The 287,453-nt window shown below is 41.3% G+C and overlaps 6 protein-coding genes across 18 annotated transcripts; all 6 read left to right on the top strand.

Moving 5' to 3' along the window:
• Window positions 1-4,707: 4,707 nt before the first annotated feature.
• On the top strand, window positions 4,708-55,974 carry map2k5 (mitogen-activated protein kinase kinase 5). The gene is made up of 22 exons (XM_035155631.2): window positions 4,708-5,186; window positions 5,446-5,494; window positions 6,513-6,580; window positions 9,780-9,849; window positions 10,604-10,644; window positions 12,137-12,204; window positions 12,318-12,366; window positions 14,441-14,505; window positions 22,041-22,080; window positions 22,186-22,254; window positions 23,357-23,438; window positions 24,536-24,597; window positions 26,561-26,609; window positions 26,729-26,802; window positions 27,897-27,947; window positions 28,074-28,145; window positions 29,421-29,450; window positions 34,259-34,285; window positions 34,638-34,670; window positions 39,587-39,648; window positions 40,768-40,813; window positions 52,198-55,974. Exons 1-22 carry the CDS (start codon window positions 5,055-5,057, stop codon window positions 52,306-52,308), a joined length of 1,350 nt encoding a protein of 449 aa, XP_035011522.1. The 5' UTR covers window positions 4,708-5,054; the 3' UTR covers window positions 52,309-55,974.
• Window positions 55,975-64,063: 8,089 nt separating this feature from the next.
• Window positions 64,064-73,260, top strand: LOC118110429 (SKI family transcriptional corepressor 1 homolog-B). 10 transcript variants are annotated; one of them, XM_035158362.2, is made up of 9 exons: window positions 64,064-64,571; window positions 65,693-67,481; window positions 68,073-68,148; window positions 68,240-68,311; window positions 68,485-68,547; window positions 69,455-69,529; window positions 69,639-69,746; window positions 70,375-70,440; window positions 72,024-73,260. In XM_035158362.2, exons 2-9 carry the CDS (start codon window positions 65,703-65,705, stop codon window positions 72,119-72,121), a joined length of 2,337 nt encoding a protein of 778 aa, XP_035014253.1. In that variant the 5' UTR covers window positions 64,064-64,571; window positions 65,693-65,702; the 3' UTR covers window positions 72,122-73,260. The 10 variants fall into 10 exon arrangements, with proteins under 10 accessions (XP_035014253.1, XP_035014346.1, XP_035014167.1 ...); XM_035158455.2 differs by lacking the exon at window positions 64,064-64,571 and adding an exon at window positions 65,060-65,253 and having other exon boundaries at window positions 69,672-69,746; XM_035158276.2 differs by lacking the exon at window positions 64,064-64,571 and adding an exon at window positions 65,060-65,253 and having other exon boundaries at window positions 72,027-73,260.
• A 4,666-nt stretch (window positions 73,261-77,926) lies between these two features.
• LOC118108433 (E3 SUMO-protein ligase PIAS1) lies at window positions 77,927-126,665 on the top strand. Its single transcript, XM_035155730.2, has 13 exons — window positions 77,927-77,958; window positions 99,022-99,517; window positions 113,023-113,107; window positions 113,198-113,336; window positions 113,451-113,585; window positions 114,379-114,484; window positions 115,028-115,101; window positions 115,400-115,560; window positions 116,746-116,882; window positions 117,264-117,486; window positions 118,126-118,265; window positions 118,943-118,983; window positions 121,804-126,665. Exons 1-13 carry the CDS (start codon window positions 77,935-77,937, stop codon window positions 122,167-122,169), a joined length of 2,127 nt encoding a protein of 708 aa, XP_035011621.1. The 5' UTR covers window positions 77,927-77,934; the 3' UTR covers window positions 122,170-126,665.
• A 132-nt stretch (window positions 126,666-126,797) lies between these two features.
• rxfp3.3a1 (relaxin family peptide receptor 3.3a1) lies at window positions 126,798-129,490 on the top strand. Its single transcript, XM_035155731.2, has one exon. The coding sequence runs from the start codon at window positions 127,198-127,200 to the stop codon at window positions 128,182-128,184; it is 987 nt and encodes a 328-aa protein (XP_035011622.1). The 5' UTR covers window positions 126,798-127,197; the 3' UTR covers window positions 128,185-129,490.
• A 2,670-nt stretch (window positions 129,491-132,160) lies between these two features.
• On the top strand, window positions 132,161-141,704 carry LOC118111811 (mortality factor 4-like protein 1). 4 transcript variants are annotated; one of them, XM_035160533.2, is made up of 12 exons: window positions 132,161-132,368; window positions 132,689-132,735; window positions 133,571-133,638; window positions 133,862-133,948; window positions 134,165-134,245; window positions 134,425-134,450; window positions 135,051-135,139; window positions 135,902-136,003; window positions 136,385-136,473; window positions 136,963-137,135; window positions 138,013-138,097; window positions 140,668-141,704. In XM_035160533.2, exons 1-12 carry the CDS (start codon window positions 132,329-132,331, stop codon window positions 141,194-141,196), a joined length of 1,416 nt encoding a protein of 471 aa, XP_035016424.2. In that variant the 5' UTR covers window positions 132,161-132,328; the 3' UTR covers window positions 141,197-141,704. The 4 variants fall into 4 exon arrangements, with proteins under 4 accessions (XP_035016424.2, XP_035016441.2, XP_035016417.2 ...); XM_035160550.2 differs by having other exon boundaries at window positions 132,166-132,368; window positions 140,321-140,806; XM_035160526.2 differs by lacking the exon at window positions 132,161-132,368 and having other exon boundaries at window positions 132,408-132,735.
• A 3,833-nt stretch (window positions 141,705-145,537) lies between these two features.
• On the top strand, window positions 145,538-183,817 carry uacab (uveal autoantigen with coiled-coil domains and ankyrin repeats b). The gene is given in 20 exon segments (XM_035160893.2): window positions 145,538-145,745; window positions 165,785-165,915; window positions 169,332-169,420; window positions 170,589-170,653; window positions 172,237-172,294; window positions 172,594-172,664; window positions 173,009-173,115; window positions 173,772-173,953; window positions 174,773-174,810; window positions 175,301-175,357; window positions 175,674-175,781; window positions 176,125-176,157; window positions 176,380-176,472; window positions 176,765-176,795; window positions 176,914-176,963; window positions 177,335-180,049; window positions 180,332-180,484; window positions 180,756-180,821; window positions 181,324-181,354; window positions 181,357-183,817. Coding segments are annotated over 20 exon segments (4,362 nt in total). The 5' UTR covers window positions 145,538-145,697; the 3' UTR covers window positions 181,593-183,817.
• Window positions 183,818-287,453: the final 103,636 nt, after the last annotated feature.

Raw genomic sequence — 287,453 nt, 5'->3', positions numbered from 1 at the left:
TTACATAAATCACTCACTGGGCACCGTGCGTTTGTCAGCATTTGTTTTGTCAGTGTGACGACAGCTAATCGATATTAATGCATAATTTAAAGCAGGTAAAATGTAGACAGTCGCGGATGTTCATCTGCTCAAGTACCGCACTTAAGTTCAGTTTTAAGGTTCCAAGTTTGTAATGCTACTATGTACTTCTACTCCTACAGTACTGCATTAACTGTGTCCTGGCAACTATAGGTACAACACCAGTAAAGATTATATAAATGCGCATAATATACCCAACAGTATTAATTAAACTAACTCAAGCTACAAGATTAAAATCATTAGAAATTGTTTTTTATAGAGTGACGTGTTTTCACTGTGGTATTTACAAAAATGTTCATCACTATCATCATGGACACAGTAGTTGTGAGGGCTGGCTTTACAACATATTGACTAATATGCCTAAACTTACTTAAGAACTTATTTGTGCTCATTAGAATAAAACAAGAGAAAATAAAAACGTTGCTCAATAAATGTGAAATACCACAACGAAATTTAAATATTTGATCGCAATTTTCTTTCTGCTGTATTGTGTGATAAACGGCATTATGTCGTCACATTTTGTCGTCAATAAAGTCACTTGACCACAGTGTAAAAGAAGAGCCAATAGAGCTGTGGTGAACTGGTGATGTGTTATTTATGTCGGGCTCAGTTGAAAAGCAGCCTCTACGGAGGAGACACACACCATAAATTTTTCTATGGCCTCTATAAGCAGGTCAGAAAGGCACCAATATTTCCTCTTTATTAGAAACAACAGAAACAACATGCAGCTATAAAGGGGCCCTCAGAGGTGAATCTGAAACACTGGCAAGTGCAGGGAGAGCGTGCTGCGCCGAGAGCTGAGAGGTAGTCACACAATCCATTTCTTCCCACCGGCTTGTCCGTATATTGGTGCGTTTCGACATAACTCTCACACCAGTGACTCGCAAACTCCCCGTGCTTCATCACAGGTCAACACGGAGATGAACTTTGAGGGAAGATGTAACAAATGATCGCAGCCTCCCCGGCAATTCATATCTGCTGAAGTGCCATAACCCTCTAAATATCCTGACCTCAATCTGGAGTCTGCATGTTGAAGGCCCATCTGAGGGAGGTGGTATCGATCTGAGCAGGAACTCTGGCAGCATCAATAAACAACCGGCTTCGGGCTTCAAGGCTGAGGAGACACATCTCTATTTCAGCTGCAGGGTTCACATCTGGATACCTGAGCTGGATGTGGCACTGGACAGATGGTGGGAATCTTTTTTTCCTTCTTCTGCTGAAAACACGGAAGGTTCGGCTCATTTGTGAGACCAGAGCCGGCGATATCTTTCCCCGGTGTTGGTTCTATCAAGGTAAATAAGGCCTTAAGCCACAAGCGTGCACATTATTTTTTTCTTTAAATAATCACATTAATGTTAAGGGGCATAGTAAATAGAAAGCTACCAAGTAACAGTCAATATCTGCAGGAGCGGTCGATGCTTAACCAGCAGACAAATAGTATTTCAAGATCTTCTATATCAGCATTACGGTGACAGAAGACGGCACTGACTTTGGGTCATTAATCAATAAACACAAGCCAAGCAATACATTTGACAAAGACTAATGAAATAATAATCATCATCATCATCGGTGTAGGAGGAGGAAGACAAAGCAAACACACGCTGCACTAAAAACAGCCATAAATAACAATAAAACCACAGTAAATATTGGTCAATCTTGCCGGACAATTAAGTTGCTGTCTTGTTTACTCGCCTTCCCCTCTTTGCTTAGAAAGTTAAATAAGTGTGCCTCATATATTTAGAGTCAAACTGAGCTCACTTTGTGCTAAGCAGCTTGTCAATAGCTAGAAAAGAGGCACAGGGCAAAAGAGGAGGTCTGATAAAATGGCTTTTAATTACCAGACAGTGAATGCTGGCCTTCCTTCCCCACTTTCTCCTCCCAGCTAAGTCAGGAGTTTGATTTCTGATAATGTGGATTGCTGACTGGGCTTCATCCACGTTGGCCCTAAAGCAGAAGGACCTAGCGTCAAGTCCTGGGAGAGCGTGTTTGACAAAGTGCCATATAGATCCTGTGTTTTTCATCAGAGGGCAGTGCTAGTGGAAGCATTAATCAGAGCACTTGATAGCCTGGCTTTGTTTTCCCTCTTTACTCTCCTGTTACAATTAGGCAAAGTAATAATTTCAGGCATTACATGGAAATCAATGGGTCTTTAACCCGGCTGATGGTACAGGTGTAAATGATGAGACAATTCAGCCGCAGCTCGATGCTGTGAACTCCTAACCTCTGTCAATATGTGTGTGGATGGCTGGATGGATGGACAAACAGACGGATGGATGAATAGATGGATGGACGGACGGACAGATGGACCAATGGAGGGAGGGATGGATGGATGGATAGATGGACGCACAAAAAGACGGCTGGATGGATGGATGGACAACCAGACATGATGGACAGACGGACGGACGGACGGATAGATGGATAGATGGATAGACAAACAGATGGATGGATGGATGGATGGACAAACAGACGGATGGATGGATGGATGAATAGATGGATGGACAAACAGACGGATGGATGGATAGTTGGACAAACAGACAGATGGATGGATGAATAGATGGATGGACAAACAGACGGATGGATGGATAGTTGGACAAACAGACAGATGGATGGATGAATAGATGGATGGACGGTAGGATGGAGGGATGGATGGACAGACGGATGGATGGATGAATAGATTGATGCACAAATGGATGGGTAGATGGACGGACAGATGGATGGATGTAGGAACGGATGGATGGACGGACGGATGAACAAACAGGCGGTGTGTGTACATGACAGGTAGGTAGGTAGATGGATAGATCTGTGAGCAGAGTCCTGTAAATTAACAGAAAAAGAGACTTCACTTGGCTCAGGGATCAATTTCTTGTTGTTGGAAGAGCAATCAGAGCTCGTTGGTGAGCAGCAGGCGCAGAGACTGATGTCGCTCCTTAATCATAAGGCCGTAAACGGTTTTAAGTGTTTTACAATCAATTATATCCAAATGACTCATTCCGTGTGAAAACCTTTAAGTACTAATGCTGTGTTAATGCAGAGTGAAAGAGCGAGAAAAGTCTTTGAATACTTGAAAAGCCGCAGTCATGAGGGCACACATCTGAAAAGAGTTATGCTGAGGTGAATTGTCCGCACAGAAGAGAAACCTTGTCCATTTTTCCTCTCTTCAGCTGTATGTTTCTGTGTAAGTGAGGAGCATTCACATGACGTCCAGGTATTGATTGAACATTTAGAAAAGGAATCTAAGGTCATCTGTTCTAATCTATGGTGATGTATTGAAATAAAATGTACCCTCCCATTATACCTTCAGAAAGCTATTGTCAATAATATACTCTCTTATCTGACTGGGTCTCACATCAGTCATGTACAGCCAAAGCAATCCAAGGTGATAACAACCTCTTTTTATGTAGCGTTCAATAATTCAATTTCAGCATAAAAAGGTGTGTTACTAAGTTGTACATAGTGTGTCACCAAGTGTCGCCTTCAAGCCCTTTTCTTTGCAAGGTTTTTCATCCCAACACAAAAGCATATTCATAACTGCGATATCTTGGTTTCGGTGAAAAATGACAAAGTCACAATTCATGTTTTTTAAAATATTTCTAATCACTTTATTCACAATACATTCATATTCCAACAAGTTGAATTAAAATAAAAAGCAGTTTAAACCAAATTTCGGTTATTAAATTTGATAGCGTATTTGTAGTCGAACAAAGTCAAGCAAAGCATTTTCAGGAAACCTGAGCCATTTCTCCCTTTTGTCGGGGAAGCAGATGGGCAGACTGCCATTATTGATTTTATATAGACATTTAGCACATGCAAAAATATGAGAAAAAGTTCACTCAAGAGCAGATTTGAATATGTCATAATCTCTGCAATGTCACAAACACAACATTTGCATGTCAGGCCTCTTACTGAAAAGACAGGCTGGACGACTTGGTCAGAGATGAACAATATTTAATAATTAGTCATATTAGTTATCAGGATAAATGTCACAATATTAACTTGAGTTAAAAGACGGATTTCTTCTCCTGAGTGAAGGCTGTGGTTTAAGTTATTTGCTGAGCCCGTATAAAGTGGGTGTCTGTGTATATCAATGGGTTTTGTAGGGTAAACAAATACTGTGGTTTGTCTTTCCTTTGCCTCACACAGAAGAGTAGCAGCAGCAACTGGCTGAAACCAACTATTGAACCGAGGCTGAAAGATCAATTCCTTCAAAAGTGGCAGAGTGAGCTCAGAAGCATGTCCTCATGTGATGTCTAGCTTTAATTCAGACAAGAGATCGAACTGGAAAAAAATATTTGTTGTGTGAAAACCCAAAGTACAGACAGGCTATGTGTAACTTCAGAGTGAATACCACCAGAATCCAGAAGGTCAGGGGAAGATATAAATGTAAGAATGTATTAGTCATGGTCTGAGTCACATTAAATACATAAATAAATAAATGCAGTAAAATAAACACTTGATAAACAGGAAAACATTTTACAAATCTGAGGTAGATTGATTATGTGTTATACCTCCTCACTGAGCTTGTACAGTGCTTATGATGATAATTAAATAGCGATGATTATTGATATTGTTTTATTGACCAGAGCTACTTGAAAGTAAAAGTTACGCCGGTGGCAGTGTTTTGTTTTGAAAGGCTCTGAGCGGATGTTGATTCGGGTAGCGCTGCGGCTTCCTCAATTAGCTTCATGGCTAAAAACCCCCAAGATAACACAGTGTCAAACTTAGCCTCGGACAGCTAACAAACTAACGGTTAAAGTTGAATCTCCCCCGCGGGTCTGTGGTGGTCGTGGCCCGGGTGGACACCGAGCTGAGCGGGGAACGGTCGCTTTTTAAAAATCCCCCCGCATCTCTTCAACACAAGTGTCGGGGGGAAAGGGGGGCAGGATGCTAGCAGCTGTCGCTAGCGAGCCTCTGCAGGAAATGAGCCGGTTAAGCTAGCTGAGGCTAACTGTGATCATGAGGCTCCATTCCTCCTCTTTATGCTCGTGCCGGATTTGAACAACCCCTCCGCGATGGACACCGAGGCGATAGTGATCCGGATAAAGACCCCGGCCGGAGACATGGACTCATCCGTGGACTGTCCATCTCTGCTGAACTTCAACGACCTGCTGGTGAGACATGCTAGCTGTGTCCATGTCTGTGTCAGAAGTTCACACTTTAAGAAAACAGCTGTGCAGTGACATCACACACACACACAGTTTGGATTTGACAGTTTTTCTGACTAAACATGTCTCAGCCCCACTTTTATAAAAGAAGTAACAACACTGTGACCCACTTTAAATATTGATATCCAGGAATATAAGCCAGTATGAGTGTGTTCCTGAGCCCCCACAGTGTTCAACTCTGTTCCTCTTCTGTCATAAATCCCAGGTCGCCATCAGAGATGTCATGCCTGAAGCTACTGTCACAGCCTTTGAATGTAAGTGTCTGTGTAACACTGTGTAATTCACCTTGAAGAATGTCGAGGCCCCTTCACTATACTGTGTTCAACTGCTGAAACTATTAATCAATCAGTTCGGTCAGCAATCATCAAGATAAATGTCACATTATTATTATGTATTGTACGTCTAAAGATTTACTTTTACTCCCGAGTTAAGGTTTATGGTCTTAAACTCTTCTCTGTGAGATATAGTCAACTTTTTTTTTGTGAAATGATGCCAAATATCTTCAGTTATCTTCCTCTTAATGTGACCACTTTCTGTTTTCTACCATTGAAAACTGGATACTTTGGTTTTTGGACTGAATGTTGAGGAAAACATTACATTTGAAGACATTACACTCCTTTGTAGTTGTGACAAACATATTTATATGTTTTATATTTATTTATTTTTGTCAGTTTTAGCTCTACTCCTGACATTCAGTTACCCCTCTGAGTTTTGAATTAGTTTATACCACAAAAACGTTGTCCTATATTTTATCAATTATGTTATAACTACTCTATCGCAGCCCTTGATTTATAATTTAAAAAAAGATGCTTAAAAATGATGCATTTCATTCAAAGTATAGCACATTAAAGTATTATGGACTATTAAATATAATAATAATTACTGTGCATTTTGACTGATAAAAGTAAGCAGCATTAAGTTTAACTAACTTGTAGTGATGATTATCAGGTTTAGTGATTGTCAAAAAGTTGGAGGGTAAAATCTGTGGGTTATTAGTAATTTGTACTTGGTTTTTGGATAATTCACAAAAGTAACTGGTTTGAATTTCAATCTTGGAATAAAAATCAAGTAAAACACTTCTTATTAGTGCTAAAAATGTTTTTCTCTTTCTTTGTTAATCATCTTAGTTGACTAATTTGTTTAGGAGAGATTTTTGAACTCTCACGTGAGGAATGTGTTTTGGTTGGATGTGGTATTATGGCTGTTTATGGTTCAATATTTTATTATTTTTGTAAGGTTTACAAACAATTTAAAAAACGTCTTTGTTTTCAGATGAAGACGAGGTGGGAGACAGAATCACTGTGAGAAGTGATGAAGAACTCAAGGCCATGTTGTCATATGTAAGTTTATAAATACATTTTTTCAAATCATAATTATAAATACACTTAGAAATAGCTCATATTTTTAGCCTATTGAATTATTTCAACAAATTTGTTAGACCAGACATAATAGAAATATTCTGTTGTGACTTGCAAACTTTTTTTTTTCAACTTTTTGGTCTTCCATTTTGAGAAAATGCAGCCACACCATTAACTTATTTGCATTTAGGAACACTGCAACATTCAGTAAATGACGATTTAGTTAGTAGCAGTATCTCGTCTCTAGAGTACAAAGTTTTAAAAACTGTGACAGACGAACGATAGTCGGTCCCTCCCATCACACAACGACTCTTCAGTTCACTAGTTGACCAGTTCATTTTTAACCTAAGGTAAAAATGAGCTTAGCGGTAGATTTCAGTAACTCACATTCAAACACACATACTTCTACCATCAGCTCAGCTCCCCAACCTCGTGCCATTTCATATCCCACCAATACTTACTGTTCATGCCACGGACAGTAAGAGTAATGGCTTGTAATGGGTTTCTCTACGAGGTACACTGAAAGCTAAATGAGCTGTCAATTTTTATTATTTATTATTCAGTACTTAAAGTTTTGCCTCATTAAAGCGCGGCCCCCCTGGGCTGCAGAATTGTTCAAAATCTACTTTCATCTGTGGATGTCTTTTACCCCCCATCAGCTCACAATGATGCCGTTAGAGCCATAGGCACAATTTACACTCCTTGTTTTTTTGTCCATTTTTGTCATGCATTCACTTGTGGTTGCTTTTTAATCATTAAGTAGCATAGGGTAGCAGGGTGATTAAGCTAGAAGAGACAGCTGTTTTGCCACTGAGCGTCGTGAAACGGGGATGGAGAAAGCATTGACCTCAGCCACAGTTTTATCATTCACAAATCTTGCCGAAAGGTTTTGAGCTCCTGTCGTGAATCTGCCTTGTTGTGCTTTGTCTCCTGTCTGAGTGGGAGTCGTTTTAGAGAAAATCACAACACTGATGTAATAATTAAGTTTCAGGAGTCTCGTGTCCTGGGTGTTTTGGTTGTAGCACCACTATCTTGATGGTGCCAGCCATTATCTTCAGTAATCAGTACCTATATATGTACATGTATTTGGCAGAACAGACATTAGTAACTGTTGTTTTTTTAAATACATAATGGCAGCTTATTGTTCCAATGCTTCCTCATTCTTTAAACAGATGATGTCACATGTTTTAACAAGATAATGATATATTACCTTTACCCAACTCCACCCAGCACAGGTATTTAGCATCCACAACACTGCACTGCTTCGTCCACAGATTTCAAATCCATCCTTTCAATGAATTTCCCGTAATGGTTTTCTACTTCTCACGGGACAACCTTGTGTACAAAAAAGCTGCTGATCACCTTGAAAATACTGGGCTCACTAAAATATAATTTACACGGCACATATTTTAAATGTTTTATGTAAGCATTATGCATTTCAGCAGTCATTTACTGAGGATTTCTTCCCTATTTGTGGTTGTTTGCTGCGTTTGCCATTTGGCCTCCGTAGAGACCCCGGTGGATTTTTGCCTTGGTGTTATTAATTCCAGGTGAGCAGACAGCCATTATGTGAAATTAATAGGAATTAGGGGAAACCCGCATGTTAGGTGAAAGGTGGGATATTTCATTAGAGTCGGCCATGACGGTTGATATGTGCCAACGTGTGTTTGTAAATGTTTTTGTACATGTGATAACTGGTTAAAATACTGGTTATAAGCAGACTTTTAAATATGCTGTCTCTACTCCCTTGCTTTAACATTGCCTATAGTGGAAATTCACGCTCCTCATTTCAGAGCAAAATTAATGCTCAAATTCAGCACTTAATTACCACCAGTCTGCAGAGGACATTTATTGTGGAAAGTATGCCCCCTCACTGAGAACATTGATTGCTACATGCTCCTGTGAGACCCACTGGTCTTCGAGGCATCTCTAATCATTGTTCGACACCTTGAAAGACAGACGCCACTGTTCAAAGTTAAAGACTGGCCTGTGTCAGCCGCTAAAAAAAACACGTGACCTCATCCGCTTCTCGCTCAGCTCCTCCTGGAGGTAGTGGCTCTTACTCCCATTTCCCCCTTAGTCTGCTAATGATGATGAGGCCCGCTCTCCGCTCTCGTTCTCCCACTTGTCCCTTAAGGCTGAGCGATGGTATTTGGGATCGGACGCTGTTTAGTTATTGGCCAACAATGGAGAATGTCTTTTAATAACACAACTACTACAGATTAGGTGGTAATTGCAGCCATAATCAATAAGCTAGCTGAGCGGAAAATTAAAGGTACGTGAAGGCCCCCCCCCCCCCTTCAAACACAAACAACACGTTTTTTGGTATCAGGCCCATTGTTCAGATGTGGCCTAGTGAGAACGCTGGAGGGCGAAAGCAGAGGGCTAGGAGCGAGGAGGGATCTGACAGTGATAAATAGGCCTTTTAATAACAGCTGTGCCACTTGGGTAGCCATTCTGATCCGTTCCCATCCAAGCTGGGCCCATCGTCCCCCTCCTCTCCCTCCATCCCTCCCCCACCATGAGAGAGCAAATTTACATTTCTCCGTGATGACTTAGTAGTTCATACTGGATAGTAATCGAAACACAATGAAAACATGTAAGTGTGGACTACATAAAGACTCCTTAAGTGTCCAACTGTGTCTTAGTAAGGTCTTGATGCTTCAAAAAAAGGCAACGCTAGCAAAACACACACACACACACACACACACACACACACACGCTCTCAGTTTAACAGATGGTTTGGTTAACTGAAACATCAATTATTGCATTGCCTTGGCAAGCGTCTGAGAGGCTCCAGAGTGTGTGTGCACGTGTTAGTCCTGTAGGATGTGAGTGTTTGGTGAGCTGTTGACCTGCAGGAGAAAAGGGTTAATGCTACACTCCTTCTGAACAAGCCCACAGGGCATTGGTCCTCATCGGCAACAGATTTCAGCACAGCATGCCCACGTTTTTGGGAACACTGTGGATAAATTCTGACGTCATTTAAATAAGCGTGTTTTGTGTGGGAGTGCAGAACACACTACAAAATCACAAAAGCTTTGTTTCATCTGCTTTATGTTGTCTTATTTGATTTGTGTATTTTTTTACTCAGATTTTAAGTCAATCTTTATTTGAATTCCAGTACAATCACTTCAAGCTCTCGTGTATTCACACTATATGACTTTCTTTTCCCCTTTAGTACTTCAACACAATGAATGAACAACGCATGAACGGACTGCTGCCGGACCCTCTCCAGATTTTTCCAAGAGGTACACGGTGACATGTGACAGTTTATCATGGACTGGAAAATGCTGAAAGGCTCAAAGCATGTGTGCAATTAATTTGTTTACAATTAATCACAAGTAGAATTTAAATATATAAAAAATATTCAGATTTCCCCTGTCAGAAACCGTAACACTGAAATTAGGCTAAATCACTCGTGCTGTGTTTCAAACAATAAGAAATTGGGAGCATTTGGTGGCTAGAAATAACAATGCAGCCTCTGGACAACATTAAAATTCAGTGGCTCATTCTGTTATTGTGTTGACTGTCGTTTCTTTTGCTCCAAGGACATTGAAACTGCGAGCTCTTGTTCAGAACAAGCGCACATTTCTGACATTTGTGGTTTCTTCCTGAGCTGGTTTTCACTATGAGGGATTTTGCAATACATACATATGTATATTCATATAGTTTTTCTATAATCACATAATCACTAACAGGCCCCAAGGGCAAAGCGATAAAACGTTTTATCGTCTCTCTATCTGTTCCACTCAATATCTGGCTCCCCTCTCCGTCTCTCTGTCTCTCGTCTCCCTAACTCTGAGATTCTGTTTTTACTTCCCCACCTACCAGCAGTCGTCTCAAGAGCCCAACATTTCAATCACTCTCGTCTACACCTAATTTCGGAGTAACCCTCATTTCATTTCATCTTTTTTCTTTTCTTTATAAAGAACTGATTCCTTTTCAGCACATTTGTAAATGGTCCAGTGATGTGTTCTACAATCTAGTCAATTACTGTTTCAGCCGGCAAGACTCCAGGGATCCGGAACATACATGGCCTGAAGGTACGTATCTCAATAATTGTTTCAGCTGCCTTACACGGAGAACAAGGGAAGGGGAGGGAGGGAAGTTGAGGCAAATGGATTGGTAATGCTGTGTTCCACTTATTGAAATGTCAATTGAAGTCAAGGCTCTCCTTTTCTCTCGCTCATTCTCTTGCTCCCCTCGTCTATGTTCATGTGTGGTCTCTCTCTTCGTCCGTCTCCATGTATTTGTGTTTATTTTTTTTTTTTTTAAAACACTGGGACAGTCATTTAAGAGCAAGGTGATATTCTGAAATCCCAATTCCCCTCCAGAGTATTATGATCCTCTCATTCCATATAAAAAGGAAGAACATCAGCTTTGGTTAGAGCAGAGCCTAAGTCGGGCAGTAAGAAGATGTCATCGTTCAACCATGAAATTGTCATTACAAGCCCCCTCTCCCATTTACAAATGGCCCTCCACAGACCTTCCCTTTTTATGTTGGGCATATGTTGCTATTGAAACTCATTGCTAATTACCATGGGTTAAATGACTTGACACCTCCTCTGTCTCTCCAGATGATCCATATTATATCCATCTCCATTTCAGTAATAAAATTACCCCACCCGAGCCCCAATACTGAGAGTGCTTTATTTAATGTATCCTCTGAGGAGCTTTGGTAACAACTACTCATCTGTGTCAGTGTTTTTTCTTCTTTTTTTTATAAGGTCAAAGGTCTGTTTTGAGGAGATGATATTTCCCTCAAACCTTTAGTCAGTTGGTAATCTTTCCCCTCTCCTCTCCCGTTTTAATATAAAAGTAATTGGCTAAGGAGAGTCTTGTGCACTGTTTAAATTAGGTCTTCCTGGGCACTAATTAAAGAGAGAATCCCTGTGCTTTAGCAGACCCAGCACAGCGGCCTTTTGACCTCAATTAAATGAGTTATTTTTAGTATAGGGGCCTATCTCTCCCTTTGTGTTCGATATCTGGGTTGAGCAGAAGTCTTTGGAGTAAACATAGATGCAGATGAATCGATGTAAAGACACGTCCCCAGTGATGTGTTACATTTTTAATGCACCAACTTTATTTTTCGCCTGCCTGTGCAAAATTGTTTTGCCTGTATCACTCCCCTGTAATGTCTTCTCTCGCTCCTCCTCTCCTCCCTGCTGTCTGTCATCCTTTCCCCTCCTCTACGCGGTTGCCCCTTTCTTTCTTCTTTGCATGCCTCCATTCTCTCTACACGAAAGCCAATTAAGCTCCCGGCTGAACAGAGAGCCTGTGTTTTGTTCTTGTTCATCAGGAGGTCTGGCCATATGTCTGTCTGTCTGCTTGTCTGTCTTTTGGCCTTGACCACCGTGTGTGTGTGTGTGTGTGTGTGTGTGTGTGTGTGTGTGTGTGTGTGTGTGTGTGTGTGTGTGTGTGTGTGTGTGTGTGTGTGTGTGTGTGTGTGTGTGTGTGTGTGTGTGTGTGTGTGTGTGTGTGTGTGTGTGTGTGTGTGTCCTTTTCACGTTTGTGTCTGTGTTTGATCATCCTCAGGTTAATACAAGACCCAACCCAGCCAATGACTGCACTCATGCAGTCCCAGACTCCATGACTAACAACAGGTGAGTGTTACTCGGGTATGATGAGAATGTTACTCTCTGTAATAAACTAAAATAAGTAGATAGATATCTGTGAGACGTATGTCAGTGAAACTGTGCTGTATTCCTTCCTGCAGCTTAAAAAAATCATCTGCTGAGCTGAAGAGGATTTTGACAAATGGGCAGGTGAGGCCGTGTTTTGTTTTAAGAAGAATTTGACAATCGCTATCTCTCGACACAGGCTCTTACACCTAATTTACACTCACCAGAGTACACTCTCATTGCATGTGATACAGAGTGTTTCTCTGATTATTGTGGCACACAGGAGGCACAGGGTCTGTGGGTTGTTAGGATCACATCTACTACAGTCATCTGTCTCTCTCTCTCTTACAAAAACACACTCTCTCTCACTCTCTCCTACACACACACACGCACACACACACGCACACACACAGTGGCTAGCATGTCAAGGAGACAATTAAGCCCATGGCCTCTCAGGTTTCAGCTGTAACACAGTGAACTAATAGAGCTGTTCTCTCTCTTCTCCTCCATCCCCTCATCCATCTCTTCTCATTCTCTTCACCTCTGTCCTCTCACCGTGTTATCAAATCAGTTGCGGTGAACTGGAAAGGAAATGTGTGTGTTGTGTGTTGTGTGTGTGCATTCTGACATGTATGTTGTGACGTCTCCCTCCTTCTCCCTGTCCAACATATTTAGCAGTCCCACAGTGGTATCATATGAGTACAAATAGGTATCAGTTCACACAAACTGGTTCATTGACAGGGCACCTGCAACCTTAGTAAGTGTCACACACACAAATGGTCCTCACCCATTTTAAATATAGGGCTCCAATGCATCATGAACTGGGCCAGTAATCAACTGGAGAACTACTCACTGGACATTGTAAACTCTGGCAATTTTAGATGCAATAAACCCTAAAATGTTTTCTATATTACATATATAAAATCTAAAGATTTTTTAGGACATTATTTTTATGCTAAATGAAAGGATATAAACAATATTGTAATTTCAATCGCTTTTCAATTTATATACATATAAAACAAAAAGTGGAACAGATATATTTAGACATACTTGTCAATGTTTTTTTTTAAAAATTTAATTATTTATTTTGTACTTCTTTACTACTTTCTCTGGAAGCTCAATTAGTTTGGAGTGTGTAGTAAATTGTTTTTTTACAACTCAATGGTAGAGTCTGTCCTGAACCTTGACTCTATCATCTGGTTTGTTGATCTCATATCGGGGACGAGAATAAGCCGGGTTAGGGTTGGACACATCATTCAGGTTCCATGTAAGATCATTGGCTTAAGTTACCTGACCTGTCTCTCACCTTTGGTATTAGAGCCCTCAGGCAGAAGATACACATTACCAAGGTCAAAGTCCAAATGGTTGAAAAATAATTTTGTAACTCAGGCCATCAACTATTATATTGTAATGATGACCTAGTTGATTAGACATTTCCTGTTCACTCCTGATGACTGATGAGGATCTTATTTTTGGTTTTATTAATGGTCGTTATTTGATATATTCATGTATTTAGTTATTTTAATGTTTTTCTTTCTTGTGCCCGTGTTTCCTGTGAGTTTGAGTTTTTTTTCCTGGCTGCAAAACAAATTTCCCCTCGAGGAACAATAAAGTTGAAGTTGAAAGTATCATAACTACAAGATAATTTCAGTGCTCAGGAACATTTTGACTGGTAATTTCCAAAGGGAAGAGAGGAGGAAACTTTCGCTCCAATCAGTCACGTTAGCTCAGGCGGCATTATATCTCCTTCCTCTGACACTTTTTATCAAAGAATGACGTGGAATGGCGACAGCAAACAAATCGTCATTAAACTCCACATCAGTCACTCCCCCCCACTCCCCCAAGCACGATGTCCTTTTATAAAGTGGACAGCAAATGTTGTATTGATCCCTTCTTCTGCTCCCGCTGTCCCTGTGTTTTCTCTCCATATGTTGCTGAACTTGGAGTGACCTGAATGCTTGTCTTGTTTATAGCCTCCAGTGACAGTGTAGTCCCCCCCTCTCTGTCTCTGTTTCACTCTCTCTCTTTGTGTAGTTACACATCCACTGGTTACATGTCCTCATGTTATAACATCTAAGAAACATTATTGTGTGTGTGTGTGTGTGTGCGCGTGTGTGTGTGTGTGTGTGTGTGTGTGTGTGTGTGTGTGTGTGTGTGTGTGTGTGTGTGTGTGTGTGTGTGTGTGTGTGTGTGTGTGTGTGTGTGTGTTGCTCTGCAGATAAATGCCCAAGATATCAACTATCAAGAGCAGCTCGGCCATGGGAATGGAGGCACAGTTTACAAGTAAGTGGATCTGGAACAAAAGTCTCTGTCAGTGTCCAGTTTAAAAAGATGAGTGTGACTTTTCATATTTCTTCTCCTCAGTTCTTATGAGAAAAACACATTAGAGATACCGGATCGGCATGTATGCTTGACTCATCCGCCCTCGAAGGAATTATTTTCTCCAATTTAGAGACTCACTCCCACATGAACATTCCACTCTACTGGTGATAATGTGTTAACATATTAAGAAGGCTGGTTTGAATCAAATTCACATTTATTTTACTCGTGGCGACAACTTGTAAAGAGCTTTACTGTGCACATTTGATTCATCCTTCAGAAGGATAAGAGTAATAAAACGATGTCTGGTTATCCCGCCCCTAACACACCCAGTACATCCCAATCTCTCCTGGTTTTCAGATGCTCCAGGTGCATCCTGTCACCAGAAAACCAAAAGCCCACAGACACGTGCACTGGACATTTAACTGCACTTTGCACAGTTCACCTTGGCACAGAAAAAAAAATAGGACCCTATGTTTTCATTGACCGGCAATTGCAATCTGCACAAAAAGTTAGACTGTGTCGCCTCAAATGCGCCCGGCTGTGCTGAATGACCTCTCTCGATTCTCTTTCTTTGTCTTTAACATTTTAGAGAAAGTAATTTTACACATTAATGATGTACGATGCCTATTTAACCCACCCGAACCCATTCGCTATTAATCAGAAATATTAATTTTTACCACCCTACCCACCACAGATGTATAACTGCAATCTGCACTAACACACATCACTCTGCAATAGACTTCAGTGAGGGATTCTCTCCTCTTCCCATCTCTCCCTCTGTTTCATCATCTGTCCATTTATCTCTCAGTGTTTGGTGGGACATCTATTAGCCTGGTTTGTGTCTCTACCTTCATTTATTTATTCTGGTTTGAAGGTTGCAAACGTATATGATATTGATTTTGGGCTGTAAGGTATGACAGCAGTTGACTTAATCGGTCTGTAGCGCAGCACTTTGCCTCTCTGACCAGACAAATGTATGACTGCCCTGCTAACGTGATGACAAGGTTGGCATTTTGTGCTGCTTCTTTTATCTTTCTTCTCCGCACCTTGTGTTTCCTGCTTCCCATCAATCCTCAGCTATTGAGCCCTTTTATTGAGATTGAAGTATTGATCACTGCTCAGACTAACCTTGACTTGACAGGGGTCTGCCTCACACAGTCCTGAACAAACACAGTAAATTTCCTCCTCAGCAAATCCACAAGACTTTTTATTTTCATCCCTCTCGTTCCAACCACCTTTTTATTGTTATCTGACTTTGATATAGTTTCATTAAAAGCCAATCTCTCATAGTTGTAGCAGGATGCTGATCAGTTTGGCACCAGAAATGGTTACACTGCACTGAGGGAGGCCAATATTGCAAGCCCAACATTTTCTCAGTCAATTTAGCCCAGCAAAAATAATCCATATGGTTTGGTAGGGACATTTTGATGGTTGAAAGGAGAAGAAAAAAAAAATACATTTGCAATAAATAAATCTGTGTTGAAGATTGTTTAATTTCATTCTTATTTAAATTCACAAATCTCTTATTTTCACTTAAATTAAAATAAGAAAATGTTCATCAATTTGTACCTGCTTTTTCAGGTTGGAATAATCAGGATAAGCATAAGAGCTCAAACTTATTTTCAACAACTTGAATATGAAGCCAGTGGAGCATTTCCCTGAACACTAATTCTAAGCAGGGTTTGAATATGTGGTGTTTTCACACTAAAGTGACAAAATATACTTAAAAACTGTGCTATTGATGGACCATAACACTTTATGTATAATAAGAAATTAAACAAAATGTTTTTCACTTGGCTAAGGAGGAAAAGTTGATCATGCCATATGGATAGGGCCTCTCTTACCTCTTCCCATCTACACAGTAAATACTTTAATGATGTGTTCAATACGGACAAAAGTGGCACAGTAATGTTTAGTTAAAATAGATTGTTTATTCTTCTAATCTAAATGGAAAGCTAATAGAAATGAGTGTTGTTGTTATCAAACAGAGAGTTCAGCAATGAGGGACTCATTTAGCAGAAGCTACGTTGTAGATAGTCTTGGATTCTTTAATATTGTTGCATCTTTCCAGACCTCATGTCTGAATGTTTAATCGACAGCTGCTTTGCAAAGCTGCATTCTTAAAATCTCATTTTGTTGCTTGTTTTCTTGTCTCATAGCCTAAAATCAATTGTTTGAAATCTTATTTAAAAGCAATTTAATTTAATTTTTTCTGTTGTTTTAGAAAAATACAAGTTTGTTCAGAACTGACGAAAAAAATGAAAAGGCTGAGTTTAAGTAAAGGATATTTGGTCTGACATTAAGATGAACTTTTGATCTCAGTTCCACAACTGACAACTGGGCTTTTTAAAACTAAACTGGTTGTGAGAGGTAGAAATTGTGAATTTATAACAAAATTGGTGTTAATTGTGTGGCTGCCCTTGACATCAGCTCCAAGAAATTTTCATCAGTAACTGTTAATTGCTTCCCTGTTTCTTTTATTTTAATTATTTTGTCACAGTCAGGAGAGGCTCCAAATATTGAATATGTCTCTTCCCTTAACATTGCCTTTGATATGTTATTGACAGGTTGTTAGTCAGCTAGTTAAAGAATGATGACTCACTGACCTCTGTGTTGAGTTGTATTCAGTTTGAATGGATTTTTCACTTTTAACAATTAACTTATTACAATTCACATCTCTCTTGAAACTCTTCTTTTTTCATGCCAAAAGTAAATTAACATATTTTAGGACAAAAACTGTGCCACAGCCATGAAGAGCATCAAAAGAATGAACCAGTCTTGCTTCACAAAAGCTTTATTATTGTGGGATTTATTTAAGTGTCTGCACCGAAGGACGTGGAGATTTAAAGTTTTTTTTCTATACAGAGATAAAAAGAAAAGGGCATTAAATCTATCAACATAGACTCCATATAAAGATCTGGTCCCTCCAATACACGCACTCGACCAATAGTGTGTCAGTCGCAGCTGTCAGTCATGATGTTTCATCCGTTTCCAGACAAACTAAATACTTGAACTAGCTAAAATGACAGAACTCTCTGCTAACTTGTCGGAGGTGGGGTTTATGACGCCTGCTGCAACCATCGAGATGCCTTGACTTCACCTTTGGGGAGCAGTCATGTCGTCCATCTCACATTGCGGTAGTGTTGTATCGCTGACCTTTGATTCTTTTACATTGAGATCTTTGATCAAGGCTGCATCACAAAGAAAGGTCTCATAGGGCAGGGCGGTAAGACAGGATGTGAGCTGTTCCTGACTAGCAACTTCCTCCATGTGACCACGACGGATTTTATTTCAGTTGGTGAATATTTATCACATATTCATGATAAATTGGCCAAACTGCATATTGTGTTTGTATAAGAACTGTACTCATGCAACGTTAAAAAATACTACTTGGGTTTATCTATTATGTAGACCAGCCATACCATACAAATATTTCTGTATTGAGCAGGAAATTGGCCATTGTTCCAAAAAAATACTGTATGCCTTTGCAGTACGCAGCCAGAGGTTTCTTGCTTGCTTAAAAATCAATTCTCCATCCTCTTCAGCCTCTACCCTTTGGTCCAGCTTATATTAGGCTTATCACGTTGGAAAAGCACGACCAAAGGCTCCCCACCTTTTAACCTCTTAGCCCATTTATGACCCAGAGCCATTTAGACTCAATTGGATGTTACCAACACCTCAGCTCTCCATAGCCACACGCTGACCTGGCCATCCATCACTGTCGGCCTTTGTTTTTTATTACACACTCTCTCAGAGGTCCATCTTGTCCACCAATCTAACGGACTCTATGGCTTATAAATACAATAACAAGGACACAAAGGCTATTTTTGTGACTCATGGATCCGGCAGCGCAATTAAAACAAGCACATTGGCCTGACTGTGGCTGTGGTGACATCTACTTAGTAACCCAGAGCTGTTCCTCTGGTCTCTCAGCCCATTTTCTCCATTGATTTTGTTTGTTTTACCTCATTGATTAGACTGTATATCGAAGGGCTAATCCCTCTGGTTAACTGGTGGTAACTGAGTATCAAATATCTTTTTCAGTAATTGCTGAGGTTTTATTAAGTTCACAGAGACTGGCAGTCAACGTTTACTGTTAAATTAGCAATAATAAATAATGAGGTGTCCTAAAGTCATGCTGAAGACAATGCTAAATATAAGTACTTTTACTGTAACCATTCTTCCTACATGACAACATTTCAACTGGCAACTTGAACACTAAAAAATATTAGAAGTAGCATCTTTAGTATTTATTTTCGCTAAATAAACTTGAGTGATGGAAATAACTTGTTTTGTTTCAGTCGTCACAACTGGGCTAAATTATCAAATGGTTATGAGCCTGAGGGAAACCAAATCTGAACCCTGGGTGAAGAAAGGGCTAAAAATACATTCACTTTCAAAATCTTTAAAGTCCAACATTTATTAAATAACAGCCTCAAGGTAAATGATTACGAAAATGAAATGGTAGAATATTTACTATCCACTGGAGACATGATGTTTTAATCTGTTTTATTTAAATGGAACACAATGTGATGTAAAACGCACAGCACACACATGTGCCATGTGACAAACCATGGTTGTGTTGTCAATTCTATCTGATAGAATATAAATATACTTTTATAAACTTTTAACCTTGTTATTTGAGACTTTGAACCTTGCTGCTTGTAATGTGCTCCATATTTAGCTGTATTTTTCATGCACATTCATGTCTGTCTGTGAATGTCTGGTTTTACATTTTCTGTGGCCAATCATAACTGTTGGGAGAGAGAGAGAGAAGCAGAGCAGCATCGTCCACGTGCCATTGTAAACGTACCACGTTAGCCCTGATCCAGGAGGCCAGTCTCTCTAACCCACAGCTCCAACTTCAGAGACATCGAGAGAGGCCCTATGAATACTGCATGATGGAGCTTTTATTACAGAGCGAGCTGGAGTGTAAATAAGATCCAGGCAATGGGGCACATTTACTGGGGTCAGATCAGGGGGAAGTGGCGGGGGGTAGGCTATGTAACCTTGTCCCCATGTCTCCCGCTGTCACAAGCCTGTCACTGTAACTCATACAGGGATGCTCTCCCCTGACTTGGTCAAGGACAGTCTGGGAGTAGAGCTTTAACCAAGTAGTCTTCACATTATATCTCCAGATCTGAAACATGCCTGGCCTTAAAACACATTTGTTTTAACCTAACTCATATGTGGCTTAAAATGACATTAATCCAGAGGTACGTTACAGTTTGCCATTCACCCATTCACACACCCATTCATACAGTGCATCTATGGGCAGCACGTTTTTCTATGATGGGCCATTCAGGGTTCAGCATATTGCCCAAGGACACTTTGGCATGCAGATAGAAGACTGGGTTCGAACCGCCAACGTTATTTTTGGCTTCCTTACACACCCACACAACCTGCCCTTTCAGTAGTTAACGTATCTACTCCCGTGATCGTGCCTCAATTAACATCTTCATCTTAATTAAGTGGCGGCAGTCATGCTTAACTGATATCGATTGTAGCTTAAAGGAAGACTGAGACGTCAGAATGGAAACAAGGCCATGGAAACAAGGCCATCAGCCTTAAAGTGCAAAGAGCCCTCAAAACAGATCAGAAACACTCTTTGGGCAAAAACAAAAAACATTGTCCAAAAGAAGCTTAAATTATTTTTCTAATAACTTACTAACTTTTCCATTTTTGTGTTTTATGTGTTATCTTTTTAACAAAGTTTGTAATGTGGCGTGAAACCAACTGAACTTTGACACCTTATAAAAAAGTAGAGGTCTCTTAAATTTCAACTATTGTGGAGCTAAAACATGTGAAATACAAAATATATTTTTTGAGACTTTTTACGGTTCTCTGGGCAACATGAAATGTGAATGTCCATAAGTTGTATTATTTTTTCCTTAAAAATTTTTAAAAGTCTGTAGTTAGTGTGTGTGAACCACATCTCATGTCGAGTGGCGGCCAGCGACTAGTGTTAGTTCTAACTGTGGGTAATACCTGACATGGCACTAATAGGTGTCATTAATTAAAGGCCTTGGCCAGTTTAGAGGTGTCTGGCCGAAGAGCAATGCGATACTCCTAATCTAAGATACATTAATCACATCTTGAACCATACACATTTTCTCTGCAAGACCCACTGACAGGTGAGTCGCCAGGTATCACGTTTACTAAGCCTGCCTGCAAGCTAACCCTCCTGTGTGACGTACACTGCTCCCACCTCATCCCATCACCTGACAGCTGTTGGGCAGTATTTGTCCTTGAGGATTGTATGTTGAAAGGTCTCGAGGTATTGTCACTGGTGCCGTAAACTAACCTTCACCGGCTGTAACTAAAGCCGACGTTTGGCATTAAGGAGTTTGATAATTAAATCATTACGGGGACGGTCTGCGGCTCCTGCTTGACTTGCAATTCAAAACTCTGTCTGGAACAAGTGACAGGGCTGGCTGGATCTGGTTTTGAACACTGACCTTTAGTCTTTTTCACAGACCTGTTGAGTTTCTATTCCTTTTATGTCCTTTCATTATTACCTTATCACTTGATCTTTTCAACTTATACAGAACTTGCTCTGGTTCCATTTTAGTTTTATTTTGAAAGTACGGATGCTATTCAACCCATTCTAGGTCAAACACTCTGTCTCCATTTCACTTTTATTGTGCATTTGAATTGACAATCTTCGGGCCAGATCTGACAAATTTAGATTTAAGTGAAACTTTTGTTCATCTTTGACTGAGCAGATGGGAACAGTCTGGTGAAAAATACTCTGATAAACTGTGTTTGAAAATGTACAGTTTAGTTTTGCTCTGAATTCAATTCAATAACATCATCAGGGCAGTGGTGTTACATCTTTGAGGGCAGAGTCCCGACCAGTTTAACCAGTAGGGTTGTGTTCTGATGGGGAAAATGTGCTGCACTGTGCAGAAGTTTTAGATGCTTCAACTTAAAATTTAAATGTTTTCATTAATAATACAATGAATAGTTTCTTTAATCACTTACCAATATTTGTTTTGACAAACTTGCACAGTTTTGTAAGGTACTTGATAGGCAGGTTGTTCCAAACATTTTGGAGAACTTCCCCCCTTCTTTGGATTTAATCTCAGTGTCTTCTGTGTCTTCATTTGATCTCACACTGACTCCATGATGTTGACACCAGGGCTCTGTGGTGGCCACTCAATCTGCTGCAGGACTCCTCGTTCTGCCTGTTGCTGAAGATGGTGTTTCAACCCTGTGGCTGTAATGTTATGTGTGGGGTCGTTGTCTTGCTGCAGAATGAATGTGGGGTTGATCAGTTGCCTCCCTGGTGATATTTTGTGTGATATATGAGAATCTACTCATCTGAAATGCTGAAAACATTTACAAAATATTTAGTTATAATCAGAGACTGTACTTTTACCAAACTTAACCAGACAAAGTTTGGAGATTAAAACACAAAACACAGGGTACCACTTCTATAAACTCTAACAAATGGCTTGTCTCATATTATCTCCTTGTCCTCTTTGTCTCTTCAGAGCGTACCATATTCACGGCAAACGGGTGTTAGCTGTCAAGGTGAGAACTCCCTCCACGTTGAAATTACAATTGAAACAGCAGCAGAATGTGTTAGTGTTGTGTTTATTGAAAGTTGCACATTTTCTTCCCAATGTTGCACCACAGGTCATCCCACTGGATATTACGGTGGAATTGCAGAAGCAGATCATGTCGGAATTAGAAATTCTCTACAAGGTTCCTTTTGATTCATCTCTTCCTTATTAAGAAAACAATTTCTCCTCCGTCCACTGAATGTTGCTGTGAGACCACATCTACATTGTTAATTAACCATGAGTCCAGCTAATGAAGTGCTTACAGTGTAAGCCAGGGATCAGCGATACATGGACACACAGGCAGCATACACATGGACCGGGCACGTGAGGTTACTGAAGACCCTCTGTCAATTTATTTTTAGTATAAGGTTTTTTTCTTCTGATACACCTAATTGCATCTATACTGACTGTGAGATTTTAGTCATTGATAGATTTAAGTTGCAAGCCACAATGGTATGACATGGATTTAACAAACTTGGGTTTGACATCAAGTTTGATGTTTACAGATTGTAGAATTGATGAAGTCGTCGTAAGCTATATTCAGTAAACAAGAATAAAATCAGCATTCATCATCCATCTGCGTCACAATTCAGTTAAGTTGTGACGTTTGATATTTGTTTACTGGTCCAAACTCTGACGTTTTCAAAGATGCCACAACGCTGTGTGTGCTGTGATTGTGGATCTCAGATAGTGGATTTAGACGATTAAATATGACGCAAAACAAAGTATTTCTTGGCGGGTGTATGCTAATGTTAGCTAGCTAGACTTAGCACAGAAGTAATACTGTCTGAAATTTGCGGATATATCGTGACACGTGTTATCTTTGAATAATTTTGACACTGCAATGTAAGAGCCATGATTAAAGCCAGCGCCATATTTATTTTACGCTGGTTATCTCTTATCAGGGACAGGCAAAAATAGCATTGTGTATATCTACATTAAGACAAACAGACCCAAATGCTGTGAGCACGGAGACTCACTTAAACTGCTCGGCGGCCATCTTGGCAACAGCACCAGGCAGTTGTTTTGGGACAACATCTAAATGAATGTAGAGTGAAGCTTTTGAGCACTTTAAACATTCAGTTAAAATTTAACTTAAAATTCATATTTGTAGAATTCATTGCTTCTGTTGCATCTTGCTCAAATTCACAAAGAGGATAATTTATAAACCAGTTATTTTGTATCATGGATCATATTTTCTGAAAAGGCTTTAATTATCACATTGTCTCTTCTCTTGACCGCAGTGTGATTCACCTTACATCATCACTTTCTTCAGTGCCTTTTTTGTTGAGAACAGGATATCCATATGCACCGAGTTTATGGACGGTAAGTTTCTCTTCAGCTTATGCCACTAGATCATATGCTCTTTTTTTTCTTTGCTAACCACAGCTGTGCAGAAGTGACTTTTGGGAACAGCCCTCTGTCTCTCTGCTGCGTATCCATTTACACTTCTGCAGATCAGGAGAACATCTTATCTCTCTGAGCTGCTTAGCATGGCTGTGTGCTAAAAGCTACAAGGGCGTGATAAATCTTGACTTAAGTGCATTTGTAGGTGCGTTTGTATGTGTGTGCACAGACTGGTGAGAGATGGGGGACTGTTCGTGTTTTTAGGTGTGTGTGTTTGTCCGAGTGTGTGTTAATGGAGCGATTCCCTTGTTTCACACATTTGCGCCAGCTTGTCAGCAAAGTCTGTCTAACCTCTGAGCACACTCAGACTTTATGGAACTTTTTCAGTTGTACTTGGTCATTACAAATGAGAAATTACAATTGAACGGCAAAAAGAAACATAAATAAATCAATTCATCATCTTATTTCTTCTTTTACTGATATGACAAACAAATGCAATGAATTTGTCAGCAAATAGAATTATAACTAGAAAAGCACTTAGAAGAGGACCCAAGGCCCAATAACTATTTCATGAACAACATCACTCGATCCAGAATTTAGTCAGGATCTGCACCAAATTTTACACACTTTTAGATATCAGTCATCCCAATATGTCTCTTTTTTCATCAAGATCCATGAATTATTCACTGGGAGATGAGTGAAAATGTCCAAAAAAACACACCTCGCAATGTTCAAGAAGATAAAAAAATAATAAAATCCTGCAGCCGCCTCTTGGTCCTGATCTGCCGCAAAATTGAATGGGTTCTTTCTCCCCCAATGGGTGGTTGTCTTAACCTCTAGCTATGAAATATATAAAAAAAATGAATGTCCCAAGTGCGTATACAGTTGTAGGAAATTTTTGTTGACTTACTATACAGCTGGATCCAGTCTTTTTTTGTGTGTAGTGTTACAACCTGCATGGCTAACATACATTCAGCTTTGTGCCATGACAAAAAGGCTTTTAGGCAATAAGTTAATAAAAAAAATTGCAAAGCTATGTCATGATAGCGTTTTAATGAGTAGTGTGTCTTTTACAGGTGGTTCTCTGGATGTGTACAAAAGAATTCCAGAGCATGTGCTGGGGAGGATCGCAGTGGCAGTAAGTTCTCAACAAATACTAGTACTCCAGATTAGTGGTTTGATGACTGAGTTAAAAGGTTTTTAATAAAGAGGTGTCTTCTGATATTTGTCTTCTGATATTTACAAAAACATTCATTATTATTTAAATTTTCATAGTTTGATGGTCCAGTTTTCACTATGACCTGTTCATATGTCGGATGCAAAACTATTCTGAAGGAGAAAAATACAAATTTTATTAATGACATAAAAGAAGAGAGAAGTGTGAAATTTTCAATTAGCCTCTACTGGATGAAATGATGGACAAAGTCCGTGTGTTCCCCTCATCCTCCCCACTCTTCCTCTCTCCCTCCTTTTCTACTCAGATAAAACCAGCATTTTGATTTGAACGGCCTTGAAGTTGATAGATGCACGTCTCCTTTCCACACTCATTACCCTTCTCCTGTCTTCACCTCCTCCTCTCTTTCTCCCCCCTTTAACTTTGTCCGTAATCAAGCAATGACAGCTATTTAGTCAGTGTTATTTTTAATTCACAGCTTTCCCTCCTTTCCACTGTCACAGTTGTTAATTATCACAGAAGGATAGGCACCCAAGAGGGTGAGTGAGTGAAGCTGCACACATCAGTTGTTGCACTCGCACCTTTTGAGGCAGCAAGACTTCACAGAGCTTTTGTGTTTTCTTAATTTTATCTCAGAGGTTGTTTTGCATCAGGGATGGATGACAGGAGACGAGAGGCTAGAATCAGCTTTCAAATCCCTTGGAAAAAAACATTACCAACACAAAGCAGCATAAAAATATTTGGAAATGAGTAATGTTGAAAAAAGATACAATGATTTATCCAGGCGGGTGGAGCCAGCAGGAGACTTGTTAGGGCTGCACAAAGATGAAAGTCTCCTTCCTCTCCCACCCAAAATAATAAATCCACCTGGTGTCTCCTCCCTGTTGCACACTTTACTTTTCCAGGGCGAGGCAGCAAGAAGACGTCTTCACTGGTAGAAATAATTTCAATGCAAAGGAGACTTTCTCAATACCAAGGTCCAAACTCGTAGCTCCTGTCTTGATCCTGTAGAAAGACAAATCGACACAACATTTTGTGTAGTCTTAGTACATCGACCACCCAAGCTCACTTAAATAGCAGAGATGTAAACCTATGTTCACCAGAACAGCCACTCTCTTTAGACCTTGACTTCCCCCTGATATCCCGTCCATGAAACCATGGCCAGAAGCACAAGCAGGTTCCTCTGCTGATGGAAGCCATCAGTCTAAGGGCCCGGTCACACATACGTGAATGAGGGTCAAGTTCACCAAAGCTGAACTCCAACGCGAAGCCGAGCTGCGATTTGCACAGGAAGCAAATGTTTTCTTCCTCCTGTTGCTCGCACAGATTATAAGTGAACATGAGACAAAGGAGCGCCGCTGGTACATTTGCATATTGGTGCCTGTCCTCATTCTCCAGAACAACTCTGACTCTATAGCCCATTCTTTAATAGCCCTGTCTAAAACAAGTGTAGACCAGAGCAGCCACGATACCATAACTCTCTGCAAGTCTATTTTAAACAAGTAAATTGACTCAGTTTCCTTCTAAATGTGAAGTTTCAAAACTGACGAACATTTCAATTCCAGTTTACAGAATTTCATAGGAAGATGAATCAGTTTGGAATCACGCAGTGGCCCTCATGTATGAAAAGGGCAGCATTAGTCCTGACTGCCAATCTGAGGGAAACAATACAACATTTAACACACAGGTGAAACAGTGCAAATGACGGTAGACTAAAATCAAATTTATGTTTATTCTAGATAAAGGTCAAGGCCATTTATGTTCCCAAGTAATATGTATCTGTCTTAAAGTAAAGTAGAAACATGTTGAGTGGAGGTAATCAGCCACATTAACCACGTTTGTTAATTATTCATCTAAGTGTGCTGGTTGAATGTTATTGAATGTATGAAATTACTGTAATATATTGTTTTGTCACCTGTGCCTCTAGGTAGTCAAAGGCCTGACGTATCTGTGGAGCCTGAAGATACTTCACAGGGGTGAGTAAGGTGTTGCACGTTGGCTTGTTATTTACAAAAAAGAAAGAAAGAGCAGAGTAGATAAAGACAGGCTGCAGAGTGCTGATGTCGCAGTTCTATCAAGCAGTTTGTCTCCGCAGATGTCAAGCCGTCCAATATGCTGGTGAACACCCGAGGACAAGTCAAGCTCTGTGACTTTGGTGTCAGCACACAGGTAAACTGATTTGTTTGTGTGACTTTGGTTGAGAGAAAGACGAGAGAAAGGATGGAATATGAAAGAGAGAAGAAAAACCATTGTCAATGGATGCTTCTCCACAGACGTGTGCGGTGCGTGTGGGGCTCTGTGTGCATATGGTCAATCTGTCAATCACCACATTCATTTTCAACTCTAAGCATGAGCACTATCCCAGGGGTCTTCCTATCACATTAACTCCCCACCCACCTCCATTGTTCTGCAGCCTCCAAAAAAAAACCTTGTTATAATTATGACCCGCACACACAACGGCAAAGCCTCATTGATATGTATTCAGTAGATGTGGGGACTGCGTTGGTGGCAGACAATAGCTTAGTCATTGTGTGTGTGTGTGTGTGTGTGCGTGTGTGTGCGCGCGTCGGGGGGGCAATGTGTGTTTGTAATGTAATCATCAGGGACAGACCTTCAGCGTACCCCAAAACATCCACCCTGAGGACACTCTTCCTTTTCAACACACACACACACACACACCCACTCCCCCCTTACGCAAATTGTTATTCATTTTTTACCTTCACTTGCATGGAAGCTTCAAGGTGAATTTTACACCCTGTGTGCGTGTGTATGCGTACGTGCTATTTTAACTCAGTATTGTTTATCTCTATTTCAAACCTAAACACTCTCCCTCCCTCTCTCACACTTTGTAGGGCATTTAAAAACAGCCATAAGGGAACAGACTCTCATTATCACAGTCCTGTCATTGATGGCATGTGCCATTGTGTTCACACACACACACACACACACACACACACACACACACACACACACACACACACACACACACACACACACACACTAATGTCTCCTTGTCTTACTCCTATTCCCTTGTGCGGGGGTTGCAGCCCAAAATATCAACCTGACATGTCAATACATTTAGGTAATGTAAGTTAGTTTTAGCCCCCACCTTTTTTTTTTTTTATTCCCTAACACAGAGCAGTGACATAATGAGTCTTAAACGTTATTTATCAGGGTTGTGTTTGCTTAAGGTTGCCTGAATATTTCTGAATGTCTATTAACATGCAGCTTAATTATTCACTGTTTTTCAATTCCACTTGCAGTTGGTGAATTCTATCGCCAAGACATATGTAGGAACTAACGCATACATGGCAGTGAGTTACCCATTAATCTCAGTCTTAAACCGTTTTAAAGTTGTACTAGAGAGAAAATAAGTTATTAAAGGAGTCTGAGTCTCTGACTGTCCTGTTCTGATGTTTCTTTTTCCTCTTGCTCCACAGCCGGAGAGGATATCAGGAGAACAGTATGGTATTCACGCAGATGTGTGGAGTTTGGGAATCTCGTTCATGGAGGTACGATTGGCACATTTTTGGAGAGGAGACTAAATTGTAGTTCTAGTTTATTTAATTTTTATTTTGCACAGTTTGATCTCAGGCAGTTAAAATACATCCAGTAGATCACATTGTACGTCTGGTGGCTGATGCTCATTAGGGTTAGGGCAGCATAAGTGTGTTGGTGTGTCCATGTGTGCGTCAGTATCTGTTCATCTCTCCCCATAGTGTTGATCGAATGCTTGACTGACACCCTGCGTTTTTCGAATCACATTTTAATTTCAGTATTACACTTCCCTGGTCTCTTGTCCTCCCACTGACACTATTGATTCTCCATCTGTCCCTGTCCACAGCTCTCCCTCCGCAGTATAACAGATGATGTGGGCTTCTGCCTCGCCTTTGTTTGTCAATAATGTTATATCATTACAATTATAACAATAATGGATGAGTTCACACAAAAGGAGCCACGTCAAAATTATTGACACAATCTCCGCGTGATAAAGATAGAGTTTTATAGGAGTGGGCCCCCTGGCCCCCTTCTCTTTAGTTCTAGCTGTGAATGTGTGCATTAAGCTAAATGAAACGTCTTGGAAGTCCCACTCAATGTGGATTGATCTTTAGCCTACCAGTTGGTCTATTTATGTTCAAGGAAGGACCGTGAGTGTTTTGACATTTTAATAACTTAATGTTGCCAATAAGCTGCCCTTGACCATGATGAAAAATGTCCACCCCAAGTGAATTACCAAATGTCAGGGAGAGCTGTCGCCCAGCCCCCCTCAGCCAGAGTAACAGACACACACTCATTACATACAACTATCCTACAATCCTGCCCTCCTTCTCTTCATCCCTTTATTTTGTTCCCTGCAGGTGGTGATCGTGGGGGGGTTATTAACTAATAGCTGATGTTGTTTGATGAGGTAGTGTTATCAGCGGGTGGGCACTAAGCTTACCTCAAAGACTGAAAGTCTCAAATTCTGCACGCATCAGTGGCTTTAGCAGCATTTTCCTGCTGCAGCTACAGTAAGACACCAGCGAAGGAAGACACGTCTACAATAATGCACGTGTACTTATATTGTATACACAGGGTGGTTTCTGTATCAGGAGAACCTGTGTAGTCTAATGGAGTCAAATCCGTAGCCACACATGAAATTCCACAGTGTTGCCTCAACTCTGAGGCCATTGTTTCTTGTCTTGTTATCATGTGGTGCATTATATTATCAGGGATTGATAGTACTTTCATGTTTAAAAAAATTATTTTATAGTATTTTGTAACACTTACTCTTTTCTTTCTCACAGTTGGCACTAGGCATGTTCCCCTATCCACAGGTGAGTTATTTTCATTTATAAATCTCTCTACCTAAATATCCAGACTCAAAAAGGAGCCTGTGTTGATTCTTCCTGCAGGAAATTACTTTTAGTTTTAGTAAAAATGTCCTCAGTGATTTATCCACAGTGTTTATGATTTTTTTATTTTTCAAATGTGGTATTATTAATAGTGAAAATAAGATTTAATCAAAAAAACAATTTCACTAGTAAATTATTTCTGTCATGAAATTTTCTGATGATTCCAAACTTTGGACGTTGTCAAAAATATTTGGACATTTTGCTCTCACCATTACATGTCGACCTCACAAATCATTTTCAAAGATGCATTGTACATCAAATGAATTCAGTCAGTAAATAACTCAGTGACATAAATTAAGTACAAAATCTTTAAGCATCATTATAAAACTTTAAATGTTTAAAAGGATTTGGGTTTATATTTTTTCCCTCCATTACACAAAGTTAAAATCCTGCTCAAATGTAATTGCCGACCACAGAAGTGACTTCCCAATCCCATCAACTCTTAATTAGGCCTTTAAGATGGGTTTATCTCCCCAATCCCTAGCTGAGCTTTCTGAATCTGGTTACCTCAGGTTACCTCCTGGCCACGAAACGTTAAGAGGAAGATTTGATCTCATAAAGAGTCTATTCTCAAAACTACGGAGTGATTGTGTTAAAATCTAACTTTGAAAACCTTCATTATGTCACTTAAAAGTTGGGATTTTTATTTTATACTGATATCATGGTATCGATTAATGTGACATCCCCACTAGCTGCAATTTCTGACTTTGTTTCGTTTGATTAGCAACAAAAAAACGTTTTAAATTCTATATGTTTCGTGTGTTGACACATAAGATAATTCTACTACAGGCTTAATGAGTGCAACACTTGAACTGCTCCTTCTGTCAAATAAAAGTTGATTGCGGTTGATTACAGAAGAAGAGTCTGATGTAACCACTGTACTCTTTGCTCAGGGATTGCCTCAGTGGCTGCTTATTTTCAGTGAGCCAATTATTCTTCCTGGTAAAGAGGAAACCAATCTACTCAATGTTGGAGTTTGATGCCATGTGAGGCTTTTAATATCCCAACAGTGTTTTGTTTTTTTCTTTTAGGTCATCTGTGTTTTTATGTTTATTTCAGTTTCATGTGTTTAGTGTTCTCTATCAGGTGCTGAGAGAAACCCAGTCTTTTTACAAGAGTTGATTCAGCACATGGCTGCGTCCTTCCTTGGTAAACAACCATCTGTGAGGCAGAGTACAGTCGTGATCGAGCTCTTCACTTAGTTTCTGTGTTGATTAATTGATTAGTAATTCTTAAACCGCGATGAAAAGCAAACATTTGTGCGAGGGAGCAAAGGTGTGCTTGCAGCCTGGGGCCTTCATTCACCCATTTATTTTAATTTGTTTAGTAATTGAATGGCGATCTACCCCTCATTGACTTAAATTGGGGGTGGCCGAAATATTAGAAACACTTCTCCCGTTTTAGTTTCGGCTCTCCACTGTCATACAATTTTACTCATCTCAGTGTTAATTTTCCCCTTACTCCATATGGTGCTGAAGACAGTTCACCTGCAGGCTGTAGCAGAGCGGTGTGCCGACAGTGCTCGGATCCAGCTCGTCAGGCGCAGCCAGCCAAAGTCCTCGGGCCTTAGCTGTCATTTTTGCAGACGCTGGCACAGCTGTCTGTGCAAAACCCCCTGCTACACTTCACAGAGAACATTTCCGTACGGACTGAGGGAGAAGTTGTTGAAAGGGAGAGTGTGGCACAGAATCAGTGGCATCTCCAATGTAGACTAGACCCTTTAAATTCTGGGGAAGTGTGAATGCTTGCCAATGGCTTTAATTTGTGGATTTGTTGATGCATCATCTCTCATTCATTCTTTTGTATGTGTGTGTGTGTGTGTGTGTACACAGTGGAGTCATCACCTCATGTTTGTCATGATTAGAGATGGTCTCTTTAATTCCACTTCACCACATGTCGGGATTCATTTGTATTCTTTGTCAGGAGTTAATGGAGTTTTTTCACGGCTCGCTCTGAAAGTCTTTGAAGACACCAGACCTGATGTGATGTGTATACAGCCGCCAGCGCTATTGCTCCTGATTGATTTGTTGTCCTTTTGTTTGCTCTGTGGTTGTTTTTTCTTTCTCTCCGTTTTGTCACATTTTCTCAAATTTGAATGAATTTCTGGATGAAATACCAAGTCAGTTTTTTTTTAGCACGTTTGAGGAGCTTCCATTACACAGTGTAATACACAGTGATGTGTAGTGGATGCAGAAACGTTTCGATTTGTTCCTCTCAGATGAAATGGAAGAGAACTTGAACCATAGTATGTACTGTATATGTGTTGTAAACACACAGTAGAGGATTGTCCAGGTCAGACGTGTTCACCACAACAGGAACATATCTGGTGAGGGGTTGCATCCAGGTAGAGCAGGAGGCTGATTGTTTTGTTTTAACCACATCTACAAGCTCTCAAATCTTTGTCTTTCCAAGTTGACATCTTCACCGGCGTCTTCTTCTTGAATGGCTTCTCCTTTTCATCCTGAGATATTTATATTCAGTGCTTGTTCAGTGCTTGTCTGAAAGCAGCATTATTGTCACCAAATCATATTTAAACAATGCACCGTTTCTACACAACGCACACCTTGCATCAGCTTTCCCCAGTGCAACCTGCGAGTTGTAGGATTAAATATATTTTGATCTACACTTGATAGAGCAGATGATGTCGGTCTAAATGTTCCACTTGCTGAATCTGAGTGTTATTGAAGCTTTGGATCAAGGATGAAAGGTTTTCAGTTTGGAGGAGATCAGAAAAGAGCTTCTGTCATCGCATGATTTTTAAAGGCCTTTGATTCCAGAGAAGTAAATCTCAGGTTAACAGAGTGAAATGCAGTAGTTGTTGTTGAGCTCATGATGAATAAAGGGAACAGGGAAAAGAACCTCAGCACTTTCTGTCTTCATGAAGTTCTCACTGTTGGGGCAGAGTCTCATAACCAAAACATGCTTGTTGAAACTGATGGTTTTTATATCGAGTTTTCAGATTTATTACCCATGATGTCTTTTAAATCCTTGAGCATCTCTTAGAAGTGTTTATTGAGTTCCTCCAGAAAAGGAAAAGAAATCATTTGACATCTAAAAACAGATTTTGTTGCTTCTTATTTTCATGCTGAGCTCGCTGTGATATTTTTATATCACCAAAAAAAGCTTCATGTTTCTCAGAAATTGACACAAAGCCGCTGGAGTGGCTGTTAACAGGTTAAGAGGAAGAAGGAGTTGATGTTACACACAACTACAGTAATTTGGTGATGTACAAACACTCATACACAGTCCTTTAAAGATACAAACAAACCCTATAACAGCGCATCAATGTGTTTGTTCCTCTTAAATCAGATATCAGAAGAGCATTTGAAAAAGAAATGCCTTATTAGAAATTGTTGTTGAAGTATAAATGTTGTATTAAACAATGTTTACCCTCTGGACTAACTGATAATGAGATGTCTAATCAGCCCACAGTGATGAGAGACTCTGTTAAAAGATGCAGAGGGATTATCAAACATCTCTTTTTGCTATGTGGTCAAGCCACCTAGTATAAGAAGAATAAGTGCTCAATTATGCTTGAATAAGTTAGTCTCCCACTATCCAATTTCAACCCCTGGAGCAGCATGCAATTTTGTCCTAGTAATTATTTCTGAACAAATTAGTTTTCCATAGTTGCCTTTAATGTGTCTGAATCAGGCAAAACTGGATATAGAGGCAGTTTAGGAGTCTCTTGGTATTTACAGAGAGTGAAAACCTGTATTTAATTGAGTGAATCAATAAGTGCTCTAATGCACTGTCAAAAGACCCGGAGAAATGAGCTATTTATTTACCAAACATTCTTTGTCATTTAGCTGAGCCTAGTTTTTTAGGGCCTTATTTCATTTAGACTGTATGATGAAGTTTTACATTTGGGTCTAAAATTAAATTTGTTTTGTCCTGGTGGATTCCGACCTGGAGGTTTTAAAATCCAAAGCTAAATGTTTTCTCTAGTTTCCCTGCAGCGCCTTTTGAAGATATTATCTCTGAGGCAGTGTCTTAAGTAGAAGTTCCTCATCTAACGTGTGTTCCTCAGTCTTTCCATGTTTTAGTTGTGACTGTAGAAAAAAACTGGGAATTTTTGATTTGAACATTGTTCTTTGTTTCCCCTGATTTCCAACTCAAGATATATTGAGTCGATTTATTTTTTCTATGAACATCTTCTCTTAAACCACTTTCCCGTTTCACCTTGTCCAAAAATAATAGCTTTCATCACCAGCACAGTGCTCGTTCTAAACCCGTCTGTTTTTCTGTTCTAATTGATATTGACTGAATCGTGTTTCCAAATTACACCTCATTTCTTAAGATATACATATAGACAGATAGAAAAGGATTCCTGGAATTCTACACTACATGTGTGTAGGTACCTTGTCCTACAGTGTTTAGTGAGAGTGTTTTACCTGTGAAATAGACACAGTAAGCAATCTCTTTGCAAACCTTGCTCACATTGTTCTGTAACAGTTACCCTGTGCATCTTGATCACCTGGAGGGCAGGAAAGTACCACTCGGAAAATTAGCATTAGTGGATCTTTTAGCCCATTTTCCACAAATGAGAGCAGGGCCATTAAAATGTGTGTATTTTCATTATGTAAATGATCTTAATGCACACTCACAAATTGCCAACAGAAAAACAATAATTTTCTCCTAGTGATCATAATGTGTCCAAGTGTATCATCTTGATTATGACGCACTAATTACATGTGGGCTCGTCTCTTCTTCTCTTTGTTGCCCTACAGATTCAGAAAAACCAAGGATCTTTAATGGTAAGTTTTACTGCATTAAAACGGAGTGAAAGGAAACGCAGGTCTCCCACACTGTATCGTCAGTTACTCTTGGTTGGCTCCTTCATTTGAAAAAAAAAAAAAATACAGAAATTGCATTTCTGCAATGAAATATTAGCTCCTGCTTAAACTGCTGGTATTACATTAGGTGCCATTATGGAATAATAAAAACATTCAGGAGGTGAAGGATGGCTTTGCCTGAGCTCACTGCATTCCATTAATCTAAGTAGATACTTTTTTTATCCCACTCAATTTTCCCCATTGCAAAGAAATTTCATGTTGGCTCGCTCGCTTGTTGTTTTTTTTTAATCTCCCTGTGTCTCTCCTCTTCCAGCCTCTCCAGTTACTGCAATGCATCGTTGATGAGGTGAGTCGTCGTCTTATGTGCTTTTGCATCTAAAGTCAGTCCTAATGGCCCGGAAAGCTTATATTTTGTTTCCTAATGAAGCAAACCAGTCAGGCGGCTTTGCTCCCCATTCACTCAACCCTTCACCCTATGCAACTGCCTCAGGCAACACACATATGCACACACACATTACTGCAGAGGTTGGACCTGTCATGAATGACACACACACACACGTACACACAAACAAAGCTCTGAAGTCTGTATATTTCAAAGAGACGACCAAAGCCAGGACTATTCTCATGACTGCACCAGGTGTACATGTCTCATACACGGAGCAGTGGCACGTTACTGTCTTATTTGACTACTTTGGGTTCTGGTGTTTTTATCACCCCCTATATTGATTTTACAAAGGTAACGTCTGGTTTTTAAATGCTCTTGTTTTTCCCGACACACATGCAGTCTCACTTGCTTCTCCCACTTGCCACAGGCTACTGTGCGATACACAACCCGGGCCTAGCCTTAAGAGTTTTTCCGTTTCTTTACATATGGATGTATTTTGTCTCGGGTCTGCTTACATCAATACACACCCTCCTCTTTCTTTTTTACCGAAGTTCTTTGCTGACATAAACTAATTGCAAAAATGCTGCAACACTTCCTCTCCAGCGTAAACCGGCTCCTCTGATAACCCCTTCACCAGCCATATCACACATTTAACATATAATGTCACTTGTCCTTAACTGCCTATGGATCGGCCCTAATTAATAATTAAATGCTTTTGGTTGTAATGGATTGACCTGGGCTGAACTGTTCATTAGTCAGCGAGACAGAGGCATCACTCAAAACTATTTTTCCTCTGCCCTTTGCCGTCTCCCCTTGAGGCGAGAGAACACTCTTTTGTCCCTGGCAAGCCAGCACCAGTTCACTGTCCCAGCTAATGCTGCGATTTGGAGGAAGAGACAGGAGGATGAGCACTGCTCTGAAAGATGAAGTCACTCAGAGATTGTAAAGGTTGAGGACTGCACCGGAGCAAGGATATACACTCATCAAGCACTTTATTAGGAACACGTGTACACCTCTGTGTTCATGTATTCATGTGACAGGGGTGCAAGGCATAAAGTTATGGAGGTTCGAGCCATGAACTGCAGTTAATGTTCACATCAAACATCAAGAACAGGGACGAATATGTGGTCTCGGTGACTTTGTGGTGGGATTGTTGATGCCAGATGGGATAGTTAAAGCATTTCTGAAATTTCTCCTTGAATTTGGCTGGTGCCTCGGCCACTTCTGCCATATGCAGCACGAGCGACGCCACCGAACCACGATGCAGTTCAGCAACGAATGACGTCACCCCATTCAAAGTGAATGAGCATTAAAAAAACTGAATTATTGAGCTGAACACTGATCTTATTTAGTGAATAATTCAATTCTGTATTTTTCATCAGAACTGTCTCACTTACTAAAGTTAGCATTGCCCGTTGTAGATACAGATGTTTTCTATGATTGTGATGTGTGTACATGTGACTTGTCCACTGGGGATTTGGAAGTTGCTGTAATGGCTGAATGAGTAATAGGCTCCTGTGAATGGATCATTAATATTCCTGTAGCTTGAGGTATGTGTGTGGTTTCTGTCCCACATAAACGTGGCTGAGAAAGGCTTGAATAAGTATTTGAGCCTCATGAGACTCGATGAACATTAAGTTGAACAATTAAAAGGTCAACAGATTTAACCTGAATGAATTTTAAACATAAAGGTGAAAACATAAAGGGACAGTAACCTGACAAAGACTCGAACGAGAGTGGCCTTGAAAATCATGGCATCGACAGAAAGATAACATTTTACAAAAATATATATAGTAATCTCTAATTCTAGAATTGGTGTCCTGGTTTTTCTCAATAATCCACAGAACAAACTCTCAGCAATTTTCCTTGGTGGGCATTGGTTTGAATTAATACTGGGATGAAGTCATACAAATGTACATTGTTGACTGAACAAATGGATATAATATTTATTGCCTATGTAGAAACTGCTTTCATACAAAGACACAGAATTGTGTTTAAGGAGAATAAAAACCTGGAGCCTCAAATGACGAGAATCACCTTTGTAAGTTTTTCTTGATTTGGATCAATATCCATATGTAATATCAGATAATAATAATATATGACAAGATTTACACAAAACAATTAATTTAATCATATGTATCTTAACTTAAATGCAAATGATCCAGTGCATCGTTTTAATAGAAGCTGGTATACGACTAAGATAGAGAAACATACTTGTTCAGCTCAGGTCTTGAAAGAGAAGTTCCCCTCAGTTTTTCCTCCCATCTCTCTGCTGTCCACTTTCATTAATGTCTCTCTCCTCTTATTTGTTGAATAGCAAGTGGCTGCACTAATAAAGAACTCCCACTTTATTTTCAAGCCTGTAATTACTGATCTAATTTTGCCTAATAATTGCTTCATGGCAATGACATGTATATTTACCCGTACCCTTCTACCCTTGTAGTGTGCGCACCGTCTCATAGTGGAGCATATTGACAACCAGAGGAATAATTCACACAGACCAGCCACTTTCATCAGCCTGCTTGTCTTTTGTGCCGTCGCCTGCTGCCACATCAAAGCTGCAGCGGTGTTACTCTCAGCTGGAGACATGAATACATGCATAAAATGTGTGTTTGTGTTTGTGTCTGCAAAAAGGTGCATGTGCATGCAAATATGTGTGGAAAGTGCACAGAGAGATTTTGTATCAGATTTAGCCGACACAACACATAAATTGGTTGTGTAGTCAACATTTTGCACAAACTATGTGGGTCCAATTGATCGCGTGTGCGTGTGTGTACACTATAGTACAGTGGTTGCAAATTATTTGGTACCCTCTTTCTGAACGAAGTGTATGCTCAGGCTTGGCGTGTGCAGAGCTCAAGGGCATTTGTTTGTGTGTGTGTGTGTGTGTGTGTGTGTGTGTGTGTGTGTGTATGTATACATGTGCTATGATATATTGCTCATCCAAGCGGCCACAGCACTATGAAGTGTAGTGAGATTAGAAGGAACCCATTCCTTTGTTAATTTAAATGGGTTCATGCGTCATGCTTTGCGGGAACCTGCCGATCAGAGCATTAAGGAATGGCAAACACTGCCCAGAGGTGTTTTTAATGGCACAGCAGGGGCTTCACGTGTAAAGAGGTTTAATTCCCTGAATTTGAATAAAAGGCCTGGTTGTGGGGCCCAGTCTTTAAGGTTTTTATTCATGTCTGAGTAGTTTGTGTCTTTGTTTTATATATATATATATGATTGGATGTCACTGCTGTGCGGATTTTAAGTCATGTAGCTCTCACTCCTTCTATCGTCCTACCCACTTCTGATCTTGTCAGGTAGCACCTTTTGTATCTGAGGTAAACATCAGTGTGTTGTGCACATGCTGGTGTGTAGGAATGCAATACGTTACATTTCATCAGTCAGGGTTCTATGTAGGAAGATGTGACCTGACGCGCCAGATGGTTTGTTACACTGGACCATCTGTGAAGATTTCATAGAGTGTTTGGAAAGAGGCAGGTGCTTTCAAAAACAACTTGGCAGGTGATTGGATGAGCCATCTGTCCGTCACCATCTATAATGGCTGCTAACGCCAGTCGATAAAACTGCAAAAAAATCTCATCTATCAAGAAAAACCAAGTGCCGTTCTTTGCTCTTCTTTCAATACAATCCACTACTGATGCTATGGTAGCGTCTGTGCTAACCTCCTTAGTAGCCATCATTGTTGTCTTTTGCAGTGAGTCATCACACCTCAGACACGCCCACATGGCTGCTGGTAGTTGTTCCCTCATTGTACAATGATTGGTACGAACCTCTGTGGTTCAGTAGTTCAGCCACTGACTCGCATGAAATCTTGCAAGTCAGTGGTTGTGGAAGAAATGTCTGTTCATAATCCAGAGTTGTTTTATTTTACTTAATGCTAGTTTTCTCATTTGTAAGGAATGAGCCAGTTTATTTTCACATGTTTGGATATGAATATATATAAATCTATATATAAAAACAACAGGAAAATCTTATAGAATGATACCTTTATAAAATCATACTTTCTTAGTACCACAATTTTTCAATAAATATGTAAAATGAAAACATTTCTTTATGAAAATAAATAATTGGGAACTAGAAACAGTTTTGCTGTTATTTATTGGGATAGAAACAAAGGGAGAGAATCCAGATTTTTATTTAATGTTGCTATCGCTACGCATTGGTCAGCATTTTGTCTGCAGGGATACAGTTAAATTATAAAAGCTAGAACTTTTGACACCGGCAGAGGTAAGGAGGGAAACGAGCGGAGTGAGAGGAGGGAAATGGACGGACTAATGAGGTGAGGGTCAGTCTGGCACAGCTGTTGTACATGACACGGTTCATAGACCCTCCATTGACAAGATGTAGCAAGCATGACAACACACACCTAAACACAAACAGCGCAAATTAGTTTATTTTGGCAGCAATTTTCAGACATCACCGTCCTCCTGAAATGATATGTGCATGTGAGTTTTGTCACAATTTATCCTCTATTTTCTTTTAAATTAAGTCAAACTGTGAATATTTATGCTTTGGCTGTTTGGTTTCATCTTTTATCTAAGAGCTGTCGTGTTTTTGAGATCAACAAAGATTAAATTTGTTTAATGTGCATATTAGGACCATGGCTCCTTTCCAGCTTATTACAGTCGAATCCAAACAGAAACCACTGTGAACAGGGAAAAATGACTCTTGTTGTTTGAGCAGAGCAGAAAGACCACAAACATCAAAATTAGAGTCACCAGTTCAGTTTCCGACCAATTGTAAGATATGTGAAGTTTGTTAAACACTGAAACCTCTAACTAATGATTTAAATGGCACTGTACCATGTTATCATCATTCCATGTGAAAATGAAAATTGTGTAAAGATGTTTTATTCCTCTTCACAGGATCCTCCGGTTCTTCCCGTTGACCAGTTCAGTGAAAAGTTTGTTCACTTCATCACTCAGTGGTGAGCCGTCTTTGTCACTGTTTAATACATTTTTATCCAGATAGACGGAAATGGTTTTAATTAATGCCTTCCACTTTTAAATGTAATTTTGTCTGTGTTCAGTGATTATTGACTGTGTGGTGCATTTGTTTGCGATCCTACTTTGCAGCAGCTTAATATGTTTGCCACGGTCAACGTTCTGAGCCCCACAGAGCCAGACTGAACAATTACAAAGACCACAAGCTGCATTTAACATGAGCTAAAGTATTATTGTAGATGAATCAAAGGTATAAGGGTATACAATGAGATTAAAATGCATTTGCTTGTGTGCGTCGATGCATTGTGGATTTAATGGTTTTAGCTGGGGCATTCAGTGCAGCTGATATTGAATAAAAAGCTGAAAAGAGGAGTGATTGATTTATCTAATGCAACAGGACAAAAACAATGTTTACACTGGGTTTGCCTCTGATTCATTAGCCTCTGTATTGTAACCTTTACAGTTACACAGACATCTGCAGACACACTCCAACCAAATGCAAGCTGTGTGTGTGTTTGTGTGTGCGTGCACGCTCAGTACTCTCTAACTGGTTATACCAGCTGTTGTTTAACCCCCATGCCACCCTTATTTACTTAAACAGCCCACCTCTCTCTCAGGACAGACTGAGGTACAGGTGACCTGCTCTGCATTGGTGCAGGACCAGCACCAGGTTCTCCCGGCTATTCTTCCAGGGTCATGGCCCATTCATTGTCGTACATAAACCAGTAACATGACTGCAGACAAGTCCCCAGTGTGGGTTGTTTTGACATATTGTGTATACACACCATGGAGGACACTCACAGAAACAAACACATAATAAATCAACTGCCCCAGTTGTCGTATTCTGAGTAATAGGAAATATGAATTGAACTTAGAATGAGTAATTAATTGATTTCATTTGAAATAAAGGTACTGTGTTTTTAGGCTGATGTGGTTTTTGTCTATGAAACTGTTTTCAGTTTCTGTGGAATGAATAGTTTTGTTTCATTCCTCCTCTTGAACATTCATGCTGTTAAAATGAAAGAACAAAAACATGTCTTGGTCTCTTACAAACACAGTTTGAATGGTGGCTGGATATAAACTGCTTGTATCTCTTTTTCCAGTATGCGGCGGCAACCCAAAGAGAGGCCTGCCCCCAACAACCTCATGGTAAGTTAAACCAAGCCTTCCATTAAATAGTTCCAAGGACCACAAAATATAAGTTTTGAATAACTGTGTACAGGAGGTGATCATATCCCTGTATCCCAATAAAAATTCAATTGCGCAATAATTGGGTTGTTGTGGGTCAAGGACCGACCCCCAAGTTATAATTTCTGTGTGGAAACAACAGAGATGAACTTCTTGCTACCTATGAAAGATGTCAGAGAGAGGGCAGCTAGAAACCTTGAGACAGGATTAAGATCCACTTCAGTAACAATTCCTTTAATTCACTGCATGGGAGCTGAACTGAATGAATCAGGCATAGCTGCTGCACAAGAGTCACATAATTCTATCTTAGCAAATTAAGTTTTATAGCCTAATGAAATTTTGAGCAAGGGACAAAAGGAAAGTGTGTGTGTGTGTGTGTGTGTGTGTGTGTGTGTGTGTGTGTGTGTGTGTGTGTGTGTGTTAGTGTGTGTGTGTGTTAGTGTGTGTGTGTTTTTATTTTGGCTGGTTATCTTCTTCAAATTTTGAGTTTTGACTCAGTTATCAGGTTTAGCTAGAATTGGGTTTGGGCTAGTGGCTGGATTGTCTGTGCGTTTTTGTGGGGGGGTTTGTCGAAGCTTCAGTTAACATTCATGCTGCGCATAACTTAAATTATTTTTTTTTATTTCACTGTCAAAATCTTCAAGGTTTACTGTCATTTACGTGACCTCATGTCTCATCTGTAAATTAGCATTATAGAGACCAGCACTGTTTTTTTTCTACATGTATTCAGTTTTACATTCATTATACAGAATCTTCACCTTTTGATTATACATACACTTAAAAAATTACTTCAGTTGGTTACACACAAGTTTGCTCAAATTAAAGTTATATCAACAAAATTAATCTTAAATAAATAATTGTTTACATAGTTTTTATGTATGTATCATGCTTCCTTAAAATTAAAACAGGAGATATTGAAATGTTTAAGTGAGTGGAAATAAATGATAAATCTATCCATCCATCTCCTGAAGAGCTTGTTCTGCTGCAGGTGTCACAGGATGATTCAACAACTTTAAACTCAAAAGATGCTGTAAAGGTTCATGTCCAATAAAAAAGTCACACGATAATCAAAGGTTCTGAATACTGTATTTACGCAGATGAATCAATTTTAATTTTAAATTGTGAAAATAAATGCAATCAAAGAGGACCAATTTAACGAAACAAAAGATAATACAATACAGACAGTAGGTGAAATACATTCAGGGACATTTCTTTGAGTCTGGTTTCTAACATGTAAAGATTACGGTAAGCACAAAAATAATTATTCAGGTCATATAATCAGGCATAAGGTCAAGAGTTTTAAATTGTTTTCCTCCATACAATTGGTACAGTAGGCCTTTGAAAAGATATTTAAACTTTGATGTGAACAAACCGTAAACTTGTGGTTTTTATTATGCCATACAATTATACCATTTGTCCTACACTGTTTTAAACTGGTGTATTTATACTGTAAAATATTCAGGTGTCTTCCATATTGCACTGTCATTGCCTCCAAACTGTGGTGCTGCTGCGTAAACAGCAAAACGAAACAAAAGGGAAACCTGATCCATTCGGCAGATGAATGTGAAAATGGTCTTCAAGTGGCAAATTGCACACATTGCAGTATTTTGGACAGTGAAACTCAAAAAGAAAAGAAAATCAAAAAATACAAATCACATTTGAGGGAAAAAGGACGACTGCTGAGAGAGAATGAAGCAGTTGTGATTGTTGGTGCTGTTCTCCTCTGAATGTTAGTGTGAAGGCCATCGGTTCTGTGACTCTGATTGAGTTGAGCTAGTTGAGCTAGTTGAGCTTGGTCAATGCACTCCTCTAAGTTCCAGCTCTCCCTGTCAGGAGAAGCCAAACCTTCCAATGTGGACTCTGATTTTTTTCCCAGTTTTTACCGTTGTAGCATTAACACATTCGACCACAGCAGTTTGCACCAACGGCCTTTTAAGAGTTGCGACATGCTCGGTTTTCTGTGTCAGCACCAAGGACAGCGACTGTCGGGTCCACAGAGAGCGGACGGGTGAAGGGGTGTGTTGCGGGGCTGGGGGGTGTAAATGCAGAGCTGCTAACAGATTGTATGTTCTCAGTTTCACACCAGAAAGGAGGAGTGAGGGGAAACGTTGTCGAGACACTCATTGGGAATTCTTGCCTTTGGACAAAAGTGGTTCTCTTCAGGGCGAGACCACGCGGGACTGTTTTTGAGGAAGTTGCTGCTCAATTTTATGTAACTTGTTCACCTTTATTTTACCACAACTTCCATTGTTACCGGTTTGTTTGTCTGTCTGTTATATATCAGTTGATTGCTAACTAAACCTGGTGGAAGGATGTGGTATGAGTTATGAAAGAACCTGTACAATTTTGTTGCAGTTCCAGATCAGGGGGCGTTTCCAGGAATTTTCCGTCACTTTCTTTAACATTGTGATATTTTCAACATTTTTTATTTATTTCTCAGAGAATAACTCATGGATCTTGATTTAAAAAAGTAGAGGCATGTTTAAGGTACTGGTATTTATGTGTGTGGGCATTTTGGTGCAGATCCAAATAAAAAATATGGATCAAGTGATTTTAATTGTGGTTTCGTAAGGTGACTGCTATGAGTACCTTTCTAGTTTGTGACACTTTTTACTTAAATAATCATAAATACTGAATCTGGCACTTGATTGTCGTGCAGAGGATCTTGATAGTTTGACTCTTTCTTATTCTCTTTACATACTGGGGCTTTTATTTTTGCAATTAATTCATAAAGGCATCAACCAATCACTGTACACTAGTGTAGTTTTGGCTACACAACAACTTAGCAGAGACGCTGCTGTGGATCAACAGGATCCTGGTTTGTTCCTGTGTCTCCTCAGATGTGGCCCTGACATCTCCAGCAGGACCTCAAACTCACATCCTCAAATTCAAATTAGCCGGCATTATTAAGTTTGAGGCAAAGTGTCTTTACTGCTCTTATCCTCATACCTTGAACAAGAATACAATCATATTTGATGAGCCTGAACTAGAAGCTCTTTTCCACAGTGTGTTCTTGTGATTTCTTTCGTCCTTCAATACTTGGTTTCACAAGCAGTTCTTAATTCAAACCCACAATAATGCAAGGACAAGGGTTACATCAAACTCCTATTACCAATACTTATCAGACAATATCAGACCTCCACCAATGAATAGCCAATTTATCATCTGTTTATATGAGCACATTTTATCATCCAGGACCCCCCTGTAAACCCAGTTATCCAGTTCTACTTCACTGCAGCATTGTTACTCTGTAAATACATATTCTATGCAAAAAAAAGGAGAAGGTTCAATTTTGATGTGTCTTGGATAACAGAAATTTGCTCTTTGTAGTTTATCAAACTGGACCACGGATATCTGGAAATCTGTTTGTCATAGTTTCTTTTTCTTTTCTCAAGAAGAGGGAGAACCTCAATGCTTGTCTTCATTTTATCTCCCACTGCAAATCTTTGGAGTAGATAGAATAATAAAATGCATAGGACTCCGTGTGCAAGGTTTCTGTGCATGACAATTTTTTTATTGGATTTATATCCATCGTCTAGACACTTGACAGAACATACCAGTTGAAAGATCTGGTAAATTGAATGATTCTGTCTCCACGGATGTACGAGTACACAACATCTACACACAACCCGCAAAGAATATTTGTTGCTTAGATGAACAAGGAGTTTTTCTTCTTTTCTTCTCCCAAAGTATCGACTCTGGGTATTTTGGACGTTTCTTCTTCAATTTTGTTGGAAAGCATCAGTGTTCTTACAACGTATCTCTTTTCATCACTATATACAAAGTATTTTTCAACCATACACGCTGTATTTCAATCTTTCTAGTTTTTAAATGCTTCAGGTGATCGTAACTCACACGGTGACATTTTCAGCTCTGTCGTCCACATTCCTCCTCTGCCCCAATTTATTCGTATTCATTGCGATCTCTGTGCTCTTTTTCAAATTCTCACTGTTCTCTCTTGTCTTTTTTTGACTCCCTCCTTTCCTCGACCCCTCTCGTCTTTCCTTTACCTATATTTTTGTCCTCCTGTAGGCCTTTCATTTCTTCCTTTGCCCGTGATGAACTGAAATATAAGGTCATGGATGCCTGCCTCGGTGGCACCAGCCTGCTGATTGTCTTTCTCTCTCCTCCTCCTCCTTATTCCCTCTTTCCTCCCCATTCCCCCAGCCTCCCAAGTACATTAAAACTCTTTACCTATTCTATCTGTATGTTAATGCACCTTGCCACAGCTCCCCTTTCCCCCTCTTCGTCGGCTGTACAGAAAGTGCGACCATTTGCTCTCAGTTTTTATCTGTGCAACTCATTTCTCCCGGTAGGTAATGCGGGAAATCACACACAAGTGTACACACTGAGCAAATAATGTGATTTTATGACCATACAAATTCGACCGGTAGCTCTAGTTTGCTCATCAGGTTTCAGCATGTGGTTTCTCTAATCACTGGTATAGCTTTTATTGATGTTGTTATTGTCACTGGGATTTGAGCCTATTAGACGTTCTTTAAAGGGCTGCTGTTTGATTGCGTGCCTGCTCTTGATGGGTTCTGTCCCTGAAGCTTGACGCAGTCTGTTACAACTAGTGTTGAATTTTTTAACAAAGACAGCGACTAAATATGTTCGTCAACGACCTTTTCTTTTTTTTCCACGACTGAGACGAGACAATGACTAGACAGCACTGACGTCGTTGAATAACTGTTACTGTATCAGCAGACGGGCACTCAGAGAGCGAATACCCCCACCAACGCACAACACTCCCCTTATTATGCCACATTTATATTTACTAGATGCAGATATTTATTCGGATCTGCACCACATTGTACACACACGTAAATAACAGTCCTGTAAACATGCCTGATATCTTTCATCAAGATCTATGAATTGTTTTAGGCCAAATCAAAGAAAACGTTGAAAAATACCCTATACCCCAAGTGGGGGGGGAAATCCCGCATTCGATCCAGATCCACACCAAAATTTAACAGGTTCTCTCTTGACCCATACCGCATACGTCCACCAGGTTTTGTGGTAATCCGTCAAGTAGTTTTGGCGTTATTATGCTAACAGACAAAAACAACCTCCATGGCAGAGTTAAAAAATGAGGACAAATTATAAATTATTTCTTACATTTTTAGTTGTTAGTGTCTCTTAAGCTCTAAAAAATATATCAGCCACTTTGAATGGACTTAATAATGTCACAATGTTTGGTCATTTAATTTTCATTGTGATCCGTCAAGCAAATCAGCTGTTTGTTATTTGATACCTCAGCAAAAAAAACACAACACCAGTGGAAGAGTTGATCTGAGGCCGGTTGGTTTACACCATGACTCATAATCCGTTTGTCAGTTTGTTGGACTCTAATTAATCAAGAAGAAATCTCTAAGCGAGCCCCGTCTGGAGCGTATCAATCTCAGTGCTTCTCCCGTATCAGCAGAGGATCTTTTCTCCCATTTCTTCTAAGTCCCCTCTTCTCTAAAGAATCGCATGATGAGCCATCAGAGAGGAAAGTGAGTGTGTTTTTCTCTCCTTTTACTAATGCATCTTTCATTGTGGGACACCCTATCCTGTCATCATAAGCTAATGACGTGGGTGAGCCGAGGAGACTTTCCATTGGCCCGCTCCCAGGACGTTAGCTGCAGGTATTTGGTGATGACCCATCCTGTCTGAGGTTTCTTGCTTTTGGTTCTAAACAGGCTGTCTCTCTCCTCCCCCTTTTCCATCAATACACAGCCGACCGTGTGCAGCTTCGTCGGCTTATTTATTAAGCTTTAAGACAAGAAGGAGAGAAAATAGTTTTTTTTACATTTAGCCTCATATTTGTTAATTTGTTGAAGCAAACATTTTATACATGTTTTCATGTTCTGTTGATTTATGTACGAGAGAAGAAGAACAACAACAGTGATGGCCCCCCCGCCCTGATATTCTTTGATTGGGATTTGATGGACATTTCATTTCTCTCTCCCCCCCCTCGTCATCCCTCGCGCCCCAGCCAGCAGCCTTCAAACAGCCTTTTAGCACCCTTGTCAATGCAGCGCTCCTATTCTGCTTTTCTATTCATACGCACACACGCAGACACGCGCACAAATTCCCTCGCCCCCTTTTCAACCCTGGAGACACCAGATGAGTCCCTCGGTTTTTCACAAAGGAAGCCCTCCTGTCTCTGACACACACACACACACACACACACACACACACACACACACACACACACACACACACACACACACACACACACACACAATTTGACCACTGATAGAGCCAGTATCATAAACTGTGGATGTGTGTTACTAACAAATTCTCACTAGTTAATATCTGTCATTAACCAAATCAACATAGTAACCACTCACCCTAATAATACACTCTTTTTATTAGTTTGCTCTTACTTTTAATTATCTCCTTGTTTTTCATTCAGTCATCATGACATGTCCACTTAACACTATATTTGAATATCATATCTCAAGGCGTTTTATAGAGTAAGGTCGAGACTTTACAACATTATAGAGAAACTCAACAGTTCCCACAACAAGGAAGCTCTTTGGTGAAAACAAAATTTTAACAGAAAGAAACCTCGACCAGAACTGGGCTCCATGTGGGCGGCCATCTGCCTCGACCAGTTTGGGGTGAGTGGAGAAAAATGGGGAGGAGAGGAGAGGTGGAGAGACCTGGACCAGTTGCGTAACCGTAACATTTAAACTCTGTTAATAACAGTGATATTCATCAATGTCTCAGTGTTATTAATAATGGCATCACCAGTTAATGATGATGTTGATAATAATAATAGTAGTTAACTAATTTAGATTGAGCCACTCATTCCAACTTCTTTGCAGTTTTTGAGCTGATTTCTTCAACAGTGCTGAGCTTTACTTTGTGTTTCATGCCTTTCATATCATGTTCATATTTTTATGATGCTTCAGTATTTGGCTTTAACAACTCCTGGGCAGAAACTATTATCTAATCACCTATACGTGTGTTTTTTTTGTGAGTTGCTGTGTGTGATGCCGTTATCATGTGGCTCAAACTTTGGAAGCAGTGTTAGTGTCTGAGGAATTGGTTTGTTAATGTTAACATCGCTACATGTGCAAAAAGGATTTTCACAGTCATGCTCGTGTATCCTTGCAGCTTTTGGGGGTTCGTGCTGCCTCCTCCCCCCCCTAAACTTTTCTGTCAACACTTTTGTTGCCAAATGTTTTCACATTTCACCCTTGGGTCTTCATTGACATGAACCCCCATTCACACATCCTGGGCCTGCTGCTGCTGGGCACCTGTTCAGTCACGACATTTTGAATGATAGCAGGAGTCGAAAATACATCCCTCAATGTTTGAATCCTGGACAAATTCAATTTTTTGCATAAAATATTCATTTTCTATTGATTCAGTATCCTTGAATTTATCAAAACAAGGTTTCTGTTTTTAAGGTGTAAGAGAAATTTAGACAATGATGAATATTGTAACTCAAACTCCTTATCTCTTAAAAGTATAATGGTGAGTTTATTACACAGTTAAAATACCCGTAAGAGAAGTTTCCCTGTGCACTAATTTCTACCAAAGTATTAACTAATACCCCCACCCCCACACACACACACACACACACACACACACACCATCCAGTCCAACCAGTTTCCAGAGGGAGCCAGTGATTAGCATGTAAATCAGTAAAGCCCTAGTTATTCTATCTACCTCCTCTCCCTCTTCTCTGTCACACACACACACACACACACACACACCACATTTCTTCTAACATTATTCTAATGAGGTGATGACCAGTCTCTTGTTATAATTGCCTCAAACTGCTTTTAATTTCTTCTGAGGGTATTAATCATACGTAGTGTTATTTAAAATTGCATAAATTAATCTTCGATTAAACAGACCCTTCAAAGGCTTCAAACAATTAAAGAGTTAGGTAGAATTTCCCCTGGGTTTTCTGGCCGCTTCTATTTGAGCAGAGCGGTTTCAGGTGATTATCCCATTTTCATGTGGCCAGACGGTGATTAATGGAACTTTTGAATGAGTCTCACCTCTGTCCACACACGGCTTCAGCAGAATGTCAGAACACCGTCAGTGACCCAACAAGGAGCAGTTATTTACTCTGCTTATTACTTTTCACTTACATTTCAAACTTTAAGTAGCAGGACATTTTATTATTAGTCCATTATGCATGATTCGATTTTTAATACATTTTCAGTTTGAGCAGCTTTCAGAGTTCTAAAAGTTGACTCGTCGTGTAGACATGTGACCTACGACAAAGGAAGACACAGTAAATATTGCTTGGTTATAAAGGAGTTCAATAGTCCGAGATGTACGATATCTGGACTTTTCATTCCAGATGTTTAGTCAGAATATACCTTTGAACCTCTTGTTGCTTCTTGTTATTAGTGACTTTATGTCTGATTCAGTAAGAACAATTAAGTTTCATTTAGACAAAATCATGTCAATGCAAAGTCAATTTTTAATCACATCAAATTAAAGCAGATGGTGGTAAAAGTAGCTTAAATTTAGATTTTTCTGAGGACTTCAAGGAGTTTTTATCACTTATGGAAGTTGGACATGAAAACAGAAACTGCAAACAAACGTATCTTTAATGGTGCCCACTGTTCTGGCATGTAGTTGTAAATTGTATTTAGCAGATGGGACACGGCTTCCAACAAAAACAGGTTGTCTTGGCATGAATGTGTATATGCATGTATGCCTGGTGTGGTGTGATGAGACACGCACCTTCATCCAGGTCAAATTCCAGCAGATTTCTCCGGCCTGTCAGGGTTAAATTCTGGAGCAAAGGTGGAGCGCTGAATTAAAAAAAAAAATATATATATATCAGTCCGGTCTTCCTTCTTTATTTCTGTATCACTCCCGCTCTACTGAGGCAAAGAAGAATGATGGATGAGATGGGTATTCAGCACATTGGGGCGCCCAGGAGCGTCCACTCCACACTTGCATACTGACACACACACTGATATGAGAGTAATTAACCTCAGACTGTGTTAACCCCAGCTGCCCATTAGAAGGACAACAGGATTGATGGGGCTCCCCCCCAGTCCTTCGCAATCTCTACAGTTTGTGCAGGATTAGAAAACGCTGGAACGTGATGTCGTTTTTCCTCTGAAACTTACAAATACACCACAACACACGTGTGGTGAACAATCAGAAGTAACAGCAGTGAGCAAAGAACTCAAACGGTGGTCCAGCTAATTCAATGGGTTTTAGGAAGGAATCGTGATAATACAAAAACTTGTGAATCCCTCATGTGATTTCATTTTATACACTCGATCTTCAGTTTATCATATTTTTCTGTGCAACCGCAAATAGACGAGGAGGATCTCAGGAGGGACGGAGTGAAGCGTCAGTCCTGGGTCTGTCCTACTTTGTTGCTAATCTTACATTGTCTGCACCAGTTTGCATGGTGCTTGGGGGTATTTAACATTGTCTGACCCCAGAAGAAACAGCTGACAACAACACTGCTCACCTTGGAGTCACTTTCTATGTCAAGTAGAAACTATGGTAATGCCACTATTGTTAGTGAGATATGGTTTTCGTGTTCACAAGGTTTGCTCATTTGCAGTTGACTGAAAGCCTTTCAAAAGCTGAATTAATTTGAAAGTTGACATAAAAATACATAATTTAAGTGGACCGCTGTGACGTGAATTAAACTAACTTCATATATTTGACATTTCTGTATTTGAGGCTTTTGTTGCTGATTGGCTGACACAATATAACAATATCCGTACATCTGGTGCGAGCGGAGATCGGCCTATAAACTGCGTCAGCCCGGACGATTTATGGCTCTTGTTTCAATTGTGACCCTCAACAGCCCAGGAAAAGTCTTTGTCCATGAAGTCCTCTGTGGTGCCTGATGTGTCACTTAGGGCGGAGCTCCTGTTAACCGTGTACAACAGTGACAGTCTCTTGTTGTTAGGCACCGATATCGTTGAAATCAGTGTTGACATGTTCATTTGAAGCGGCCAGCTGCCGGCTTGTTTATCTAATTGGACATCGAGACACCACAAATAAAATTCACGGTCAGCCTCGGTCGACTTGTTTCATTTGTAGGCTCCGCCCCTCTCACCTCTGGCTGACCTCTGTGACCTCTGTGACCCCCGGCTCTGTTCTGGAAAGCCCCCCCCCCCCCTCAGATGAGGCTGGTGATTGGAAGCGCTGTCATTGAGATATCACATGTGACATCTCTGTTTAAGTGGTGCAGCGGTAACAAGTGAACGCTGCGAGCGGGTAACAAACTTGATGAGCTACCAATCAGCAGACGGGCTGTGGGGTTTCAGGAGCTCCTTTCGTTGGCACTATCGATCAAAATCAATCAAAAACTAAGATTGTATTTGTTTGTGAGTCCTTGGAAAATTATTAGAAAATTGCTATTTGGATTTGGACAAAGTTAGTTAGTGCCACTGCTACGTTTTATCACTAGGCTCCTTTTTACGACCTGTTATGACTCATGTCGATCGTTAAACTCCGAAGATATTTCTTCAAAACGCCCTGATAAGCCATTACTTAAACGTTCTGCATTTAAAACAAAATCTGTTGGTCGTTAATATTTAAGGCGGTTTAATGATGTTCCTGTTGAGGTTATGTGTATTTTATTATTATTTCTTGAATCAAGATTTAGAATAATTATACAAAGAAACTAAACAACGCGCGTCATGCGGCAGCGTAATAATGTTTGTGGCTCCAATCTGTTTGATAATAAAAATAATATTGCACGATAGGTATAAACATTTTGTGATGGCCGTTAAAATATACATTTCTCTGTTTTTAAGAGAAAGCTCATTACTTGTGTTTTACTGCTACTTCCGTTCATTTTTGCCACAGATGACATTTATTTTGAAGGTCATTTATGGAGTGCCAATAGAGATTACGTTCATATTACATGAATCATATTCTTTACTTTGAAAATGGTAAAATGATTTAACTCAAAAAGACAAATCTCATTAAATGAATTGACAAAAAGGTGATTTTATTTTTTTTCCAGCACAAATTTAATCGAAGTACTTGGAAGTTGAGGTTGATTCTCACGGAACTAAACCTCACTGAGTTTGTTTTTTATTTGGTAAATTAAGTAAATGAACCAGACCTTTTGTATTTCAATATAATTCTGTAATTTTGATCTTAATAAATTATTAAAACGCCAAAGTTAGTCCAGTTAGTCTAATCCTTAAAGGACGCATATATGCTTCTTCAAAGTTTCTTTCATCGAGTGTTATATAGATTTTTTTTATTTAAAGACAAGAGCTACAACCAAATGTTACAGACAGAGGATGAAGAGAGGAGCTGCAGCAATGACACAGTGTCAGTGTCAGTTGTTTCTTAATAAAACAGATTTAACACGCGTCTTTCTCTTCACTGTTTAGGAGCATTCCTTCATCGTGCAGTATAACGACGGTAATGCAGAGGTGGTGTCCATGTGGGTCTGTCGCTGCTTGGAGGACAGACGGGTTCAGCAGGCTCAGGGACGTGTCTGACGTCCTCCTGCTGTCTGTCCGCCCCGAGATGGACCTGGACGTTTGATCCCTGACCTTGGAGTCTTCAGGATCCAGTACGTCCACGTGCACTGTGCAGGCGACTTCATGTACATGGATGAAAATCACCAGAAGTTAAATACTTAATGTGAGTAAGTCTTGATTTAGCAGCACTCATTCGCCCTGACACTGAAGAGCCCTCCTCCTCTGAAGCGAATAGGAATCTCTGCGTCCAATGAGCTCAGAGAGATCTCTCTCTGACGTGGGATTCCAGCCGCGGCCTCGTCCCCATGCTTTTTGAGAGTATACAGACATTCAGTGAGCATCTCGATCTGATGAATGGAGATAAATGGTCCTCGGTTGAAGGGGCTGTGACAATAAACAACTTAATAAGTACTGCAATACGCTGGCAGAGTTTGATCTGCGTTGTATGGATCTTATTTTTAAGGCATCTGTAATAACCATCTTGTGCTTTGCTGTTGACAGCCTTCTAGTGAATGTTGTGGTTTTTGCCTGTGAGTAAATGCCCATGTGTGTGCCTGGTTTTCCACTGGTGTAGTTTATTACCTCAGAAAACTTTTGTTATCCCTGTACAAGGAAGACCCCCCCCCCCCCTAAAAAGACGTCCCTGTTTTCAGCTCCTGGACGAAGCAGGTTTATTCGTAGGCCACCATTCATACTCAAGGCAATTCAATGTGCTTTGTAGAGGCATGGAAATACATTAAAAATAAGACATTAAAAAGACATTAAAATTGCATTTAAAAGACAATATAAACAAGGCAATTCCAAGTGCTTCACAGAGACAAAGCATCATTTAAAAAATATTGAAATTAAAAGAGTAAAGAGCACATTAAAACAGAATTTAAAAATCAAAAAGAAGAAAATAATTAGTTAAAGATTAAAAAAAGGTTCCGTGTGTTTGCCAAAACAAACATGAGTGTTTTAAAGGAGCAAGAGTTTTATCTGACTTCAGGTTCTTAACGAAGCGTGTTCTACATGAGGAGCATAGAATCTAAACTTGTGATGTTGTTGAATCAAATCCCGTCTTATCTTTGATTCTCAAACTAACGGACCGAACTATTTATCATTCTTCAAGAGGAACCAGGGTTTTTGTCCCTTTTTTAAACCAATAAATATTTTATTTCCACCTCCACAGTCAAGCCTGACATTGAAAGCGGCTGAATGAACTGTTGGAGAAACAATTCTCTACTTTCATTCAGCAGGAATTTGTATTTTTTGTTTTCAAACTATCAAGATGTAGAGAAACTGCCGACAGAAGCATAACAGGGGAACCACAACTCTTCTTCCTCGTATATAAACCAACATTTAACTTATTTTATCCACATCATCGCCAAAAAAACTCGTTACTGTCTCTGAGTGTCTGTCATTTTATTGCATCGGCCAATGAGATCACTTGACTCTCTCGTCGTGGTAAAATATAAATGTGGCGCACGTGACACCAAAGATCACTGACGGGCCAGAAGGTGACTTATATGACTGAGGTGGACATAATGGGTTAAGTGACTAAAATGAATTGATCTGACCAGGTGTTTGTGTGCAGCCGGTGAAATGTGTCGTGCTTAAGTGCAATTAAATCCCATCGCTTCCACAAAGGCACAGTAAACAAACCTACTGTGGCACGTAGAGCGTGAGCAGAGCTGAAAGCTTCACGTAACTGCAGTGCATTAGCAGAAAAGGCCCATGGCACCATTTTACTATACATGAGATGTGTAGCGTCTTTAGTGTCCTGTTACTTGTGGTTTTATCCTCTGACACATGGACGGTAGATTTTACTCTCTGGCCTTTAACTGAAAATCACCTGAAACTGAGATCACGCTTGTTCCTCACGTGTGTGTCCTCCGCCACCTTGTTCATAGTTTGGGATCTTTTAGCTATTTTTTTAAATGACCCAGTCCACAGAGGGTCAGGATTTAAAATCCATTTTCTCATTTACAGAAATAGTTAGCATTAGCATTTTGCTACTCAAATTAACATTTACTTTCCTCCTGACATGATTGTATTTAAAACAAGCTTAGAACTGCAGACTACACAGTGCATTCATGTATGCATCATAAGCTGCAAATAAAGATGGCCGACGTGTCTCTGGCTCCTTCTATTGTACAAAAATGAAGCCAAAATATTCAGGATGCGGACGCTGCCATCTTGCCATCAACTGACAGGAAAACACTTGAGCAAACATCAATGTGATAAAACCAAAATTAACTAAGAGCCTAAAGTTATCCTTTGGGGGAAATTTATTTCAGTGTACTTTTACTTTTTAGTTTGTTCTGCATATCATCTTCTAACATTAAGGAGGTGGGGTTTATGACCTATATTATAGCCAGCCACCAGGGGGCGATCCAGATGATTTTGTCTTATTCAGTCCATGGTATGCATCCAAAATGTTGCACATTGTAAACTGAAAGTCTGGATAAAAGATTAGTCCTTTTGAGGTGTTTTCTTACAACGTAACTTGATGGGGAAATAATTTAAGAAAGTTCTAGAAACTTATTCAATTCAAAAGACTAATTCGCCAAAAGAAATCATCGCAGTTTAGCCGGCATCCGTCTACGCACATTTTGTTGTACGTGGGATTCACCGACTTGGTGGAAATCCACCTAATTCACTAATTGGTCAGAGTAGTTTAACGGTTTACAACGTAGGAGGGAAATGCCTTGTAGCGCCCTCTACTGGTTGAGCTGAGAACTCATCAAAACACAATTTCTTTTTCAATTTGATACGTAATCCCAGACTACGGTAAATGTATTTTTTTATTTGAATTCTTCTTCACATCCAGCAGTTCATTATTTTTATAATAAATGTTATAAATACACTGAGGATTCAGTTTGGGTTTCCACTTACACTGTTTGTTTGTTTGTTTGTTTGTTTGTTTGTTTACAGCACAATCTCCCTCATTAACATGTTTCATTAGAGCCGTCATTTGCCTCAGGAAACTAAAACTGAGGCGCAAAGTTTTTAAGTTTTTGTACATAAATATACTATAGGAATATTGATATTACTCTGATAATTTATGATCTTAAGATTTAAAGATCCTCCCGCGACTAAAATACATCATTGTAGATTTTCCAATAGATCCACAATGAATAGAACATGTACTCTGCATATTACTACGTATATTGTTATATCCATATAACTGTCACTTTGGGAAAGTCATATTCTATCATACTGTTAATCTGTCAGAAAGCCACATGACATTAAATTGGCCGAAATGTACCTGAAGCTAAATACATTACAATCAGAGTAAACTAATGAATGAGTGTAAAATGTAAAGTGTGTGTCGCGGCCACTGGCTCCTGCAAAATGTTCATGTCGTCTTGCAACCAAAACCAAAAACAGATTTTACGCTCCAAATCTCATCTTTATTTTCGTTTGGCATTGTACTCACTGACTGTGATATTGAAATATGAATCTGCCTCAGTGAGAATATTTATTATTTTTTTACTTTGAGTCTGCTTTCAGCAGAGATCACCTCCTGTGACTCGCTCCCTGTTATTTCCTGTTTTTGCCTAAACCACAAAGTATAAGTCAGTGACGGGGCTCAGCAGAAATATACGTGCTGTGATGTTACTGCCTGATTTTGGCCTTTTCTGTACTTATATGTGTTGGCACATATTCCAACCTGCACAAATAAAATATGTTTAAACATAATGTGGCTAAGTTTGAGAATTTGTTGAGTGAATTTGTGTCTTTAATTGGTCGAACCTTAAACCAAACAATTGAATCAACACGTCTATTTTTTCATTTCATCATAACCTTTGCTAGTTTGTTGTTCCTAAAGCCGTTTTCAGACATGAACTCTGGAGAATGTCGGCACAATTTGGTCCAGACCTTCTCCGGAGTTCACCTCTAACACGTGAAGAACGCAGCAGCAGATTCTTTGCTTGGCCACATTTCCACAAACCTCTGGAGTGAGAGGGTGCGAGGGGGCACAGGACGTTCAACACCAGCGTCTGGATCTTCTCCGTGTGTGGCAGCGCTTTTTCACCCTGAGATGTTTGTATCCTTTTAGTTTTTCATTCGGACATTATCAGGAGTTTTTACTGCGAGGCTGGAAGGAGAAAGTCAGTCGGACGTTTGCGTTCTCGGGAACTCCCCTCCGGAGAATGTCCGGAGATTATCCAGAGTTCAGTGCGAGTCTGAAAGCAGCTTAATAAAGTGGCAGCTGAACGTAAAGTCCTTCCATCCATCTTGATACTTTCATTAAAAGAATAATAACAAGACTCTGGACACAAGTATATAGAAAAACTATGGCCACTTAATTAACAGTTTGACATTTGTATGTGTCGCTGTAAAATGACCCAAACCTGCAACACCTTGCTGTCACGAGTTCATTGACTTATTTGCATTTCATAATTAATCTCAGTCAACCTTTAATTAACGGCAGCCCTGTTTTTGATTATTAATTTGTGCGTCAGTCCAATAAGAAGACGTGTTGTTTTATTCTCTTAACGCATCAAGGACGCATCATGTTTACTTTTCCCACAGGTTAATACAGTCAAGAGAGAGAGAGAGATATTATAACTCTGCACATATCGGGACTCACTCAAACCTTCAGCTCCTGATGTTGAGTTTCATTTCCTCCAAATCAAGAAGTGCCTACATTTGCCAGTTGGTTAGATTTTATTAGAGGTGCTGCAGTAAAACATTGACATCCTGAAAACACGATTTAACCTCAAACCATCGGCGGCCTGCAGTCGTTTAACAAACACTTTTCATCTTCTAGACTTCATAAACTAATCCTGGTGATTTCCAGACGAGCCTTGGATCGAAATGCAAAGATGCTGTAGCACTAAATTATTCATGTTTATAATTCAATAGATTTTCATAAACTCCACAACTGCCAACATGAGCCAGGCAATAGTTAGAGGGTCAATGGATTCATTGAAGTCTTTTAATGTAAAGAATGTCCAGAAATAAATACTGACGAAAGGGGCCAATCTTAATTTGTCCACAAAAAACTGGAGAAAATATAAATGTCCCCCCAGCCCCTCGCATTGCACAAAAGATTTTTACACAAATTACGAAGACACAACTGTACATGTCCAGTGATCTAACAGTTCATAGAAGGTGTCTCCTCAATGAAGGTAAGATCACCAAAAAGACGAGCAACATATTTGTAACTTCAGGAGCATCTTCTGCGACCTGCAGAGGCAGATTAACAAAATTGGAAAGTGTGAAAAGCCTGAATAGAAACCTGTAATATCCAGAACATCCATCAACTGGTGGCCTTCATCAGCATTTTCATAATAAAACACATTGAATAACATTTAATTAAGACAAGAATGAAGCCGAAACAAGTTAAAAGTTCTTTACATTCATATACAGGCCTTCACATATACGGCCTCCTCTGCACATGCTTTGATTTCTGCCCCTTAAAACCTTTCTGAATGGATGTGTTCACAAAAAGCTGAAACGTGAATGATAAGGAAGTTAAATTCAATTATATTTGGTCTCAGAACGTTTGTAATATGTCCACCTCTGTGTGGAAGTGAAGTTATTTGAAAGGACGTGTTTTGACACCTGATCGGCGCAAATGACCGTTGAACTTTGTCGTAAACGTCCGTGTGAATGAGAAACGAACGTGAATTCGGTGCAGAGAGGAAAGCTGCATTCACTCGAGCCGATGCATTTAAATGACGTTATACAAATATTCAAACAAATCTTATACATGCTCGTGTCGTCTCGGGGCTTCTACACAGATGTTCAGCCTTCACCGCCTCCTTAATGCTGGCCGCACTTTGTTCTGCAGTCAAAGACCCTGTATGATATTGTTTATAACGCGAGCTATTGACAGACTGCCTGGGTATTTCATAATTATGTGGCTGTGTGCAACATGAAGGCATCTCCGGACCCTGACACGCACCTCATCAGCCCGTGGTCCTTCTGCGTTGTGCTGAGTGTATTATCAACTTTCTCAAAGGCATCTCAGAGGCCAGGAGGAGGAGAACCGCTTTGATTTCAAAGCTCGTCCACACTTTGATTTTGTATAATTATGCAGAAAATTCATTCCCCACTTTATTTGATCATTAAATGAAAGCGTGCTCGAGTGAGATGATCTTGTGATTGAGGCTACCGTCGCTGATCCTCCTGCTGTGACAGATATCTCTCTTGCTATGTGACCCCCTTTTTTTTACATAAAAGTCAGTGTCACTGTCTAACATATTACAACAAATACTCTCCCGAGTCAGAACGCTGCTTGTCCTTGTGTTTTGGTTTCTATGATAAGAATCTGCAGAGGAAAGAGAAGCGGCTGTAAACTGTGTGAACTCGGTGCCTCAGAAAAGTGTTTCCTGTTTGAAGAAGTTAGAAGATTAGAGGTTGATCATGTGCAGGGTTGTGCAGCATCTGTCAAAAACCCTTCACTGGCTTCAACCAGGATGTTCATCATTTCGCTAATGTCACATTTACTGTAGTATATTACATTAATTCATTAATTTTAAAAAACCTTGGACACCTGCATGGTGGACAAGTAACGGAGTTGTCACGCGGACATTTGCTTTCTGACGTCCAGCCCCTTCAGATAATGTCAGGGAGTTCAGTGAGTGTCGAGCCGTTTTCAGTCCTGACCTGCAGGCGGAACTTCAGAGAATCAGGTGCTGGACTTCTCTACACTTCACACATGCACAACACAACAGGTTCTCTGCTCAGACACGTTCACAACAACAGATTCTCTGCAGTGGTGCATCAGGCAGGATGGAACATCTCACATCCGCTGCAGCACATCAACACCGGCCTCGGCTCTTATCACCAAAACTGTCTTTACGTTTCACCCTGAGATATTTGTTTTTCAGCAGCGGATCTCCTGCTGTTTTCTCCACCGGAGTTTCTGCAGACTTTATACCAGGCAGAGGAAGCCCGCAGAAACTCCGGAGGCTCTTACGTACACACGTGCACGTCCTCCAGAGAACCTGCACGTCTTAGTGACTTAGTGCATGTCTGAAAGCAGCTTTAGAAATCTGCTGCTGTGTTCTCATATGGCCTCACTCTGGACATTAACCAAGTTTTTACTGTCAGGAGTTTATGCAGAGTTTGATGCACGTCTGACAGCAGCTGCGACACCTATTTCTCTTATTTCACTTCTTATCTTGTACTTTATAACTTTCATCATATTCAAACCTTGTACAACTATTTGCTTCGGGGGGTCAAGTGGCAGCTCAGGTGTTTTCTGCTGCATGTAAATTGCAGCAGCATCAGATGATCCATGATGTGACCTTTAGAGATAATGTGTGCGGAATGAGAAACGGTGACGCTCCATGATCTCGTGTGTCGGGCCCCTCTCCGGGATATTGACCCGCGCGTTGTCCGGAGATGCGTCTTCATTTCGGGGACGTGCACGTTGCCAAAGGTTCCCACCTATATACAGTGTGTGGTTCCCATCAAGCTGCATCTGGTGATGACCGCCCCTGTAACACAACCTTCACCCACACCCCTTCATCAGTGTCCTGTAATTAATATGTCACTGTTTAATTTTCGAGTCGTCTGCGGAATCGTCCCCCGATAAAATAAATGGTGCGATCGAAATGCTCTTTTCACTGGAAAGAAAAACAAAGTAGGGTGGAAAGCGTTAAAGTGAGCCGAGCAGCGAGGGATCAATAGACCCTTTAGTCCGAGAGGAGGATTGATTGGTCTCTAAAATGGGATTTATAGGGGTCATGGTTTTATATGGTGCTGATACAAGTGTTAATTATAAAACATTTGGCCTCAATTGCTGCTGTTATTAAGTCTGTGCTGATTGATGCAGGTTTGATTGATCTTTATACATCTGTATGATAAAGTGCATGTGTTTGAGGAATCAGCCTCTTAACATGAAACAGAGGAAACGCACACAATCATGATTCAGCTTCAGTCCCAACACACACACACACTCTTTCTCTCACACACACACACACACACACACACACACACACACGTGTAATTATGAAGTTTTTTTTAACACACCTACCTTTTGTTATTTCCTGCAGTGAACATTTATGTGTCAACAAAAGCTAATGCACATTTTTTAAACATTTATTGGTTTTAATTAGACGATAATACAACAACTGATGATGTACTGATTAAATAAGAGACTTGGACTTTTGGGCAATAAAACAATAAATAAAACAAAATATAAAACAGGCTTTAATTCTTCCTGAAAGCATCACATCTCTCATGTTAACAACATTGCCGTCATGTTTTATGATGTCAGGCGAGAGCTCAGTTATTTGTAGAATAAGTGAAAGGATTTTTGTATTACACCTTTCAAACAAAGTGCGTAACCCAACCTACAGAAATACTTTAGAGTAAAAGTGGAATACATTTTTTTCTTTTTTTCAAAACATGAGAATAAAATCAATTAAAATAGAAACAAATGCAACTGACATTGAAAAACTCTTCACTGTGGAAAATATTATTTTACAAGTGAAAGTCATTCAGTCAAATATTTACTTAAACAAGTGAAATGTGCTCAAGTTTCCACAGGAGTGAAGCGATCTTTTTACTGTATCTCCTCTGATGTTCATGCTTTCAAATGAGTTTGAAGCTTGAAAGATGGAGAAGCAGAATAGAAATGAAAAGAATTAGATAAACAGAGGGGATGTGGGGTGGATCTTGAGGAGGAGCAGAACATGAGAACTTGTATTTGATGGTGGGAAAACAAGATAAATGTCACATTAATGTTTCCTTTTTAGTTTAAAGACTTTTTGCTCCTGAGTGAAAGTCGTGGTTCATCTCTTCTTAATGAGCAGAGAATTACAGGTGATAATAAAACATAAAACATTTGAGGTTACAGCTACTGCACAGTGCATACAGAATATATCAATATATATATATATATAAGACCTATTGGACTTTTGTCATATTTTTATTGATGATAATTATAAATGTGGTTTTATCGCCAGCGTCCACAGTGTCTCCAGTCTTCTGTGGCACAAACGTGCGTAAAATTACGCAAATGACGCGTAAATCGGACGCGTATGGAACCTTATTTCCTCCCGTCGTTGTTGAATTATCCATCAGGTCTGAGGTGACTCGTAAAGTTTCAAACCTGAGGCGCATGAATATTTCAGGTGCGAGGTTTGTTGAAACAATCGAGCGCATATGAATGAGGCCCGAGTCGTTTGTATCCAGCGGTAATAACAGAGAGGCGCCTAAAATTACCGCTGAAATGTCTAATTAAAAACTCCGCGCTGCTGATCCAGCCGCGTCAGGCTCACGTTTCCCCGGAATAAGGAGCGACAATGGCCGCATTCAAGTCGGCGGCGTAAATAATTAAAAAGAGAGGAATAATTACAGTATAAACTTGTAATTATTGGCGGGGGCTGCAGGGGGAAGCCTCTCCGCGGTGAAAGAGGAGAGGATGCGCTCAGGATCAGGTTCAGCATCAATATTGCAGGGAGGTAAAGCTGGCGCAGCTCGGACTCGAACACAGGCTGATGGTGCTTCACACACACTCATCTCACACACACACACACTCACACTCTCCTCACACTTTTATATAAACCATTGGATGGTTTCTCTCCTTTGGCGGATTCATAGAATACCTCAGTCTGGATGCAGGGCCGGTGTTAGATTATCTGGGGTCCACTGGCTCCTCTCTCAGCCTCGTCTGTGAGGATTTACAGCCTCTTATTCTAATGTGACACTAAACTGAACGACTCTTTCAAGCTGCTTTCAGACAGACACGCACTGAGTTCTGGACATTTTACTGAAGTTGTCCAGAGGATGCAAATATTGGTGTTGATGTGAATTTCACCAGCTTCATCTTCTGTTTGTTTAGTTTCTTTACCTGCAGAAGAATGAAGTCATACAGAAGAAGGTTGTGAACTTTGGTACTTTGGTCGTCAGCAGGAACATAACTCGAGGTTGGTGATTGTTTGGTGCAGCGTGAGACAGACGCCTGAAAAAGGTCTACGGCTGAAATGTTGCTCTTAGTAAATCAACTTTTAATTTTTTTTTATTTCTTTAACTTTGACAGCTAATACACTAAACTTTTTTTGTCACCAGCCATTAATACGACCGTTGAATTGAATTGGTGCCCACAGCAGGAGACGTTGCATATAGATGTGAACAATTACTGTTAAAAAATTCATTACCCACCCTTTTGTGATGTGACAGTAAGTTACAATTTGTTAAAAATCACAGTTTGGGTTAAAATAAGTATCTTGTTAAGGTTCATTGTCACCTTTCTTCCCTTGATCCCCGTCATAATTACTACTACCACCAGGGGGTGTAGTATTTGAGACATATGTCTCTTTAAAATAATAATAAAGCTTGATTCTAACTCGCCACTTATCTTCTCGACTGGTACATAAAATAACTGTTAATGTTAACTTCAGCTTTGTAGCTATTTAGATTTATGTATAATTTATTAAATGTTAGAAAAAAACAGAAATTGCTAATCGGTCTCTAAATATCAGGTGAACATATTGAAATGATTTTATTTTTTTGTTTATCGTCAGTCAAACATTCAAAGATGTTGAATTTATTGTCATAGAAAAAATCTAATATTTGAGAAGATGGAAACTTTTAGCTAATTTAATCTGAATTGTTTTTATATTTCTGTATCAGGCGACTAATTGATGAATCCTTCCAGCTTTAGAGGAGCAGGTGAGTCAGTGTCACTGTCTAATATTATGAAGCTGTCATGAAATGTGAGGCTCAATTGGGGCCCAATGACCATTTTTAGCTCCCGAGCCCTGCAGGACGTGAATCCGGCCATGAAAGGGACGAGACATTTTCTTTTAAGTGACATCTTTATTAACGGAGAATGACAAATGACTAACTTTTATATTTTCAGCATGGATGCAGCCTCCACAATAAAACCAGGTAGGATGAAAAAAGAGCAGATGGATCTGTCAACAAATTTTAGTATTTGTTTTTTTTTCATTGTTCTTTTATTCCTAAAGGTGTCAATACTTGTATTTGTTCTGTACGTTGAAGCCTGGTTACGCCACTGATCTGGTTATTAATAATGAATTAAGATCTTAAAGGCAACAAATGGGCTGAATATGTTTTCCTTTTGCATTTACAGAGTGTGTGTGTGTGTGTGTGTGTGTGTGTGTGTGTGTGTGTGTGTGTGTGTGTGTGTGTGTGTGTGTGTGTGTGTGTGTGTGTGTGTGTGTGTGTGTGTGTGTGTGTGTGTGTGTGTGTGTGTGTGTGTATAAGAGAGAGAGAGTGACGTGTGGCCTGAGGCATCAGCTCATCGCAGATTCACTTCATTTCCAAATCATTGAAAACAAACGCTCACAAATTATTTTCTAAACTGATGAATAAAAAAGCCTCCAAATACAAACCATCTTATATTTGGTTTGTTTGTTTATTTGAATTCCTCCATCTCTTCCTCCTCTTCTTCCTCTTCTTCTTCCTCTTCTTCCTCCTCTTCCTCCTCTTCCTCCCTTCTCCCTCCTTCCATCACAGAGGCCTCGGATTGATTTGCCTGGCCGGTGTGGAAGCCTAACAGATGGTGGTGTAACTTGATAAATGAGCCCGGGCCTTTTGTCATTCTTCTTCCCCTCCATCGTGCCACTCGTGCTGCCTCTGTTTGTCAGCTCGCTCCTGCTGCGGTGGAAATAATCCTCCATACACACTGTGCGTGATATAGGCCAGTTATAGCCTGGTGGTTCCCAATGTGGGGTCCGGGGGCCCCCTAGAGGGTCCATCCTTGACGGGGGTCCAGGAGGAGGAGGAGAGGGGGTGAGGATGATTTTCATTATTAGGATTGTACTCTTTGATTGCAGATTTTTTGGTTTGATTATTTGATAGTGCTTTTTCTGTTAATTATAACCTATCTGTGATAATAAATAGTTTTTAATTGGAGGTCAGCAGGGCCCTAATTTGGTGTGATGTTTTTTTTTTTCTGGTCACGTTTGTGCGTAAAAGATGCACTTGCAAATTAAAACTGGTGTGTAGTAGCTCTGCACGCGAGGTGTGTGTGTGTCTCTAGTGTGTGTGTGTGTGTGAGTGTGTGTGTTTGTGTGTGTGAGAGAGAGAGAGAGGGGAGGGGGAGAGAGAGAGCGAGAGATGCCATGTGCTCCGTTTCTACTCGCCATTTACCTCCCCGGGCTCCTGCAGGATGGAGGTCCTGTCTGCTGCTGCTGAAACAAACTGAAATTAACTGACTCCAGCTCCGAGTCTCTGCTGTCACCGCCTCGTCTTCACCTCCTGGACTCACTGGGCTTGAATTTACATTTTCTCTATTTTCACACTATTTATCACCATTTTTCCTTCCTGAACCCCACTGGAGCGTGTCGCCTTTTACGCAGAGAAAGGTATGTTTTTTTTGTATTTTGTTCATAATTAATAACCAGGAGCTGTGTTCGTTGTGTTGTGTTTATTTAGCCTCACATCTAGAGGCATGTCGAACACTGGCTATCAATTGATCTCAAATAGTTCCTATTCACGTCAGTCATTTAAGGAGAATCGATACAGCGGCCGCGGGCTGTTCACGCGCATTTCCGCGGCCTGCGTAAAGTGTCTGGAGGCAAAAAGTAAGTATGCGCAGGAGAATGTGAGATAGGCCCGCTTCAACCTAATTCCGAGCAACTGGCTCCGGCTAATCTGCGCAGAAGCTTTAATTATATATAGGGCTGGTCTTTTATTAACAATGCGAAGACGCACGCCTGGATCTGTGTAATTATCGGGAAAGCAGCTTACGCTTGTTCTTTTCCTCTCCGCTAAGCGCATTGCTGCAGCTCAGGATGCATCTTCCTTCTGCCCTGATCCGCGCGTAAGGATCTTATGTGGCTCTTAAGCAGTTGCCCCATAAGTGCTGAGCTGATTTTGAGGATAAGGAGGAGCAGAGGATCCACCGCCGCCGCTCAGGATCCTGGATAACCTGGATAACCTGAGCGAGGAGGCCGAGGGACGCACGGAGGAATGAGACGAGAAATAATTAACCACACGACTGATTGATTTCACTTCTCACTGTCACCTCATGCAACACAGCCCGATGTTAGTTATTATTCTTTTATTTAAAATGGATCAGAATATCATCATTATTCTTATTATCCTATTATTATATTATTATTATTATTATTATTATTATTATTATTATTATTATTATTATTATTCCCTATAAACATCCAAATTAAAAGACATTTTTAAATACTATAATTGTAATTATATATTATTATAACTGTAATATAATTGTATAATATTTTATAATAAAGCCTTTAATTAATTGTTACTTTATTATAAGTAATTTATTTTCCTTTTACCTGATTTATAAAAACATAATTCTTCCCTAATATGACTAAGATTTTTTATTTTTCTATTTCAGTGTTTTTTGTTTGTTGCAGTTTTAATTCACCCAAACTGATTAATTTCAACGTGTTGGAGTGAACAGGTTATTTCTCCTCCGGTTCACTGTAGTCTCCTCTCTGACTCGCAGGCTTCCAGGGATGGAGTCGATGCCCGGACAGCTTCGAGACGCGGGACGAGACGCCAGCTCTTCCCCGAGGTCCAAGCAGGACGCACCGAGCTTCTCCAGCAGCCTGAAGCCAAACCAAGTGAGCGAGACCTCCTTGTACGGGGTCCCCATCGTGTGTCTAGTCATTGACGGGAAGGAGAGGCTCTGCCTGGCGCAGATTTCCAACACGCTGCTGAAAAACTACAGCTACAACGAGATCCACAACCGCCGGGTGGCTTTGGGCATCACCTGCGTGCAGTGCACCCCGGTCCAGCTGGAGCTGCTGCGGCGCGCCGGGGCCATGCCCATCTCCTCCCGGCGCTGCGGCATGATCACCAAGCGGGAGGCCGAGCGGCTCTGCAAGTCCTTCCTGGGGGCGCACAGCCCCCCGAAGCTGCCGGAGAACTTCGCATTTGACGTGTGTCACGACTGCGCCTGGGGCTGCAGAGGCAGCTTCATCCCCGCCAGGTACAACAGCTCCAGAGCCAAGTGCATCAAGTGCAGCCTCTGCAACATGTATTTCTCCCCGAACAAGTTCATCTTCCACTCGCACCGCACCCCGGAGTCCAAGTACCTGCAGCCAGACGCGGCCAACTTCAACTCGTGGAGACGCCACTTGAAACTGACGGATAAAAAACATTCTGACGACATTAACCACGCGTGGGAGGATGTAAAGGCCATGTTCAACGGGGGGAGCAGAAAGAGGACTCTGCCCATGGGCGGCTCGTCCATGTCGTCGATGAAATCACAGGCCTCGTCCAGCTTGGCCCGAACCAGCTCCCCGGAGATCCCCCACAAAACTTTACGGTGCGACGAGGACCAGGGGAACACTAACCTGAGTCTGGCGAGCGGCGCACGGAGCTACCCGATCATCCCAGTGCCCAGCAAGAGCTTCGGCATGCTCCAGAAAATCCCCCCGCCTCTGTTCCCCCATCACCCCTATGGCTTCCCCAGCTACGGACTGTGTCAGAAAAAGAGTGATGGAGTCCCTGACCCGAACAAACCCACTGTGCCCGGGATGTTCTGGCCTGGCGCAAAGGACACCCTCTACCCTGCCTTCCCCATGTTCTGGCCCACACCCGGCGGCCTCCCCCTGCCGCCGTACCCGGGCTCCCCACCCAAACCTCTCCCTGAGCTGCCCGGCGTCCGGCAGGGTGAGCTCGACCTATCTGACCAAAGTGACCGGGGGGCGAACACACCCAAAGACACCAGCTCCCACCACCCCCACCACCAGCAGGACGGCGGGGAGCGCTGCCCCAGCTCCCAGTCCTCATCCACCAGGAACGACGAGGACAAATCCGGGGACGAGACACCCCCGAGGAAGATCAGCTACATGTCGGCCTTCAGACCCGTGGGCAAAGACGCGGAGACCATCGCCAAACTATACAGCAACCGGGACAGCTACAGCGTGCGTCCTGGCTACTTGTCCCCGGATTTTATCAGCGAGAGCTCCAGCTACAGATCGCTATCCCCGGACCGGGACAGCGTGGTGGACGAAGACGACGACGACCTGGACGTGGATGTGGAGTCCAACCGGGGACTGGACGAGGATGAGCCCATCCGGATCTCACCGGGAGGGGACCACCGTGACTCCCCTGTGCCGGAGCGCGTCTCCTCGGGTGCTGAGGAGAGCCAGGAGCAGCCGGACGCCTCCAGCCCCGGAGCATCAGCAGCATCAGCATCAGCATCAGCAGCATCACCGGAGGAGAGCGCGCACACTGGGTCATCAGACGAGGACAGGCAGATGCGTAATGGCTCTCCTCTTCATGAAGTAAGATTAGATTAAATGAAACTTTAATGATCCCCGTGGGGGAAGTTGAATTGTCGCAGTGGTGGAGAATATGATGGAGAGTTTATAGAAGAGAGGAGGGGGGTCGATCAAAATGTAATCAAGATCAAGTGAAGTGGAATTTAAAAAAAGATAAAGGTGTTTGATGGACGTGTGTCGAGGTTAATAAGGAGACCTGGTGATGGGAGAAAGTGTCTCTGTCCTGCCGAGGTGCCATTGCGCAAGGCAACAAGGCCGCTGTTTACCTTTGATCCATCAACCAGCCTCCATCTTAATTTACACTGATGTTTCTGCAGCTTTGAATCAGGATAATTAAACTATAAAACCCTAATTTATCCTGATTTATTTTTGATGCATTCATATTAACATGCTCCCCTCCTCCTCTTCAGACACATGAGCTATTTGACCACTTCAGGCTGTTCCAGTGTTTTCATGTCGGAATCACTCACATGCAGGCTCCGTGTTTTTGTTCCCGAACAACCGAGGTCTCCAATTAAGTGAAGAACCGCAGCAAATGACGTGTAATTGCTGCGCGTTGTTAAAGGGCCGCATGTGTGCGCTTGGTTTTTGCAGGTGTACGCTCATGAAAAGGAAAAGGAGCCTTCGTCCTTTGGGTCCAAACAATCGAGCAGCCCGCGCAGATCCAACGGTAATTATTTACCCCCAATTTATCTCATTGGTCACTGACGCAAATTGAGGCGTTTTGTCTGAGAGATATTTTGCGCTTGTTTTGGGTGCAGGAGCTCATCACGTGTCTGAGATACACAACCAACGCACTGCAGCAGCCTATCAGGAGCACAGGGGCAGACAAGGTTTTTAAATGATTACATTCAGACTATTACCAATTAAAATATACAAGAAATATACCAGTTTGATCTCTTTTAGCTTTCCTCATGTGTGTCCACAGACCTCTTTCACATTATGGTATTCACGGAGATGACTTAATTGCAGGTTTAATTGCGTGTTTTTGTTGTTTTTCGCGCAGCCGATGGGGCTTTACGCATCGACATCAGCGTGCATGAAAGAGATCTGGAGAACATGGCGAAAGGTAAGAGGCTGTTTTCCAAAGCAAATAAAGCGGAATTAGCAAAAAAGGAGGCAGGTGATTAATTATTCCTGTTTTCGTTTTCATTTGGACGCCAACAGGCCCGTGCACCACATTTAAATACGATGTGTTTGTTATTTTTAAACGTAAGAAATTACATTTAATCATTCCCTAATTAAATAGAAATGTTAGATTTATATAAACCCAACATTTAACTGAGTAAAATCATTAATTGTTGAAGATAAAATAAGAATATTCATACCTCACGTACATGTTCGTTTTCATCCGCTAAAAGCCCAGAGCTGACGTGCCAAAACCTAAACAGTGAATTTACATTTTCAAGGCCTAAAGTGTTTCCATAGTTGTTAACCACTTAATCACGAGATGTGGGGGTTTTGACTTATTATTGTAAGAGGAAATCGTTTAGAGGCTATTAATATTTTAAGGAACAGAGCCATAACCCCGAGGCTCGGCAGCTAATTATTTTACAACGCTTGGAAAAACCCTGGGACTCCATTATTATCGTCTCAGGCTCCAGGCAATGCATGGCAATTACTGTGGCAGCCAGCGAGAGCAAAGCAGGGAAACGGTTTGTTATCCAGGATGTAAACGCACCTGAAGTCGCTTTGCTTTGCTGACATGGATCCGTGTGCGCAAGAAATTCAAAATGTATCATAGGTCAAATCAAACCGATGAGGACAGAGAAGGTGCTTTTCATATATTTGGTGTTTAATTCTCATCCCTGATGGTTATTCATAAGCTCTCTGAGTGTGTGTGTGTGTGTGTGTGTGTGTGTGTGTGTGTGTGTGTGTGTGTGTGTGTGTGTGTGTGTGTGACAGATGGGGAGGGTTTCAGTGGGTTTTGGGGAATTATGATTCTTTAACTGACATGTTTTTAAATTTCTTTGCAGAGGAGTTGCAGAAGCAGCTCGTGGAGCAAGTGGAGCTGAGGAAAAAGTTGGAGAGAGAATTTCAGCATTTAAAAGGTAGGAGCAAAGTGAGTCTGAGTCAAAGTCACAGGATCCTAGAAGAAGAGTTGGGTCATTGTTTGTCCTTGAGAATCCACGAGTGTCTTTGCATTCATCAATGTCACAGAGTTTGCATCTGACGTGGCCTTCGGTTCTTCAGATAATTTCCAGGATCAAATGAAGCGTGAGCTGTCCTACAGAGAGGAAATGGTCCAGCAGCTGCAGATTGTTCGAGGTTGGTGTCTCTCTAAACTTTGCTCCTTCGTAGATCCTGACTGTAAAGAGGATGTAGATCAATGCTCTTTATGGGAAAATACAATTCAAAATGAGCGTTTGAATATCATAGGCCTCATCAATCAATCGGAAACCAACATGCAAAAGGAAAAGTGACACTTGCATATTGAAATATTGGCCATTTGTGTGCAGCCTTTTTCCTGTAAACTTTCCTGTATCTTTTTTCTCCTCCTGCTGTTGAATTGTGCGTTTTCTTTTTTTATTGTGAGATATCAAAAGGTGAACCTGACACCCCCTTGTTTTGTATGCAAAGGTTATTTTCTCCTAAATCATGCTCTGGAAAATTGAAAAGACAGCCCATTATGTGGCACTGTATCAGTTACATGCACGAGACAGCAACTAATGCCAGCCGTTAAAGGATTGGTTTAATGTTACAGTAGTTTAAATACAGGGTTCAAGTACACGGAGGGGTCACTCTAAATACCATAGGGGCGAACAGCATACATTACACTATCCTTCACTTCACATGCTACACAGCAGCTCACGTTTTCTTTCTTTTCTCCTTTTGTTCCTTTTTTGTCCAATTTAAAAAAATTTTTGTATCCGTTTTATTTTTATTTTTTTAATAGACACTTTGTGCAGCGAGTTGGACCAAGAGAGAAAGGCTCGTTATGCAATACAGCAGAAGCTAAAAGGTAAATTTATCTGCTCCAAAAAGAAACATGAACACATGACACTTATTTAAAAACCTACAAATATAAATAATATGCAAGTGCTACTTTTTTTTAAATTGAAAATCTCTTGTGATGGATATTTACAGTGAGACACCATTAAAGGATTGGTTCACATTTAGACTTAAAGCAATATTTACACTGCCAGATGTGTATTTAAAGTCCTGTCGGTCACTTTAGTTGCTCCTCCTCTTCATACCAGTGAAATCCACAGTTCTTATTCTACGCAGAAAACAAATAAATTTAGCTAAATAATTAAGATATAATATAATATAATAGAAGACAAGATAATTTGAAGCTTTAACAAACGAAATCCGCTCTTTTAATAGTCTTAATCTTTTCTTCTACAAATTTTCCCTTTGTCGTTACTAATATTCCAATGTTGCTCAGCATGGAAACACTTCAATTTGCACTTTAGTGGAAACATTGAAAATAAACTTAAAATATCCTAAAAAAAAGTAATAAAACACGACGTATATGAATCACATGACAACAGACAAACATAAATAGTGTAATTTACAGTTGTTTTCTTCATTGTTTTCACTGTTAAAACTCTGACTGCTGCTCTTTCTAACTACGTCATCTTCTGCAGCGGTTTAATGAACCAACACGTTTAAGAAAAAACTAAACAAAAAAAGCTTAAAATCTGTGACTCGGGCTCTTGAAGGATTTTCTCCCTCATCACTGAGATCATCAGAAGAACAATCAGGACTCGACTGCCAACTTGGCAAAAGCACACAACCGCCCGGGGGCCCCAGATCCCCGGGGGCCTCCAGGTTTACTCCATTTAATTTGAGTCTGCATCATTTGATTAACTGCAAATTTGTCAGAAATGTGTGCGCCGCTGAAGTGTGACTGCAACTAGGACTGGTTCTCCATCCTCCATCTCCTGGGCCTGGTCTCATCAGGGGTTTTCATGAATCTGCTTTAATTCTTTAATTTTGTCGAGACGTTAAATTCTTGAGGCTGTGTAATGCTGTCCCATCATAAAGGAAATGTAAGGCTGCATTCAAAATTTTGAATTTTGAATTTTAAATAGTCAATCATCAATTAAATCATCAATCTAATAATAAATGATCAATTCCTTAATTTTTTCACCTAAACATGTTGAATTTATTGTCATAGAAAAATGGGAAACTAAAGCAAATTGAGCTTTTATGCTTTAAAATGCACATAACTATTTATAAACCATCAATTATTTATGAGTAATAAATTCATTAACTGCTTCCTGGTTTCTGGGCGTTATGGATATAATGAGATCTCCATATTGGGCTCCATAGGGGCCCCAACAACAAATCTGTGCCCCAGTGCCTCATAACAGGTGAATCCAGTCATGGCATCAATCACAGAAACCAAACAAAGTACATGTGGACGTGTGAGTTTTTACTTTAAGACGCTTTAGAAAATGTGAATCAATCCTTTGACAACCTCTCAGGAGAATAAAACCCAGCTCACATCTCACAGCTGATTAGCTGGACGACAGATTGTGAAGGTGTTCTGTGTGTGTGTGTGTGCATGTCCTCACTGGTGGACCCGTTCCTCCCCAGAAGCTCACGACGCCCTTCACCATTTCTCCTGCAAGATGCTCACCCCTCGTCAGTGCACGGGAGCCTGCACCTTCAAACCCCCGCTGCTGCCTCCATAGTGCCCGGCACGACCCCTGCACCTGACCCCCCAGCACAGCCAAAAAAAAAAAAAGAAAACACACCCACACCCACACACACACAGATTCACCTCGAGAGCTCTCATGTGTTCACCTCTCACCTGTGACCCCAGGATTTACCCACCTGCTGTACAGACACACCACTCATCTCAGCACTTGAGCGAAGACGTCGAGGCCTCGCAGAAGATTCTGGCGGCGACGTCTCCTCAGAACAACTGAACTCTTGAGTAAACAAGAGATCAGGATTTACTTCAGTTCATTTTACGTTGCGAAATCAAGGGATTGTCGATCTGAGGCTGCGACGCTGACACCAAGGAGCCTCTCTGTCCGTCTGCTCTTTAGCTATTCTGAAAAGAAGAAAAAAAAAACAATATACATATACATAAATATATATCACGTGACAATGTGCAATGGCTTGTATATTTGTGATATTAAGTTGAAGATGTATCTCATTTATTTAGCTTTTGTTGCTTGTTTGAACATGTTGAGTTTTTACATCTCTGTGTTATTTATCTGTCTTTGCTTTCATGTATTGTTTAGATGATTTGTATGTTGTTAAGCACTTTAAATGGGCAACATTTCTGAATTTGACCATGCCGTCCGATACCAAATTCTTAAAGTAGAGGGATTGCTTTTGTTTGAATGGAGCACATTATTGTGAGCACTTACTTCCGCAGCCGTTCAGGTTTGATATCAAACGTTAAAACACTTTCTGTCACCGAGCTGCGTCTCACACGAACTTTGAAGTGATGATTAAAAGTCTTGAGCCATTTCTAGGTACCATGTACAGTTTACAGTATTTTATCACATAGGTTCCTCTGTTTCAGGGTTTTTTCTATCATCACACGCCTCTGTGAGTCCAAACAGACAAAACCAAAACTTTTTCCTATCATCTGATGGTGTTTTTTAAGACTCTGTATAAAATACACGTTAACTGCCATTCACACAGCTGCTTTTCTTTTCCTCTCATTTGTTGAATTTGGTTTGTTATTTAAAAAAAAAAAAAGAAAAAAATACAAAGAGTCCTTCTAAAAGAAATAAATCCTGGTTTCACAGTCTCGACATAATTTTACCATTCATGTATGTACCCATGTCAATATGAATAAAACGTGAAAGCTATACTTTCTGCCTTATATCTTTAATGTGTCTCTCTCTGGTGTGAGCCTGACACCTGCTGGCTCCCGGACAGAACAACTCCTTCTGAGACGGATCATATTTCCTCTCATTGTATTTGAGATCAACATGATCTCTTTCATTAGGCGGCTACATCGGTGCATGACATGTCCAGTCAACTTATAATGTTTGACGTGGAGTCAGGGGAGCAGGCTGATCTAATAGTGAAATCTAATTCTTCTGATGGAGGGACTAATAGATATTGATTACACGGCCCTCGGTCCCTGGATGCTTCGTACTGAGATAGATACTCACATAATGTCACTGACGCACAGTGAATGTTAATGTTTTGTGAAGGTAATTGCCCTCTGTGGCAAAACCAGTTCCCTTTGAATACTAACAAGGTCGAGGCTGAGCCGAGCTGAAGTCCTGAGGCAGCGATCGGCTGCTCTACTGCTTTTTTATTTAGATGTTTAACATCCAAACACAAAACCTGATTCAAGTTGATGTGTGGTGACCGGCAGGGATGGATTATGTGACCATGGGGATAAGTAACACCCTCCTCCTCCTCAGAAATATAGAGGAAGACCCACAACTACATGAGTGTGTTTTTCTTAAGGTTCTTTTGTGACTTTTTGTTATTTTGAATCTCTTGTGTTTCTTTGTAGGTGTTTTGCATCTGTTTTTATTGTAGTCTTCCTGACTAGCTGCTTTATCAGCTGGTGTCAGGATAGTGACAGGAGAGACAGGGGATGGAGATGGGTTGACTCCCAGCACACAGTCTGCTTACTGGTTGACAGTTGGCTCTTTACCATGTGATCTACTGGGGCTCGTCTCTCCTGACGCTCTGCACCTCTTTGAGGTCGTTTCGTGTGTATTTGTGTTTGCTTTATGTTTATCTGTGACAATTTTGCACATTTTTTAAAAGTCATTTTGCATCTGTTGCCTTTTTGTGGTGGTTTTATTCATTTTATAGCCTCATGTCTCTTTATCGTCTTTGTCTTTTGTATGTATTTTTTATCTGTTTTGAATCTTTTAGTTATTTTGTGTCTCTAGTGATGACTTTGCATCTTTCTCTGACAGCTTTGTGTGTCTTTTATAGTTTTGCATCCATTTGTGGTCATTTTTTTTGTTTCTGCATCTTTTTGTAGTTGTTCTACATCACTTTGTCGTGTGTTTTTTTTTTGCTGTTGTCACAACTCTTCGATCCCCAGGCGTTTGCCCAGCAGGCCTGTTCAGTCATATCTCTATGACGAAAAGTGGAAAGAAATATTTCCTAACCAATGTGATCTTAGGCTTTTCTACATCTATCAAGAAAACTAGAGTCCGTGGTGAGTTTAACGACATTGGGCCTGAAAGCTGCTGACTACTGACATGATAAATTATTTCATTATCGCTTCATAATGGTGCAAATTTAAAATTTAAAGTAGGATTCAAAGAGTTTATCCAAAAAGTGTTCCCACATTGCTCCAGAGTGCAGGTGCTGTACGTGACACCCTGATAATAAACTACATGCAAACATGAGAAAATATGCATGTGTCTCATTACCACACTTCACACTGTACACTGATGTTTTATATTTAATAAGTAATTGAACATTAACAAACAATATGAATTAGAGAGATGGTGCTGATGGGACTCACATTTTTAACAATAATCAAAACAAAACAATAAACTAAATATATCACATATACTTTCTTACCTTGTAAATCATTTCATATGATTAGACACAAACCCCTCTCACACACAACATGTTGTTATACACAGTGTGTGTTCTGGTCGGGTTATATGACCAAACATTTCGTGAGACGTACTTTTCTCGTTCAATGATTTACATTGTGGAAAATAACTTTTTTGTGTTAATGTATCTCTCTCATTATGGGATACTGAGTGTAGAACGATAACCAAAATTATCAAGTTAACCATTTAAAATTGAATGTAAGACACGTGAAGGGATCTGACTAATTTGTGTATTCATATATTAAATATCACAACATTGTGCTGTAACAGAAGAATACATCCATCTTGCTGACTCCTGGTATTGGTTCAGCCTCCTGAGTTGTTGAGTGCATGTAAACAAACTGACACTAACACTGGATCTACACACTGAACAGTAACAGAGATGTTTTATCTTTTAACTTGTTTCATGATTTTTGATCATTGTGCACGAAGCCAAGTGTGTTTTGGTGTAAAAGTGATTTTATGTCCTGTGTAAAGTTTGAAATCTTTACATTAAATTGTTTCATTGCTTAGGAACAAACAGGCTGAAGTTTATATAGAACAAAACACTGAGGAGAATCTGGAGCTGACGATTCATTCCATGTTATTTGAGATCCAGCTTTATTTGAAGTGATAGGGCGCCACCTACTGGCTTAACCAGTACTTAGTCTTTTACCTAAATCTCCTGAGTGTTTTTCTAATGATATTTACAGATGATTGAAAGCAGTGGTGTCAAATTAGTTTGAAGATTTAAATTCTTTAAGGAGAAACCTCTCATTTTATTCAGGGTATCTACAAAATAATTTCAGGAAAACTGTGGTCATCACATCTAAAATATAAATTGAGTTTTCTGATTTAATTATTTAATGTATATTTGATTTTCCAAGTTGTTTCCTTTCTTTGTCGTCATTTTGCATCAAACAATTTTTTTGTGGCTGTTTTGCATCTGTACTCATTCTGTATTTATTTGTAGTTGTTTGACATCTTTGTGTTTGTTTTGTGTTTCTTCTTTGGTGGTTTTCCTTCACTTTGTGGTGTTTTTTCATCTTTATGTGTTTGTTTTGTTTTTTCATCTTTTTGTCTTTGTTTGGCTTGTTGTCTTTGTGGTTGTTTTGCTTGTCTTTTTGCCTCATTGTAATATTTTAGAAGTCACCATGTTATTGTAAACTGTAAAAAAGAAACAACGTACAAAGGACATGACGTCATTATCCTCAGTCCTGCTTTTATTTTGTGTTCTGCAGCTTTACAGTCGCATCAAATAAAAGACCATAAGTACTAAAGTTTAAATCCTGACAAAAGTAAACCACACATAACCAAAGTACACATAAAGGGTTTATTATATCATCGGAAAGTTGGCTTTAATGTGGGTTGTATGAAGCAAACCTGTCAATTTTATTTCATTCAGTTTAAACTTGAAAGATTTACAGCGATGAGTTAAATTCAGCGAGCAGAGTCTGACATGTCTTGAATTTCAGTCGGTCACAGCATCCTTTTGTTTGGCCCTAAACTTGAAGCTTCTACTTTCTGACATTTCCGACAGGTCATTTGCGTTTTTGTGGCTTCCTCCACAGCCACAAACCATCATACAGTTCTCACAGGCTGAGTTTAACTCCACATCAAAAGTAAACTGACCTTGATGTATGAAACATAAGTTTCCAGAGAAGAGGGGAATAAAAACCTCTGTGGAACCAATCAAAATGTGCCCGCTGCCTCTCAGAGCTGCTGATATGATGCGTTTGTCTCATTCTTGGAGGAGAAGCTCTACTCCAGCCTGAACTCTTGTCTTCAGTGTGGACGTGCAACTTCGAGGAAACTCTTTTTACTTTATTTAACGTTATAAATGATTGATGAGGGACGTCAGAGAAATCATTTAATAGGAGGAATTTAGTGCCACACTGACGAGTGCAGACAGTTTAGATGCTGAGCAGTGACTGGTAATAAAATCAATGCTGGATTTATACTTGTTGTTTATTTGCATCCACAATCAAAGGAAACAAGTGGTGAGAAAACAAATGTGTGATAGGTTCTGGTTCCCTCTGTTTATTATCGAATAAAACAATATGAAGCACATGTGGAGAACATGTGAACTCCATTAGTTATACTTGCAGCATCATGCGAGATTTAAAACTAGCTGCACTTCAACCAACTATACAGCAGTCAAATGCTGCAGAAAATTGAATGCATGTGATTTATAATCTAAATATGTATTAATAATGTAACAGTTACTGGAAGCATTTTTGTACATTGAGTATTTTTACTTCACTGTATATTTTCCTCATAATTTTACTTGAGTTACAGGTTCAGTGCAGGACTTTTACCTGTGGTGGAGTATGTTTACATTATGGTTTGCAGGGAGTCCTGTGTCACTCTCTGGGATTTCTGTATCCACCGACTAAGATCACAGCCCTGAAGCAAAAATACATTTTAATATAAACCCTTTCCCATTAATAACATCTCTGTTTTATTTACCTGTTAGATATACTGTAACTCCAGATTATTATTATTGTTGTTATTATTATTAACTTTATTGTTGTTGGTGTTGTTATTATCATTGTTACTTGTTTGGTTTCTATAATCTATTTGGAAAAAGGGGGAAAACATATATACTCTTAACAAACTAGAGACAGAGGAATTTTAAATAAAAAGCAGTTTGAAATATAGATTTTTTTTTTATTAGGGGTAAAAGTGAGGAATTTTACTTACATTTGTTACTCTTATCTTTCGCTTGAGTCCCAATCGTTGCTTTTGACTATTTAATGAAAATGGACCTTGGTCCCAAAGAGTGGACGTCATTTAATAATTAAATTAGGATAATCACATTATTTCTACAGTCGCTTCTGTTTTTTCCTCTTCTCTCGCGTGTTCCTGAACGCACCCCGGCCGCTCTGTGCGCGTTCACGCGGCACTCTGCGCGTCCCAGTCATGTGACAGCGGCTCACCGCGCCTGCGCAGAGAAATACAAGATGGCGGAGAGTGCGGAACTGAAGGTAAGGCGCAGCCCGAAATCATCTTAAATTTCCTGGCTCTCCGGGCGGCGGACGCTCCGGTGTCACTCCGCTCCGGTGCTTTCACGCTCCGGCCGCTCAGCCGGGCTCCGTCCCGGGGTTCACCCTTCAAAACGCGGCAGAAACTTTATTGAATCCGCCTCCGGAGCGTGTTTGTGTTGATGCTGGTGCTGCTGAACGGACCGTTTTCTCCTGCACACCCGCTGCTGGCGGCGGGAGTCACTTCAAAAAATCTCCCTCTGCTGGCGCCTCGTCCGCGGAGGAGACAGCGGGCTGCTGCTGCGCGGGCGGCCGCCTCTGGTCGCTCTGCTGGCGGGTGCTTTCCGGAGGGATCACCGCTGAGTTTCGGGGGGCGACGGCTCCAGACTGTCAGTGGGTTTGGATGTGACAGCAGCGCCATGTGTGCGGGTTCATGTCAGAAAACGCGCCTCCCGAGCGGGTCCACGTTGTTATTCATGTTGTGAATCATCTGTTTTCCTGTTGATCATTAATTTAATATAAAGTTGAAGTCGGTGCTTCACGTCGGGTCCGAGCTGAGGCTCAGTCCGGCTGCAGCTGGAGGGACGGTACCTGTTGATCCCTCATGAGAGACCGCAGCTTCGTGTGGAGGTTCGATCAGACACATGTTGACATCATGTGGGTGAACATGCTCCAATAGCTAATCAACGCTTTGCACATTGAGCAGAGATGTGCTTCACTTAAAGTCAAAGCTCCATTAGTCCCAGATTAGTGAAGTTAATTCAGAGACTCTGAAGAAGAAGAAGCAGAGATGAAGAGTGAGCAGCTCTGCTTCTTCAATATTTAACAGTTATGTTAATGCAATAAATTGAATCAACATTTTGCTTTTGAATCGTGATCCAACACAGTCAGAGTCGTGCTTTGGTGTTTTGCATCTGATCACTGACGGTTCAACAACATTATAATGAGTCAGTAAAGTGTCAGAAAATGTTGAAGTTCTCGACCTTCTTATGTAAAGTGACTTGAGGTCATGTATATTGTGATTTGGTGCTATGCATTAAATAATAATAATTGAATTGAATTGAAAGACCAAAGACCAAACTTTCTGGAGGTGTTGATCACATTATAAACTAACTTTGACATTTTGACCAAGTTTAAAACTTCTCCCCCCCCCACATTTCAACTGTGATAATAATAACTTATAATGCTGTTGTTCATTCATAATGCGGATGACGTTCTGTTTAATGTTTACATTCTTTTTCTCTGTGAACTATATGAAATGAGATATGACCGGTCAAAGTCCACTCAAAGTTCAAACCTGCAATTATGGTCCGAGACGTGAAATCTCAGTGCCGTGGCTTTCACATGTGACCAAATCAGCCGGACAAATTCCATTAAGCTCTGTGACAGTGTGATCTTTTGGGATGACCCCTGCATGTTGGCACTAGCCTGTGAGATTGGATCACAGCAAGAAGGTTCTCGGTTCGGATCCCACGTCGGCCGGGGTCTCTCTCTGTGTGGAGTTTGCATGTTCTCCCCGTGTTTGCGTGGGTTTGCTCCGGGTGCTTCCTGCTTCCTCCCACAGTCCAGAGACATGCAGATTGGGGGGGGCAGGTTAATTGGAGACTGTAAATTGATGTTGTGAACGTGAGTGTGATTGGTTGTTTGTCCCTGTATGTCGACGCTGTGATTTTTCGCTGGCGACCCGTGCACAGTGTCCCCGGCCTCTTGCCCAATGTCCACTGGGATTGGCTCCAGCTCCCCACTACAGCCCTCAGAGGATGAGTGGTGGAGTTAATGGATGGATATCATTGTGCAGCATATTTCCCTAATAACACCGAATACGCGCAGGTCTGGTTGCACAGGACAGGGTTTGTAATCAGAGGCTGTCAGTCGTGGGTCAGCGATCACACGTGCACCTTGATGCCCCCGACCTTTACATCACAAGTGTCGGCATGGGAAGCGACACTGAAACCACATTGTTATTTAACTTAGTAAAGCAGAGTTGGAGCCGATCTAGCTGATATTGATCCCAGTCTTGGGCTATTTTTAGACTTTTCCCCCAGTGTGTTGCTGTGGATCCATACGTGCTCCTTTGTGCCAGCTGCTGTTCGGCTCCACACCGTAATGAACAGACCTGCTGCCTCCTCTGAAAAGCCAGATGTGCTCTATAATCTACCAGCGCCTGTATATGATAGTGTTTCTCTGATTAATCATGGTTCAATCAAAGGCAGTTCTTAATGGAGAGAGACTTCCGCTTGCTTCTATTGCTTTTGCTCTTTCTGTTCATAATATACATTCAGTGTAAGACTGCAACTGATGTTTATCATCACTGTAAATAAACCTGCAAGTAATTAGCTCCATCTACACAATGTCAGGGCAACGTGAGAAATGCTGATTATAATCAAATAGATAAAACCCAAGTTGACATGTACAGATTCCTTGTTTAGTCTTGTTTAGACCAGGATTCAGGAATTAAGGCTGTTTGGCGCCTGGACAATTTCCGTAGTTTATCTTAAACATGTGAAAAACGCAGCAGGAGATTCTCTGGTTCAGACACGTTCACAACAACAGGAGAATGTCCAGAGCACAAATGGTGAAATACGGCTACATTTGCACCAATGGTTAAGATGTTGAGTTTCTTAATCACAGAGTTGCTCAGGATGCAGGAAAACACTTGAAATGGTGAAGTAAGGGTCCATCGCGTGTTAGAAATGTGCCAACGTGCCCACTTGGTCGCTGTGAGTTTTCCGGACATTTTGCTGCTTCATTCTCACTTGGACATTTTCCTGGAGGCTGGCAGGTACAGTTCTCACATTCAGCCCTTCCAGGAAATTTCAGGAAAATCTCCAGACCTCAGTTCTTGTCTGAAAGCAGATTTAAAGAAATAGAATAAGAAGCAGCAAATCCTCGATGTTGAGGCTGGAACATTTGGTATATTATCGGTTATCCAAAATAATCGTCAGTTGATTTTCCGCCATCAGTTGATGTGAGTAAATCAAGTGATCTGGATGCATCATGTTGAGCTTTGGTAATTCATAGCAGGCGCCTTTCACTTTTTTATGACGCTCAGTAGATAAACTCATGAATCAGGAAGATTAGATCAATCAATGATGAAAAATAATCATTAATCTCAGCCCTAATTCACACTACGGGACTTGTTCGACTGTCCATCAAACCCCCGAATGTCCTGTCTTCCACTGGTTTTCTAGATTAATTGAATAATAAAGCCCTGATGATCTATGAGGACTGAGGATCGCTGAGGATGGAGGTGATTTATGTGAGATGCTGAATGGAAAATGATGGAGAAGCGTTAACCTCTCACTCTGCTGTTGACATTTTATAGAAGCATAAATGTTATCTTGGTTTAAAATATCACCACGTCCTACACTCGGTGTGAAAGGATCTGACAAACAGGCCTCAGGGTTTTGTTTACAATCCAAACAGGTGAGGTTTGGTTTAGCAGAGATTGACTGAGTTTGTCTTAGTGATGTGCTGTAAATTTGTTTTTTTTGATATCGTCATATTTTATATTGTTAATTCACGGTAACCACGCAGACTATTCCCCCTCCGTCCTCCTGTGTTATGAGAAGAAACCCATTGGGATATAAAAGTATTAGGTAATTAAACGAGCACCTGTAACTGTGGCACAATATTTTATTTTTAAACTTCTGTTTCACACCTCAGATAAATACATGTTTTGTTTTAATGAATGAATTCGTTCTGTTCATATGCGTCACATGCATCTTTTGTCAGCCACCATCGGGCTGCAGAGCTCGGAGCTGACTGAGATACGGAGCACTGGGCTGAAGACAAACATTCAACAGTGTCAGTGTGTGGCAGGAGTCATCAGTCCATCACAGAGAGAGAGCAGAAGCTGTGGATGGAGAGAATATCAATGAAAGGATAAAAAATAAAAAACATGACAGGGCTGTTGTTTGTATAAAAAAAATGTTTGCTCTGTAACCTTTGAAACTTAGGAGTAGTGAAACATGCTTTCAGACAAGATTTAGAATTGCGTGTTTTTGTCAAACCAACTACTAATTGTCAGTCAACTAATCCATTATTTGACTGATTTATTCCACCTCCAACATGCTGTATACTACATGTTGTGTTCATGGTGGCCTCAGGCTGTATATTATTATATCTGAACTGCTGCATAAATCTGTAATGCAGCTGCCCCAGACAAAAACCCGAGCCTGTGAAATCCTCTGATGTTGCCAGGCCCCCGAATGCGTCCTGTTGCCTCGCATTTTGTTTCACAGGAGTCCCGATCTGCCTCAGCTTCTTTGAACTGTCTTCTCTCTTCTCTGGAGCTGCTGCAGCAGCAACCTGGCAATACAAATGACTGTCTGTGCGCTGGCGGCTCATAGGTGGAGACAGTCTATTTGTAGAGCCTGTGGCTAGGTTAATCCCTAATGATACAGGCTCTCATCTCCGCTCCCCTACATCCTTTCAGCACCTGCCTATTTCTCTTTCTGTCATCGTCATTATCGCCAAAGTTAATATTTGGTTTCACAGAGAATTAGGCGTTTTTGCATGGAAATTACCGATGTGACTGATACCTGCTCTCACCTGCTGCTCTATTTAAAGCGTACGTGCATGTGCAGATGTTTGTCCACGTTTTTAAAGCTCGTACTAAACGAGCGAGAGAGGCTTCTCCTTGCACCAGCTCACAGAGAAAAGTAGGGAGAATGTAGAGTCTGGTTGGAGAGAGGCACATTAAAGATGTATGGCAGTGCACAGCATAATGTATAAAGCTTGCAGTGTGAGAAATGATCTCGTCGGGTACAGAGAAAATCAGAGGTGTTTAGCATCAAAGCAGCAGGAAACAAACTGTCAAGAGGGTTTATTCCCGTTCTCTGCATTTAGTGAAGTTTATCGTTTGTGCTGCCGTCAGATAAAGATAAGAAATATGTCATTTCAGGCTGTGTGATGCCCTGAATGTTCTGTACAGTCGGGCCAATCCAACCAGCGTAAGAGCTCTGCTATTGTCTGATATTTTGTCCTCTGAGAGCACACGCTGTCTGCAGCCATTGACTTTCAAGCTAAGCTTTTCTTAGCTCCTGTGGTGATTTTGTTACACGGCCCTGTTGCCGTGGAAACGTGTCACATTTGAGATGGACACGGGCAGGTCGTGGTTTGAAACTCGACAGTTTGTCGCCAACTGCCAGAGGAAGACGGGCAATTCGCTGGCCCCCCCCTCCTGGCAGATTTGGAAGTTATCCTTTTTAAATTTTGGAATATTAAGAGAGAATTTCTGTGTGAATTAAGAGATGGATGAATAAAAATGTCTTATGAAAAGGCTGCCGTCATAAAATATTTCTTTATCCTCTTGCAGGATTTAGGAGTCTGCTGTGTTTTATCAGAGCCTCCCCTTGAAGCTCATAAATCTCTCCACCCGAGGCATGTGCTACTTCCGTGCAGAGTTTAGTTAAACTTTCACTTTTGTACTTTGCGACTCATAATTCACTCTCCAGTTGCAGCTGTTTGGTTTGAGGTTTTGTGTATGACGTGCTTCCATATTGCTGTTTTCCACTAAATTCTAAGTTTTACGTCCCACTGTCTTCGATGCAGTTTGTTGGACGTCACACTGCCAGTAACACCTGATGGCACCGATACAACAGGTTACACAAAACACAGGGGAGGCAATAATTTGAGAAGAAATTTATGGCATCTTGCCGCACGAATTTACAACTTAGTGAGGGGGAAAAAATCCTGAAACATCTGCTTTATACAGACTTTGATTTTGCTGTATACGATGTGAAATTAGTGTTTAGGGTTGAAATGACATCAAGATAATAAAATGTTCATGTTAGCCGATCACGATAATCATCATGATAAATGTCTCATTATTTCTTTTAAGATTAAAGCCTGATTTTTGCTCCTGAGTGAAGGTTGTGAGAGAAACGCTCGATAAACAGAAAATCATTTTATGAAATCTGAGGTAGATCGGTTATGTTTTCCACCTCCTCACCACCTACACAATGCAAAAGTAATATATCAATATTTGTTGAACTTTTGTCTGTCTCCTTTCAGATTCTATGTGTAAAGAGTATGGGGTGTAAGTCAAGATGCAACCTAAGCAACGAGGATTAAAGAGCAAAGCTGTTCTATGTTGGGAAACATACACAAAAAACATGAATGAATCCCCTTTATGTGCCCCAGGCAAATTACCTTTAATATCAGGCTATGCCATCAAATGAAAGGAGACATCTGTACGCCCAGGTGTTTGTTTTTCTTGGCAGACAGTCTCCTCTATTGTGTCGCTTCAAAGTCATATCATGACACCTGCAGCCTTTCGTCCCAGGTGAGGGGATTTGTGAGTCTGTGGGGAGATGAAGCCAGCAGGTTAAGATGTATCTCTTCGGCCCCTGAGCTGTGAGCTTGAAGGGTTAATGGCTAATGATAGAAGTGTGCACGTGACGTAGCCTCTCCAGTGACCTGTGACCTGAGGGATGGCAGCTTAAGACACTGATTCACCAAACACTCTTCATTCTTTAGGAAGCGTCGTGCGACGAGCAGAAAATCCCCCCGGCAGGTTTAAGAAAACAGCTGTGTGTGTGTGCTTTGCCTAAAGGACGAGATTAAACGACCCTGTGGGAGAATTGGCAGAGAGGAAAGATATGGATATTGTACTTTATTAATTTTGAATAAAATCAATGCATCTAGTAGTTTATTCAGAGACGGTACAAACGAGTGCAAATCAAACCACTGAAGTAATAACCAGAATCCAAACCTCCGAAAAGGCCAAACAATCCAACATGACTCTGGCTCTTAAAAATAAGAAGAATAACTGAAGTCTAATCTGCAACATGTTACAAACATATAGATCTCAACACTGTCTTAAAGTCTGTGATTTTTGAAATGTACAAAAATGAAATATATGTTTGTTAATAAGGTCATAGTTTAAGGTGGTATTACACTGGATTGTGTTATATCATGAGTTATTTCTAACATTTCCTCCTCCCAACTCACCAGGATGAGAAGAGCAGAATATTTGGAACACCTCTGAACATAATGCAGTCCAGTTCAGTGCCATCCCTCACTGTCACCTCAGTGCTAAAACATATGATTTAATTAACACCTCCATGACGGGGCCAACAAAAATGGAACCTTACAGACGTAAGAATAGAATTTGTGGTAAAACTGTTGTATGGGATTGTACACCTGTATTATTTATACCTGTATAAAATGGACACTGAGTGCAGTTAATAATAGACAATAACAATGTGCAGGTATAATAAGCAGATGAGACATGAAAATGAAAAAGGGAACGACTTAAATGGGAACTGTACATGAATGTGCAAAGGTCACGTACAAGTGGGTGTAGCTTTGTGCTTCCTCATGTCAGATGTGCATTTCTTTGCAGTTAGTTAATGCACCATCTGTCAATCAGTATTGTATCAGAGGGAAAGTATTTCCAGAAATCTCTTTCCACAGTTTTCAGTAAAGCTGGTAAAACTGTCAGTCGCTGCAGCAGCAAGTGTCAATAAGGGACTTGTAGGCTTTCGTGACAATCAACAATCAATTATCAATATTCAGAGTAAATAATAATGTTATAATATGTGCCTGTTAAGGAGACAGTAGCAAGATGAATACACAAAACAATAAAGCTATTAATTCAAGAATGAAATACCTACAAACTTGATTGACTCTCAGTAGTGTGCTTACCGCTGCCAAGGCACAACAGAACCCTTTGAAACCACATTTATATTCACTAGATCTAGATGTTTATTTGTATCCCCCTTAAATTCCCCACAGTCAAAACCCGAAAATCTATTAAAATGTAAAGAAAACACCCTTTATCACAATGTTTTTCCGTGATTTGCAGCCTGATCTGGATCCGCCCGTGAAGTTCATGGTTTCGTACTTGGTTCATGGTGGAAAACTGTGTATATTATGTTCCTCAAGGGATGAAGAGGATTTAAATCGGTTAAATTATTTTTGCGTATTCCTGCTGACAGACAGCTATTAAAACATAAAATCCTCGGCTGGGCCAATAAATGAAAAATGTTTTTTGATGATTTTATTTTTTCCAGTGTGAAATAAACCATGAAGTGGTAAATTCTGTCTAGAACCAGACCTGACCAAGCATTAGTTGTGATGTGTTTTAGCTTCTTCATTAAACTGACAATAGCCCTCATTAGAAAAACATGACAGGGTCTTTGCCAAAGGCTTTAATTTAATCTTTAACTCCAAACAAAGTTTTGAAGTGTGATGTATCATGAGCATCATCTGAACTTTGTCTTTATTTCAACTTTTGAAATGAATAATCTACACTGAAAACCTTTCTCTTCACTGTATGTCTTGGTTTCAGCAGAAAAAAAACCAAATTGCACTACGTTTTTCCCCCCATCATTCAGCTGTAGTGAGATATGGAGGGAAAGTCGAAATTGATTTGGGAGACTTCATTCAGCACAGACCAGCCTGGTGTGCTTATCTATGAAGCTCAGGAGGAGAGCAAAGTAATGCAACTGCAGTTCCCTGGTGGTCCTGAGCCCAACATCAGAGAGGTCAGTCAAATGCTCAAAACTCATCTGTGCTTTCTACCCAACCAGCAACGTGCTTGCTGCACAGTCTGAGGTCACGGGCTTCTGTCTCTGTTATTCCACTTCATCTCGGCGTCTGCCGACCTCCACCAAGTCTCCAGGAAGTGAAGGTTGCAGAGTGCGAGTGCAGCTCACTGGTGTCTTCCTACTTTTCATTTCCTCAAACCAGTGCAGTGGGATTTTGGTGTCTTGTGTCTTATTTCTCATCCTTTTAGCCTCTGTTGCTTCCTTTCTTCAACACATGGGCGAGGTTAGGGATTAAATACCGCTCAATTGTTTGAACCATTTTGCCATCGTTCATTGAGATTTTCTTGTTTTTGAGTGTCCTCCAAAACGGCAGCAAAACCACCAGCAGTGTGTTCCTGCACTGTTTTGACACCCGATTACAAACCCCCTTGTCATCACAACTTTTTGCCGTTCAGTCTTGAAAGAGATGGGTTTCAGATACGCTATCAGCCTGTCGCAAGCTGGGAGTGGAGCTCTGTATCCCCATGTGTGGCGGCACAGCATTTAACATACTAATGATTAAAAGAGAAATCCTTCTGAACTCATTCCAGCACGAACCCATCAAGCTTGGGGGAGGGACGGCCTCATCCATATTTTGTCCCAAACTCCGTTTTTTGACTTCATCCACAATGGGCACTGGTTCTGATCCCACAGAAGCAGGAGGGAGTGAAAACAACAGAGATATTTCCGAGTTAAGCCTGAGTCAGAAAAGCTGGAAGCCTAAAAGCAGGGGGGATGGGAGGACAGAGAGGGTGGAGGATGGGGAGGGAGCTGGCACTCAGTACAGAGCCCTCTAGCTGAGAGTGGGAGCTTTATATAATGGCCAGGTAGTGTGCCTGCTCCCCCCCCTCATCCGCCTACACAACCCCTGCACACCCACACACACAAATGCACACATCCTGCAGAACCTTTAGAGAAACTGCTTGGCACAACATTATTAGCCTCACCATCTCCCAGACTCCTGGGACTCCAAAGAACTGCATTACTGTTCACCTCAAAACAAAGTAAAATGAAATGATTTTTTTTTAGCTCTTCTAGCAAACGTGTGGAGCTCAAAGGGAAAAGATGTCGGTTGCTTTAAGCCACGACTTTGGTCTTGCTAGGTGTAATGGACGGTATAACCGCTAGATAACCTTTACTTCTGTATGACACTGTCACATAGGTAAGACATTAGTTGTTTCTGTTGGGGGTGGAAATTGTATTTAATCCTATTGACGTTTTTAAATGTAAGTTTACTGAGAGGAGAGCAAGAGAGAACCTGAGTAAGCACACTTGATCGCTTCAGTGATTTCCCAATACGTGTTAATGGCCAAGTTACTTGTTTCTAACTCATGAAACAGAGGCCTGATGAAAACCTTTTATTCTGACCCGACTACAGAATATTTAAAACTGTTATATATCAGCTGGCATCAAATCAGATGATTCTTATTAGGGCTGGGCAATAAAACAATATCAATAGTTATTGCAATATAGTTTTCATTAATAGCAAAATAACAAAAATTCAATACATATAATAGCGATATCATGCTTTTTATTCACAGTGAGGAGGTATAACACAATTGCTCTGCCTCAGATTTGATAAATGTTTTGCTTTTTATTAAGTGTTTGTCATTTCCCATAAAAAATAATTTAAAACAACAAACTTCACTCAGGTGCAGAAATCAGTCTTCAAACTTAAACAGGACAATAATGTGATATAAAGTTAATCGTTGTCTGACATTCATATGAGCTTGTATCTCTAAATCCCCGGAGACTGTCTCGTGAAGTTTGAGTGTTTGCTACAGATGATAAATTTGCAGTTTGAGCCCTAAAAACCACTGGCATCCTCTGTCAGTAAATACAGGCAACACAGTGATGGAAACATGGAGCTTTCCTTGTACCTTCACCTAAATGCCTGCCAACAATTTCTGACTAATCTGTAAAGTTTTAAAGTAGAAAAAACTGTGATATTGCCAAAGGCTGCAATTGAAAGTCGGAATCAAGGTGTTTTTTTTAGAGACTCCTTTTTCACCACGTGTTTATGTCAGAAAATATTTATGGTGCACGGTGTCACCTCAGGCAATGGGGGAAAAAGTCTAGCCTAAATTTGTCTTCCTATGCAGGCTAAAATTGTCCTCGGCCATTTATAGTTGCCATCTTGCAAACCGAGGATTTTTAAGCCCAAGTAGAGTTCATCATCATTACCCCACAATCTATTCCTCGATTTCTCTCAGCCCTGTGAAAAAGGAAGCTGGCTGTGGTTTGTTCTAATGCACAGGCAGCGAGTGTCATAGTGTGCATGTCATTTGATGGTCATGGGACTGAATGGTACATTTGAGGTTTTGCACACATACCAGCCATTTGGCCAGCATATGCAATCTCTGTGAGCGTAATGATGGTGTTGTGCATGGGTCCTGATGGGCTGATCGTGTGTGTGTGTGTGTGTGAGTTCTCCCCCTTGCATGCTAACTCTTTGTGTATCAGATCTGTGGCATGCATGCACTTCGCCTTTGTGACTGCCCTTCGCATGTGTGCTCAATTGAAGTGAAGCACCTCACATGACAACCACAGTGGACTTGTGTGTGTGAACATTATACTCATGTGAATTTCCTGTTTGCACTTGTTAGTGGTCATTTCCCCTTTTACAATTTTAAAGCAGAATGTGTGGCATTAATTTCAAGATTTAAAAAAAGACATTGTACTGCTCTAGTTCTGACAGCCTGCCGTGGATGATAAAATCTTTATGGATATTTTGAAAGGCCATTGAAGTGGTATTTTTGTTCCCGCTGCTGCCGATGGCCGATCAGTCCCTCTGCCATGTTCTCAACTGCATGTATGTGTGTGTGGTGCTGATGAGCAGTCCAGGAGGAAAGAAGATCCTCCATGATGTTGATTTGTGCTCTGGGAAATTGTGAAGATCATTTTCTGACATGATTGCGTCACATAATTTCTGCAGATTTGTCAGCTGCACATTCACGCTGCCAATTCAGGCTGCCAAAGGTTCTACTGGATCCATATCTGGTGACTGTGGAGGCCTCTAAGTTCACTGAACTCATTGTTATGATCACGAACCCAGTTTGAGACGTCTGTGACATGGAGCATTATCAAGCTGGAAGTAGCTGCTAGAAGATCTTCCCAGCTCTGATACCCTTTGCTTGTGAGAAGCTTCTTGTATTTGTACTAATGTCCAGAAATATTTTGTATTATTTACATATTGTTAGATACGTTGAGATGAACATGTGTTTGAGTTTTGAGACTTTTCAGTCTCCAGCTCCACACAAAACCACAAATGCATGATGTGTTTAAGTGCTGGTGAAAAACTGGGACATCTGGGCTGTTGGCAGATCAGTCAACTTCTCGCAGATGTCCGTGTTTTCCATCAGCACTTAAACACAACATGCATGGGGTCTGTGTGGAGCTGGAGTCTGTAAGAAGGGTCTTAAAACCTCATCAATGCAAATCAGGAAATCTGTGCACACACATTTAATAATCTGTAAATAAATACAAGAAAATGTTCCAAAAACAAAAAATGATTAGTTATGGGAAATTAAAGTTAAAAATCTATAGGTAAAATATTACGATTCGATGTTTTATGTCTTCTAATGGCTTCGTGGATTTGTGTGTCAAACACTTATTTGATTCTAAAATTAAACACAAATTTGTAAATCAAAATTTTCTTTGTAGAGCTTGTATGTGACACATTTGTGGCCGTTTAGAGTCTAATTTCCCTCCATAGATGATGAGCTTTCACAGAAACTTGAGCCACTCTCCAGGTTTTGGAGGCCAGTGTATCTCCTGACAGATGAAACCTTTGAGGACGGCTCGGCCACTGGCCAGTTCCAACCTGTCTCTCCTCATCAAACAGGCCTCCGTGCTGCCTGTTTCCTTTCATTATGTCTGCGCTGCAGTCGACTGCTCTCGGCTGCAGCGCAGCGGCACTTACAGGTGTGTGCTTACGGTTGAGGTAAGGGTCAACTGGAGTGTGTGTGTGTGTGTGTGTGTGTGTGTGTGTGTGTGTGTGTGTGTGTGTGTGTGTGTGTGGGTGTGTGTGTGTGTGTGTGTGTGTGTCTGTGTGTGTGTGTGTGTGAAGAGAAAAACCCTTGCTGCACGAATTAGTTTGCGTGATTCAATAATCTGTGTGTGTGTGTGTGTGTGTGTATATACATGTACATCTAAGCCTCTGACAGATGCACTAGTGTCACTCTGAACCTGTATCTTGGTTATACGAGGAGTAAAAGGAGATACTTGCCTACAACTCCCAAGGTGCATTTAGGTAAAAGAAAAACTCAATTGCCAAACTTAAAAATAAAGTTTTAAAAGAAGCTAAAGATGACACAGGATAGATGTATTCAGTCTAAAGTCCTCTGCAGTGTCCGTAGGACCGACTCCAGCTTGTGGCTTTTTCCTCCATAAGTTCAGGTTCGTGAGTGTTTCAATTACAATAATGTCAGCAGCTATACCAGGCTTTTTTCTGCAACCATCCATTAAAACTGGTGGTCATAAGATATTGATAGAATATTGTTAAATATCCAGGAGCAAGATCCTGATTTATTTAAAGCAAAGTGAAATTGGAATTTAAAGTGCCACAAAATCTTCAAGCTTCAAGCAGTTTCTCCCACTTAACAGCTCCATATACTCAAAGATTGTCACCATCAAAAGTTTTATCAGCCTGGATGTGCTTATTTATGAAATATATTGAATGAAGTATAATCATCTGCCTTGCACCGTTTATTTTGCTACAGTCAGAAGTTTAAATGTATTTCCAGCAGCAGTGTTTGCAGCCTGACCAGTGCATGACTGTGGATCTTTTACTCCTCTGATAACGTGCGTCCATCTGAGCTGCCCCCTCCAGCCTCGACACCCTCCCTCCCCCCTCCCTCCTGTGTTTTTCGCTGGAGCTGTGGAGAATTTCATTTGGTCTGGAGGCTCAGCTGCTCTCTATCTTCCCCCATCCCCCATCATCTCACTCATCCATCCATCACTCTCACCAGCTCTGGGCATAGCAAATTATTACCCTGCACACCGCTCTCCAGTCTGACAAGAATCTACAGGGTCTCTGCAGGTCTCCAAAAGTCTTGAGAAGCATTGAATTCAGTTTTCTTTTTAAAGAAAAATCTTCCTCAGAAGGTTTAAAAAAGTCATAAATTTAAACTCGGTGAACCCCGATCAAGCAAATAAATTGGGAGAGATAACATTGTAGTTTTTATTATTTCAGACTCAAAATGAACTCGCACTGCACATGACGGATCTATTCTCCCAGTTTGCTGCTGCAGCTCTTTCTCAGTCCCAACACAAAGGAAAACTCATCTACTGGCAAAGTGACTGGAGTCAATTGCCTTTTTTTAGCAGGTGCACCCGCATTTAAAAAATATACTAATATTAGATTTTTCCAGAGGAAGGGTGAATAAGGCCTGTAATAGTACCGATGGTGGGAAAAACCTTAAATTAGCTGAAATATAAAGAGTAGAAATGATATTGATTCTTAGAAAAGTGTTGATAAACGTGTGTAAGCTTAATTATTGAAAAATTTACTATCAAATCATGCAAATGTGTCAGTTCTAAGTAAGGATATCAGAAGATAGAAGATACATTGTCCAGTGTTTTACTGGTTGATGTGGCCATACCCATTTTCGATATATCGAGCAGCCCTAGTGTCTTACTGGTTGGAGTTTCTTTCTTTCTTTCTTTCTTTTGACAGTAACACTAAAATCTGAAGTTCACAGTGGTTTTTTCTCCTTTCTCTTCTTCTTTTGGCGCAGTGGTTTACTTGCCTGAAGCAATTTCAAAACTCTGGGTTTTATCGGGTTTCAGTTTCAGCTCCGTGTGCTGTTCAAGACATCAGAGAGTATCACGCTGGTGAATCTTCAACCGTCACCTTCACATATTGGTGTTAAATGTACCCGTCTGGTAAATTTGCAAAAATCTCTGTTTTCAAAAAGCCACACTGGCCTGTATGCTGTGTGAGTTTTTGTGCAACAGCCCCTCTGTTACCACGAGCTCTTCTCTTTGTGTTGTCTCCTCTCTTTCTCCCTCCCCTCCTTTGTTTAAGCTTCCCTTTGCACCTACATGTCAAGTTGTTTCAGTAAAACATTACAATAAAGCACATTCTCACACAGGCTTTGATGAGGTCTGGCATTTTCAGTGCGCCGCAGCTTGTGTTTGAATTCAGCTCCAGTGTGAATACTTAGTTTGAGGAGATCAGTCAGTAATATCATACACTTTGGCTGTTAATGTTGTGACACTAAAATGTCAGAACTGCTCTTTGATATCACTTAAATCATTTCTTTGTTGACTAAACCAACCGATTCAGGCAAGTGCAGGAGGATTTGCTGTTGTAGGCAACCGCACAATTTACCCACATACAATAGTTTTTAAGATATAATCTGGAACATTTCTTCATTGACTAAAAATGACTACATCCATGTTATATATTTTGTTGACTTGTGCACTGACATTATCCAAAATGTTTTTAACAATGTTCAAACGCTGAGAAATCCCCAATTTTATTAATCAGTTAATCAATTATCAAAATAGTAGTCACTTCCTTTTATGGTAATCAACTAATCAATAAATTGGCTAATCTCTGCAGCTCTAAAGCAAATAAGTTAGTTTTAATTATATGAGGTAGAGCTTGTAGTTTGTAGTTTAAGGGGGGGGGGGTCCTGTGTAAAAGAGTTGCAGACGTTGTAAAGTAAGGTTGGTTTAAACATTTACGTTTGTTTCTTGTTGTTCAGCTCATTGACTTTCTTACTTATTGTAGACCGGAAACAAATTGCTCTATTTTTTTCTTTCATCTATTTTTTTTCTATCATCTGTTCATCGTCTACTTCAACAAACTCCATCAGGTTCGTTCTGTCTCAGTGTTTGAAGGACAGCCCGTCCTTTCTCTTCAGAGACTTGAGCGGGTGCAGTAGATTCTCAGAGTGTGGTGGCCGACATGTCTCGTCGAGTACATCACCCTGTAAACAAAAGCTGGGGAACAACATTTTATTCAGCGGTTGCTGAGCGGGGAAGATGGAGGAGTTCTGGGGTCACCTGTCCTGGTGATGACTGCGGGAGAGGAGGGAGGAGGAGGAGGAGGAGGAGAAAACCAGAGGTGATGGTGAGAGCAGGGAGCCGTTCGTCTGCCTCTCCTCCAACACCACCCGCTCCACTGTTTTCTCTCCTCTGTTTGTTTTCCCTCGTTTTTTTTTTTTTTTGTGAGGCCAGAGGAATGTTACACATCCGCAGTATGGTGAAAGTGTGTGTGTGTGTTTGTGTGTTTCAGGTTTATGTGAGCCAGTGTTTGTGCTTGTGTGTATTTGTCTCTCTTTTGTGAGTGTTTGCTTTGTAGAGAGTGGGTGGGGGGGGCTTGGTGTGTGTTTGTGTTAAGGTGTGTGTGCGAATGCGTGCATGCGTGTGTGTGTGTGTGTGTGTGTGTGTGTGTGAGGGAAAGAGAAATTGTGGGCAGCCCGTGTCATCATTTTTCACATCCCCCTCTTCCACATGCATATTTCATGGAACTGGTCATTTATGTCGCCAACAGGAGAGAAACTACACTGTGGGTGTGTGTGTGTGTGTGTGTGTGTGTGTGTGTGTGTGTGTGTGTGTGTGTGTGTGTGTGTGTGTGTGTGTGTGTTGTTTGTGTGTGTTGTGTGTCCAAGTCTATATATAATAAACAGAAAAATATTGAATTATCAAATGATTCTGTTAGAAAAACCCTGTAAACGTTGAGAATCCATGCACAGACAGCAGCTTCCTGCCTCCTCGTCCTCCTGTAGGAGCCGTCTGCGTTTGACTGATGTGTTTTTATAACCGCAGTGTGGCTCAGACTGAAGGCATCAGAATTGCATTCACATATGGGCGACCGCCTCCCGATTCTCTTCCTCCTCCTGAATGTGTCTTCACCGTATGTGTGTCGTGACAAAGGACAAGAACAGGTCTGTGTCCTGACTGATAAAAACATCTGGATTTTTTTTGCACATGTTATTACCCATGTGCATGTGTGAGTAATTATATCACTATTGGTGGGGAGACACAAATCTCTCAGCACAGTGACTGAGGGGTGTTTACTTCCTATTGGGGGTAAGAAGGTTTAAGGTTAGTGTTAGATTTAGATTTAGAGTATTGCCTTGTATGTTCAGACAGTGGTTATGAAAAAACACAGCTGTGGTGGAATCACAGGGAAGTCGACAAAATTTAGCTGCATTATCGGGCAATAAAGCCGAGTCTGGTTCAACTTCTTCGGCGACACAACATAGTGTCATCTGACAGGGCAGCATATCGGCCAATCACACACATGCAACAGCACGTTGCTGGTGAACTTCTTAATCTCTGCTGTCTTCCTCAACATCGTCGCCACAGTTGTGAACGTAATAACTCTCCAGGGTTGTAAAATCCTGTTCGGTTCAAACCTCTGTGCTGTGAACAAGCTTTTAAATACATCAATTTGTTCCTCCGACTGGACTTACAGGATCATATTTCGTTGTCTAACCTTGGTAGGTAAAATGAAACGACAAGTCCACACCAACACAGTCCCACGTGTTGTTTAAGTGCAAGGTAAATGTCTCAGTGTATAGGGCCCAAGTCTTCATACCTGCTTTCAGACATGCGCTGAACTCCGCAGTTCCTCCGTATTTTCTTAGGTTGTGTGAACGCAAACCGCAGAGTAAATAAAGCAGAGGATTTGTTGCTGTTGTGAACGCGTCTGTGCAGAAAACCTCCCTCTGCTTTGTGCATGTGTGAAAAGCAAACTGCGGGTAAACTCTGCAGTCAGTTGTCAGGATTTTACCTGCAGGTCATGTCTGAAAACGACTCATGAAATGTAAGCTAAGGTAACGTCCCCTGAAGGGATGGAAACACGACTGTGTGTGCACGCGGCTTTACGTATGTGGCAGCTGTACACAAGATGCAGTGTTTAGTCAGTAAACAGCAGCCGCTGCCGTGTCCCGTTGAGCAGTGTGAAGCTTGGTCCGAGCCCAGATTGTCTAAGATAGTCTGTTCCTCGCAGGAGAACAGCTTCATGAAATGTGAGGACTTTATTATTTTCCTGTGGGTGTTAAAACTGTTTAAACATTTGAGAATGTCACCGCAGTATCTGGCATCTTTTTACTGTAATGGTTATTTTTTACTTATGTGAAATTAGATCAATGTGAAAGAATAAATCTTTACTTCTGTTCTTTAATGATGTCGCAATATCCTGAATTCATTTTCGTTCCTTTTAAATCAACACAACATCCATGGTGTGTTTTGCCTTATCTTTTAGCATCAGATGTTTTTGTTGGCTTCAGATGTCTCAACTGTTTGATGCACGTGTGGGCTCTGAGAGTTAAGTTTGCAAAAACAGGTTTTACAGTAAACTGCAACACGTGGAGGTTTCACTTCCTCTCTGTTAATACGTCATTTATATTGATATAACACCATCCTGCGGTTGGACCAGAGCGAGCTGTTTCTTTCACACCTGGGCCACTCGCCCTCACAGAAAATGAAAGCTGTTTAAGTACGGTTCTTTCTTTTACATTTAGATGATACTCATAGCAAAGTAGTGCAGCTGTAGAATAAGGTTCAGAGTCTTTTGGCAGTACTCCTGCATCATGAAAACGTGCCCGGAGGAAATCAAACAAAAGCTAATGAGTGAGGTGAGGGCTCTGTCATTTCTAAATGATGTATACTAATTCTGATATGTGGATAACTATGCATGGTTTGTAGTGTGCATGTTAGTGTTTTCATTTTTCAAGTCTAAAAACCTGCTGGTTAGGTTATAAAAAAAACTGCACAGACCAGTCCTTCTAAATATCAATTGGATGCAGAACCCGAGAGTAACCGAAGAAGAATGTGCATCATAATAAGAAGAAGAATCAAGGCGTAAAGGTTTGATTCCTTTGTATGGACACTACACCAGACAGGTTCTGTGCATAGTAACAGTAATAACTACTGTGTGTGTAGCCTAATGGAGACTGACACGCTGGGCACTAATAGCCCCGTGTACTTTGTCATTTAAGGGGCGTGTGTTTGTTTGCATCTGCGATTTTTTTTATCCTTTCTCTGTCATTAAAGGAGATGAAGGCAGGAGGTTTTTACAAGACATGTCGACCCCGTGTGTGTGTGCGTGTGTGTTTGATAACTGTCGTCTTTGTTAGGACCAGTTTCACTATTAGACCTTGTTGAGTGAGTCCTCGCTTTCTGACACACCATCAATGGCTTTTTAATGTGTGGGATTTTCAGGTTGTCGGTTTATATAAACACGTACGTCCCATTTTTGTCAACACAATAGCTCAACAACGCCTTCAGGGACTTTCTTCAAATCTGGCACAAACGTTCAGTTGGACTTTAGAATGAAATGACTAGATTTTGGTGATTGAAGGACAAAGGTCACGATGGCTGTGACCTTACAAAACACATTTGTTCCCTTGTGTATGCGATATCTCAGGAGCAAATCAAGGGGACCTTTTCAACAATTGGCACAAATGTTCACTTGGACTCAAGGATGAACTGATTAGATTTCTTTGGTTTAAGGTGAAGGTCTCTGTGACCTTACAAAACACATTTTTCGTCTTGTAAATACAGTATCTTAGGTAAACCTTGAGGGAATTTCTTCAGATTTTGTAGATGGTGGCCTCACAAAACTTGTGTTTGGCCTCTTGGAGTCTGCCCTTTAAAGAAGTTCTTCAGATTTTGACCAGTTGCCACTTGGACTCAAAGATGAACTGATTAGATTTCAGTTGTCAAAGATCAGAGGGCACAGTGACCTCATGAGTCTGGAAAAAAAATCTATGTAGACTGAAACTACAACCACAGGGCGGTAATTCTAGTGAAGGGATAAGACTTGGTTTTAGGGTTTATGTTTGATTTAGGTTTAGGTAGTGGGGGCAGGCATGTTGTATAAGGTTAGGTAAGACTAGGGAATGTGTCGTATCATCACTTGTCCTCATAAAGATAGAAGCGTGTGTGTGTGTGTGGAAATAGATCTGGTTCCAATGTGCATATACAGTTACCCTATTTACACATTTACACCCTGTATCTGACCACATGAAGAACTGGTGCAAATGCGCCAAAGACACATTGAGGACGGATGTGAACGGCCTGATCACCTCCAGAGGTTGTCAGGAACGTATTGTGACCGTATTCAACATAAGGGAAATCATTTTAAATGCTTTGTCAATGCTACAACAACTACTTGGTTGGAAATGATAATCATGACTGATCGCAGTCGTCACCAAACAAACAGATGAAGCAGTCTCTTCCTCAGTCTTCATGTGATTCACCTGTGGATGTCGGCATTAATGGAAAAGCAAGCAAACATAATAAGGCAGCGTCACCATGGATGCATTGTAATACATCCATGAGTTAGACAGCTGCAAACTCCTTCTACTCTTCATTTAGTTGTTGTTGTTGTTTTGTTGGACCTGCGCGAACGAGAGGAGGTTGTAACATGAGCTGGATCGTGAGAGATCACGCGGTCACATATGTGGACATCTGAACAAATAGTGTGGTGAGGTGAAGCGCTACCAGCACTTTCTGTAGTTATGTTCAACCCTATGCTGAACCTGCAGTGCTTTTTTTCCCAGAATCCTGTTGCAGCTTCTCAATCCCACTGCCTCCTGGGATGAACCGCCTCGGCCTCACGTTGAGCCTTGTGTTGAGCCGGAGAAAATCCTTCGTTGGTTTTTCTCATTTCAACTCAGAAGAACATGTTTTGCATTAAGTGCTCCGCTTCCCAGAATCAATGGTGTCTGTGGTATTAGGACAGGTGCTGATCCAGCTGACAGAAAACGAAGCTGTAGCTGTACTGAGACATTTATTGTATGCACTGCAGTCAAATGCTTTACTGCCAGGTGGTGAACTACTCTGTGTGTGTGTGTGTGTGTGTGTGTGTGTGTGTGTGTGTGTGCGTGCGTGTTTGCGCTGCGTGCGTGTGTTTTAAACATCTGTTTGGCAAACAGCCAGCTGTGCTGACCTAAGGTATCTTTATGTATGGGAAACCTCAGCTCTGCCGTTGGCTTTGTTAGGAAGCAGCACACCTGCATCAAACCTAATAAATATTGATGCAAATATATCCGTTTAAAATTCAATCCATACAATTATTTCCATACCCGGCCAGGTTGAGGTTGGCAGAAGGACGAGCAGAGCAGCCATCTTCCTCTTAAATAACCCCCCTCCTGCTCCTCCCCGGAGAGACCCCAAGCCAAGCTGAGAGCTGCTTTCACACAAAGTAGTAGATAGTTTGTGGCCTCTCGTAAATTGGTGGCGTTGTCAGTGTGTTGTGTTCAGCACATAAGTTACACGCTCTGTGGCCACTGTTCTATGCACAGGGAAGTTTTTAATTTCCTGTTGTGCAGTTTGTCCCCAGAGAACAGGATGGCTCTGTTTTTTTTGTTTTTTTAACAAGGTGTGTTAAATTGAAACTGTTTTAAGACAATAATAATGATTCTAGAGTGGAAAAGACAGATTGTCATTACTATTCTGGTACAGATTCCTGGCACTTACATGCATCAGTCAGGAGACATTAGTTTTGTCATTGCATCTTAAGAAAGGATTTCTGATCTTGTTTCTCATTTGCCTCCTATTTCAGCAAATGGTGATGAGCCTGCGGGTGTCGGAGCTACAGGTGCTGCTGGGCTATGCTGGGCGCAACAAGCACGGACGCAAACACGAGCTGCTGACCAAGGCGCTGTATCTGCTGAAGGCCGGCTGCAGCCCCGCCGTGCACATGAAGATCAAAGAGCTCTACAGACGACGCTTTCCTGCCAAAATGGTGTCCCACTCAGAGCTGGCCCTGCCTGGACCGCACCACCCTGCCACAGCTGGAATGGTTGGTGGAGGGGGCGCCGCGCTGCCCGCCGGCCTGACACAGCTGGCTTATGAGGGTCATGCCGGTCACGGTGGAGCCCCGTCACCCGCTGCCCTGCTGCCCCTCTCACTGCTCGGCCCAGGGAAACATGAGCTGACTGGGCTGACGCATCATCTACCGGCCTCAGCCACACTGCACCCGGTCCATCCAGATGTCAAGCTCCAGAGGCTCCCCTTCTATGACATGCTGGACGAGCTCATCAAGCCCACGAGTCTAGGTGAGGAAAGATGTGAGTCTGGTTTTTGTGTGAGTTTTGGTAGAGGATGTAATGGATACTTTTAAAGGTTCTTTATACATTATATTTGGAGCATATAATCACACTGCAAATAATAAAATACATTTAAATTGGCTTTAATCAAGAGTTTTGTAATATCAATATATGAAATGACGATGGCTAAACAAATAAAATGTAAAGATGACAAAACTAAGATAAGAGTTAAGCTGTTCCGCACCACAACCAACTTTAATGTTTTAGTTTACTCTCACTGTTCTCATTGTTCCATTTTCAGCCACAAAAGGCAGCTGTGAATATTGAATTTACTTTACCAGGCAGAAAGAAACACGACAAACGTGTCTGCTGAATTTATACATAAGCAACTGTTTGCTAACAAGTTCAGAATATCATCACAAAACTCTCTCTCCCCTTCTCTCGTTTTCTCTCCCACTCTCCCACCCTCCATTTGTGTCCTTTCTACCTCTTTATTGTCAGGGGTTGTGGTTATTTATATCCGTATATTATTCCCATACTAATCATGGCAGCAGTTGCGGAAAACATTGACATTTGTGTTTTGTCTGTTGTGTAAAATTACTTCCTGCCAGTCCTGGGGCTGTGCTGACGGACAAGGCATTCATGAGACGCAGAGAAGTTACTGCAATGAAAAAATGTATTTAATTTTAAGAAATGCTCATTTCTCTTGAGGCGTAAGTGAAAATATTAATTAGGACTTATCTATCATTCAACATAAAAAAGCTGCAGAGCTCTTCTTCTCAGATTCTCCTGCATGACTTCACAGACTTTATAAACTGTATTAGTTGTTGCTGACGTGTTTATCTCCATTGATGATCCTGCAGTTATTCACAAGCTTAAAACCAATAGATAAATAATAGATTATACATAATATATTTTATGGATCTGAATTTTGAGAATGGCATTCAGTCGCTGGATAGGTTTTCAGGATACATTATAGGTGAATAATGGCACTTATTTGGATGTTAATTGTTATACATGGACTGCTATGCTGTAATTTGTTTTAAATGAGTTGTCATTATAGTTTCATATTAAATGTATATTTGTAGCCACAAGACCAATTATTCATCTGTGTGGATCCACTGAATATCAATGAATCACTGCATGTAGACCATCACCAACACATGAATTATATACATATTGAATTCATCTAAAAAGACTCGGTTATACACAACTTTAGTAAATTCTCAAGAAGAGAACAGCCTAAATATCTTTTTAACCACATTTGAACCCTTTCGTGTAACACAGCCCCTGATTTCAGAAAAAAACATTTGTACTTGTAACAATTGTAATAACTTATAGCACCAGAAGATTTGGTTTTCAAAGTTTGGAAATAAAGCCATTTTTACTGAAGACCCCATCACTGAGGATAAATCCCCTTTACTGCACATTGAAAAACCCACTAAAACCTGCAAACAGCTGGATTTTGTCTGCAATGTGAATGGATACTATGGGCATTACCTCCCGGGTCTAATAACGTGGTGAGAGAGTGCCTCAGTTGCTTCATGATGTAGAAATAGAACAGAAAGGGAAACTTCTCTACTGACAATGGGAGAGGAATCAATTGCCTTTTTTAGTGGTTTTACCTACAATGAAAAAAAACCCTGCATTTCTTATTAATTTTGGTGTGAAAAGAGATATAGGAAGCAGGTTGAGAGAATAATTCACACATCTGGTATGTTCTCTTGTCTAATTTCATGAAGACCCTGCATTGAAGTGTCACGTCTGTATCCAGTCTAGCCTTTAATTTACTTCTTAAGAGACTTTTAATCTTGGCTTTATCCTGGTCAAATTTGTCATGATATTAGCTGTTCATTCAGCACCCAGCGTTCATTTAGCATAATAACACTCTTAGGGCTCTGGGATATATTGCAAATATATGGAAATGTCTAGATTTTCCTACATTAGCATTTTAATGGAGTACGAGACCATCTCGTGATTAATTTGCCTGCAGATGCATGTACAAACACAGCGCTTGCAGCTCTGTCATCACACCATCTTTCTTCTCTTCTCTTCTCTTCTCTTCTCTTCCCTTTCCCTCTCTCACTCTATCCATTTCCTGTACATTTCACCTCCCTCTCTGCCTCCACACTCTATCTCTCTCTCTCTCCCTCCGTCTTCCATCCTCGCTCCGTCTCTGTGGCCGTCCTCGGTTAAAATTTGCATGCAAAGTGATGAAATCACACAGGCGTACACCTGTGCCCGCAAAACACACCCTCTCCTCATTTGAAACACTCCCTCGCGCACGGATACACAACCGTCTGCACATACTGTACTTTCAAAAAACACAACCGTACTTTCCAATAAATAATGCATGTTGATCATATCGGTCTCGGAGAAGCGGGGAGAGTGGAGGGGTGAGTAGGGGGGGAGGCAAAGCCCAGAGGAAGATGGTGCACATCATTAGATGAAACGAATCGGCTTTTAAAAAAAATGGAATTCAGCCGCAGCTTAGAGGTGATGACCCTCTTTAACCTAATAATAATGGAGGGCAGTAATGAAACCACTTGATTAATTGTGATTCCCCAGTCCTCACTCGTGACCACATACTTTCTCAGACTTTCTCTTTTCTGCTTGTTGACTTCCCTGTGATTTTCGGATTACTGTTCAATGCTACTACCCCCCTCGATCCCCTGCTCTACCCCATTGTTGTGGATTCTCCTGTTGCCTTGCCTCCCATTTCATTTCTCTAACTCCCTTCCCCCACCAGCTTACTCCCCCGGTTTACTAGATTTTTATTTTGTGCTGGAGAAGGCTGATTTGTTGGCCATGTTTCTGCTTAGCTGTGGTTCTAACAGGGTTTTTACAAGCGCACATGTGCACGGCAGACTAAAGAATGAAAGATTATCACTTGTTTGCTGTGTCCTTGCATCTAGAATTGGAATAAATAAATCTTGTTTTCACAGCTGAACTGGTTATTTGAAAATTCAGAGGCACGTGAAAGAGAAAGTTGAAATTTGCTTTGGTCTGCTTGTAATTACCCACAAGCAATTTGGTGTCAAAGAAAATAGACAAATAAGAAATGGAAATGAGTGTCAACAGAGCAGTGCAGCCAAAAAGGACAAGGGTTGGTCTGTGCCACTTGTCGTAAAGAGATGCAAGATACAATCAAACTGTTTAAATACGGGGCTAAAATAACATGATTGTCATTGTGTTGTACTTGTTCGTTCACATCCAAGAAAAGAATAAACAAACAAAATCCTCTAAAAGCAGCATCAGATCAAATCTTCTCTACCAGACTCATGCTGCACAATTTCAGTTCCTCACTACAACTCTTCTATAAATTCACCTCTGAAACTGAAGTACAGATTTTTATAACATCACTTCTGACCATTTCTTTCTTCTCCTTGTATTTTTCCTCTCATGCCATTTTTCTCTCATTTTAACGTTTGGTTGCTTTCATTCGTTATCGCCGTCTGGTCGCAGACGCAGGACTTTTGGCAGAAGTTTTGTCCCTTCTGCCATCGCAGCCCTAAACAAACTGCATTGTTGACGCTGTTGTGCAGATCCAGACTCGTGTGTGTGTGTGTGTGTGTGTGTGTGTGTGTGTGTGTGTGTGTGTGTGTGTGTGTGTGTGTGTGTGTGTGTGTGTGTGTGTGTGTGTGTGTGTGTGTGCTGTATAGATTGTGACATGAATTATGGCAGTAGTGTTGCTGTCTGTATGTATCTGACAACTAATCTGTTTCAGGCAGTAATTTATTTTTTACATTATACACAGCGCTGTATTACCCGCACAGTAGGAAGAGACCTGTTCTCTCTCTCCTCTCACTGTGACATCTGCCCAGATGCTAAAAACTGCTGCCGCTTGTATCACAAATAACCTTCAAATGTTTCAGCTTTGGTTCACAAACCTGTCAGGGGGATTTGTGAATAAATGTGATAACTGATCAGCTGCATGTACTTTTAAAGTAACTGAGGAATTATCTGTGGAAACGTGTCCCTTGACTTCCTGCCCGAACCTGATTTCTCACAGTATCCTGGTTTCTTGTTTGCTTGTAAATGTAGTTTATTTTCACTCTCACACCCTCCTCTCCTCTCTCTCTCTCTCTCTCTCTCTCTCTCTCTCTCTCTCTCTCTCTCTCTCTCTTCCTCCCTATCATTATCCCTCACTTCTCCTCCCCCCCTGTGCAGTCTCTCTCCCTCTCTGCTGAGTCTTATCAGTCTGTGGGAGAGAGCGATCTTAGGCCCACAGTTTCAGCCTTTGCCAGTACAAACTGGTCAACAGTCTGGCTTCTCTTTTTATTACCACAGCAACCTCACTGGTTGAATTCCAGTCTCATCTCCATCATTATCCCTCCTCCATAGAGAGCTGCACTGTGCCTCTCTGCTCATTATGTATATCATTGTGGTGCACATGCATTATACATGATTTAATCACCATATCTCCAGGAAAAAGATGCAAGCCCATTTTGCTTTTTATGAGCGTTTCGTGCATAATGGATTGTTACATGGGAAGATTTGTGTGATATTCATACAATGGAGGGAAATAACGGGACAGAAAAATGTCAGTTTAAGCGTTTCAAGCATCGCTTACATAGATGAGCCACTCCATGATTTGTTTGTGTGCTGGATGTTGAAAACTTCTTGGGAAAGTAATTGTCAGGATTACGTTATGATTTTTTTTATTACTCATTTAGACAATAGATGATGTTTTTCCTTCAAATACCCAGAAAACTAAAATATTCATCTTTAGTGATACATACTGTGAACTTTGGTGTCAGGACATCATATCATGTCAGTATGGTGCCATCTGCCTGCTGCTGTAGTTACACTGTGAACACAATTACCTTTTAACTAATGATACCTGATACAAATATTATACCTAGAAAACAGGTTTCCTCTCCAACAAGTAGTCTAAAGCAATTTACTACTGAATATCAATAACTTTTATTAAGTTGTATTTGTTGGTCAGAAAGCAGCAAACAACACCAAGCAGGATGTCAGTATCTTTTTTAAATATGGTCACGCCATCCATAAGCTTCGGGTCTAAGTCCCAAAGGTGGCAGTTAACCACCCTGCTGAAGTGTCCTTGAGCAACCTGTGCAAATCAGCTGTCTGTACGTCTTATCATGCCCTTAGATTGTCAAGCAAATACATGTTTGTCTTTCAAATATGAAGAAGGCAGTAGGAGATTCTCTGTGTCAGAAGTGTTCACAACAACAGGAAAATGTGCGAAACATTCAGGCGAGAAGTGGATCTTCTACGTGTATGGCTCCTCTTTTTCATCCTGAGATATTTGTATTCCGTTAGTTTGTTTTTCAGTTTTGTGACGGTCGCATGTTAAAAATGTCATCAACACTCCCACTCACTCGGTTTGAATTTCCCAGAAAATGTTCTACATTTTATTCTCACATGGGCTCACTCAGACATTTGCTGGACTTTTTACCAAGGGGGCTGGCAGGAAACAATCTGGATAATGTCCAGAGCAACTGACTGTGACATTTGCGTTCTCGGATACAGCCTCGCTGGAAAATTTCATGAAATTGTCTTGGACTTCTGAAAGCAGCTATACAGTATCAGCTGTAAACAACAGATTATGATGGCCGTGTTCCCTAAACATCCACAGAATAGAAAACAACAAAGCTCCTCTTCACAAGATCAGAACACAAGCTGACATTTACCAGCACATACTCTGACCCCTGCGTGATCCACAGCGAAATCTTTTTCTCGCTGTAAACAATTCGTCCCTTCTCACAACAGATGAACATCAACAAAGGAGCCCTGGCTGCTCTCAACTATAAACACGCCGCGCAAAATGGCCTTCATCGCTCAGAGCCTATTAAACCAGCATCATTTTCTTTGAAGCCTGGGTTGAGGCATCATCATCATCATCATCATCATCATCATCATCATCATCACTATCACTACACCCCCCCCAACAGCTGCCTGATTGCACAGACCTGAGCCCTGATTGTAACTGTCAACATTTGTTGCTCTTTTAGACTTCAGACATAAACATCACTGTTCTTTCCACCGTTGTCAGACGTTCAGTGTTTCTCTCTCAGCCTCAACATTAAAACCAGTTGCAGTGTTGCAACTGGTGGTTGTGTAGCGCATGAAGCCAGCTCCAAAGATTGTGATTTGGGAAAATACCCACTGCAGATATACATTGATAGAGATGACGGAGATAGCAGGGCCAGCTGCCAGACCGGTTTTTAATGCCAGCCTTAGCAGTTCTCTAAGCTCACTGGAATGCCTTAATGAGCGCTGTCAGTATATTACTGTACAGCGCCCTTATTCAGATAATAAAGGGTAATCAGTGCAGTGACGGGAAGAGGAGGTAACACTCCTGGAAAGTTCTCAATTGTCGGTGTGGGTGGAACATCCCGACCTGACCTTTTGTAGCGGATCCTTCGAGCGCTGTAGTTTTGAATTTGAGTGGCGCTCAAAGGATTTCTGTCTTTGTTTGCACTGTGTGTGTGTGCATGCGTGTGTGTGTTTGTCCATCATAACCTACAATTCTGGACGTATTTCAGACTAAAGAGCAGTTAATTGGAGACAGTTTGTCCAACTGGTGACAAAAGCTGCGTCTCTCACTGAGAGAAAGGCGATTTCTGGGTCAGTGGTTAAGGGTAGTGTCAGGTTCAGTGTTAGGCAAGTAGTGATTAGGGTGAGGTCAAGTCTGCAGGAAATGATTGCAATCTATGTAATATCCCAAAAGTGAGTCATGACAACATGGTGTGTGTGTGTGTGTGTGTGTGTGTGTGTGTGTGTGTGTGTGTGTGTGTGTGCGTGTGCGTGTGTGTGCACTCATTTTTGTGACTTCTTCAGGACCTTTTCCAACATAAACACTGACCTTGTCAGGACTAGTAGACCTCACAGGGACAAAAGCCTGGTCCTAATGAGACAAAACTGTGGCTGTCCACAATGAATGTCAATGCAAAGTCCTTAGGAGGATAACTGTGCAAACCTGTGTGTGTGTGTGTGTGTGTGTGTGTGTGTGTGTGTGTGTGTGTGTGTGTGTGTGTGTGTGTGTGTGTGTGTGTGTGTGTGTGTGTGTGTGTGTGTGTGTGGTATAACTTATTCAGAGAGCTGTTTAAGGGTTAAGACTTGTAGTTAAGGGATAGGGTTAAGCATTTAGTTGTTATGGTTAGAGTGGCTAGAGAATACATTATGCCAATGATTGTCCTCACTAAGATAGAGGTACAATTTTGTGTGTGTGTTTGTGTGTCTGTGTGTGGGTGTGTGTGTGTGGTGTGCTAAACACAGAAAAAGTAGCAACACCACTAACAAGTTAATAAACTCCAGCTGGGCTTTGTTGTCAGGCTGTGGAGCTGAGCACATTCTCTGTAGCTTAGCTCACACGTCTTCTCTTCAAACCTAAACTCACAACCAAGGCTTTTCTTGTTTTTTATTTACTGTAAGGTCAAAATCAACATGGCAAGAATATGCAAACGCTCCGTTATAGCTGGTATTGATAGCCACAATATAAAATACAGACCACAACTGAGCCTGTTGGTCGCCTCCTCCATATTTCCTCCATGACATACTGTAAAAGTGCTGGGTTATAGTGTAGCTGTAGGAGAACGTGTATAAAAATCTCAATCTTAATTTAATAAGGGTCTTGAGACCAGATGTGACAAAACAGGCTCTTAAATCTAGTTGCAGGGTGCAAATACTTGTTTTAGCTTTATTAGACTTTTAGCCTGTATCTAAAGAATCTTTGTTATACCTCCATCCCATGAGAATCATGATTATAGTCTAATGCTCTATAATAATTTCAAAATGATCAGTTTTTTTTTTTGCAAACTGGTAAAATGGATCACCAGTTTCTGTCAAATGCTCCATGTGAGACCCTTCAATCAGTGAATTTGTGTTTTTAAAACGTATTTCTGGGCTAGAAACACAATAAAGGAGCATGTCTGTTTCCCTCAAGGCGCTGTGAGAAGCCCTGAGAGCAGCTCACACTCAGCAGGCCTGCACGGCTCCTAGCAGCTTTTCAGAATGCCGAGCATCGTTAGCATAACTGTGCTGTTTGTAGCGCAGTGGTTCTCAAATGGGGCTCCGCAACGTAATGCCAGGGGGTCTGCGAAAAGTTTCCAGATTCATCCATTAAAATTATCACAATATCTGGCTATAAACACATGGAAATAATGTCTTTCTAAGACATTTTATTGTGCTATTTTTCCCCAAATTATCTAAATGTTCAATTATTTAAAGGGACATACATGAGGAGGGGTCCCTGGAATATGTTCTGTCTCGGGTCCTTGGCTGAAAAAAAAGAACTGTATAAAAATAATAAAATGCAGTGTTTCTGATTCGCAGCACCATTCTGGGCCGGTAACAGGCGTTTGCGGTTTGCGCTCTACTAACAAAGGTGGGGGGGTGGGCAGTAATGATCATGTCTTCCCAGGTTTCATGTCTCATCAGAGCTGTGGCTGATAAATATATCCCCACGACAGCAGAGTCATTTGACCCGAGAATGAATACTGAATGTACCTTTTCAAACTGAAGAGCCAGATGTTTGTGGTTTTCTTTGTCTTGTGTGAAAGTGGCTTCACATAAGTGTTAATTTAACTTTATGATCATTTTAGTTCCCATAGTTTATGGTGTCGTTAAACTGCATTGATAAGTCTTTCTAGTTTTAATTAAGGTAAAGTTAACATTAATTAGATTATAATCTGTAAATTTGAGGGACCAAATATTTGAAATATTTCTCTGTGTAGTTTTATTCATGATACATATTAAAATGGCAACTAAGTGTAGATTCTGGTTCATCCGTGTTTAGTTTTTTTTCTCTGTAGAGGTCATTTTCCCATCTGTTACCCTTCCCACCATCTGTCTCTCCAACACATACATTTTACATGACAAAACAGAGTAAATGCAGCAGTATAGTGGCTGGTAAACAGTTTGCATGATAAACAGTCACTGCACCGTGGCCTTTTCTCAATGTGCACTTTTAAGTTTGCGATAATAACACATTTAACATAATTCAAAACACTTGGGTTTATTTTAATGCTGGACATCGAGCGCACAATTCATCGCAAAGCAGCTCGTTTGAAATCTGTAACATGAATTTAACACCCTGTAGAGATGTGACCCGATCTGATTTCACCCTAAACCAGAGAGCAAGGTCACATCAGCTGTGATGTTTAGTCAGAACAAACTCTTGCTATACTCCATGATGCGTGGCTGGAGATTTGCATTGCTATAAGCTCTTATTTGTTTATTGTAATTAGGCCTGTTTCTCAAAATTAATGTCCTATTGATTTACATCCAGTGGCAAAAACAATTCTGCTCACAGCGTTGCTAATTTGGTGTCTTTTTTCAGTTAAGTAGAGACCTAATTTATTGAAATTATTCTGTATGTGATAAAAGTAAGTGAATTAAAAACAAACATTTTTTATTTTTTCTCAGTGTGAAACTTTAAAGGCCTGTTTTTCATCTTGGTTCTGTTTTGACGGAGAGATTTTTACCTTTTGATGGAGCCAGTGAAGCTGTTTGTTTCCAGTTTAGATTCATATTTAACTCACAAATATGGGTTTTACAGATCTTCTCATGAAACTCCGAAGGTGCATTTCCTAAAAGGTCAAACTATTCCTTTTAAATGTTGTCTGACACAAGCAGCCATAGATTATTTTGATCCAATAATCCAGCAACATTGTGATTGAGACCAGACCTTTGTGTGGCCATGATTAGGTAAAGGATGGTACAATTCTGAGCTGCCACCATTGTCTGCATCTAAAGATGGACATGACGGCTCCCTAAAAGTAAAGTCACAGCATCTCAATCGCCCTCTGGTGGCTTGCTGCAGTAGAGGTCATTAACCCCACCTTCTCAATGTTAGCAGATGGGACACGGACCAAACTAGACTCTGGCTCCAAATGGCGTCATCGTCGCAAGATGGCAGCGTTCCAATCTGGGATATTTTGGCGTCGTTTCTGGATAGTGACAGGAAGTGGAGACACGTCCTTTATATACAGTCCATGGCGAAGCCTCATATCTATCCTCAGTTTTGTATAATAATGTTTCAGACAAATGAAAAAAATATTATAAAGTTAGTCAAACACCGTGTATAGGGGAGTTTGCATGCAGTAGTTGTGTGTGAGTGTGTGTGTGTGTGTCTGTCTGTGAGAGGGAGAGAGTGTTAGAGAGAGGAAGACATCTATCAAAGCCCATTTCAACCCTTTTCATATCTCCTAATCACACACATTGAAACGCCAGAAACAATTCCAGTGCCAGAGAGAGAGTGACTTAAAGGGTGAGAGAGAGAGAGAGAGAGAGCGAGAGAGAGAGAGAGAGCGAGAGCGAGAGCGAGAGAGCAAGGAAGGACAGAATGAGAGAGTGAGAGAGCACTTTCTATTTATAGCCCGTGTGCCCAGAGAGGAGGAGGAAGGCTCACTGTTGTTCGAAAGCTCGCTCGGTGCATATGATTTTTGTTCTGCGTTACACAGGCTGCCACTCAAAAGATGCAGGAGCAGAAACATACGATAGATGAACACCATGCAAATTATATAGCATGTGGGTGGTGAGATGGGTCATTACTGGGATAAAATACGTCTGTTTGAAAGGCTGATGAGAGGAGGAACATGACTGGTCCAGTAATCATGTGCAGAACTGAAGGCTTCGCCCCCCCTCATCAGCCTACATGGAAATAAATTACCTCTCTGTGTGTGTGTGTGTGTGTGTGTGTGTGTGTGTGTGTGTGTGTGTGTGTGTGTGTGTGTGTGTGTGTGTGTGTGTGTGTGTGTGTGTGTGTGTGTGTGTGTGTGTGTTCCTGTACTTATATCTTTATTATATCTTTGTGAGGACCATTTTAAACATTGACCCCACAGAGTGAGGACATTTTTGGAAAGGGAGGTCCTCACTTTTTCAACGGGCTGTTTGAGGGTTAAGATTTGGTTTTAGGGTTAGAATCATGTTTATGTTCAGGTTAGGCATTTAGTTTGGATGGTAAAGTTAGGGTAAGGGGCTAGGGAATGTATTATGTCAATGAGGGTCCTCACTAAGATAGAAGTATAAACGTGTGTGTGTGAGCTGTCACTCACTGATAATTCAATGTTGCTTCTTATTAAAGCCACCATCATGATTCATTATAGGTAATTCTTTATCTCATCATCCCCACTCATCCACGTAGCCTGGAGGCCTAAAGAGATTCAGCAATTATGTTTCACAAAATAAGACGTACACACACACACACACACACACACACACACACACACACACACACACACACACACACACACACACACACACACACACACACACACACACACACACACAGGGAATAAAAACATCACAGTGTTTTAACAGTGGCTGTGGTCTGTAATTCTTAATCACCACTGTGGGAAGCATCTAGTGGTGAAGGCAGAAAGCTTCTGCTCGGTGGAGAGTTTGGAGAACTTCACCTCAAAAACTAAAAGTTTCATTATCTGTCCTGCCTCTGAGTCAGAATTTAAAAATGTACGATGAAGCTGCTTTCACACGTGCACTGTAGAGGAATCTCCTGACATTATATGGAGGGGCTGTTTGTGAGAATGCTAATGTCCAAGTAAGAGGCTCTGCACAGCCCCTTAGTAAAAACCTACTAGCACTACATCGACTTTAAAAGGTCCAACCACACACACAAGTTTTGAATTTTGTTCTTTTTATCTTTTGTACTTTAAATGAAAGATTATTACAGTGTGGGCGAATCCCACTAGTGTACAGTATAGGTGCATCATTAAAGAGCACAGACATCCAGCACGCAGACTGTTCTGTCTGTTACCCTCTGGCAGACGGTGCAGGATTAGGGCTGCACGTACGACCAGACTTTATAACAGCTTTTATCACCAGGCCATCAGGTTTCCAAACTCATAATTCAACCCACGTGCAAAAATCCTCTGCATTTCTGTTACCTGCCTGTTTGTTTACTCACCTCTGACTTTTTTTTTAATGATTTACTATACAGTATGTGCTTATTACTTTGGTTTTACACTTGCATCCTGTAACGTATCTTGTATTGCATTATACCTTTTGTATATTGAGCTCTTTAGCTTTATTTGAATTAAATTTCCCTTTTCTCTTATTCTTACATTATATCCTTCATGACATTGCTCTTATTGCACTGCTGAGCCTACCTGTCCTTGTCCAACACTTTTCATTCTATCGTTTCCCCTGTTTTAACTCACATGTGACTTATTAACTTCAAACTTGAACTGGAAAAGCTGAAACTACAGTACTGTTTGATTTTGGAGGTTCATCATTAACCGAACTGAGACTTTCTTGTTGAATGCAAAAATAATTCAAGGACATAACTCAAATTAAAATTGAATATGGATTTATTTAACACAGTTTTAGCTTTACTGCTGGTGAGTGTATTTTTTAAAGATTTTGACAGGTTTGCTTTTCCACTTGGTTCCAGTCCTAATGCTAAGCTAAGTTAATCACCTCTCACCTTTATACTGAACACAGACATATTCCTCCGATATTCCTTTCAGTACAAATACAGAACGCAGTCAGATTTGAACCCTCTCATCTCCATGTTTCCTGCTAAAAAACAAACTTGTCTTGCCTTTGCAAAACTGCTGTCTCTTTAATGGAGGTTGGGTTAGAAGCACCAGTTATTTCTAGCACCTGTGGGCGGGCCTATAAATAGAACATGCACACACATATTTTCTCCTTCGTCTTCACCTCTGTGTGAGCTGGTGCGGTTTTCATGTCCAGGTGTTCTTTAACTTTTGAAATTTTTATTACAAGGTGCAGGAGACACCTACTGAGACACGGCTGTGCACACACCTCTTGCTCTTTTCTCTCTGTGCATTCAGTCAGTGTTGTGTTGTACTTCTCTGTACATGCTAATGCTCTGTCTTACTTGGTTTGCTCTTCCTGATCCCAGTGTGTGTCTGTGTGTTGTTTTCTATACAATTTTAATCTAATAATTATAGTATTGTATTGTATCAGTAATAATAACAATACTGATTATATCATAATTTAGTGAAGAGCATGAGGAGAGAGGTTCAAGAAAATACAATATAATAACAAAAATAATAAACTTATAATGAAAACAAATATTTAGAATCTTATAATTATTATAAAAATCCTAATAAAAATAATTATAATCTTGATAATCTCAGAAATAAATACATAAATAAATAAGAGAATAGAAGGGAAAACAAGCTGTGTTAATTCTTACTGTATCTGGTCTTGTCGCCACCAATTTTATTTATAATACCAGTAAATAATAACCATAGCTATTATGATAATTTCCTCACAACCATAAAAATAACTATCAATAATAATATTTATTGTCATTAAAATGTTACCGTCAGGGAGGGCTCCAGAGCGGCAGGGACATTCGGGCAGGACCCACTAAGTTATTGTTTCACAATAACACAATTCAAACTTGAAATGTGAATTTTGGAAAGCAGAACATAATTCCTTGTTGTTTTTCCTACGTCATTTGCACAGTTATTAAAATTGTATCTCCTTTCTTTATATCTCTCTCTCTCTCTCTCTCTCTCTCTCTCTCTCTCTCTCTCTCTCTCTCTCTCTAGCTTCAGACAACAGCCAGCGGTTTCAGGAGACATGTTTCGCCTTCGCATTAACACCACAGCAAGTCCAGCAGATCAGCAGCTCAATGTAAGGCCACTCTGTCAATGGTTTGTGAATCATTCATGAGGTGTACGTGTCCTGCAGATGTTTGTGGTAAACTTGTGTCTGTGCTCACAGGGACATCTCGGGGACCAAATGTGATTTCTCAGTTCAAGTTCAGTTGCGGTTTTGCCTGTCGGAGACGAGCTGTCCTCAGGAAGACCACTTTCCACCCAATCTCTGTGTGAAAGTCAACGGGAAGCCATGTAACCTGCCGGTGAGCAGCTGTGAATTAAACACAGAATAAACACACAAAACAATTCGTGCCACTGGATGAGAAACTTACATAATATATAATGTAATGTTTCTAATATTGATTTCTGTTATCCAGGGTTATCTTCCTCCAACCAAAAACGGTGTAGAGCCCAAGCGGCCCAGCCGGGCCATCAACATTACCTCATTGGTCAGATTGTCCACCACTGTCCCCAATACCATCGTGGTGTCATGGACCGCGGAAATCGGAAGGGTAAGAACCAAAGTCTTTAACAATAACATTATTTTTTATAGGGACTTAAATCCAGCTTATTTTTGACATTTTGTATTTTTTGTTTTTCAATCCACCCAGATATGATATTTACACAATCTATTAATACATCAATTATTATGTCTGCACATACTTGCATGATGCATGTGTCCACCACCACAGAAAATAGAACAGAAACATTCTATCATTTTCAAATTGATTCCATATACACAAGCTTTAAATTCAAGATGAACTTGTTTATCGTCTACACTGATTCAGTGGTTGTGTGTGCAGTGCATGTGGGTGGGAAGCAGTTTGAAACCTAGGAGGAGGAATCTCTGGCCGCCACTGTGTGGAGCTCTTACTGTCAAAATCTGACAATTGAGCATTTAATTATTGAGCAAAGTGAGAAAATTCATTGAAAACCTTGGATGTTTGAAATGTATCCTGGTTGAAGGCTGAGGTTGCAGTTATAGATATTTATTTCCTCTAATGTTGACTTATATAGAGGTGGGTGGAGCCTGACCCGCCATCTGCAGATAGACAGTAGAGGGCAGTAAAGGAAACATCTCATGATAGAGGGTCATACTGGCCTCACGTGTCAATTTACAGTGTAAAAGTTCTTATTTCCGTCTGTCCTTCCTTCCTCTGGTACAGTTACCTTGAGTAAAACCGTTTGAAGGACAGTCTCTGTAACTGGCCCGGAACGCGGACTCTGGCAAACTCGAACTGTCTCTCTGTGGGATTTAAAGTGTCACTTTGCCCATGATCATTGTTTTGTCCTGTGTGTCCGCAGAGTTACTCCATGGCAGTTTACCTGGTGAAGCAGCAGTCGTCCACAGCGTTGTTGCAGAGACTACGGGCGAAAGGCATCAGAAACCCAGACCACTCCAGAGCGCTCAGTAAGCACTGGCCTACTCTTGTTGAGTTGTTAACTTTTCCAAAAGACATAATGCAACAGAAGACACAGTAAAGTGAAGTATCATTATAACCTCAAAGATTAACTGATTAGATTTCCGTGATCAAAGGCAAAGGTCATTGTCACCTTATATAATTCTGGAGGCATACAACCCACAGAACAGTATTCTAGTTAATGATTTTCTTTCATTACGTTTTATTGAACGCTTGTTAAGTCTTGTCTGTTTGATGATCAGCTGAAAGAAGCTGGGAGTGAAATGGTTTTTTTTGCATCATAACGTTTGATCTTTTGTAGAAATAATGCTTTTAAGATATTTATACATCTATATATACTGTCTACTGTATAAAGTAATTCAGGTACAGAGATGATTCATTCAGCCCCACACAGATTGAGGAGCTTCATTCGCAACCTCGGTTTGAAACGAGTAGTAAAGGAGTTGCAGCCTGAAACAAGAAACTGAGCGTGTTTGTAAGAATCCTGCAGCTGCTTCTGTCCCTCATGTGTGTGTTCTGCTTCTTTTCTTCAGTCAAAGAGAAGCTAACAGCCGACCCAGACAGTGAAATAGCCACGACCAGCCTTCGAGTGTCGCTGCTCTGCCCGGTAAACATGCTCCCCGCTCCTCGTGAACTGAGGGCAGTGTTTAGAGATCCAGTCAGGCCCAAACATGTCCGTCCATTCTTTTCCTTTTTACCTTGTCCCTGAACATGACTCAACAGGCCTTCATGCGCTTAACTCCTGGTAAAATGAATGATGCATGATCCTGTCAAATTGTCATCTCACCCCTATCAAATATCTTTTCCATGTGGGTTTGGCATGTTTGTGCATTTCTGTAGAACCTCCATCCCTGCTGTGTGTTTCATCCTCATGCCCTGACTACATGTTTGTGCACACTGTGCAGCTGGGGAAGATGCGGCTGATGATCCCATGCCGGGCGCTGACATGCTCCCACCTGCAGTGCTTTGACGCCACACTCTACATCCAGATGAACGAGAAGAAGCCAACCTGGGTTTGTCCTGTGTGCGACAAGAAGGCTCCATATGAACACCTCATCATCGACGGGTAAGTCACCAAACCCTCACCTGCAGGTGGCAGGGCACTCAGTAAACTCATAAGACTTTTTAAAGGAGTTTTAGGGAAATATGTTTATTAACTTTCTTGCTGGGAGTCAGGTCAGATTTATTTATAAAGCCCGATAAAAACAACAGGCGTTGAGCCAAAGTACAAACGTGCCAAAGGAAAGGCAATACAAATATGAATAAAAAATAAGAGTAAATAAGAATAAAAAACTGTCCAAAAGAAAGATTCAGTAAAGAAAATGAGACAGAATTAAAAGCAAGATTAAAAAGGTGATGACACTCTCCCAGGAAGTCAGTGTTGGCTGTAGCTTCATAGTCCTGAAATGATAAACTGTTCCCAAACCATATCATCCAATAAGAAATGAAGGAACAAATAGTTTGACAAAACTAAACTCAGAATCGTCTTTCTGACTTTTTTTGGAAGCTTTCACTTCCATCTTGTGGGCTTCCTCAGTTCTACTTTAGTCAAGTCTAAGAATAGTGGATGATTTGATATGTTTCCGTTAAACTGAAATGTTATACTTCCTGATCTTAACTGACTTCTCACTTTCACTGTCAACACTGAATAGAAATATTTTAAAATCCATTATTTGTCATTATGCTGTAATTTGCAATTTCTTTTGCCGGGTTTCTCATCACTGTCCAACAGAGTTCATGTTTATTTTATCTTTGAAAGAAAACAACTCGATTCATCTCTAACTATTTTATATACAATCGTCTCAACACAGAGAGTTCCACAAAAACACAGAAACAAATTATTTACATCTCATCATGTGTCACCTTTTGAAGGATAATATTTCTTATGAGCATCTTACAGGGTTGAAGACAATATGGTTTGTTGTCTGCTTTGGCGAAATCAGCAGCGAAGTCAATTTGGACTCTCATCAGAAATATAAATGTTGCATAAAAACTTCTCTTGCAGCAGATTCTCAGTATCTTTCAAATGTTCACATCACTCTCTCAGCCACATTTAAAGCCTGCGGGTGGTATGTAATATATATCAGTAGTAAAACATCAGAAGAATAAAGCTGGAGTATTGCCTTTGTTTAAAAAACACCAATCTGTGTGTTTGTGTACATTTTAAATGTGTGTGTGTGTGTGTGTGTGTGTGTGTGTGTGTGTGTGTGTGTGTGTGTGTGTGCGAATGGCATCTTATCTTTGTTCTCAGGCTTTTCGTGGAGATCCTCAACAGCTGCTTGGACTGTGATGAGATCCAGTTTAAAGAGGATGGCAGCTGGGCCCCCATGAGGTCAAAGAAGGAAGTGCAGGAGGTGTCGTCTGGTTCTTACAACAACGGGGTGGATGGTGAGACGCGGGGCGTAAGGGATGGATGGAGACAGGGTGGGGTGATACACAGAAATGTTGTTTCTACATTGCAGCTGTGTGAAGAGGGTGGAAGTGATTAAATGAGGATTAAAGAGACGTGGTGAGAAGAGAAGGTGCTTTTACATCCTTTGTTTATGCATTGTCAGTTTTCATTTAGTGAAGCATCAATCATGAGGCCACAGAGTAAACTGCTTGTCTCCATAGTAACAAACATTGTATCTCCTACGAGAGCAGGGGGGGGAGTGTATGTGCTCACACGTCTCGGCAGCACTTTGTTTTCATAAAACCATAAACATAAAATGGTAAACATTCGCACAAATGCAAACCCCTGTCTCTGCCTCTGTCTCTGCTGCACTCCAGGCTCATGCCGGACGTCCTCGGGATCAGATCAGCGGAGCTCCTCGTCATCCAGCCACGGCGACAGCGGCAGCAACTGCAAGAAAGTGGAGGTGATCGATTTGACACTGGACAGCTCCTCAGATGAGGAAGAGCAGGATTCATCGCCGCCGCCACCTCCGCCCCCTCCAGCCAAAAGACCGTGTCCCTCCATGTCTCCGACCTCGCCGCCCATCATCAACAAAGGGTGAGACACGTCGAGACTGTGATTTCACCTCCGCACTCATTTTGGATGTCATTAAATGTGGAAATGAGGCTAATTTTAACTGCTCGCATGGGTGGATGTGATTCTAGATGTTAAATGATTCATGAGTTGAAACACACAAGTATCTTTAACAATTCAACATCAACAGCACTCACAGTAAGCAGCCAGGAGGGCTGGCTGAGAAATAATGTGTCTTAACTTTGTTCTGAAGGTTTGCACAGATCTAAAAAGAGCCGAGTTTCCGAAACAACAAGACTAAATGTATTTGCTTTCATCATGAGCAGGGTTAACATTCAGCAAATTGTCAAAATGGAAATAAACACTTGACAAACCTGGATCAGGAAGGATTAACTCTCACCTAACAAACAAAACCTTGATGAGGATTTGAATCCATGCTCATTGAGACTTTAACAACAGCGTTTTCTTTCAAATTAAAATTCATTATGTGCATCGTTTGACTTAAATGAGTCGTGACTGTTATTGTTCCGAGGTTTGTTTGGAGCTCAGTGGAGGAGACAGCACGCCCCGTGACTTCCCATCAAACACGACGTGAAATAAAAGTCTAATTATAATTTAATTGGCTCTTAATCTCTGAAACTGTCCCTGTGTGTCTGCCTTCAGAGTGTTAAACCTGCACCACCAGGCCTCTCCTGTGAGCTGCACCCCCACTATGCCAGCGATGGACACGAGCTACATCCCTCCTGTACCCCCACTTATCCAGGATTACAGACCCTACTACCACCAACCCAACGACCTCTCAGGTAAACACACACACAGTCACACACAAGATGATGTTCACACTAGGTTGCAGTTCTCTTTAGATAAAACATCAGTGAGATTTTTTATTTAGGCTGTTTTCAGACATCTCTCTGAAGAAAGTCTAGGCCTTTATCGCCACAATGACTAGAATCTTGTTTTTCCAGGTTGGCATCTTCGTCAGCGTCTTCTACTTGTATGGCTCCTCTTATTCATCTTGTGATATTTGTATTCTTCCAGTTGTTAATGTCCGTCACAAGTTAGAAACGTTATGAAGACGCCTTCTCGCTCACAGTAAATTTTCTTGGAAATGTCCTTCTTTATTCTCACATGGGCTCACATTTTACGAGGGGGCTGAAGGGAAAAGTTCTAGAAATACAATCTTATACATCAGCACTACAGTAAATCCTCCTCCCTGAAAGAACTATTTTTCAGTTTCTATTGAAATTAATTCAGAGAGGTGTTGAATCATATATATGATCATTTTGGCAGTTTTTGAGTCAATATCACTAATACCAGACAGGAAGAGCTGATCATAAGGAAACTTGGGGTGTGGTAAACCTTTGAACCACAAAGTTAGCCAGATACAGATTATACATTTATATACAATTTAAATCTTGAATTAAATTAAAGAGTTTTTGTTGACATTCATAACTGACTCTAGCTTGTTCTTGATTTGCAGAGTTGAACTTCTTCTCTTTTCTTCAAGGGGACAATCATCAGGTACGTACGAACGCTGCGTCCCATTCTGTGGAGATGCTGAATCACTTCTGTTTGCAGTGAAAGTAGCGGAAACCAGAGGCCACAGTTTGTTTTAGAATAGCACGGAGGCCCTGACTGTAAACATGCAAAACAATGCTAATTTAGCATAACCATTGATGGAAGATCCCTCAGTCAGTGTAAATCACCTGAGATTGAAAAACAAATTTGAATCCTGGTATTTAGTGAATTCGCTGTAACACAACCTCCTGGAACGCTGTGTATCTGGTACAGGAGAAATGACATGTGATGCTTGTCACTGTACAGTTACTGTTGGGCTGAACTCACTGAAGCAGTTATACAACAGACATCTCCTGATCCCTGAAGTCCTCCCCTTTTATTCTGCTGTTATTTGAAATCAATATTTCAAAGGGTTGGTTCTCACAAATGACCAAAAAAAAAACTATGTTCTCTTACCTTCAGAGATGCAGAGATTTCTGCTGCCACCTCGACACAAGGAGGGTGAATGACTTTCACATGTGGCTCAGACTGTATCAAAAATTACATTTCAATCAATTGAGCAGCAGCTGCATTTCTAGAATCAATACCTTTGTTACTGTGGTTAGTCCACAGACTGCATTAGAACTACTTTCTCCCAATAGATAAAAATAGCCCCACATTCAATGTGTAAATGGATTTTTCTGTGGTTTAACAGTAACATTGTCCCTGGAAAAGACGCTGCTGTTTAAATTCCAATGTCGTTAGCAGAGGACCACGAAAGAGGTGTCAGAATACAGAGGAAACCCAGACCATAGACTGTGTGTAAAGAAGGACGACATTTCAGAAATGATGCCAAAAACACCCCAGATACAAAAGCTGCCATCTTGCTCATTTGAAGCCACAGTCAGCAGCTGTCAATCATGTTTTATAGCATCAAATAACTAAACAAACACTTGGACATACCTCTTTGTGATACTACCTAAAATGAAAAAACATATTTAGAAGAAATTCATTTGTACTTTTTAGTTTGGTCCATGTCCCATCCATTAACACGGAGGATTGTAGAGTTTATGATCTATACTGCAGCCAGCCACCAGGTGGCGATCAAGATGCTTTGGCTTCACTTGAAGGGAGCTGTCATATTGTCCATCTTTATAAACTGTCTATGGCTCAGACAAATATAAACAAAAATACTGGAACAGCTTGAAACAACAGGACAGTATATATTTTTTTGAAATGTCATCTGCTTCTCATTCATTAGGTCCAATCAGTTACTTCTAGTTACCTCATGTCTACTTTTCAGTCCAAATTCTCGAAGTATCTTTGATATTAAAGAAATACTGTAAACAGAGTCACTGCAGAACACGTGAGCTGCTCTGTCTCCTCTTCTGATGTGTTCACAAAGCTGCTGAGAGGAAGTGAGAAAACACAGATAAGAAAAGGGCGGGGTCGTCTCCCATTGCTGCCGATGACATCACTTTTGTCTCCGTGGTGACGGGTTGACAGATGACCTGTCAGCGTGAATGAATCTATTCATCAGTACACAGGAAGCAGCACAGAGAACAAATTCAATTTGACAGATTCACATTAACTATCTTCGTGAACGGCATTAACAAATGTTTTAATGGAACAAAGTAAAATATGAATGTTTGATGGAGTCATTTCACATTTATCATCAGTAATTCAATGATAATAATTCAATGAGAGCCGTGAGATTATGTGATTGATGAATAATTCTGAGAGAGTTAAGAGCAGAGCAGTGAAAACCTTCTTGTCGGGTGTTATTAAATTCATTGGAGCAGTGAGTGTATTGTTATTAACTTGGCAATTATCATAATATGCTTTTAAAAGTGAATTCATTTTCTATTTTTACTAAACGCCGGTGCACTCAGGCTTTTTACCTGCAGCAGCTCACAGGAATATCTCTAGGTTGTCACAGACTTTTACAGCTGAAATGCTTTGGGATTTTTAAAATGGACGACAGCAGCGAACAAGAGGTTTAGAGCACGTCACAGTGTGGGATTGTTGATCTGTGTCAGACAGTACGATACCAGTTTGAGACGAGAAATGAAGGGATGGTGAAATAGACAATAGGCACATGACAGCAGAGGTATGTCATCAGCTCCTGTCCTGCGTCTGCTCTGCTGGAAGACGAGAACATGCATATTAATAATAATTATATGGCGGCACAGTGGTGCTCTGTAATCAGCAATGTCGCCTCACAGCAAGAAGGTTCACAGTTTGAATCCTGATTTGGCCTCAATTTAGAATATGCATGTTCTCTCTGAGTATACTGGGGGTTTAGGTTTATTGGAGACTCTAAAATGGCCGTGAGTGTGAATGTTTTTCTCTGTATGTTGAATATGAATCCTTCACAGGAAGAAAGAATGGAGGTTAAGAGAGGAGCAATAAAAACAAGGGAAAGATTTGAACATGTTCTTCTCTCGACTCTCAGCTGACAAAACGACTATTCTATTAGTGAAAACATTGGTTGGAGGCCTTGCAACTCCCTCTCGTGCTTCGGTACTTCACTGACGTACCGAGACATTGTTAACTTAGAGAAGTTGACTGCTGGAGTCCACGCAGTGAACGAATCAGAGGCCTGGTTCACTGTCAACAAACCTCAAGGACCTTTCGCAGTAATGTTCTGTATGTGGCCTGAATCTGGGGAGTGGGTCGGGTGGGATTCCCTTATTTTTCTGTTGTTGTTTTTAGTTTTTCTTATGATTTCATGTTTCTTAAAATAAAAACCTGCACACACTCTTCAGGAGTTTCTCAAAATCCGACTTTAAACGTCAAGATGTTTGGTCCCTAACACGTCCTCCTCTCTCGTGTTTCTCTCAGCATTACAACATGGTGATGGCAGCAGCAGCCGCCGCTTCAGCCTCGGACGACCATGAGCTGCTTCTCAACCGCTTCCTGCCCTACAGCACCACCTCCTCCTCCGCCTCCCAGCTGTTCCTCGACCAGTCGGGAGCCCCGTCGGCCACCTCGCTGACCGCGCCGACCAACGGGGCGAGCAGCTCGGGCAGCAGCAGCAGCCTGGTGTCGTCCAGCAGCCTCCGCGACACTCACTCGACGCACTCGTCTTCACACTCGGGCTCGCACTCCTCACACACACACCCCGGAGTGGTGGCCGGTCGTAGCAGCGCTGAAGCAGCAGTGGCAGCTATTTACGGCGGAATACCCGACGTTATATCGTTGGACTGACTGAAAAAGAGTCAAGGACACACGTTGGGTCCGGCTACGATCCAGTAACAAACCACATCACAAACAGTTCGACTGCAGGGTGACGTTTTGATCCAGAAACTAGACTGGACCCCCGAGTCATTAAACTCCGAGTGTTAGTGGAGTCGTGATGACAAGGCTGCCTGAAGAAGAGCACTAATGTAATGAGTGGGTGATCTGGGGGTTCCCTTCACGACACTGACCTGAGGACAGGACTGAGTTCATCAGTGACAATGTGTCGGGGAACTGACCTCAGAGCAGAAACCGTCACACTGTTGCCGTGGTATCAACCTGGCACAAGCAGCAAAGACGCTACCTGAGCAAAACCACAAAGGAGGAGGACGGCTCTTTTTTACGAAAGCGAGGAGCGGCACCGTGTACAGAGAACAAAATATATTTTCCTCTTTTACTTTTGTATGTTAAATCTGAACATTGACAGTCGAGTGGGCTGCTTCTGTCGCCATTTTAAAGAAGAGGACTTTTTCACAAAGCTTATACATATGCCTGTTGCCATGTGATTTTGTTTTCCTCCTCTTTTGTCTCTATCCCGTTTGCATTTCTCCATTTTTAACTTCAAGTCTCTTCCTCTCAAACTCATTTTTAAACTGTTTTGTTTCGATGACAAGAACTTTTCAGAGGCTGAATTTACAGTTTATTCATATACTAATAATTTTATTACGCTTTTAAGTTATGTATGATATTTAAACAGTTTATGCACATATATATATATATACGTATATATATATATATATATATATATGTGTTTGTGTGCATTCCCTTTGACCTTCAGGTTAATGCTGTGGGGAGTGTGTAGGTGGAAATTAGCCATTTCTGGTTATTCACTTCTTGATTTCCAGTTCCTGAAAAAGACTCAGCAAACAGAGACTTTAAGACTATTTATATTTACCAGTTACGATTTTGAGCTGGAACTTTCTTTTGCAATTTATTTAAATTTTTTGCCAAAATGCCAAAAAAATAATACACGGTACCTATGAACAGTGATCACAATAATCAGAGTGCAGTTGCATCTGTCTGTTGCCACAGTGTTTTCAGTCGAGTGTCCAGCTGGTGGTTGTCCAGACACGTTTAACTTCGTCCTTTTTGTCTCTCGTCTTCTAGTTTTGTGGTTTTTTTGCTGAACTGTTAAGAAGTAATTAGGACAGACGTCAGTGTGTTGTAGCAGCGTCGGGCCTTTTGAAGAGACAGGCTTTCCCTGACATGTGCCACAGCTTCACTGGAGCAGGTGACCCAGTTCAAACTAGTGCCTGTTTGTGCGCACGCTGCTCCACGGCGTGTTCGGAGTAGTGTTTTCAGAAGAATGTCTCATATGGTCACCCACCACAACCGAGGCCCCATCTCTGTCTGAACAAAAACTTGAGCTGCGATTGATTTCTGACTCTTGAATTATTTTTTGGGGAAAAAGCAAAGAATGAGTGTAAGCAGGATGTTGGTGCCAGAGTGAAAGCGGCTGATCTTAGCATATCAACGTAGACTGTGCACAGAGCCCGTTGGTTTAAAAATACATGACCTGTCTGGAGCCTGAATCACCCCGGGAGATAAGTCAGTGTACGATGTGGAAGTGTCAAAGCGAGGTGAAGGTTTTCAGGATTCCTCCCCGTTGTTGCCATTCAGCTGAAAATGTCGGGTTTGCTCACGAATGTATTGTACGATTTTAAGAGTCGACTCACTTTTGTTCCTGCTTTCATTACAGTTATTATAGACCCACTGTGGTCTGGTCACATGACTGGTGACGTGCAGTTAGACCTGGAACACCTCCCATATCGTCGGCCCCCCCTCCCCCTCCACCTCCACCTCCTCCTGCCTGTGCGTCCTTGAAACTTTCCCAGAGTCCTGTCTTATCAGCCTCTCCTCAATCTCCCACTCGCGGACGTCCGAGACAGGCAGCTCACGTCAAAGCCTAATTATCCCGACCACAATAACTTAATCACCTCTGACAGCAGCCCCCGTGACCTGACGTCCCCTGTCCCGTCCTAACTCAGCGCTGTAGACGACCTAGCATTACCTCCAGCTCTTCCCTCCCTCGCTCCCTCCCTCACTCTTGCCGTCTTTTGACTTTCCTCCCCGTCCTCTCATGTGAACCAAACCCCGGCTCTCAAACTGACTCAATCGTTTGCTGGAACAAGTCTCGTGTATTTCCTGTGTTGTCCAGTGTTTTATTTATTTTGTCATCCTATTTCTATATATTATATTTTTTACATAAGTGTTTGATGTCCGTGGGTGAGCGCGTGAGTCGGCTGTTGCAATGTGATTTTATTTAAGAAGCGTTTTGTTATTATTTGCCAGCGGAGCGATTTTTCAACAAGGTCTCGTTCAGTTATTTGTCTTGGAAACATCTCGGAGTATTGACTTGGGTAACACTTTATAATAAGGGCACGAAACACATGCTTAATTAATATGCGCATGACTCATGATGGTATAATGGGTGAATTAATTCAGGGTGTATTATGAAATTTGTTGCTCACCATTAAGGAATGACGGAGTCAGTGTGAGTTTGTGTGATTAGGTAAAACCTATTGGTTTCGTTAATTAACTCCCTTCATATTTTGATTTTAATGCCACCAAATTAGCTTTTGAGGCTATTTTTAAAATCAAACTGTTTGTCAGATGAAAACATGAACGTGTTGCTGAAAGAACCTCGAGGTAACATGACATGAGTCATTCATCCTACTTACTCTGGAAAATTGGCTCTGGACATTTTCTAGACTTTCACATAAAGAACGCAGCAGGAGATTGTGCGGGTCAGACAAATTCACCACAACAGGAAATTGTATAAATACCATGATGTATAAATACTGCTGCGGTGATTCATGTTTTGGTTTACCGCACATCTACGTCACCAAAAGCTCTAGAATGTCATTGTCTTTCCAAGTTGACATCTTTGTCAGCGTATTCTACATGAACGGCTCGTATCCTTTCATCCTGAGAAATTCATCTTATTTCAACAACAACAATAAATCTAGAAGGGATCTCGGCGAGCGCATCCCTCCACCAAGGCTAACGTCCTATCTCAAAATGTTAAGGAATCCTACATCTGGATCATTCCCTCGTGGAATGTGCTGCAACAGTAAACAGGTTCTTCCTCGACTCGAACCACACCCATTCACCAAGTTTCAAGAAAATCCGCTCTGCAGTTTGTGCGAGCTGATTTTGAGCTTAAGCTCCTTGGCGGAGATAATTCTACAGATAAAATGAAGACCAATCCCATGCTAGCTTGTAAATGTGACCCGGAGAAAGACGACTGGTTCTCTCAGCAACATGTCGATGACTTAGCTTCATCAGTGGATTCCAGTTAAATGAAAAATGAACGAGTTAAGTGATGATCTCTCAAGTGTGAACTAATCACATGAACCTGCGTGTTTGTGCCTTTATTATTAATGGCCCCATGACTTGCTTTACTCAGGAGGACGTCGATCCTTTTCGTTTCCATCGTGTCAGTTGAATATTAATCACCAGTGTTTGGATGCACAGTTAATGATTTAATTTATTTAATCTTTCTTCAGAGTCTTCATGCAGTAGATCACTCATATGGAGTGTGAGACCGTTCTGAATGTGTTTCTGTTGAAGTGCTCTAAACACTCTCTATGTTGGAAAAACCTGAAATCAGATCCTCTCCCCCTGCAACGTGTTTCACTGAGCGTTCACAGCTCCCTCCTGTGGCTCCTGCTGGGTAGTTTTAGGGAGAAGCAGTCGTTTGTGCGGGTGGGTTTTCTCCTCCTTTCATTCTCTGACTAATGTCTGTGAGAAAACTTGCAGTGATGGAAAAGCACAAGGTTCAGTCCCTCTGAACCTGCAGTTTATACACACAGCATTTCTCGCAGCAGCTTGTGTTGGCTGTGTTCAACTCTGTGTGAGGACACAGGGACAAAGTTTTATCAGTAGTTGCTCTTAACTGTGTTTTCAAGAGCTCGGCAAGCAGCTCAAATCTTCAGTTGTCATCACGTCTGTCCGTAGATAAAAGGGAAAAGCTCAACAATGTGTATATTATGTCTGTATGGAAACCTGAAACCTGAAAGTTCAGATCCAAACGTGGGTATTTGATGTCCGTTTGTACGCTTTTTTTTGTGTGTCAATTCAGAGCGAGAGAATAAATTAATTTATATATTTTTTAGAAAAATGAAAGCTGTACGATTATTGAGAAAAATAAAAAAGGACTGTGGCCAATACAGAGTCTCACCAAAAGGGAAATAATCTCAACGTCAGACTCAAGTCGGCATCTGCACTCACTGCCTTAAAAACATTCACAGGTTCTGTTTCACAGCTCCGATCCAAGAAAAATCACAAACAAGGCATTTGGAGGAGGGGAAAGAAAAGACGGTGTACAGTAGACCCTTGTCAATTTGTACAAATATACCAAGTGGAAAAAAATATTTATTACCTGCATTGGAAGAAATTGTTTACTTATTGAATGTTACCTGTTTATGTAGAAAAGTTTAGATGTAATAAAATGCATTCTGTTATTTCTCCGTGTTGTTGTGGGTTTATGTCTGTTCTGAGACTGAGCACTGGGTGGCAGCAGAAAGTCGTTTTGGTCTCCTCTTCCCGCTGCTGTCACGGTACTAATCCAATTACGCACGACTTGTCAACTCCAGTCGGCGCTTTAATGGAAGCGACACTAGCTGGACTTAATAGGAAGCGTCTTAAGTTATTAATTAGACTTTTACTTTAGGATTAAAAGTGATGGGGACGCCTCACGCCCCCGAGGAACCTCCGTTACGCACAGGATGGATGGAGACATCAAATGTGATGTTCACCAGTTCACACCTCAGCCACCTCCCCCGACCTGAGAGAATGGAGGGCGGGTTTTGGAGCATTCTTTTCATGCTGTCAGAGCAGGGATGCTGGGGGATGAGAGGAGGCAGGAGGGTGGGGTGGATGCTGACAGACGGAGGAGCGAGGATGGCACCATGTACCCACACATCCAGCTGCATTTGGACAGAGATGTTTCAGTCTCACCTTAACGCACAGGAGTGAACATCATCTGCTGACATTATGGGGGAGGAAAACGAAAGCGTGTCCTTGAACAGGTCACTGGCGGACCTGGACCGTTTCAGCAACCTGGAGGACATCGACGTGTCAGCGGACGGGAGCCCGGTGCTGAGATTCCTCATCTGCCTGGTGTACTCAGTGGTGTGCGCCGCGGGGCTGGTGGGGAACCTGCTGGTCCTCTTCTTCATCAGGGTGAAAAAGGAGAGGAAGATGTCCAGCGTGAACTTCTTCGTGCTCAACTTGGCGGTGACGGACCTGCAGTTTGTCCTCACGCTGCCCTTCTGGGCCGTGGACACCGCGCTGGACTTCAGCTGGCCGTTTGGAGACGCCATGTGCAAAATCATCCTCTCCATCACCGTGATGAACATGTACGCGAGCGTGTTCTGTCTCACCGCCATGAGCGTGACCCGCTACTGGTCGGTGGCCTCTGCCCTGAAGAACAGGACCCCGCAGAAGTCCTGTTCCGCCAAATGGGTGTGCGCATTAATTTGGACTCTGGCGACTCTGGCCACTACGCCAACCTCGATCTTCTCAACTGTCAGCAACGTGACCGGAGAGAAGCTGTGTTTGCTGCGCTTCCCGGGTGGACAGTACTGGTTGGCAGTTTATCACATACAGAAAATACTTGTGGGCTTTGTGTTGCCAATGTCCATCGTGTCCATCAGCTACATCATGCTGCTGCGCTTCATCCGCAATCGGAGCATGAAAACCAGCAACCCCAAACGCAGATCCCAGGTCACAAGATCCATCACCATCGTCGTGTTGTCCTTCTTCCTGTGCTGGATGCCCAACCACGCCATCACCCTGTGGAGTGTGCTGGTCAAGCTGAACGTTGCAAACTGGGACAGCGCCTATTACATAGTCCACACGTATGTGTTCCCACTGACCGTCTGCCTGGCGCACACCAACAGCTGCCTGAACCCCATCATTTACTGCCTCATGAGGAAGGAGTTCAGGAACAAACTCAGAGATCTCATACACAGAGGATAGTGGGTTTTGGGAGCGTTGTGGAGGATTTGACAGAGCGCGTAAAGGGTTGGGAACCTAACCAAAGCGCACCGGTTGCGCACGACAGAAAGACATGGAGTGAGATTAGAGACGGGTCAGAAAGCACAAACAGGACAAGCAGCATCCTGTCGAGAATATCTGCTCATGGAGAAAGTTCCTTTCGTCAGCTTCTTGTCTTTAATGCTGTGCGTAATGTCTCCAATTTCTATAAAGAAACCTGCTTTCGTTTAAGAGTTGCTATTGCGTATAAATATTACACGCATGACTCCCGTGAAGTTGCTTGTTAAATAACTATTAGGTGTGATGTATGTCGAGCCCACGGTCTCAGTGACTGCGTGCGTAATTACGCATGACAATTAGCCATACCGCTGGTGTTGTAATTCAGCAAGTGATGAGTGGGTGGGCGCTTTCTCCGTCCAGATGTCAATTCAATAACGTAACCAGTGTATGATACGTGTGTTATAACAGATTAATACAAACCCCACCTGTTCACCTGCTGAGGCAAAGAACCAAAAGAACAAAATGTATAAAATAGGTTGTTCATGTGCCAAGAATGTGTGTCTGTACTAATGTGCTCAAATACTCACGTGGGTCCCACCGGCTCATGAAAGATGAAGGTGGAGATGAGATGTGAACAGCAGGTGGTCTCAGTGAACAACAGAACAGAGGAGTTGGCCTCCTCCACTGTTCACGCTCAGGAGCGACCCGCTGACTCGAGCTCAAACGCGCAAATGGAGGATGAAACAGACTCTATAATGGATTCTTTTATTCTCAACACCAAGAAGTCTCCACCATCCCTCTTATCGGCTTTAAGAATGGTTGTGTAGGCACGAGCACCGCATGAGCCACGTGCACAAAAGGCCTGAGAGTGGGTCAGAAGAGCTGCAGCTGTACACGTGCACGCATAGCTGGGGGTCGTTCACACACATTCGCATCAAAAACTAGGCAATTTCTAAGTCTGACAGGATGGACCCTGGCTTCTGTTGTGGGTTGAATTGCAATGACCTGAATGTGAAACGTTGAATTTAACAGAACACAATTTGAATCTGTTTTTATTCATATTAGTTCTTGAAGGAACCAGCAAAGTGTTTTGTTGTTGTTCAGATGTGCTGGGATGGATTTTCATTTTTATGTGTTGTATATATTTATTTATTTATTAAATCTGTCCAGTCTGTTTTTAAGATTTTGTTGTTTAAGCTCATTGTTCATCGGTTGTGCCTGTCTGCCTTTTACTTTCATTAGAAAGTGAGATACAATAATAAAACATTATTAAAGATGATTTAAGTGACCTTGTTTAAGAAACTCCGTGTGTGTGTGTGTGTGTGTGTGTGTGTGTGTGTGTGTGTGTGTGTGTGTGGGGTCCAGGTATTATTCATGTTGTGGGGGCATAAATCCACACAGTCACATTATGGGGACTTATCTTCCTTGTGTTCCATGAAGTAAATCAATAAATTTAAATTAGATCTAGGTTCAGATTAGGTTTAGGTGAGATTAGGATTAGGGTTATGTAAATCCTACCTATGGTGGAAATTTGGGTTTAGTATGAATTGATCATGGTTGAAGGGATCAAGTTGTAATTAGGCTGTTCACAATGAATGGAAGTTCAATGCAGTGTCTGAGCAAGGATAGCTTCACAAACTTGGCCTGATATTAGCATCTGTCCTGAGGGATCCAATCCGTGTTTGCGTGGTTGTGTGTTGATTCCATAAAGTAAACAACTTGACATGTTAATGTAATAAAAGTTGAATTAAAGGGCCGAAGAAGCTCTACAGTTATGTCTTTTTTCACAGAGGATTATTAGAAATATTATATATGAGTAAAAATATATGTTTCACCTCAGTGCCACTGATCTTTGCTGATGAGGTCAGCTCCTGACACAATCTTAACATTCTGTTGGCAACACGGTTCTTAAAAGCAGCAATCAGGCCTCCTCCTCGCACCTCGTGTCCCTGAGTAAATAAAGGAGGACAAACAACTTAAGAGAAAACAGTGATTGAGATCAATACTAAAAATCCGACCTCAAAGCAACCCTGAGTGTTTTCTTCCAATTACGCCGTCTTGCTATTACACACCATAATGACTTCAATAAACCTGAACCAGGAGAAAACAAGACAAGGAACATGAGCAAAGAAAAAGGCAAGAAACAGCCTCATAGTCCTGTTAGCATTCATTGATTAATTTAGGAAATGAAAAGACACATTTTCTGTTTGTTCTCTGTTATCTAATATAAGATAAGAATACACTGTTTAACAACTCAGATATTTAACAACAGTTTCTAAGTCATTGAAATAGACACAAGTTTATCTAAAAATACTAGTAAAAGCAGGAATTATATGAAAGTATCATCAGCAAAATGTACTGAAAAAAGACATTACATACATTATTAGATTCTTAATACTGATGCATATGTGTGTGAACTGCAATTATTGATGTATTTGATGTATATTTTATATAGAGATGATATTTTTGAATGCAGTTTGGCAGTTCTGGTTTCCTATCTGGGTGAGATTTCAAAATGAGATCACAATGAAGAAAAAAAACCAAAGTTTGGCAAACGTTTGCCACCATTTTTGGGATACTTGAGAATGATACCTCTTTAAGCCTCGGAATACTCAAGTAAAGCAGGAGTACCTTAAAATTGGACCCAACAACCGTAGTTATGAACATTTTTTTATCCATCAATACCACAAAGGACACATTTTTCTGACAAACACAGGAGGAAATCAAATATGTCTGCACACTGCCTTAAAGGTCCCAAAACTCTAAACAAGACTGTAATGTCACTCAGTCAAACGCATGATGCTGCCAAGGTCCAAACGTCACCTTACATTTATGAAAATGCACACACGCATAGATATCAATTCCTTAAATATCCCTATTATTCCCGAGGAAACCCTCTCTCCCAGCCTGAGTCTGGTTAATAGGAGATGAGTGAATTATTTTCTCTCCAAAACCTTATTGATGTAGGTCTCAATTGCATTTTGTGAAGGTCCTTGAGTATGATGTGAATTGGAGCCATAAAAATGAAACTGAATTAAATTGAATGAACGCTGCAGGGTTTTTAACGGGTCAATTACCGACACGAGCAGGGACGACGTGTACAAAGACATAAATGGATCCTGTTGACATCAGAGTGACGACTTGCAATATGACTCACTGACAACACTTATAGCATCTCATCTGTTTCACACCCAGAACAGAAACAGGTTCATCCATGTGTATACGGACGTGAGTGCTTTGTACATGACACTGGAATCTGTGTGTGTGTGTGTGTGTGTGTGTGTGTGTGTGTGTGTGTGTGCAGGTATCACTGATGTTGTGGGGACCTAGTTTGAAAAGTCACATAAGGTGGACTTGTCCTTCTTATGGGGACAAAAATACATGTCCCCATAATGCAAATCATTGGAATTTAAGGTGAAGACACAGTAACTATGATTTAGATTAGAGTCATTCTCCAAGAGGTCATTCTAAGTTAAGGTAATGTCCTCTGAAGTAATGGAGACAGTACCGTGTGTGTGTGTGATCCAGTATTATCATTATTTTGTTGTACCAATGCCTCTACGCTCTGATTGTTGTTCTAAATGATGTGTTCCATCGTTGTGAGTCTTAAACTGAAATGTTACGACATGCAGCTCTCATCCTGAATCGTTCGCTATATGCGTAAACAATTTAAACTTAATCTTGAACCAAACCTTTTAGGAATAAGAACTTAACACTTGAAATGATGCCACCATTAAGACAGATTATAAAAACAAACGTGTGAAAACATTTTACTTATTGTTAATAAACAACAGTACCAATCTGATCAAACACAAACTGGTATAACATACAGCAGAGCAGATGAATATGAAAGTGAAACAACAACCACACGACGTCCGAGTGTGTGAAGTTCAAAATGCAGCGGGAACAAAAGAAGTGTTTGTTTTTCCCGGGTTTCTCAGGGGGCTCTGGAACGCAGCGCCGCTCCCGGGGCTGGGTGGTCAGGTGACCCGGCGGTGGGCAGGCCAGTCTCCGGCTTCTGCTTCGCTTTTGGGCTCCGATGTCGGGGGTGTTCGCGGCTGGAAGACATGGACTCTGGAGATGCACCAGTTTGACCCGTCAGACGAGCGACCCGCTGAGTCTGTGAATGGCGCCAAAACAGGAGCCGAAACCCAAATTTCAAGAAGGTGCGTAGGGAGAGGAGAGAGAGCGCGCGCGCGCGCGGAGGGATCTGTGCGAGGGGGGCGGGTTTGTTGTTGTTGTTCCTGCTGGAGCTGCTGGAGCTGGGATGTCTCCACAGAGCAGCGCGGCGACATTAAAACTACACACAACCGCGGATGATCGGCGTCATTGCACTTGACTGTGTCGCGTGTTGAAGCCCGTCGCAGTAGAACGAAGCTAAAGGGTGGAAACCGGACGTTAACGTCAAGCTAACAGCTAGCTGGGTAGCTAGCTAGCATGTTGTTTATGCTATGTGTTTCTCACTGCTGTGTTTCCCTCCTCGCAGGTGAAAGAGTCCTGTGCTTTCATGGGCCATTGCTCTACGAGGCAAAGGTGTGTTACTGTGTGTGTGTGTGTCTACGTGTCTGTGTGTGTACTTGTACTTGCATCTTGGAGAGGACTATTTGAAGTTAAACCAAAACACGAAGGGAGTAGATGTTGGGGACATTTTGACCAGTCCTCACTTTTTTAAAAGGTTATTTAAGTGATAAACCTGCCTTTATGGTTAGGTTTTAGTATTAGTTAGAGTTATGTGTGTCAATTACCAGGCTCTGAGTGTGTGTACTTGTACTTATATCTGTGTGAAAACCTTATAGAGTACAAACCCTACAGAGTGAGGATACACATACTGGAAAGTGCAGATATCTTGGCCGGTCCTCACTCCTTCATTGGGCTGTTCCAGGGTGAAGGCTTTATTTTAGTTTTTGGTTTAAAGGCATGTAGTTGTCGTGGTTTAGGTCAGAGGCTCAGGAATGCATGATGTCAACGAGTGTCCTCACTGAGATAGAAGTACAAGGCTCGCTCTCCCCCTGTGTGTGTGTTTGTGTGTGTGTACTTGTGTGTACTTGTACAGGTAAATCTTTGTGAGGACCATTTTGACCCAACTTATGGAGTGATGCTATTCTGGACAGTTCTTCCTTTTTGACCCACAGACAATGGGCTGTTTGAAACTTGAAACTTAAAAACTTGCTTTTAGGGTTCAAATTCGGGTTAGGTTTGGGCTACAGCTGGGATTAGGACTAAGCATTGGACTCTTTAACGAATTAAGCCAACGAGTGTCCTCACAAGATAGATCTAAAAGCCCCTGTGTGTGTGTGTTATGAGGTTATAATTAACTGCAAAACAAATGATTGACACATGCCTGTGTGTGTGTTTTCTTGTTTTACAGTGTGTAAAGATCAGCATAAAGGATAAGCAGATTAAATACTTCATTCATTACAGCGGATGGAACAAAAAGTGAGCAGCTTGGTTTAAATACAATTTGATTTTCCGTCTGTCCCCTCCTGTGTGTGTGTGTGTGTGTGTGTGTGTGTGTGTGTGTGTGTGTGTGTGTGTGTGTGTGTGTGTGTGTGTGTGTGTGTGTGTGTGTGTGTGTGTGTGTGTGTGTGTGAGAGAGTGATATCTGGACCTTTATTCCCTCTGATGGAGCTTCAAGGTTTAACATATTTCTCTTTTGCAGCTGGGATGAATGGGTTCCTGAAAGCAGAGTTCTCAAATATGTGGACAGCAACCTTGCGAAACAAAAAGAGCTTCAAAAGGCTAATCAGTAAGTTTCCATTTATATACACGGAATTTATAATTGTGTTTGTTACCAGGTAAAAAAAAAATCAATGATAGCTTGTCCCCAAACAACTTTCACAAAATAACAATATTTATCAGCTTATGTCAGTGAATGTGTTTTTTGTTGCTTTATGGGCTGAAACAGTAAAGCATAATATTTACGTGTGTTTCTGTGTTATGATCCTAATTTTCTCCTCTACAGGGACCACTATGTTGAGGGAAAGATGAGGGGTTTAGCACCAAGTAAGAAGATTGCTGCTGTGCAGCAGAAAAATGTTGATCTGTAAGTGTCCACCCTGTTTCCCATCAAATAAACATATTTCAAACACATTATTTAAGATGAAATAGTGTTGGCCCAATGGTATGTAAACTATTGAGTGGAGTAATGTACACATGTACAGTTTGGGCTGAATATAGTCACTGTCATCACTCACCATGTCGTTTTTTCTTTTTGGCTCATAGGAAAGTGAAAAAGGCAAAACAGAAGAGTAAGTAAAATGTTTTTACAAGACATCTTCATAGTGGATTTAAGCCACATTTTGTTCATATAATTCAAAGGACAGTTTGTATGGTCATTAACATGAGACAGTTAACTTTAAATATTACAACAACATCTTCATGGGCCATTCTACCAAACTCAAAAATAAGCAAAGACGTTTCATAATTTTATGATATTAGATGATGTTTTTATTTACTATTTTGGGCATTCATGTATTTATAGTGAGGTACGATGAGTCTTTATTCAGCGTGTCAGAAATAATGTTATTACATCATGACTTTTTTCAGATGAACCACCTTCTATCTTTATGTGATTTATGTCACAATGAATCTGTGAAAATAAAGCATATTGAGAGTTCCCAGGAGTAGATCGTGCTGCTTGATTTATAATTTATAATATAAATGCAGACAATATAGCACGTTGTTGTTTACCTGCTCATCCATTAAGCCCAAAAGCAATGTCTCATTCGGGGAACTTGGTATTAATCTGCTCAGTAATTGAAGAAGCTTTTGATCTCAGAGTTTTTCCTTAAATCCCTTAACATTCATTTCTATGGGATTTATAATAATGAGTTTTGTTTTTTTTTTAGCCCCAGGGCCGGGTGAAGGTACCAGCAGCGGAGAAACGCTGCAGGGACCACGGAAGAAGAGGGCTCGGGTCGATCCCACCGTGGAGAGTGTATGTATCATCAGTTAATGTTAACCCTGTGGAACTACATGGAACAATTTGATCACTTGAGCTTATAGTCTGGCTGAGGAGAAAAGAATGGCTTCGGTATATCCGTAAAAAGCTAAAAAAGAAACAGCACAAAATGTTGGTACCTTTCTTGATCCCCTGAAGTGGTGCCTCAGCTCACCATGAGCGGTTTTCACACGTCCTACAGAGGTTCTGCAGAGAATTGAGTCGCCTTTCACACATGCACAACACAGCAGGGGGCTTCTCTGCTCAGACAGTTTCACAACAGCAACAAATTGTCTGCAGGATTCAGGTGATTGGTGGTGCGGACAGACAGAGGCAGGATTGAACATTTTAAATTCTGCTGCAGAGATTACAGGATTTTTTGTAAACATCTACAATAGCATCAGGTCTTAAAACCACCCTCAGATATTTGTTTTCTTCAATCAGTAATTTTAAAAGAAATATAATGGAGAAAATGTCATTATTGTAAAAAAATATATATTTGTATACTGCTTATAGAAATCAGATTTTCAACCTTGTATAGTGAAGTGCACCACATGCACGATTCTTTATTCTCTGCTCTGTCGTCCTCGTGGATTTCATTCTTATGTCTTATTAGGTACAATAGTGGTGGAAGCAAAGCTCTGCAGCTACATCTGCTGCTCTTATTTGTATCTGTGTTGAGGTGAAGGACAGACACTGCTGCTCTCAAGCAACCATTGTGATAAGCAACAAAGAAAAAATGTGAGTGTTTGTGTGCAGGAGGAGATGTTCACCAACCGTGTGGAGGTAAAGGTGAAGATCCCTGAGGAGATGAAGCCCTGGTTGGTGGACGACTGGGACCTCATCACTCGACAGAAACAGGTGGAAAAAAACATGCATACACAAAATCACTTCACGGTCACATGGTTTTTCTATATTTACTTCTGCTTAGATGACTTGATGACGTCAAACTGTAGGTTTAAAAATCCATATGGTTGTCCTGCTTTTGAAATACAGAATTAAAAACTCTTTTCTACTGTGATTAATGATCATAGAATGGACCAGGGAGTGAATCACTGCATGGAAACCAATATCGATCCTCAACTGGGCTAAATTGGTCTTAGAATACAGATTTATTCCTTATCTCATATTTTTTTAGAATCAATCATACAACATTAACAGATCTCACCCTCACAGTGATCATTTCTCAATGTGACTAAATGAAAGATCTGGATAAAGAGAACATTTTTCTGTTGCTTACAGTTATTTCATTTGCCTGCTAAGAAGAATATAGAGACTGTCCTGGAGGACTATGCAAACTATAAGAAATCAAAAGGAAACTCCGACAACAAGTAAGAATACAAAACACCACAATTCCCTTCAGATTATGTGCAAGAATGGAGAAAACCTGCTAAGCATCGCTGCATGTGTCCACCTCATCACATCAAGTGTCACAATATGGTCATGCATTCTCCTCCCAAACAACACAACACAATCATGAGCAATTTTCCCAGCATGACATCGGAATGTCAAGATTTGGCTAATCATATATGCTGCTGGCCATTCCCTGCTGCTTTGCCACATCTTTGTAGACGTGTAAAGGCGAAGGAAATCAACTTGCTATGATTGGATACTCGCGGTAAATGTAAAAGTGTGAAATTAAAAGTATACACATCACATCTTAACGATAACACAACTTTGAAGTAAATAAATCCAACTATGAAGTCAGCTTTGACTGATTTCTTATCTCAAGCAAATTTTCTAAACTATATGATTGATGGTTCTGTAGAAGCTGCGATCTCCAGAGAAACACGTAACTCCTCTCTTCTCCTTTTACTTAGGGAGTATGCAGTAAGCGAAGTGGTGGCAGGAATTCGTGAGTACTTCAACGTAATGCTGGGCACACAGCTGCTTTACAAGTTCGAGAGGCCGCAGTATGCTGAGATCCTGGCTGAACACCCAGACATGCCAATGTCGCAGGTTTACGGCGCTCCACACTTGCTACGGCTATTTGGTAAGGATCCCTGAACTCACAGTTAAAACACAAACAAACAAACAAACACATAATACCACACGCCCAGAGGACAGGAGTTACTAAATATATTATTTCCCTGGTACTTTAATTTGACTCCTAGAGAATTCTTCTCATATAGGTACAGTAGTTGTGGGAGTGAATACAGTCGTGCGGTTCTTGTATTTGTCTTTGTGAGAGAAATGTGAAATGCTCTCTACAGAAACTAAAGAGAGACGTCGCAATTCATAAACAATCACTGAAGCAACAGTGCGTTCATGATAATGGCAACGAAAACTGATTCTCCAGTTCAGAGTGAACAGGTGAAGAGCTCTTTGTGCAGCCTCACGGTTCTATGGACTGAATCATGCAGCTGGTCTTTACTGCAGCTCAATTACTGCAGGTCCCTTTAACAGTTTCAGATAGAGAACTGCAATCAGCATCACCACAGGCCAAGTAAACAGCCCATTCCAAACAGGCAGGTTTATAATGGACACTGCACTTCTATTATTTAGGAAAAGCACCTCTCTAAACAATTCCAATAAACAACACTTACAGCCTTCTGATTTATTGTTGAATTAGATTTCATAATTTTCAGCCTGGTTTTCCTAATAAACTGCCAATGTGGTGCATATCGCAAATGCAGTGAAAAGAACAACACTGTTACTGCAAATACATTTTTTTCTGTATCAAAAACAGCAGATTTATAGTGATATGACAGTATTGTCAGCATGCCTCAGTTTTAAATAGGTCACACCTTTTAGAAAACCTCAATAGAAATTTGGATGAATTATTCACCATCAATATTTATCTCACGAATTAAAAAAAAGCCTGAGTCTCCTCCTGCGTTGTTCCTCACACACACTCTTTCCTCCAACAGTTCGTATCGGAGCCATGCTGGCCTACACTCCACTGGACGAGAAGAGCCTGGCTTTGCTGCTCAGTTACCTCCAAGATTTCCTCAAGTGAGCTCAAACTCCCACCACACCACCACAGACTCCATGTCATGCTTGGCCAAATCTAGAATGCCATGCTACATTGACATTCAGATTAGTGCAGCCAGGCTTGTTGCAAATGCTCAAAACACAAGTCATGAAATCGATTTTCTGCTCTGGAAAACATATTTTGCTCTGAGCGACTGAAACAGCTTTTTATTACAGATTGATTTAACTTTTGGGCACTTCATTCAAATGCAATTTCAAAATAGCTTCAACTGATTTGTGCATGATGATGGATTATTTTCCATGAATGAAGTAAAATCTAAAACAAAAACAGCTTTGCGATTGTGTCCTGTAAAGCAGAAAATACTTTGAATGAAAAAAAGTTAGTGAGATTCTCAAGTGGTTTAAATCTGGCATAACGTGACATTTAGGAACGGTTCAAATTTAGTTTTGAACCCTCATAAATTACTACAATTTACATACATTCAAAGTGACAACTAAAAAGCACAGTATTATTTTTAAGGAAAAAAGGTCTCGAGGAGCCGAAATGACCTTGACCTTTCTTTTTGTTTGAAATGTGGAAGTGAAGTCTTTTTAGCTCTGGCACCAGACTAAATGGTTTTCCTTTCTTCACTTATTACACTGCTACATCTGCCAGCATAGATTTACTCACTATTATCATTTGTGCTGTTAATGACCCAGCGACACCACAGAGTAGATGTAGAAAAAACGGAGGAACATTTGCAGAGATCTTTGTTAATTCAGTCTCGTTCTCACATTTTGGACACGCTGCTGATGAAATGTACAAAATGAACAGTTACATTCATTTTCGGAAAGACTTCTGTCGGCCATATTGACAACATGCCGACGTCAGACGCAAGTGTTATGGAAGTTTTCTGGAAGCTGGTGAAAGGAGAACTCAGGCAGCAGCTGATGTGCAGAAGGTTTTAATGTAGACTTGATGCATCAAGGAGACCAGAAGGTGAAACAATATACAAACGTCAACAGAGTAACATGAGCCACTGTCACCCATAAGATGTCTCCCACAGCATCCCAGTGTATCTCCCTCTACTTGCATCACCCATTCCAACAGCACATCCATGAAAGGCTAAAATTGCTGTCACTCTCTATGTTACATGTAGGTGTTCGCACCCTATTGCATAGTTAAGCCTAAAGTAATCATTTCTAAATCACATTGTGACCTTACGTCTTGCCACTGGTGAAATACGCAAAAGAGTTAGAGTTGGTTCCTCTCTGTCTGGGGCATCTGAGTTAGAGAAGTCCATGAGCGTAGACACTACAATGCACTGTTGGTTGGTCCTTTATCTATAACCTGACCTTAGGCACTGCGAAGAGAGAGAAGGGAGTGTCTGTGGAATTAGACACTCACTATTCTCCTGTACAGATTTACTGTAATATACAAGATACATAATATATAGTGGCATATACAGTAATGTGTGACGATGGTCAAAGATTCATCAACAGCAAGGCCATCTGCAAACCAATCAACATCAAGTATAGATAGATGCAGCCCACAGGTGATGATTACAGGACGTACATATGTCATACGAAACTTGCTCCCCAAATTGCAATGTGAAACTAAGACTAACCAGATCGAATGTAAACAATGTAACGCAAACATGGATGAAGCGGAGGGAGTCATCAAAGTCGTTTTCACACACGATCAACTCAGCAGGAGATTCTCTGCTCAGACACAACACAGAAATCTCTGCAGGCAGGAAGCAGGATGTTATGTACAAATCCCACAGTGGAGATCGTGTTTTTGTTTACAGCAAATCAACTCTGGCGTCACCTTATCACCAAAAGCGCTCTTGACTTTTGTTCTGAATAACATCATCAACACACTTACTCGCAAACGGTGAATCTTGCGGAGGATCTCCTGCTGTGTTCTCACATCGGCTCATTCGCTGCTGGCCGGACGAACTCGGACATTTGCATTCTCACATACAGCCCCTGTGGAGTCTAGTGCATGTCTGAAAGCAGCTCGAGATAGATTTCACTTTCTAACCCTTAATTACTGATGCAATAAGTCTCCAATCAGACAAGCTGTCCCGAAATAACTGGTTTATATGTTGAAATTTGTCCCGAAAGGCAGGAACCCAAACACAGACAGCTGTTGTGGCTGGTAACAACTCGGAAATGATGACAGGAACAAATTTGTCGCTGTCTCCAGCAATAATCATAACCACCTCCCCACAATGACAACAAATTCTACATGTCCTCCAGGTACCTGGTGAAGAATTCATCCACCCTGTTCATTGCCAGTGACTACGAGGTCGCACCCCCAGAGTACCACCGCAAGGCAGTTTGAGAGCTCTCAGCACACAGCGCTCCTCATTGAGACGCATCCTCCCAGTCTCCCAGAACACATGTAAAATAACCATTATCTTTTGAGTGCAGACTTGCAGGATGAGATTTTTCACTTGAAATGATGCGCTTCCTCCTCCTCGGTCTCAGGAGCTTATCACAGTTGTCAAATATTTGAAGTTTCACTGAACCTTGCTGAACCTTCCTCTCTTTCTCTCTCTCCTCCCCCTTTGTGCTTTTTTTTTTTCTCTCACTTCTTTGAAAAGACTCAAGAAACAATGTTCTCACTGTTGTGAAGTTACTGTTCCACAAGCAGCTCTTTGGTGTTATTGGTGCATTCCATCAGATATTTGTTATTGTTGCATGCATGTATTTATTAGTGTTTCTTCTGCCACACCGGTGCAATCAAATGCTGGACCACAAGGTCAACATTCAACAGTTAATGTTTTTGTATCTCTATCTTGTGTATTTGTATCGATTTGTAAAAAAAAAAAAAAAGTTTCTACACAATCTCTGTCTTGTTTTACTTTGTCCTCTTGTTCCTATCCTGTCGATTTATTTTGTGTCATCACTGTTCTCTCTGGATTCATTACAAACATGGAGGAAACGCTCACAGTGGCATCAATACACAGCTCACCACTGCACCACAGCACATCAGACATCAAAGACTTCAAAGACCCCCGTGGAACATGGTTTAATATTCATCTGCCAAGACAGGAGCAAAGACATCCATCTTTCATGCACATGTGTTCAGCTCAGGAAATGTATAGGTTGTGCCACGTGAAGGAGTCATAATCCTCAAGATGTGCAAATGTTAAAAATCCAATATGCCCATAGCAATACTTTTTAACCCTTTGTTAAACCAGGGGGGGGGAAATCTCTGGGATAAGTTTGAAGAAATTCATCCCCATGACATTAACAATGTTTTGCTAATTTACTTTAAACTTTGGGAAAATGAAACCTTAAAGCCAAATATTAACTAACACGATTCAGGCTGAAAAGTTCTGCTACAACTGCTGTTGTGTTGTTTAAAACGAAAGATGATCACACATTTATTACATTTGTGATCGAAAATAAAGGTATTAAAAGAAGTTAATTTCCCTGTGAAGTGAAGTGAGAACAGCAGGAGAATAAACTAACTACTCAATCTAAATACTTGTAGCTGAAATCATCATATAAACGAAGTGGAGTAAATACATTCAAACTATACTTCCAGCATTTGAATAAATATATTTAGTTACATGTGGAATAAGATCTTATTTTTCAGTTCTGTTTGTGTCCTAAATAAATAAGTCTAAATAAGGCAAACTATTATTACTTCATTGATTCATGCAAGTGACTTTTGCCCATGGCCCTCTCAAAAAAAACATCAAATGCTTTATTTTGCACTGTCCCTTTCATTTAAGTCGAACTCCTGAAGGAACAAAAGACTTGTCAAATCTGGTTGTTCTTATTTGTCTCTGCAGAATCATTCCCTTGCTCTTACAACTCGAGGTCTTTCCACAACTGAGCAGCTGACATCTGGTCACACTGTAACTCTTTGTGCCATCTTGATCCTGCTCTGCAACTCATCTTGGTCTTGAAAGATGTATGATTAACATGAGAACTATTCAGTTTCCATGAAAAGAACAGTCACTGTTTGAGTTCAACGAGAGTATTGTTGACAATGGTGAGTGGGACCTTCTTGCTTCGTCTGACATCTGTGACCGTTGCCTTTGCATTGGTCACAAGAAAATGTCTGAACACCGTCCAAAGAAGTTCCACGAAACCACCCAAGTATGAGTTGTTAGGTTTTTTGTTTCCTCACCAAGGCTGTTTCATTTGTTTACTTCAGCAATGTGTGGGTGAGACTGAAGCTCGACACACGACTTGGTGGAGGTATGTGCTCTCCTCTGTGCCCTTTTAGTTGGTATATATAGCCGATACAGTATTGAAGAGACAGAACCCAGACCTGAGGGGAGCCTGCATGTATAAGCTCGGGTTAAGATGCAGCTGTGTCGAATCTGCCCTCCTGGGTACGATTCAGCAGAAAATCATTAATCCACAGAACGAGCATTGGATTAACCCCAAAATCCATCCGTGTGTGCACTGACAGGTGGCATTATACTGTGGGGTTTGCACACAGCAACATCTTCTATAAACCCTTCACGGAGACTGAGGTGAAGGCAACCGGCCGCAGGTCATGGCTCTCTTCAGGTCTGCTGAGACATTTCTTTAGAAAGGATATGCAAATGAATCAGTGCACGCCTGCGGCACTTTACAGTCGATACCATAGACTGGTGGGTTTACTTGGACCTTAAGATTTCCACTGAGGTAGCAACCCACTGAATATCTCTGGTTTTATTTGGCCAGTAGCCTCCAGCAGTGTTGTAAATCAAAGGGCTGCTCTGTGGCAATGCAGTATGATCAGAGGTGAGGATGAGTACTTTGATGTGTCAGGTTTTTAATTTAGTGACGGTCGGAGCTCACAAACTTTCACCTTGTTTCTTTCATGACGCATTTTACATTTCACACAGAATCAAACGCTTCAGTCAGCTCATTAACTCAGACGTGAACGTATAGATTCATTAAACATGGACACACTGTGCCTATGTAAGAAATCATTAATTTACATTCATCAGTTGTTGGGACCTGTATAATAATGTGTGTGTTTCTGTGAGTTACAGTCCCATTAGTATCCTAAGGTCAGTGCACCTCCAGCCTGGACGCATTGAACAGCAGTGGCAGCTCCATTGTAACTGTATGGTAATTCCATGGTAACTCCATGGTAACACTGTTGCTATGGAGTCACAGACAAAGATAGAGACCCATTTAACGGCCAGTAGAATTTCGTTAAATATTTCTTCAAAGTAAACAATGCCATATATAATAGGAGAGATGAGACAGAGTGTTGTTATAAACAAAAGTAATATACATTTGTTGATAGACACAGACATTTGATTTAAACATGTGACATAGAGTCACTCAATAGTAAGTTTGTAGTAAACATATTCTTACACATGTTAAATTAAGCAGGTCAGTTTTTTACATCCAATCATTCAGTGGTTGAGGCGTAAAAAAAATATTTTTTACAAGTTAAGCTTTAAGTTTACAAAGCATTACAATCAAAACATAAAAGTACCAAAAGTAAAAGTATCTCAAAGTAAGGATATACACTGCATTATAATTACTGGTGCATTAATATGAAAACGCATATTATCCTTTAAAATAATGCATCATAGCTTTTTGTTGGTTGTATTTTGTATTATTAATCTATATCTGCAAAGTAGCTACATTTGTCAAATTAATGTTTTGGCGCAAAAAGTGCAACACAGCCTTCTGAAATGTATCGGATTACAAGTATAAAGTAATAGACAAAGGAAATACTCAATTAAAGTATAAATACCTTCCAGTAGTTGAGTACTTTAAGCTCAAGCTCATAATTAGAGACCACAAGGGGGCAGCTTTTTCTGCCCAAAACCTTGTCCACCTGTTTTTTTCTGTTCTTAACTCTGCTTCACAAATATAATTATATAAACAAAGCAGAAGGGCGCAATGTATAAAACAATCATTAGTAAAATGAGAACAACAAGGCAGAATGTGGGTTTTCCCATATTACTCTGTTTATGTTCACTGGCAGAATGTATGTTCCTTACATGTTTCTGCATTTATATATTGAATTGACTACAGTTTATTGATGACTAATATTCAAAACTGACTTTTATTAACTTATCATACACTGAACATATTTTATAATTTTACACCTTTAGTATTTAATCACAAGACAATAAGGTTGGACGGATTGTTCGTCAGAATATTGATAATACTGATAAAATGTCCTGCTTTGAATATCAATTGTCTAAATAGAATGAATACAAATGAAACAAATCTATCTAACGTTAGATCACAGCTGAATATTCACCTGTATCTGCTGCATGTTGTGTGCACGCACGCGCAGAGAAGAACTCTGTTAATTATTTCAAAAGTGAATTCAAACATACATGTGACTGTGTAATTAATGGAGACATATATATAAAAGAGATGTCTCCAGTTTGTCAAATTATTCAGTGGATATTTAAATATTTCAGATGTAGCCAGTCAATGATGTACTCATCTTATAAATCATGATAAAGGCTGATTATGTTAAGTAGTGAAATATTTGTAGAAAATAATAAATAACCCTCCAGGTTGCTCGTAGCTTTACATGCACCGTCCTTGTGCTTTTGTTGAGAGAAAAGATTCTTTTTTCACATCAATACAAAGGAGAGAAATTAAAAAAGGCAAGAAATAGTTTATTTTTCTTATTGAAAAGTTCATTGTTCATTTGTTTAGAGTCTATAAGTTATGTGTTATAAATATGTGTTCAGTCCTCAGGTGTGTGTTCAGTCCTCAGGTGTGTGTTCAATGCTCAGCTGTGTGTTGAGTTCCCAATTGTGTGTTGAGTCCTCAGGTGTGTGTTGTGTCCTCAGGTGAGTGTTGAGTCCTCAGGTGTGTGTTGAGTCCTCAGGTGTGTGTTCAGTCCCCAGTTGTGTGTTCAGTCCTCAGGTGTGTGTTGAGTCCTCACGTGTGTGTTGAGTCCTCAGGTGTGTGTTGAGTCCTCAGGTGTGTGTTGAGTCCTCAGGTGTGTGTTGAGTCCTCAGGTGTGTGTTGAGTCCTCAGGTGTGTGTTGTGTCCTCAGGTGTGTGTTGAGTCCTCAGGTGTGTGTTGAGTCCTCAGGTGTGTGTTGTGTCCTCAGGTGTGTGTTGAGTCCTCAGGTGTGTGTTGAGTCCTCAGGTGTGTGTTCAGTCCTCAGGTGTGTGTTGAGTCCTCAGGTGTGTGTTGAGTCCTCAGGTGTGTGTTGTGTCCTCAGGTGTGTGTTGAGTCCTCAGGTGTGTGTTGAGTCCTCAGGTGTGTGTTGAGTCCTCAGGTGTGTGTTGAGTCCTCAGGTGTGTGTTGAGTCCTCAGGTGTGTGTTGAGTCCTCAGGTGTGTGTTGAGTCCTCAGGTGAGTCCAACATCACACCAGCTTCTCCTCCTCTCTCCCATGTTGCCTACAACTTCTCCCAAAGACACTTCACCAGGAAGTCCCGCCCTCCGAGCTCGCTGATTGGACAGAAGCCAGACGGCGACGCAGAAACCCCCGGCTCGATTGGCTCGGGGCGCCGTCAGTCAGAGGCGCGACGGGGATTTGCGGCCGGGCGTCAGGTGAAACTGGCTCCGCGAGGAAAACAGGAGCCGATGAAAGTTTCTTCGTGTGAACTTTGTGTGAAGACTTTTCCATAATTTATGCGCGAGTTCGCGGCAGGAAGCTTCTGACGAGCGGAGGCGTTGACTTCCACCATGAAGAGCCTGAAGTACCGGCTGAAGAAGCACGAAGTGACCATCACAGTAAGTGAAACACTGTTTCTGTAGCTAATGTCCGCGGCTCTTACCGCCGGAGCAGCCGCGTGTTGACAAACCGAGCTCGGGCCCGACGGTGGGTTTTAACACCGGGGGTGTTATTGTTCGAGACCCTGACCCCTTCCACCCTTCCACCCTCCTGTCCTCCCCGACAACAACCGAGCAAACCGCGGGCTCGTTCCCACGGCGGCTCCGCTGAGGCCGTGCAGGCACCTGCACCTCCGCTGGAGGATGATCCAGCTTTTTACTGTGTGGACCCGAGCTTCATGTGCAGCAGCAGGTCGTGGTGGTGTTGTTCACCCGAGAGGAAGTAGTGCAGGTCCCCTATGAGCAGGTTTTCTCCCTGTGCTTCCCTGTGATAGAAACCTCTTTCACTGAGGTTTCCTTTGTGTCCTGTCAACACCCTGGGAATAAACCCGGCTCCATAAAAAACTGCCTGCTTCCAAAGTTTCACACCAACTCATGTGACATGTGAGAACTCCTCTGCTGCCCTGTAATGAAGGACTGAAGTATTTAAACTCGCATGTTACTGGAGAAATCCAGTTTTATGGAACTTTTGAAATCCGGTGCTATTTCCACACTTCATTCATTGTTATGTGGAGTTATCAGTAACTTGGCAGATTCACAACATTTGGTTGTTCCTGAGTAATGTTGGAACTTCTTCAGCAAAGTTCACAGTTTTAGTCCAACTCACTGAGTCAATCAGGAAAACAATCAGTATATTAAATAATTCTTGTTTTACACAATGTAATAATATATCATCAAACAGTATATTATAAAATAATATAATTTAGAAGTAGGTCACGCTTCAGCTATTTGTCTATTTCTCTTAATAATTTGTAGATTATTAGTATTGTTTCTCCACCTTTCTGTGGGAAGTGTTGGTTTGTTTACTACACTTATTTATAAGCTACTAGTAAAAGCAGATTCAAGAGTTTTGCATACGTCAAACCAGCTACCAACAGTACACAGTGTACAACTAGAGCTGAAATAATAAGTGGAGTGACAGAAATGTATTGGAAACTAATCTTTGTTTCATCCATTGCAATGAGACGATTTGCTGCTTTTTCATTAATCAATAGAAGTTATCACTATTTTATTAACTTTGAGTTTGGACTATTTCACAAGTAGTGAAAGTGTCACTTTAAGCTTTTGGTAGTTGTGACATTATCTGTCTCTGTTTTTAGCTCCTTGTTGAAACCAAATGAGTCAATGGATTAAAACAAATGGAAGAAATATCCTTCCTTGTTTTAACGTAATATAATATAGTTAAGAATGAGCTCAGGGAAATACAGCAATAAAGAGCTGCTTTCAAATTAACGTATAAATATAAATAATAATAGAATAAAACTCACAGTGGCTATTTTTTCTTATAATATGCCTTATATTAAATACAATGCATCTTTAAAAGCAGTTTACGAAAAATGCAGTAATCCTGAAAGTAAAATACAGAAGAATGATATAGAACTTTTACATTGAAAACGTTTTTTTTTTTAATTAATGAATCATCAGGTCTTCATAAGTCCCACCAGGAATGTTACCGTGATTTTTGCTCTCAAGTTGTCTCGAGATGTTATACTGTCAAGAGTCCTGAATTAATAACACTGCACAATTAGTGATAGAAGTATAGCAGATCCATTAGGTCCATGCTTTTCAGCTAACTTAAGTAACCCCATCACAGCCTATAATGTATAATTAATTTCTAGACAATCCAGCTATGGCTTATTAACTTAGCTTAATGGACGGTCATTACAAATCTGCACGGTTCAACATGCAGTGGGCGTTTGGAACTGCACTCAGCTCACAGCAGTTAGCATGAGAAAGACACAAAGACAGGGTGTGTGTGTGTTAAACTATTTGAGCCTTTTTTTAGAGAAGAGGGCGGGATGAGGCCTTTCAGGAATAAAAAGGTATTGTGTCTGCACTGATGATTGTCTCACTCCTTTAGCCGGAAGCAAAGATACAAAGACGATTGAAATTCAAGCAGAAAAAGCTTGTTTTCTGGCATGCAGCGTTTTCCACACCATTTGTTTAAAAAAAAAAAAGCCTCGGGGCAAACTGAAGGTACGTCGTGTTGCAGGAAGTGAGCATGACATTCACTCGGGTCCAAGTGATGATTCCAGAACATTCCCACGCTGCATTCCTGTGAAAAAAAAAGGAGAGATCGCAGTACGACTTCCCTGTAGGTCTACACACATTTATTTGAAGACACTCTAACTTAGTTCTGATTTGTCTGCTGCCCAAGGTATTTGAATAATTATCATTCATCTCATATCAGCCCATCACCACCTAATCCAGTTTCAACCTGAAACCTTTTGATGCTCGTACAATATGAATAAATCACACCTGGCAACCAGCCATTACATTGACAGCATTGAGCCTTTTTGTTGTAAATGAATGTTTCCTGTATTGTTACACAATGCTACAGAGGTGAATTCACTCTTTCCTGGTGGGGTGACTAATAATTGAGAGAAATACACAAACCTTTCCGAGTGGGTGAGGCGCGGGGGAATTAAAGGGAAACTTTCTTTCTGTGTGTGTGCAACAAACCCTTAGTAAAGAGAAAATACATTTGAGGAAACAGTGTATTCCTCCTCAACACTGATCAGATGTATTAATTATTCTGGATTTAGCTTTTGTTGAAGGAGCCATGACCTTCCTTTTCGCACTTTAGTTTACTTTGTTTCCAAGGTGTGCTTTGCTTTATTTTTCTGTAATGTCTCTTATTCTCAAATCGGATTAATGCTCCAAGTATTCACATGCACTAATATTCGCCAAAGACTGGTAACTATGCTGCCACACCACTTTAAAGTAGCGGAAAGAAACAAGAATTCAAACACATTCCACAACAGCTGTAGATTATAAAGGCAGGGGGAGTTCTGTAGGTTTGTGTCAGGTTTACACCAGCCGTGTAAAAGTGACTATTTTTCTCATTTAGTGTAATAATCGAAATGCTTCTCATGACGAGCGTTATCTTGTGTAATTGAAATACTCTCAGGTGACAAGAGGAGTCCTGAAATATTCATCTTTCCACTCGCATCTCTTTCATATGAGGCTCTTTGGTATTTTATGTCCCTCTCTGCACTTTTCCCATCCTGATCTGAAGTGATTCATCTCAACTCAGTTTTTCCTTGACACCGAAACCTTCATTTCTAATAATACTAAATATTTAGTATTGGATGAGGATGTGGAATAGCAGGCCAGTGGGACCTAGACACCCAGCTCAGGGTGTCCCAGTTCATGCATTACTACTGCACATTTTGATCAGGCCTATGAGACAAATTGTGATTTGTGAATATAGACTATACAAATAAAATTGATTGATTGATTAGTTTGTCTAGTTAGTCTGTAAATTGGTTCTAAAATATACAGTAAAACAAATTGCCCTTGTTTTGGAAGTAATCATGGATTTAAAGCTAAATCACTTACTGGATCAAGGAGAAAAGTTAGTTTTGAGATAAGTTAAAGTTGTCTCACACTGTCCCTGCAAATAGCTCTACTGTCTGAAGGAGAGCTGGACTGTGTCTGCTGTAGTTTTTTTTTTATACTGTCTCATTTAGGGAGAGAAGGCAGAAAATAAGTATTTTCAGTCTGTACTCATCATTCATCTATTCTTTAGTCAATGTGAAATGAGGTGTTTCTAAGGCAGACTGATCCACGTCCTTGCCAGACCTAAATAGAGAAGGTAACTTGTCTGGTTTCACAAGGCCTTACCTGTTTTCACAGTATAATTTGTATTCGTAAGATCCACCTCTCCAGATCCTAGTGACCCTCTGCTCACTGGAACATCAACAGGCAGGTCAGCCAGGAGAGACTTCAATTGACAGCTGAATAATAGAGGAGGAATAGATGGGCTATAAACGAGATTCCTTTGGCGCTAAATCCTCTTTGTGATGTCATCCTTGCAAGTGGGTGAAGTGAGCATCTGAATGTGATGATGAGTGGACTCTGCTGAACCCGACCAGGGCTCTGGATATGACCACTGGAGGTGACTGGGGCGAAGGAACTTGTGCTCATTTCTGTCATGAAATGTTCTGTATCGATTCCCTCGGCTGTATTGATTCTGTGTTTGTGCTTATTGTGTTGTTGTTTTTTTAGGGAATGTCATGTCTTATAACACCAGTTAACTTGACGCGAGGTCATGGTCAAAGAGCATATCATCTATTTTCTGGTGCGACTCTTGCTTCAGCTTTATCTTGATCCACAAATATTTGAAAGGATTTCCTAACATTGCAAGATAGTGACCTCCTGTGATAAGAATAAGCTCATAAATAGTCTGGCGGTACGTTTTGAAAAGAGCACCGCTTGTGCTTCTTGTGGACATTGGCACGTTGGACAGATTGGCAGCGATTGGCTCTGTCAGCCGTAACATTTCTGGAGCGTGGTACAGCCGTGCCCAGTGGATGTTCAGGATAACACACTTTACCACTGTCCGCTCAGCTATGATACTCTGGTCTTTTCATAAGCTGCAAAGTGTTGGGAGCAACACACTCTGCTGGAGGGACTACTGGGTATTACAACAAGTGTTTTCACAAGTGGGTTTTGCTTGTGTTTTGAACATGGATGCACTCGTACTAATATCACTTTTCAGTAGTGTGATTCAGTAATAACTAACCATGTAATGCGTAGCTATAATACTAATAATAATAACTTTATTTGTATAGCTCTTATCTAAACGAGGTAACAAAGTGCTTCACACAAAAGTCCATGGCAAAATGAAGAATTGATTGTAATAAAAGATGTTCTGTTCAGTCTGATTTAAGAGCCAAATCTTCAGAACATAATGAGGTCAAGACCTTAAGTTTGAAGAGAAAACCCAACAGTTCCCACAATGAGCAGCACTTCGGCGATTACGTTACATGCACAATAATATTGGTGTTCAAGAGGAAGAGTGGGTCGTGGGTGGTTTGATATTCGCCTCCTCCAGTCTGTACACTGAAGTGTCCTTGGATAAGATCAGAAAAGTGCTCATTTAATATTACAGTTATTATGTAGTTAAGGCAGAGAAAAGAACGAGCTTCACAAGCTGCATATACTCATATCAGACAGGTAATGCTAAATTCTAACCTCTATAAAGGAGGTTATGTTTTTGTTTTTTATTTTATTTGCTCTGGATGGATTACCACAAAACTTAATGCAAACATGTGGTATAGGTCAGAGAGAAGTTTTTTCACTTTCTCTAACACTCCAAGATGTGCGGTTTTTCAACATTTTTATTGATTTCGTAAAGTAGGGCTGAGAAATTAAGATATAACCATAGTAACATTCTGACCAAGTTATGAAAATCCACCCACATGTTGTTTAAAAATGTTTTGTGTTCACACACACACAAACAGACAGGGGTGAAAACAATACTCTGCTTCCAGCTCCATTAGCGTTCAGGCTAACAAAGTCTGATCCCAGACCACAGTCGTTTGGTTTGGGAAGCCTTCATCAGTGATGAGTGGAACAGTCACATAATGAGAAGCTTCCTCCACACAGACACAGAATAGTGTAATGACAGGGCCAAATAAATAATAAAGCATTCATTCCTGTGTTTTCTGACTCCCCAGTGTACCCAGCCTTGTTCTTCACTGCTTATTACAGCTTTAAGTGGCATATGTGACGCACAGCTGTTTCGCAACTGGGCTATTGATTCAGTCTGTATCAGAAATTGACATTGATTTTTGCTGCTATACTCAGAGGTCACTACTGTGGCTTCACTAGAATCAGTATATTAGTGCCAGGCTTGTCTTTGTTTCTGCCTTCACACCATCACCTCTCTCGTTAATGATGGACTCTGAGTTTCTTTTATTTCTAAGTTTGGTGTTTGTCTTTGTCCTAATGATCACACCCAGTCCTTCCTCTGTCGTCCCCCCCCCCAGTAGTAATGCTCCATTAGGCTGAAATGTTAGAGCCTCCCTCCCGCAAAGTGGTGTTATTTTACAAAACAGAGAGCAGGGCTGGGCGTGGTTGATGATGGCAGAGTAGGATAGAGGAGCCAGATGCAGTTGGAATGTATTGTTGGGAAGTTGGAACGACTCTGATTTCAAGTTTTGGTGCTTTTTTTTTCCAACAAAAGAAGAGCTGGGATGGGTGCAGGGAGCATGAAGGCCCCAGGTCTTTTGGGAGTGATCACTATTAGCTGTTTTTTAGTTGTGTCTGATAAGATTACGAAGTTTGCTGAAATATTCCTCAGACAATTACCACTGTTCTCCACTTCTGCCCACTATCTAGAAATGAAGCCAGAATCTATTGGATACAAAATCTGCCATCTTGTGCATTTGGAGCAAGAGTCAGTAAAACATCATGATTGACAGCTGCGACTCACGATTGGTCAAGATTGTGTATCGGTGGGACCTTGGTACTGTGGCTCCATCTGCCGATCACTACTCTGCAGACTGTTTTGGCTTTATTTCTGTGAAGTGGGAGGAAGTGGAGGCATGTTGTCCATCTTTATATATAGTCAGTGGTCCCAAGAACTAACATGGAGGAGGCAGGTTTATGACCTATACTGCAGCCAGCCACCAGGTGGCGATCAAGATGCTTTGGCTTCACTTTGGGGAGCAGTCATGCTTGCATACATTTTTAAACTGAGAATTAGTGTTTATAACAAATTGACTCATACGGCAGCAAGTGATTTCTCTCAGCAGCATTCAAAACTGCTTTCACATAATCAGGGAATCATTACTTGATGCACTATTATGAAACGTAAACACTATTTTCAAAACTCAACAGAAAGATGAGAAGTTTGTTTATTCATAACAAAAAACTCCCTGGTGTGGAACTTGTATGTTTTGCAGCCTTGTGAACCACTGAGGGCTTATTTTCATACTGTTGATCAGCCTCCAAGGCTCTGAGTAACTACTGAGCATTATCTAGTGGAAGCTTACTTTAGCAGGGTTTTGGCTTCAACTGGGAGACACCCAGCAGGCAGTATTAACCCTCTGCTGGTGGGGGTGAGGTTTGGGATTTGAAAAATCCTCTTTTCCTCCCTTTTCTTTGCTCATTTTCAAAGTATGCGTCTCGTTAGCTTTTTGGGTTTGAGTTGCGATAGACTGAACGTTTCATTCGAGTTAATCCGAGGTCAGACAACGAGGCTGTTCAAATCTCCTGTGACAAGCGACTGTCAGACTAAATTACTACTCTGCTTGCGGCCCTGTCAGGAAGACGTTCATTCTATACAATGGAGTGAGGACTGCTGTCACACATGAATACAAGAGATCTCCCAGTGCCCAATTTTATCATTCATGTCTGAAATGTCTGAAATGACACAATAGAATAATTTATACATGTACGTTGCCTCTGTCATTATTTTCTGAGATATTTCTATACCTTTTGTGTCTGTACATTTGTTCAAATGAATGCTTTCAGGTGAGCTTTTGAAATGAACGATAGAAAGAGACATCTGTCAGTTGGAGTAAACAAAACACTTTAGGTAAATGGAACCCAGGCTCTCAGCTTTCAAATGTCCTGAGAAATGAAATATGTGGAAATAAATCTGTGAGTCTGATATGAGGAAGACTGAAAATGGCTCACGCATCCTATGGGGGAGACGAATGTGCCCATTGTCACTGGAACGTTCCCATTAGATTTTGAATCTCCCTTTTTTTCATTACAGATTAAACTATTTAGCCCTAACAAAGTCTGTGAGAGTCCAAGATTAGGAGACTGCAAAGATTGTTTGATTATGAAAATAGCTGCTAATAAATGTTCTGTCTTTAAGTGGAAATAAGTGCACATGGTAATTTGTCAGATGTCACAGATTCATTTTGGTACTATACACATCTACATCGGACACATTTTCTTCAAGATTCAAGACTTTATTTATCAAGTGCATAACAATTTCATACAGCAGTTGCTGGCAAAGGAATTCTTGTGTCACAGGCTCCTTTCTAGCCATGCTCAGAAATATTTGAAAAACCACACGAGCAAAAAATAAATAAAAATGTGTGGTCAGTTTATTATTCTTGGACCAAATGATGCGCCACAATCTCCATTATTATTTATATTCTGTTTATTTTCCTCTAGATTAGCTTTTTCCCCCCATTAAACAGGAATTTCTATGCATTTGTTGACAGAGACATTTTATTTATATTCACTGTAGAAGACAAACTGGGAGACAGGATCAGCTGAAGTTTGGTTTAGGCTGGATGTTTTGTCGGCTGTACAGTGGGTGGTAGCGTGATGGTCTGTGTTTTTAGGATTATAGTCTGGCTCCGGAGGGGAGGCATGAGGTCATGGTGGCGGTCTGTGTTCCCATGCGGCTCCAGAGGCGGCCTGCGAGGGGCAGGACCAGAGAGATCACTCTGTAATAACCAACAGGTAACAAGTGTGTGTGTGTGTGTGTGTGTGTGTTTTTGTTTGTATCCATGTTTGAGTTATGGAAATCATGGTTTCACTATGTCGGTATATCTTTAATATGAATTGAGTGTGTGTTGGGCTAGTGATGGAGAGATTACAGTGTTGGGGGAGGGGGGCATGTTAGAGGGGCTGAGCTTATTGACTTACATTGGGTGGGCTGCAGCTCGCGCACACACACGTAGGTACAGTGAGGCATGCTGAGCAACAGGGGCACAAAGATTCTGCTGATGAGGGACAATCTGCCGATGAAATGGCTCAGACTAAGCCTCATCAAGCTGTGCTCGGTGTGTGTTTGTATGTTTCTGTCTTTCTGCAGATCAGACAAGCGTCTCTGCTTGGGCTGCAGTCTCCCCTGTTCCACTGGCCAATATGCTCTCATCCCAGCAAATACACATGGGTCAGACAACCGCTGGTGTTACATTCTTGACAAAAGGGCAACATGGACAGCCTTGCTGGATTCATGCATTATTTTTTTGGCAGCAGGAAGGACAAACAGCCCAAGCTAATAGAGACTGATGGGTTTAATTTATACGATGTTTACTGAAAGTTCAGTTCTATTGCATTTTGTTGATAGAAAGGTGTGAACTTCGCAAACAATAGTCTTTCTATCCCGGCTGAACAACCACCATCGTTGACTATATTAATATGTAAAAACAGTTAGGTAACTTGTCTGCGTTAGTTTGATCTGTAAACTTTGTGTTGTGTTATGTGAACATATCAGAACATTAATTATCAATAACCCATTCTGCAGTAACGTTATCTGTTTGCTGTTGTACACTAATTAAGATAAAATTGAGTTTAGACCCATGGAAACTACAGTGGCTACTGTAATGTGTTTTTTGAGTGTTTGTCTCGTTGGCTAACTTCGGGACAAATTTCACTCGAAAGACCAGATGGAGATAATGCTAATGTCACCAATTAGGAAAAATATGATTTTTGGGTCAGTGGTTGAAATAAGGTTAAGGTAAATCTCCAGGCATTTAAATCAATGTAATGTCCCCAAAACTGACATATAACAACATGTACTGGGACTGGGAGTGAGAAATGCTCGCTGAAGCAATGGTGCAAAACAGTTTGCTAAAGAATATTTTCGGTTCATTATGAAATTGTGTCGGACCACTACAGTCTAATTAGACTGTGGCTGGCTGCCACACACTATATAATGAATCTATCAAAGTAATTAATGGACACTGCAGTATGTGTCACAGTAATGAATCAAATGTATTGCAATACATTCCTCTTCCACTTTGACAGTATACATTGTGCGGTGAGTTTGTCTTTGAGAATATCTCAGCTTGTTTACAGTATAAATATGACATCTTGCTTAGACCTGCACACTAATGCACGATATGAAAAGGGAAGGAAAATACCAGCAGATGTTAGGTTGTTGTGATGGAAATGTATTACGCATTGAAGATTAAAATACTGTTTATTGTGTCAGGGTTAAGCAAAAGGTTCATCCTACTCTTGTGTGCATTTCATGCTCCATTATGCCACGTTTATCCTCTATTTAATCTGTCATCTTTGTTTTAATCACCTCTGACAAGGAGGTTAGGTTTTTATTTTTTTTTGTTAGGTTATTTATCTGGTTGTTGGTTTTTGGTTTGTTTGTTTGTTTGTTAGTTTATTTATTTATTTATTAAAGAGGGGAAACAGGATTTTTCTCTTTCTTTAACTTCCTTTTGTCTTTTATATTTCTACTATAAGAAAAGACAATCACGTGTAGAATTGTTTGGCCTTGGTGGAGGAATGTACATTGAGTGACACACTAGTTTATGAATATAGTTGCATTTAATGCGCTTAATGTCTATATCTTTGTCGTGGCAGCCTTGTCTTTGTTTGGAGTGCAGGTTGATTGGTTGTTGGGGGTGATTTGACTGTAAGGGTCCTCCCTTGCTCCACATGTATTGACAGTATCTTGAGAAGCAGGAAGAGACTTTTCCAGATATTCTTGCTTACTCAGAACTCGGCCATAGTAAAGAATAGGTGGAGCATTTGACATGTTCCTACTTGCTCTATAGCTACCTGTACTTGATGTTGCGCTGTGGTACTTGTGTTGGGAATTTGAATCTCTACAGCCCTTTAATTACACTTAAATCCCTGTTATATTTGCATTAAATATGTTATTTCTTAACATAAACTTAGTTTGCACTTCAGAGGTCGTTGCATTCGAGATTTGGCAAATGTGATTTTATGCAGTTTAGGCCATATCTTAGCTGATATTTCATTGTGTTCAGTAACTGGTGACACACTTGATTATTGTGGCTAAGTGGAAAGTTTTTAACCCCACCAAAATCATTTGTTACCACACAGCAAATGAAAGTTGAGCCTCGGCATTGAGCAACTATTGTTTAATACTTTCCATGAGACTATGAACAAATATCATGTTTTATGAAGCTCAGTCCATCTGACCAACCCCCCCAGTCACATTCCTGTGTGTGTGTGTGTGTGTGTGTGTGTGTGTGTGTGTGTGTGTGTGTGTGTGTGTGTGTGTGTGTGTGTGTGTGTGTGTGTGTGTGTGTGTGTGTGTGTGTGTGTGTGTGTGTGTGTGTGTTGACTTGTAAGCGCTGGCCAAACGAGCATCATCATCAGTGTTTGTGGCCAAGTAGCAGCATGCCCTCAGAGCTCCTCATTTAACCAAATACGGGCATGTCAGGCACAAGACTCCTGTGTTGTTTTCCCTAATACCACTTCATGTTTTTCCAGGTGAGATTAAAACGGCAGCCCTCATTCTTCACAACACTCCCCTGAGCCACATAACATTTAAGTGTCACTGTCACGTGTATAAGCTCATGTGGTGGAAACGGTTCCTCGTGGATTCAAAAATGCTGATTCTAATGACTTATTTTGAAATATAATAGCTCTTAAATAAAAGCAGTACCTTGTTAATACATTATTTTTTCATTAGACCTAAATACTTCCTTACTAGCTGATTGGAAATCCTTTTATAGCCCCAGGGCTCTTTGTCTACCTTGTTCTTTTCTTTTATCTCAACATTATCCGACCAGCTGAAATAATATCATCCATCAGCAGCCATCTACAGCCAAAACCCATAACCCCACTTGTTTTAATTGTACTACTGGGGGACATCACTATTTTCATGATGGCTATTACTATGTGTCAGATAAGCTGCTGACACATTTAAATATTATACCAAAGGAGCTGCAGTAACTCCAGTTTTATTTTTGCTCTAAATGCTTTTCAAATTGTCTTCTTTTTAATGTCACGGCAGGTGACTAAGATTCTCTAAAACATTTAGTTATTCTTTGTGAAGAATAAAAAGATATTTGAAATCACTTTCTGGAATTACTACTAATACTACAAGGCTACTACATCCATGATGGCTGTGCTTCGAGGGAAATGCTGTGAACATGCTCACAGAGATGGGTTTAGGGGTCCAACGGTTACCATGTAAACCGTTAGCATGCCAGCATTTGCTAATTGTCACCTACCACATTAGTGCATTAGTGGTTGATGGGGAAGTCAGAAGGTTAGTGTGTATTTGGACATATTGTGTCAAGTAGAGATTTCTACCAGTTCATCATGTAGATGTTGATTTATGTGAGTCAGAACCAAAGACCAACATCCCCAGAGCCCGTCCCCTGACCAACATCCATGCTGGTTGTGAGAGAATGAAAGTCTGGAGTTTATTTTGTTTTTTTAACTTAGTAGCATCTTATTGATACTCTCTTTATATCAATGTTTTTGTATAACTCATTTCCACTGTAGAGTGCAATAGATTACAGGCTTGCTTCATCTAAATCAGTATTTAAATTAGTTTCCTGAAATTGTAAACTCATCCTCCTGCCATGAAATACACAAATTTATTCTGCATATTGTGATTTAGTTTTGTCTCAGTGAATTCCATTTGATTTAAGACGAGACGTGCACTTACTTTTAGATGCTTTTAGAATAATTGCAAAGTGTTTCCCTCGGAGGCCTGTTGACATTAATGTTTTCTCTCTTCACACATTCTTCAGTAAACTTTAAAGGTCTGATGAACACATTAAGTTTTCATCATAATCCCTTTAAATGTATTTTGGGTAGAGGTGAGAAGTTATTACTGTAAGAAATGTTATGTCCAGTTTACCCTGGACTGCTTTGACCTGTTTCTCACTAAAGTCTCTTTCTAGAACTGTCTTTCAGAAACAATATAATGGCCTTCCTGTGTTTTTATGATCCTGGCGAGAGTCTTTACTGGAAGTTGCCAGGGGCAAAGTTCGTAGGGTTTGGGCTGCTGGAAAGCTGAGCTCCTGCCCTGGCAGCAGGTGTTGGAAGTAGAGAAAAATAGCAAAGACAAGCGGGGCCATAACTTCACTAAAACGGTGTTACCCTTGCAGGTTGATGGACAATTCTTGAAAATTTGGGATCACTGTGCAGCACAAGTGAAAAAGTTAGAAGGTGAACAGGAAACTCTCTGTAAACCAGTTTACTATATTGTATTGTGCTCTCTGCAGGCTCAGAGGTAGCTCAGCTATCACAAAACAGACCCATGTTATATTTTTATCAATTTGGAGGGCAGCTTGCTCTGTGCAGGTTCAGTGCATGAGAAATTATCTTGTGTCCTTCTTTGTAGCTTTTCAACAGACTTGTCTTTATGATTCTTATTATGCAACTGTGAAACAAATTGGCTTCACTTTTGATGATTTAGGGTGTGTCAAAGAGGGTGCATTCTTGGTAAACGTGTGTTTTGAATTTGTACTGAATTCAGGTCAGTTTGTACTAGTGTGCACTTTGAGAATAGTTTTCTGTTGCTCGTGGATGCCTTACTAATGCACACCACTGAGATTCACTGATGTAGAAACAATAAAACATGAACAACGTTTTATAGGGACCTGTTCCTAATCACATAATGGTGCATTCACAAGTGTTGCTACAGTTTAACAGGGCAGTGGCATCTTTCCAAGAATGAGTGTGCAACTCCTGCAAGTATTTACACAATCCCTGTTGCTGACAGGGCACATAAAGCTGCAGAGACGATGGTAGATGGTTCGGCACAGGGGTCACAATCTCTTGTAAAATTATTTTGTGATATATATTTGCTTAATGGGAGCAGCATGGTGGTGGTCCTTTCTTTGTGCTGTCTGCTTGTTCTTTGTTTCTGCATGGTTTGTCTCCAGGTGATCCAGCTTCCACCCACACTCCAAAGACAAGCAGATTGGGGTTAGGTTAAATGAAGTCTCTAAATAAACCGCGTGAATGGTTGTTTGTCTCTATATGTTGGCCCTGTGATTCGCTGGCGACCTTTTCAGGGTGTACACCACCCCCCACCCAATGTCAGCTTCTGCAACCCTTGGAATGATAAGAGTTATAGATAATTGATGGATTGGACATATTTGCTTTAAATCCAGCATTCAGTAGTTTGACTACTGACGTAAGTAATGTATGGACACACAGGATTCTCCTGTATAGAAAATATCAACACCATACACAATCATTGGTAACCCCTTCCTCTTGTTGACCACTAGAGGGCGTGTCTGTCTGTCTGTCCTGCATCTAGTCCACATTCTGCCCAGCAAGAGCGGCCCTGTGTTTAGCTGCCGCCCAGATATGCCGCCAGTGCCTCATGTACATACCAAAAAGAGAGTGCCTCTTTCCTCAGGACACCTGGTCTGAACCATCAGTGCGGGCTTGGCCTTATTCAAGAGGGGCTCTCATTCTGAGGCATCGACTTACCTGTTCTTTAATGACAGATCGACTCCGAGCGCGCTGTATCTTGCCACTTTCTCACCTCAACCCTTGTTCTTTTACACATTTATTGTCTCCGTCTGTCCTCCTCCGCTCTTGATGCATGTGCACCAGAGGGGTTTCACTTACACTCTACATGCCCAGACAGTTGCACAGTTCGCCACTTCATGCACTGGTCTGTGGTCACAAATTAGAGCGGGGGTTCACGTTGGGTTGAGCATGGGTGTAAAACTGCTAATGCTAACAGCAGTCGCAGAGGAGCCTGCTTGTTGTGAGACAGCAGCAGTACTATGGAGGGAGTTTCATGTCTTTAGCGCAGAACATTTTCCAAAAAAAAAGAGAAAGGGGCTCACAAAATTAATAATAGCTGTGGTCCACTACGCAGCAGTTGTTCTTGGAATGGCCAACTGAAATAACATATTATATTTCAAGGCATTTTCAGGCAATCTCTCCCTCTGTAATATCCCCTTGTTTCTTAATAGATGTCACTGTGACTTGCACTGTTTGTTTCTTCATTGTTTGTTCAACTCCCCTGAGTTGTGACTCATGTAATTTCTGGAGATTTCCGTGACACACTTTCTGGTATTTGAGCTGGTCCTTAAGGTTCTCATTAACACTGATGCAGCTAGAGTTTTGGATTTTCACTGCCACGGTATATTTCACCAATGAATCAACTTGTCACTGTGGCATTCACACAGCACGCGGCTATTTAAATGTCACAAACAGGTATCTCTGAGGATAAAAATATAAATAGATAAGTGGTGTCATCTCAGGGCATCTTCACATTAAACTATAGGTGATGATATATGTGCTTCGTGTTGAGACGTGATACGTGTCGTCAGAATACCTGATTTCTGAGGACATTTTCTCACCTGTTGTTTTGTTTGAACTGGTTTTTATTTGGATTAGGTACATTTAACTCACACCAATAAACTAACCCAGCTGTTGTTAGGCAAAGCTTAATTTTTGAAAGAAGATGTACGAGCAGAATATCATGAATTCACACAAGATGTGGTCAATGTAGTGTCATCACTTTTAAAATATTAGTTTCCCTGTTTTGTTTTGATGTAATATTGCACTGACAAATAAATGTTGCCCTTGCATGGCCATTGTCGTAGTTTGTAAGTGGCGTGAATATTTTCTTTATGCCGATCTTATACTCAGCACTTCTCATTAAAAACACTTTTACTTCTATTTTGTATCAGCATCATGATTATTTTAAGTAGCCATGCGAGCAGCAGCTATGTCAGTTGTTTCCCTATCTTGTCAACTACTGGATGAATTGCTATGAATTTTTGTACAGACAGTCATGGTTCCCAGAGGATGAAATGTCCTGACTTCATCATACCACCATGAAGTTGACATTTTGGGGATTTTAGCAAGAGTTTGAGAATCCAAATTCAGCAACTGGTTGTGTATCGTTAGTTGTCCTCTCACCGAAACAGCCCAAGGAAGAGAATTGAAGGATGGTTTCATGTTTTTCAAGTTTGTTGTGTGATATCCATCTTGCGCTCGTATGTACTTTGTAAGAGTTATTACAGCCGCCAAGGAAGTTATGTTTGGACCCTTTTCTGTTTGTTCGCTTGTTCAGCACGATTACGCAAAAACTACTTAATGGAGTTCCACGAAATGTGGTGGAAACTTGGGTCATGGACCAAGAAAAAAAAAAACATTAAATTTAGCCGCGGATCCCAACAAAGGGCCATATCCAGGAATGTTTTATTCACTTTATTCAAAACCTTGATAAAAAGTATTAGGCATATTTCGGCGACGTACCTCTGAGTGTGCAATTTTTCGCAACATGATTGGATTTAAGAGGACTGTCGGGCCTTGGTGGAGGTATGTGCTCTGAGTGCCATTCTAGTTATTTGTTGTAAACATTATTTTTGCCCATATACTGGCTATGAATCTATTTCTACAAAAATGTATTAAAGTGGACAAAACCCATAGTCCTGATTCTGAGAAAAACAACATTGTCCAAGTAAAAAGAACTGTGGATGAATAATCCATCATCACTGACTCATCCATTCAGGCACTTTTAATGTGAAACTGCCGTCTTCCTTTTGTGTGACACAGCATCTTTTAATCCTAGATGAAAAAATATGAAAGAAAAAAGAAATAAACTGTAAAAAGAACTTCAGAAGGTCCTTTAGTACTTTAAAGTACTTCAAATACTAATATCGTCCGTGTACAAAATGTCATTGGTTTACATTTCATGACATGGTGTTTCTTCAGATGTCTCCCACGATCACGATCATTTTCATAGTCGTCATCCTATGAAACCATATCAGTTTGGCATTGGACACCGCTATCACATAACTCGTTGGTGTATAGCTTTATGTTTTGGTCTTGGCTTCAGTCTGTTATCATATGACCAGTATGATATTTTCTACTGGTGATTTCATCTGTGAGGACATTGGAGACATTAGTCTGGCCAGGAGCTTAGAGAGGCAAGAAACTAAGGTGTTGGAACGAGTTGCAGCTTGTAAAAAGTGATGGAGAATCTGAAGTGAAGATGGCAAGAGTGTGTAACTGAAGTATTTCCAGACACCCAGAATAGTGTGTGAGGACAGGTAGGGGTCTAACCTGACTCATTGGGTGTCAGCTGATGTTTTGTCCCAAAGGTCAGTGTTAAAATAGAAGCTTTAGGTAATGTTTGCAGACAGCGAGGGTTGAATATCATTTCATCATCAACATCATAATACATTAGAGAGAATACAATGCAATGAAGAGAAGAAGCTGCTGGTCCAAGCTAGTTTGTGTTTCTTTTACCTATTAATGCCCTTATTTCTCTGCATTGAATGGTTCCTTATTTCTTTGTAGCCATACTAGCGATGTGGCTGTATGGATGTCAGTGGGTTCAATGCTTTGGTGGAGATTTGTTCTAGATATTCATGGTGCCCATAGGATGAACCACAATGATGAAGGTTTTTGTTTTTCGAGTTTTTAATGAAATATTTGCGAGCCATTGAATGGATTGCCAGGAAATTTAGTGCAGCCATTCATGTGCCACTCAGGATTTCTTGTAATAACTTGTGCCTCATCATCAGCACTGTGGTTAATACACATCAAAGACATTCCCATTAAAAAGTCTAAACTGAGCAATGGTTTGAATGCGAGTGGGAATAGTTTTTTGGGTAAACACCACCTCTCACCCAATTAATGGATGGATGGATGATGGTCAATAATACTTTTCCACTGATTTCTGATCCGGCATTAGATTCACATCAAATGACCAATTGTACAATGTATGATCTATTCGATGCATTATTAAATATAAATATATTTACTAGCATGTTTTGCAAAGGAATCTACATTATCAAAACTTTTTTTCCAATATATTATCCCCCCACATACACCTCGGATTAAATATGTAGTAAAATTAAGACTTTAAACTGCTTGAATATTTTTGGAATTATTTCTGCTGGGTCCTGCTCCAGCATTTGAAAGTAAAGCAGGGAAATACGTTGACATCATATTGACGTCATGATATGAAATAAGACTTCTTAGTGTTAAAAAACAAAGAGCATCATATCCATAAACCCTTCCTCAGCGACCATATCACCCACACATAATCCAAACCAAATGTTTTGTGATGGCACAAATAATCAATGTCACCAATTAGAAATTTTATTGTGTCAGTATATCTGCAGTGGCAACTCTAGCTTGCTAACAGCCCTATTATTAACTAGTACATAAACAGATTCCCAAACAAATACGCACACACACACACACACCAGCACACCCATGTGAGATATTTACGTGACCGATGTACAGTATGCTGCGTGGCTAGGTGCCATTTTGGCGCCTTTGTCTCCATGCAAGGGTGAGCAGCTTTCGTAAGTTGACACCTACTTCTTCATGTGACGGGTCATGCGGAGGAGGTCTTTTTGCATGTTTGTGGATATCAGTGCTGCTCTGTTCACGCCAGTCTGGCAGCGGACAGTAACACAAGCCTGCAAAGAGCTGATGCCGTGTGTAAATTAAACGGGTCCCCCTATACCACCCCTTCTTTCCTCCGGTCGCTTCTCTGTGGCTGTTTTCCTGTGATATTTTTACCTATTGAAAATGAAAGTTGTGCTGTTGCAGTGTTAACTGTATGGTATTAGTGTAAGTAAAGCGGCAGTGTAGTTTATGGTGGGGCTGCAGTCTCAGACAGACGGTTGTAAACCGGCTGACATCTAACCTTGCCACTGTGCAGCGAGGATCAGGGGGCTTTGGAGCCACACCACTCTGTTTTAGATGGATGGGTTGAAGTAGCTTTTCCCCCAGTAGTGCCCTGTGAGGGTCAGTGCCAGAACCACTTCAAATGTGCAAACCATAATCCCCCTCTGACATTAATATTTTCAGATGAAGGCAAACAGGGAGCACAGTGGGGGGTGGCGGTGTAAGCAAGGTCTTTCTGGCTGGCCTTGTTTCATGCTGGCAGCGGTGATGGGCACTATCACCATTACTCATGGTGCAGGCATGTCCAGAATGTATTCTTAGCCCCTGTCTTCCTATCAGTCACTACAGAAAGGTTGGAGGGTCAAAAAATAAAGAGGTAACCAGTCTGCAGGGCTGTCTGCACCACCGCTGTTTACCAGGGAGGGGGTGATATTTTAAACCTGGGAGAGCTCACATATTTACCCCACTGAGCCTGACTGACCTTGCCATTTGGTCGGGTGAAGACGCTGGAGACCACTCATAGAAGAGAGAAGAGAAGAGAGAGGAGCTCTGAAGTTCTCACCTGATAAACAAGTAGCTCACAGCTTCTGCTGATAGAAAACAATTCAGAGACGAAGTGGAAGATCATCACAACAAAAGAAGACTGAGAGAAACAGAAGGTTTGAGGAGAAAGGCGAGAATAGAGGGCAAGACTCTTGGGGGAGGTGAGAGGTAGCCAGGCTGAGCTGACTTTTACCCCCGAGGAGGAGTTGCAGTTGCCGGCCAGGGCAGGTCCCAGGGCTGGCAGGGCTGGCCCATCTGCTTCTCCACCTCTATTCCTTCCTCCTCTTTTACTCCTCCTTCTCCTCCCTTTAACCATCATCAACCAAACTGCTGTGCAGTGATGAACTTACAGGCAGAGCCTATGAGCAACACAGGAATGCTTAGAAAATCCTGCCAACTTAATTTCACTGCCTCAAGTGAGGGGAACTCCAGAGGCTGAGCCTTCCGTAGGAGGACCTCCACTGCAGGAGACTGTCGTTGTTTTCTCTTCAGATCCATTTTTTGTTGCGCTCACTGGCTGAGTGCACTGAGGAACTGAGGGGATTTTTTTATATTGTTTTTCTCAATTTTCTCAATTTGTGTTTTTTGTAAACCGGAACAGTGGCGTCCTTTTCAGTAGCGAGGTGCAAGGACCAGCTCCACTCACCCAAGATGAGCCGCTGGCTGAAATGCACCTCCATGCACTTTGTAGGTATTCATTGTCAGTAACTTCCGTTAGTGTTGCTTTTGTCTTGTGCTGTCATCACAAACTCAACTCCCTGAACGCTGTGCTTTAACAAAGTGGTAATGCAGTGAGGAAATTATTCTTGAGGCAAATGGGGCAATAATCATCTGTGGATCAATTTGGTGACTCGTTAATTGTTTCTTAACTACCGGATAATGTGCATGTTATCAAAGTGATAGCAGTATGTCATTTCATTTTTGATCTCCATTATGAAGCACTCCACTTGAATGTTGTTCCCAGAAGCCTTAAGAGTACTCTGTTCCCATGCTTTGTAGCTGTCACTCATCAGGGAACTTAGTGAATCTGCATTACGGCACATTCTTGGCACGTTCTGTATTAACACAAGTCTTTTGTTGTGCTACAGAAAGAAAAATCACTTTGCCATAATGTCTGTTGTTGTTTTTGTGTCAGATCGTGACTTTGTGTTTGTCACTGTTGTGTTAATTAGTCTGCTTAAAGAAGTGGAAATTAGTGCTGTTACATGTATTTGGCTCATCTGATTGGTTTGTGAAATGCCTTCAAACCCACTGCATGTCTGATGGTTTCCTATCATCATTGTCAGAACACAGACTGGAACAAGTATGATGATCGGCTGATGAAGGCGGTGGAACGGGGCGAAGTGGATAAGGTGGCTGCTGTTCTCGGGAAGAAGGGCATCATCCCCACTAAGCTCGACGTGGAAGGCCGCTCTGCGTGAGTCAACACAGACACACACACTGTCACCATCTACAGACACAAACACATTTGTCAACAGTTGTTTAACTCTGCAATGCCTTTTTGAAAATGTCCAAATCTCAAAATGCTAAGCATCACAAATTCCAAACATTGCAGTGGACGCCTCACTTCACATTCCTGACCCTGGTTCCCAAAAATGGCACAAATACCTTTACAATGAGGTCACTCTGACTTTAAAAACATGTTGTACCTCATACCTTCTTTTATGACATCAAGTCTCCAAATCCCAAAACAATCCTGCCTGCTCCAAATTCCCATGTGACTCCTTCATCCAGCTAGACTTCATGTGAAAGCCCTTGCCTTTGCATATTATTATGGGACCATTTTTATATCCAGAAATGGCCCTGTTGGTGTCCATCTCTAACTGGAGGTCAGTGTGGGAGTTTATGTAAAGAATGTTTGTGGCCACTGAAGGCTTGACCACATTGGCCTGAGACTGTTTATGTAGTCCTCACAGGAAATGACTCCCTGCAAATTTCGGATCAGAACCACTGTGGTGCTTGCAACATCAAGTAATGCATTTAGATCCAGCTGCAGGCATTATAGGGATCAGGTGACATTTTGAAGGCCCATATTTATATTGTATTTTTCAATGGGAACCTCAAGCTTGAGGTTTGTTTTTGTTTCTTTCCTGTATAACACCTTACACAAGTTTTTATTAGAGGGGGAGGGTTAACAGAAAGATAGGATTGGAAATAATAAAAGGTGCGTGGGGAAAATAGGTCAAGCTAACAGAAATATGTGCAGGGAATTCACTGATGCTGCTTCGCTTGACCGTCCAAAACCACAGATATTTCAGGTATCACTTACAGACCTTTATTTTGGTCCTATCGGTGATCATAATGGCCCAGCCTTGGGAAACAATACACTGAGCTGTTTAAAAAAGCAGGTACTGATTCCACCAGCAGCATTCTGGGAGTCCGGGCGCCCCCAGTTTAATCCCCAGATATATGAAGTCAGTGGTGTCTGGCCTGAGCTTCAGGTTTATTTTGACAAAGGCTTTATTAAAGCATATAACTATGGAACAGCAGATTCCAAGTATTTTCAGCTGTGTGTGAAATTCTCCTGTCTCACAATTGCAGAGACTACCAACTGCATACATGCATGGGTGTAAATAAACAGAATCATACAAACAACCTGTTAAATGTCCGGTCTCGTTATAAGGTGCTGGAATTTGTCAGAACTAAATCCAGAACATTGGCTGCCAACTGTGCAATGACGGACTGCAGAGGTTGTTGTAGCTAAACACAGTTGCACTCATTATTTAGTGATCCCCTGCAGGGCAGACAAACCACAACTAGTTCACACTAAAATCGACGCATCACCTTAACTGGACTTTTATGGAAAGAGGTTGCACACTTGCCAGGTCTGTCCAAAACAAAAGTGAACCACAATCGCAACTCAGCAAGTCTGCTTATAGTTCAGTGGGCCACACACAGACCAACATGTGTCTGTGGCATTCTGACTGCTGTGAACACCAGCAACGGAATGTCGAATGGTGATCCCATGTAATCATGGACCTCTGTGGGGCAACTAATTACAAACTGTTACCTTCAATATATAATTTGGTGGGTCCCAGATTAACCTCACTGTGTTCATCTAATGAATTCAGCTCTAACCGTTCCATCGCGGCCTCCAGCTGAGTAAACGTTTTACATCTCTGCTGTGGCATTAGCTTGCTCCCAATGAGCCCGCCCATCACACCTGCTCATTCTGTGCAGTTGTAAAAGCGAGCTGGCACGACCTTCACAGCAAAAGAGGTCCACATGACATCACAGCACTCGCTTGGCCCTGCAGCGTGAAACTGGCACTGACTAAAGATACCGGTGCCTGCCCATTATTTGTCAGAATTAGCAGCAAGTGTCTTTTAAGAATAGCAAGAGTAAGCTGTGAGTTTCACAGTTGGACCTGTGTGATTTCAGCTTGATCTCATGACAGACGGACTGAAGATGTGCAGGTTTAGTCTTTAATGGGTATTTCTTAAAATACTAGATAATCCTTGATATTAATTCGGGTATAGTTCACAACTCAGCTGATAAAGACTTTAATCTTGCTCAAGGTTGATAATCCCAGTGAACCTCATGATGAAAACCTTGTGCTTCATGTACACATGTGCTCTTGGCAACCTCTGGCACACGCTTTAATGTGTTTTCTTTTAGGCTCACCACAAAAATTGTATTTACCGTTCTTCAGTAGTTTGCTTGTCTGCTGTTTGGTGCTGATGTAGGAGACAATGCGGTTATCAAATTACTGCAGAATTCAGTGAAGTGTGGGCTCATCATGAGTGACCACTTTTATAATACACATCATATGGATACTGTGGCCTCTGACTGGCACATCACACCATCAGAGGACCTACAGACAATGTTCAACAATGATGGAGCAGGTTGGACAGAGAGAATTAGGAAAGAATACATGCACATTTGACTCTGTTCAGAAACATTCTCTCATTTACTTTCTGGAAAGTCCTGTGGCTCATGAACTTGATGATTCACATCAGTTCTGTCCTCAGAACTTGGGGAGCTGTGGTCTGCTTCCTGTCTGCTGTTTGCACCGAGAGGTCAGAACCCTCCGCTGCTCCTCAGAGAACCAGCATCTTGTGGCCATCAACACGGCTTTTAATACCCCCGCCAGTGTTGAGGTGACAGCCTAGCTGTCTCCTTGGCAGATACTTTGGGGTTAGAGTATAAACAGGTTCATGTGACTTGACGGGCGACAGACTGAGATAGGTTTACACACAAGTGCTCTGCAGAGCTTCATGGCTTGTGGCTGCCGTGCTGCTGCTGGTTAAATCAGAGGAAGGGAACGGGAATGTTTCCAGTCAAAAGTGATGATGAAATACAGGTTGGAAAACACTCTATTGAGTATTTAACAAGCGAATATGCCGACTTTGTGCAAATCATACATAGAATACAAATGAATACAAACAATCACATTTCATTGTTCATTTAGTAACTTCTCTGGTGCTTTTAACTGAACCATATGATCCACAAGTTTATGAAGTTTCCCTTATTGTTAATAACGTATTACATTTTAGGACTGCAAGCTGCAGTATTTGTGCAACTTTGCCAAATAATTTTATAATATTGCTGAGTCAAAAAATACGGGGGTTACAGCAGGAAGCAGAGAAGTTGCTCCTGGTTTGTTTAAAGTCAATACAGGCCCTGAGGTTTATTTACTTTGAGACTGCAGATCCTGCTGATAGCCAGGAGCCAGGCAGACTGTTGCAGTCGCTCTCTTGTCCTTAAGTTTCACCCTCACCCCCTTTTCTTAAACCCTATCTCTTTTTCACTTGCCCTCCACTGCACCTCACTCTGCCACATGCCCTGTCTTTCCTTTCTTAAAATGTCTCCATCTATCTTCTTGATTACTAGGTTTCATTTGGCTGCGACACGAGGACACCAAGACTGTCTCAATCTCATCCTGGGACACAACGTTGATGTCACCGCGACTGATGCCACAGGTGAGGATCAAAGTTGTACCCTGGAGCTGTATTTATATATATATATATATTTGTTTGTGCTTATATTTGGTCCATGCCCATCACATCAGTAGCAACGTCTTCATACTGAAACTACTTTAACATTCAATGCACATGCTGAAAAATGTAAAATATACTGCTCTGTGTCCCTTGTTCTCACTGACAGTAGATTTCATTACTGTCTCTTTCTGTTAATCTACGACACAGAGTGCTGCTCCCAAGCAAACATGTTCCTTTTCTTCATGGCAGCTTATATTAAAGAAGAATTTTAATTAAATCAAACGCTGTTCAAAGAGGAATGTTAAAGTGGTGCTGTCTGTCCATTTCAATGCAGAAAAAATTTAATGTAAAATGAATGTCATACCATTATGTATGTAAAAGGGTTGAGCGCCTCTATCTTCATTTGCCGTCTTCCATATTAGCTGCTGAAATTCCCTGTCACACTCGATCATCTATGTTTATCAATGAGCATGTTTGTTTAAATAAATTACAACCAATAGCAAAGAGACACGTAAGCTTCATTTATAATGATTTATTAAACTATTAACCGATATCCTCAGACACTGCTCAGTCACAGACTTCATTTCTTGCTCATTAAGCTATATCAATAATTTGATATTGGTTTACTCCATCTGCTAATGAGGATCATAAATTGGTATCACATTATCTTTGCATAACAGGAGCTGTCAACTGCTGCATTTTAAATTTGTCCATTGACTTTTCCCAAGGGAAAACAAACTTAATGAAGCTGGAAGTGTGTGTTGATTTAATCCAATTAAATCAGTTTGGAACTTTTCTGCATCGTGCGGGAGTGAACTCCCTGCTAAATATTTTTCGAAGCACGTTTGTAAATTGTGATTTAAAAACGTTATTGAATTTCTTTCACTCCATTCCCCACAAGTAATGAAATGGAATCGTGACTCCAACATAATATTTGTAAATACCTTTAGCCTGTGTACCTGTCGCTTAGAATCTGTTGTGTGTGTGAGTGCACTCTCACTATTGCCTCAGATTTAATTAACTCTGTGGGAAACGCTGCTTACAATATTCGTGATAGAATAATTGCACACTGCGGCTTTTGGCTCCGAAAATACATACATGCAAACAGGAGAGTGTGAATGTACTTCATTTTCTTATTTATCACTTTCAGGTAAAAATGCTCTTCATCTGGCTTCAAGAAACGGACACTCGCTGTGTGTGCAGAAGCTCCTGCAGGTAAACAAACACTATCTGTACCCGACTGTTATTTACTCCTGTGAGGAAACACGACACAATACACGATAACAACTTATATTCTGTTGATCTTTACATCGTAGGCTTATTTCTTCCATTCCTCTACTTGTTGCTCATGTTGCCGTGTTGTTTATCTACACTGTTGTATATGTGTCCCACAGAGCAGCTTCTCAGTCACTGGTCGGTCAGTTTCCGTCACAGCTCCTTTAAATAATTGTTGCCCAACAGCTCTGGCAGCTGTGCCCAGTCTGTATCGGTCGACAGTGGGCCCTGTTGAGTCACCATGCCCCTCTTTAGGATTTATGTGTTTACAATGAGGGGGCTACCTCTGTAATATTGTGCTCCCAGAGCCTCGTAGCCCCGCCCCTATCTGTCACATGGCAGTGATCTAACAGAGGTAGTGGCTGTTGGCAGGGGGCTGTCGGTGGTGTTGACAAGCCTTCCCTCCTGCAAACCTGCCGTCCATTCTTGGTGCCGTCATCACACCAGACATAGCAGCTGGACGCCATCACCCACCACCCCCACTATCTCCCTCTGTCAGCCCAAACCCTCAAAGTATAGGGTATCCCCTCCATGCTCTGCCGTCGGCTCCCGTTGCCGCTCTAGCGCCTCCAACCCCCCCCACACCACCCCAAGCTTTGTCACTTGAGCGCACAGCTAATTTTTGGTCCTTGTTGCTAGAGAGAGTTGGGTTTTTATAGTGGGGGTGGGGGCAGAGCTCGCTGGCAAGCTTACCCAGCAACATCAGGCCCCTGTTGGCATTAAGTCCTCAAAGCTTCCACAACATGCGCCATCACCACAGTTCTGCAGAGACGTCTCAAACATGTCAGCGCAGCATATGACTCGGCTACTTAGGTTCCATTGCCAACAAGTTGTTTCTTCAGTGAAACTATTTAATTGTTTTATTAAAAGAATTACTTTGTGTAAAACCAGTAGTCTTTTTGAATAATTTTCTGAATTCAACAGCCTTGTAACTTGAGTGATTTGGTAAATAAGTTTCTTTTTCACTCTTTTAGCTTTTGAACAACTTGAAAATCCAGGCTCAACAATCAAATCAAGCTAACGTCATTATCCACTTAGAGAAAATGGTCATATTTGACCTGCCTAGTTGTCTACGTGATGTAATGCACAGAACCAATTATTAGCGACCCAGCTGTAATTTTATCCACTAAAATCATTATATACTTAGAAGAAATTGTGATTGAGGGCTTTTAGTGGGTCTGTGTTTTTATACTGTGCTATGTGAAAACTGCTCTGTGTTAATACGCGTCTAATGTACACTGCTGATTACACTTACAGGTTTTCTTCACATCTGTGTTGTCTCATATGTGCTAAAATGTCACTAATCATTTTAATTATTTACAGAGCAACTGTAGGTTGTTGGTGTTAGTGAGACAGTGCTGTTAGAGTGAGCTTTAAATAGTGCTCTTAGATATATGACAAATGTTGTACCTCATTATTTTACAGATCTAGTTTATGCTTTAATCCGTCATGTTTGAACACCAGTAAAAATCATTTGCTTCATCGTTCTGTCGCGCCAACCTGTGTTTATGTTCTTTTTTCAGCACAACAGTCCAGTTGGAAATGTGGACCTACAAGGAAGAACAGCTCTACATGATGCTGGTAAGACTCTAACACTGAGACTCTGCTGTAGTACTCACTTCACTAACTTTAGTCCTAACTGTATTTAACTTAATGTTCACAAGGACTAACTCGGCTTTATCCTACTCCGCTCTGAATGTTAACATTTACCTCCTTACCCCGGATAATAATGAAAAAGTGCTGTCTTTCAGTTTTGACTGCAAACCTTCAACATATACAACAGGGTCCACGCCAGCACAAAGCTAGTGAACACATGTTTGTCTGTGTTACTGTCAATGGGATGAATTGATTGCAGTTGTTTCTCCTCTTTCTCTCTGCAGTCATGGCCGGCTGCTCATCCAGCGTGAAACTTCTTTCTGACAGCGGAGCATCTGTGAATGCCACTGATTTTGTGAGGATTAATGTTGCACCTCATTTCACACACTGTGTTTTAATGGTCTCCTCTAATGTATATTTTTTTCATTGCACCGTGCCAACTGTGTAGTGGTCATTGTGGGAATAGTTCACTACATGCCAGGTCTGTTAGAGCAACACAAAATCTGATTCACTAAATCTCAACCTGGTCCACTTGAATGAACCTTCTGTAAACTGGGGGTTACACTGGGTGCTTTGAGGCAAGTGACATATTGACACCTTGAATGGAGCCGTTCACTGTGTAACTGTCTTGTTTTGTACCAGTGGGACTTTGTGGAAATGTGTGTATCTATATGTCTGCCTGTGTGTTTTTTTCTCCAGGATGGCAGGACACCTTTGGTGCTGGCAACCCAGATGTGCCATTCACGCATCTGTCACCTGCTGCTGGAGCGAGGGGCTGACATCACCATACGGGACAAGCAAAACAAGTAAGAGACGTCGCCCCCCTCACCGCGCTCGTCTTTGTTCGATTTGTCAAATATTAATTTCAATCATTTCAAATCAAAATGTGTTGCAGCTTTGGACAGGGGGTGTTACATTGTACATCCAACAAATCAATCTATTTGCATTTCTAATCACAGAAACACAAATTGTGTGCTAGCTATGAACTGTCACCACACACCTTACTGACTTTGCAAAAGGGACCGTACAAACATTTTAACTAGACATGTGTTGGACTGTTGATGAATAGCAGTAAAAGTAGTAATGGAAGAATAATTAATTTTTAAAAAGGAGAAATTTAAAATTACTACAGAAATTAGAAGCCACAGACCATTTGTAGTAAATTTTAAATGTTTTGTTTTCAATTTAATATAATATCCAACATCACAACAGTAAATAACACATTTTTGCTTACATATTTATTGGGGTTTCTAACCAGCGTTTGTAAAACAAAACAGTCCTTTAAAATGTAATCATTAACAACCAGATGTGATATAAACAGGGCCAATTATCTCCAGTGAATTCTTGTTTTTGAGATGCTTTGATTTGAGAGCTTCACATAAATCACGTCAATAACACAGTTGTTGCACAGCTGATTTGTGTATGTTTTTGCTCCTAAACTGTCGTTGTGGGTCTCCCTCAGGACGGCGCTGATTCTGGGCTGTGAGTACGGCTGCAAGGACGCGGTGGAGGTGCTGCTGAAAAGCGGCGCTGACGTGAAGGCGGTCGATGGCTTGGGTCATGATACATTTCACTACGCACGCCTCAGCAAGAACCAGGAGCTTGTTGCAATGGTCAAAAGTTACTTCGACAAAGCCACCAGAGGTAGATGGAAAAAACACCACCTGAGGCGGAACGTGTTTAAAAAAACATCATTAGCAGTTTGAAATTAATACAAGAACAAGAACAGCATATTTAATGTGACCACTGAGTGCAACAAAGCATCTGAAATTTTAACTTCTGTCTGACAAATGTTAGCCTAGTGTGTGTAATTGTGATGATCCCCAAATAATGCAAAAGAAAGATTTAGAAAAATCTGCTCACGTATTTTTAAAGTCCATTTTATAAAATTTTAAACAAATGGGAAGTAGACTGTTTCAAATCAAATTCCATTTTTCAAGTTGTGAAGTGACTAAGATGAAGGGTAACAGGGCTTTCAGACTTTTGCTTGCTCTGTTTAAGCTACGTGGCGTAATAAGCATCTATTAAGTGAGCCACCTTTTTCAAAACCATATTACATGCATTGAAAATGGCACATATATATATATGGATAGCCACTTTCCACTGGTTTGATAACTGTACTTATTAAAATACAAGAAATAGTTGTAAACAAATGTTCAAAATACACAAATAGGCAGTTCAAACATCTTGTAGAGTTTAGATTTGACCATTTTCCAGAATGTGAACACGCAATGAACATATGAAAATAACTACCAATTGCTTTTAAGAGACAAAGATCACACTTTTCTATGATTTTTTTTCTTTTTTCTGCCTTTTTTTGTCTCTTTTCCTGGAACATGTTTTCAGGAGAGGCTGCGCTGTAAACATTATTATTTGACTTTACAGTGTTATTCTTGTCAAATCTTCGTTACATGTGGTCGGACAAATTGAATCTGATCTTGCTGTTCTCTTGCTTTGTTGCAGATAAAGAAACTGCAAAGATGGAACAGTGGAAGCGACAGGTAGTCCTGCAGCCTTCACTTTACCCTCCCACATCATCCATTAAACCTCACCTATAGAGAGGAGAAGCTGCAACACCCTCCACACACTACTCTACATATTTAAAAGACCTTCCTGTGTACATGTAGCAGGAATAGTAATGAAGTGACATTTGTGTTGCCATTCTGTTTCCATAAAGCTATTGTTAAAGAGGTGAAAGGTCAAGGTTTGCTCGTATCCCAAAGCTGTTGTTGACATTAATAAGTCAAAGTCCTTCCTGTGCAGCATTCAAATGATTAGACACTGTGAAGCCTCTGCTGTAAAAACACACAGGAATTTGCATTGTCTAACATCCAAAGTCTTTTTCTTTTGTTGAGCTGCCCCCGTCTCTCAGTTGAACTTGACTGCCATCTAGTGATTACAAGTGGAAGTTGTTCCCTACACCTTTTAAGCTCGTGGTAATGTTATAACCTGTAAACATGGTTGTAAAAAAAGATCCTGTCTCATCCTCAGCACTCAGTGGAGCGAGCAGAGGCTTCCGAGGTTAACAGGAGGGATCAGATCATAAACGTATGTGTCTCACACACATTGACTCTACTTCAATATCACTCATAACTAACTCAGGACATTCAAAATATGAACTTGAATTCACTGCACTCAAATTTAAGTACAGTAGAGTGTATACCAGTGCCCCTGTGAAACAATATTTAAATGCACTGGATTTCTATTCGCACCAAATTGCACTAATTCAGAAATTCAGGATTTTATTTATCAAGATCAATGAAATGTTCTCCGCCCCTCGATCCGGATCCTGAACACGTTTTAATGCCAGGCGTGAACTGATACAAGTTTCTTAGCTTTAAACATTTGTGTGTGTGTGTTGTAGGACCTGGAGAAACAGAACGACACCCTGCAGGAAAGTCTCAGGAAGTACCACCAGGAGCAGAGGACCCTGTTGGATAAGGTCAACATGCTACAGCAGCAGCTCTCACAGGTAAACAATACACCCCCACAGGAAGCTTTTTCCAATGCACATCGTTTTCTGTGGGTAGATCTGAGGGACCCACTCGAGGTTTGAAAGCTGAGATATATAATTTTGTAGTCTTAGGTTCTGCCAAGTTAATAACAATAATGTTTGATTTAGGACCGTATTTCTTTAAGATTAGGCTTTTTATCACTGATTGCTTTTGTAAAACATTACTTACTATGTTTAAAATGCTGCATTCACTGAGCATAATGGATGAGCTACCAGATCACTTTTCATTCACAAGAGAACGAGGAAATTTACTAAAATGGTTTATTGTTAGTTGTAAATCCTCTTTTTTTTTAATCCTCAGGAAAAAATGGCAGCTGAAGACACTCAAAAAGAGGTACGAATCTTTTCCTCCTTAAAAGAGTTTTATCAGAAACTTATACTGTCATATATTTACTCAAGTAAAGCCACATAAAGTCCTGAAAACAATCTTCCAAGGATATCGGTGCTGTTGTATCAACACAGAACCGCTGCTGTTCTGTTGATATTATTTAATCAGTCTTTATTTTTCTTAACATGTGTATTTTCTCTTGCTTGACTTTTTTTTAATTTTTCCCAGAAGGATCACTTGAAAGTGTTGCTCAGTGCCAAAGAACGAGAGGAAGGGGCTCGAGGCCCAGAGACTGTCAAAGTCCAGCTTCGGAGTACTTTGGTTAGTGACTTTATATATTTATATATATATGTGTTTTATACTTTGAGGCTATAATCCCCAGGGGAATTTATTTATAACATCAGAATTAAGGTATACTTAATTCAATTAGTTTTTAATTTGTATTATAAAACATTTGCAAATGAGTGTTTCTCCTAAAAATCTAGTCTATTTATTAATATAATGCATGTATTTTAAATGTCCAGTTTGTTTTTTTGACTCTGGTGCAGCAAACATGTTCTGTTATATGTATTTTCTAAGTCTAAAAAGTATATGTATCTGTTTACATTCACAGGGGGACTACTCTGGGCAGTCGGTTATCAAAGGTTAGTTTCCCTCTATTTCTTTTGTTATAAAGAAACAATTTCAAACCTTAATTTCAAACCTCACCAGTACATTATGAGTTGGTTTGAATGATGTGTTTCTTCACTTTTGTGTTTCCAGGCAAAGAAAACATTTTGATCAAACAAACTCACAGCTTGGATTCTGATCAGGTACATTTTTATCTGATTAACAGTTACATATCCTGCAGAAAATTCAGTGTTAGTAGTTTACATCTAATCATTATTTGTTTGCTGCTAATACAGTTTTCAGATCCTGATGGGTTTCATTGTCTCCTTCAATAAAAGAGTTTTGTGACTCATTCAATTCGTTCTCCATCTCAAACCTAATCAGTCCGTATTTGAAAATCGGGAAAAAAAAGTCTGAGGTGACCCAGAAGAACCTTTTGTGAATGTATCACAAAGGAATCAACAGCTATTCTGTACTTTCAAATAAAGTGTCTGGTTTTCCATTAAAATAACATAATGATGTTGTCACACTTGCTCTGTATTGGTAAGAACTTGTTTTTCCTCTTTCTCTGCAGTTGCTCCAGCATCCTGCCATGTTGCGTTCACTGTCCAGATCCGGAGAGAAGAGTCCTCCAGCTGTAGGATGGGACCTCTCTGGTGAACTGGATTCCCTCCGACATGAACTTGAGACAGTCAAAAGAAGACAACATGCGGCAGAGGAAGAGACGGCGCGGCTTCAATCCGCCCTGAACCGTAAAAACCGAGAGTGCCAAGAGCTGGTTCAAAACCGAGACGCCATCCAGAGGCAGGCTGACCAGCAGATTCAAGAACTTGAGGACGCCTTGGGAGACGTCCAGAAGAGGATGCTGGACTCTGAGTGTAAGGTCAAACAGCTGCAAGCCCATGTAGTCGCTGTTAAGGAACACATGGGCGGCCAGGCCACAGAAGAACTGCGGGTCCAGCTCCAGGATGTCAAAGCCAAGTATGAAGGTGCTTCAGCGGAAGTGGGTCGCGTTCGTAACCGACTGAAACAGAGCGAGAAGGCCTTAGAGGAGTACAAGACCAGCGAAAACCAGTTAGCAACTGAGGCAGAGAGGCTGACCCAAGATGTGGGAGTTCTGACTGCAGAACGAGAAGAACTTGCTGAAGCCCTTGTAGAAATGGAAACCAAGTTGAAGGAGAGCCAGACTAAACATGGCAACACCGTACCAGCTGAGAAATTTGACAACATGAAAAATCTGCTGACCAATGCTGTGGATGAGAAGGAACGACAGCTCGCTGAGCTCAGGGAAGACTACGACCGGGTGCTGGAGGAAGTGGCAGATCTCCATCGAAAACTGGACAGTCCCTCATCCCAGGGAGGATCAGGAGGGATGTCAGCCGAGGAGCAACAGAGGATACGAGCGGCTCTCGAAGAGCAAAATGCTTCACTGAAAAGAAAACTGGTGGATGTGACCGCCAAAAGCCAGGCCCTAATTCAAGAGGTGGAGGAGAGTGAGGAGGAAAGAGATATCCTACGAGAACAGCTGGATGAGCTCAACAGCAGGATTGAAATGGACTTTTTACCTATAAAGAATCACGAAGAAGCTCGGAGGAACATGGTAACAGCTCTGGAGGACCTGGAAGACAAACTAATAGAAGCTAGTGAACGTTACGGAAAAGCAGAGGGACAAGTCCAGCAGCTTCAGACCGAGAGAGCCACGCTGCAAGAAAACATCAGAAGTTTCCAAACTGCCAGAGAGAAACACCAGAGTGAAACGGACGGTTTGAAGTGTCAGAATGCCGATCTGACGAAGAAACATGAACTGCTACAGAAGAAATGTGAAGACAGAGATAAAGAGTGCGTACAGCTGACCACACAGAGCCAGACTCTGAAGCAGAGCCTGCAGGGGGAGTACATTTCCAGACAACGGCACGAGCAAGTGAAGATGGAGTTAAGTTCCACCTTAGAAAGTGTTAAAGCTGAGATGTTGAAGTTGGAGACCAAGGAAAAAGAAAGTGCGGAAGAATTTAAGTATTCGAAAGAAGGAAATGAAAAGTTGAAAGATGAGTTGGAAAAGGTTCTGTTTGACGTGAAACAGAACTATATGAGCATAAAAGACCACAGAGCGACCACAGACCATCTGAACGCTGCTGTGGTTGGGGCAGAGAATAGAGCAAAAGAAGTGTCAGATATGTATGTGTTGGCGCAGGAGGAAACAGTAAAGCTTACCCAAGAATTAGAGGCCCAGAAGAAAGAACTTGATACCATCCAGGAGGCAATTCAGTCCAAGTTTATTCCACTGACAGCAGCTGAGGAGAAAGAACACTCCTACAGTGCCCAGGTGAAGGAGCTGCATGCCAAGCTCATGGGAATGGAAGAGAAGTACAACAGAGAACGATCTGCTGGAGAGGGCAGCAAGCAGGAGAAAGAGAAACTAAAACTTGAGATTGAATCTGTTCAGCAAAGACTGGACACAGCATTAGTTACTGGAGAAAAGCACAAGGAAGTGGAGGAAGGGTTGGTGGGTAAATTTGAGGAATTGACTCAGACGTTGGTCAGATTAGAGCAGCAGCACGAGGAGGTTACATATCAGAAAGCCGATCTTCAAGACCAGAACGCTCTCTGCAACTCTCAGATCCAGAATCTCCAGGAGCGTCTGAAATCAGAGTTGACCCGTATATCAACGTATGACACGGAGCTCAAAGCCCTCAACGACGCCATGCAGCAAGCCCAGTCCGACTGCAAGAAAGCAAGAGAGGCTCGGCAGGAGGAGGCCCAGAGGGTTGGTGCCCTACAGAAAGAGCTGCAGGAGCTCCGTGGGGATCAGGCGTCTCTGCTACAACAACAGACCAAGGGAGAGGAAGCCATGGACGCTGAAGTCGCTCGGCTACAACTGGCTCTCCGTGAGGAGGAGGAGAACAACGCCCAGAGGGCTGAAGATGTGTCCGCCCTGCAATCGGAGCTCCTGCAGGCCACACAGGCTCTGGAGGAGATTCGCTACAAGGAAGACCAAATGAACCAGCTGAAGAAAGACAAGCAGCAGCTGGAGGAGGAGGCGGCCAACCTCAGCAACAAGCTACTGAGCTTAGCGGAAGAGTGTGAGGAGGCCCATCAGGAGGCTGCAGGAGCACGAGAGGGCGAGAGCAAGGCCAGGGTGGAGAGGGAGGCTCTCCAGGAGAAGGGATGTGCCATCGAGAGAGAAATCAGAGAGCTGAAGGAGAGATACGACGAGTCGCTGAGCACCATCTGTGATCTTCAGAGGAGGATTCAGACTTCAGCTCAGCAGACTGACGCTAAAGACAAGAAGGTAGGAAATAACAGACATTATAGCTGAGTTAAAAACAGACTCTATTCTGTCATGGTTTCATTATTTAAACATACTGTGGTGCAGTCAGTGTGTGTGTAGATTCAAAATGTGATAATCCACTATTAAAAATGTGTTGTTGTTGTTTTAGCTGGATAGATAGATACTTTATTGATCCAGAGGGAAATTTAGGAAATTTCAAAACCTAAAATGTGTAGATTTTGAAAGAAACAAGGAAAAATCTACCAAGATGAATGTTTATATTTGTGTGTCTTTGTGTGTCAGATCACAGAGTTGTTGACGGACGTGGAGCGATTGAAGCAGGCACTGAACGGTCTGTCCCAGCTGGCGTACACCAGCAACGCACCCAATAAGAGGCAGACGCAGCAAATCGACACACTCCACGGCCAGATCAAGAACCTACAGCAGGAGCTGGCTGTGAGTGGACACACATATTTCTATATGTATTACAGAATATCATGTCAACATATCCTGCTTTATACTTAGTTAGATTCACTGCACGGCAACTGTCTCTCTGTAAGTGACTGACTGGAAAACTGCATAGGAGACAATAATAAGTTCTCATTTTCTTATTATTTTTCAGAACCCTGAATCTCCTCACATTAGTAGTGAGACCTTAATAAGAAAGAAATTGAAGCAATAACCCGAATGGTCTTGTTGTCTCTCTCCCTCCCTTCTGCTCAATAAGGATGCTGAGACGCAACACAGGGAGGTGGTTTCAATTTATCGAACTCATCTCCTCAGTGCAGCGCAGGTAAGATCCTCATCGTTCTGCTTGAGTAATTTCTTTCTTAAACTTTTAAAGTGCATGCTGACCACTAAGAAACTTTTGTCTCTTTCTCATCAAGGGTCTTAATTCAAATAAAATGAGCTCCATTGTTCAGATTGTTTTTAATGAACTGTTCGCAGCAACAACATCAGATAGCCAGCAGATAGGCAAAATAGGCTTATGAAATCATTTCTGTTATATCCATAGACTATTTATAAAGATTGAAGGAATAACTGCTCCCCAGAAGTAAAGCTATAGTGCCTTGATCGCCACCTGCTGGCTGGCTGCAGTTGGTGTATCCTCCTCATCCTCCATGTTAATGAATGGGAGATGGACTAAGTTAATAAGCCTAGAGTACACATTAAACAACATTTTTCTCAAAGATTAGGTAATTAGATTCTTTTAAGATTAGGTAATTCTTAACACAAAGTGTCCTGTGATGAATGTGACCCATTGATTAACAGAAGCCTTGTTGTTGGTCTCACAGGGTCACATGGATGAGGACGTCCAGGCCGCCTTACTGCAGATCATCCGCATGAGGCAGGAGTTTGTGTGTTGAACCTTCCTCCGACAAAACACGATGCTCCTGACGGACTCGGATTCATCATTTTCCCAGAGTCCCTTGCTGTGGCCCCTGTGGGTGCTCAGTGTGTGTGTTTGTGTGTTTGTCTCTCAGCAAAATTGTTGAAGTATGATTGTTCCCAGATATTCTCCTCTGTGTTGTGGGTACAGGCAAATAACTGGAGGATTGATTGATACTAATGTGATACTTCGATAGAAACAGTCAACTGGAATTTACTTAAAACCAGTGTCTTTGTATCAGACTAACCAGTGGAATCATTTTTGACTTCGTCATCTACCTACTGTTTATGTAGAAACATTTTCTAGTTGCTGGTACAGTTTGTGAAAATACAATTCCGTACTTTTCTGTCAAATCTTTTTCGGAATGAAAATCTCTGCTTTTATTTTGTGGATTTAACCCGTAATATTCAGTAATATGGAAGTTATTTGAATCGTGGGTCACCTTCCACAGATTACGTGAAAAGCTCAGCTGAAATGTGAAATGGACATGAACACAAAGACCACTCTTCACATTCCCACATGACAGTCAGCTCTCATATAGCGTTTTCCTATTTAACAGCGTTTTTGCTAGAATAGTAAAGGTAGGTTCACATTAATTTTCAAGTTGACCTTAATACGATACTCACAAGCCTGCACGGGTTCTAACTTTCAATGAGTTATTGGATGATATAGTTATTACAGTGAAGAGATCCCTTTATAACCTGATTTTGATGTTAGAACGATTGAAAATAGACAAGGATTAATGACAGTGGCCAATCCATAAGAGGCAAACAATATTTAACAACAAAAAAATATTAAAACGTATATATGTGTGAAAAAATGTAGATTGAGTTATCAATGTAGTAACGAGGTGAACAGACAATTTCTTGACCTTGATAATCTTAGATACATGTTTTGTTCTCCTTTTTAAGAAAGGAATGTAAACCTGCAAGTTTAAATACTTTCATCAAGAAGATTTTACTGATATTTATACTTTTATTTAGAAGTAAAGCTAATTTTAACCAACTTAAGAAAATAAGAATCATGTTGGCGTATATTAACCTTGGACTGTAGATTTATCTGACATTAGAGTAGAACTAAAGAGAGAATCCGTGTATATACACATTAATGCTTGTGGGTTTTGAATTGAGCAGAGTACAGAGTTTCTTTGAATGTGAACCTATCTTTTTAACCATGTTCATGTCTGTTGCAACACTTCAGCTACTTTCTAAGTCTAAACATTTTGTGGCGCAGTTCTTGTCCTCTGGAGCTCCAAAGTAGCACATTTTCACAATAACCCCAAAATCTGACGTTCATCCAAATCTAAAATCCTGCTTTGCCATTATGGTAGATGGTCGACAGTTTGATGGAGATCTCAGTTAAGTCTGGTTACGTGAAGTTCTGCTGGATTTGAGTCGTGGAGGTGGAGTGGAGATCTCTTGCCGTGTCCCACAGATTGCAGTGGGACGTCGTCCTTTTGTTGAAACCAGAGTGTCCTCTAGTGGAAAGACTTGGCTGGCCAAGTTGATAGAAGCTGTAATAATCGGTGCGGCTCAGGGGGGAGCAGTGGTTGCTTTTAGAAGCTGGAACATCTGCACACTTGTGTCAACACTAAGCAAAACAATTGGAAATGATTACAATATGAATTTTGAATATAAAAAACATTGCTAACGACTAATCTCTTGTTTTGTATTTCTTAATTCAAACCAAACTCACTTGTTATTTACAACAAATGTCCCAGCTGGAGTTTGACTCTATGTAAAACCTAGTGTGTGGACTTTGCAGCTTTCTTGGAGCAATGGCTGCGTTCCCCTGAGCCGGCTCTTTGTGGGTCTTGATGGTGTCGTGTAGTGGTGTTGTGATTGTTGAGCGAGTCTCTTGTGCCTTTACACTGATATATTTTTCATAGCTTGTACTACTTTAATTGATGTACTACAGTGTGACAATTGTGATATTCAGCAGGTCTGGAAGTAGAACGGCACAAAACACGTTCAGGGTAACATTTACTGTAGGAATCCATTTGATAGGAATAGAACAGATCTTTGTTATGAGGATAGACATCCCCTTTAACGATTAGTATTTTTGAAGCACTCCTGTCTTTCCCCTTTAAAGCTAACACACTTTACCAGGTTTTTTGCTTTCTCTTTTTATACTGTGGCCAAAAAGTCTGTTTACACCAACAGATAGTTAATGAAAACTATACATCATGCAGATATTAGAGAGTAGCACTAATTCTTTTCAGGTATTTCTCACTTTCTTCCCTCTGCTATTTACATTAACTGTAAATTGAATCCAGTTAAATCTCTACATACATACACTGTATACCAAACTGTTTAAATTTGTTGTTTTCTTTGGCAACAATATTTGCGTTTGTGAATCAATAATACAAAATTAATAAAAGTGCCTAACATAGAAAACTACACAATGCTTCAGTGTATTTTGTTTTTACATCACCACAGAAATACTGAAATAACTTTCAGCTTGGTTACCATTAAATAATTAGCAAATATTATCATGCTTAATCAGGGACTGGGAACCTCAAGCCACGAGTTGATTCATAAATTAAACACTTTAGAAATGCAAAAAAATAACAACAAACAAGTAATATTTTTCTACGATTGAAGTATAAATGAATTAAATAATCTAACGTGACATTCAGAGGCCTCCCTCCTTGTTGTTTGCCTGTCAGGTCAACGTCAGGGTGAAGAAAACTAGAATTTTCTGCTGAGGTAGGTTTTTGATGGACTTTTTTAATGTTGTAAAAAGCAGCGTTTCAATGTTCATGTTCAATGCAATGACAAAGGAACAAATAATGAGTAATAAAACTGCACAAAATATCGTGCAGACACCAGAACTCCGTAAAAACGGTGACAAACATAGTGTTTTAATACAAATTGCATGAAATCAGAGTTTCACACAAAACTCTTCACAAATATGTCACTGCACAGTTAATAAAAACTCACTAAAATCATGACAGACCCTCCACACTCTTCATTGATGGATTGCTTTGGTCTGGCTTTACTCGTCACTGATTGTTTATGGAAGCTTTGCTCTTATTGGCTACAAGCAAGAGCTCATTAACATGTGGAAACGCAGGTATCAGGCCTCATGGCTGAGAACAAACATGGTGGCTGTCAAGACAAGAAGAGTTAATGTGGAACATGAAACTTTCCTGCATAAATGGACAAACAGTTATTCCTCAGAGGAGTTTGTGCTGAGTAGCTTCCATTAGACCAGATTCGGACAATGTTAGCAGTGGTGCGTGAGCTAACGGCTAACAACTAAGTTACTACAAAGTGTCTGTTTGTCTTGAAGAACTGAAATGACAAAAGATATTGAAAAACACAGAATGGCATCGCAAGAAGTGTTGTTTCTCTCTGGGCTGGGAGGAAACAACAGAAGCAACAACTACTGCCAGAGGTAAGGATTCGTTTCAGCAAAGAAAAATCATCATCATCATCATCATCATCATCACCATCTGACGTCAGATTCATCGCCAAAGAGAAGCAGCAGCGGTCTCATCAGAGAGGTTAGAGGTCAAGTTTAGGTGTAAAGCATCTTTTACATGTTAACGCTTTACATCAATCGTTGAAATAACAACACACAACAAATGAGGGTAGAGACACAAACAAGTACAACATATAATATGTGCTTGTTTTAAAAGTTGTTGATGTTATTCAGCTTAAAGCACCACTGTGTCTAATTATAACCTCAAAGAGCTGCAGGAGACTATTATTCTTTATAAAAGCCTGAATCTCTATTTTCTCATTCAGTATTTTACTATGAGCCGTGTTGTTCTACATGACGACAGAAACTTCTGCCAACAGATTATTTTACATGAGAGATTTCAGGCTTTGTGTTTTTGTCCTTACTTTTTTCATTGGTTTGAAATTGATGACATGTGGCGTCACACATTTCTGCACCAATCAGGATTTACAGAGTTAAATTGAAATCTGATGGCAGTTTTTTTTATGCCAGATGATCAAATGGGATCAAATCATACAACACAACTTTATTAATCATGAAGGTAATTTATGATTAAGCAGATTTTCTGTTTTTCTGAATTAAATGTGTTGATGGCTGCTCATTCAGTCCTTCATGTTTCATGTTGCATTGACATACTGAGCTGCGGGAGGGGGCTCCAGGTCATACAGTATATGTGTGTTTTTAGCTCCCCACACTCTGCCCCTGTGGGAACAGCTCGGTTCATGTGGTTTCACTTTAAGTACAATCAACCCAGGAATGAGAGCGAGTAGCTCTTTGGCACAGAGCTCTCACTTTTATCTTTGAACTCGTGCCTCTGTTGATTTGTCTCCTTCTCTTTTCTTTCCCTCCACGAGATTTATTTTTCATTAAAGCTCTATAGCAGGATGCTGAGCGCAGACGTCAGGGCTATTTCAGTTAGCTCATTTCAGATAAATTCATGGCATGCACGGTGACTGAGCACGGGGGAATTTTCCATTTAAAAGGTACAATATGGCAGAATTGGCCTTTGCTTTTGATAATCAAGATTACTAATGCTACAAAGAATATCATTTAATGCGACCCTCGAGCAGAACTCAGAGCTTATGAGTGCGAGCTAATGAATCCCTCGTCCTATCCTGTGTTCACACAAACACACAACAGGCACACCCCCTCAAATTGATACAAGACTTGTCCTGGGTTTGATTTCGGTGAGGAACGCTTGCTGGTTTTAAGTGGCAGCCCTCCCGCCCCTGCACTCCTCCTCCTCCTTCCTCGGTTTTATGATTCTCTTTTTTGCGGTTTGCACTGAATAAGCTGTTCTCAGCAATCATGGCAAATACAATTCAATCTGTTGGTAGATCTCTCTTTAATCTCATTTCCAGGGTCCTAATCAGTTCCATACATCCACTTGCGGCCATTTGGTTAACCGTCGTAACCCCTTCCCCGGCCGCAAAGAATCCCATCTTTATAAAATTCGTCATCCCCAGAAGGATCAGAGATGTTATTTATGTTGGAGTAAGCCCCGGCCGTCCACCACATGCCTCATGAGTGGTAAACTGGCTGAGGAAAGCAGCCGGGTGGTTATATACACATCAGATACACGCCCACATCTTTGCTTCCAGTCCTGTGAGCTGTCACGAACATTTGTTATCTGCAGTCCTCCACCTCTGCAGCTGCTCCTCTCTCCTCCCGCTCCTGCTGTGCCTTCTTATCTAAACATGCAGTAATCGCGAGATTGTTTTGTTGTCGTGACGACTCCACGTGTCAAATTGTTTTTTCTCAGCCTCTTTTCTTCTCTTTCTTCACCTGTGTTTTTTTTATCTCCATCCTTCCTGTCCTACATGGACAGATTAACCTGTGTGGGGGCCCCAGAGCCTAAATTTAATTTCTTCTGAAAACCTGGCACTGGAGTTGCTGGTTCATTTCCCAGCTGTTCCAGTCCACACATTGAAGTGTCATTGGACAAAAACACTTAACCCCGAACTGCAGCACATCGCACAGAGCAGCAGTGTTTAGGTGTGTTCGTGTGTGTAAGTGGGTGAATTTGACAATTAGAATTCATCCACCCGATAATCAAACGACCAATGACAACATGGTGAAACTGGGACATTTCAGGCCCCATGAGCTCTGAGAGGCTGCTGCAGTGTCAGCCTTTCTGTCGCATCATCTCCTTTCTTTCCATCCCTCACTCCACTCCTTCTTCCCATTCTACCTCTCGTCTCTCATCCTTCCTTCCTGGTTAATTCCGCAGGTCAGGTCAGTCCAGAGGTCTGTGGCATATTTGTCTCCCTGGTGTAATTGCTAACTATGTGTCTGTCACTAATAGGCCATTACCCAGGCGGTACTGTCCGGCCAGCCCGTGAGGCCACGCTGAGGGCAGCAAACACGAGGCCAGGGGGGGGGCCCTCTTTTTTTTCATTAGTCCCCTGAGGAAGTGGACCGCTCTTGGCTCGGGGCCGAGACAGGCGAGGCCCTCTTTTAATGTTTTTGCAGAGCTCTGAAGCACTTTGTTGCCTCAATAAAGTTCATTTATGGGATAATAAGGCTCTGGAGGACACATGGTGCTGATTTGACTTGAATGGTTTCAGCCTGGGTCACATTCCTAAAACCAGCTCACTTGTCTCTCTGCCTGTTCTCCATCTCTGCCTTTTATTTCATCTCGTTTCTTCATCTTTTTCCACTTCTCACCTTTTCCTCACCTTTTATCCCCTGTGCTCTGGATCCGCCATCATTTATTATTCTTCTTTCTAACACTTTGGCTGTGTAACCGCCTGATCCCGGGTTGACCTGGGATTTGCACACCTGGGAATGAGTAGCAGCGAGGGGGCAGGGGGCCCTCTCATTTCCCAGGATTTATTCCAGAGCTTTGAGGGGGACGGCGGCGGGGGTGGACGAGGGGAGGAGAGGAGAGGCGATCAGAGGAACGAAGAAAAACCCGCAAGCCCCGAAAACCTGGCAGAAGGTCAAGCTTTACATTGTGAGACTACACCAGAGCCGAGTGCCCCGGACACTCGGGTCATGTGGAAGGTGTGGAAGTACATGTTTGGGATACGTGCGTTAAAACAGATGTCTGAGGATGAGTTGAAACGCACACACACGCCTCCACGTCTTTTTTATCTCCGTGGTTATTACACACAAGGCTTACGTAAGCGTTGGCCGTCTCTCCCTGAAACCCAGTAAGGACATTGTACACCGCTGTATGCTAAACGGCTTCATCTGAGTTCAATGTTTTTCTTTTCCCTCATTAGTAGTCGGTTAACCACTAATGCCGAGTGTATCTGCTCAGCTTTTCTTCCTCCCTTCATTGACTTAGCAAGAAACAGATGGAGCCCAAACCGCCACATCTCCCTCTCCCCTCCGACTGTCATCCTTCCCACCGCTTCTTTTACAGTAATCCCTTGCTCTCAAACGGAAAATCGCCCCAGTTTTGCATGTCTGTTTGTGGCGTAACATATGAGACAGTGCGTGTGGTTTAATAGGATAAGGCTTTTGGGGTTGCTGGGTGCTTGGAAACATGGCAGAGGCCACTTCTGGTTGCTTCAGTCATCTTAAAGACATTAGGCCCGAGGGTGTTAGCTTGAGCTTGTTAGCGCGGTTGGAAAAGGGCTGTGTTTGATTCCGTGATGAGGACGGGATGAAAAGCTGCGAGTCTGGAGGGCTGACGCTGATTTGATATTGGCGTTTGGGAGTGGCTCCGTTTTCAGTTGCGGTGACTCGGGATGTCGTGCTGGTTGGGAAGCCATTTCAGCCCAAACCGACCGCCGACGTGAAGGATGCCTCAGAGCTACAGCGAAGATTTATTACATTTAAATGGGATAAGTTTACATTCAGATAGAGAATTGAGCTGTGTGGATATTTAAGCTTTGACGTCCCGCAGCGCTGCTCTATTTGGAAAAAAGATTTGGCTGTTATTGAATGTATCGCTTCAACAGCATTTTCACTGTAGGAAGGCCAGGACCCACAATTTAGGACAGATGAAAACTGCATTTGGAAATGTGTGGTCACTGTAAAACCCCTTTTCTGTTTGTGTATGAATTTAAAAAATCAAGATACAACAGTCGTTTTCAAACATGAACTCCGGAAAAGTCTGCACAATTGGGTCTGGACTTTCTCCGGAGTTTGCCTTTCACACACGAAGAACGTAGCAGGAGATTCTCTGGTCAGACACATTCAGAACAACACAGAAATCTCCTGGAGCGTTCAGGTGAGGGGTGGCGCAGCAGGCAGAGACGTGAAAAATGACTTCCGCTGCAGAAACGTCAAATATTGTCGGCTTTCAGAGTTGTCATGTCCATTTGTATTATTTTTGTTTCCTCCGTTTTGTGTCTGTCTTGTGTTTGACAAATCATCAAGGCACACACAGAGTTTTATTAGGGGGCTGGCAGGAAAAACTCCAGAGAATGTCTGCAGTAATAGATTCGGACAGTTGTGTTCTAGCCCCTCCGGATAATGTCAGGATATTATCCGAAGTTCAGTCCAGGGTTGAAAGTGTCTTATCTTGTTTGTCTGATCTGTAGACAAAAAGAAAAGTTAATAATATCATATTGTTTTACATGGTTTATGAGCTAGAGTGTTTCACAGCTTGGAACAGGCAAGCTAAGACTCCTGCTCGGTACTAACTGTTCAGTATTGATTGAGTATTCCGTTGATATGAAAACCTCGTTAGCAAAAGTGTTGAGTCTCTGTCCACCTGGCAAACGGAGCTCCCATGTTCCCATGTTCCCTCTCTTTTAGTTCTGGCCTCTGCCAACTCCTGTGGGAAATATCTGCCTGCTAAGCCTCTAAACGCTGCACCGTGGCCACCGGCTAGTTAGAACACTAACCGCGTCTGTTTCCCGGTCAGTGCTCCACAGGATGTGTAAAGTGGGTTTTTAGAACTTTTTAAACTAAAAACAGCTGCAGACTGCGACCAAAACATATGAGATCAATAAGAGGGGATGAAAAGAGGGGATTTTCTAATCAGAAGCTTATGAGCTGTGACTTGATGTAAAGATTCGTAAAAGCAGAGGAAAGCTGCAGACTCAGGTGAGATCTCAGGAATCGGCCACTACACAGTAACGAACCGAAACAAAAAAACAACAGTTATATAACTTATATTACCAGCTGTAAGCTACTAACCCTGTTTAGAAGTGATGATGCTATCGTTGCTGTACGGCCTGGCTCAGGTTAAACCATTTGAAGAGCACAGAGCTGAAGTCTGTTTTCACTTGTGGGACTTTCCAGCGTGAAATATATTGCCAATATTTCTGACATTTTAACGCAACATGACCAGAAATCACGTCTTCTTCGCTCGCTCTAAGAATAGTAACCTGTCAGCGGTAGTGCTGCTGTTTTGGAGAGATGATGATGAAGTGATTTCTGGGACAGGAAAGTAGCAGTTTTTATCTTTGTGAAACTGATATACTTTAAAGACTTGCTATTGGATTGGTACGTAGATTCAAGTACTTGTCAATGCCAGCATTTTTTTTTACAGTATCATGGGAATTAACAGTCAGGTATAACTAGATATCTGGAAAGACGATTTGTGTTTGAAATATTAACAATATAGAAATCTCGTGTTCTTTATCTGACCCAGCAACAGTCCCTGTTTTATATCCATTCAGTAGAACTCAGACTAACGTACAGCGTCCACGTCTTGGTCTAATTTGCCGCGTCTTTCCTGACGTGGGGTTGGCTTTCGGTTTTGCTTTGTAGTGAACTGATGATGATGAAGTGGTTCAGGGGGTTCATTTCCTCAACAGAGCTGGGATTTCAGTAGCCAAGAGGTCAAAGGGTCAAACACTCAAAAACTCTTTCTTGTCCCAGCCGTGGTTTCAGAGTTATTGTCTCGCCGGGGCCTACAGTAGATTAATTACTGAGACTGACTTCAAATCAACTTTATTGGACGCGGTGGTTGGTGGTTAAGAGCTGAGCGAGTTATACGAGGCCATATTGTCACACACCATCTAATTAGACACATAAAAGGAAAACTCTTTTCTTTGGGCAGGAGTTCACAGGATGTAAACAGGCTGTAAAACGTCTGTCTTCATCTTTTCCTCTCGTCTGCATTTGTACATTTCAAGAATCAACAACTAGTAATTTTGCCAAATAAATGTTTGGATTTTCTTTGTGCCAAGTTTTAATGAATTGGTTCATATTCATGGTTTATTACTGACTTATATTTCAGGGGGTAATATTATACTTTTTACTTGATTGTTCTGCATTTATTTGATGTTATATTTAATGGTAAGATTAAAGCAAAAAATACAAACCAAATGATTAGCTTATGAAATATAATATACAATGTGTTTTACAGTATGAAAATATAAGCTAATTATAATAAACCACATTTCAGTTCAACTGAAAGGATTCACACCTGCAGACGTCAGAGCCGCACTCGTCTACAAACCAATCAATGTCAAGCACATAGGTGATGACGACAGGACGGACGCACGTCAGACAAGTCTTTAGTGCCCTCGTTAAATTACAATGTGAAACCAAAACTAACTGGATCACAAGTACATGAACCTTGGTTTCTACTTTCAGGTGTGAAAACAGACATTTACCACCTCTAAGTTTATCTTAATTTCATAAAACTCTGGTCTTCATCAAACGCCTGCTGACAGAAACTGAAAGCAGTTTGTTTTGCAGTGTCGTTTGAATTGTACGACTTGATTACATCATCGAGTTCAGTGTTTCTAAGTCAGATATACTTTTATATTCTGCTTTTCCCTCATCGCTAATGTCAAGTCATGCCCTTGGGTCTCTTGAAAGGCACTATATCAATTCAAGCTATTATTATTATTATTATGTGATGGTGGGAAAAGGTTTCACTCCACTAAATGTCTTCAGAGAATGAACTATTCTCGGCTTGATCCACTTTTTAAGTCTACCTGGAAAAACCTGAAGAAAATAAATAAATGACGACGTCCTAATTGGATTTTAAGATGTTTCCACACAGTGAATGTCACATTCTTTTAATCAGTGACTCTAACCTTCTGATGTTCAGGCAGAAAAAGACACGTCTTGTCACTTAACCTCATAACGTCTACTCCCACTGTGCAGATCCGTATTTAATTGATGCCCTTTTCTCCTCATTAGGGACAAGTTGAGGCTCAAAACACGGAGTGTTCTTCAAATTGTTGCTTTCATCGCAGGATACTGAAGTGTTTGCGTCTCTGTGATCTCGGCCTGGTTGCGAGTTGACTGCCTCTTTGTCTTTGAGCTTTGATGCAAATTCACAGTGATTGGAGGTTTCCGCCATTCCAGTTCGTAGTCTCGTGGGAAGTGCTCCTGTTCACCTGATCTGGGTTATTTGTCTTTGACGATCTGCAGAGGCGTGCATGTGTGTGCGTGTGTGTTTGAGTGTGTGTGTGTGAGTGTGTGTGTCTGTGTGAGTGTGTGTTTCACAGTCGATTGTGTGTGCAAGGAAGCAGGCATCTCACAGACCTGACTTTCATGGCCTCACTTCAGAGAGAGCTTTCCCCTGCCAAGATATCTCGCCCTTGGGGAGACCAAAGGGAAATATTTATATATCATCCGCACAACTAATATTGAAGCCAACCTGTGAGGTCAAAGCCATTCGATGGACACCCTTGCCAGAAATGTGCAAACACACCTCCGAGGCCGCCCGCCGACCCGCTGGAGTGTCGATGCAACCACATCTCTGACCCACTTATCCGTCTTATATATAATACACACAATTTGGACCTATTAATACCAACATGCTCCCTCTGGGACTGTGAGCTGCTGCCTGCTGCTGGAGGATCAAATGTAAACATCTGGTACTTCAGCGATGAAAACAACTCCAGCATCTAATCTCAGCAGCCGCTCGTCACCAAGCTGCATCTGTTCTTTGTTGTTTTTCTAGTTCCTGTCAGACCCATTTGATTTGATCGTCACTTGATGCCTCAGATGGTAACGCGGTATCAGCTGAAGCAGTGTTTTCCTCAGTTTTGTTGTATTATATATTCCATCCATCTGTTATCTATACTGCTTATCCTTCGGGGGAGCTGGAGCCAATCTGACATTAGACGAGAGGTGGGGCGCATCCTGGACAGGGCATCAACATTCAGGGACAACCGCTCACATTCACACCTACGGTTTGAATTCAGAGTCGTCTCTAATCAACCTAACAACTATCTGCACATCTTCAGACTGTGAGGAAGCAGAAGCACCTGCAGAAAACACACAACACAGGGAGAACATGCAAAGTACACAAAGAAAGGTTCTGATGCAGCTACATCAGCCGATTAAAAAAATACAATTGTCAATAATTCCTAAGATCAAGTGATGAAAACCTAATGACACAGAAATCTAGACTTGATAGATTTAACCATAAAATTTGATATAAATCTGCATCTTTACATCGTTTTGTTCGTTTACGTACAACACAACTTAATATCTTTATTTATAAAGAACTTCTCAAAACAAAGTGCTTCACAAATAAATAACACACAAGTAAAAAACACAACATAAAAACGTAATAAGAAAAGAATAAAAACACTTAGCACCACCTGTTACAATAATAAAAACTAGAGTTAAGAAAAATCCGGGAAGGTGCTACGATAAATGTACATTTTGAGTTTTACATATGAGAAATGTTTTGTTCTCTTGAATTTAAAAAAAGAGGAGACTTTCATCTTCAGTTTAATGACGTCCACAGATTCATTTTACACAAACGCAGATTTTAAATTAATGTAAATTTTACCTCCAGGGGGAAAAGTGGTACAGGTGCAACATTAAAAAAAAAAAAAAATGCAAGGAGACATTAATTCCATTAAAAAGTAAATGTTATCAGAAGTGGTTTTACTCTACTTGTGCAGGTTTACTGTTTTATTTTGACGAGTGCATATTATGGTGATAAGTATTCAGTTCTATCCCAGCTGCAGCGTCAGTTGCAACCAGCAGAGGGCAGCAGAACCCCATCTGTTCACTGCTTGATGGCGTCGAGCTCCACTTTCAAAGCAGCAGAACGAGTGGATTGATTCAATGGTGGTGCCGTCACCCTCACTGGAGATTGTGTTGATGAGGGATGAGTTCAGGGAAGCAGCATCCATCAGTGCCGCTGCAGGCGCTCAACCGTTTTAATTATTTACAATCGTTTTCACAGATTTCATCATTGTTGTGAAACACGCCCTGATTCTTGCATGAACGCCAATCTGTGGCTGTTTGGGTGTTTTCAATAACACGACCAGATGATTTTCACACGTTGACCTTTCTCCACTCAGAGACACGGGTCAGCTGGAACGTGAGGACGATGCTGACGTGCACAGAGGCCGTAAATAACCAGGCCACCTCTGAGACCAATTCACTGAAAAGTGTGATTTCTGGATACAGGAAGGACAGGAAAGAGGTTGTGGGTAGAAGAAGAAGAAGAAGAAGAAGAAAACAAGAAAAAGGGTAGTAGCTGAGCAGAGTAAATGAAAAGAGGATTCTTGTTTCCAGCACTCTTGTTATTGCAGCCTGTTCTGGCTGTCAGAGGACCTGCCTGAACCCTGACCTCTCTGCCAGCAGCATGAGGAAGTGGTTAAACAGACTCATAACAAGAGAGCGAGGGAGAGAAGCTGAGGCGGAGGGGAGAGAAGTGCTGTTTCTTTGGCACGGCACCTCAGGCCGCCGGTTCCTGTCCCTCGCAAACTCTGTGGGATTGTCTGCTGACGACCCGGCTGCATGTTTGTGTGTCGACACTAAACCGCATCTCCTCGTTCCCTGAGAGCGGGTGACCTCATTCTGCGTCTGAACGCCGAGCTCTCATGAGAAAAACGGGCCCCCAATCCCATTAATTCAACCACTCTCCACTGACCATGTGGCTGAAGTGCAGATGGATAAACCAGGCTGCTGCTCCATTGCACTCGGGCAGTTTCACGCTCATAAACGCAGTCAGGGCTCAGTGAAAGCACAGTCATCCCGCCCGCCCAATCCCTTCATGTTGTTGTACCAAAGTGTGTGTGTGTGCGTGTGCATGTGCACGTGCGTGTGTGTGCATGTGTGCATGTGTGTGTGTGTCACAGCAGTCTGGAGGGGACATGCCAGATGTCAGTGCTCCGTCTTGGAGCAATTAAACCGGTTGTTATGATGAAAGAATTTATTTGCCATTTGTTTCTCCTGCTCTAGACTAATTGAGTGATTGAGATCTTAATTAGATTAGCGCTGTTTTTTTTTTTTTTTCACCTCCGTTCTCTCTCTCAGCCTCTTTAATCCCTCATTTGTATTTAAACTCCTAACTGTTAAAGTTATACCTCTGTGGTTAAAGTCTTCTGTGTGCGGAGCTGGAATAGGAGCTGACTGCTGCAGGTACTGAACCACTGTAAGTGCTGTGATCAGGGATGAGGTCCATTCTTGAGCTCAGAAGAAAAAGCTGTGTATCCTAATGGGGCCTTGAATATCACCTGCAGGGATCAAACCATTACTGTCAAATTAGTTAATCTTTAGTTACTATAATTACCTTCACAGTAACTGATATTTAGTCCCGACGTCTGCACTTAACACAACAAGTAGTCGAGAATACTAAAAATGACAATACTAAGTTTCTGTATCAGTGATTTTTGAACATTAACTGCACATTTTAACAAGACTGCATTAATATTATATTTTTAAATTTGTCACCTGTAATTCCTGATGTTCAGATACAATTTCTCCTTCTCAATACTGATTCCAATACCTGGACTTTGGGTATCGGCCGATTCCCGAGTACTGATCCGATTCCAGTGCATTTAAAAGTACAACAACTTGTATAACATATTCTAACAGCTCTATGTTACTGACCCTGTGTGAAGTCATGATTGATGTGGCCTGGCTCAGGTTTAACAGTTTGAAAAGGAAATACACACAAAGAACAAATGACAAGGTTCTTTCATTATCTAGTTTGACAATCAGAACTGAAATAGAACACAAATAAAGAGAAAAGAGCTGGAAGCTGAAGTGACAGTGCAGCCCAACTTCTGTTTTACAGCAGCAAAGTGATTTCCGGGAAAATAAAATTGCAGATTTATCTGGGTGACACTTAGTTTGGTTCATAGAGTTGCGTAGTTGCGGATGTCTCCCTGCTGTCACGCATAGTATAAGTTCATCAGCACTGTTTTCACAACTGCATGTGCCTGATACACTTCATCTCCACAATGTTGTGACCTCCACCAAGCAGGTTATGTTTTCTTTTTTGTGGTATAGAACAAGAAAGAAGCCAACTATTCTGAGAATATTATTTTATTATTATGTTATTTTTTTGGGGACATTTTCTTTGTTTTCCCAGGAAATGATTCATGGATCTTGATGGAGAAAAAAATAAATCAGGCATATTTAGGGACAGATTCTTATAAATTAGAATTTGGTGCTGATCCAAATAAAAATGTAGATCCAGTGGATTTATCTTTTATGAAAAAAATGTGTAGTGATGATATCTATGAACAGTTTAAATTGTTTTCTTTGTAAATGTGATATATCTGACATTAATATGCAATATGGTGATTAAGCAGCCGATCAGCCTTGGTGGAGGTGTGTGCTCTGAGTGTGGATCTTGTTTTCTATTAAATTATATCAAATATTTGCAGCTTTTAGCTTCACGTACCGATAATTATTTTGGACTCGCTTTGACTGAAGATTCACCAGATTCACACATTTGCATCAGTTTTGGCAAATAGGAAGAGTCCTGGTCCTAAATTCTGTCCACAACGCCTCAGCTTCCTGTCCCACAACATCTGCTCCAATCATCATGAAAAACACTCCGCACGGCGCCTTGTGGATTACAGCATCCATATGTCGACAAAGAGACGGAGGCAAACACTGCCTGTGAGACGCTGCTGCTCTCCGAGGTTCCTGAAGTGGCCACGAGGAAGTCGTTCCAGCTCGACGCCATAAAAAAAACCTGATGCAGCCTTTACCGCGCCGGACTTTAAGTCGTCTCTGTGCTCCAACACATTTGTTTCTTGTGTGTAAAAAATCTCTCTGTTCCAGAAACCAGCCGAGTTGTTTTGCATTCTAGTTCCTTGCGAGACATCAGTCGGGTAAAAGCCATAAATTATTTATCCATCAGTTGTTAGCGGAGATACTCTGGATGCTAATAAACTCCTGCAGTGTTTGATCTCCTCGGTACCTTCGTGCTGAAAATAGTTGAATGTGCCTGAGCTGTATTTCAAAGGGGCTCCGCTATTTGCCGTCTATTTATTTGATGTGTAACAGGCAACTGGTGCATGTGTGGTTAGACGGAGGTAGAGTTAATAAAAAGCTTTGTGATATTATACAGTCAATGTATAGATTTGACAACCTGTGTGTTTATAGATACAGATTTTTCAGTAGGAAACCGGATTAGTCATTATTAAACTAATGTTAGAATTAATTGTTGTTGTATATTGTGGATTAAAATAATTCTAGACAGATGTTTAAATCTTGAACTTAGTGTTTTCTTCTCCTGCAGCAGTTTTACATAAAGGTCCTTACAGCTGTTTGTCTTGAGTACTTTAACAATGAAAGCAAATATTACTTTGTGAGAAAGCTGTGCAGTTTTCTTTTTCAGGAAGGAGGTTGATTTTTCTTTCGCACCACACACGGAGGCTTCAACCAGTCACTGAACACTGTGCTTCAGTCCTGTAAGAGCCCATCCACAGGTTATGTCTGGACGAAGGAAAGAACCGTTTCAGTGACACATTTGTTTCCTACACGGACTCGATTCCACTTAACGGCTGGTTCTGGTTCTCTGCATCTAATTTGTTATTTTTGGTTGGTGGGGGGGGGTTCATGATTATAACTATCCAGTCCCCGCTGTGCCGAGTGCGGTGTTTGCTCTCGGTGAGTGACGAGGTCGGAGCCCAGACGCCCGACATCAACCCCCTACATTTTCTGTATTCACACATTAATCTTTTCCACATGAGCCGGCCGACTGAAACACACTGTATATATATTTCACCGAGATGTTTTTCTAAGTCTGCGATAACATTATACCACACTCTCTTTAAATTATTTCCTCCTGCGCTTGTCAGAGCTGCCACTCAAGAGCCGGGGATGGCTGCCATAGGAGAGTGTGTAGTGGACAATCAAAGCTTTCACACTCTGTGAACTTTTATGTTAGCATTACAAGGTTAATGTTACTGTGGGCCAGAGCTCAAAAACAGCAGGTCGGTGCAGGCTGCGGATGATTCGTCAGTGGAAATCACACGCTCGCTGGAGCAGCTCTTCATAATTGCCCCACAACACTGACACACTGGCTGTTGATGAACTCTTCGCTGCTTACCACAAGATTTCAAATGGGAAACAGAATAAAACCCCAGTTTAGCTCAGTTACTTAGCACCCGATCGAGTATTTTGGATTAAAAAAGCAGCAGTGTATTAGGAGGGAATGCTGAGTATTATCGGCATCTGGTTGATTGTTATTGCAATCATGTCAACACGTTAACACACACACACACATACACGCACACACACCCTCCTCCACCCTCCTCTCAGAATCTAACGCACATTAACTTCCAGCTCAGTCTGATTGGCTTAATACATCCACCAACTCCGCAGGGAAATTACTCGCAAGCCGAGTATTGGCAGACCTCCGTATTGTTTTCCCCCTTAAAGACATATTACTTATGAATCAGAGGAGGAACAGGGGGGGAATGACTGTTATTAGAAAGAGTGAAAGTTATCAGAAAAAGTAAAAGTGAGACTTTAGCACTGAGAAGTGGGGGTGGGGGGCCTAAGAGACTTGTAAAATCTATTTCAGCGTTTTCACCAAGGAGGTCGGAGGCTTTTTAAGATCAGACGGTAGCACAGGCTGCGCCGCCTCCTCCTCCGGACCACGTGTTAACACTTCTGCAAACAGGTGAGAGCACAGTAAAATGTCTGTGTCCGTTCTGTGCGGTGTCAGAGTTTCACGAGGTGACGCAGGGGATCTGTTTCCTGTGCTAAAATTATCCACAGGCGCTGAAGGCTGACCGAGGCCCCGAGAACAAAACTGCCTGTAGTGGTTCTTGTAGGGATGTGAAGTCGAATCAGGAAGGAATTCGTCATCAAACCACAAGTAAAAGGCTTGAAAGAGATGCGTCTGTTTCAAACATTGTAAACGTGACATAACATGGTTGTGTTTGAAGTAAAGTCTGGGGAAGTCACGACCCCTGTTGTGACCCACAAGTAAATTATGGATGCAAAACTATTTCTGGCCAAAAAAAACTGGAGTAACTGTAATTTATGACCTACAGACAGATTGTGAGGATTCAACAGTTCTTCATATCAAAGCATTTTCTATTAATCTCTAATAACTCATCTTCTAATCTTCTAATAACTGCAAAAACATTTGGCCCCAGAGGGAAATGGCTTTAGGGATGTAAACATGTCTGTTCACTTCTCATTCACCCAATTATTTAACTTTAATTTTGACTCCATGGGAAAATGGAAACAAATCTAAACATGTAACATAATATCAACCAAACACAGCTTTTGTACATTATGTTTACAACTGATTTAACATTTAAAGGTCAGGAACTCCCCAGTGTGCAAACTGTAATTTCACTCTTCATACAGTCCAGGCTGTAAGTATTTGTACAGTAACACTCAAGTTCATTCACTCTGCGCATATTGAGCCAATTGTACTTACAACCACATTTTCGTAGTTTTGCATTTATTTGATGGGGCAGATTAAGCGTGAAAGAGTAAGAGAGTGAACATGGGCTGAAGACACATGGGGCCCCAGCTCTACCAGGCGCCCTGAACTTCTTGATATTGAAAATACCAGGAATATATGAAAATCTGCAAGAGGATGATGTTGTTCAGGTGAATTATTTCGTCGTGGCTGCTACAGCAACAACTACAAAGTTAAAGTGAATCTTTGGCAACATTATGTGCAATTTAAGATTTCAGGACTTCTTCTCATGTGTGTTTAACTTCAAGGTCGTCTACTTCTCAGAGGTTAGACTGCGTATAATTAGAAGCTTGTATGTTTTAAAGTGAATGTAGCCTGACACTGGCAAGTTTTCGTCCTGGAAGTTTAACTTTAATGGCGGCTTGGGCTCTGTCTCTGAACCATGTAGGAAGTTGAACTTCCTAAAAAGATCTGGTAATGAGAAGAAACAGCCTGAAGTGACTTTTACTCTTTGTTTGATTAAAAGACTTAGAGCCAGGAAGCTCTGAGTCCGAGCTGCAGGCGGCTGGAAGAGAATCCTTCATGCTCGTGTTCGGTATTTGTATAAACTCTGATATGTTACTTCTCTTATACCGCAGGGGGCCATTTTGTTTATGGCCCAGGCCGAGCAGACCACCACGTCGGTGTTCACAAGCTCTTTCCACCATGAGAGCTGTAACAGGTCAGAGCTGCTCCAGAGAAGTTTCTGTCATGGGTTGAGCCCCAGACGGAAAAAACGGCACTCTGGGGAACCACAGGCACCCATAAATATTCAAACCCAGAGAAGTTTATAGAGTTTGTCGTTAAGGATTTATGGTGGGCTGCAGAGGCGGTCATGGGGTGGGGGGTGGCGGCTGCGTTCTGGACTCCTTGCAGTGCCGGCGCTGCTGTTGAGAAACGGAAATAAGTGTTAAGATTCAGTGATGCAAACATCACACCCTACCAGTGAGAAAGTAATTAAGTCTGGTGGCGTTGGGAGGGTTTAATATTCCTGTTGAGTTGTTGCATCATGGCGTCGGCCAATTTCATTCTGCTCCATTACTTCCTGTCTTGTGAGGAAAACAGTTTTGTGGATTAGCGTCTGTGTGGTGGTTTGAGGGGGTGAGAGGGAAAACCCCAGGACACTGGGTCGTCATGTTTATCCATTTAACATCATATTGATGCACGGATGATACAACACTATGGCCTCCGCTCTCACATGACGTTTGGAAAACATTGTGATCATGATTCCTGGGAGATGTCCGGATGTTCTATAGGGGGGGTGCTCTCTTTATGGACTTTGGGTTTTTAACTCTACCTGTCTCTGAGGGTGGATACCTCCGCCTCGGCTATTGCTCATCTCGCCATTTCAAAGCTGTACCTCCCATTAATTATCTCGACTGTGGCAGCCCACCATATTGTTATTTGTCCTGCCACAGTTTTATATTGCACCAGTTCTCCCACTAACGTTGTGTTTTGCTCCACTGCTGCAGTGTGTGTGTGTGTGTGTGTGTGTGTGTGTGTGTGTGTGTGTGTGTGTGTGTGTGTGTGTGGTGCTGTTTGCAACATGCTCACTTGTGCTTCCATCCATAAAGGTGTTACCGTCCACGCAGACAGTCGGACCTCATAGTTTCAGCTGCAGTTGTGCTCACACCCGCAAGTGGCTTTCAATGCAGTTCCTCCTTTACACATGGGAACTTATCTTTCACTCGTAATCTGGTGCGCGTGAGGGCGACCTTTGTGTGGTTCTTCCGGGGGTCATGCACCACCCCTCAACAAAATTGTATAGAAACCTGTTTAGTAGTGTTTCATGCAAGATAATTAACAAACATACAGAAAACTTCTATAACACATTAAAGTAAAGAGAACTGGCAAAGCATCATATCAATTAAATACAGGTAGTGGCAATTTTTCACATTGATTCTTTAGTGTTGGAGCTAAAAAGAAAAAAGGGAACATGACATGTTCGTAAACTTGAATGTTCAGCTCTTGTTTCTGTGTAATTGTGTGCACAACCGAACCACTTTTAACTTTTGTGGAACATCGTGGGTTTGGGTCAGCATGTTTCACAACCGGCTTTTCACGCCCATGTGAACTCGCCACAACCACATGATGCTTAAACTAATACCCGACAAAATGACCACTTCATCTCTCATTTCACAACCACTTCTTTTCTCATCTCTCTACTTCCCCTTTCTCGTTTCTCGTTTTCGTCTCCTTCCTTTCCCTCTCATCTGCGTCCTCGGAGACGTCACTTCTCTCCACGCTGTCTCTTCTTACTCCATAACGTCTCTTTCTCTTACTGGACTTTCAGTTATTTCCAGGAGCCTCTGTTCGACCTCAGCTTCCCTTTTTTGTTTTGCCCTCTGCTGTGTCATTTCAAGTCTAACCCACAACCAAGCTTCGTTGCGACAGCGTCATTTCTCTTGTAAAACTCTTGAGTCATCGGTGTCGCCACATCGCGCCAAGATAATAGTCATTTTAAAGGAAAAGGTCACACTGACGCTGTACTCTCCAAAGATATTTTCTCTATTTAGATAGTTCTGAAAGCTTTTAGGAAATCATTTTGCAGTGGCTGAATACAGATTGCTACCTGGCAATGCTGATGTTACAGTGAGCAGCATGAGTGATGTTACCATCTCAGTGAGTGACAGGCAATTTATTAAAATAACTCCCTTCAAGACGCTGGATGTAACCTTTAATGTCCTGGTGTCTTTCCTCTTATAGTCGTATCTAAGCCTCTGTCTTTGCATGTGTAGTAATATCAACTAATTGTGTGTGCACATGTGTATTATCAATTAATCTGTTTAATGATTTGTTTTAAATAAAATAGCCATTGCAAATTTACCATATTCCTAGTTGGCCTCTAAAACTTAAAGGAGCGAATTAAAATATTTAAACCAAAACCATCAAAAGCAGCTTTCCTTTAAATTAATAACTTACTTAAATGTTAGTTTGAGATAATTACAGTTTGAATGTTTTAATTAAAAAGAGCCACAGCCTTTGTGTTCACAGACATGTTCTTCTGAGACGAGAGCCACGTGACGAAGCCACCAGGGTTTTACTTCTTCTTCTTCTTCTTCTTCTTCTTCTTCCCACAAGCCGCACATCCTCGGCAGTGTCGTGTGATCCCACCAGCATCCCAATAAAAAGCAGGAAGCTTAATTTCCTATCCTGCCAGAGGATTGCTCATCCGTCCTCCCCTATCTTCACAAGCACTCAGATTTAAATAAAAGAAGACGCAGAAACAAGGCCGATGTTACAAGAGAGTAAACAAGGCTGCCGTGTGAGGAATCCAGCCGCATTTCTGCAATATATAAAAGGGGAATTGTTGATGTCTATCTCTCTGTGACAGATGGGGTTACAATAAAAGCTGGGCCAAAGGAGATGGGCTGGTTTGATACCAGCTCAGATATAAAAAAAACAAAAACAATTTAGGAATGCGACAGGCATGTGCTGCTCCCAGACGTCGCTTCCTGAGGGAGGATTTTCAGCATCTTAAGTACGGATGCCTTGACACATATATTTGATCATTTGATGACAATTGTCAGACTCTTAACAGAATATTCTCAATTACCAACATGTCTCTTCATACTGGAGACGTGTCTGTAGTAGAAATGATCCAGCAGTCATTAGTTCAATTCTTTAAATCGTGCAGACGTGTGCACGTGTGTGTTTGTTTGTGATTTCCCTCACAAACCAATTAGCTCACTGGAGTTTGTGGCTGGATTTGTTTGCTAACTGGCAGTTTGCTGAGAGGAAGCATCCATTTAAAATGAACCAGTATTTATCACACAAAACACTGGACCAGTGCTGATTAAGGGCAACTGCAGAGATGTGTAATGGGTTAGCACCCGGAGCTGAAGGGAATTTACACTGCTGTGTTAAAGGTCTCATTTCATTACCAGTAGCGCTAATGGGACTAAAGAGGACTGTTTTCTTATGTGTCATTAGTTTCTCTTACACTCGCCCTGGTGTCTGAACACAGGAGAACTGAAAATAGACCTTTTCTGCTTTTCATTTGATTTAATTTTTTTTTTTCGTCTGCCAGCCCACGAGTGAATATAAGATATTTGATGTTGTTTTGCCGTCTGTCTTTCCTGCACCCACTCCTCCATCAGTTCTTTCACACACAATCATGCACTTATACAAATGTGTACCCACACACTCTTCCTCTTAGTAACACACGCATTCACACATGCACAAACCTTGGAGGCGAAAATGAGGCCGACCGCCCTCATGAATTCTTATTAAGGTGAGGTTATTGGGACGGCAGCCCTTGCTTGTCGATGTCAATCATCGCACCTTATGCCAATTGCGATAAAAACATTTCTTTTCAATCTGGCTTGAGGTCCAATTACTCGTGCACTTTACTGTGCATGTGGCAGTGAAATTTAGATTCTCAGACCAACCAGGTCAACAACACATTTGGCTGTCAATCAGAATTTAATATGAGATGTCGATTAGTACTTGCAGGGGTTTGACAGGTAGCTCAGACTAAGAAGGACACTACTTTCAGACCAGCATCTGCTCCTGCCAGCACATCATTTCTCCAAATATGCTCTCACTTATTCGTAAAGGTTTGTGTATCCACCTCAAACCCCCTAATTAACACCCAGGACCTCCAGAAAACGTCAGTTCTAGAAACTATAAAGTAAATTGGCCAAAACTTTCTTCATATTTTAAAAGCCTCATATACACAGTGTGTCTTACAAGTTGTTAAAACACACATTAAAGTTAGAAGTGTTTGGACTGGCAAAGGAGAAGTGATTTCTGGAAAAAGAAAATTGCAGTTTTATCTGGGTGAATCTACTACGTAATATATTTTAAAGATGTGGTATCGGATCGGTCCATAGATTTGCCTACTGGCTGACGCCCCACCTGGTATTTTCAGAGGCATTTCCAATACTGGTATTAGTATCCAAACCTGAAAACTAGGCTAAGTTATTCTTTTACATGTACTGCTGCTGTGGTTCCATCTAAAAATGACTGGATGTCTGACGGCTGTTTTCAACATGATGAGAAATAAAGTCACTCTAACATTTGAGTTTGTAGTCATATCTGACTGATGAATGTAAACTTGCCACCGTAGGAACAGTGATTACAAGCCACCACATAACCGTGCACCCACACGTCTGTGCATCATACGTTTGGTTCAGTACGTCAACACATCTTCACCTCTCATCCCAGGAATCTTTAGATTCGGATAAAACAGAAGAAGAAGAAAGGGCCTGTGCACATCTTCTTTCTGTGTAAGTCCTCCCGGTCTGTCGGCCTCCATCTGTGTGCATGTCCATCAATAAGTCAACGTTACATCTGTGAGTTGCTGATATATTTATAGGGATTTCCTGAGGCTTTCTCTCTGCATGTTGGATGTTTCCTCGTGTTGCCGAGCGCTGTCAGGTGCTGCCTAAGTGTTACTGGGTGACATCTGACTCAGCCTAATGTTACATCTGAGTTATCCGTCGTGACTGTGGACTGTCTGATGACATTTGTCAGTATTTACTGTTGTAGGTAAACAAAGACTTCTCCCCCCCGACTGTGACTCAGAGTTGACAAGGGCACAAAGAGTTCATCCTCTGTTTGTTGGGAGCATGACCGGGGCCCAGTCAGACATGTATAGACTGTGGCAGGTTGTCTTTGTTAAGGATGGGCTGATAGAGACATTTCCCTGTGGATGTCAAAGGACAACTTCCCAGATGTGTCTGAGTGAAGTTGATTTTGTTGTTTTTATGTCCTCCCTCTCTGTCTTTCTCATTTCCTCCTCTGTCATAGCCCTGCTTTCTTTTTTCTGTCCTTTCAGAGAATGTACAGTATCACACAGTTAATAACAGCTTAGTGGGTTTGACCTGAGGAGGAATCAGGGACGTCTGTCACTTCAAGCTAACTCTGAAAGGCTTTCCCATCTGTTTAGTATCTGTCTAAGTTCTGGACTGATTCTGCAAGATAATATATATGAAACAGTTCTGTTGCACCCAAGTTCATATTCTAGTTTATATTCTCCAGGTGCCCCCATTAGTTTTGTAACAGATTTCGCTGGAACAGCCTCTTCATATATGCTCTTATGCGGGGAAGGTTGTATTTGGTACGGACCATAATTATTACTCCTTGTTTATTAATTCTCCACCAGTCATTCACAGAGTTAAACAACTTCTTAACGAGCTATAAGAAAACATCACGGGAACTTTGAGCAAGATTAGTGCAGTTTGAAATGATTAACAAGGTTAATTAGGTTGCACAGAGGGAAATTAAAGGAAAACCCAAATAGCTGGAGGTTTGATGATTGCCAAAAAGTTTCTGGTAGCTCAGGAGATCTGAAGTTAACCTTAAGATATGAGCTGTCAGGCTACGTCCACACACATGCTTTAATTTTAAAATGCACCACTTTTGCCATGTTACCGCTGAGTGACCGAGCCCCTAAATATTGAATTATTTTAGCTGGAACTGATTTAGCTACATTTCTAAATGGGCAGGCGTGAACTTGGACTTTTGGAAACCTACATTCACTTCCTGATTTGTGTCTCATCATTTGCGACTATAGGGTAGGTAAACACTTGTTTGTCAATCCCCCTGAAGACCAGATATGAATTCTGGTTCAGCCGATCGTGCCTTGACAGATATGAAGAGGCCTACGGGTGAAAGGCTCTAAATTCAGCCTTTAGTTCAGGTGTGCAAGGGCAAGAGGCAGGTATGGTTGTTCCTTGTGGCTGCAGAGGTTTCCAAGCTCAGTCTACTTGATGGCTGTTGTCAGCTCTGCGGGGCCTTGACACAAGGAGCAGGAAACCAGCAGCTCGTATGAGGAGGAGGAGGCAGAAGGTGTGTGTTGCTGGATATGGAGAAGGTGAGAGGAGGTAAACTGGCAGCCAGGAGCACAGAGGCAGTGATTTGGCCCATTGACTGAAGAGTGTTGTGATTTAATGGTCGAAACTCTCATTTAAGTCTGGGCACCACCTGCTGACATCACCTGGCTGAAGGCTATTGTTGCCTTAAAAGTAAACCAGAGATAGGACCCCGACAGGTTAGTTCATTTTATTTATGCAGCCAAAAAAATTGCTTCAGGGGCATTTACACTCTGTGCAGGATCCTCCGTCTGGATCAGTCGTCCAGGGGGCATGTAGCAGTGCAGACAAATGTACAAATTACACTTAAATTATGTAAAAACTTCAAGTGCTGCATAAAAGCTCAAAGAATTTAATAAATGTGATAATCATTAACAATTTCAGTAATTTTTGATCCGCTCTCTAGAACTCTAAATGTTCCTCTGTAACTAGCCAGACTATCCAACCTCCTTAATTCACTTACATAACTAAAATAATCATTATAATTATAATAAGCATAATTAGAGATAATCTGAGGCACTTTTGTTAATTCGAGGGTATAAATTACTCACAAACAATGTGACGCTTGATAGCTGATACAGTAAATGACATTTTTTACAATCTGTTGTATGAAACAAAAGCAGCGTCAGATATTTGGATATTTCTGAAACAGCAGTAACATCATAATCCCGTGTCCGTCTGTAACCTGCGACTGAATAAAAACACACTTTCATGGTCAAGCAGCTGAAGCACAAAGATCTGGAGCTGCCACCGTGTGATGTTAAAGGTTTAATAAAAGTCCTCCTCGTGGATAAAGTACTGAGATCTGGTGGAAAGATGAAAAATATAACCCCTCCTCCCTGGAACTCAGCTCGGTGTCAGACTGTCCACTTGTTGGCAGAGGTCACCTGCCACCCCCCCTCCCTGACCACCACAGGTTCCCTGCAAAGTCTCATTATCCTTTTATTCCAACATTTATCTGACAAGAGAGCAGGGAGGGAGCATCCAGGCCACGTTTAAAGATTAATAACAGGCAGTAAAAAGGAGAGAAGAAAGGCACAAAAAGAAAAAGAAAGAGAAGGCCTTAAACTAGCAATTCTGTCTAATGTCTGCATGTGATAGGGTTGACAGAATTATTAATCAGGAACTAAAGAAAATTCAGACCTTTGCTCTCGGTTGCTTCACTTAGTGTCTTTAGTTAGCACTATTACATAGCAACTGAAGGTCGAGAGGTCTGCTACTAATTGGTTCTACAGGGTTTTGAATAACAGCGAGCGGAGCCCAATTATAAAATCACTGAGACACCACAGAGGAGTGAGAGCGAGGAACAGAGGGAGCATAAAAGAGAGAGAGAAAGAGAGAGAGAGAGAGAGAGTGACAAGGGACGTGCCGGAGAGAGGGACCAGGGAGGAGGAGGACTGAAGTGAAGCTGTTTCATCACTTTCGCTTCTCTTTCCTCAGCGGCGAGCTATTAATAAAATTTATAAATCAGCGGTGGCATAAATTTTAATAGCGGCGGTGGAAAAACAGTCAAGGTCTCTGAAGATGGCTCCACCTCATTTGAAATTCCATTTGCATAAAAGATTCACGTAACACGGGCAGATTTGAAGGGACTCTTTCTTTTTTATCGCATGTTCATTTATTAGTAATAGAAGCCTTTTTACACGGCGGGATCTGACACGAGCACTTTGGAATATAAATCAGTGTCTTTTCAGAACAAGTGTCTCCTCCTTCCTGCTCCCTGCACCTCGTGTGTGGCGTGCACGTGTGTGTTTTTGTCCACGCTTGCATGTCCAACAGGGGATCTGAGGTGGCAGAGGCATTGAGTGCATTGATAGTGTGTGTGTGTGTGTGTGTGTTATGGGTGTGTGTGTTGTGTGTGTGATGAGACATCAGCAGACAGGTTCAGTGGCCACCTGGTGGTTGTTCCTCTGGGAAACAAAGGAACAACCACTCCCCAAATTAGTGCTTTGTCAGGGAGGTGGAGAAGCCGTGTCGGGTGGAGCAGCATCGCCTCCCATCAGCCGCCTTTCATAAACACTTACTGGATATGTGAAGTGACATGTAACCGGTTTGTTGGGCTGGAAGCTCTTAGTCAACTGCTCGGGGTTTGTGCTGCGTGAGATTTAAGGAAATGTGCTGTCGTTTCAGTGGCTGCTTTGAACAGCAGGAGACTTTGACTCGTGGCTCATCAACTGAAAACATCCTTCTCACCTGACATCGTTTATATTTATAATTTACAAGCAGAAAAACTGTCATTCATGTTTACTGAGAAAATATTTATTTATGGATTTCATTGACATTTCTTTTTCCACTAAGACCTTCACTCTTGCAGACCAACATTCATGTGTAGTGACAACAGCGATATTAGACAGATTATGTTTAGGCACAGACATTAGGTCTGTACCTATTGTGAACACGATATCTCAGGAACCTCTCGAGGGAATCTTTACAGATTTGGTACAAACATTAACTCAGACTCACAGATGAACTGATTTGATTTTGGTGGTTGAAGGTCAAAGTTATGGTGACGTTTCAAATCCCTTTCTTTACCTGATGATCACGTTGTCATGAGAACGATTTGAGAGAATTATTTCCAATTGGGCTCAAATATTCAGTTAGATTCCGGGATTAAGTGATTATGATTGGTGGTTGAAGGTCAGAGATTAAGGTTCCTGAGCCCTGACATGTTTTTGGTCTTGTGAACGCAACATTTCTCCCCAGAATCCTTTCAAATTTGGCACAAATGTTCATTTAGACTCACGGACTAACTGATACAATTTGGGTGAACACAGTGGCCTCACAAACATGTTTTTCACCTCTTAAACACGATCTCTCAAGTCTGTCTTTAGGGGATTTCTTCAAATTTTGTACTTGATTGATTAGATTTCTGTGGTGAGAGGTCACGTTGACCTTGTATGATTCTGGAAAAAACTGATTGGTAGAGGCAAACAACCACAGGGCAGTAATTCTAGTTTACAGGATACAAGGTTTACTGAAAAACTTGAGAGCCTCATGTTTACTGGAAGCAGAATGTATCTCCAACCCACTTTGATCATTATGAGACTGGTCACTGTGGAGTGGGCAGCTGATAAAAGTCGTGTTGATTCTCTCGTGTTTGTCCACTGAGACTCTCCGTCTGCCGGGATTATCGTCAGCCTTTAATCAACTTGGAGCCGAGGCCACGTCCGGCTTCCTCACCTCTAACTTCTTAGCCACGATTGTATCGACAGTATTGACCAAGATGATCAAACAGAAGGTCTGCACATACACACAGGCCATTACTTTATTTGATCTTTGACAGACCTCTAAGCAGTAAGTCAGATTGAATCAGTCTGATTGAGTTACACTAAGGAATCCAGTCCAGCGTTGGTGGTTTTTTTTCTCTAATTTGACCAGAATGACCAGTGAATATAAAATTATTTATTTTCATTCATCATCGGTCTTTGGCACATCCAAAAGTCATGTTTACAGGTATGTTTATTTTTGCTTTTTTCCCCCAAAACATTTGCCACAAATACAAATTTCTGCTTACTTCATTTCCCTTTCAACTGTAGAGTCAGAGCAAGGAAGCAAACCACGACAGTTTTAGGTTCCATTCAAAGCCCCCTTGTTTAGCATTTAGAACATAATTTACAACACACAATTTGATGTAGCTGTAAGCAGCTATGAGGAGATTTATGAATGTACATTATGTAATGGATACATTTCAAACATCACCTAACAATGTGATATATTGAGAAAAACATTTTCATAAAGGTACATAATTGAAATAGAACCGTAGTTGCTACACTATTGCAATTTAAAGGCAGAACATGAGTCAGGACTATGAAATATAAATGTCCTTTACATTTATACGCAGCGAAAACATGAATATTTAACCTTAAAACATACCTGTTGCATCCAATTAATTATGTACAGCTGCCAATATCAAGTGATTTCTTCATCATTGTTAACTTCTGTTTGTTTTCTCTGCTAATTAAGCAATTAATATCTGCCGTTTGGATTGTTTGCTGTTTGCCTTAGTGTCGCCATAGTGCTCTGTTTGTCTGTTTGCAGGAGGAAAGCACAGTGCTGAATAATGCATGGCACGTCTCTGTGACAGACAACACAGCCATTTGAATTATGAACACATCGGGTGAGAGCCTAACTCACTCTGACGTGTTTGAAGGGAAAAGAGAGTGTAAGGCCGAAAAAAAATAGTCTCATCCTGAGCTTCTGCCGTTTCACCTTTTATTGGATGCGATGGATGAGAGGAAGAGTGGTCATCTTGGATTCTTTAATGTGTCTTGTTGAAACCTCTTTGAAACCTGCGTGGGGATCGTGCTGCTGTCAGACGCCTCGTTTAGCACATAAACGTGTCTGATTTGCAGGTGAATTGGACCTTTTCTCTTCTGACCTGCTGCCGGAGGTGTGTACTTGTACACGCATGCAGGTGGGAAGGAGGAAACCCTCTTGCTCTCTTTCCTCTTTCACCACTGCCATTAGATTATGAACTTTGGTCACTGTTATCGTCAATCTTCTTGTATTGCTTGGGAACATCACCGATTATAAAACCATACTCCACGACAAAATAAGACTTGAGCACCAGCTCTATTGAAAGATAATAACTTGTATTCACATACTGGAGTAAATACAGTAAAAAATCCAAAATCAACTTTTAAGCACAAAATATATATATATATATATACCAAACCCAGGTATTAAACAGGTCCCGGTGCTAAATTATGAAACACTGTCGTATCAATAATCTCAGACATTATTGGTTCTGCTCCCTGTACTGGATAAATAAGAATATTATATATAATATTGTTCTATGATCAATTCCTGCTAGGTTAGAAAACATCTTAAGAATTACAGAAAGTTATAATATGTTGATCTAATGTGTAAAACAGTCGAAGTCAAAATTGCAAAACATTTCTGAGATTACCCAAATTCACCCTATGTAGTATATTCAATAAATACTCGAGCATGGTCCCAAATACTGTTGATGCCAGTAGAAAGTTAACCCTAATGCATCCCCATGTTTTCTCCAAAGTACACAGTCACATCTGCATATTACATGATGTATATTGCTATAGTTCCCTGTGGCAGCTTGTCGAGATGTTTTTCCTTGTGTTTGTTCTCAGGTGCTCTTTGATAAGTTTATAGGGACAAGCTGCTGTTTGATCTGCGGGAAACGTGAGCTTTGTGCAGAAGAAAGTGTGAGTCAGACATTGGGGCGTGCTTCAGGGGCAAACTGAGGTAAAGCGCGGCGTTCTGCAGTCTGTCACCTTGAAGAGAGGCAGAATGTGCAGTTCAAATCTGCAGGGAACAGATCTGTCACGAGAGACGCCTGGGCATCGCTCCCCTGGGAGACAGAGGGGGGGACGAGGGGGACTGTCGGTGACAGACAGGTAACAACGGCACTGAGGGAGAGGAGTAGTGAGAAGGGAGAGCTGATAAAGAAATAATGAGAAGCCGTGTGTATGTGTCGGCACCGAAATCCAGGGAAGTGCTTCTGACAAGGTATTAGCACATTAAAGTGAAATAAGGGGAAACAAAACAAAAACAGAGCGAAGCTGCCGCAGCTTTCAGGGACATTTTGGCCTCTTTTCTGCAGCGATGCACAGCCGACGCTATGCAAATCAGGCTCCGTGTTTGCCCAGCTTGAAAAAGCAACTCTATTATCATTAACAGCAAAAGAAAAAAGTCTGGCTGGGGGTTATTTTACCTCTCCCAGCGGGAAGTCTGCACATTAACAGAAAGAAAATTGAACATTCACTGCCTCTATTATTTCTGCATTTCCCATCCTCTCCCCCACATGAGGATGCTACATCCTCCAAATTAATTAGCCCTGAATATGTCTTAATGATATTTATACTTTTTGGTGTAAGCGTCTAATTGCGCTGCTCTAAAGAAACGTATACAGTATGTTTTTAGAAGACGAGCTATTTGCAAGGGAAAAGACGGAGAGAGTTTCTCGGCTTGTTTGGGATTTTTTTTCTGATGCTCAGCACATCATTAAGTCTGCTCCCTTTGTGACTGTGCTTAACCAGCCTCCTCTCTCCTCCCCGCTGCTGTCTCTCTCTGGGGAGAGATTCTGCACCAGGCTGTTGGTCACTTAGTCAGTGTGTGTTTCAGAGGCTGAGCAACGAGCACAGAGAAATGGAGAGTGTGTGTTTAACGCTCTGTAAATATGTTTGCAGCAGTGAGGACGGTGGTGGTAAAGAGGAAGATGGGATTTAATGAATCCTGGGCCGAGAGGTGATTCGTCTGGACCTCGTGAAATCTCAGACTTTCATATATCAACAGTTAGTTTGCTAATGAGAGAATGATTGAATAAATGTGACAACGACAATATAAACAGACGACCAGTGTAATCCAATAAATAACTGTTAGAGAATATACTGCACATTTATATCATGAAAATTACATTATACGTGGATAAGATGCTGATGATGAATGATGCGATTCTATTTCTGTAAACGTCTTTATATAAGTAATGTTTTTTTTATTGTGCTCCTAAACGACTGTGTGGTTATATTATGAATATTCATCTGAGCGTGGGACGCCGCAGCATCTACTTATCATATCTACACAACTTAAAAACAGAATACTACATAAATAATTCTACTGCATGTGAAACTACCAACGAACAAGTAATTCACTGTGTAAACAAAGTCACTGATACCAGTGCTAAGAAAGAACATTTTATTCCTCCTCTTGCTTTCTTGACCTTTTTAAAATAAGTGTTTTAACTTACAATCATATTTTCAAAGCTCTGAAGACATTCGGTCTTAAAGATTGAAACACATGGTGGCTATGGTTACCATCCACCTGTCGGAGACGGCAACATGCCTCAAATTAATTTGAAAAACATAAATGATTTTCATTATGTTTTCTGAATTTTTCACGTCGTATATTTCGTTTTGCAGAGGTTTCTTGCACCTGTTTATCTTGGCGACAACATTAATTAGCATTTTATTTCAAAGTTTGGTTTATTTTTAACCTTTTATGAAAAGCCTTCTTCTGACTTCCCACCCCTCAGTTTCCCCCCCTGTCAGTTGTTAGGATATAGACTGGATTTAAAAATGGACGTAGACTTTGGGTCTGTAAAGTGCAGATGTCAGTTTCTGTAGAAGTCTATGAGAAGATGAGTAAACATTTTCCTATGATCTGAATCTTCTCCAGTACAGCATGGTGTTGGTTTTGTAAATCATTTTTCCATTTAGAGTCAAATAGACGATAAAGTACAGTAAGCATTGGGATGTGGCTTCCATGTGATTGACAGCTGGTACTGTCCAATGGGCGCAGGTGAAAGTTGTACATGGGTGTGCGGTGTCCCCGAGCTTGCAGTCAGGCTCCGCCCCCCACTCCTCCAAATATGGTTACTTCTGGTTTAAAAAAAAACAAAACTATATGGCACTGGACTAAATGCCAAACTGAAAAAACGGCGGCTCACAAACCGGTGGGTGACGTCACGGTGGGTTGTGGTGAAACAGTTTGCTCGGAAAAGCAGAGAGCTCATGTTTTCCACATTCGTTTTACCCTGTTCATTGGGCATCAGCATAACAGTGCGACAACATTTCATTCTATAGAGCGACATTGGATTCATTATCTGTGGCACACATTGCTATCAAGCTGGAATACATTTATCCGCTTAATGGCAGGGGTTGAATTCCTAATCATACCTCTGACTCTCCATACTTCTCATTTATGTTACACCCCAACCTTCAGTTAACCTTTGCAGTGAACTGCTGTCAGGGGACATAAATCTGTAGGAGACATAAATCTGTAGGAGACATAAATCTGTAGGATCTCTGTACGTTTGGAAATAAATCTGCACAGAGAAAGGACCTGATGGCCTCACCTGTCTCTCACCTGTTACATGATGTCCCCGACACCTCCTGTGTCTTCTCGTGAATATGAGTGAGACCCGTGAACCCGGCCTGTGTGAATATGCTTATACATTCGCAGCTATATCGCACAGAACAGCATGTAACACATATGAGCTGATTCTATGCTGGGAGAAGATGCAAACAGATGGATGGGACGGAGCACACGTACACACTCCAGCTCGACAGCGACTGCTTGCCATCGCTGTGGGCTCACGGCAGCTGCTCCATGTAGCAGAGAGTAAATGAGCTGGACAAATCAGATGCGGCTCTGAGCACTTCTGTCACTCAATATGTTTATATATAGGATTTTTGTAAACAACGAGATGGATGCAATGGTGTTTGTGGTTCAAGCAAAAACCATATTTTGCCGGAGACTCTACTGTATTTGTTAGGTAACTGGTTTGATATCTTGTGGGACGTGTGGTCACGGGAAACGTATGAATGAGGCTAAAAGAGGGGAATGAACAGAATGTGGTTAAACTGCCAGAACCCACTGACACCTCCTCCACTCGGCTGCCTGTGGGTGGATCCGTCTCTCTGTCAATTCAAATGCAAAAAAAACTAAAACAACATTCTTTTTTAAACAACTTTATGTCGGATTACGTTTATCGATGTTCTCCAGAGGGGCCTGTATGTGAGTTTCTCCTGCTGGCGCCACAGTAATAACTCTGGATAGTATCGAGTGAGTCGATGTGAGAACACGGCAGGAGATCCTCCGGAGGATTCACCGTGAGCGAGTGGGGGGGTGACGATGACGTTTCTAACGCGCGACAGACGCAAAACTAAAAAGAACATAAAGAATGTTAATCTCCAAGGATGAAGGAGAGGAGTCATACACGTAGAAGACGAAGATGTCATCAACAAGGTTTTTTATTTGGTGACGTCGGTGTTGACGTAAATAAAACACGTGATCCCTGCAGCCTCACCTGGGAGCTCCAAGGTTTCTGTGTTGTTGTGAAAATGGCTTTGACCGATTTGAGCAGTTTTGTTCAACTTTCCTGTTCTTATGAAAAACGTTTCTGACATCACAACACACAGGCAGGTTCTATGAAGTGAATACATAATGTGTTTGAGCTGAATTTGTACGCTTATGAGGCGTCTCATCTCATTATCGATTTAATTACGAGGTGACGGGTAGAAATACCTTTTAGATATTTGGCCTTCTGCTAATTTCCTCTGAGGCTTAATATTATCTTTCATAAAGGTATGATAATTTGTTCTGATTTTATCAGAGATGTTATTTATTTGAGGCGAGGTGGAGCCCCTTCCTCCATAATTCGCTGTAGGAAGTGTTAATTTTAGGAGAAACTGAGATTCAGATTTCAATAACTACATTTTCAGGCAATTTGCCAAACTTGTGAATTTGGGATTTGCCTTTTTCCTTTGATATTTCATCATATGATATTCACAAGTTTGACTTTTTCTACATCTTGCTTGCCTTGTTTCAACCTTTAAGCTTTTCATGTGGTAGTGTTATGTTAGTTCAGAGCTGTGATGCAAAAAATGTACTCATCTGAGAATAATATCGATAACCTCTGATGTAATTTAAATAGTGAAACACATACAATGATAATAATCATATAGAAAACACACCATTCAAATACTGATTTGATTTGTTTTACCAAGGCCAGAGCTTCAAAGTGTTCAGGTTGAAATGATATTTAATACATTGAGACGGTAAGATTAACATAATTTTAAGCTTTGGACAATAAAACACATTTAACAAGCTTTTCTCAGTATTTCCTGACATTTTATAGATATTAGTTTGTATTGAAAATAAACCTTAGTAATTATTGGGCTGTTTTTCCCCTGAGCGTCTATGTTCAGTGTGTTTCTACCCTTACAATTTTAATCTCCCTAAAAAGTTCATAATGGAAACAGCTCCAGCAGATATGGAGAAACATTATCATTCCTTTATAGTTGTATTTGTGCCTACATGACAAATCTAAGTCCAACTTTACTATTTTCTGTAGCTCTGTGTTTGGTCTCCACCAGCTACAGGGTGCAATACATCCTGAGCTACTAAATGCTCCACCACTGAAAACGGCTTTACAAACAAAACGATCTCATGAGCCTTGAGAGGAAACAGTTGGATAACAGTCAAATTTCCGGCCAGAAAACCAAAACAATAAGCTGAGAGATGATAAAACGCGTCGTAGGGCTGAACGCAACGGCAGAGTTGATCATCGTGTGTTATTTCAGGCTACAACAGATTTTTTTTTAACAGGCATATTTTACTGGTTCTTGACATTTTATAGACGTTAATTGATATTTATTGGGCTGTTTCTCTGCTCCACCGAGCTGCTGCGTTCAATGTTCAGTGTAAAAAGTTGGGAATGTGTTGTAGTAGTAAGTAGCTTCGTAAAACACAAGCTTAAAATTGTTTTAAAACTATATTACTTTGAAATTGGCCATGATAAACTAGTCGGGATGTTTTATAAAGCGAAAACTGCCTTAACCTGGATTTCGTCCTGAATGTAAACACAGTGAATGAAGACACTAGGCTGATGTTACTTCTCTCCACCATGTGGTTTCAGTGCCTGGCTGAAGGCCCCTCAGTGATTTGATCCTGGGTGTTATGAGCTCTGCCTCTGGCCTCCTCTTCTCAGGTTCTGATGAATCAGGTTCATGCAGGTTCAAGAAAAGTTGGGTCCCGGTTCAAAGATGCGGCAACTCTTTCAAAAAACGTGCCCTGGTTTCACTCTCAGCTAAAGGAAATCCTGCCTTCTCTCCCAGTGTTCACCTTCTTCTTTTCATCTCATCCTCTTTCTCTTGTTATCCCTGCATCCAAATACCTCACCCCCTCAGTCCCGTCCCTCCGCTGTGGATATTGCACTTCTTCTCTCTTGTTTTTTCTCCACAGCTCCATCTCAATCAAGAATGCAGCAAGTTTTTATGAATTCATCAAAATGATCATGGACAGTCCGGGGAGGCATGCAGGGAGGCAACAAGGCGAGACGATAGCAGTTGGAACAGACGGAGGGGAGAGGAGAAGGGAGATGGAGGGGAAAGATGAGCAAAGCGAGAGAGGGTGTTGCTGTACTGCTGAATTTTAATGAGTACCAGGGGGAATTTCTTCTTCACTTTTTTTTTTTTCTTGCTCCCGTTCCTTTCCGTTTTTTCCTTGGATGCACCCATCTTCTCCGTGGCTCTAAATCACTGTCACACAAATGAGCTTTAACGCAGTCTGGCTCTGACCTGGACGGCAGCGTGTCACTAAATGGAGCCATCGGCTTCGCACCGAGGAAGCGGCGCTCTGAAAAATGCCTAATTGAACTGCCAATTTGTCATGTTTATCTTTACTGTCTCCCCGGCAGCCACCGAGCCACACATGCGGCACCCGCGACGTCCCCCTTCCCCGAAACCAGTGCCGATGTAAGCAATGTTTCTTAACATGACAGATCTGCTGCTCATTGGTGAATTATTCATTCTTTTCATTAGAGTCTTCCAGATAGCATCACCAGCATCCACACTTTCTATTTCTGGTCTTTGTGTTTTTCTCTTGAAGTCTTTCTTTCTCATCAACTTTCTCCCCTATCTTCCTCCACTAAGCCCTTATGGCCTATGGCTCCTCCTCACTATCTCCCTCCCTCCCTCCCTCCCTCCCTCTATCTCTCTCTCTCTCTCCGTCTCTCTCTCTCTCTCCTGGGAAGACTTTATTATGCTTTGCTCTGACAGCAAAGTACACAGATAAAAGATAATTGCCTGGCTTGACTCCTCCATTGATATGAAAATAGGGTTTAAATTATTCACAGTGGTTTAAAGGTTAGTTGAAGGTTATTAGTGGTCGATGGGAGTAGAAAGGCACGGGCTGAAACCTTGTGTGTTGCAAAGCTGTGGCCGGAAGGTGAGGCGCCTTTTTTCCGAAAGGCTCATTTGCAGTGCAGGCGGCGGAGACATCTTGTGAACAAACCACAAAGGCCTCTCAGGGGGATTGGAACATGGCGGTGGAAGTCAGTTATTAATCAGCAAATTAAGGGTGGCTTCTCCACAGAAAACATTGTTGGTTGTAAAGAAGGCTGCATTCAATCCCGGCCCGCGCTCTAATCCTTTCCCGTCGTCTCCTGTCTCGCCTTGAATTGCAGCTCCTCCCTCATGCGCAGCCATCAGTGCATGTTAGGTAATAAACAGTGCCCGTCTCCAGAGGATAGAAGAGGTTGGAGTGTTGGGTTTAAATCCGGGTCAATTCTTTTGGGACGCTGGCTTGTTTTGCACTGTGGACATGATGGACTCAGGAGGGGGTGAGGGAGAATTACCTGCTCTGTTCTCGCTGGTATCCCCGAGGACACGTTCACTGATCACAGCAGGGGTTTGAGGGATAAATAGGAGAGAGTAGAGGTTATGAGGAGTCCTTTTTCTGCTCCCGTTGTATTACCTCGGCACTGGCTTGTGTGTCTGAAGGGCTTTGTTATGCCTGCAGACAGGATTCAGACAGTTCTTACATGGGAATGAAGCAGTAGGTGGCTTGTAAACAAAGCAATCCTGTCGTCATCCAAAGGTTTGGCTGCCACGACTGTCTACTTCCTCTTCACGGTTATTAGACTGTCTGCACAGTGGATTTTCAGTTTGATGCCTAATTTTGAGCTTGTATTGGTGACCTATACCATCTTCTGTCTATAAGGGGCTGAAGGAAAAAGGGACATCGACTTTCACACTAAATATTTAGGCTTTTTTTAACAGTACAAATCTTAAAACAGGCCACTGGGGGCAGCGAAATAAACTGAAAAACCAAAAGTGACATTTTATCTCCTTACTAAGTTGACAGACATGGAGCAACATTATCATTCATTTATAGTTAACTCTGTGCCTGCATAGAGAACATAAATCACATTTTACTAACTTTTTTGTGATGTTTTTCGTCTCCACCAACTCCCGAGGGAAACAGAGCTCCGAAGAAACAGAATCAGGAATACTTAAATGATCTCCGGGGGGTTAAGAGAAGTTTGTAAGAAATATGTGGATTTTATTACAATATACAAAAAGCTGCTATGCTCCACCACAGACTTTGTTTGTCATTTGTTGCTGAGCAGGTCGTTGTTTGTGAATTTTCTTATTCTAGGTTTTTAGCTGAAAACAGCTTTGTAAACATAAAGTCTAATTTCTAATTTCTGCATTCAGATATTTGGTCATTTGACTAATAAATAAGTTGCTATAAAGCTTTTTTTGAATGATCCTCAAATCAATACAAAATCAATGAGACATGGATAAAACATCAGCTCCACCAAGAAGACGGTTTTATGCATGAGGGCAGCATATAATATAAACCCCATTAAAACACAATAAGACAATTAACACATTATTAAATGTTTTGGTTGTAACACACACACACACACACACACACACACACACACACACACACACAATACAGAAAGGCATGTGTGATAAAACCAATAAAAGCAGCAACAATAAAACGGGGATAAGATTGAGGGCTCCGCTGTGCAGGGACCTCGAGGCAGTTTTTGGTGTATTAGAATGAAGAGTTTTTATTGCTCGGGGGACAAATGAAAACTTGAATCTGTTGCGACTGATTTTCAGAAACGTCCTGTGTGATTTGTCTGCTTAAAATATCTTCGCGTAGGCTGCTGCTCTTCACTTGGTGTTTGATTTGAGAGTTGAATGTTTCATCACGGATCTTACAAGCTGTTCACCTGATTTACATTTTTAACCAATACTTAATGATAACCTCCATCAAGAAGGTTATGTTTTCAGCAAAAACTACAGGATGAATTTCCACGAAACTTGGTGGAAGGATGTGATATGGATCAGGGAAAGATCCATTAAGTTTTGGTGCGGATCCGTATCAGATGGTGGATCCAGGAATTTATTTTCACCGTCTTGGACATTGTGACATTGAGCATTTTTTTGACATTTTCACAGATTTCTTAGAGAATATTTCATTCATCTTGATGAAAGAAAATCAGCCATGTTTACAGGACTGATTTCTTTGTTACTGAGCAATTTGGTGCAGTTTATTTGAATTTAAAGGGACTATTGGGCCTTAACAGAGATATGTGCGCCACTCAGATTTGATGTGCATCCATTCAAGGTAAATAAAAATCCATATTCATCCTTGATAGACAATGATCCTGCATGGAAAATACACATTTGACTCTATTCCTCTTATCATTTTGGATTTTATACTCCAAAGATTAGTAATTTGATTCCTTCACTGGAAGGCAAATTTGTTTTTATCCAGAATTCAAAAGTCTCCCCCCTCAGCTCCTGCCACCCAGGGAGCTTATTGATTACCTGAAGCCCATCACTTCACAGCAGAACATCCTCAGAGAGCAGCCAAGCACCATTTTCCCTCTTATTCTTTAATTAGCGATACAACCCCTGGGCACTAATCTATGCGTCCCCCTCTCTGTTATTCTTCAGATGTGCACCGCTTTGATTTCTCTGACCCAACCAGTGTACAGTATTTGGATTGGTGTGCGCAGCAGGAATGCTAATATGTTCCTGGAAAGGGAGACGCTGTCAGCCTGTTGGCAGACAAGAGGAGATCAAGCAAGACTTTCTTCTCTCCATATTCACACCTGTACGCATCATCCCTCTCAAATAAATTCAGATTTATTGCTGTCCCTGAAATATCCTGAATGTAATACCCAAATTTGGCAGGTGAAGAGACTGCAGAGAGGCAGCCCTACAGAAGCAGATCCAGATTTATGTCCTTGAAAGTCCTGAAATATTTTAACAGGATGACAGGGGGGGAGACAATGAGCAATGCCCCATACGCTGCTTGAATTTGAACAATGTGGTGAGTTTAACTCTGCGTTGTCTCCTGTGGTTTGCCAACAAAATGAAATTACTGACTGGCTCATAGTGATTCAGCGCACACACCTCAACACAACGTTCTGCTGGGAGCTCCACCAGTGATCACAGGTTTTGGGCTTTGCTTAAAGACGCTTTAGCAGGTGTTTGTGTGAGGGAGAGGAATTAGACACGAGAACCAGATTTCCTCAGCTGTGATTTTGAGCCAGTATGCCCCCCGTCTGAGCAACCTTGATAATAAACTGCAGAGAAGGTCCTAAAATGACTTAATCAGTGATTTAATGTGGTACTAAAGTGAAGGTTATGCTGCCTGGGCGTCCCATTGATGAGGCCAGGTTTGTGTATCAGTCATAAGCCAGCGTCACTACCTAGTACACTTCAAACAGGCTTAGCGCAAAGCCAATTACCATGACTTTGCATGGTGTTGATCTGGCTGTGACAAGAGGCAGAATGGGTTTAATTGCGTATTGCCGCGATGGCTAATGCTAATTTCGTAGCCTCTAGGAAAGCCAAGCCCTGAGGTAAACAAAGCAACGGGGCTAATATGTTGTTAGTGCCATCTCCATACTCCGGCAGAGCTGCTGCTAATCTTCTTACAGCGAGCAGCATGTAGTCATGGACCTTCGGGCTATGCACTCGTTTTTTTTCCCCTCGTAGAATTAATGCACATCTGTCAGCGTTACTGTACAGCTGAAGTCTCTGGTTTAATATAAATTATCTCTTAAGTGGATGCAATGATGAAGAGTGGAAAATGACTAAGATGACATACAAGAAGGTTTTCTTAGTCATTTTAGTCATTTGGGATGAGTAAGTCATTGGGTAGCTGACGTCATGTAACATGTCTGGGAAACGCACGCTGTCATCGGCTGCTGTTTGAACATCTCTCCTCATAAAGTTATCATGGTGCAAATGTGTTGTAATTCACTTCCTACAACAGGTTTTAACTAACAGTCACTCTGATGGTAAAGACCTTGTTCGGTTCAGATCTTTGGAGTTTTCAGTTTGGTCCATTGACTGGACATTAATATGGACTTAGACTCTGAATCCAGATAGTGAAGTGAAAAATAGACAATAAAGCACTGGCCAATGGGTGCAGGTCACAGGTGTTGGTGGGCGTACATTGTCCCCGTCAGGCCCAAGGTGCCGAAAGACAAAGCCCAGTATAGGGAGCAGCAGCACAGCGATGGGTGACGATGGCAGGACGTAGGTTTGTCACACAAAGTTCTCAAGTCCGTTCACAAAGCTTCACTGTGTGCATGTAAAGTATATAATGTACAGCAGGTACATATAATAAACCTCCATATTGTGACAGGTAACTACAAAGCAAATCTTTATTTTGAACACACCTGAATAAACTGTGAACATACAGATTAATGATGCAAGAACAGGTCGATGAGTCACTTATTGGTAAACAAAAGTGCGCATGATGCACACGCATGAAATCTCTCCTGACTTGCACTGACAGGTCAGCAGAGGAAGTGTGTGTGTGTGTGTGTGTGTGTGGTGAGGGCAGCCCAGTTTCATATCTGTGGAGGCCTGCAGGAATGTTCCCTGCCTTTGAAGAGTCTGCTGTCTGTGCTCAACAAATATCAGGTCCAGAATGAAGGGAATGTGGCTTCACAAGGCTCCATCCAGCCCTGTTTTATTAAGGGATCCCGTTCTCTTTTTCATCCTGCTGCCTCTGTTGTTGTGGGGGGTTCGAGGAGAGCACATACATACTGATGAGGTGAGCTGGACTCCAGGCTGGAGCTCAAAGAGACATTCTCCTTCAGTCAAAACACAAACCAGGCCGACTGAGTCCAGGATGATGGAATCACAATGAGGCTGTGGTTTGTGGCTGGAATGTGAGTTTTTTTTAACCAGGGAAATTTGCTGAATTTTTCTCAAGACACACGGCTCTTCATCTAAAAGACAGATATAGACATACCTGAGGACAATCTAGACAATGAGTTGGACTGAATCTGCTGGAGAAATGATAAAAGATGAGGGAGGCCAGAGTTAATGAATGAATGATAAAAACCCATCAGTGCAGTATAGTGTCTATGTGTTCATGTTTGATTACTAATTACTGTCGTTTCTATTGGTGTCATTAGTCTGATAATTGGCTCCTAAATCACAATTAAAATGACCTATTGTGTATTTAACGTGATTAGCAGCTAAATTCTTATTTCATTTTGTTCCAGTGATGAGTGAAATAAAAACTGGATTTTTTTTAACAGAGGCGACATCCCACTTAAAACGAGTCTTAAAAATTCAGGAAGGGAATTGAAATGATTCATATTATAAAAAAAAGGCTTTTAAACAGTTGTATATATTGTTGAGATATAAAAAAAAGTACAGAGAGGATCTTACAGGCTTATTGCGTAGGGGGAATTCTTTCGTGGAGATGAGTGGAGAGTTTTTGCTCTTGTCTCACATACTTTCAAAATCTCAGACAACCTTAAAATACAGGATAAGAAGTTATTAATGGGAACAGCTGAGAGTCCTGAAGCTAAAACTTGTATTTATTTGACCTGGTAAGACGAGATATATACAGCCTGTCACCATCAACTACATGGACTGCGTCTGCCTATACCTGACATTGATTGTTTTGTAGATGGGTGCACGTCTGACGTGTTGTCAGTTCAGAGGGGAATAGTCATTGTGTGTCACTGCATCAATGTTTTCACGCAGCAAACAAACCAAACCAGTTTCAGTTTGATCCAGACTGAGACCACCTCTGCTGGCCGGACCTAAATTCTGGTCTGTTGGTCCAGACTATGATCCGAGGCTCCTTTTAACACCAGTTATTTTGGTTCAGAACAATATAAACAAGGTAGAAGTGAAATCGTCACGTGTGAGTGACTGCAGGCAGCTCCCCCATCAGGAAAAACTGGATCGCAGTACAAATTATATATAGTTATAGTATTTTTTTAAGACTTTGAAATGAACAATATGCAAAATATTAGACAGCCTGTGTTTTATCTGTAAAACTCTATTCATGTTTTTAAGAAAAGTACTTTTCTGCTGATGCTTCAACAGTGCGTCGTGTCTACCTGCTCATTTATACTGAAAATTATTTCAAATAAGATCTAACATGAGCTCTTTCATTTAATGAGAGAAACACGATGCAGTGGCTGGGATGGATGAAATCTAACTGTAACCTGAAAAGTTTATTGACCTTCAGGATGGATGGAGCTCGCTCACATGGCTCCTCCCCCCATTCTTTCCTCCTCTCCTCTCCTCTCCTCCCTCCATCCCTCCCTCCAGCATTGCATTACTAACTCCTGGATCCTGACTCAGCGTCTCACCAGCCCAGACACCGATATTGAGTGCTTTTTATCGTAGCCGCACTTTTTCCTCGTTTGAAACAATATAGCCTGACTGTTGCTATTGATTTTAGTGGATTGTGCTCTGGTAAGCACTCCTTCAAGCCCCTGCTGCTATATTAAGCAATCGTTTCCCACAATAGATGACACTCCTCCTCTGCCTCCCACAGCAATTTGGTTGGCTCTAATGGTCCGGGCATTACTCAAACTCCACATTGATTGCACGGTGGAGGGTTTTAAAAAGGAGCGGTCGAAGTTTCTGTCAATGGGGCTGTCACAAATGAGCCTGTTTTCAGATCCGCAGGAATTCTTCCTGTGGACCGCTTCGCCTTGACAGTTCAAGGTACTCGTGCCATTAAGTGATATTCAAACACGCTGCGATGTAGACGTGAGCGCGGTGCGAGATGAAACTCAATAGTATCTCGGACTTGAAATGAAACCTTGAAAACAGTGATGTGCCGGGATTGATTCCACTGGCCCAGCATTTATTTGCATGCCTTTGGTTCTAATGTGATGTGACTACATTTCCCTGCCAGGCACCGAGGCCCTCTGAAGTATGTCTCTTTAAATCACTGGGGCCTCGGGAGTGCAGCTGCAAATGATTTCAGACGCCGGGCTGCTTTTCACATCAGCTGTGGTGCGTTGGATTCCCACTCCCGCTATCTGCTATCTCCTCCCCGTGTCACTGAGCGTCAATAAATCAGAACGCTCTGCTGGCAGGCCGGGGAGCGTTTGGGGGAGAATAACATGCCCTGTAGTCACGCACATTTAAATATACAAGGGTCCGTGTTGTTGCTGATTGGGCCACACATCACAGCCTGGTGCACCCAAGACCGTGGAAAGAAATGGCTGCAGTTCTGGAACACTTAAGTGGGGAAGCCATTTAGCATGTGACCCAGCGATGAAATCTAATTGGCTGCACGCCACAGACAGAGGAGCAGGTTGTGTGAGAGTGTGTATGTGTGTCTTTTTCTTTCACAGAGCAGTGTGTGTGAAATTTGGGAATTTCGCACTGCTGGCTCATAGTATGTGTGTGGTTGTGCGTGCAAAATGCCACTCATCGGTAGCCAGTGTGTGTTTAGGATATGATACGGCCATTTCATTGTTGTGTAGATTTCTTTCTAAGGTTTGGGCTGCAACTAACAATTTAAATTATTGATTCATTTGCTGATTATTTTGTCAGTTAAGTGGTTGAGAGCCACAGGTGAAGCGTTCAGATCATCTTGTTCTGTGCAACAGTCTGAGACCCGCAGTTATTTAAACGAGTCACACGACAAAGAGAAGCTGTAATTATTCACATTTGAGAAGCGGGAACCACAGAATATTTCTTTAAGTGACTTAAACTGTAGGTTTTCTGTTATTTAATTATTAGACTCTTACACATATTCATGTTTCTTGTTTTGTAGAAGAGAATTTTCCAAAACTAAATATTCAGTTTAATGTCATTGAAGATGAAGAAATCTAACATTTAACATTAGACCAATTAATTCTGGGCGTTTTTACTGTATTGTGAAATTATTTAAATTATTATTCCGTTACCAAAATAGCTGGCAATCAAATAATTGAATAACCCCTCCACCCAAAGCACTGACTACTGTCTGGGTAATTATAGGCTGTATATAATTACCAGGGACTGTTGTTGCAGGTTGTTCTCCATTTCTCTTCCTGTTGGCTCTCAACAAGATGAACGTAAAATCAACGGGACACATTGTGAAAAATGTTTTGTGCTCATCACTTTGTCCTTTGTGTATCAGATGCTCAGTGAGCCGTCTCCCCCTGATGTGTTGTACAGGAGGAATGACTGACACCAGGGTGGGGGGTGGTGTGAATATTACAGTTGGTGCATGTAAAAGGCTGCGGCTGCCCACCCAGCTGTCTGTCGACATCTCTGAGGGGACAACTGTCAGATTAAGAGCACTAGCTTTGTGTCAATAGATCGCAATCTGCCTCCTGGCCTCAATTATATTGCCTCTCATCTGCCAAACCCCCCCCCACCCACACACACACACACCCCTCACTGCCGCCCCCAGTGTGGAGAGGAGTATTAGCTGTGAGCCTCATCATGTATTCAGAGCTGTAATGGCTTCTCCGCGCCTGCACTGCATTGATTAGCACCAAGGACCGAGGGGAAGCTACATGTTGGCACAGGCTTTATGAACATTGCCATGATGGATGTCGGGCCCGAGTGTCATTAGTGCTGTTGTGCTGTGAATTCAGCAGTAGATTGCCAGAAAATCCTCTTAGCGTGGCTTGATATCCTGTTAGCGCGGCCACGGCATGGGACATGTGCACATGTGCAGCGAAGACTAATTTGCTAATGGAAAATAGTGTGTATGTGTGTGGGTTATTACGTTTTGTTTTGCTGTATTTGTCGTTTTTGCAGAAACTATCTTTTGTGTAATATTTGCTGGTGTGGTCTCATTCAGTTCACATGAGGACTGGAAACATATACATTGCCTTTACTCCTCCACTCTTTCACACATGGCCGGTCCCTCTGGGCCCACCTCTGCCAGCCAAGGTTTATTATCTATTTGACAGGAGGGCTGGTGGAAGGCATTTGAACACCCCATAAATTGTCATGCAGGCTGCAGTGTGATGCCCACCACTTTCATTCCCCCGGCAGCCTGGCATATAACCTCGGTGCCAGCCCATCACACAGCCATTTGCAGATCCAAGTTGAAACAGTGCAGTGCAGTTAGCGGCGTGGATGATTTACATAGCGGCAGAGCTCATTTTCATAATGTTTCCTTTATTATCGGAGGAAGAAATTAACCCAGGAATATATTTACATACCAGTCGCCAATGGTAACAGCTTGCTAATTGCCTGTTAGATGATTAATAAGCTTACAGCAGATGCTAATGAATCGAGCACTCTTTGTTTCAAAGGTGCTCATGTGGCAGGGCTTCTGTTTTTTTTTGCAGCTTAATTACAGCCATAATTATGTACTTGTTGCATCTGCTTTGAAGCAAATACAATCAAATAATGGAAACGATATATATCTGAGTGAGCGGATGGCTAATTGTGGTAGAGTGTTGTCACAGAGTACTAAACCAAAGACATATTCCCTGACATCAGTTTAATTGAGGACGCCTTCTCGAGACGAAGCTCATTAATACAGATTGACACGGTGTTGTTTTCTCTGTACGACACAGTGAGAACCCTGCTTCACTTCGTAATGAGTAAGTTGTGATTTGTTTAGTTTGCATTTTGTGCTTGTGTTTCACTTTCAGCAACAGACACATCGTGGTGCATCCCACTGGCTGTGCTTGTCCCCAGACGTTTTCTCTTGCGCCACCATCAGGTCCAACGATTGGTTTGTCTAAGACCGAAGTTTACGAATAAATATTTGTGAAAAATAAAGACATTTTCAACAGCCCCATCTGTACTTTGTGTTAAAAGCTAATTAGCATTAAATGTTATGTTCACATCTTTGTTTAGTCTGTTAGCATGGTAGCATTAGCTAATTAGCATTAAACACCATGTTCAAACCTCAGTTTAGTATATTGCAGCCCAACATTTGATAATTAGCATGAAACACCACCTTCACCATCTTAGTTTAGTCAGTTTGCATGCTAATATTTGATCAAATGAAATTGAAAACAGTTTAGCGTGACCTGCAGCATTAGCATCCTTATCATTATGATTCTGTTAATTGGGGAATCAGGTAAAATTAAAATAATGTTTCACCTCCCACACCTTCACTTTTGTGATTATCTGATAGAAAAACTACTAAAGTGACTTTTAACTGCAATTTACTGAATTCACTTTGATCATTTGAAAAGCAGATTTTGGTGAAAAAAAGAAGCAGCATTTTAACGCTGTACTCATTCAGACTTCTTCACATTACAACACACAGTTAATTGCCAAATGTGTTATTGGTAAGTAGCTAATGGATTCAGATCTCTTTCACCAGTATTCTCTGCTCTTTAATGGAATTTGGAAGCATTGTGCCCATTATGCTCCATTCATAAGAGATAATCTCGCTTTAATCATGTCACAAATAATAAGATGCATTTAATTTTACGTGTGTGTGTGTGTGTGTGTGTGTGTGCAGAGAAACATTCAAACCTGATACAACCACAGAAATGTATCAAATCCTGTCTATTCTTTGCTGCAGTATTATCATACCCATCCTAACAGACAGATAAGCTTTGGTTTATGGAATAAAGGCGAACTCACCGTTTGTGATGCGGAACAGAATAAATCCCTTTTTCAAATCCGCTTTTTTGCATCAGATATTATTTCAAATATTCCTTGTGCTGTTTTAGAATCTTGAGCTTGAGAAGCCCCCCCATCTCTGTCACACACACACACACACACACACACACACACACACACACACAAACCTGCACAATCTCTTTTCTATTTTACAATGAAACATGCTCATTGCCCATGTTACACATTTAGAAAGAAAATATATCCCTAATCCCTGTCTCTCTCTCTCTCTCTTTTCCTGGGCTTAAGTTTGCAGTTTAATAAATGGCTGTGATTTAATTGCACCACGGCACACTGCTCTCAGCGCAGCGAGTGATTAGCACGACAACGTCTTCTAAAACCCTGTGCTGCTGTTTATTTAATTGTCCCTATGATGCCGCGGCTATGCTCTATTTATTTTGCTGCTTAACTAAAACAAAAGGCAAGGTTCAACTTTAGTTGAGGCTCATGCAATATTGAGCAGAGTGGAAGACTGCACCGCACTCTAGAGATGTTTCTCCCGAACACGCTGCACAAAGCCGAGCAAGTGTAGTACTGTTTGTGCGCGTGCGAGTGTTCACTTGTGTTCGTTCACTGTGCCAAGCCTGCGAATAACACAACTTTCAGTCTATGAATAATTTCCTGCGTTTATGCTTTCTTTGCCCCCTGAGTTGCTATTTTTTCCCTCCTGGCTCTTTTCCATTTCCAATGCAGATTTTCTCTCCTCCATCTCCCACATTTGTTTCCCTTTTACCTCGATGATCACTCGTAATCATAACTAAAACATTGGAACGCTTTTCTTCCTAAAAATTTGTTTTGCTATTTACCATAAAAACATTCTTGTGCTGGTCACATAATATTATAAAAATAAAAACACAGAAACTTTTGCAAGTGTTATTGAAAGAAGCAGAATAGTTAAAGAGACATTTGACCCCCAAAGTAGCTTTTTAGTGGAAAAGATGTAAATCCATGCAATTCCTGTGTAAATCAGAAATTGTTCAGACCTGCCAGACAACTTCCAGTCCGACTCGAGTTATGTCGACCAGATGTAACCGCAGATGCATAGATCTTTGACAAGGTGCCAGGTAGCAGTGTCACTGGAGTCGCTCACGTCACTAAAAAAGTTGAACCCTTTCCAGTTAAGGAAAAGCACATGTTGTACAATTACCTCTGAACTTTGCAACAAATAAAATTGGTTATATACGATAAGACAGGTTGTAAAACAAGAAGCCTGTTGAGCATCCATGTTAAAATGAGGTAAAACCAAAAATGTGCGTCAAACAATGTTTTTAATGATGTGTCATTGCACAGGAAAACTACGAGTGTGCACGTTAATAAGAAGTACAGTAGGTCAAAGTTGAACCAGTGGATTGGGCTGTAAACTGTTACAGACAGTTCAGGTTGTAATTCTCAGTTTCATTGGGCATCGAGAGCAGTTTTGAAGACGGAGAACATTTCTTATCCAGATAGAACGAACTATACATGACTTTAATTTACAAAAGTCCATGTCCGTGTTTTAACTTAAAAAGAAACCTCTCCTTTCTGTACTTTCTATATTGCTGGGAAAGGCTAAATTCTGCTCTCACCACAATCATATTAGGTTAATGTTTGGATTTTATGTCAGTGTTGTTTCAAAGACTTCGTGGCATCAATCCAACCATGTTGTCGTTGCATCTCCTTTACATAGCCGATCATAGAATCTAAGGGGGTTCTCACGAAATTGTCGTTGCTGTGGTTCAGCCGTTCTTGGAGGCCCCTCTCTACTGCCTGCTTTGCCCTGCCTGTTGCAACGCCCTGCCTGTTGTGAAAGGATGTTTGGATTAAGTGGATCATATTTGTGTCGTCAGAAAGAAGCCCCTTAGATTGTCAAGGAAGAATCACTGACTGTAAGTTAAGATGTTTATCAGCAGTCACGAGCCCTCTGCGGGTGACACATGTTTCATATGAGATTTGTCAGGAAATTGGTAATTGCTTCACGATGTCTGTAATTTTAGAAGTTGCTCTGAATGGCTTTATTGTTACCAGAGGTGCCCGGAGTTGAGCCTCCATCCACATGTCTGACAGCAGCTTCACATTCTGACACACACCTCCACCGTTTGCTTCTCAAGCATTGTTGATCAAAGAAACCTGGAATGAGCATGCAGATGTTGGACCACCTGAAACTATGAGTTGCCTCATCGTGTGTCTGCAGGAAATCTGTACAGAAGAAAACTAATGATAAGGCCATGAAACTGCTATGATCACTGTGAAGGGGTAAACTACTAGAATGGTGCTCTTTGATTTAGTTAGAATGAATAACCATGGAACCTGAATACAAAAGTAATAATTTAAGATTTTATGCTGAAGTGGCTTCACATGCACTGAACTTTGGAGGGGCTGTAAAGGTCAGTTTTTCCCCAACATTTTCAGTAACTCAAGTAAAATGTCCGAAACATGTAGCAGTGAAGCAAGCGAGCAGGCTTGTTGATGACATTTCCAAAAAACAAACAAAACAAAAATCTCAGGATGAGGTCATACGTGAAGATGCCAACTGGGAAAGACGACAAGATTCCAGAGGTTTTGATGATGAGGACCAAAACCAAAAACCGTGATTTCTGCAGCAGAATTTTACTTCGTGTTCTTCTTTCTCCTGCTCCTCCCAGGTTCTACCACTCGCCTGAATGTTACGGACATTTTCCTGTTGTTGTGAACACGTCTGACCTGGACAATCTCCTGCTGCGTTCTTCATATATGAGAAGCAACCTCCTGAAACTTGGGTAAGGACATTTTCCGTTAGCACGTTCATGCCTGAAATTGGCAAAAAAATGCTTGTTGAAAATCCAGACACACTCACCTCAGACAGAACCAGGCTCCCAAAGTCATTTTAATGTTTTAGTGAAAACAAAGGCAAAAACAATCCACCTCTGACAAAAGAAAAATATGAATACAAAACATCCTCTAAATCAGTTTTAATGTTTCATGATTTGAGTGATCTACTCTGTAAAGATTATACTGTTATCTGGTCTACGTTCAGATGCCTATTTCCCTCTTCAAGCCAGTCAAGCTGTTCTTTTCCGCCATAAGAGTTTTAGGAGAGGACAGGCTGCGCATACATAATATTAATCCTCTATTTCCGTCACCAGGGGAGCGTGAACTTGCCTTTCATTGATCTTGTAAAACTATCTGAGTTTAAATCTTTTCCTCTTTCTGCAAAGTGCAGTAAAGTGAACGTCAGAGTGAGTTTATTTAAGAGCCGCCTGGAAAATAAAATAATGAAAAGAGACACAGTGAGATACTGAGGTCGCGCTCATCCATCTATACATTCACAATATCCAGGCCAGGATACATACTGCAGTACATTAGCCGCAAAGGCTGGCAGGGGATCTCGTGGAACCTCATCGCAGCTCATTAATTTCCAAAAGTTGGCCAGAGTCTGCAAAATTCTTGCTCATAAAATATTAATATCAACAAATCTTCAAGGGATCTGTAAGAAAATATCATAGGGGGACCAATTAGGCAGCTGCGCCTGAAGAGTTCTACACTTTATTCCTTTCAGTGGAAATCCACACTTTACATTTAGGTTTACATTTTCCTCCATGTTTAACACTGAGGAAATTGAGATTTGTAGATCAACACGTTTTACTGGAGACGGGACCTTTATTTGAAATGTAAATTCCTTATTAAATTTAATGTCACTATGTGCATATTACCGCGCTCGTATGCACACATACAGAGTCTCACTGAGCTGTTCCATGAGACTATTTGTCTGTGTGTGTGCTTTTTTAACTTGTGCATTATTCATTTATTAATTCAACCAACTACTTATTCATCTTTGATCCTCTCTCCATTAAAAGAGAAGTGGTTATTTGAAAAGAAAAAAGCAAAGCAGATCTAAAGGTAATTTAGGAAATGTGTGATTCAGTTCTTTAAAGGAGGTTTCAAAGCATGTGGTGCTTGATTATATTAAGTGTTGTTCTCTTGTATCCAACACTATGACTAGATTTGCAAAGCGATATTTTTAGTCCCATTCGATTATTCCATTATCTATACTGCTTATCCTTTGAGGGTCTTGGGACTTGAGTGAACTTCAGATGACATAGGGCGAGAGGTGGGTTACTCCCTGGACTGGTCACCAGCGTATCACAGTATTTCATGCTCATATTTAGACATACTTACAAGTTTAAATTCTCCAACTACCCTAACCAAACTGCACGTGTTTGGACTGTGGGAGGAAGCCGGAGTACCTGGAGAAAACCCACACAAACACGGGGAGAACGTGTTAACTCCAAATAGAAAGGAAGAGCCAAAAGAGTTGTTGTACAGTCTTTGCAAATTCAACTTCAGCTGCTACAGGAACTGGTTATTTAATGTGTTGTCTCTTTCATGGCAACATGGAATTAAAATCCTTAAAGTCTGTGAATCTGACAAAAATTGTCCTGTAGACATGACAAACTCCTTTGCCTTCTTCGAACTGTAAATGAACCTGGTTTCCTCTGGGCTCAGCCTCGGAGACGGGGTGAGGGGCACCAATATCCGGGAGGAGCTTTGAGTAGAGCTGCTGTTCTATTAAGTCAGACATCTGATCAGGATGCATCCTGGATGCCTTCCATTGGAGGTCTACTGGGTATGTCCAACTGGTGGGAGGCCCTATGGGATAGATCCAGGACACACTGCAGAGATCATATATCTCATCTGGCCTGGGGATGCCTCAGGATCCCCCAGAAGGAGCTGGGAAACGTTGCTGTGGAGAAGAACACCTGGTCTCTGCTTGACCTGCTGCCATGGCAACCGGACCCTGGATAGGCGGCAAAAAAAAATGGATGGACGGACGGATGCATGGATGAAAATAAAAAAAACATCACTTCCTCTTTTCTGAACCATGCATGACTTAGTTGTTGATTGTTCCCTCTCGATCTAAAACCCATGTTCTACACCTCATTTTGTGGCTCATGCTGATGTTTGCTGCATTCAGCGTTCCACATATATTTGCCTCCTAATCACAAACATCTGCCATCGGAGTTTGCTTAGTGCTACTAAACGGCCAAAGCTGTAAAACAAGCATAAGTGGCTGACAGAACTATTTTGTCAGCGCAGTAAAAACGTGCTCGGCTTGAAAGACTTAACATTGTCAGCTGTGCTTTTTGGCCCCGTCCTCAATCAAAGCTCTGACACAGTGATTCGTCTGCCTCAAACTTAATTGCTTGCGGGAAGGAGCCAAGCACAGGGTTCGTTCTCCATTGGCACCGTGTCCTAATTATAGATATTGCTTTGGCAACCTGGCTAATTCACTCAGCGTTTTCCTTTCTCTTATCCGCTTGTTCCATAGGAAGCTAATGGGAATGTTGTGTGTGTGTGTGCGCTGTCATGTGGTTTGCAGCAGAAAGTTTAATGCCGTGTTCCTGTCACTTTCTCATGAAGTAAGAAGTAGACGACACTTCTGCAAAACGTTTAAATTTATGATTTTGTTACTGACCTAAAAAATATAGATAAGAGAGTCATAGATATTACTTTAATTTCAGGTGTACGATACACATTAAAGATTGATTTTTAACTTTTCAGTTGAATTTCAGTTGCGTAAATCACAAGGTTTGTTAAAGTTGTAAACAATCATTTATTTTTGAAACAATTAGCTTTTGAAACCTTGGTTTTCTGTTCACTGTTGTAACGGCCATCTTGTCTTTCGCTATAATTTATGAAACCGCTCTTACGCTCTTCTTTTGAGTCCGAATTCGGTTTGAACTGACCCCAACGTTCGTGTCCAGGAGAAATGTCCTTTAGATACAGTCTATGTTGTAAAAATCTTAGCATGCTGATGTTAGCATTTACCTCTATACTTCATCAGAGCCTCATAGAGCTGCTAGCATGGATTTTTAGTCTTGCTACAACAAGAAATGTTAGTAGATTAAATTTGAAGTTGAGCTCTATGGGGGAAAGTCAACGGATTTGTTTTCAGTTGTACTAAAAAAGAGCTTTTGAGGAAACACGAGGATTTGGGAAATTGTTAGAACAAAATCTGAAAAGAAATTATTTTTGTAGGTTGCCTGCCAGGATTATGAAATGCTTCACTGCCCTGAAGTTTTCACTTCTGTTTTTCTTGGAGTCTCTCACAGCGAACATGTAGGTTTATGGTGAAGTATCCGCTGACATCACCAAGGTTAGACTGACAAGTGGAAAACAAATCCTCTCCATAGACTCTCATCTTGACCCTGGCTCTCCTGACCTCCACACGTCTGACAGCCAAGAAGGTGTGTGTGTGTGTGTGTGGAAGCGATTTGTCGAGCAGTTCAAGTGAGCAGCGTCAGTCAGACAGAGCTGAACCAGTGCTTTCAGTCTCTTCTCGCCACTGGCAGACACGATGGAGACACTTGATGAGATCCCTCCGGCTGCTGCATTTCACTTGGAACATTTTGGTTTAAACAAACATTCGTCATCCTTCTCTCTTTCTCCGTGTTCCCTGTTCGGGATGTTGTTAAATCCTGGCCAGTTATATTAGTATTCACATTCATCATCTCTGTAATTGATTATTCGAATTTGTAAAGTCCACAACTCTCTACAGTGAGGAGTGACTCAATGAGGAGGTTACATTAGATTGGTGCCAACTCCTGGCTCTCCTGCAAATGTGTGTTCATAGATGCAGTTGGCATTTCTCCAGACCCCTGTGCCCTTGGCTGATGGCAAACCCAGGGAGGTGGGCAGGTAATAGCTTTCCAGCACCTGCTTATTCATCCAAAAATCCTTAACTTAAAGGACGAAGGAGATTAAGTTGCGCTCAGGTGTCCCACTTCACCGGAACCTGCTGACCTCTGCTGATTGACTCGTCAGCACAGAGCCAACTTGCTGCTTTCGGAGTCAGAGTGCCCCGCACAGCAGAACAGAGTGGCTCACCTTTTGACAAATGAAGACAAATGTCTTTTGGAAGGAGGCCTCTTTTTTTAGAAAATGTGTTTTTTCCCCTTCCCTTCCTGTTAATCACTCTCAGCAACAAGGATTTCACTGTCTCTATGTGAATGTTGAGTGCTAAGTGGGAGCAAATGTGCTGTGACAACAGCTTTTTGGAAAGGGAAAAGGGATCGAATATTTCACATGTGGGGGATTCTGTTAAATGTGTGAAAGTCGCTTTTTGGCTCTTCGGGGATTCTGGTTGTTGGCTTGCATAAAGCGTATTGCTGCAGCTCATTTGCACCGATATTTTGGGATGATGGGCCGACTGTGTGTCCAGCAGGATGCCTGTGTTTCACTGGGGTAAACAAAGGCACAGCAAAGGTACCAAGATGCATCATAAATTCTATAAAAAAAAATGAAATTCTACTAGTTTTTGGAAACCACGCAGCATTTTTTCTTTATTTGTATTCATTTTTTCCGTATTTTGTTTTCCAATATTTTTGCTCCTTCGAATTGAAATACTTTACATATTTCCATTTGAAAAACACAACAGGAAACATAAAATTGCCGCTGCTGACACACAAACGCACACAAACACACATCTGTGTGTGATAATATCGCCTTGTCCTTGGGAGCCCCTGACTACACTGAACAATGTTAGACCTGTGCTCTCTCTAGCATCCTCTGCAGTCCCTTGACAGCAGCTGATTCATACAAGCCGCCTGCGAGGCAGTGAAAGAAAGAGACATCCTCATTGCAAAGTCTGGGCACAAGCAAACAAGGAAATAGCTTGGCTGTGGTCGAACCTGGAAATAATGGAAAAAGCGCACTTTCAATTTAGCCATTCCCGAGTTTTTTTTTCTTCCCCTTTTTTGCAAGGGGGTGCTGGGGAGGGAGAGGTATATATCGCCCAAGGCAAAGCAACGTAGATAGCTTGGAAGTCGCCTGACAAAATACCATTGAAAAATGGAAGCAAGCTATAAATAAACAAGCAGCAATATCCTGTGTTATGAATATATAATTTCTATCTTTAATAACTATTGAGGCCTGAGGGATAGTCTACAAACGGCTCAGCGAGCACTGATATTGTGATTGGGAATAGACCTGCTATTGAATTATTGAGGCACCTGCAGACGGATACCTCTCAACTCGGGTGATCCGCTCCGCCGTCCACTGACACCTGTTTTGGACCCTGGGGTTAGAATTAAACCCCATAATGTTTTTTTTTCTCCCAGGGAAATTAATAGCAACAAGTTTCAACGACCACATATTCAATAAAGAATTGACACTGAGTTAATTTCGAGAAGTGGACCTGGGAGTGAAAACACAAGACAATTATTAATTTTTCCAGCAAAAATCCCCATTAAGACCACACCTGTGCTGTTGGTCCTCTGCATGCTGCCGTAAACAGCTCAGACTTGCCACAGCCTTGTCTTTATAAGACCTGTGATGACACATTCTCGGGCACCAAGACGTTTGCAGCAGATTATTTACGTTGTGACCTTGAGCTGCAGCAGATCAGATCTTTTCTAACACGTCCTCAGACAGCCTGTTCCTGTTTCATGGTTTCGTTCCTCCACTGGCTGTCAGTGTCGGGAGGGATTCCTCCCACAAGCCTTACAGTTTCAGAGATGGTCCGATTTACTCGTCTGACCCGAACAATACATTTAACTCACACCCACCCCATTTCCCCCCTCATCCAACACGTTGACTATAAGACCAACTGTTCACATACCATCTAATGTATCCCAGCCCATGACATGCGTCGTTGGTATGTTCAGTTCATTTGAGTGGCCATAACGTTTTATCACATCTGCGTTTCTTTCATTGTGTTTTGGACTGTTGATTAGACAAATTGGATAATTTGAGGAAGCCACCCTGAACCCCGGGAAATTGAGATCATCTTTTACTCTTCTATGACATTTCATTGGCTCAATGGTCCAACAAAGAATAATAGACAACTTAATTGTTAATGAAATTAATACATTCCCATCTCTCCCCCCCCCTCAGAGACTACACGTAACAAAAGGTTAATTTAAAGCAGATGTAATGTCTTTGGTTAACCTAAAGCATTTATTCCATGAAATCCCACAAATCATCTGTACTGATCATACATGCTCTCACATATTAGAACATGTGGTCATTGGATGTTGGGCCAGTTTGTATCTTAACATGTAGCAGCTAAAGATCCAAATTTCTGTTAGTACACTCACACTTACAGTAGTACACCATTTTCAAAGTATACTCACTGAGGTAGTGCTTGATGTCCTGGTATCAAGACCTTTGTACCTTGTAGCTTTAGACATTTTGTTGTTGTGTCGACTCCACTTTGAGGAAGCTACTAGCTAACTGTAGGCTAACATTAAATTAAGATTAGGTCACATTGTTTGTAATCTTCCAAAATCTAGCAATCTGTCTTTTCCTGTCCAGCTTCCTGTTGCTCCCACAGGTAATGAGAGATTTAAGTGTGAAACGCCACCCAGGGAATCCTGCTTCGCTTGTGGATTATACCGTATGTTGGATTATTTCACTGGATGACCAAATTGGGGATCCCTGATTCTGAACAGACTGTGGTGAGGCTGTGCGGTTTCCATTGCTTGGAATCACAGCGTCTAGCCACGCTTCCACCTGTCAATATTATTCTTGCCTTAGTTGGGGCAATCTTTCAGCAGACTATTTAATTTCAAAATATTATTCTTGGACTTTCTGTTAGCCCTGGGACTATTGAATGATTGTGTGTCCTGTTTATTTGAGTTGTATTGTATATATTGCCACCCGGCTTTTGTGTTAAAGTGCCGACCGGGTCTGTTGTGATTTAATTAGTTTGAGCCTTAATGTACGTTGTTTACGCCTCAAACTGTGTTTTTTCGTAGATATGTCTTTAATGCTGTGAGGCAAAAGCAGATCTTTTCTGCAAACCCTGATATCTTTCAAACATTGTGTGTTTCCAGTGAACAGTCATTAATGCAACAAGTGTCAGATCCGCCTGACCTTTAATTTAAGCGTGTGTAGTTTCCCTTAGAGTATTTTAAATACTATGAATTGTTACAACAGTGCAGTGACCTTTTCGTGCTTGCCTTATCTTTTCCACTTCCTGCCATTGTTTTTAATCATGTCTTTTCTAACTGTGATTAGCAAATGAATAAGTTATATTTTTTATTCTAAACGTGGGGCCTATAATAATGATAAATCTTTGAATAAGCCTGCAAGAGGTCACAATTAAATAGTATTTATTGACTTGGGTTTAAAATGTTGAGGGAATCACTTATATTGATAGCAACAGTTAAACTTTATGACAATTTCAATTTGACAATATCAAAATGGAAGCACTTCTAATAAAAACAGCACACTTGTTTCAGCGTTTCCAGAGCCAGACACCATGACATTATCCTATTATACAGCCCAGTGGCAGGCTAGTGGAAAAAACATTAAATCTAACTGCATATTCAGATCATTTCCATTTTTTAACGCCATTCCTTCTTTACGCGGTTGCACCAGTCAGTTCCAGTTTAGCAACAGTGCTCCTAGTCTTCCTCCCTGACGATTTTAATCAGGACGAACTTTTCCTTAACTTGACGTAGCTGCGTTCCATCGCCAGGGCATTCAAATTCATTAGCAACCCAACATTAACACATCATATCTGTGACAGTGCCGAAGTCGTAATGCATGTTTTATGGTGATATTTAATGGTCGACTAACAAAGCAATAACAGAGCCTGATTAGATGCAGTAGCCATAGCAGCCCACTATGGAGAAGCCCATTGATTCTCTCTGGTGCTCTATTGATCCAGTATGTTTCCCCTCAACCGCAGCCTGCTAATCGCCAGGCTCTCAGGGAGATGGGTTCAGGCACTACGGTAAATCTCTGGGTGCTGCAGGATATGAGTGGTACTTAGGCTGTGATGGGGGATCATTACCTACCTCTGAAGGTTTTATTGGTTAATCCTAAATCTTTACTTTCTATGTTGAGCATTCTATGTGGCTGTGTGTACACGTAAGGACTAGGAGCAAAAGAAACGTGGATTGTATTCATTGTCAATTAGAAGTTGTTCAGAGAAGTAGTTATTTGTGCTGTGACATAATAGAAAAGAGCCAAGTCCTTATATCGCCACTTGACTTGCTGCTGTATTAATAACTTGTGCAATCTGTCATTGAGCAATTCTTTTAAAGGACTTTCTGAAATTGTGAAACACATTTGTGTGATTTACTTTTCTTATTCTAAGCATTGAAAGCATTGAAGTGGAAACTTTCATGACCTCAGTTTATACCTTGTTGCTGCAGAATGGAAAGAACAGTTTTAGTAACGTTGAATAAAAAGTCAAACTACTTCTTCATTAAGTAGTTTGTGTTTTAAAAAGGGGATTTCATGTGAAAATAATTGCCATTTTCAGGTCCTATGTAAAGAACGGGGAAGTACCATGGACCAAGTCACTATTCAATGGTCACGGCAACTGTCACTGGTTTCATAGTAAACTATAGTAACATGTCAGAATATTCAAATTTTAATATCCTAAAACTGTAAAAACACACTTTGAAAAAGCGTCAGACAAAGTTACCAACACTCTCCCGGACGCAGACACAGTTCGCCCCAGTGGTTTGTTTTACATGAATGAAAACACGGTGGAAGCCAGTGGCAGCGCTCCAGAGATGTTTCAGCCCTCGAAAAGGACCGAGTCTGAAGTGTGGTCATATTTTGGTTTCATACAAGTGCTGAGGGAAACTCGATCCAAGATGGACGCCCTGTCTCCAGAACTTGCAAACAGAAAAATCAGTGCGAAAGGGGCAACAATGCAAAACATGTTAACTTTTAACTCAATGCATGATGTGTGGACTTCGGATTTGTAGAAAATGTTATGTTTTGTCTGTCTGACTTTGTCAAAGCATTACATTGTCCTGCTGCTGTATGTGTTGTGTGTCACACTCCATTTTACACAATCACACATTAGTTTAGTCATTGAACCGCCCAAATATTCCAGCAGGAGAAACAATATCGCCTCCTCTGTAAAGGAGGATGGTGCTGGTGGCCACTCCGACTGTGACCGACACCTCAATGTGTTTATAAGCTCTACAATGACTCAATAATGCTAAACACTAAGTTAGAGATCTTTTATATTTTCATGAGTTGTGTCAAAAAAAATTGTTTCACATTGAAACTGTGGCGCAATAAATTGGACTTTGGCAGAAACACTGTACAGGATATTTGCACATGTAAAATTTTACTCTTGTTATTAGGTAATATGTCGCATCTTTATATTTTATTGTGAGAGTTTTATCAGGAAGAAAACAAATCTAAACTTACATCCCTAGATTGGAGAAACAAAGTCTAATGATGAGTCACACACTTAAAAAAGTATTAATGTTGATTCTTCTGTTAAAGCAAATCTTCAGGTTGCCATATTAAGACAATTTCACCTTCAAATTTTATATTCTCAGCAAACAAAATATGAAAATACGTCTAAATTTCACAGGGAAATACGTCCATTTACAGGACCACACTTCACCAGAGGGCCATTAACACACTGCTGCATTCCGGGCATTGCTTCAGTTCACAATGGGTCATTTCTTGTAATGAATTGCCAAATTATCAGGAGTGTGTTTTCTTGTCGAATAGGAAACGGTAATGATGATGACAAAAGAACAGCAGCAGCATGAAACAAGTTGTATCTTGCCCTGCAGCCAGTACTTTTTTTCCCCTCTCATGGACACTTCCCAAGCTGATAATCAGGCATTTACTCCATAAACAATGCTGGAACTGACTTGGGATTTGCCTAACAATGTCTCATTACTAGTGTATGAGCTTCTTTTTTTTTCCTTGAGATAATGCGATTCGTCAAGGAGAGCAGAGGGAGGGAGGGAGGGAGAGTGTGAGAGAGCGAGGGGCGGGGGTGGAGCGAGGGGAGGAGGACAAAAACACTTATTAATTTGCACGAAATGGAATTAGCAGCGGGGAGTTAGAAGCAACGGAGTTTCTAATTTTACCCTTGCCCCCGTGCGCCGATGGTAAATGGAGAATTGTCACACTCGACTTGGCTGGTTCCCCAGCTTGATGAGCTGTCTCTCTTGCAGGAGCTTTGCTCTATCTCGAGCATTAGCCACAGTGCCAGCACTCACATCACTGGGAGTGGGCGGGGGTGCCATCAGATGCCACATTTCACTGGTGACACTGAATAGAAAGGAGAATGTAAGAGGCAAGGGACACGACTTGTGATCTTTATGTTGAGAGGGGTGATGAATCAGTGAAGTGATAGAAAGCTAGATGCATACACGGATAAAAAGAAGAAAGGATGGGTGATGTCAACGATATAATGTCTGATGGAGATGGAGAAGTTTCCTAAGATATACTGTCACTACATGAAATTGTTTGAGATCATTCATGCAATCAATCATATCATAGAAACAGAACCTAAGTGACATCCAGCTGTGTTGGCTTAAACGTCAGCTGCTGACATTTTTACAGGGGGGGAGGGCTGCATATGAAAATGCAAATGTCCGTCAGTTGCTCCAGACGTTTTACAAAACTTTTCCTGCCAACCTCCTGGTAATATGTCTGAGTGGGCCTAAACAAATTCACAGCAAATTTTCTGTGTGGAGCTTTTTTTAGGTTCTGTATCTACTAAAAGAGGATTTTAGTCTTACGGGATTCTCGAGACTCAATAGAAAAAAGTGGCTTAATTTATATTGTGATATTTATTGATATCCAATAATGTGAAAAAAAATGACCGTAATAGCATATTTTCCATATTGCCCAGCTCCACGGATGGATAGACAAGACAGATAGTCTAAGATACATGGTCAAATTCCAATAATGCAATCTGCTGGTGCCCACAGAGCAGCAAGCATGATAAATAGCATGCTGTTAAACTGGAGCACTAATCAATAAGGCAAGCACACACACACACACACACACACACACACACACCTACAGTCCCCCTAGCGAGAGCATCCAGGAGAAAATAACCTGTGACCCTCCCGCCCACCTCGCAGCCCTTCCTTGTGGGACGACTTTTCACAGAGTTCAGAGGGCACCGTCGGTGATGGAGCTGATAAACACCACCGGAGCATTTATGGTTGTACAGCCTGTTCAGCTTCTTCCTCGCACCAGATAACAAGAGCTGAATTATCCCAGCTCGGCGTAGATACAGCGCTGCCTCCTCTTTGCCCCCCCGGCTCCTTCCCTGCATCGATCAATATATCTGTGAGGATGTGATCAGCTGTTAGATGCAGTTTTGGAGCTGGCATTGCTTTCTGAATTTCTCCCCCCATCTCCATCAAATCTGCGTGTACAATCTGCGTTTTATTGATCGTGGCGTGCTCTCCAACATTTGGCTCTTTGTTACTGGGCTCCTTCGCATTTGCACGTCTTACCAAGAAAGAAAAGAGAAAAGGAGGAGGAGGAGGAATAACAATGTCATACAGTGCTTTAATTGGAAGGATCAAAAGCACGAGGAGGGGGCAGCAGTGTTTGTCTTTTAGAAGATTTTCCTCATTTTCCATGGAGATGGTTTGTTTATCCATTTGCCAAAGTTCCTCGAAGCTCGGGTCAGGTCAGTCTGGTTGCAAGGCCACAGACATCCCTCACTGATTAAAAGGAAGCAACTGAGACACACACACACACACATATACACACACACACACACACACACACACAGCCCCTGCAGCTCTTGCCTGGCGATAAGGATCCCGATGTGTCTGACAGCGAGGCTGACTGCAGAGTGTGAGGGAATTAGAGGGATTAGGGGGTTATAGAGTAGCGTGATAGCCTCTGGGATGATGGAGGGATTAGCCCGATTATCTCACTCTCTCTCTCCCAGTCAGGCAGGCCGAGTTTGAAGCTGAAAGCTGCCAGATGTGGCACCCACAGATTGAGAGAGGAGGAAACAACCTAAGGGAAGGAGGGAGGGAGGGAGGAGGAAGACAAATTGGGGGAGCATGAGAGGTAAAATAAGGGGGAAAGAGAGAGGGAAACGGTTAGTGAGTGGGGAAAGGTTATAAAGATAGCCAGTTAAAAGAGGCGATGAGGACGAGAAATTGGAGGAAATTACATGGGGGAGTGACAGGCGAGGTAATGATAGTGGAGAAAACGAGGGACGGGGATGAGATAGGAGGCAGAGCTCCCTGTTGGCTTGGCTTCACTCTCATTCCCTCCAGTGCACATTGACTCCCTGCTTGGCTTGATATGGGATTTCATCAAGGTGCTGCTTAGACCAGCTTTACATTTTAATTTGCGGATTTCGCTGGCAGTTCTATTCCTCACCGGGGGCTGTATACAGTATGTCGTCGGCTGCTTGTGCATTTCTAATCACCGGGGCTGTGATCCTGGGCCACACTTTGTACTACTTTCAACTTATTGTCGACTGTTTTGCACAAAGTACTCGTTTGGTGACGTATATGTGCAAAGCATCTTAATCACCCATGAATGCATGTTTTATACAATCATGATGTGACCGCTGCACCAATAGTGTAAAATAGCCGGAAAGAATCATGGGACACAGATTTTATGTTCACATTCATCAAATAATAACAAATACATTTCTCAGCTCAGAGACAAAAAGTATTTGTTACTGAGCCTTGATCCAAAGCGTGTAAATCTATTGCGAATCAGATCTTCTTAATGTCTGCCCGCTGGGATCTAAGTTTCTATGAAAACAACCACAACTGTTTTTATCTTCAGAGAGAGTTGTCATATGTGCCTCGTAGCAGTGAGAGTCTTTCTTGTGCTCTGCTCTGCGGTGTAATTCTCTGAGTTGGTCAATTTGGAGTGGGTTGAGTGTAAAAGCATTGCATTGTTAAAGATATGTGGTTTTCCAGTCACAAGAGCCGAGTTGAACTGAGCGTAACTAATGACCGACGGCCAGTTTGGTACCAATCAGAAGAATAGCGATTAAGTTAATGTGAAACCACATGTACAAATTACACTGTTGTCCGCTGTAATCTGTCAACACACATTTCATCCGAAAGGTGTCCTATCCTAATCTTGCTGTGCTTTCCTACTAAAACAATGTATTTATATTTTTGCCATTTTCCACTGCAGGAATGTAGACAAACTGTAACTTGTTGCACTGTCACAGGTTCTGACGTTCTTTGTCTGCTTCCGTACGAGTTCCTGGAAGTAAAGTTAATCACTGCTGACGAGGTGATAATAACGGATAATTCAACGTACTTTCATGGCTGCTTTGATTCTGACTCACATGAAGATGTGACATCACTGCATATACAACAAAAAACATAACAACAGGCAGGGAAGGTTTCCAGATCAAGGACTGATTACATTTTATAACATCCTTCAAGGGCCATTAAAAGTTATTGAATATATGTATTACACTAACCTCACTAATGTGATTGCTTGAAGTACTTAACTTTGGCGAGATGTCTGATGTCAGATGGTAGTGATGAGGATACTACTCGCTTTTGGTTTTAGTGAAAAACAACTTGCTCAAAATTCTAATTTAATAGTGCCATGCAGCGAAGACAGTAGTTCCTCCCTCATGTCAAATTTGGCTGTAATCCCATGAACAAAAAACAGGTAGTTGGTCAGTGTTTGTTGTTTCATTACAGACCAGTATGAAAAACTGACCAGTATGAAAAACGGAACTTTCTTGCAGTGCCTATTGTTTGCTACAATTTTCCTTTGTCCAGTTGTAGCAGCTTCATTGCAGCAACAAGGCTTCACAAATTCTTCGTCTGCTTCTTAGCCGTTAACTCCCCACAAAACTTACCAGTGTAACATTGTCACTATTAGAATGCAGCAGCATGAAAGAGACAAAGAGCAAAAACTTTTATAGCATTTGTCGTTCCAACTCATCCAGTTCAACACATTTCCAGCTGTGAGGCCTTTTTTATTACTGCAACTGCGTCACTGCAAACTGAGCTCACTGGTTTGTCTTTGACATCAACAAAAGAATAATTGTTTGTCCATTTCTCTGGTGAAGCATGACATTCTGTGTTTTTCTTTTCTTCACAGTTGCCATGAAGCTTGTCAGTGTAATAGTAGTTACATGTGTGTTTTCTTCACCCTGACCTGACAGGCATACAGCCCAGAAGGGACCCCCCCGAAGAACATGTCACTCTTCTGTACTTTTCTTTTATCAAAGAAAAATGTATTCCTTATTTTTCTGTATTCATGTCACCACAACCCACCCACGGTCTCTTCAGTAGTTGGTCCTGCTTTTTTCAATTGACAAAATGTTGAAATGTTGAAATCTGAGTGATTTGTTCAATGCTTTAAATGGTAACACAACAAGTTGTGAGTTGTATACTTAGCAAACTGTCCTTGACAGCTTTCAGATTCCTACCTACACCATCCTTCCTTCTGACCTACCTGCCTGCCTACCTACCCACCCTCCTTTTAATCTACCTACCTACCTACCTACCTACCACCTACCTACCTACCTACCTACCTACCTACCTACCTACCTACCTACCCACCTCCAACCTACCGGCCTGCTTATCTACCTAACTACCACCAATCCTTCCTTCTGACCTACCTACCTACCTACCTACCTACCCACCTTCCTATCGACCTACCTACCTACCTACCTACCTACCCACCTTCCTTCACAATCCACCCACCCACCTACCTACCTACCTGCCTACCTGCCTACCTACCACCATTGTACCTACCTACCTACCTGCCTGCCTGCCTGCCTGCCTGCCTGCCTACCTACCTACCTACCACCATTGTACCTAACTACCTACCTACCTACCTATCTACCGGCCTACTTACCTGCCTAACTACCACCATCCTACCTTCTGACCTGCCTGCCTGCCTGCCTACCTACCTACCCACTCTCCTTTTAATCTACCCACCTACCTACTTACCTACCTACCAACCACCATCCTACCTTGTGACCTACGTACCTGTCTGCCTACCTATCAAATAGGTAGAAGTCAGAGATGTGGGTTGTGATTCAGATATTGGCTTGTTACTCAAAGGGGGCAGCGGGTGCATTTCAAACAAACTCAAGTCTCAGTACCGTGTCACAGACTCTGTATATGACTTGGTTTATACAATGCAGACAATATACTATTCAGTATAAATGGATGTGCTTACCAGGTCAAGTAAATTAAAATTGTTATTGTTCAATATCACGTCTGAAATTGGCCTTAAGGGGCTGAGAGTCCTATTCAAGTTAGTTTAATGTATTAGACCAGCTACATAATTGGGTATTGTCTGGAAAACACAACACATCTGGGCTGTTTATCTACACATGTAGTTTGGACAAAATAACACATTTTCAGCAAACTAATATCATCACCAGATAAATAACTTTTAGAGCTGTAGGTCGATACCTTTTACATTCATAATGAATATTTTGAATAATATGCAGTAACTACAGTGTTTTTCTGCTTGTTACACACAAGTTTAAAATCTTTTCAAACCTGCATCCGTTACATGCAACTTCAATGAAATGCACAGCAGCCATTGTGACTATTTTTAAGGCACGTATTTTTTTTTTGTTTTGTTCTCAACACATCTGTTATCTCACCACCCCAGCAGTGGCTTACATGTCCTAAATGTGCTGACAGGGAAACAGAACCGTTATATCTTACACAAAATCCCACAAACCCAAAAGCCACAAGTAGCAGCTTTTCTAAACCCAGAGCTCTCCTCCTCCTCCTCCTCCTCTTCCTCCTCCTGCTGCTGCACTAAAACCATTTACGCTTCAAACACAGACCTACCGGAATAATTTCAAGGAGGAGTCTGCACTTTTCAACCTCTTCTCAACGGCTTAAAACAGCTTTTTAAGCAAATGCAAAATGAAATGTATATATATATATATTTTTTTATCTTTGTTTAAGTTTCTCATTGTGCTACAGGGATGGTTTCAGTCCGGATATCTGACGTACAAACTGTAACACCACATGCAGTTGTGGGTTACTGTATTCTCGTTTGTCTCACATCTACACCGGATGTGCCGACAGAGCTGCTTGAAGGTTGTTTTGTGGTGAATTGGATAGATTGTTTCCGTGCCGTCTGTTTGTGCATGCTGGTGTGTGTGTGTGTGTGTGTGAGTGTGAGAGAGAGAGAGAGTGTCTGTGTGCTGTAAACAAGATTTGCTTCTGCCCTCAAACCATGGCTGACAGAGTGCTCCTGTGTGTATGACGGCTACACACAAATTTTTTCCACGGGTTATTGAGTACGGTGGGTTGTCATGGCAACTGGTGAGACGTTGTTCACTATGATTCTTTTCCTCTTTCTTCTCAATAAAGAAAGAAGCAGGATGCAAATTAACTCCCGCTACCAGCCGACATAAATCAAATGAACGTAACTGGAACTAGTTGCAAATGGAGGAAGAAAAAAAAACGTAGAGTTGTGTTTGTGCTTCCAAAGAGACGATGCCCACACACACATAATGAAGGAAACCTGCACGTCGGCTGTTTCTCTCTTAATTCGTCTGCTGTTTTCATTGTGGAATTTCTTGACACCTGAAAGCATCCTGACCAAACACAAATAACAGAATACCTGTACTGGATATTATACATCTCTTGTTTATGAATATTTTATTTTCCGAAAACAAACTTTCTTTCTTTGGGTTGGTCATTATTTATTGATTCAGACAGTCTGAGCAGAGGCAGCACCACGTTTCTCCTCTCTTCTACCCATCGCTCATGATTTGTCTTTCTTAGTGAACACATGTTTCTGAAACATGCGCCATCTGCATGTTTGCCGTCCTCATACCTAAACCGAACATATCCGTTATCTTTGATCTGTGTCTGTGCAGAGCTGTCAGAGATGTCAAGGTAAAAACCGGCTGATAAGTCAAAACGGATGAGTTCTGACTTATCTTCCCACTGCTTAACTGTTGCTGTTTGTCTCGGTGCAAAGTGTCAGAATGTTCACACGCATACTTCACATAGAGACCTTCGTTTGTGTGTGTGTGTTTGAAGGAGCTTCACTGCATGTGGTCACTGATGTGTGCCGACAGCAGGCGTCTGGCTGACGTGGTTGGAAGCCGCTGGCAACCACACGGCAGAGTAAAAGCTACAAAACAGAATCGGGCAGAATTAAAATTAAAATGATCATCAATCATTCATTAATCGCAATATGTTGGAACATGGTGCGTCACTGTGGTAAAGTGGTTTGTACTGTCACTTCAGCATGAAGGTTCCTGGTCTTTATCCTATGTTGTCTTTGTGTGTGGAGTTTGCATGTTCTGGGTTTTCTCCGTGAACTCCAGCTCCCACAGTCTGAAGATATGCAGATTGGGCTAATCTAAGAATCTAAATTGACTTTAGATTTAAATATAGAACATAAATTAACCATAGACGTGGACCACGACCCCCAAAGGATAATTGTTTTATAGCTGGGGCTTCAAATTTGGTCCAAAAAATGTTTTTTAAAAAGCCTATTTAATCAAAATGATCTAAACAGGTAATCTTTATTCGATTAATTGACAAATTTTTGTTGCTCTCGTGTGAATTCTGATTTTTTTTTATTCAAATGTTTAAGAGAACGAGTGAACAAGTGAAACTGACAGAAAGAGGAAGAAAGTAAAGGGTTGGTGTGGAGAAAATAGGCTACCCCTACACAATTGCATAACTGTGACCTATAATACACCACAACCAAGACGAAGAACAAAAGTGGGATGGAAACAGTTTGAGTGTGTATGTGTGAGTGCGTGTGTGTCTGTGTGTGTGTGAACACTCACACACACATCTGTGGGTGTGTAAATGTGCATCGATGTGCAAGATGACACACTGTATTTCAAATGTGGGAAAAAAAAGAACAGTGGAGGTGTGTGTGAATATGTGCGTGCACATGTAAAAAACACACACCTGCAAGATTTAGATGTATTGGTTTCCGTCCTTTTGCAAACGGCGCTCCACAGAATGCGTAGATAGCACATTGCCTCTGCTGCGCTGCTCGCCCACAAACCCACAGTGACAATCTCATGGCCAAGTTGTCAAAATCAATATATTCGAGGGATTGTTCATCACATCATCTTCTGATCAAGATGGATTACTCTTCATCAGTAGCTCGCAGAGGTTCAGGTTAGGAGATATGAAATCACATTGATGCATTTGATGGAATAGTGAGGCTGAGAGATTTTAGATTGAGATCTCTGCGCCTTATTGAATCCTGGGGGGGTGCATCAAATGACTTGTCAATGCACTGTAATGGCTCGAGGCCCTTGTCTTCTAATTTCTACTTTGTGTCATTTGTCTTGTAAAAACAGAGTCGCCTTCTTGCAGCTTTTAGGCATTTCTTTTTATCTATAAAGCACAAACATCCCAAAAGCTGATCTGATCATCTGTTTTTAATTCCTGTAAAAAAAGAAAAAAACGTACATTTGCACTTCCCCTCTCTGCCTGCGGATTCCTTTCACTCATCCTTTACTTCTGAGCATATTTAGTTGCAGCAGCCTGGAGACGGGAGAGCAAATTGAGCCTTAAATCCAAACATGTGACATCAGAAGACAAAATGGCAGCGCAGACGGGCCCTGGACCACCCACAAGCTCTGTGGCTTCCCTCTAACTGAATGTGTACTGAATTAGACGCTGCCTCAAACCGTTACCCCAGAGCTTTTATTAACCACACCAGAATCAAATACATCTGCGGCCTGTTTTTGACTTCTCCTTTTCGACTCTATCAAGCGTGTGTTTCCCAGTGTTGAGGAAGTTGTGTGTTCATACGTAAGGTTTGTAGAGATGTCTTGAAAATGGAGGGTGGATTTCACATTCGGAGAGTGTGAGTCTGAGTTTGTCATGTGAGACATCAGGTTTGCATTTAGAGATGAGTTGTGTGACAAACACGGTATTACAGTATTTACCACATGGAAACAGTTCTGCGTTTGCACAACTCTCTACAAGTGTGTGCATGTGTGATGCATGTGTTTGACTTAATTCAAGCTGTGAGCGTGTGTGTGTGTGTGTTTGTGTGTTAATGAGAAAAGAAGCATGCTAACAAATAAACAATCATTTTGAAGGTGCAGCCAGTAGCCTCCTTTAATCAGAGACCCTACATGTTTGTTAAAAGACCTTTTATTTCTCCGGCCTTTGCTTATTTACACCATGATGCCATAATGTGGCCCCGGTTTGCTATTTTCAAAAACATGCCGGTCTTCTGGAGTTGTTGTTTCGGGACGAGCTCTGCTGACGACTCATTGCCTGAACAAAAAACGCCGCCCCCCAATCTGTGTTTGCACCTTTTATATCCAATAGTGAGGCGGAATAATGTGCAACCTTCCTGCTTGGCTGTGTAAAGGTCTCAAGCATCCATGCACACACACACACACACACACACGACTTTGTGATCACATTTGCATATACTTTTTTCTACTACTGATTATTTAAAAAAATATATACACAACACATGTTGACAAATATCAATATGGTTAATGTAGACTCAAGTGCAAGTGCACACACACACACACACACACACACACACACACACACACACTAACACACCCTTACCAACTGTAGTGGAAAATTACCAGGCTCCCGTGCATGCCTGTATGGTTATGGGAGCCATGGAGAGAGGGAATGGTCTATTTGTGGTGTCCTGCTGACTGGACCAAAGGAGCGCAGACCAGCGCTGTGGTGAGGCTGGAAGGAGGAAAGGAGCAGAGAGTCATTAGGCTGCAGGCCAGAGACCTCCATTTACTCTCTGCTCTGTCTCCCTCTGGTCTGCTGTCGAGCCACACAGCGGGTAGACGCTGGCGAGGACACACACTTTGCTAAGGAGCTGCTCTTCACCTCAGACGTGTGAAATAAATAAAAATAGAACCTCAACAGGCTCAAAATGTGCTTTTGAAACCTTTATTTTTAATGAGAACATCAGTGTGGGGCCTTCTGCCAGATTATGTTAAGCGTTTTCAATCCCAAAATACAACTTTTAAAAAATATAAATAGTTTAATAGTTTTATTATTGTAACAAGGAAAAGCAACGTGTGCAGCAGCCACAGTGTTTTGTTAGCATTAGTATCTGAACAGACTGAAGTGTTGTTTGCTGGGATGTTTACATGCTGCTAATATCTGATTAGTTGGCTTTGCATCTTTCCCTGACAAATGTTTTTTGGTTCGTTTAACAAGCTCAGGGCAACGCAGGTGTTTATGTGTGAACAGATTGTGTTGTGTAGTTGCTCTCTGGTTTGTACAGTGTAATTGTTTGCCATGCGATAGAAATAAATGAAATATCAACTTCTTCTTTGTGGTGTCAGATTTTTTTTTCCTCAGCAATAATGAGTGTGATACTTGTATTTATAAAGTGAAAGTGTAAGTGCAGCAGCAGCAGCAGAGTCACAGAGTAACAGAGTCTTATCACGTGACCAGAGGAGAGTTTATAGACAAAGAGAAGAAAGAAAAGAACAGTAAAAATGTTATGGATGTTTTTAGAGTAAGGCAAGACAAGTTTAGTTATATTCCACATTTCAGACAATTCAAATTGCCTCAAATAAACATACAAGAAGCATTAGACAGGAAACATTTATAAGACATGGACCCATTTCTCTAGGTCCTGCTGAGACCTTCCGAGCCTCGCTTTATTCTTAAGGTGGTAGTAGACGGATTTAGTAGTTCTGTTTATGTGGAAATATGGAAATTTAGGTCAGAGTCCAGAGCCACACCAAGATTCCAGACATGGTTTGAGGTCTTGAACTGAACGGTTTCAAGATGAGCACTGGCATGAGCGAGCGTTGTCGAGTGATGCACGCAGCTCGCAAGCTGCTCGCTGTTAAATCTAGCGTTTAGCATCTCAGAGTTCAACAGACACTGAGCCGACACTTTTATTTTTCTTATGAAATGTGTTATCTGTAACACTGGTGTAGTCGTGGGTTTATTACCCAGTGGGAACATTTCTACCCCCTGACATCAGAGCTGAATATAATTTGGACCTGATCTGGGTCCCCAGGTTTGGTCTCGTAAACCAGGAACTAAGTTAGCTTCCAATATGAACACCTGGCAAGTCATATGGACGTCTGCAACTCTGTAGAACAATAAGTGTTTTGATGTTTTTATAGACATTTCTGAAGTCATTTGACCGAAGGAACTTTTATTTTCTCCGTTTACAACATTGTCACAGTTTGATTTGCTGCTCTTTGTCCTAAAGGCTTTGCTCAAACAACAAATGAGCAGCAATAACAGCATGTGTAACAGTAGTATTGATTTTAATCGCTGCAATTGTTGTGCTGCTTGGCCTGCTTTTATGAACAGCCATACAATAACAGGGAGGAGATGGCCTGGATGCTTTCCATGTATTACAATCAGAATTTATAAATTGCCCCATTACCCACCTTTCCACTGGCTACTCTTGGAACATTAGCAATTATTTTCACATGGGTCACACTCATAAAACCAATAATCTGCTGATTTAAAGCCTTGGCAGAGGAGCTGGGCTGCAGGCTTTCTGAGGAAAGAGGCCTTTGCCTTTTAGTCATCAATTTCAGGCGGCTGTTAGACAGGCTTTGCAGGCACAAATAGCTTCTGGCTTTTGTAAGGAAAGTGATTGAGGGAGATGGAGAGAGTGACATTGAGAAAGGAGACAGACATCCTCTCAGTTCAAGTGTGTGTGTGTATGTGTGTGTCTTTTTTTCAGGTGAACGGTCGCCACTGATAAAAAATACTTTTCATTGAAACTTCAGCAGTTCAAGTCCATTGAATAACCTTAAATTGTACAAAGATAAGTGTTGAACTGCCCAAAGAAAAAGAAGAACGTTTAGGTCACAGAAAACTGCAAGATCATAGAAATGTGATAGAAAACATTTTTCAGGGATGAAGAGATTCGGTAACTTTTCCTGCAACAGTGGAAATAAATGAAGCCTTGAAAGTCGAATACAGACATTTTCCACAGCTAAACCAACTTTAATGATTATTCAAAACCTTTGTCCGTATAAATAAAACTTTATTTATATAGCACCTTTCTTAGGTACAAAGGCAGAACTGTGATACAACCATAGATTGTTTATAAAGATGGACGACATGCCTGTTCCCCAGATGTGAAGCCAAAGTGTCTCAATCGCCCCCTGGTGGCTGGCTGCAGTGTAGGTCATAAACCCTGCCTCCTTCATGTTAGTGGATGGGACATTGACCAAACTAAAAGGTCAAAGTTTATGTCAAATACATTTATCTCATTTTAGGGTGTTCTTATCACAATGATGTTTGTCCAAGTGCTATTTTCTCTAGTAAGTTTGGTTTTATTCAGTTATGTGACGCTATAAGAATGAGGTGAACTGTCATGATTGACAGATGAGACTGATTCGCAATTGGTCGAGCAGGTGTAAAGTTGGGACCTCGATACGATGACTCTGGTTCCAAATGTGGAAGAGGGCGACGTTGGAATATTTTACCTTCATTTCTTTATAGTGGGAGGAAGAAGAGAAGTGTTGTCTATCTTTATATGCAGACGATGCTCTATATCAACATATATGTAAAAAAGTTCCTCTCTTTGGTCACTGTGTCCTGTGCTACCTCGAACACAACTGTGTCTCAGTCAGCGTGTGCTTATTGAGATGGATGGCTGCAGGAGGAGGTGGGAGGTGAGAGAGGGCTCTGCTGCATGGGAAAAAACTCCTGACGACTGCCCACCCACCCATAATCCCATTACTACTCACCTGGGAGGGACAGAGAACAAAAGATAGAGAGGAAGGTGGAGGGATGAGAAAAAAAGAATAGATAAAGTGATTTAGGTGTGAGGATGAAAGTGATGGAGAGAGCTTAATGCAGAGGTGGAGTGTGGGAAATGGGCAGGGAGAGGAGAGAGAAAGAGGAAGGGAGGTGAGGGCGAGAGGAAACATTGATGAAGACGGAAGAGAGTAGAACAAAGCATGAATACCACAGAGATGTTAAGATGAAGAAGGATGGAAACTGAATGAGAGAGGGAGGGACTGGAAAGTGTTCAGATTCTTTACTAAAATAAAAGTAGTGGCAATAAATGAATAAATAAATACTCCATTACAAGTAAATCCAATGAAATGTGTACTTCAGGGAAAGTAAATAAATGTATTATCATATAGTAGTTTCTGCAAAATTTACTATTTTATATACTATAAAATATTAGTGGTCATTTTGCAGGTAAAATGTCCTTATATGTCATATTTAAATTTGTATATCTTATATTTATGGATTATTACCTCTGCCAAGGAGGTTAGTTGTATTTGGCCCTGCGTCCATTTGTTTGTTTGTTGACTTTTATGTTTGTTTGTTAGCAGCATTACACAAAACCTACTTAACAGATTTCCACGAATCTTAATGGGAGGATGGGACAAGGGCCAAGAAAGAACTCATTCAATTTTGGCACAAATCTGAAGGAAAAAAAAGTGGATCCAGGATTTTATTTTTCACTTTCTTAAGTATTGCAAGATATTTTACATTTTCTCCAAGGGAGTAATTCATGGCTCTTGATAAAAAATCAGAAAAAAATCTGGCACATTCAAGAAACTGATAACTATGAGTCTGCGTAAATTGGTGCAGCTTGATTTAAAGGGGCTGTTGGGCCTTGGTGCTCCACTGATTGCTGTTGTAGTTACTAATGCATCAATATGTGAGCAACATATTAATGTTGCATTTGGCCATGGTAAAGAGTTGGGATGGTTTAATTTACTTTGTAAACATAGATAATATTTCATATAGTCATTGCAGCCTTGTAAAATCTTTATTTGTAATGTAACAAGTAAATATAGATGTATACATGCATAGAGATGCCCCCCCCCCCCCCTGAAATGTTGCCGTGTAGACTAGCATAACATTTGAATGCTTAAACGTACAACATCTAACTTCAGCCACTAGGGGTCTTTCAATCCAAACAATAACAACAAAATGAGTTTGATGATGTCGTGCAGCAGCGTGGGATCATGGGAGTTGTTGTCTTCACCAACATTGTTGATGAAAATCTATCTGACGCAATTCATGTTCACGGATGAGGTCCCGTTTTCAAGTTGTATTGATGTAAAGTTACATTAAAGTTCATGCTAGGAAGCAAACGCTAATCATGATCCTTTATGTGTGACAAGTACAAATTGTCTGGCTTCTTTCATCATACTTTGTTTACCCTGGAAGTTTTAGCAGAGACGGGAGTGGCAACAGGTAAAGAGGATATGACAGTTAAAAGGCAACAGAAATTAAACGTCCCTTTACTTTGAATAAAATTGTGCATTTCTCTGATGGGACATTGTTGGACACTTTTTGGATCAAGTTAGTACACAAGTCAACAAAATATATAAGAATACTTGTTTTTATTAGACATTCTAATGAAGAATTGCTACATATGATATCTTTAAGTAAAGTGTAAGTAACTTAAAAGAGTCATTTGGAAGGAGGAAGGAAGGAAGGACGAAAGAAAGAAACAAGAGAAGCACAGTGAGGCTTGGACAGGATTCTCTGACCTCTCTGACCCCCAGAGTCCCACAGCGAACTCATTTCCACTGAGTGACAGCGCTGTGTGACATCCAGGGGACTTCAGAGACTCGCTGCTTCCTGCGATTTGCATGCATTTTACATGTATGTATGTACATGTATTTGTCTGTGTTTTATATGTGAATAATGTCATATTTCATCATTATATTCATGCAGACTTTGACTCAATCAGGTCTTGACTTTGTGTTGTCGAAAGTCAACATTTGGCCCAAGGGACCTGGTGGTTGAGCTCAGGAGTCGTCTGTATGTGCATGTATGTTTTTTTATAGAGAGCAGTCGGGTGATGTATCATGAATGTTCCTTGAACTGCAGCATAACCTAAAACTGCCACTCACTCAAGCCTGACGAGAGTCGAGTCTTTTTCTGGTCCACAAAAGACACAGGACGATCTGGTGCCGGCGGTTATTTAAAGATAACTCTTCTATTTTGGAAACCTGGGGTCTGTCTGAACAAGGGTGAAGTCTCTCAGTTGTGGGGACGCGGCAATTTTGGGCCTTTTTAAAAAGTCTTAATTTGCCTTTAAGTGTGGGGAGCGTGCACAGACCATACACAGAGACACACATGTTCACCGTAAACACTTAATGTGAAGGCGCAGGTGCATGTGCAAAAGACAAATTAAGACACACACAAGTAAACGCACATACGCAAACAGTAAAACGCATGCAAAAACGGCCGCAGATACACATAGACACACATAAACACACATCCACATGCACGCAGTGTGGTCCAGCCCTTGGCTCCAAAGCCTGTAATGTAGCTTTAGTGAAGGTCTACCGAGGAGGCTGGAACAGTTAGCCACGTTGGCCTGCGGTCTCATTCAGACAACCACCTCGTCTTCGCCAGCTACCCAGGCCTCAGTGTTCAGTCACTGGGTGGGATGGTCAGGAGATCTAATCCAGCAAAGCAGAGGGTGGAGGTTTGAGGAGAACTCCTCTAGATGTGGTTTGTGTGGGACACCAAGAAGGGCCGTCACTTATTTGGAGCCACAAAAGGGCAAAGGTGGCCCTTCCTGTTCTCTACCCGACTCTCCTGGTTTTCCGATGAGAGGAGCTCACCACAGGCAAGAAGCTGCAAAAAAAAAGTCTACGAAGAAAACTTTACAAATCCTGTGTTTATCCATCACTTTCCAAACAACAAACACTTAGACATTTTTTCAAAGTGGAACTCAGACGACTAACAGATGTGGACTCCTCTCACTTTCCGCTGGCATGCCACACAACTTTACAAATACACAAACACACACACAGACTCGCTGTACCACTGCGGCTTCCTCCATACACACAATACACCCACCACAATGACCTGGCACGGCCTACACCATGCTGGAGCATATACTTACTCCACAGCAATTTACCCTCGGGCTTTGACAGCTCATCGTTTATGCCACTGTGGCGTTGCGAGGGCACCACTCCCTGTCTGTGAGTCCGTCTGTCTGTCCATCTGTCTCCGTCCATGTGTCTGTCCCTCTGTCAGGAAAACAGCTGAAGGCCCTAAATGGCAAACCGGAGACTGAGCGATGATGCTGCATCACAGGTTGAAATGGAGTCGAAGGTATTTTGAGGTCCCAGCAGTAGATGATTTAGTTTTTTCAGACATTCATGGTCCCCAGGGGATGAAGCCTACCTACTTTGGTAATTCCCATTGTTTCCTGTACTGCCACCATGAGGTTGATTTTTAGTTTTAGACGCATCTCCACTTCCTCCCACTTTCCAGAAATTAATCCATAATATTCCGGATACGAACGCTGCCATCTTGCGTCAAGCCGTCATTTGGAGCCAAATTCTACGCTGCAGTGATCATGATGGAGCTCAACCAATCGTGAGTCAGTCTCAGCTGTCAGTCATGACGTTACCCTGGTTTTGTACAAACTACCTAAAATGACGGAAACCATCCTTCAGAAAAGTTTTTAGACGTGAATTTTTTGTTCTGTTCAAGTGCAGCCAGCCACCAGGGGGCGATTGAGATGCTTTGGCTTCCATTTTTTAAAAGTCTATGTTTTAGGGTCACTAAGATGCTGAATTCGCTAAACATTATACCTGCTAAACATTAGCATGCTCTGTGGGTACATGTTAGCCTGCTGACATTAGCATTTAACTGGAGTACGGCCTTTCACAGCTGCTAGCATCGCTGACTTATTGATCATCAATTGGTTTCATATTCCTTATCTCTGTGTTCGTCTTTTAGAATTAAGAGCATTGATATTCCACACTATTTGTTTAGTTTCCTGACAATATGATTTAATACACTGTGTCCCTAGCTTGAACTTTCTAGTATCAATTATTGACAATGAGCCACTGTTGAAATACATTTTTCAAAATAAACTCCTTAAAGTTGTATCCTTAGTGATAGTTTTGTGGTATAGAAACAAGTGTGAGCGTGCACCATTACACCTCCAGCTCATCATCCAGGTTCTGGTTCCGTTCAAACTCTGGGGTGATTCGATAATTTGTGTCTGAGAACCATTTCCTTCTCCTCCGCCTGATTCCCCCTGTGAACCGCACTTTTAAATTCACCATTGACACTGCTAGATTGTGGGGTGATGTAATGACACCATTAAACATGTCTGGATGTCTTATTGAAGTAATTAGCCTGTTGTAACCTTTAATCTCACTAAATTCCTCTGCCTCACCAGACAAGATGCCCCTGGCTTTCTCCAAATTGCCACATGCATGTCACGTGGAAAGTGGTAACCAAGCCAATTTCCACAATTTCCAGTCTTTGTTTTAACTCTTGAATTGCTTTGTCTTCCTTTTCGCCCTGATGTTTTCCTGCCCTCCTTTCATTCTCTCAAGGCTGCAGCTGATAGCTCAAATGCCATGAAAGGCAGCTTCTTGTGTGCGACTATAATTGCACGTTTCATAATGACACTAAGCAGACATGGACACCGATAAGAAAGAGAGCCAGGAAAAAAAAGAGGGGAGACGGTGTCCCCAAAAGAACCTTGTGTTTTCCAGCTTAATTGATGACAAGCACAAGTGAAGTTTGGAACCTGCGAGCTCCGTCCTGACAACATTACAAGGAGCTGAGACGGCACGGGCTCACTTGTATTTGGATGATGTTGAAGTAAAAGCTGTGTTTTGTGCAAATCCCTGCAGTTGTGAGGCAAGACTATTTTACACACATAGCAATCTGCAGGAGGCTGATTTAAAGACGCCTGTTTCCTTTGGTAAACAAAGCATTTACAGCTTGTGTGGCAGCGTTAAACAACTTTGTCGTGCGGTTGATCTCAGTGCAGGTGATAATGCGTAAGATTACAAGGGAGCGTATGGAGACGTTCTTATCAAGCAACAGGTACCGGGTCATTTATACGGTCAAGAGACAACTGGTGAAGTCAAGTGCTCCCAGCTATGAATTAAACAGGGAGGGGGGGGGGGGGAAATGTGTCTTTGACTACATGTTGCTTAATTCTCTCTCTGGGCTCTGGCAAGCCAAGCCCAATGTTAAGTGGCTTCTTGAGTTTATCCAGCGAGGTCAGAGGGAAAATAAAAACATCACGCGAGAGCTACAATTACAGCCCTCGAACATGACAAGCGTCTGTTTTTGTGCTCTTGAACGAGGGCCCACTTTTAATGGTCGGTTCTGGCTGCAAGATAAACAAACAGTCATAGGGTTAGCATAACCCCTGTCTGCGAGCGCTAGCCAGCCCCAGCCAGCGAGACAGGCCGAGGAGCTAAACTCTGCCGCAGCGCTAAGGCAGCAACAGCAGAAGCAGCGGTGGTTTTGGCGGCAGGGCTAAATTACAGCATGGAGCAAAGCTGTGGTTTGTGTACAGCATACTCACACACTCGTTTGCTTTTCCTTTCGCTGAGCTCTCTCTGTCACACACACACACACACTCAGGCTCCTTCTGCTCTATAGTGTTTCACCAAAGTGTTCAGGTCCCACACATGAATACGCACACACACATACATGAACACTCGCGGCCCCTTGGGTGGGCCCTTCTGTGGGCCCTTCTGTGGGCCCTTCTGTGGGCCCTTCCCGTCCCACAGGTGTCTACAAAGCAAGGCCAGCAATCAACATCCCCTCTGGCAAGACATCCAACCTACAGACCTACTGACCTCATCCAGAAACCACTAATCTGCGAAATTATTGGCTCCGGCTCCTGTGGGAGAATCTAAGCTAATGGGATCTCATTATATGGAGATAAAAAGAATCCCATCAGGTGACATTTACATGTTGCATCATTCTGTATTCCCATCCAGTCGGGCCCGGGGGGCTAATCAAAGATCAGTTCAGCTGGATTTCCTCATAAGCCGACACCCTGTTTGGAACAACGAGGCAAACCCTGATGAATGCTGATTGTAGGGTCACAGTAGTTGGGTTGTAACAGCACACGATCGGTGCGACCACATATTGTGAATAATACACAGATGAACTCTGTGGTTTCGGCCTGCTGAACTTTTTAATGTGCACATCATCACTAATTGTGTTAACATGAGATCCTGACATCGTATGTTTTGCATTGATTTGATGCATTTATTTTCTACTGAATGTTATTTATCGTTATATAATATAGAGTATAGGATTGTCCAGGATTAAATGGTCCCATTAGGACTTTTGTTGGGGGCTACTGCTCCATTAAAGTGGGACAGATACAGTTCAGTTGTGTAATTTGCATCACATTGATTATTAGAACTGCTTCTCATTAATAATTTCTACCTTTGAAAGTGGTATTTATTTATAGTATACAAATGTTATAAATATATTTTGTGACATGTAGCCAACTGTGTAAATCTCTTTGTAATCTAGACAAACTTTTGAGTCTGAGAATTAAACCTAAGCATGCAATGTACGTTAGCATGCATTTATAAATAAATCATATATATAAAAACTGAACGGTTGATTATTTATTTTATTTACTTGATAGAGACATGCAAATGAATATCAGTTTAAAAATACTACATGTAAACATGCCAGATTCTAGCAAAAATGGTAATTTACATCTGTAGTCCCTGTAGGCAGGTAACGAAGAAAGACACACGCATCACAAGCAACAACATACTGAAACAAATATAAACATCACACAAGTAAAACAGGACAAAACACATTAAGATGTCTATGTTGAATTAGTTCTGTACCGCCCCTCTTAAGAAGAAGGCGTCAAACTTAGATGAATCCAAAAGCACAGCACAGAATCATCAGTGAGGTAAGAACCAGAGTAACAAGGCTTATAGGAATCATAGGAGCGGGTTTACATCCCCGTTCATGAGTCTACATCCAGCAGATCATGGTGCATGGAGCATAATGTCCATGACAGGACACCACAGAGGAAACCGCTGCTCTCCAAAACAAACGTTACTGCGGCCTGAAGTTTGCCAAAGAGCAGCCTGACACCGCACGACACTACTGGAAAAATGTTTTGTGAATTGAGGGAAACTTAGTTTGAATTGTTTGGGAACAACATGCAGCTGTACGCACATGATAAAAAGGGCAGCGCATACCAACGTGAGAACATCATCCCCACAGTGAAGCACTGTGGGACCGGGACAGCTCGCCATCATCGAGGAGAAATGACTTCCTACGTTTATCAAAGTATCTTCCAGGATAATGTCTGTCAGCTGAAGATCAGTGGAAGTTCAGGGATGAAGCAAGACTGTGACACTGAACATCAAAGTAAAATTACTACAGAATGACTTCAAACAAAGGAAATCCAGTTCACACCAGAAGAATATTGCTGATCTGAAGAACGGTCCAAACTTCCCTCTGACGATCGTGCAGCTACACAAAGCACGTGTTTATGGTTATCTCTGCCACAGTAGGTTTTGACCAGAAGATAAAACCACACTGGGGATTGAACCACCAACCTTCTGGATAGTGGACTACCCGCTCTCCCTCCCTAAGCCCCTCAGGTCACATCAATAACATTGACTACAGCTTAAACTATCTAGAGGAGAAACCTAGTTTACCGCATTTATCTTACTCAGGATTTTATGTGACGATATATTCGATGTTTGAATTGTTTGATTGTTACGCTGGTGGACTCCACTTCAAACATGGACTCTAGATAAAGATGGATGACGTGTTGCATTATTGTAGTTGGGTTAGGTTTCATTTATTATTATGATTTTGCTTTGCAGTTATTTATATTTGTGTATTTAAATCAAGTATACTCTAAACTATTAACAGTTTGTACGTTAAATTTCATCTTCCAATTTGCTTTATCAATTAAAAAGCTGTAACAGTTAATGCACCGTGTGGGACCAGAACTGTTCATAAAGTGATTTAGAACAGGTAGAAGAAAAGAAAACAGGAAATCTGCTGCAGTTTGAGCTGCTCCTCATCTCCATTGACTCTGAGTGTGTAAACAATCTCCTCTTTGAACGTGTTCTCTCGTTCTTTGTTCTGTTTTCACACCCGCTGCTGACTTCCTGGCACAGACCCACACTTTGACCTTTCACTCCACATTGTGTCGCTCGCTGCTCAGACAGACTCCATCTCCATCTTCTTTCAAATCCCCCATCTATTGGTGAAAGCTTTTTACAAAGGGTTGCCACTGACTTTTATTAACGCTGTCTAATCCTATATATTCATTTATGTGGTTTTGTCTATTTTATTGTTCTGTTTTGCTCACGCTCCTTTGTCTTACTCTCATTTTATCTGCCTGTCTCTATTTCTTCTTGTAAAGCACTTTGTGTTATTGTTAAGAAAAGGCCATATAAATAAATTTTATTATCGTTGCTGTTATATTTTTATTACTTCAGGGTCACCATGCACACTCCTGCGCAGTGTCATTAGCATACAGTTACTGTGTATATTCATAAGCACACCGTGCAGACACACACAAACATAACACTCACAACTAACAGTGTGTTTGCTCGTGATTATTATGTCCATGTACACGAGGGGGAAAACACACTGGCAGAAACACACCCATACACCCCCACACCTGCTGCTCGTGCTCTTCCACAGCTCCTTGTGTTAATGGATGGGAGTCTAATTACTACTCTCACACTGGGACTACTTTCTCCACGCTTGTCTCCCAGGACATGTGTGCATGTTAGCGTGTGTGTGTGTGCATGTTAGCGTGTGTGTGTGTGTGTGTGTGTATGTGTGAGAGAGCCCTGTGCTGACAGGAGCTCACCCCCCACACACACTGCTCATTAGCAGACTTTCTTTCTTCCTCTCATTTCGCTGTCTGCTCGACGCTCTCACACAGAAACACTGTTAAACACTGCGCAGCGCTCAGCTCAACATCAAAACACGTAGTAGCAGCTTCGCTTTGCGTATACATTTTATTTTAAGATATAGATCATTTCCACTCTCTCTCTCTCTGCCTGTCTGCCTTGTTCTCTCCCAGAGATAACTAGAGAGAGAGACAGAGAGAGATGATTGTTGTGCCTAAAGCAACACAAAACCAGACAGACTCACTTCCCCATTCAAGTTCTGGTTAAAAATAAAGACAAGGAACTGTGAGCTACTGACTCCCTCTCTCACGGTATTAATGCACACACGTGTATCACACTGACACAAACTCCCTCTCAAACTGAGCTCTGGCGGTGGCTGAGGTCTTCTGAGTCTCTGTTTTGACAAAGTCTCGTCTGTGACGCAGTCTGTGTTGAACCATAAACTGTCTCTGTACTAGAGTGACCTCTCCCACCACTTCCTCTGTGTCTGCGAGTGTTTCATCTCCCCTGCGGCTTTCAGACTCAAAGTCTAAGTGGAGCGCGGAGGAAAAGACAGGTCTTCAGAGGGAAGCACGGCTGTGCAGAACCTCTGCAGCTCACAAACAAAGGCCACCTGGCTGCTCGCAGCGGGGCGGAAATGTGCTCTCCTCTGTGCCACAATGACAAGTGCGCGCTAATAACTGGGTCCACACTCTTGAGGCCTAATTAGCCCTTCAACTAATGTGCTGCTAATCATTCATAAATGCTGAAAAAAAAAGCTTTCATGTTTTTATTTTGGGTGAATGAGTCCCCCTCATTTGATCTGGCGCACAGCGCGGCGACACAGGTGGACGAGTGAAGTGCAACTATTGTGAATACTTTACAAAATGTGGCTTTTATTGTGAGATTGTTACTTGATTCTAAACGACCCAGTAAAAATACTGTTTAGTTCATTTGATCGTGATATGCATGGCCAATAAACACAGCTTGCCAATATCAGAATGAGAAGTTCACAAATCAAGTAGCACCTTTTGCAGCTCGACTTCAAAGCCTGATTAGTGTCTGTATTTATTTAATTCACCGGCTCCTAACATCAAATGGACTGTTTATTTCATCCTCCTCTGTCTTTAACCTCTCACACTGCTACTTTATCTTTTATTTTCTATTTAAAGCCCAATCAGTAATGTCACCATCCATGCATCTATAATCTATATACTGCTTATCCTACTACAAGGGGCGAGAGGTGGTGAACACCCTGGACAGGTCGCCAGCGTATCACAGGGCTGACAGACAGAGATGTGCAACCCTTCACACTCACATTCACACCAAGGGGAAATTAAGAGAGAGAGAGAAAACCCACACAAATACGAGGGGAAGAGGGAAACTCCACACAGAAAGGCTCTCGTGTTTTTTGGCGTGTATGCATTATTTAGGGGAAATATTTGCATCCTCCTCAAAATAAGCAGGTTTCTAAACATTTTGTTTTCCTGCTTCACGCTTGGGAAGCAGTCATTTCCTCCATCTTTACGTACAGTCTGTGCCTGAGAAACTTTTTACAGTACAACTTAAAATCCAGCTTTCCTCCTAAAACTGAAACGTCTATGAATCAAATAGATACTATGATGGTTGCAGTAGATAGAAGTTTGGTAATGGGGTGACACATTGCTTTAAATACACAATCTTAATGTTCATGATTTCCTTTTGCTTTCTGTTCACTGTGGGTGGAGCTGCAGCTGTACACAACAGCGACCTCAAGAAAGCTGCTTAAGTATCAAGTGAAGAGCTGCTGCCAAAGTCACAACCTCTGGATCAGATTGTCGTACAGACCGACAGCGTTTGGTCCACAGATAAAGAACGAAAAACAGGAATTGAGTCTTACAGGCGGCCGTGCCAGCAGAGTATGGATTCATCTCTGTCTGGCTGACCTTATCGGCTGCTTGCTGCTGATCTGCGATGCAGAAGGAGGGGCAGACGGAGGGTGGGCAGAGACCAGCACCCGAGTGGACCCCTGGGCCGCTCCATTGCTCAGCCAAGTCGAAAATGTGTTCTCAGATCTTTTCCTGACATGCTGTCCTGTGGGGTTAGGCATCTGTGTGTGTGTGTGTGTGTGTCTGAGTGTGTCTGTGTGTCTGTGTGTGTCTCTATGGTCGCGTGTATATGTCAGGAAGGAGAGGAAGCACTGCTTGGCTGGAATTCACTGTGATCATCCCTGACTGGTGTGTGTTTGTGTGTGTGTTTGTGTGTGTGTTTGTGTGTGTGTGTTCAAAGAGCACAACGGTGAGTTTGTATGAGAGAATCTGATGTGTGACACTTTTAGAAATATGGAATATCCGATTACAGGTGTCATGTGTGACTATCATGTGATATGTTTGGAAGTGATGTGTGTTTATGCTGTCGAATCGATTTTTACTCATTAAGACATTTGAAGCATCTCACGTTGTGTTTAACTCATGTGAAAAATTAGTGTGTGTCTGAATTTGTGTGTATGAAAGGTTGAGTGTGTTTCATGTTGCAGTGGAGGCAGTGGAGCCATGATGCCTCCCTGGGCCTGTTTCCAACTGGAACACTGTCAGATTGAGCGACCTTGGGCTGACAGGCCCGGGAGTTCACTGGACCGCGTGTGTGTGTGTGCGTGCCGTGCGTCTGCGATTGTATGGTCATGCATGTGTGCGATTATGTGTGTGAATATGGGTGAATGCACGCATGTGTGACTGCGTCTGCCGTTTGTGTGTCACATTGTGAGTGTGTGTGTGTGTCTGCAAATCTCCCAGGGTAGCAGTCCATCTTGACAGTCTGTGTAGACCCATCACATCACTGTCACGCCACTCTCTCACTTGGACGAGTGATGGAGGAAGTCCAGAGGGAGAGAGAGAGAGTGAATGACGGAGCGAACGACAGATCGCATTGGACTCATCAGGAAAAAGTGCTGTGACACACACTCTCCTCCACAGAGAGAGGAGGGCTGAGAGTGCGACTCAGGGCAAAACAAAACAAACCCAGTCAGCCTCCCTCTTATCCGTGGATATTGACTTAATTGGAAGTCTCCGCTCATTCTGTTTCCTCGGAGGTAAACGGCGTGAGGCTTCGATTTTCACGCTTTTCGATGCTGACACAAGATGAACTTGTGATGAGAGCTTCTCTTTCTGTGCACACAAAACCAAGTGTTAGAGAACAGAGTCTGCATGTGTTCCAAGGACACAGCGTGTTGAATATCATAGTGCCTCCGGCAACGAGGTCATATTTTCAGCTGCGTTTATTTGTTAGTTAGCAGGATTATGCAAAAATCTACTGGACAGATAACCATGAAACCTGGTGGAAGGATGTGGTATAGATCAGGGAAGAACCCAGTACATTTTGGTGTGGAACCAGATCAGGCTTCGTTATTTCTCAGTGAATAATCTGTAAATCTTGATGATAAAAATATGATCTGATATCTAAGAATGTTTGCAATTTGGTGCAGATCCAAATTGAAATCTAGATCTTGCGGATTTAGATGTGGTTTCATAAGGGGGCCGATGGCGGAGGTTTGCACTTTACTGAGAAACATTCTAGTTAGTTGTATAATTGTAGAGTGAAGAAACCATTTATAGAACATTGCAGTAGTGAATTATTGATTTAAACTGTTAATGCTGCCGGCTGCAGAACTAGCTTCAGGCTCAGGGTATATCATTAAATCCCATGGATTTGTGTGTGTATAACATTTGTTTTCCAACACCTACATATAGTTTTATAGGAGGATGTGTGTCCGTCCTTGTTTTGAAATCATATTTCAGGTTTGATAAAAAAAACAAAACACTGAAACTAGAATAACACTTAACGTCGTCAAGGCCCAACAGTCCACTTAAATTCAATCTCATAGATATCAGTCCCCGAAATGTGCCTGAATAATTTCACCAAGTTCCATTAATTATTCACTGGAAAATTGAGAAGATGTTGAGCATGTCTTGCAATGTTAAAGAAAGTGAAAAAAGACTTAGAAGACTATGACTAAGATGTAATTTGGAACGACGACGAAATTTGAGCAAGAACAAAAACACGTGATCTCCACAAAGGAATTTATACGTTACGTCCTGCCCCCTGCTGTGAAACAGAATACAGTGTTTAGACGTCCCCTAAGACTCGGCTATTTCTTGAATTCAAGCAGGATTCAGTGATTGTTTGGTAAAGAGTCTGTGCTCATATTATTTTCCACTTGTGTGCATCGTCTTATTATGTGGGAGCCTGCAGACAGCTGAGAAACTGTGGTGACACCTGTGCAGATCTCATTAAGATGTCCGGCGAGGAAGCTGCTTACTCAGCCTTGACACCAGGGTTAAGCATTGTTGCTCTAAAACCACAGCATTGCTGAGGACGTCTGAGGGAAGTTAGCATCCGGCACAGCTTCAGCTCTCGGGGGTCTAAAGCCGAAGCATTCCCGCCACGCCGAGATTGTTTTCTCATCATTGATCCCTGCTCGGGACTTTGTCTCATAAATTATCCCAAAACTCCACGAATATCTGATGAAATCCGGTTGCAGTCGCTAATTTGAATTCCTTTCATTGTAGATTTCTTCGTAGCTTGTATTTCCCAAACACACGATGTTTGGCCTGGTCCGCACAGAGCAGCGCCAGCAAATGTGATCGCGGTCCTGTTCCAGAGTAATGGTTTACACAATTGCTCACTTTGTAAACTTTCATGACTTCATTTCCTCTCCTGGTGCATTGTCACTCAGCTGTGAATGTAATCAGTTGCTATTCCAATTACATTCAAGCGCAGCCTGTCAGTGTTGTTTGGAGGAACGGGACTGCGGTTAGCCGGGACAGAGAGGAGACTCTTGGCTTGTTCGTCTTGTCAGCTGCTGCTTTTAATCGAACTATCTTCTGAATAGTATCCAGCCTGCGCCTGCACTCCTTCATCCAATCCTTTTATGTGTTGGCTGCCTGAGGCGCACGAGGAAAATCTCCTTGATACGCTCGGCTTTTTCAACCTTTGCTCAAAATGTGGAGCGCAGATGGTCATTACTGGCTGTGAACCAGGTTTGTAGTTTTCTAACACTGTGGATGGTCCAGAAGTTTAATTGAAATGCAAGAAGTTGGATGAATAAAAGAAAACGTGTGGGGTGGGGGGGACTCAGCAGGATGTCTGCTCGTTTCATTAATTTATGTTGATTTGCTTAATCACTCTCACAGTCTGTCAGGCCCAGATCACATCAAGATGTTTACAGCCGCCGCACTCAGCAAAGCGAGGTGTTATAGTCCTGAAGTCAGATAATTAAACCAGTGCTCTGATGTGTAATGGGGTTAAATTGGAAACAGGGAAGAGCTGCAATCAATCAGGAATTGGCAGGTTGTGCCTCTGTCATTGATCCAAGCAGAGTCCTAAAGCCCAACGTTTGGTGTTTGGCTGCGAGCGAGGACCTGAGGAAAGGGGCGTCGTCCACTTCCTCATCAGGATCCCATTTAATATTGATTAAATTGATCGCTCCTTCCAGCGTTAATGTAGACATGCTCTCCTCCCATCCGTTCGTCATATCCACTCACGATTGTCAATATAGCAGCGTGAATGAGCTGCTGTTCTCCTACTACTCACTGTAAAGAAGCAAAGGTATTTTTGGCCCGGCCCCCTGTGTCAGTTGCCAAGCATTGAAGGGTTGGTGTGGAGTCCTGTGCCCACAGGGGCTTCTGGATGTTTCTCTGTGTGGCAAAAACAAGTAGAAGAACAGCAGCAAAGCCAAATAGAGAAGGAATTTTTTTTTCTTTTCATCTCTGTGGAAATCCACAGAGGTTGTGGAGCCGACACTTAGAAGTGTATCACAGGAGCGCCTCCGGAGACAGATCGCCTTTTGTTTTCTGCAGTATAGGCGAATATGTTATGGTTCAGCATCATACTGCTGCTGCTGCTGCTGCTGCTGTACATTCACTCTGATGTGAGGACTTATCTGTGGTCTTGTGATGTTCCAGTTGTTTTCTTGTTTCCTGAAACGTTAATGGTTTCATTAGCCCAACAACAAATGTAATCTATAGAACGCTCAGCAGAAAAGATTTGTTCATAAATTTATATCTGGCTCCAACCAGTGATTATTTTCAGTATCAATCATTTTCTTTCTTCTTTTTTGATAAATCAATTCCTTGTCAGAACAAACAGAATCAACACAACATCAATGTCCCAGATCCCAAGTTATTTGACTTAACATTGATTATTTCCTCTCAACAACAAAGTCCAAAGAGATGAATATTACTGCCACATACAACTGAGATGATCAGCCTGTTGAATTAGTGATCAACAGATTTAATATGCAACTATTTTGATATGTGATTAATCATTTCAGTCATTTTTAATTAAGTAATTGCAAATATTTTTGCAGGTTTTGCTGCTTTTCTTTGTCATATCACTGTAAACTGAATATTTTAGGGTTTTTGAACTGTAGTTTGCTGTGATTGCCATCTTCTTTTTTTATTTTGGTTTGTTTTTCTTTTACTTTTTCAAGACTGAAAGATGAGAAATAATTGGCAGATTGTTTTAATACTGAAAATAATCATTAGTTGCCACCACATCACCGTGTAAAACAAACAACGGCAGCTTCCCGTTTTAGAGTCTAGGTTTTTAATGTAATTGAAAAACAAGAGGAGAATCAAATTTTTGTTTTAAAACCTTGTTGTGGAAAAACAACACACGGGTACCCTGATTAAACATGAACTGGTTTCCATGTCAACAAATGCAGCTACGTTTCCATGAACATTATTAGTTTTTAAATATATATCTCCCATAACATTAGTTAATATCATAAATATATAGCTCTATAAAACATTTGATTTCATCATAAAGAAGAGACTGTAACCTTCCTCATATTTATACACATAATATACGAGATCTCTTAAGAGCCCTTGACAAATTTCACTGTATCTAATGACTAATTCTGACATCTGCATTTCCGCCCTGATTTACTCATAGGACATTAACAGAGTGATATAAGCGTGTTCCCCTGCGCAGCTGCTTCTCTTCTCGCTCGGAGCCAGTACATCGTGTCTCCGTCTCCGTCCAGCGATACGTCAGCTGGCAGCTCACAGCTCGATCACAGTTCTTTAATCTAATTAACTGCATCTTAGGAGAACATCTAAATGACTTTAAGGCAGATGATGTGGTTTAGTACAGATTTAATTGTTGTAACCTCTGTGGCCCGGGCTATTGTAACTCCATGCTCGTTTGCTTATAGCAGCTTAGCGGTGAGGCCGAATCCTCCGGCTCCACCTGCCAACTCTTTATTCCGTCTTTAACCGTGACCTTTGCTGTGTGTGGCTGTATAAACATGAATGTTTTATGTGGATCTTTATGAGACGCTGCCTTTAAGAAAATGTCAGTCTGTCAGTCTGATAGTTGGTTGATCTTCACTTTGATCCAGATTAAAATAACTCAACTTGCATTGAATGGATTTTCATGATGTTTTCTACAAACGCTCATGGTGCAAAGAGGATGAACCCCAATGACTTTGGTGACCCCCTGACGTTTCCTCTAGCGCCACCAGCAGGTTGACATTGTTAGCTCTTAGTGAAATGTCTTGACAGCGTTTACATGGACAACAATATTCCGATTGATCTTACTCTGAAAAAGACGTGACTCAGATTACGAGTTACAAATACAATATTCCAACCACAGCGATGTCAGACGTTAAAAGTGTTTACAGTTGTTTTGAGTGGCTGCTTTTGAGCGTGGAGTGAAAAGACAGCTGTCAAAGAGAGAAAGGAAAGGTGATAGTGTTTAAAGACGTTTCTGACTCTACACATTCTCAGACAGTCTCTCCAGGAAGACATTTGCTCTCGGCTGTCGAACATAAAAAGTGCCACAAACAGCCTCTACTTCCACAGTACTCATCTGTGAATTTTAGAATAGCTCGTCTCCTCCACAGTATGAAGACTTCAGCTGCCAGAGCCACTTAAAAGCAGCCCGACCCTGGGTGAGGTGCAGCTCTTTGTGTGTCTCTCTTTGGATGAGAGAACTGTCTGTTGTTTGAGAGGCACTTCAGTCCGTCTCTAAAACATATTTGTGTGTGATGCTACAAAGAGCATGAACTAGAATACGTACTCGTGTAGGTGCTAAAGCTCCACATCGTGACCCCTGAGAGGCTGTTGAACACGTTTCCTCTCATCTGCTCGGGCCTGGAAGATGGAGCGGCTCGAGGAATTGCTCTGTCATTCACTAACAACCACTTGAACCTCGCTACCAAGGAGACCCAGGTACTCCCCAAATCCCAGTTAATGAGAGAAAGGCTTGAAGAGGCTCTTCTTGACTCTCGCTGTGACGGCTTAATTGTAATTTTGGTGAGGCCCCTCCGGCAACAATCTCTTGTACTTGACAGCTTTGTGCTCGTGTTTGAACCGACAGCCCTCCTTGCATATTCATTTAGTGACAACTGAATACAGCGTAATGGTGGAACATGTGTCCACTGAGAGGATGCGTGCAGGCCACGCAGTTTTCAGGGAAGAAACCATTTTGTGTCTGTACTCAACACGCCTCATGGTGGATGAGAAAGAATGAAGAGACATAAAAGTGATGCTATATAGTAGAAAAATATAATCAGTGCTTTTAAACCTGTTTATTTACTGTATAAGATTGTTTATAACCCAATAACAAGTCAGTGTGCATGTTATTGTCGAATGTTAATAAAGATATAATCTAATCTAATATAAGGACAATTGATATCTGCATCCATGGATGTAAGAGGAAGCGTTTTGTTAACCAATTAATCACTCCCACGTACTAGCATCAATTTACTGATACATTTAATAATAATAATAATACATTTTATTTTCATAGTACTTTTAACAGTGCTCTTAGACACTTTACCAGTGTCTAAAAATCAGATAAAAGCAAATAACTAGAAATATAAAATGTACATCATTAATCACACATTAAAAGCACTGATGCTAGTATGCTAGCATTAGCAAGAAAAAAACTATCTTTAAAAGCATTCCTGTCAAAATATTAATTTTAACCAATTACAATTCAACCAGACAAACCTGATTCACAAACACATCTGTTTATTGTTTTATTTATAGTTATTTAAGTAATTGCAGATTGTTTATTTCGGACACTGATCACACTTTGTTTGTTTGTTTCCTGATATGACTCAAATATAAAAATATCAAATTCTGTTAGTCAGTACTCATCCAACGTCCCTTTTTATTTATTTTTTTGCCAAATATGAAAACTTCGTAACCGGATGGTGGAAACAAACTGTAAAACATGGATCATTCCTGTGACGGCCAATAGATGATCCACTTGAAAAGGGTCATTAACTGATCCGGTGAATCAGCTCAGGAGCTTTCACTGCTGTATTGGACCATAATTTGCTCTTTTATTTGTGGAGTGACAGCTTATAAAAAATAGCTTTTTTTATTTCATTGCTTTTTCACAGCATAATATTCACTTTCACTGTGAAAGTAAAAACAGCAACTCGTAAAAATATATTGACGTGCAAAATAATCACATGAAACAAGAAGAAATGCCCCCAGTGTGTAAAGACTGTAAAGATATAGAGTTCATCCAACAGTCGTTACTTGGGTTGTAAAGTCTGATGCTTCTCAATGGGAGGTGGGATGAATGTAACGCTGCTGGATAGTGAATGCACATGAATAGTTGTATTGTGTACTTAAATATGAATATGAGCATTTTTGCGTATTTGTGTCACATATTCATCTGAAGGAAAAGGACAGGACTTCAACTCAATCAAGTAAACATTTTATTATTGTTTGCAGTAATGCAATTTTTATTAGATCCTGACAACCTGCATTGTTTTATTCTTTATTACTTCACTAAGGATGCACTATCACTTTCTGTGAACAACTACAACTCTGACCATCATCTGCATTCATTTCTCTGATAGACACTGAGGCCTCTGCCAAACTATGCATTTGCATGTACATAATTTTTTGTCCCGATTCATATGAGGTAAATTTGACCTTTGACCACTGAAATCGAATCAGTTCATCTTTGATGAGTCCAAGTGAGAACTAGTCCAAATCTGAAGATATTCTCTTGAGATATGATCTTCAAGAGACCGAAGACATGATTTGTGAGGCCACCGTGACCTTTGACCTTTGACCAACCAAATCTAAATCATGTGCAACATCCTTGACCTCAAACCAGTCTAGATATACCATTATTATCAAACTGATGCATACATAGCAAAATTGTTTTGGCCCAGATTTGGCCCACACTGCCACACTGTCATCTGGCCCACACTATGGAATAATGGCACCCTGCTCCTGTTAGCCAGATGTGGACCAAAATAAGCCATAGCAATACCACGTATCAACCATAGATGCCAAAGGTGGCCTGAATTAGTTAAGTGCTACTTTATGTCGTATTCAACATTGACCACATGGGCCACTTTAGGTTCACATCCACATTAAAGTTTGCTCAGAGCACCACACGTTTGCCAAAAAAGCTCCAGATTTGTTGTGGGATATCTGGGCCATATTTGCTATTTTACAAGTGGGGCCACTTAAGGCTCACATCCATTTTGTCCGGGCCACAAGAAGGTCAGAAGTTCCGCCTCATTGCCTGAAGTGGTCCACATCCGACTGCTGTCTGGAGGAGCAAAAAAAGCAGCAAAGTGCATGAACAGTTTTTAATGTTCATGGTAGAGTATTCTTCCTTGTATGAGTGCACTGGTTCTCACATGATTCCTGCTCCTTATTAACATAATATTAGGTTTGACCCGACTGGAGCTAAAGGCATTTCTCTGCATGAATAATGTAAGTGTGAGACATGTCGTGGTCCGCGTCTCTTTTCCACGCGGCTCTTCCCTAAAAGCCTTTCCTGGGAGACGGCAGTGAAGTGGACAGCACCGCAGAACAAACGGTTGTTTTGTTGAAAGAGGCAGAGTGGTGACAAATTATGAACAAGTCATTACACTGAGGTGGCACTTTGCAGAGCCGTGCAACACAATCAAACACAGAGGACAGATCTCCGGGGGAGTTGTTGGAAGGTGCTAATAGCCCTCTGTCAATGACAAAATGACTTGCATTAAATTTCCCTTAAGACAAAAATCTCATTAATACTTTACTGTGCTTCATGTTTTAGGATTATGATTTTTTTATGGTGATTCTGCGCCTTTAAATACTGTCCCTCACAACTTCAGAATAAAGATACTGAAGGTGAGAGATGAAATAAAATGTGTTTTTGTACTCAACCTGCTAAAAGTGACTTTTATATGCAACTTAGTAGTTGTTATTTTCTAATTCAAATGATTATTATTTATTTGTGTTATCATTATTAAGTATTATTAAGTCTTTCACACCATAATCAGTGTTTATGTCCTGCGTCCCAAACGTGGTTAGTCTGCTGAAGCACTGACGTTATGAACAGATCCTGGTTCTATTTAAATATTTAAAAACATGTTCTGTGTCGGGTCACCGCTCAATATTTAATCAACACCAAGATCGTGGTTAAATGCACTTGCACCCATCTGAGCACCCATGGGTGAGTTGGTGTTAAAGTTAGGTGTTGTCCGGCATTCATCTGACTAAATGCTAAACTCAACACAACTAATTAAACTGAATAAAATAAAAGAGCTGTCTGTATTTTTCCAGCAATTTGTACAAAAGTAAATTGTTTAAATTAATACGAAATAACACATTTGTAAAAAAAAAGCCTCTGCAATAACTTTTATTGTTGTAATTTGAGTTGGTTAGTGTTAAGTTTCATAAAATTCCTGATGTTCCTCATATAAATAATCAGTGAGAGTGAAGATATGTCAGTGATGAGGACAGAGAAGATGAAAACAATATTAATAAGTATTGTTCTAGGTGTTTCCTCACTTATTTTTGCAGTTTGGATTATCTCTTGTCACGGTGCTGTGGTGGTTGTGGTGGGAGAAACCGTGGAAAGATGAACCCGAGCATAGAATAAGAATAAAAACAGGACCATGTGAGAATGGTGACACGGGTCCCGCCTCTGCAGCGCTGTCATGGAGCTTAATCATTGGCTTCTCAGTTTCCTCTTGCAGGGCTGTGGGGCGAAGCAGCGGAACCCTCCTCCAGCCTCTTGGATCGAGTTATCAGCTGTTTGGATGCTATGGTGTTAAAGAGAACCAGTGTGCGCGCCAGCACATGTTTCCCTGGTGGCATCATGAAATCCCTGCAGCTCGACTCCCCACTTTGCTTAATATCCCTTGTCAACAACTGCTCTGGGTTCAGTTCTGGCCTCTGGTATTCTAATCAGTCACTATTATGGGCTAAACAGCTACACCGGCCCTGAGGCTGGCTGCTGGGCATGTTTGGATATGTGCCTGCATTGCAGTGGCCTGCCAGTATGGGGGCAGCACAGTTTGATAGAGCTCTCACACACACACACACACACACACACACACACACACACACACACACACACACACACACACACACACACACGCACGTATACACACACATGGCTGTGGGTGAAAACCAATACACACTTCTTAGCAACAAGAGGCCGCCTGGACGGGATTTAACTGTACTCATTTTATGTTGGCTGTAAAGACATGACGAGTTGTGTTTGGTCAGACGGTGGCTGAAAACAAGCTCACACTGCTTAAAGACTGACATTACAGGAGCTGATGTATTACTGTTCAATGAGTTGAAAACTTGTGCCAACAGATAAAGGAGATGCCTCCGACTGAATTAACCTCCTGACTCACCATGAATTAGACCCAGCCCTTGGAACAAGGAGGAAGAAACACCCTGCGTCATACCGCATAACTAAGTACTTTACCCCGTGTTGACAGGTCACGTCACACATGCTGCTGCTTCTTTAAAGACACGGTGATGATTTAAGATAGAAGCTTCCAACGTTTAACCCTGAGATTTATAAGGATTTATAGTCTCTTGCTCATTTTTTGATTATTTATTTATATTGATTCTCTGTTTCTCAAACAATTTCTTAGCTTTTTAAAGAAGCCTATTATTTTATTATTGCCACCTCCGCCATTGAGGTTATGGTTTCACCCCTGTCCATTTGTGTGTTTGTTTTCAGCAGGATTACGCAAAAGCTACTGAATGGATTTCTACAAAACTCTGTGGGAGTTAGGGACATGGGCTAAAACAGAATCCATTCAATTTGGGGACGAATCCGAACAAAGGGGTGGATCCAGTCATTTCTCGTCACTTTCCTTAACATTACAAGATTTCTTGATGAAAACAATCAGGCATTTTCAGGAGACTTACATCTATGAGTGTGTGCAATTTGGTGCAGATCCAAATGAATCTAGTGGATTTAAATGTAACTGTAACTACCACCAATGTGTAGCTGAGATAGTTTGGATCCAGTTGGAATCGACAGTTGGAATCGATGTATCTTCAATCGTTTTGGAACTATGTAATAAATATCATGTCAGGTTTGGTGTGGAATTTAAAATGTTGGACCTTGGTGGAGGTACGTGCTCTACTGTCGTTCTAGTTAATATAACAGTTGGAAATACATTTGCCATACCATCACCTTGATTTGGTGAATTTCGTGGCAAACATGCACTCACACATTCTGCAGGCGGAGAGCAACATTATCATTCATTTGTGGTCGTGTTTCTGGACAGCACTCGCTCTTCTTTTAGCTCCGTTCCACCAGCTCCCAGTGGAAATATCCGACTGTTTAGCTGCTAAATGCTTCATCACATTCACCGGTGCGTCTTTAACTGTGTTTGTCTGCTGCCTGGTGCTGAGCAGACAGTGCACACTTCTACCTACGTGGAAACAGCTCCGTGCTGCAGCTATAAATGATGCTGTGAGAGCGGTGAACAGTGTCTGTGCGGGAAACTAATCAATGAGCTGACACTGTAAAGCTGAGCTGCAGAATCAGGAGATAATTATCTGTAGGTTCATTATTACACGAGGCTCTTCACATTGTCACATCGCTTTTCACGTTGTTGTAATAAAAGGGACAATTTAAGATAATCAAAAAATAGTAGCACAATATTATAATCAGTATCAGCCGATGCAACAAAAAAATATCATTACGAGATTTTTTTGCACCTGAAACGGGCACAGTGGATCACAACATTAGAGTTTCATTCACACGAGCGAGTAGCTTCCTCCGTCTGAGCGAGAGAGAAAGTGAACGACATGACGTGATGGGCAGTGGGCTGCGTGCCAGCCTCAGTGATAAGTGGACCACTGCAGAGTTATGAGTGTGTAGAAACCCGATAGCAGGATGGCAGCACTCAGCATGTTAGAGGTGAGGGAGGGAGGGAGGGAGGGCGGCACACTGACAACAGCATTACTTTTAAGTGCACGGCTTGAAGATATTAACATGAGATGCTGTGTGTGTGTGTGTGTGTGTGTGTGTGTGTGTGTGTGTGTGTGTGTGTGTGTGTGTGTCTGTGTGTGTGTGTGCGTGATGAGTTAGTGACACACAAAGCAATAGTCGTGCTGAGAGGAAATCGAAGTGGACCAGTGAGCTTTTTTGTTTTGAATCAGACAAAGACTCAGAAAACCCTGAACCACGTCAGCTGACGGGCTGCGTTCACATGAGCAGCGCATTTATATCCCTGTAACGTCCTGTTCTTAGTGTTAAACCAAAACTAGTTCCCACTCTCATGTTAACAAACCGTAGACCATATATGAAAATGGACGACGAGTCTCCACTTCCTCCCATTGTACAAACGTATCGGTGATCGTGGTATCTCGTCAGTCTCAGCTGTCAATCATAGTGTTTCAACCTGTTTTTGAATCATCAAATAAATAATTAAAGCCAAACATACCGGAACAAATATACACAATGAACAGAAATCTGTGTGATACCTAAAAATGATCCATGTCCCATCCACTAACATGGTGGAGATGGAATTTATAACTAAAAACACAACAGTAACAAAATGTTTGCACTATTCCACATCTCTCGATCCATTCTTTTTCTGATCAGTAATTCAGAGATTGTGTATTTTTCAAAAAAAACAATTACTAAAGGTTTTGGCCTTGACACAAGAAAATGTCTTTTTTTTGGGTATAATTTTCTTCATTGTTGTGGATCAAATTGTTTGTTTTTGTTTTCCATTGCTGTTTGTTTGTTTGTGCAGAGACGTTGTTGTGTTGGTTTTGTTCCATCCCTCTCTATGGCCTTGTGGCACCATTTCAGTTATCTAAAAACTACAATTGGAAATATTTGTAAGTCTACAGCTCTTTATTTACTTATATAACACTAATAAAAATATAAATAAAATAACGTCTATCTGGTTAGAAAAAACATTATGTATTTCAATTATCAACTACTATATATACTATGACACATATTAACTATATCAAAAATCAGAACAGCAACTTGAATTAATCAATCATGAGTGAACCAAGAAATCCAAAGTGTCCCTGTGAGAAAACAGCTGACATGAAGGTAATGTCTGGATGATGGGCGACAGAGAAACGACTCTCCGGTCAGAACATGATGCTAAAACAATCTGTATCTTCATAAAAATTCAGTTAACTTCAAAGTGATTACATCAGTGATACTGTGCTTCCTCGTTCCAGCTTCTGGAACACAATATGATAGGTTCTGAATTTATTGCAGCGGGTGGAGCAGAGTAATTAGAGCCATTGATCTGGCTAAACGATAGCCTTTGCCCAGGGCTGAAGGGCATGTGCTCAGCAAGCCCCAGTGTTATCTGATGACCCATGAAATCGATGACCTGGCTGCAATCTCCCAGGTGATTTACCTCATTCCATTTATCTCACAAGGCTGAGCGGGTCCACGTGCACAAAAACCAGCACACGGGGCCACGCACACGATTGCATACCCTCCATAAGCGAGCATTAATACAACACAATTCCCCCTGAGGTAAACGTAGGAAAACACCTCATCTTGCCTCCAGACCTGAGGCAGTGCATGTGGGGGCTTGTTCCCTTGGAAACCACATTTTGTTCTGGTCCATTATGAACTCGGTTATCTGGCAGCCTGAGGAGTGACTGATCAAAAACAAGATCATTACATGGAGGAGACATTTGAAATGTCACCAGGATGTCAGGCTGCTCTCACATACTCACATTCCTGTTTTCTTCTGAGGGACAAACTTCTGCCAATGAAGAACAACCTCTATTTCTCATAATATAACAATTTAATCATACATTCCTAGATATTTTTTCTCGGTTTAATCTTCTGAGATGCGGGAACAGATCATGTCCCAACCACCATGTGAATTACAGAATATAACATTAAAACTGAATCAGCTTCATGAGGTGGAACAGATGAGTTTATGAGATATAATAGATTAACAGGCAAGAAGACATGGCTGAAACTTTTTTCTCAGAATCAAATCAGCTTTAGTGGCCAAGTATGTAAAAAAGCTCTCAATGTGCTAACTTTTATTTTCACCAAAATTGAAATACATTCAAAGGAGACATATGATGCTTTTTCAGTCTGAAACTGTAATAGCTTATGTTAAAATTGATCCATGGTTTATTCATATAAGAACCACATTATCTCAACATAAGAGTCTGGTCACAATATGATAACAAATAGAAAATACACGTGTGCCCTCAGATGAACTTCTCTGGTCCTGTGGACCAAACCCTGGCTCCTGGAAACTGTGGTTAAATACAACTCATTTGTAACAGCCTATATGTTTTAAAGGGAATATAATGCAGACCATATTGTGTTTTATTAAGTTAACGAGGAATAAACTAAAACCTCTGAATTGTGTAACTAAATAATAGGATAATAATAATAATAATAAGGATGGACTTTATAATACTTTATTCATCTTTAAACTAGGAAAAGGTTGTGGTCTGATTTAATATGGAAATGTCTGCAGTGAGTTGATTCACGACACTCAATGTAATTGTTACATTTAACTTAAACCACCATCCTTCCTTAACCTACACCAAAGTGCTTTTACTGCGTAAACCAAACCACAGACGGGATGGATGTGAACCCCGGTCTTTTGAGTCACATCCTGTGGTTTTCCCTCCGTCCAGTCACTCTGCTGCAGTACATTAATGTAGCGCTTCAGTCACTCAAAAGAATGTTGCCTGTTAATGTAATCCAGAGAGCGATTAGATTTGTCCGCACGACATAATAGAGAAAACAGCACAGTAATGTAAAAAGGTCATTTCTCTGGGACAGGATTGTTAAACCAGGCACTCTCTTGTTTTTCATTGGTGGTCGTAGCAGTAGTAGAAGTGGTACTTGGCACCTCGCTGGATGTGTTATCAGTCACTTGGTAAAGTGGGTCTCACTGTCATCACTAGGTTCCCTTTCACTCTCCAGCTGAAGGACGGGATAAGGTCACTGTGTTGACCTGCCTTTTACAGCAGCCACTTGGACGGTAATCACAAAAAATAACACCAGCCCACTAAAGAGGCTCGCGCCGGGCTGGGCTGTGGACTCAGTCACAATGAGTGCTGACTAATGAGCTTATTAATCACAGACAGCACCAGAGGCAGAGTCATTCTGAATTCATTAATGCTCAGCAGAGCCGTCTGACAAAAGGCTCAATCCTGTTTTCAGTATCAACAACTGTGAACTCGTCTCCAATTGACACTGCATCTACAACAAACACTCAAACTGCATGAGCGCTTAATATTATGTTCCAGGGCAAAAGGTCCATAGAACACAACAACACTTCAATTAACCTGCATTTACAAGTGAGCTGATTTTTTTATTACAAAACTACAAAACAAAATACAAAAAACACAATTTAATCATAATTTTTTTTAATCACTTTTAAACTGTTATTCAGTGATTGATTTTTCAAGCCATAAATGGCGCGACAGTCATGTTTATGAATAAGTCTGAGCATCTTTAACCTGTGATGTGGAAGCTGGGAATAAGTCTTTCAACTCAAAGTGTCAATGTCTCAAAGTTCTCACAAAAAGACGAGAACAAAAGAAAAATGTGTCGAGGCTCTTTGAGGAGTCTCCTGACTCGTCTCACTTCTTCCTCTTGTTTACCTTTAGTACTTTAACAAATTGCCCTGATAGACATCTGTGTTTTTTAAAAGCTCACTTGTCACTGGCTTTCTTTGCAGAGGATGGGCTCAGCTTTTAAAGAAGGATTACGGCAAATCACCAGATAGGATTGATGTAAATGAAATGGAATCAGGAAAATTCTATTTACTGCCTTTGCTGCTGGTACATCATAGATTTTAGACATCTCACTCTGGCAGTGCTATTCTCTGTGGCCATTATAAAATGACGATAGCATCAGAGACTGCACATGCTCTTCTCCAAACATGCATCATGTTTCCATGTACATATAGGCACACATACAGTAAACACACCAGAGAACAGGACAAACAAATACAGGGCCTCCAGCCACAAAAAGCCGTCACCTTTTTTGATCACTGCTCACGTCTGTGTTTGCCTGTTTTGATAAGGCCCCTTTCGACTTGTTTGCATTGATCACGGGCTGACGAGACACAGTAGCTTCTCCTACACAGCCTGTTAAAGACGGGGATGTTGTGCCCTTTTTTCTTGGTTCTGTATAAAAGGGACGTAAACAGGAGGCAGTTGTCGTTGTGCCTTTGTGCCGGGCCGGGAAAAGGTAGTCACAGAGCCGAGTGGATTCTGTGGTAAAGGACGAGCCGGAGGGACAGACGCTGACGCTGTTGTGTTACATGTCGCACCTCTGATACTGGAACGTCAGCATGCCATGTAAAATCACACACTGGGGTGGCACTATGCCAGCGTGTTTGGATCAGTGTAAACAAGCAAAGAGGGCATAATGAGGGGTCTTCTTAACGGCAATATAGCGGGATCTGTGTATAAAAGGGGCTATTGATACACTTAGGGGCCCTATTCAAGTCCACAGCCCCCGCGACACACACTGGGTCCATTGTGACGAGGAATGTTTCCTTTCATGGCCTGAACTCCCCTGTGAAAGCATGTCAATAATCCTGAGTCAGTGGGTGCTTCACAATACCGCTGTGACCAACCCACCAACCAGACCAGTATGGAAATAGGCCTCATTTTGTTCTGCGCCCAAGGAGACGTAACTGGGACGGTTGAAAGTACGGACAGTTGAATAAATGAAGCAATAAATCTGATGGATGCTGATACATAAATAACTTCACAGAGGTGAGATTAGTTACACAAGAAGAGGAAAAAAAACTCATCAGTGTTAAGCTTTTGAAGAAGTATTCAATCCCTCTTCATTTATAAGTTCACATGCCACACCAGATATCTCCGGAACAGCTTTATGGCTTTGCACAGCCCCTCCTTGTTTTCACACCGCAGGTCTCCAAAAGGCGAGAGAACAGGGTTTCTCTTCTCAGGAAGGATCCAGACCCTTGTACACGGCAGAAGCAGGAACTAGCATCAGTTCACTCTTGGTATTGAGGGTTTGTTTGAGCAAAGAATGTGATAGCATAAGCAGAGTAAATGGGATTTGAGTCTTTAGTGGCCACGAAGCTATTGAAAATATACATCAGTTCTATTTATTTTGGGGCTGGTGTGAGCTGGGTGGGGTGCGGGGGGGGGGGAGCATAGACGGCTGCAGGAATCCAGTGGACGAGCTCGCGCAGAGATGGGAGTGAAAAGAGCCAATCATTGCTCTGTGAAGAATTAAAACCACCTCTGCAAATAGCCCCAATATTTGTGTAGTGCCTCAGAGTGGGAGTTTCACAGCGTCTGGGTTTCCAGTGCAAATAAACAGTGCAGAGGTCTACAAGGGTAGAACCCCCTCCTCATCCCAGAGGTGAAGCCCACCCTTTGGTGCTCCCTAATCTAGGCCACTCACTATTGAGTAGGATGAAAAGTGGATCTGTGTGTGAGAGTGTTTACGTGCTAGTGTGTGAGTGTGAGTGACACATCCACAGTCCTCAGATGAAGCTGTATGATAATGTTTGTATGTGGTTCTTAAATCAGAGACGCGGGGCCTGTGGAGACCACCGCTGTGTTTGCCAGTTCCCAGATAACCCACATCTTCACACTGCACCTACACATACCAGCGCCAGGATCCTCAGCGAAGAGCAAACTGACAAATATCAGCACTGCTGACCAACAACTCTGCATAACCCAACAGTACCTGCTCACTCGAGTGCATGATGAATAGAGGAGGATGTATGAACTGAAATACAGTCTTCTGTCACTGCGACGTAGAGGTCACAGAAACTTCATTCATCCTGAAGTTCACAGATTCACTAAGTTACTACTTTAAAGAGCTGACCTGTTTTTAGCTGCCTTTAGATTTGCACTTAAGTTCGGCTATTATGCGGAAAACTTCAGGAGGGACTGTATGTGAGAAAGCAAATGGCCAAGCAACATTTTCAGGAACTCTGATGTCTGACTTTGTGTTTTTGGTTTGATTAGGGTTTGTTCTTGGGTCGTCTCAGTATCTGTTCTGTCTATTCAGACTGGGTCTGGCTCTCTCTTGGTCCCTTTCAGGTCTGCTCTCTCTCTCTCTCTCTTTTTTGCAACATCAATTTATTTTTGACAGGTTGGGGTATTTTGGTGGGGGGTTTCCACGAGCTAATTTCAGACAGGATCAGACAAGATCCGAAGACGTTGCAGGGATGATTTTACTTGGCTGAGGATTGTGTGGTTCTTATTATGACATGAGAGAATATCCTAATTTTATTCCTTTATTTATTCCTTGTTCCTGTACAATATAAATCATTTTGTGTGAAGGCGACAGATAAAACGGTGTAAATACCTGAGTGAGATTTGTGTAAACAGTCAGTAAATATAAAACTAACAAACCATCTCAATGTCATTTTTAAGTACAGTGACATGGAAATGAGTCGGTTGAAATAGTGCCTTGGCAAATGACTCGCAACTTATCATAAAATATTTAGTTTGCTGCTCCCACTGTAAACTTGGCAGAATCCCATATTTGAGGTGTAGGAAGAGGTTTTTAAGCATTGCCACTCTTCATGGACACTTCAGTCGTGCAAACTTTACAAAAAACACGGTGGTTGATTCTGTTTTTAAACAACCTTAAATCACACTCAAACATTTAGTCATCCCAAGGGTCGCAGGGAATTTATACACAACACACTGAAATTGAGAAGTTTAAAAAACGCTGCTGGTCCGTTTTAGTTTGAAAACTCCGGGGATGGTTTGACTCTGGACGTGCAGAAGATGTGATGTTTGGAAACGATGATGGAGACACACACAGCAGCTTTGCTTTGTCTTACTGTGTCCTGTAAGTCATGACGTAGCACATGACCGTCTCCTGACAGAAAACAACTGGCTACTAGAATGGAACATGGAGATCTGGTTACAAGTGTCGCTGACCCTGTTGTCTTTGCTAACAGCTGTTGTGCAGTTAAATTCTGCATTTTACAACGATACAACTGCTGTCGTGTGTAGGAGACCAAAGCTCCTGTTTGGTCATGTGATGTGTGTTTTCAGGCGTGTTAGTATGGACGGGGATTAAAAAATGATCCGGAGCCAAAATGCTTGTGTGGTCAGAGATCATATTAGATTGAAAGCGCTGTTCTGAAATGAAAACCGTAGTAGTATCGATGTAGCCGAAGTCTGTCATGTCTCTGCAACATGAGTGAAACAAACCTGGATTCATTTAGTATGTTCTTCTCTTGTTCCGTGTTTCTTGAACATGCAGCCTGAACTCATACAACCGACCAACAATGTGTTCCAGGTCAAAGGTCAAACAACGGGGAGGCAGAGAGGAAATTATTTCAGTCGCTTTTTTTCCTTTTACTGAAAGATTGGTTGATAATTAGATTTTTTTTTCCATCACCCAATATTGAACTTTTCAAACTTTTTTATTAAAAAATATCAAGTAAAGATGGGAATATATCACCATATTATAACTTGGATTATGTTATTAACCTTTGTGAAAACTCTCTGGTATGATTCCACTGTTTTTGGACGGATCACTGAAGCCTCGTTGGTGAAGTTTATATTCAAGCACATCCTGAAACTTAACCTGTGACATGTCTGCAAAATATCCTGGAAATGCAAGTGCATCCTTGGTAAGGAGAGACGATGTCAAAAGGTTGTGCACAAACATTTCATGCATTTTTGTGATTCACCTGAAATATTTGGATGTATTTCAGATTTATTTTGAAGCAACGACATTTGAATACACCTTTATTAGAACTGATGCCATAACATGAAAGCAATGATCAATGTGTGGAATCTACACGTCAGTCGATGACGGATTTGTCAGTGCAACTCAGTGATTATTAGTTTTCTCAGCTGCCAGTAACAAAGTTCCCTCAAGAGGTGCAGCACAGAAAGTCTGATTATATTCAAACTACTATGATTATAACGAGAACTACTAAGATAAATAATCATTACAAGTTCTGTGTGACAGACCTGTAAAGTCTCCCAGTGAGTGTGTAGCTTACTGACATGTCCTCAGTACATGAGTTATTATCCCAAATCATGTCGGAGCATCTGCAGGAGGGATCCATTTGTTGCTAAGCAACAGCTCAAGCTCGCAGCACGCTAGCTACACAGTGATGTTTAAAATTTGGCATACTTTTTGACTTTAGGGCAATTTATTCTGCTGTAGATAATATGAAATGTACTGAAATAGATTTTTAGGTCTTTCTAGACACCAGACACTTTAGTATATGTCACAAATAAACATGATTAATTAAAGCAAAACCAAAGGTTAAAATCAAATTAGGAGACACAAACCCGTGTCAATACAACATATGTAACACAAGAAATGTTAGAAAGTAAAACAAAGATAGTTGCTCTAGCTAATGTCACTGACTTATTCAACATCCTGTATCATGTTATTCACAGGCTATTTTAGAATCTTCTTAACTTCCCTGTTTACATCTGATAAAATGATACGCATGCAAATAAAAATACTTCACTTTTAAATCCGTCTTGAGGTACATTTATTTTTAAATAAAAAAAAATACCAGTTAAATGATTGATCTCTTAACTTAAGGCGATATAACTACCGGGCCTAACATTTAACAACTTCCTAAAAGATCAAGTAATAAAATGAAAAGGTCGTAGAAGCTGCAACTAGTTTTAGTCTGGACCGGCAGAAACGGTGATGTTCTGAAACGATGACAGAGAAACTCACAGCCGCTTGCTGATTGGCTCTTTTCGGTCATGACGTGGCCTTCGCCGATTCGTCAGGCTCATATCACATGACCCTCTTCCAGAAGAAAACCATCGGCATTAGCCTTGGCTGCCAGAGTTGAGCCCAACATGAATAATCAGCTACAAAAAAATTAAATACTAAATGACTGATCTCTTACCTTAAGGCGATTTAACTACCGGCCCTAACATTTAACAACTTCCTAATAAATCAAGTAGTAAAATGATAATGTCTAGAAGCCGGTGGAACCTGGTGCACTTGTTCCAGGGAGAATCTAGAAAGTAAAAACAGCCTTGAATTTGAACGTGAACGAATGAACGGACACAAAACAAACCAACATATAGATTTTTCAGATGAAGATGTGGACAGATGAGTGAAACCATGTTTGATGGAGGTAGAAGCTTTGTTTTGCAGCACATGTTTTCATGGGGGTTTGGTGTGGGGGATCAAACTGATATTTAGCCCCTGCTGGCTCTTTCTCTTTTTTTCTTTTGTTTTATGCACGGCTCTTTTTACCACATGGTAGTGACAGATTGTTTGAGCTGAAAGGAAAAGCCATTCGAAGCTAATTAAGCAGCCATTCCGGGCTCTGTTCGCAGGCAGGAGGGAGAAGCGCAGCCATTTGTCAGCGCCCGAGACCAACGTGGCTTTAATTGACAAGCGGGGCTCCTGACTGACAGCTTCGACGGCGCTCGGCCAATCGCGGGCCGCGCAGGGAGACAGCGGCGACGCCATTGGATGAAGAGCGGCGGTGGGGGGGAGGAGGAGGAGGAGGAGGAGCGAGGGGAGGGAGAGGAGGCGGGGAGGACCCACGTGGGGACGGGTTGCAGCCGACAACACGTGATAGGCTGAAATCCTGGAGCACAGACGGGGTGGTGGTTTACCTGCTGATGAAGATGAATTGATGAAGATGATGATGATTAAGATAATGATGATGAAGAAGAAGATGGTAATAAAGATGAAGATGATGGTGATGATGCTGCTGCTGCTGATGGAGATGAAGAAGAAGATGCTGATAAAGATGATAATAAAGATGCTGATGAAGATGATGATTAAGATGCTGATGAAGATGATGATTAAGATGCTGATGATGAAGATGAAGAAGTGTGTAGATGCTCCAGGTCTGGCTAGAAACATCTCGATCAATTTCTCGTCACTCAAAGGACACGAAGGCTCTTGAATGAACATTTCTACGGCCTCCTGTTATTCTCAGGGTTCACATTTCTTTTTCTGGATATTTGACATGAGAGCAGAAAGTTGTATTTCTGGGTTCAAACACCAGACGAGCTCCAGATAAGATTTGATCACATATTAAACACATTTAAAGCTCATATTAACACAGTGAATCCTCTCTATGATGAAGATATTCGTCCGTTTAAAGGAGCAGAGTTTGAATTGTCTTAACTTTATTGACAGAACTGACTGGTAACATGTAAAGTTGGACACTAGCTGCTCCAGATCAGCTTCACATGTGAGTTATTCTCCTATTAAACACATTTAAAGCTCATATTAACACAGTGGATCCTCTGTAGCGCTGGCGATGTTATTCCTCTTTAAAGGAACATGTAGTGGGTTTGAATCATCTCAACTTTATTGATAAACCTAACTGTAGATGTGCACAGTTGGACACTGGCTGCTCCAGGACCAGCTTCACGTGTGATTCCCTCACATGTGAAGAACACGTAAAGCTCATGTTAAGATGCAGAAACTCTCTCTGGCGTCATTTCTCCGTTTGAATGATCCGGAAGTTTCATTTAAAGTGTGTTTGACTTCACTTGATGAAAG

The sequence above is a fragment of the Hippoglossus stenolepis genome, chromosome 1 (assembly GCF_022539355.2).
Source record: "Hippoglossus stenolepis isolate QCI-W04-F060 chromosome 1, HSTE1.2, whole genome shotgun sequence".
Classification (NCBI taxonomy): Eukaryota; Metazoa; Chordata; class Actinopteri; order Pleuronectiformes; family Pleuronectidae; genus Hippoglossus; species Hippoglossus stenolepis.
This window is presented reverse-complemented; position numbering and strand designations above follow the sequence as displayed.

Coding starts and splice junctions, on each gene's coding strand:
- LOC118108433 (XM_035155730.2), top strand. CDS start 77,935: ATGGCGGAGAGTGCGGAACTGAAG. Junction 115,561..116,745: donor GAACACCTCATCATCGACGG/GTAAGTCACCAA, acceptor CTTTGTTCTCAG/GCTTTTCGTGGAGATCCTCA. Junction 117,487..118,125: donor CCGCCCATCATCAACAAAGG/GTGAGACACGTC, acceptor GTCTGCCTTCAG/AGTGTTAAACCTGCACCACC.
- rxfp3.3a1 (XM_035155731.2), top strand. CDS start 127,198: ATGGGGGAGGAAAACGAAAGCGTGTCCTTGAACAGGTCACTGGCGGAC.
- LOC118110429 (XM_035158191.2), top strand. Junction 67,482..68,072: donor ATGGCTCTCCTCTTCATGAA/GTAAGATTAGAT, acceptor TGGTTTTTGCAG/GTGTACGCTCATGAAAAGGA. Junction 68,548..69,454: donor TCTGGAGAACATGGCGAAAG/GTAAGAGGCTGT, acceptor ATTTCTTTGCAG/AGGAGTTGCAGAAGCAGCTC.
- map2k5 (XM_035155631.2), top strand. CDS start 5,055: ATGCTCGTGCCGGATTTGAACAACCCCTCCGCGATGGACACCGAGGCG. Junction 5,187..5,445: donor TGAACTTCAACGACCTGCTG/GTGAGACATGCT, acceptor CATAAATCCCAG/GTCGCCATCAGAGATGTCAT. Junction 23,439..24,535: donor ATGCACCGAGTTTATGGACG/GTAAGTTTCTCT, acceptor TGTCTTTTACAG/GTGGTTCTCTGGATGTGTAC.
- LOC118111811 (XM_035160526.2), top strand. CDS start 132,640: ATGTTGTTTATGCTATGTGTTTCTCACTGCTGTGTTTCCCTCCTCGCA. Junction 133,949..134,164: donor GAGCTTCAAAAGGCTAATCA/GTAAGTTTCCAT, acceptor TCTCCTCTACAG/GGACCACTATGTTGAGGGAA. Junction 137,136..138,012: donor ACACTTGCTACGGCTATTTG/GTAAGGATCCCT, acceptor TTCCTCCAACAG/TTCGTATCGGAGCCATGCTG.